Raw genomic sequence first — 275,831 nt, 5'->3', positions numbered from 1 at the left:
TTTTGTTTACCATGCTGCATTTTTTTCTATGTGTCCCTCAGTTGCCTGTGCTATTATTGAATGTATTCTTTATCACAGCGAAAGTTTTAAATATTAAAGATTGGAATACTTCACAGCTTGTTTTCATTTATAGACATAGAAGCAGTGAGGGGCTAAAAGACAATATCTTCCTTGGCAGCCTTCCAGCATCCAAGTAAATTTGTTTGATAGAGAATAAAGTTTAGTGAGATTTATTTTTGGTCATGTTGGTAACCACCACACTGACGCACAAGGGCTATAATGAATACTTAATGTGCTATTCCTCCAACTGTGAGAGTGAGACAAAGTACAAACCTTATACTCCCGTATATTTTCTGAGTTGGTATAAATAATGCATATGGGTACTTTTATCGGTCCTGTGGGTATGTAGAGATGTACAGTGAATGATACCAAGAAGAGCTGAAAAGTGTGAAATAGCCAGCACGGCTCCTTAAAAATTACATTTCCATGTAGCTAAATGTTATGTTATTATTTAAGTTTGTGACATTTAACAACAATAAGTGATTGATGTGTATTTGCTATTTTTGGCCTTTCTTTTCTACTGACATTTCTTGTAAAGGAAACAATCTGATATTAGATGGGGTGGAACTCGTCACCCTGGTAACCCTACTGTCTGTACATAAAAGATGGATGTAGCCTCTGTGATTTAACTCACTGCTTTGTGAAGTCATGTTTTGAAGGCTGGATTTGAGCATTTTTGCTGTTGGCATCTTGGATTTTTGTAGTAAATGTCACATTAGAATCTGATTGAGAAATCTGAGGATAATGTACACTCAAAGGGTAGTGACTTGTCAATCAAGATAACCATATCCTAAAGCATACCATGCTTTTTTTCTAAATAGACTTTATTTAAAAAGCTATCAGACTTTACAAAATTAAAGTATTATGTTAAATAAGAGTTGAAACAAGTGACTATAACCCAAAACACAGGAAAGTATCTGCTGATGTCATAAAAGAAAAACGTGGTATTGTGAAGTTATTTCTTTGAACTATGCTTTTTCACTCATTTTCCACCCAGTTCTTGAACCTGACCATTCTCAGGAATAAGTTCTTACTAGCAGCCTGTGTTAAAAACACATCATTTTCTCCCATTTCATTAGTAGAATATATGAAAAATAACAAAGATAACAAAGATAAAGAGTTTGACAGACATGAAATACTATTTTTAGAAGAAGGTCCCATTAAGTGACCACTCAGGATATCTCAGCATGGTGTGCAGTGTCCCTAAAAAATTGAGAAAAACAGACAATTGGAGGACAATAGAAGAGGTGGGCGATCTAAAAATGACTATCTACAGCAGAGGGAGAGCCACTAAAAGCCACGACCTTAAGAAAAAGAAAAAAACAACAAAGACCAGACTAAGATCTGAGAGATGCATCTGACTCTTCAATTGATACATATACTGCTCACCAGAAACAGACAGTGGATGTTCTGTCATGGTTTGGAACTGTTTTTCACCCAGTGGTTGGGGATCTTGTCAAAACTGATGGAATTACAAACACAGAAAGTGCCATCAGCTACTGATCCACCATGCAATACCTTTTTTAAAGCTTCTGAAAGGCAAAGGCTTAATTTTAGTATAACAATGATATGACACATGGAGCCAGTGCAGTAAAAGCATGCCTAGATAGACAAACACACAATATAGTCTCCCCCAGAGCTTTGACCTCAACATTATTGGAGTAGTGTGTGATCATCTTGACAGAGAACAGAACAAAAGTCAGCATCCAAAGAAGTCATTCAGTAAGCTCAGAGAATTATTTCTGAAGACTTCTTAAAGAAATGATAAGAAAGCTTGCCTGAGCCAATTTAGGTAATATTGAAGAATCAAGTGGCCATTTTCAATGCTGATTTTCAAGCTTGTTTGAATTGTACAGATTCTGTTTTTGTCTTTTTTTTAGATGTCTTTGCACATTTCAATAAATTTTCCTTTCCCCTATTTTCCTAGCAAAATATGAAGAAATTAGTAGTCACTCAAAACTGCTGCATAGTGCTGTATACACATTCAGCCAGAAAAATCTTTTTCATACTGGTCATTACAAAGAACAGAAGTCTAAGGCATATCAACATTAGTTTCACCTTTCAGGCCTATGGGTGTTTTACATACAACCTAAACAAATAGTCGTGCTGCCTGGACCTATTATAACTATAGGACATATTTAATGTTTTCTGGCATTTCCATAATGGCATTTGTCCTACTTTATTACATACTGGGCACAGTACCTCTTGCACCTACAAGGATTTGTCAATATAAACCTGATTCCCAAGTTAATATTGACAAAGGTCGGTTGGCCACCTAACCTTGTATCCGTTGTCACCATCAGCAATGCACCTGGAAAAATGGCCGCTGATTAAAAGGCTTTTTAAATGTTGATAATGTCTGTGTCAAAATCACTGTGGTCACAAGAGCCACTCTATATGGGCAATTTCAGCTAAACATTACAAGGACAGTTAATCATTAAAGGATTTGCTCTTCTAAATAGCAAGCTATCTTTATAGTGTTGACCTTTAGGGGACCTTTAGTGTCCGTTGTAGATTAAGCTAGTGCATGTTAAATCTATTAAATATCATTCACTTTCATTTAAGCTCCTCTTTGGAAGAGACAGCAGTGTCAATTGCACAGTTATAAGAGATAAGTAAATGCTCTAAGTGTAATAGTCTACAAAACAAACTGCATGAACCAAAACAAGCTAAGCTAAGAAGTATTAGCAACTTTAGATCAACTGGGCCAAAAATAAATAAAGTGTGATTAGCACTCTTGCCTTACAGCAAGAAGGTCCTTAGAGGGAATCGTCTACTTTCTGGGGCCATGCTAAGTGGAGCTTGCCTGAATAGGCTCCCTGAGTGAGTTCTTCCTGAGTACTCTGGTTTCCTTCCCCAGTCCAAACTGAAATTAATGCGGACACATTTTCCTAAACAACTTTTTCCCCCCCATTTTCCATTCGGTCTTTCAGTACCCACTCACTTCCTTTAATTGCCCTATTTCCCAGTGTAAAGCATTTAAGTGAAAATATCTAAGCAAAAAGAATTCAACAACATGTCTTTAACCATTTACAGGGCACTCACTGAAATACTTGGAAATTCACATTTTACATCTTAGAGTTTAATTGGATAATGATGTCACTTATAGGTGACTTTTCGATGATTGGCTGGGAGAAATCAGTGTGGATAATCTCACAGAGACAGGGAGGGAGACCAGCTTGGGTGTCCACTGAAGGTACCCAAATACGGTTTCTCACCTGATAAACAGTTAAGCAGGGAATTGCTATTGTTTTCTTGAAAATCGTCTAATGAGGAAATCATTCCTTTTCTCATTTTCTCTACCAAATGCATGCTAGTAAGATGGCTACTCATAACAAATTTAAATGAACCCATGGCAGTGGGCACAACAATGCCATCCGGCTATACTAATGCACGGAGACATTTTAACAGTATCGAAATCATTAGCCTGTAAAGCAGGAGCGGAGGTAAGAAGAGGTTCTATCTCTGGAACACATTTAATTTGAATCGCAAATACTGACCTTTTTTATTAACCACACTCCACAGCATGTGTCACACTTAGTCTGCACTGAGCTTAGTCATGCTCATTTTCATCATTTGGCCATTAGTTTCCTATTTACATCATGTGAAGATTGCTCACTTGCGCTGAATTTCTTGCTGGCTCTTGGTTGATGCTTGGAAATGTTTACTTTGCCATTATCAGGGTCCTTGCTTATTGTCTCCATCAGTCTCTGTGCTCGCTTCCCTGTGGGCAAAGTCTCACTTAGTGAAAATGTGTTATTTTTTCCCCCCTCAGTACCTCACTTTCCTGGAGAACCTGCTATTAGGCTTTACAAATAAACATTTTCAAAGAAATTATTTCATCCTCCGACTGACAGCTCAGCTTCTCAATGTTTGGCTTCCAATGTGGTACAGTGTTTACATGGCATTTGCCCATGGCATTGCTTTTCCATCTTTCCAAAGCTATTTATGTGTTTTCTATTCAAAAAAAGTAATAATATAATAGTTACATTATTCTGATATCTAAAATTGTCACCTGATGTGGCAATTTTCTACATGAGATTGTCCCACTATGAGGCACTATTGATATAAAACTAATACAAATATGTACAGAAAAGAGAATATGAGAATGTTTGAAATTTAAAAAAAAGAAGAAACACCCACTGGTTTTGCAAAATCCCTTTAATTAAAAACTAACCATTTATGTCACAAATTCACACAAATAAAAATTGGTTTGTTTAAAATATGGGGGTGTGCTAGTGCTGACCTTTTCTGATGAAAGGTTGTGGATGTTGCATCTCCTCTGCACCAGAATATTGAGATGCCTTTCTCTCTCTCTTTTTTTCTTGTTATCAAGTTATTGATGACGTACTTGTTGGGCTCAGCAAGCATCATTGGGGTTGGATGGAAAACCATGGTTCTGATAACAGAAATACAATAAAATAAATCTCCACCTTTATTTTTTCATTATACAAGTATTTTCACCTTTAAGGGACGTGCATGAACACAGCTGTTGTTCAGACATCATGTAGCATTCAGGTGTTGCTTGGTTTTTATCCCTGGGATTCATCTGGAATGAACTGCAGAGTTGTCTTTTTATTGTTTTTTTTTTTCTTCTTCCCATCTATTATAACAGCAGGGTCCTCAGAATTTTTCAGACCATGAAATGGTGTTGTCCTCTGATAGAGCCCCCAGTGTTTTAATAAGATAACATTCATCCTTTTAAAATGAATGTTATGAAATGAATAAATGCATTTACCTTATTAGCCTAACAGATCACTTCACTCTTGGACTCACTTGTGACTTCTAGAGTTCTTTTAAAGTAGAATGGGAGTCAGAGCCTTATAGCTCCCAGTTTGGATTCAAAAGACAGACATCTTCTCTAGGCGTAACCCTTTGATCACGTGACCCTGAACCATCCCTCAGTTATGCTGCAATAGGCTTAGGCAGCTGGGGGACTTCCCATAATGCATTCAGTATTTCTTATTAAACTCTGTTTGTTTATACATCACCACTGTATTGAATCATTAGTTATCATCGTAATCTGGCTCTTTCTCCCATAGTTTGTCTTTTATCCCGCCACCCTCTGCTCTCTTCTCTGTCTCCTTACCCTCAGCTTATTGTGGTAGATAGCTTCCTGGTTTCTTCCTGTTAAAAGGAAGTTTCTACTTCCCACTGTCACCAGGCCCTTTCTCATCATAGGGGGTTGTGTGATTGTTAGGGTTTCTTTCTAATATTGTTGGTTTTACAATATAAAGCACCTAGAGGAAATTTGTTCTTGTGAATTTGTCACGGTCTGGAGGGCAGACCGTGGGGGATGTAGGAGAAAGGACCCAAAACGCAGACTTAATGGAATGAACAGTGGGTTTATTTACAGTGAGGTAATTGTACACCACACATTAAATCTCCAAAAGTGCTCCCTCGACTCCCGTGACGTGTCTTCTCCCAAGTGCTGGTATCCCATGCTCTCTGCCCCTGTGCCTTCACACACCCCGTGTGTCTTGCAGTCCTGTGTTCCGCTGTCCTCCTGGGGAAAAACACAGACACAGCCGTTATGGCACCAACTCCGGCAGGCATACACTTTAACAACACTAGAAACACTGACATGGAGTCTAACTCAACGATCCTGCGCCGGAGGAAGCTCCATCGCTCTGTTAAGTAGCTCCCCCGACGATCCTGATCAGAAGCAGGTGTGTGGTAAGCTAGGCGTGACCAGCAGCTGGCAGGGCCACACCCATCAGGCCTGCAGGTGGCTGTCCTTCATCCTCCAGCCTCTCTCTCTCACACACACACACACACACACACACACACACACACACACACACACACACACACACACAAGAGCACAGTGCAGCAAACATACATCCAATACACTAATAACAATAAAGGTCCACACTGTTCACGAACCCCGAGTCCCCGGCACCGGGTCCGTGACAGAATTGTTTTGAACTGGTGCTATATATCATGAATTGAATTGAATTATTATTATTGACAGCACTGGTAATATACTCCTAGGTAGCCTACGTTTGTCCTACTTACAGCAATAACTTTAAATGTGATAAAAATCATGGTTGAGTGAGTCAGGAAATTTACAGCAGTCATTTTTTCTTTTTTCTTTTTTTCTTTACTGTAGTAATCTTGAATGGCATACATTTATTTATACATTTACTGAACCAAATTTTTGCTTATATAACAAGAGATGGTCGTTTCTTTATAAAGCCCAGTGGTTGATACCATAACTGAGCACTTTCTACTCCTGCAAGCTGCCATCCTCTCAACTAGCTTACTTGCATTATAACATATAACAAAGTTTCATCAGTTCAATCAACATTGCTTTTGAAAAGTTACAACATTTTGTTTTCTTTCTTTCCCTTTTACATCTCTCAGTCAGCTTCTCGTTTTCTGTTAGACTGAAACCTGTCTGTCAGTACAGTTGTAATATTCCATCAGGATGTTGGGATGCATATAAATGTGTTATTTGTTGATCTCCTTTGGATAACACTGTGTGGCGCGGCGTGGTTCGCGATGCTGCGGCAGGTGCAATGGACGCACCAGCGTGGCATCTGCAATCACGCCTCGCTGGCTTAAAAGTCTGGATTTTGAGTTAACGTTGTTTTTATGTTGAGCTGGCAGCTGTGTGTGTCCAGCAACCGTCATTAATGAAATAAAAATGATCATGTTTACACACCGACTGAATTCTGCGTTGTTAGCTGTATTCCGGGTGTGCTGTCAGATTATTACAGATCACATTACAGACTTTGGTCACAAGGTGGTATGATTGTGAAAGATGGCAGTTACTCCCTCAAGACTTTGGTAAGCCACCTTTGTCTGTTTTATATTTCAGGGTTGTTTTAGGTTGTTTATTTTGAAACCAGAACAAAATGGATGGTGATGTGAAACTGCTGTGTAAAGTAGTTGGAGTTGGGGTTAATGACCTGTATTAGCAGTGCAGGCTAGAAGCCATGCCCTTATTTAGTACGGTAATACGGTAATTGTGCAATTTCCAGAATGACTCAAGGTGGAGTTAGAGAAACTGCTGTGAAATGTAAGTGCCTTTAAATATTGTGCGTTCAACATTTCACTGTCCTTTGTGAGGGTTTTGATTTAGCATTCATTTATGTCTTTGTGTTTCATTTCTGTCTTTCTTTCTTTCCGTATTCATTGTCATGTTTTGGCTGTGTACAGGCAGGAGAAGGACCCAATAGCAAAACTCACGACAACGAAATTAAACTCAAAAAGCTGCTTTATTGCAGAATGGCATGGAAAACTAAACTGGGACATGGGCAAACTAAAACGCAAGGAAACACAGCCATGAGGGAGACTACAACACTGACAAAGAGAAACACAGGGCTTAAATACACAGAGGGATAACGAGGGAATGAGACACAGAAGGAGAGCACAGCTGGGAGTAATCAGGCTGGACGAGACAAGGGAAGCAAAACTAGAAATACTCACATGAGACATGGACCTTCAAAGTAAAACAGGAAACACACTGACTGAACTCTAAACATGCAAACTTAACAGCAACTGAGAAGACAGAACATAGGGACCAGAAACATGGTACAAAAAGGTCACAGTAGACACAACATTGAACACAGGGAAGCCATATTACAAAGCCAAAGAACTAAACCTATGATATCCATAACTGAAATCTAGGGAAACAAGAAACAGTACAACAAAGGACTCAAAACATAATCCATAATATAAAAACACGAGATCTCTTCAAAATAAAACAGGAAACATGAGAGGCAGACATGACAACATAAGACACACAGGCTGTATCCCAATTCAGGGTCTGCAGCCTTAAAGTACGCAGCCTCAACGATCCTCAAGGGCCGCGTACTCAAAGACCGCTAAGGCCGGAAGTGCGGGGCTTGTGAAATGGGACGGTCTAGCCTCCGTTGCGCTGCCCAGGTTGCCTAGCAACCATGATACTAACAGCTGGAAACGTGTCATACAGCTTTGTTTGACAGAAATGAAGGAGAAAATCTTTTGTTCATTTGTTTGTTTCTTTCTACATGAGCTTTGATCATTCTCTGTAGGATTAAGCTCAGCTATTGAACGGCGTATATTTTAAAGTAAAGGCTTTAAAACCAAGTTTGTACAAACGTCACTAATGTCACATAACTTTGCCGACATGTGGCCAACAGTAATGTTTTCATGTTCTTTGTTATTAAACATTTGCACATAAATAAGTGACATAATATTCAGTACTTACTTAAAGTTTACTCTTCGGGCGCCCCTCATCCGCCGTTTTTTTTCGGTAAAATTATCCACACGCACCGCCACGCTATGCATTCTGGGATATGTTGGGCCACGAAGTCTACACTGCCACAGCCTTAAAATTCAGGGACATGAAGGACGCATTTCAGGGCCGCATTTCGAGCAGCCTTTGAATTGGGACAGCCTTCGGCGCGCCGCTGTGATGTAATCGGCCTTGAAATGCGGCCTTTAAGGCTGCAGACCCTGAATTGGGATACAGCCACAGACATGAAACACACGAAGGGCAAGGGAGACTTCACAGGGGTTGAAAACACAAGGGGGAGCTAATAAGCAAATGAACATAGGACACCTAATAAGCTTAAACATACACTATAAACATCAAAAGAACTAAAATTCAAAACACTGGGTCAAAAGACCCAGGATCGTGGCATTCATGGCAACTAATTTTCTATCTATTGTTATTTTGTTATTAATTTGACAAACTTATATGTTACAAAGAACTTAATGCATTTGAAAAGGTATAGATATTTCTAAAGTAGCAAAGGCATCCTGCAAAATATTTGTTTAAATGTGTCAGTTCTCTCTGCTTCTCACCTGGCTCTCGGCTTTACCTGCCATCACAAGAAAATCTGGCAGGGGATTTTAAGAAAGACACAGCTAACTTTGTTAAAAAGCTCTTTCCAGCATTCGCTTTTCCTCCTCCTAAATGTGAAACACTTGAGTTTCACTGAACATGTTGACCTCTAGACCTCACAGAGTGCAGGCAGGTGTAGCAAAAGCTTTCCTTAAATGCCTGCGTAATTTGATCACGATTAGAAGCACACCTAACATTATTAATGTTCAGGAAGCTATACATTTGGCATTAACAAGAACTTCTTTTCTTTTCTTTTCCTTTATTCATGTCTTTGCTAAATCTCCCTATAGTTCATATTCACAATGAATACACTGTACTAACTTTATCTTCTTAGGTAAGCTGTACTTCTGTAGTTTTTCTAAAGCAATGAGTTTGCACAATATTTTCTGGTAGTTAATTACATTTTTCTGTGTACTGGCTACTACTTCATGTTGTTTTATGAAAAATTACACTTTCACTTACTTTTTTTTTTAAGATCACAATTCATGTCCCCATCAATTTATACCTAAAATGCTGTCCTTTTCAAGGAAAATGAAACCAGAAAAACATCATTACTTTTATACAAACTTGATGCTAATGACGTCGTCTAACATCAAAAATTGACAACCTACTTGAGAGCTGTGTCAAAAAGCCTTTAGCTTCCTTTTTAATCGAACGTATCAAGTGCAGTCATCTTGGCTTGCATCACTGGTAATCCAAATGAAAAACAAAAACCTTTCAAAACAATTATCATTAAATCAAATCCTGTATATAAACACATTTTGTATTACATTGAGAAAAATGCGATTCGCAAAACCTTAAAAAATGTATCCGTTTCTTTTTATCTTTCAGGCAGTATATTGCCTCTGTTTTTTTTTAATAGGTAATCCTCTGCATGTATATTTTTTTCTATTAATTCACTACACTTCTTCATTTCATATGGAAACATAAAGGTTTCATCTTTAGATTAACAGGTAAGAACGTCTTGACAGGAGCTGCATGTTCAATTGACAAATGACCATTCGATGTCAAACCTGGCCTGTTAACCTCACGTCTTTTGGATAGCAGATTAATGCAACGTTTGTCTGGATGTCTGCTTCCTTATCCTCAAATGACCCACAGCTTTGCAGGCAGACATCCTGGGACAGCAAATCTTTGGCTAGTCATGAATAATGATTCTGATTTTGTGCTCACTTGAGAACAATTTCATCAGCAGGGTTCCTTTAAGAGCTTAAATGAGGATCTGTCTATTTGTCCACCCGTCTTTAAAATACAGGCTTGGAGGTGTCTCTAAAGAGCATGGTCTCTTAAGAGGGCTGTGTGAAATGAGAAATATTTATTTTTAAGAACAGTTGCTGTTCGTTGGTTGTGTGTGCGTCTGTGTGTGTGTGTTTCACTTTTACATGAACTTTGGTAACTTCCATTTAAATTGTACAGGCGGTTATATAGCTCATTCCCTGGCTAATGCCATCCGTACAGTGAAGGATAGCTGTGGTAGCATCATCATGTGGGTGTTGCTTCTCAACTGCAAGAAAAAAGAGAATAGTGAACAAAGAACGAGGTCAAAAACATCCATGTACCTGTTTCATGAGGGACACCGTTTGAGATCATGTCAGGAGTTTATCTTTCAGCACAGCAATGAGTTTACAGTCAAGATAATACTCAATGGCTTCAGGACACATTACTGATAGTTCTCTTCAGAGTGACTAATTCTTGAAGATGGCTATTCACAGAAGCTTACCATCAAATTTCAACAGGCTTGACAGGGTGTGCCTGGAAGAATGGGACACTCTACCAAAAGTATGTAAAGCTCAAAGAAACCCACCTAACACGACTTGAAACTGTTGTTATTGCCAGTAGAACTTCTGCAAATTACTGAATTAAGGATCTGAATCCTTCAATGAGAAATTACAGCTTTTGATTTTTAGTTATGATTTTTTTGAAGGTTTTGTGACTATGTTACTGTAGCTAACTAGATGTGGATTGATGAGTAAACCGTGAATTTTATCAATTTAAATTAAACATACATGTGTGCACAAAGTGAACTGGTCTGAAGCAACTGTACAATGGAGTAATGAGTCTTAAGTTAACACAATATAACTCTAATAAGCATTTCATTACATGACAGGATTACATCTTGCAGATCAATATATCACTGTTGACTTCAGCCCCACCAGGCACAATCTCAGGCAGGAACTCATCCATCCTTCTGTGTCATTAGTTGTTATTGTGGCTCTTCCATCCCACAGGACTGCAATAATGATGACAGCCTGTCAAGGTCAAGAATTAGTCACTCCGGAGCATGAGAGACTATGAGGAGGATGAGTACACAAAACAAAACACGTACAGATTCTCGTTACTGAGATACTGATTAATTCATCCCATCAATAACAATCTCAACAGTTAAAATAGGCTACTAGTAGGTCCAAATTCTTTGTCAGTCTTAAATCAATTGCAATCACTGTGCTAGAGCGAAGTCTTGTTGTTAACCATGGAAACAATCTGCTTATATATTAGATGAATTACTTATGAAGTGTGGACATAGTTTTCGTAGATAGAGAAGTCTAACTTTATGACATCAGCTTTGTGTCATGGCAAACCTGGTTTCTTTGTACTAAGAATCAGCATCAGTCATTTACTGTGACCAGGACAGATGCAGTACAATTTAAATGAGCCTCTCTGGAATCACAGACAAGACCCCAGAGTAATGGAAAATTAAGTGCATTGCTTTTCAGGCTTTGGAAATAGCCTCTTCTTCACCCCAGGGGTAAAAGGAAAATATAGTTACAGACCTCGCTCCTTTTTCACAAAGGTGTCTTACCGAAAGAGCCGATAGATTTATTTCCGTACAGCACTGCATATCCCAATAAATTCAACTAGTGACAGATTTAAAAAATTAAAAATATATATATTTTTTTAGCCATCTATTCATTTTTTCCTCTTAGCCAATTCAGGATTGCACTGAGGGTGAAGCCTGTTCCAGCTGCCATAGCGTAGGAGGCAGGGTACACTCTGGACAGGTCACCAGTCTTTGGACTGTGGGAGGAAGCCAGAGTACCCAGAGAGAAGCCATGGAGAGAGCATGCAAACTCCACACAAAAGGTCCCAGTCAGGTTATTAATTCAAACCCAAAACCTGCTTGCCATGACTCAACGGTGCTAAAGTGCGATGATGTGCTGTTTGACAGGCAAGGTAGGACTCTGAGATAATGAAAATGAACTAAACAAGGCAGTTTTATTTCTGTAGCTTGAAAACTAAAAAATACCAAAAACTCACAAGAGGTGGAAACTAGGAAACTTGAAAGCTACAAGGGAAACATGGAAGTCACAGAAAATAGGTGAACGCAAGGCAAAATAGGACAACGCAAAAAATAAATAGAGGAAAACCAAGGACTTAAATACACATACAGGAGAAAAACAGGAAGTGCAACAGGTGGGAACACACCTGGAAGTAATAACAGACCAAAGAGACAGAGGAAGTAAAACTGAAAACAATTCACACAGAATGAGAGACTATTAAAATGAAACAGCAAGTAACAAACACAGAGACACAGACTAAGACACATGACTGACAAATGAGACAGAGAGGAATAACAAAAAACATGGAGAAAAGACTGACTACCAAGGAGACTCGATGAGACAAAGACAGACTGGACACGAAGAAGGGAAATCAAACAAGAACCAAAAACTAGAAACATGAGTAACAAAACTCCGAGGCTCTCAAAAACTGAACAAAAGTATTTTATAATTCAAAAGAATAAATAACAGTCCAAACAACTCGATCAAAATCTAAACCCCCGAATATGCAATAACCCAAAATCAAAAGCCAAATCGCATAAACACAGACACACAGCACCACCATGCTGCCTTTTTATTAAGATACATAATACACTACTGAGATAACTGCAGAGGACCCCAGGATCAATAATTAAGCAAATAAATAGTTAAATGAATATTTTTAACTTAAGTTTTTCAAGTTGGAAGGTGGTTTTAGACGCTCATGAATAACTACAAAAAAATTAATAAATTATACAGCCACTGACAGTGTTAATTTTTCATGTAATTTTTATTTATCTATTTTATTTTTCAAACATTTTTCCTGAGTCTAGATGATGGTTCACCTATAAACTGTTATATGGTGGGAACCTTAAATCTGTCCACTTGTGGTTAGTATAACATTCATTTCTCTCAGCATCTCATCTTTAACCTAATTTCAAATAGAGTTGGGATGCTGTGATAAAAACTGAATTAAATGATTTTAAAATAATTAAATTTTTAATTTTAAAAAAGTAAACAATAAGTATAAAGAAATAGGTGATAAAGGATTTTGCAATCCAAACATTAAAAGAAAACCTGTTTGTTTACCACTTGTTTTTTTAATACTTGTGAGCCCTCCCTATATCCCCAGGCATAAGTGGCTTGCCTCAATTCCTTGGTTTCCTTTCTCACCCTAAGCTCCAAACAAGAGCACAGGCAAAAAGCAGAAATGCCACTATGAGACACTGCACACCCGTGCACTGTTCCTCTTCACTGAAAATTATCCAAATAAAGGGTGTTAAAATCATTTTACACTCCCTACACAGTAATGATACTCTAACTTCAATTTTTAGTAAGATGCACCAAATATTGTCGAGGATACACTAATAAATGATTTATGAAGCTAGGAAACTCATTTCAGGATTTTATGCAGACATTTTAGATTTAACAAGAGCTTTGATGGCTATTTTTTTATTTGGGTGAAATTACAGCTTAGAAAGGAATAGTGAACAAAAATTGATTTCAACATTTCATTCATTCATCTGTTTGTTTACAGTATTTACAGAAAAAAATTGAGATGAATGAATGGCATGGTGAGTATTATACTTAGTGTCAACCATGCAGTGAATGTGAGGGAGTTTAAATGAAGCTGTCATGCTCTTTTCATTAGCAGTTAATGGATCCCGCCTTTAGGGAAATTCAGTCATCTGTAGTATGCATACGCGGGGGTGAGTCTTCTGTGAGCAATTATTCAGTATTTCTGTTCTGTTGTTATTTCTTCATAAAAGTAGAGTGCACTTATAGTGCTCTAGTGTTGCTCTAGTCTTGCTTACCTGACATGATTAATAAGCTAAATACTCCTAGAATCAACATGCATACATTGCTTACGTGTATAGTCAGTAAGGCGATAGTGCTGCCTTTGAAGTACAACCATTCTGGCCCTGCTGAAAGTCTTTCGTAGGAATTTTCTGTTGAGGCTTTTATGACTTGTTGGACAGTTTGACATTTTTGACGCTGAACTGCAACAAGTGTCAAATTTCTATTTCATCAAGTATGTGTCAATTTCCAATTTGAGTTGTCTTGTTCCTTGAAGATATCGTTCCACAAAGAACAAAACATATCATTTACAGTACAAAATGTGGTGAGTCAGACATCAGAGCCTTTGAAGTTAGTACAAAGAAGGCACATACTCATTTTAAATGCTGTTAATAAGGAACAGATCCAATCTTGCACACAGAGTCTGTTGAACGGTTGATGGAAGATGGGCTTTTATTCTGAGGAGCTTTGAAGTACTCCACCTGGGCAGAGGCTTATCCACGATTTAACAGCAGGGTACAGATCCAATCTAAAAACCCATGTTATTTGAGAGCAGACTCATATAAAAGACTCCTCTTGGGGAGTCACTAGTAAATGATGGGGTAAACTTTCTTTCACACTGGTCAAAAAGAGGCACTTAAAAAGTCTGTTTGGCCAAACTCAGGGATGAGTCATGAGCTTGATGTGCCTAACACCTCATAAATGTGGATGGAGATGAACTTAAAAATACTATTCATGAGCCAGAGTTAGACTTTTCATTTCCCATTTGACATTAAACAATGAAAGTGGTCTAGTTCCTCCAGGTTAGTTTGATGGCAGTTGGAAAACAGTCTCTGGAAAGACTACAGGTTCAGGAGTGCTTTGAAACGCATTACTGTACAGTGCTTTGTCTCAGCCAGGCAAAGCTCAAAGTCTGTGTGGTCATTCGTGTAGTTGAACTTTAATACTCTAGTACCCTTAGATGTATGCTCTGTGATATATCTTCATGGTTTTGTTGTCCAACGATTAAATGTGTCTAACTTTTCTGTCACACAGAAAAACGATGTGAAAATCAGTCACTATTTGACACCAGACAAACAAAGGTGTGATTTGAAAAGATGTGGAATTACTTGCATTAAAACACAAAGTTTGGCTGATACATACAGTAGAAGTAAAAAGCCTGTCTCCCCTCTCACATTACAGCATGCCAGGTTAAAACTTTCCATACCCTCGGGTTCATTGCTGACATAATGCCCAAAGAGAGTTTTCAAGTACATCCATATTAGATAGGATGGGATTTGAGGAAATTGTGTTTTCTTATGGGTTTGTCTTTTTGTTGATTTATTGCTCCCATTTCACATTTTATGAAAGTTTTATAGATTTTTGTTCTTTTCCTTGAGCTTTTCACATTGTCACACTTTGTTTCTTAGTGGAGAGGGAGGCATTAAAATCCCTTAAATGAGTTAGTAAATGAAACATTTACCATATGATTACATATGATGTACGTGTTATATAACTTTACTTTACCCTGTTGAGTATTTTCAGCTATTTATATGCACCCGCTTCAGATGTTGTCACTCCATTCAATGGGATGATTAACGTTGATAATGCCCATTGAATGGACCAAAAACATCCGAAGTCAGTGTTAATGTATTGTATATCCAGCTTCTACAGTGAAATTGCTTCATTATAACCACATCGATTGTTGGACTTTGTATCTGTACATAAGAATTTCATGATGAAAGAACATTCACATAAATGGCATGCTGCCTCTTCTCAGTGATCACTACCTTCCACTAGAACTGAAAGGATGCTTGTGTTTTAGTGTTTTGTTTTGACCACCACTGTTTGCTTCTTAGAAGAGACTAACAGTGGGGGATTTAGAATGATGCCTTTATTGAATTGTTTGTGTTTTTTTTTTTGTTCTTTTTTGAAAATCTAGTGAGGATGAGAGGTTTGAACTGGCAGTGTATTGTAAAATGTTTGTGTTAAGGTGTTTTCCCTAACGAATTCATGGCTCTTTACTGCTCTTAAAACACTGACTTTCTGTGGAAAGCGTTCTGAGTCATTTTACTATACTCAATATGCTTACTGCTCCAAGTCAACATATGCGACTCAAAAACTTCCACTGATTTCCAATTAATCACGCCAGTCTTACAGATATTACACTTGATTGTTTAAATACAGTGTTTACTATCATTGCATTTAAAATATAGTCTAAGGGTTGTTAGTATACTATTGCTTTATACATAGTTCCATTTACTACAAGGTGCATAAGTGCGCTTTATTAAACAGCTGAGCTTCAGTCTTCCATCTTTCCTTCATAGAAGCGCCTGGTTATTTCTTATGGGGACAGTATTAAAAGTCTAAGTGTATGTAGACTAACGTGATTTCAAAGCATAGTGATATGACCATTTTACACCGAACACAAGCTCCCACAACTGACTGATAACAAAAATATAAAGTTGATATATAGCGCCCTCTTGTGTTAAAATTGTAAAACAAACATATGCAGGAAGCTACAGTTAGACATTCTGTTTTTATTATGAAATGTTGCTTTTGCTGATTTATCCTCTCACCCTCTCTTAGAAATATTAAGAAGAGAAACATGCTCAAGTACTTAAAGAAGCACCAGGCTCTGTGTCAAAACAAGGATATAGTAATGACTTGAAAGGGGAACAGTTGAAGCCAAAGATTGTACCTAACCCTCTAGTATGGCAATGGTTCACTGTACTGTACTAAAAAGACATGAAGACAGAAAGAAAATTAAGAAGCAGTGACTCTTGGTAGAAAGGAGAAAAAGTTGTCAAAGCTGTGCAGTCCTGCGCTATAGAATTAAAATTAAGAGTAAATTGTTCATTTAAAAAAAAGAGCCTAAATGGCCAAAGTAACATATTTTATTGAGTCAAATTTATATCAAAGACCTGCAGCTTCATAGTTTTTGCCATTGTTCCTTTCCGTTATGGTAACGTTGTCTCTAAGTGACACCTCAGAAAGCATTGTGTCAAAAGAGAGAATGCTATGTCCCGTGTAACACAGAAAAATGAAACCACAATCAGATAGGTTATTAACATATTTGTAGTTTACATAAATGATATAAACCCAAGTATCAAGGTGCCAGATAAAGGGCCATCTCAAATACCACTAATCGCTCCTGAAAATAAAATGCTAGATGGTCTGTAGTGGCGTATGCTGCTAAATTTGACTTATATGACAGGGATTTTAAAATAGAATGGCAATGTTCTCACTTTCAAATAGGTCTGAAATAAATAAGCATTAGTCCAGCTAATATAGACAAAACTAAAAAAAAACAACGAAAAACTAAAAAAGCCTTCATGAACTCATCAGTTTAGCCGTTAGCACTAAAATTACATTTCTGAATACACATAATAGTGTACGCTTGTCGTTTCTGTCACTGATAAAGTGTCTCATGTATGCAGCAGGCCTGTAAGCCACAACGTGTGAAACTGTGAAGGTTGAAAGTGATTCGGAGTTAGTTCACGCTCAGGAACCAACTGTGCTCGTGTGATAGCTAGAACTGTCTCCGACTTTTGAAGGGCAGGTTAAGAAGGAGGAAATCAAAAAACCACAGTGGAGTGAATAATAAGACTCAGGAGGAGAAAAAAACCCAGTTTATCTTTCATACTATCTTAGCCTTTATCTTTTGTCATTTGGTGAGACTCAGCTGTATCGTAGTTTTACAGAATAGCATATTTAAAATAAATAGATATTTGCAATGTTATCTAATTATAATTCATTCTATTTATTCCTCAGCTCATTTTTACTTTGCTATCATATCTTCGTGTTCACTAAAATAGAGTAAACATTGGTTATGACACTTTATATTAAATTTGACTGTCTTTAGTTACAGCAGAAGTGATGTTTGCAGTTTGATAGTGTGTAGAGAACTTTATATTTCAAGTTCCTCTAAAACAATTAAAAACTATACAAAAACGTGGGTGACAGAATATAATTACAGAACTACCAAACTTTTGCATTCGATATGCCGCTGCAGCTGTTACATATTCCCCTGCTGCTCCATGCTATTTGTTATTTTCCGCTTTTTGACACCATCTGTATTGCTTTGATCCACTCCTTTCTTTCTTGGTCTGTAGCAGCTTGGAGGAAGTAGTGAGTCTCGTCTGCAGTGATGATCTCAAATAGGTTGCCATCAATATCTTTTTTTTTGGCTGAAAGCATTGAAAGACAAGGCGATGAGTTAAAGGGGATGACGTGAAGACAAACTATTAGAAGAAAAGCTACATGTTTATTGCATGGCGGCAGTCTCACACACCATCAGGCACATAGTCCACAGCTGTGACCACCGCCCCACGGAGGTGGATTGAGCCCAGAGGGTCATCAGCCTGACAAGAAGAAAAGAAATTAGAGGAATATAACAGAAGGAAGACAACTTGTGTAACTAGGGAGGGGTTGTTTCTAAACGATTACCCCTTATTGTTTCAGTTCTTTAAATTATTTTTACCGTTATTATTTTGAGCGTAAACTTAGAGGAGAGCGTGCTTTTGCTGTAGCAGCTCCCAAACTGTGGAACTATCTCCCTTTAGAGATTAGACAGGCCACTTCCCTACCTGTTTTTAAGTCACTCCTGAAAGCCCACCTCTTTATGGCCTTTGTTGGTTTTTAGTTTTCAGTTTTATTTTTGTTGTTTTTAGTTGATTCTATGCTTTTTTATCTTGTTTTCTTTTATAATATAGGGCTGTTTTAATTTTTTATGTATTATGTATTTTATTTATCTATTTTTTGCTGATTTCTGTTATTCTATTGTTTTTAACTTATTTTCTGTACAGCACTTTGGTCCTGTGCAGGGTATTTTAAAGTGCTTTATAAATAAAATTGGATTAGATTGCATATCTCCAAAATCAGTATTTACCTTTGCAGGATCGTAGTAATGTATATAGGCAGGGTCATCTCTGAGTATGAATTTTCGCACCTTCCAGTTCTTCCGTCTATGTCCCTGTGACAAATAACACAGTTTGAGTTATCAGATTTTTTATTTGATTGTATCACTCAGCAGCGAACACAGGTTTCCTCTTTGAGAGAGTGACACGACTGCTGGAGGTTACTGCTATCTTTATCTCTGTTTTGAAGGATGTTTTGCAGCAAGACAAATGACAACAGTGGCTTCAAATCGGGAGACGTCTGCAGACTTTGTAGGTCAACTTTCTAAGAGTATAAGTTGCAACAAAGATGCTGGGAACATTTTTCTTGTTTTCTGATTCACCTGTTTAACCAAACAGCCCTGTTTTATGATGTTTCCTCTGAATTCTTCCTTTAGAAGAACATCTTCATCACTGGAGTAGCCTTCACAAAAGAAGCCACTGTCTGCCTGCAAGCACAACAAAACAAATGTATATATATTTATAATATACAATGCTTTTGCCGAGTCCATAAAGTCTATGTATAATACAGTTAACATATTGTTAAACGGCAGTGTTTGCTCAGGTTAACTTACAAAATAATAGAGAGCTTTTGTCTCATCTAAGAAGACTGCTTGCTCTCCGCTTTCTGCTCCCTCTTTTGATAAGTCACCTGCAGGCTGGAGAAAACCCTCATTCATGAGCCCTGTTGCCAACATGAGTGCCTCAGGTCTATTTCTCGCCTTTTCCTTTGAAATCAGCCAGTCTATCACCGTTGCACCTTTGCAAAAATGGGGAAACGGAGAAAAATGGTGAGAACATTTGAAGTTAAAAAAGAAATTCTTGCACACCTGTTACATCAACAAAACTGAGCCAGGTGTACCGGTGAAGCAGTGGTTGAAGACTCGATTCTCCTGTTCCAGTTTTAACTCTTTCACGCCTTCATCCTGGTTTTTCATCTCTGTGTACAGCGCACTGGGGAAATAATGAGAGTGCTGTCAGTGTTGCTTCTTCATTCTATTGAAGTACAAGCACTTTACAGCTCACTGAACCTCACTGAAGTAATGATGTTCCAGTAATTTAGCCGTTGTAGCTAGGCATGCTGGGATATCAGATTTCACATTTTGTATATATGCTGTAACCTTAAAATAGGTACTGTAATCTGATAGCAAGTGTTTATATAATAGACAGACAATTACTGTTAGCTGCTGCTGTAGTTCTTAAAGTATAATGAATAAAATATTAACACAATTTAACACAACATACGCTAGGTTGACTGTTTCAGGCAGGCGAATGGAGCGTCTGGTAGACTTTCTGGCAAACTTTTTTCCCCCTTGGATGCAGGTAATGGCTCTCTTGATGTCCTTGACCCAAAGCTCTCTCTCCTCCACGTATGAGGCTTGAAAAAAGTGATCTTGCTTCTTCTCAGTGGTTATCTTGAAAACCAGCTAAAACAAGCATATTTAGTCAGTCTAACATTTAGATGGCATTGATGGTCTCAATTTGAATCTACCTTTTAGTATTTTTACTGTGGAGTGTGAATAATGAATAATCTCTACATCTAACTCTTTAGAACTAGTTCTTAATACATTATATGGACAAAAGCTACTCCTTGTAATGTTTGAATTCAGCTGTTTTTATTCCCACTGCCACAGTGTATGAAATCAAGCACTTAGCCATGCAGTAGGCCTCTACAAGGTTTGAAGAGCTCACTGAAACAGGATGCCTGATTGCAACAAGTCAGTCAGTGAAACTTTCCTTCTTCTTCTTCTTTTCCCCGGTCAGCTGTGAGTGGCCTTATTGTAAAATGGAAGCATTTAGGAGTCGCGACAGCTCAACCACAAAGTGGGAGACCACATAAAGCTGCAGGGTGGGGTCACTAAGTGTGCAAAAGTCACCAATGTGCCAATGACTCAATAACTGCAGTTTTTGAGTCAGTAGTTCCCACCCTCTTTTTTTCCATATAGCAACATTTTCTTACCATCCTCTTGACAAAATCCTGACAAGGGCTGCTCAGTGTTGCTCCCTTCAATGGGATCATCCCTTTAGGTGAACGGTCTGTTTTCTTTTTATAGAAGTCCACTCCATCTTCTGACAACACCACCCACACTGCACTCCAGGAGTTTAGCAATGTACCCTGAGGATCAATAAGAAATAAGCTGCTTTAAGCCAAAATGCAAAATGCAAAAAAAATAAAAAATTATATATATATATATATATATATATATATATATATATGTGTGTGTGTGTGTGTGTGTGTGTGTGTGTGTGTGTGTGTGTGTGTGTGTGTGTGTGTGTGTGTGTGTGTGTATATATATATGTATATATATATACAAAATAAACGTATTCTTCCACACACCATCCTGCTTAGAATTACATGTGGTAACAGCTATGTAATACTTTGTATACATTTATTTTTAAAATGTAAAACACCATGCCTTAAAGGCCACTGGTCACTTATATAAAACAAACCAAAGTGTCACCTTTTCGTTTAAATAATGTAGCAAGAAGAAATTTAATTATGTTTTGATTTTGAATGAATTCCCTTAAATAAACAAATAATCATATGTCCCATGCGGACTCTGATCTAAAGTGCAACATTAACAAGCACGCTTAAAAAGGAAAGCAGGGTATACTTTCTTGGCCCCTTGTTTGTGACATGTAAATGCAGAAATGAATCTGCAGCTTGGGGAATCTGTTAGTAGACTGCTTTCACTTTGGGTTTGTGCTTATAGATGTTTAATTTCACCTGTTTGGGTTAAGACAAACCATTATATCTGTCAAGCTCGCAGTGTTCTCTGCTCCATTCACTCCTTAGGGAACTAAACTTTTAACGTGTGATTTCATCATGCCAAGATCTGAAGACCTTTTCAAAAGACTTATTTAATTATTATTTAACAAATTATAATTAACTATTTAAATTATTTAACAAAATAGTTAAATTAATGAATATCATCCTAAAGTGGTATAGTTTTCAATCAAGTGGCCTTTTGTCCGGGGTCCAGATGATGAAGTTCAATGCAAAATAAGCCTTTGAGTAGCTCTAGAATTTCATCACAGGAAAAGACTGCACACATTTGACTCGTGGCAATAACAACGCCTTTTGGAATTATGTGCTCTGGCCATCAAAAATGTAAAAGAAAATGTTTTATTGAAAAATAAAAAGGCCATAAAAAACCTTTCCAGATTTAACATCAGCACCCACATTGTGGGCCAGAATACAATGCAGTGAGTTTCCATTGCTGAGGCATGATATGTTGGCGGCCCAGTATTTTTGTCCATATAGTCTAAATTTAGATATGTCATCCATGAGACATGGCTATGACTAACACCACTCGCACTGTCATACATCTTTCATAATTGAACAAGCGAAAGGTCATCATTTCTACATAGCTGTTGTCATGCACGCTGAAAAGAAAACCAGTGTCACAAAACTTAAAACACTTCCTGAATGGCCTTTGATCAGCATTTCAAGTGTGTGGAAAGAAAAAAGTCACACCTAGACACAAAAAGAACAGTGTGCTGATGTACCTACCAAATGTATGAACGTTGACATTCATAATAAATTCCATTGTGCATGCAGGAAATGGCTTGTCATCTAAGTGTGTGAATATTCTTCATAGTGATTGTGTAGTACATTGGAATTTGTCTAGTCGTTACATCTTTTCACTGGTTTTCACAGCACTGTTTGATGACAGCGCATTGCAAATGACATTGTTTCAGGTCATATATTCAAATGTTCTCTTTGAGCGACAGTTTATAAGTAGAACAAGGCCACAACACATTCATGTTTTACTTCGTGTTGTAAACAGAAGTAGGAACTTGAGTCACTGTTGCGACTACAGAACAGAAATGTGCAGTTGACTGTCATGAAGTACCTTTCAAGAAACTTGTATCGCTGTTCCCGATTGAGTAAAACAATGTTAGTTTTTTGCTATTCCTGAATGACATATTCATTGTCTTTTTGTGAAGTAAAGCTTTTTCTGCAGGTGTCCTGGTTTCCTTTTCAAGTGGCTGTTCTTTCATCTTAGTTTGAAACCTCAGAAGTTGCCCTACCCTTTTTATTCAAATTGTTGTTGTGGGTTTATTTTTCTTTGAAAATTATTTTTTACTTAAATTTAGTTATTACACTGAATTGACAATGGATAAAAAAAATCTAGTCTTGTCATTCCCTCAATTTTGTTTTTGTTTCATTATCAAAAAATAATGAAACAAAAACAATAGTATTACAGGAAGTAACAATAGTATTTTATACTTACTTTATCAATACTTTAAAGAAGCTCTGTGTTCACAAAGACAATGGTAAGAACTTTCTGGTAGTTTTCATGTAGTTATTCTTACCTTTTTTACTAAGTATCCCTCTCTGATCTCTTGTGGCTCCATCACGCTGCTGTCTGCTGCAAATGTGACTCTTGTCAGTAACTGTCAAAAAAACACCCTCTTATCCATGTCAGCTCTCTCTCTCTCTCTCTCTGTGTCACTGTCAAACCACAAAGAACAGCGTACCATGAGCAGGAAGTTGTGCTCTTGGGTGTCTGCCAATAAAGACTGGTCAGCTAGCTTCCTCTTCTCTGCGATATAATTAGTTTGTGCTGCTCTGCTGAAGTGTCTAAATTTTATAGTGTTAAATTTAAAGAGATAGCATTGGAGCTCTAATAATAGATGCCCTTGTTTGCGTGTCATTATGGTAAATTTCTGTTTCTATCCATTTCAACAGAGAAGCTTGTACTGGTAAAAGTATTTGTATTCAGCTTACTGTAAATCTGCTGCATTTAGAAACCTTCAAACCAAAATTTTAAGCCATTTTTGCTGTGTTAGTCAACTTGTATTTCCCCTACTGTATTTCTGTCTTTTTTTGTTGTTGTATTCTTTCCCCACTGTGTTCCTTCTTTGTCTTTTTAACACTGCGTTGAATTTGTCGTGATGTCCAGCAGCAGATCAAGTGGAGCAGAGGGAGGACCTAATTGCTGACCCGTGGAGAGCAGAGTTAACAGAAGGTGAGCAGTTTGTTCAGGCTGGTTGGCAAAACACTACAAAAAAAAAAAACCAAACTAAATGAGGAACTAACCATGAAACAAGCCAAAACCAAAATGAGGGGATAAAGTAGTCGTATTACCAGCCAACTCAAGAACAATGAACAGAATTTTACTATTTTATGGCTCAGAAACAAAGTTTTCCAGCTGGGGGAGAGCATCTAGGGAAGAGGCAGTCTTGGCAGGAAGGATCATAAGGAACCCAGCATCGGCTGATGTGGCCTGGGAAACAGTGGAACCTCCAGCGGGCTGGGCAGCAGGCCCTCCGGCAACCACCAGCAGCCACCGCCCATGCCTCAAAATTTTCATAAACAAAATCTGCTGGGTCTATTCTGATCAGGGCATACTGTCATGATCTCCGGCAGCAAATCGAGTGGAGCGGAGAGACGACCCAAATGCAGACAGTTGAAGACCTGTCTTAACAGAAGGACAATGTACACACTGCGGGGTGATCAGGGAAGTGGAAACACATGGGAACACAAAAAGTTGATTTTGTTCATCTGGACATAACATTTTCAGTGGGAGGCCTGACAAGTTAGACCTGTGTTGTGCCATCCGCTTAGGCAGAGGCTGTTTGGTTTTCTCGACATATAAATCATTTCAATCCTCCTGGCAATTACTCTGTTTGTGTCGGGGAACCCAATCCTTGGGGTGGACCAATTTTTGGCGCAGTGTGTTTTGGGAGTTGAAAGCTACAGAATGTTTAGAAAAAATACTTCTCAACTGTTCTGATACTCCTGACACATAAGGGATCACTAAGGGTTTTCGCTTAGACAGCAGTTGTCCTTCTTTCCTGGATCGGCTGGAGCTTTCTTTAGGTGGCTTCCCGGCTTTGACAAATGTCAAGCTGGGATCATCACGTCTACTCAGGGCCTTTTTGAAGTGTTTTTGTTCTTCGCTGGCCGCTGTATCTGTGGGGATGGTGTTTGGTCTGTGTTGTAGCGTCCTGATGACACCCAGTTTGAAAGATGATGAGAGTCAAACCTTAAATACTGATCTGTATGCGTTGCTTACAGTACACATTAACTTTTAAATGTCCCCCATTACTGACTGAAATCTCTTAAGAAGGCTAGTCTGTCATTTCTCATATCCTCCCTGGTGAACTTGATGTATTTGTTCTCTGGTTTAATGTGATCAGTGAATTTGGTACATCCTGATCTCTGATTTTCACCCAGTTGTCATCCACATACCTGAACCAATGACTTCGTGGTGTTCCAGGATAACAGGGCCCTCTTTTCCACTTCTTCCAAGTAAAAGTTGGCCTCAATGGGTGAAACTGGGGAACCCACGGCACAGCCATGTTTCTGCCTGTAGTACTGACCGTTGTATGTGAGGGTCAGTATGAAGACACAGTTCTGAGAGCAAACACACTTGGTTGGTGCTGAGTCTAAAACACAAACTCTTGGTCAAAGACCCATAACAGATACATTTGTACATCTTACATAAGGCACAAAAAAACCTATTTTTGCCTGCGAACAGAAAGAAGAAACAGATTTGTTAGCACTAAGCATGAATTGGAAACATGGGAGATATGTCAGCGTAATAGGAATATTCATTAGTCAGCATCTAAGGTACATGAACTTAATGTAATTTGACTCTCCACCATCCATCTGGGACTCTCCACCATTTGACCTTAGAACTGAAGAAGCTTCTCGGATGAGAGGTGAAACGTCTTCAAGTAACTTAAAGAAGTCCAGACGCTTTTCTTTGCAAGCTCCTTTGACTACTATGACCTGGATGACTGAGAACCTTCACAGACATAATGTAATTTGACCTTGCTCCTCAGAAGCTGTGCTTAGCTTCTTGGTTTTCACTTAGTTTCTGACATAAAACTCCCAAATCCTCTTTTGCTGTATGTTTATGAAAATCAATACTTTCCCAGTTTCAAGCCAAAGGTTCCACTTTCCCTTTTCATATGCACTGAAAATATGTCTAAACAAACATGTTTTTGGTTTTTTTTGTTTTTTTTTTACTTTGGAATATTATCACTTTACATACACTGTGTTCAGTATAAGTCAGAAATAAATGTCAAAGTTTATTCTCCACTACACTACACTACAAAGCAGATTAAGTATGTATAATCAGAAATTCTGTGTATGACTTCATCTAAAAATGTATGATTGAAAGTGTTCATATAACACTTTCAATCATACGTGTTTTCAAACTTAACTGAAGCTTCTGATTTGCATATTCTTATTGCATCTTTCTTCTGTATGTTTTGTGCTGCAGTTTTTATAATCTGTAGGATGATTTCATGATGCTATGAATGTTTTCAGCAACCTCACATAAATGTGATTCTCTATTCTAAAAACACTCCCTAACTGATGCGTTGCACCTAAAGCTGAGCTAAGGTAGACATTCTCTGCCCTAAAAAAAAATTACTTTTTTTCATAATTGCACAATTTCTTTTAAATGTATTTTAGCAAAGTATGCAGATTAAATTTTAAAAAGCGATAACAGCTTCATATATATAATATGCTTGCAACTACAGTTGCCCTTTGCGCTCTTGTGAAAAACCAGTTAATCCCATGATTCAGGGGTATGTAGAAGCATCCTTAGTGGTAATTATTTGAAGTAACTGTTTTCTGCATGACATTAGTAAGTAAGTAAGTAAAATTTTATTTATATAGCACATTTCTAGATAAAAGATCACAAAGTGCTTTACAAGGTATAGGAACAGATTAAAAAGACAAAGTACAGTCAAAAGTTAACAAAATGCAATTTAAAAAAGATGTGTTTTTAGCTGTTTTTAAAAGTAATCAGTCTCTCACAACATTGTGGAGGGCTTTTGGCCATGGCCACGGACATCTCAACATGCAAACTGGAGAAGCGCTGACCTTCCTAGCAGTGGATGACCCACTCTACCTCCTGAGACAGATGATAAAATATTTTATAATTACAAATTGCAGTTCTGAGAAACATTAAATATGATCTTTTCATTAACCATTAAAAAGAATTTACAGTCCCACCTTGTTCATCAACTTGTTATCAAGAACGTGCCTGCCACAACGTTTCACAACCAGCTGTCATTTGTTGGCATGAAAGGAAGTCTGCTTATCTGTTGTTTCAGGTTTCAACATGATGATTCAGCTGTCTGTTTCACCAGACTTAGTCACATTGAGTGTGACGCAAGATTGCAAGTAGTTTTTACTTTCACACTTTTCTTCTTTTAATTTATTTTAGTTAGAGTTTTAATATTATTTCTTGAGAACTAAAATATAAATTTAGTCATGTTGATTTTCTGTTCTGCAACCTTGATTGAGCTCAACGGTATATCTAAAGTGAATTGTAAAATGAGTGATGTTGTTTTGAGATAATGTGACATCATAGCTTTGCCTAAGCAAACACCTCCTCCTTTTGTTCAAACCTTTTAATTTAATTTCGTTTTCTTTTGTTTTTTTGTGATGTTTTTAATGCACCTCTAGAGGGCATAATAACTACATTTAAAACTAAACGCAACACATGAATCCAGGAACACTCACTTGATTTAGCTCAAAAGTGTGAATGATCCTGAGAAAGTCATGCTAAAGATGGCTAAATAACTAATTAATTTACTAGCTCAACTGTTACAAGCTTTCACATGTCCAGAAATCTCCCCAGTGATGTTTAAGAGATTAAAATGCAACTGCCTTCCTTTAATCATCCAGTTTCTTTCTTCTTCTTCTTTTCTTGTGAGGCTATGATGATCTCATTCCTATAAACACGGATCACAGGAACGTTCCCGATGACCGTGGCATTTATCAAAAAGGACACCAGCCATACTGTTGTCTGTCTGGCTTGAGTCATGCTTTCCTCTTGCCCATGCTATGAATAAAGATCAAGGGGGATGGTATTTATAAGTTTTATTAATAAATCCTGGAGCAGTGTGTATCATTAACCATCAACATGAGAGCCATCTCTCTGTGTTGGTGATTGAAAAGGGGTTACAGTGTGGAATATTAATTTTTTCAAAGCAAACAAAGAGATGTAACCTTGCTTCTTCTTCTATGAGATATAAAAGTGCCCCATAAAAAAAAACTGTATTATGTATATTTTTATATTTTTATATATTTTATTTATTGACTCTATTTAATTTGTAAAATATGTGTACACACACACACACACACACACACACGTAGAAAAACATTTAGTATACACATCCAGAATTTTTTTTTTTTTTTTTGCATATACTATTATATATTGTACATATATTTATTAGTTTCAGATTTAGCCATTCGTATATTTTGCCTGTTTATGTTATTGTATTTTGCACAACTCTGTTGCTTGTGAAGCTCGCACACAAGAATTTCACTCGCATGTGCTGTACCAATGTACCTGCACATGTGATGTGACAATAAAAGTGATTTGATTTGATTTGATTTGATTTGATGATGCACTGTATGTCTCGGGGGTAAGGAGACAAAACATCTGTCAGCACTAAGAGTCTGGGGGAGACATGTAAGGCACTGTAAGTATGATGAAATCAAGGAAACAGTACCACCCCCACTCACTTCAAATCACACACCCACTGTTCACACCTGAAACTACTTGTGGTCATCCATTGTTAAACACCTACACTGCCAAGAAGGCTCACACACATAATGTGATGTGACCACGCATGATAAGGTGCTGCAAGTTTCTGTGTAATACAGGAAAATTGAAAATGCAATACAGCTTTCCAGTGAGTCAGTTTGGGTTTAGGTGGGTGGGTTGGTTTTTTCACTACATTTCTCACACACTTTTTTTTTTAAAGTTACACTTCCACAAATTAAAGTGAAAGCTTGTACTTCTTATAACACTTTGTATAGCTAACTGACAAAACTGCTTATAGTTATAGGTTATTTTTAAGGTGCTTGTCATTTTGCATAGTTTTCACTTGGTCCCCGTACAATTCAGCATCAACTATCAGCCTACAGTATCTGACAGCTGTGGCAACTCAGCAAATTCAGAATTTACAAACAAAAAAATATGTGAGCACATAATTAATGCTTTTTGCATTTTGAAATTAGCTCCGCATGCACAAGCTACAATGATTAAACAGTGAGCTTTTAGTAATAAAATAAATGGATCAACTATTATCTGCAATAACATCAAAGTACCCATAATGCAAAATTATACTTTCATTTTCAGTATGTGCATTATGACTCTGCTTTTGCTCTGGGGAATTTCATGATGCATTGACTATGTTCTCCTTGGAATTCAGCGTATTTATGGCATGTAATTGCCACATTTACTTCATCCATCGCTGCTAATACAGTCAGAGCGGTATAGGGTGAGATGTATGTCACTCCATTTTTCACCCTGTCCCTCCTCATATTGAACACAGCAATAAATACTGCATGTGTTGTTCTTTGCTCTGCCCCGCCCTTTGCCATAGCTCTTGTTTTGCAGCCCTGGGATTGAGGCATCTTCATTCCAGTCCTCTGTACCTCACAAGCACCATCAATAATTCTGCTAAAGAGTGCACTGAGCTGAAAATGGGGGGGGGGCTAGTAGGGATGTGGGGGGGTGAGGTGACACTTGATGGCTTTTCCATGGCACATGCTCCCACATTTCCTAACATGACCTTCTGCAATGTTGTTTATCATTTTGTGCCGTATGGACAGCAGGAACACAAACACAGGCACACAGCCTTTAGCCCTTTGAGAAGCAGAGAAGAGGCACCATAAAAAGCTGAAGTAGGCTCTCAGGGGAGCTTTTATTTGTCTTTTTACACCGCCATGAGAAGCCATGAGAAGAGGTCATTATCAATCGGGGGAAAGGGTCTGAATGTTACAATAAGCGCATTATGACAGATAATGGAATCTAACATTAAGGCACTTGAAAAGCATACCTTTTTCATTTGGTTGGAATTTAACCTTGATGTTTGACAATAGATATGTCCACAAAGCAGTTTCTGAGGCTTTATTAAATTTTGTCAGGCGCTGTGTATAAAACCTCTTTATGCCACAGAACATAAGCTTTGCTCCGTTTGTTCACACGTGGTATTTTCAGCTTGTTTATGAGAAACAGTCTGAAATGTTTTTCTTCATTTCTCAAATAAACAAGAGTCTGCTGCCTCATAAATGTTTTCATGGCTCGCACACAAATGGAAATCAACCTTTTAGGCTGAGACTGTTGCTAATAGATGGCAGTGGCCTTCCCTCTGGGTGTTAGAACATTTGTCTGCCGCCACACATTCCACTGAGCCAATTCCTCGTTTGAAACTCGGATCTTATGATACCAGATGAATCAGATGAATTTTTTGCAGCAGAAAACTATCTACTCCTATCATGCTGAGAAATGTAATAAGGCCTCTCTAACTGGTCTTCAATATGCTTTTTTTTTTCGCTGTGCATTTTTTTAAAGAGATCTTTTGCATATTGGAAGCCCATCTTATTGATACGTGGTCATTTTAAGCAAACAAGCAACATTTAATAACAACGTGACTATTTTAGATTTTCGTATGGAGTTGTGATTTAGTTTTTGTTTTGTTCTGCTTTTGCAACTGTCCTTTCCACCAAACCTTCTCTAAACATCTCCTTTCCCTTTGTAATGTTGGACTTTTATTAACAAATGTCAGCATCTGGCAAATCAACTATGCAGCATTAGACACTGTGGCGACCTCTTGTGACTAAGGGAGCAGCTGAAAGTGGCTTTTTTTAAGCATGGTAAGAATACAATTTCAGATATGCTACACACAATATCTGTTGTACCTTCTGAGCAACATATAAGAAAATTAGCATGATGATATAAGAAATCAAATTAAAGATTCACAAATGTATTACTCTCATCTGTTTCATTTTAATCTAATTTTATCATATTTTAACAGGACAGTGTTCAGAAGTGGGGTTGTTTTTTTTTTTGTTCAGATGCAATTCCTGATGCAACCCCAAAGAGGATTTGTGTCTCTGAGTGTACTTGAACAAACAATCTTTTCATTGTAAAGCAAATGTGTAAATAAACACTGTTATTATCTAGAACATTCCCAAAGACACGAGAGCTGCAGCCCACATAAAAAAAAAAAAAAATCCCACAAAACCCACCCAATTTTAAGTGTAATCAAAATACAAGAGAAAGTGATTTAGTTCCTGGAATTTTTTTTTATTTTATTCAAAAACATAAACGTCACAGGCTGTTTGCTATAAATGGCTTGTGTTACCCAGTGCAAAGGGTTAAGGTCAATGTATGATCCACCTGCCACTGGGACACAAGCTTTAATACAAAGCAGTAAATTTAAGTCAGAGTGATGAGTAATATCAAAAAGTAACCACCTCCTATTCCCAGTTTAATTCACGCTATATATAAATAAATACATTTATATAATTATGTAACTGTACATAATTGAAAGTAATTTCAAACTTTCTTCTCCTCTTTCTTTCAAATTTTTTGTGCCCCACCATGGGGCCCCTGCCCACACTTTAGGAATCACTGATCTAAAATGAATGTGACCTTGCAAGATTCCTACGATTTAATGACAGCATTATTCAAAAATGTACACAATTACAAGCATAATGTCATTTTATCATACAAACTCCATTAAGCTGGCACATGTTAAGACTAAACTTCCACAATCTCAGGAAACAGATGTGAGCGTCTCCGATCTCTAACGTATATTCTATAATTACCTCTTTATTCCCTCATCTGTTATGGTATCAAATATAAAATAAAGGGCAAAGACATTAAGATCACAGTTTAAATTGACAGCAAAGTGAAATGAATGAGCTGCTGGAGAAGATGGCCTACTGCAGTGGGACTAATAAACCTACAGGCAAGTTCAGAAGGCATAGGAGGTTCCTCCATCTGCCAATTAAATGAAGAGGAAACTGATGGAAAAACAGTTTCATTGAGGATCAGAAAAGAGTGATGAAGCTGTGAGCGCCACAGGGAATTTTACTGCATTTACATCATAACTGCCACCAACTTTGTCTTCTTAAAGAAAGAAACAAATTTATTGGTGCTCATATTTTTGTCTCATTTTTCTATGCTGCTGCCGACAACTTCCTTCAAGAAGTTAGTTCTAAAAGAAAGTTATGCTATGTGATGTTTTTAATTGTATGTTTGCCCTATATAGTAAATATCAGTTGCCAGACGGCTGATTTTTTATGGCTATTTCTACTCATTATTTTGGATTATAGACATTGGTATATCTTGAAGAGTTTCTTCACACACCTGGTTATGCCTTTCAAAATCTGCACATATGACTACATTGGACCAATAACTAATGTATCAGCAACACTGTAGCAACACAAAATGCAGCAGCTGGAAGATATCGAGTGCTTTCATATGCCTTGTCTAAACCTTTTAAAAGGTATTGATTTGAGTAACAGCCTGGAGCCACTGAGGTGATTTCTTCTCATCGCTGGACCAGAGCACTGATGGGGTCTATCCATATGTCTGTCTGTCTTACTGCCCCAAAGCTTTCTTTTATTTCTTCAGCTTTTACATAAATTCTATTTGACATCTAGTGGTTTGATGACACCTGTGGAAGATATTGCCTGGTTATGCCCCTTTAGCTCCTAAATGCTGACATTTATACTCATGGCTGCAGGCTGTGCCATTTGGCCAGCATCGTTAGTGTACAAATGTTAAATTGTCTTTTTTTTTTCTCTCTTTAAAGCTGAGATGAACTATTGTTCCAGCTGTGTAATAATTTGCCCCAGGCCTCGAGCTCTATTTGTTTGAGACACAAAAACAGATCAGTCTGTCTTTGCACCCAGTGAGGCACTTTGACAACTTGGACAACATGCTAGTATTTTATTTTCTCCTTCCACATTGTGATACATAACAATGCTACTTGAAAGCTAGACCATAGTGGCCATTTCCATGTTCTCTACAGACAATAACTCTGAAATCTGCAAAATGCCTTATGACCCTTCTACTCCTGTGAATTGTCTAGTTCTAATTAAAAAGGCTTATATGTGGCTGTGTGAGCACTGGCATGGATATAATGTGCTTTGATGGGAAGGGCTGGGTTGCTCCTGCTCTGGGGGACAGAGGGTAGCAGGGAGCAAAAGATACCGAACAACAGACTGAGGGAGGATATAAATCAAATCTCTCTGGAGATAATAGGACACACAAAACACACACATGCACTGGGTTTTCTGGGGTGTGCTGGAACTTTGGCACCCAAGTCTCCAGGTTAATGACATCAGACCTAATTGGGAACTGAAGCATGCAAAGATGATTACAAGAATAGAAATGTAATTGAGATGGAAAGCATTAGAGATGATTTTTAGGAAAATATGAAGGCATAATAAATTAATTCAGTCTGGTTTTCTTTATCTTATGTGGTTAGAGAAGTGTCGCTGTTATATTTTACCTTTAATAAAAACAGAACCAGGACGATCTGATAAAAAAGGCTGGTTGTAATTGCATATGATGATGATTAAAGCCTTGGCTAAATTCAGGCATTGGATTATGTGACAATCCTTTGTCTGTCTGCTGTCCTTCTGCATGTGATTTGGCTGTTCGATTCAGGAGCCACAAGGCAGAGCAGTCTTTCTAACGGTTCATTTTGGGTAAGTTTTGTCTTTCACATGTATCTTCTTTTTTGGCTCTTAGTCTTGGTTTCTTTGTGGTAGACTGTGGGGATATCAGGGATGGATGCTGACATAAAACAGCCAGAAGGTTAAGATGCAAAACTCAATGGTCCATTCTGAGTAGCCTTTAGCAAGTGGTAAATAAACATTTTAAGTTTATCACCAAAAAGCTAATCATTAAGACTCATTAAGGAGTACTGCTGGGTATTTCATGAAAAAAACGTCTTTCTAATCGAGTGAAATAGTGACGCTGTTTATCTTTCAGCTCATGTGGAGCTATGCCGCAGTCAGTCTGGTGCATTAGTCACCTGGTTACTACAGGGATATGTGAAAGATGGGCAATGTATGCCGAACTCCAAGGTTTACATCCTCCCTCAGGCTGTGATTCAAGTTCTTTATAAAACAAGAATCGATCGGCTCAAAACAAAACCAAAACCAAAGCAAATGACGAAAACAGCAAAAAAGTTGCTGCTGTATGAAGATGTATAATGATATACCTCTATTTTGTCTCAATCCCCTGATAAAGCCCATAAGGCCATAACGTTTGCATTTTTGATTATATGGCCTGAACAAATTGGCGAGCTTGTAATTTGTCAGCTTTTTCTGAATGTTTTTGCAAGTGCTACCTGATTGGGTACTTATAATTGGAGTTGCATGATTTGTTCTAGCACAGATGAATATTCTGGGAAAGCACATCCTCTATAGAGACTGTACTAGATATGAATGGAACTTTTGCAAAAAGTTGCAGATGATCTTATAACAACACTTAAATACAAAAGTCGCATAAAATTGTCCCATATATGACCCCTAGCAAAATGTAATTTCTTTTTTTAGAAACCTTTCGTTTGCTCATATTAAACACGCAGGGTATGACAGGCTAGTCAGTGAGAACAACTGGTTACTTTAACCCCAAGACAAGCTTATTCCCTTGTTTCTAGTCTATTTGTTAAACAACAAAGCTACAGATGGTAACTTCATGATTACTGTTTAAACATGTGAGCGTCATAGATCACTTTGTGCAATTCTTGAACATAAGGTAAACTGAACATAAGGTAAATTATTGTATTTTCCCAAAGCCTGCAAGCATGTTGTGTTCAAAGGTAAGTTACATGCTTGTCAAACTTCTGAAGTGCTCAAAATTTTAAAAAGAAGACGACAAAACAAACAAACAAAAACTGAGCCTTAAATATTACACTGAGCCTCTGGTTTTATTTTATTCCAGCTCATGTGCACGGTCTAAGGGGAAACACTTTTTTAGTAAACACAGTCAATTTCCTAAATCTTTTAATATGACATACCATTAGGAATCAAATGCCACTGGTTTTATCCAGCCTCTCCTTCCCCCAGCATCTGTATTTTTGCCTCTATAGAGATTTCACAGATAATCTCATATAATAGTGAGAAATGCTTACTTCATGTTGATGTTCCTTGTCAGTTTTCTCATGTGGTTTAAATGATTCATATCTCCAGCATGCCATTTAAAAAGAAAAAGCGCATAAATTTCACATTTCTACTCCATGTAAATCTATATTTCCTTTGGAAAACTCTTGCTTTCATGGAGTTTCATTCAGCAATGATAAATGTATTGACTGTTATTCATAATTTGCATTACATTAATAATTGAAAAGTCTTTAATTATGGATTACATGTTTTTGACACATCTTATGTCTTGTGCTGCATAATTCAGAAATGCTACAAGATGAATACAAGAGCAGTGGAATCAAAGATGAGTTCACCTTTCATTATGTAACGCTGAACTGGTTCATCAAATAAAGACCTCATGCAATACTTAGGACTTCTGAATATGGATTAGGACCATTATTACACCTCCTCTACATGGGAAAATGCATTGATACACTATGAATACTTATTTTATCCTCACACTTGTGCATCTCTCACAACCTAAGTGTATTTTACTAGTGCAATTATATATAATTGCCCAGTAATAATAAATGATTGCAATAATATTAGCTAAAACAGTGTAAATGGTAATGGTAAATGGCCTGCATTTGTATAGCGCTTTACTCAGTCCCTAAGGACCCCAAAGCGCTTTATACTACATTCAGTCATTCACCCATTCACACACTGTTGATGGCAAGCTACATTGTAGCCACAGCTGCCCTGGGGCGCACTGACAGAGGCGAGGCTGCCGGACACTGGCGCCACCAGGCCCTCTGACCACCACCAGTAGGCAAACATGGGGTTAGTATCTTGCCCAAGGACATTTGGCATGCAGCCAGGAGGCAGCCTGGGATCAAACCACCGACCTTCTGATTAGCGGCTGACCAGCTCTGCCACCTGAGCCACAGCCAGTGTATACTATAAGTATCACACATGCACTCACACATGTTACACACAAACACACATGTAGTTTAATTAAAACATTATTAAATGTATACATAAATATATATTTTATATATCTTGATATATCATATGTAATCTTTATATTAGCCATTAAAAATCTTTGCTTGCTAATTTAGAGAATCCAACATCCACTGATGTTTTTAAATAAAGGAACTTTTTTTCTATCATTTTTTACGGATTTTGACTCTGACTCTAAAGGGTCAACGATATAATAAATTAATTTTTAAAAGCTCCAGATTCTGGGGGAAGTTGCACCACCCTAATCAAAAACGGACTGACTTCTATGACTTCTAAAACTGTCTTGTTTTACTAGAACATTTTGTGTCCTGTCATTCATGAAGATATTACTTTGACACATGACCCACTTAAGTCACTGCAGGTGTCTATGATACCATTACATATAATTTTGCAGTAGCTCAACTTTTTCTCACTATACACACATCACATAAAACATGAACAAATTAATACTAATAACTGTCCATTGAAAGTACTAAATCATATGATTCTATATTTTTACAGGCAGGCAGGCAGACAGACTGATAGCATGTGTTGTACTTACAATTTGCACAGCATTTAAAATTATAGTATTTTTTTTTTTTAGTAAAACTGGATTTAAAATAATTATCATATGTAACTGTACAGTATTTCAGCAAAGACAGAGAGAACCTGGCTTATTTACTAAATCAAAGATGAGGCGAAGCTTAGTCTTGATACAGTGTCAGATATCTGTATAACACTGTGTTATGAATCATTTAAGAGGTCAAGAAATGCTACTGCATGGCAAAAAAGAGACCACAGTCTGACATCTTTATTTGCATGACAAGTAAGGACAGTGACTTGTTACATACAAAATCTCAACATCACTGTGATATAATCCACATGTTTTATTCATTGGGGAGCTTACTGTGAGATTTGTGGATTGGCTCCATGTTGAGCCATTTAGCACTAATTCTCCCTGAAATATCTGTTATTGTTTGTGCTTTAACAACGATACCAGATTATTTAAATCCGTTGGCTAATGGATCTGTCAGACTACACAAATGGATTTTAATTAGATTAAACATCTCTTCGCAGTCATGGCCAGACTACTGATTGAACCTGACAGATTGAGTTATTATGATTAAGCTTGGTGTTTATGGACAAATGATTCCAGCCTACCTAAAAATCAATAAAGGACACCTCAAGGACCATTTTCACGAGAAGTAGCTTGTATTGCATAATAAGGTTTCTCCAGCATCTACGTGGTGATTAATTATGTTCAATACTGCTGTTGAGCTCAGTCATTTAGTTTGTGTAGAGAAGCATAAGCTGCTTTAATTCCTGTCTCAGAGTCAAATATGTTTTTTAATCCCCAATAACATTCCCACCTGCACATCACAAATCTTGCGGCTGTAGTATAACATGAAGCACCTCATTGATTAAACAGTTTTAGTCACACAGTCAGTATAGAGCCTTTGCTGAAGGATTCCACAGCTTCCCCCTTGTGCTATTTTGAGAGACAATCTTTTGGTATGCAAGGAATCATGGAGGGAAAACACCTGACATGTCACATTACTTCATTATTTGACTCTATGTCAGTGCTACAATGCTTCTTTTATTTTGTACAGGAATTCTTGCGTTTTGGCCTGTATTTGTATAGCACTTTACTTAGTCCCTATGGACCCCAAAGCGCTTTATACTACATTCATTCATCCACCCATTCACACACTAGTGATGGCAAGCTACATTGAGCCGGGGCTCGAACCGGCAACCTTCCAATTACAAGACGAACTGCCAACTCTTGAGCCACGATCGCCCCACGATCGCCTATTCCACTGACAAATTATGTTTGTGGTTCTTGTTACAAATAGCAAAATAGTATGCTAATTATAAATACTCAAAGCCATTAATTCATCCATCCACCCATCTATCTGTTCAGCCAGCTATCCTTCCATTCATACATTTTCTGGTGTAGCCTACAAAACTGTGTCTATAAAATGTATATCTCGTTACAAGAAATGAGAACCATGCTCATTTGGTTTTACATAAGTACCCACCCCTCCCTCATATTCACTATCCCCTACCACCAGGCACTACTTTAACTCAGTGGGTGACCATCTTCCACATGGTTAGAATACAGCAGCCCAGGTTTCAGTCTGATCTGCAGCTCTTTGCTGCGTGTCTTCTCCCTCTCTTTCTCCCCTATTTCCTGTCTACCTTCACTTTTACACTATCTAATAAAGGCAAAAATGACAATAAAACAACAACAAAAAAATCCTAAAAAGAGGTGGGACCACCACCCCAGTCTGCTAATCCAGGCTCTGGACCTTCAGCCATGTTGCAGATGCTTCTCAGCCAGGAAAACAACATCGAGAATCTCAGGCTAAATCTCACCCACCCCAGGGGCTTTGACACAGGCAGCACTTTTTTAAACACTGCCCTGGTAATGGGCAAGTCGCCCTCAGACTCTGTTTCCTTTGCAGAAATCCCACAAGCTGGGCCAAGCTTGAGAAAACTCTATCTTCAGCTTGATGGCTCCCTTCACCTCTGGTGTCTACCATCTGTTTTGGGGGTTACCATTATAACAGCTCCATGCAACAACCACAACAACAGAAGTGAAGAGCAGCTTTATTTGGACTCAGTGTCCCCAGCCTTTGTGTGAATGTTGTTGAAGTTCTGCTGGAGGTGGGAGCTGAAGATCTCCCAGGTGACTTTTACTTTCACTGTGAGCCCAACCTAGGGACTCAGGCAGTTAGAGCCTGTAAGTCTTGCATTTCAAGAAAATAAACTTTTTTCAATTGATTATACGTTTCAGTTGAAATTTTACAGCCCTCAAGTACTGTGAGCAGTTACTTAGTCACAAATTCTATTGTACTCTAAATGGGACATTAATCTATAAAATGAATATCAGGATTTAATGAATATGACTTAAAATTGGAGATTGAGATCATAAACCCAATTGGATAGAGTTATGAATCAATTTCATAGACTTGTTTACAATTTAGACTGAAACCTGAGAAGTCACTGGAAATAATTGAAAGCAATTTCTCTGTTCAGTCTTTTCAGTCTTTTCAGAAACATAGTAACAAATATAAGTATGTCATATGATTTTTTAACAAAAAACTACAAATAGTTTGTTTGTTTAAAAAAAAAAGGCCAGAAATTAAAATCAATCTATTTAAAAAATAAACTTATAATAAAGATCTAGTGCACTAAAAATAACTGTTATAAGAGAAGTTCTCTTTAGCACTATCCTTTTCACACTTGTGCTTTAAATCACACAGTGAGACATTTATTAACAGAGTTGCTGTTTATGGGCTGTATAATAATTACATGCATTGTAACTAATAGTTGTAACATAAAACCATAATAGGGTGAAGAAAACTTTTATGGGTAATGATAAGCAGAAGTTAAATTGACATTAAACAAATTCTTTGCTTTCATGGTTGTTTAGCTTTGAGTAAAAATATGTTCAAACTCAAATTTATAGCCCAGGTTTGTGGATCACTATTTACAACTCTAAATAATCTAGATACAGAGATTTGCACCACCAACACTTATGCAAACACAATACAAGACAAAACATTGCAAGCATTTGTTGGATTTGGTATTATGTAAAACTGTTGGTGGTCTTTGTAGTTATTTTTAAAAGCATTTTAGTGATCAGTAACACAAGAAAAGCCCAGTAAAAAGCAATCATGGGTGCTGTTCTTGTTGTTCAAAGCATGTTTTCCATTCATTTTCTGTTTCTTTTGGTCATTTTAAGTGTTCACGCTAAGGGGCCTGGGTTCAAATCCCATCTGGGACCTTTCATGCCATGTCTGCATGTGTTTTCTTTAGCTGTGCAGCTACTTCTCCCACATTCTAAAAAGATGCATGGGATCAGATTAATTGGGGATTTTAAAATTGACTGTGAATGGAAGCATGAATGGTTTCCGTACCTATGTGTTGGCTCTATGATAAACTGGCAGCCAATGTTCCCTCTAATTTTTCATGTGTCTGAGCGAACACACAAACTCCCTGAGCGGTCCCTTGGACCACTGTGAGCAACAACAGACGTGTGCACTGTAGTCACGCCAGCATCGAATCCATCCAAGTTACATGGTTTATTAAAATAAGAAAATTACAGCATTTACATTTATGTTAGACAACTTTTAATTAACTGCTTTAGCCCACTTACAATGAAAATTGTAAGTGAGAATTTAAAAAAAAATCTTGTTCATGACCTCTCCAACTCCAGTTTTGAAAACAAAACTTTTTATTCATTTATTTATTATAAAGCTCTGACTTGTATTATGAGTATGAGTCTGTGGTCTGGAAGAGAGTCCTGTAACTCTGTCTGCAAAATATAGTTTATAATGACCAGTGTTGGGCAATTAATTATATAGTTACTTCTTAAAAAAAGTTACTGAGTTTTGAAAACAAAGTTTTTTGCAGCTGTTTACCTAAAAATGCTGCCATGGCATTTTTTTTAACAAACATTTCAAAAATATTAACTGAACAATCAGCTGTTCTTCATCAAACTTGATGCCGCACAAATTATTTGTGCCACTCCAAAAAATAAATTCTGTCCACTATGAGATAAAGGAGAACAACAGCCTGATACCTGCAGGCCTGACAACAGGAGATGTATCACTCCTGTAACACCTGTAACATTCAGCAGTCACCTCATTGTTCTGACACACACAACTAAACTATTGACTACACTACACACTAACTACACAAAATTTGCCCTAAACGTTGCAAATCTCTCACATCTCAAAACACCGCCGTCACTCCTAAAACTCCCGTTTCTTAACAACTAAATACCATGTTGCCATATCATTTTTTTGATTGGTCGATATGGTACATTTTTCCATATCGACCATTTTTTTCATATCGGAAAGGGTGGGGGTGTTTTGGTTTTGGTTTTGCTCACACGCGGAGAGTGCTTTCGAGCGTTTTCCTTATAAAACGCCGTTTTTACCGTTTCTTCCTGCAGTAAATATAAACAACGATAGTATTCAGGAAGAAAACCAAACATTGCATATATTTTTATCATAACGTGGCATATCAACACAATTTAAAAACTGGTATAAAGTCCACACGTTTTCCATCAATTGTTCCGTCTGTCCTGCTCACATCTCCAACGGTTCTACACGTTGTCATTAAAGTGGCTTCACTCCACATCAGCCACGCCGCTTTGCTAGTTAAAACACCGGTGATTGACTGGACTATGGGATAAGCTGGCATCGTTCTAATCCCATATGGGAGCAGCCAGTCACTTACTGACTAACACTGCAAAACAGAATTGTTGAAGTTTTAATTTTAATTTCAATTCAGGTTAGATTTTTTTTTGTGCGCAACGCAGATTTTCTGTGCGCAGAGACCGTGCCAGCAGTGCACAATTGCGCACGCGCGCAGCCTAACACTTAGAGGGAACATTGCTGGCATCATGTTCAAGTTGTAGTTTACCTCTTGCCCCCCAGACCCTCTATGCCCCTGAATGAATTTCAAGTGTATTTCAAGTGCTTTTGTGTTGCTTTGTTCCTTTTTTCCTTTGCATTGCTTTCTGGTTTTCATGGATCTGTTGATATTCACTTTACTTTTTTGTGGCCTTTTTTGTATAATTGTTTGATTGGCTTTGGGTCTGTTTATGGTTGGACTAATACTAACTAGCCAACAATATATCACTTACTAATTTTGATAGCAGACACCAGTGGTAGTTTTGCTAACTTTGAATTTAAATAGTCTTTTACGGAGGAGTTGTTTTTTCTGCTTGTCGTATTTATTTTCTCCCGTTTTTGCAGGTGAATTTTGACCTCAGCTTTCCTTCTCTATTTAGGCCTAATCTTCTTTATCTTTGCAGGATATTCAAGAGTTGTGTGAAGAAAACACTATAAATGCTGATGAAATCTGCATGCAGATTTCCAGATCAGGGCTTATATGGGATCAGTGTAAGATAAGCTGAGAAAAGTCTTGGGCATGTAGGCATTGTTATACTATGCAATCTCGCATGCAGATTCAGCACTTACATCTAATACACTTGATACTGAGGGTGTTTTCACTCTGCTTATGAGATTTACGGAAAAGACAGGAACAAATTGCAACTGATCTATCTATCCAGCCCTGCCAGATAGAGACATACTATGCAGATTGTCAAGACTTAGGGGCAGTGCATGCTAAAAAATATCTCTTCTTATTCCTTCTTTTTCAAACATAAAATGAAAAATTTTAAAAAGCACATTTACACAAGTCTGTGAAGTCTCATTTAATCCCTTTTATATAAGCCCAGAGACAATAAAAGGTCAGTGTTAAGGATACTGAACTCATGCTTTGTTGACTCTGGCTGTAATACAACATTTTTTAGGTGTCTTAAATAAGTATAAATAATAGCTATACTCTTCCTTTCAGTGGCACTATTAAAAGCTACTATTATCATTTTGAAGTAGGCTCTCCATTCCACATATTTTTGCATATTTTAATGAAGGTGATAAATAGAAATGACCCAGAAGCATTGATATTATGACCTGTGAGAGAAAAATAATAATAGTTAAGGAGAGAGTGAAAACAAATAGACTGCTTTGAAATTTGTAGATTCAGCTTTGCATAAAAACTGCCAGCACGTTTTGTAGCTGGGATTTCTGAGATCCCAAGACAGAAGTCGATTTCTGTAGGAGACTAGAATAATTCCAGTTCGGCTTTATGTACAATTTACAACGAAATAAATAAGGAATTTTTTAGCTTTTAAATTGTGTCTGATTGGGATTAGGTTTGAATTTAAGATTCAGATGCCAGAAGTGAAAAGAAAGCAAAGTGTTGGATGTTTTGTTTATCAGGAGGTAAAAATTTCAGACATAACCATGAAAAATAAATGAAGAAAACAAAGAGGAAATGGAAATCAGAAATTGAGAGCTGGCCTTAAAAACAAAGGGAAGTATTGCCTTTTATCTCGGAAGCTAATTGGGTTAATTGGGAACCGGCGCAAACGGTGAGGCAGTAAAGTGAGAGCAAACGGAAGAAAAAGCAGCAGCCCTGCAGTGCGGGATATCCAGCTGGGAAAACTAGTTGTGACAGAAGCATCCTGGGGTGCACAGCTTTAACTATAGTGAGGACGTTTAGTAGGGATGAAGGAAGTTTTCGATTAATTTAATGTTACCGATATGCAGATGCTCTGATTTGATACCTGATGTTAGAATGAATCCAAATGTCAAAACCTGCACCGAACAAAACAAAAAACATCATCACTGGTACTGTGTCTCAAAATCTTCATCTTTTCAGCTCCAATTGCGTGGCCTAAATTTGTTAAAGGGCAGCACATTTGGGAATCCTGGACACTTGGACTCCAACTTTGGGTGGCGCCAGAGCGCAAGAAACGAGGAAATGGGTAAAAACCAACACAACTCATCGGGTAATCTGCCCGGAGATTCGCTTTATGGCTTCAGCCGTCTCCACATTCCGTTAGGTGATGTGTGGATCTTTTCAGCGGGTGGCAGGACTTGCCACCTGTCAGGAATGGTAAACAGGCTTCGCTGAAGACCTCGTTGACCCTTTCTTCTTTTGCACAGGGAAACATTCGCAGCTTTTGTTCATGTGCATCTGTGTTCGTGAAAGAAATACGGACAACTTTAACTGACATCGGCGCAAGAGAAAGTGAGCCACACGCATAAGTGGCAAGATTATAAGCGGAGCGTCTGCACCCGGAACCCTCCGACCCCCTTCACTTTTTTGAAGATTAGTGGGTTGACCACGTCTGAAGGACACTAACAACCGGATTAGGTATTGTGCAGTGTAACCTACTTCTCACCACTCCTGCATCTTGTCCTCTGAAAATTTGCGCAATGACCTTTGGTGCACTTGGAATACAGCGGCTGCGCCCGTGAGGTAAGGGGATCAATTTTGGTCACTTTTGAGTTTTCTTCAGGCTGTTTGGATTCAGTATGTGAAGTTGTACAAGATGTAAAAAAATCAGTCTCCACACATACAGTTTTTGTCTGATCCTCCGTTATAGCTTGTTACGTGTAGACGCAATCGCATTCGTTTTGAATATTTTTTGTCGAAAACAATTAAATTAATGGTGAAGGATTATTACTCATATTGTATGTTGCACAGCTTTACCCAGGCACCAGGCACGGCATTTTACAAGCTTATCACGTCAGATTACTCAAACGCTCTGTATATCCAAAGCTCAAAGCATAAGGCTAAATGTAATTTGCAGAACGTGCACCCGAGGAGAGGATCAATAGTTAAGGGATTCGCATTTTAGTCTGCATTAGTACATTCTTGGTATCATTACTAAAGATGCCTCTACCTACTCTGAAAGGAACATCAAAGATTGCGGGGTTATTTCTTCCGAGTACCACTAATGTACGGTACACGTAACACGTGCGAGTTGGATCGTGACATTTTTCCTCCCAGGAGCTAAAAGGAGGTGTGTTTGGTCTTGGGATCACCATAAAACAAGAAAACGTGCATGTCATGAGTCTGGCTTGTAGAGCTGAAAACCTCTGTATCATCAGACGGGCACTTCTTGAGCTGCATAGAGTCAATAGATACCGTCGTATGAGAGCTTAAATATTGTAATTAGTTTACTCTATAACTTAATAAAATGGATGCAGCAAAGTGTGTTCTTAGGGGCAGTGTATAGGGTTCTGTAGTATGACTGGGACTATTTCTGTATTTAGTCAGAGTACCATTTGCAAAAACTTAATGCCCAAGTCTGATACATTTCTTTATTTGATTGTGCGAAGGCTTGTTGGTGATTTAGGGATATTCCTCTGGAAGGAATGATTCGGTGAGATAAAAATGTATTGGTAGTGTGTGTACATAATCCTCCTTACTTTGAATGTCAAGAAAATGATTATCTTCTCCTCCCTGTGTATTCCAGCTTCTAGTATCTACAGGTATAGATAGTAATGCCCTAGAAGTGTGTAGGGAACACTTTAAAAAAATACTGCTGCAGGATATCTTCATTAGTCTGGGGTTTGGCCTGTTCTTTCCAGAGGCGCACATTTGGGAAATGAGAGATGAAGAGTAGCGTGGCTCAGGCCAGCCAGACGCTATTGATATTCTGCCCATGCCCTGCTCCATAGGCAGCCCATTGTCATGGCTCGCTCAGTGGGATAGCATCTGATGATTGAGGTGTATGGAAAAGGGTTGAAAGCTGGTTTGAAAAAGACACTAAATGTCCATTTATTGAACGTTAAAGGTGTGATCTCACAGTAAAGGCAAACAGTCTATGTATTTCTATCCACTGCACGAGAGTTGCATGGAAATCAGAAAAATAGCTTAGACTATTTTTTTTGATTGACAGTTTATCTTGTATAGTATTACTTGTATTACGCAGGAATTTAATAGTTAACAGATGTAATTTGATAGATCCAAAAGTCTTTCATTTCCTTTAATTCTGTCTTAGCAGGCCCAAAATATAAAATAAAAATCTTGAACAAGAGAACTGCGTGTCAGCTTTGAAATGATACAACTTCTCATCAGATACAACAATACTATGTGCATGTGGATCATACATGGACACACATGGGTCATATCTGTTATGGGTGCATGAAATTGCAATGCTCTGCAGCTTTCTGTCCAGGCTGGTGAGGGAGAGACAAGTCATCCACGGCTTTGGGAAATAAAGAAGTAACAGAGCTCAACAAAGCAGCAAGTAATGCCTGCCGGTAGTCAGTGTCAGGTAGAAATGATGGGGGGGGATGAGTACAAACAAACAACCACAGGGGAGTAACAAAGAAATTTATCTGAGGAGATGAACAAATAAGGGTAATTTTTGAAGACTGCCATGGAAGTTGACACACAGAGGTGCAATAGCTTACGAGTTGCTGCAGTAGGAGGACTCCACTCTGAGCACAGCACAGATTCCCCTTTTGATTTTTTTCCCCTTTCGGTTTAACTATTGCATCTTTCAGATTTGTTGCTGAAATGTTAATTTATCTACATGCATACTCACAATAAATATATTTATGTTTATGCTGTGAGACTCAGTGGCCTGAATGTATAGGACTTATATCTGCATATCTATAAAAGTTTACACTGGTCAAATCTGGAAGAGATTTTTCTGTTCATTTTGAATAGGACCAGGGGGACTGTGATCTACACATTTAGAATATAACTTTTCATTATCTAAATCTTAAAGTGATGAAAATTCATAGAGACAATTTCATAGCTGCATTAGGTCGTTGTAGGGTTTGACTAACTGTTGTGGCCAGCAGCTCGAGTGGAAAGCCATGTCCAGAACCCCATTGGAGCATGAAGGGAGAAGATGATTGCATATAAGTTATCTCCATGTTGCAGCACCAATAGTTTCCAAATTAATAACCTCATATTCGATATGAATATGAAAAACTCCCTGCACATCTATTCAGTTATTTTCCATCTCATGTTCTTTCAGTCCTCTTATCTCAAACACGGGGAACACAGAGACCTGTTCTGTTCATGGATTTCTGTCTCTCAGATAAGAACAGTTTGTTTGGTAGCAGGTTGGTTAATTGTAAATGTGTTGTATCTCTTTTTAAAAATGTTTAACAGACAGACCTCATAGCAGTTGCGAGTGCAGTCAGATTATGTATAGTAAAATCTAACCCAGTGCTGAGGGGCATTTTGATTTCTAAGCTCTAGTGCTTTCACCTTGTAAAATCTGTGAATGTATAGAGTACAGTAACTACTTCCAGGAACTGGCCTCATGAGGATGGATGGAAGGTCAGATAAGTACCGGTATGTTTAGGAATACCAAACTTTTGATTGGAATCACTGAGAATATATTGGTGTTGAAATGAAGTCCGTCCCTTCAAAAATAATGACCTCAGTGCCTTTGAGAAGTATACTGATCAACAGAGGAATAAGAGTTGTGCTGATTAGCTCCCCAGTCTGATTGTTTGAGTGTAAGCCATGTGGAACTTTTCCTCCATAAGAAACCCTCATCAGTTGTGTCTGTGAGTAATAAGGAATCTGAATAATGGTCTCCTCTCCTTATTGAATTGGCAATTGTACCACCAGTACAAAACTTTAATGGCAACTTTGAGAAGCTAAAACTGAATGTTTATAATGCTGTTGATGTCCCAGCCTGACAGGATGAAAGATGGATTACTTTCCTATTCACTTGATGCCAGTCTAATTAGCATATTCCACTATTGGTTTAACTTATTAACCTTAGGTTATCTTTAAGCAACATTTCTCTTCAGCATTTACCCTTGGAAGAAACATATAAATAGAAGAAATATATATATTTTCATTTCTCTCATGAAAACACTGTCAGCCTGAGTTTTGAGGGGGGACGTTTGACAGAGGCAGATATGCAAATTATTTTCTTGATTTTTGTGAGGGTGTTTGCAAGTGTCCGTATGCTTGCTGACTGAAATTCTATTAGCATAAATCAATATTTACCTCAGCTCAAAATAAATGTTTTTGTGAAAAGGCAAATAGACAGGAAGGAAGCAGATTACCGTACAATCACAATAGTTTGACTAAACATTTGTTTCAGCATTTGTAGGTGTAGACAGATAATATTGTCACTATGTTTTCATATCACACTTCAGTAATAGTATTTATCTTTGTTTAGTGTTCCCAGTTACAGTAGAAACAGGTTCTAGAAATACATTCTAGTGTCAGTAACATCAAATTTTGCATTTACAATTACAACTTTTTCATGAAATGCAACCTGCTTGTTTCTCTGAGTTTGGGACCAGCAGGGATTGCGCACTAGCTTGTGACACTCTGTATAAAGTTGACTTTACGATTCTTCCCAGTCACAAATCAGGGACCTTTTGTTGTGAGGTGAATGCACTGTTAACCCCCTACACTAAGGGCAGTTCACTGTGCATATGGATACTTTACCTCCTGAGTAACAGATCCCAGGATGGGAGATCACCCATCATTCTATTCTCATCTTGAACACTGGCACACCACAGGGGAGCTTCCTTAGGCCCATCATCTACTCCATCTGGAATAACTAGTTCTGTAACTTAAAAAAGAGGAACAGTAACAGAATTACAGTCATTTAAAGAGTGCTTGTAAAATGGGCCTGCTGGTGGGCCCGTTGTAAATTTAAAGTAACAACCCCCCCCCCCTTCATTTACCTCCTGAATGGTTAACTAACTGTACATGGTGCCCAGGCCTAAGAAATGACCTGCAACAGGTGGTGAGGGCAGAACAGCATATTATCAGTGTGACTCCCTCTCTCATTGATATTCACAATAGCTGATTCCATAGGAAAGATTGTTATATTGACCACGCCCACCCTTGACATCACCTATTCTTCTCTCTGTACTATGGGAAGAGATTCAGTTCAATGAATTTCAAAAAAAAAAAAAAAAAAAACAAAAGAGCTATTTTAATCTATTCTATACTATGTAAACACATAATGTTGTCGGTCGCAATGGTTCAAATCACAGTAGAAAAACGGCTAATGTAATTGACATGATAAAAATACTCACTTTGGTCAATTTTTTTACTTCTTTTTAAAGACCTGCCCATTTAGGTGCAAAGTGGCAACCTCCATAAATAGAAAATGACTGTACTTTAACATCATACTGTAAAGTGCAGTCGTTATGGCAAATGTGCACTCTCTAGCATGTCCTAATGAGGAACATACTTGGGTCTTGGCTGCTTGTTTCTGTATCCGTCTTTGTGTGGTTTGTTGCCAGGGTTACATGACTTTTGGTGAAAAGCCAATAAAACAACTCTACCTGCTTCCATTGGTTCTGTTGGCAATTGTAATTGGTAATGTAAACAAACTATTCTAGGAGAAGCATCGGTTCAGATCAAGTATAAATACACCGATCATGACCACCTGCCTAATATTGTGTTGGTCCCCCTTTTGCTGCTAACTCAGCCCTGACTCATCGAGGCATGCACTTCCTTAAACCTTTGAAGGTGTGGTATCTAGCACCAAGGTGTTAGTAACAGATGCTTTAAGTCCTGTAAGTTGGGAGGTGGGGCCTGCATCAGGCGGACTTGTTTGTCCAGCACATCCCTCAGATACTCAATTGGATTGAGGTCTGGGGAATTTGAAGGCCAAGTCAACAACCAAAACTCATTGTTGTACCCCTCAAGCAATTCCTGAGCCATTTTTGCTTTGGCAGGGAACATTATCCAGCTAAAAGAGGCCGCAGCCATCAATAAAAAGGCTGTACATCAGGGGTGTCCTGCTCCAGGCCTCAAGGGTCGGTGTCTTGCAGGTTTTAGATGTCCTTGATCCAACACAGCTGATTTAAATGGCTAAATTACCTCCTCACCACGTCTTGAAGTTCTCCAGAGGCCTTGTAATGAGCTAATCATTTGATTTAGGTGTATTGACAGAGGGTGATATCTAAAACCTGCAGGACACCGGCCCTTGAGGACTGGAGTTGGGCACCACTGCTGTACGTGGTCTTCAACAGTGCTTGGATAGGTAGTACTTCTCAAAGTAACAACCACATGGAAGGTAGGACCCAAGGTTTCCCAGCAGAAGGTTGTCCAAAGCATCACACTGCCTCTTCTTGCCTTCTTTCCATCCTGGTGCTGGGTGTTCCCCAGGTAAGCACTATGCACACCCAGACATCCACGTGATGTAATAGAATACATGATTCATCAGACCAGGCCACCTTTTTCCATTGCTCTGTTGTATAGTTTTGATGCTCACATGCCCGTTGTTGGCACTTTCAGCAGTGGGCAGGGGTCAGCATGGGCAACCTCACTGATCTGACACTATAGAGTCTAATACTCATAAAACTGTGACGCACTCTGTATTCCTACACCATTTTATCAGAACCAGCACTAACAGCCTTTACTCCCCTCGTGTATCAGTGACCACTCATGATCCTGTCACTGGTTCACCAGTGTTCCTTCCTTGGACTACTTTGACAGATATCACTGCAAACCAGGAACACCCCACAAGAGCTGCAGTTTTGGAGATCTCTCACCCAGTCATCCAGCCATCACAAATTGGCTCTTGTCAGACTCTCACAAATCCTTGTGCTTACCTATTTACTCATTCTAACACAGCAACAAAATACTCCTTTGCTCCCTAAATATATCCCACCCACTAACAGGTGTCACATTGAGGAGATAAAAAGTGTCATTAACTTCATCTGTCAGTGGTCAGAATTTTATGCCTGATCTTTCTTTCAGAATATACACAATTTGAAACATCTAGACTGGAAATGTCCAACACACACACAAGACAACATGCTAAAGCCAGTTAAGTATTTTATGCCTTTTTGAAGACACAGATGCATAGATATCTTTTCTTGAATGTCTATTTCAGGTCTGTAAATGCATGTAATTCCATCGAATGAAGGTTTAATCACAGATTATGGTAATTGACATGGTATAAATTAGAGACTAATATACTTCAATTTAAAATTTTCTCACCAGTCTACATGAAAAATTTGCTAAAAATACCCATATACTTATAGCATTTAAGCAGCAGATCGTGTTAAACATCACCAACCTCTCCACATAAGCTCAGCTGCTTAATTTAAATTTATTCTTATTCTCAGTCCAGTTGAATAATTGTCAGTCAGTGATGTTTTATCTATGTGTTGAAATGAAAAATTACTCTTACATTACATTATTATTGATTATTTATATGTTTAGGATTTAAAATAGTTGCATGTAAACTGCGGTATATTCTGAAGACCAAATCTACATTTATTTCAGAGATAGACATCGGTAACTTATTCAAAAGCAACGACGCAAAAATGTGCACTGTACTATTTGACTGGCTTAAAATTCAGTGCTTTGTTTGCATTCAGTAGCATCTTGCAGGAAAAAAGAGTAATGCCACTCTGTAAACTCGAGCACTGCTGGGCACAGAGGAAAATCCTCTTTGCTGTTGAGGCAAGCATCTATTTATTTTATTCTGAGTTGTCAACATCAGTTATATCTGATTATAGCCTCGTCTTTTAATTTGATTGTTTATAAGGTCGCCCCAGATGAGACAATTATGAAAACCTTGTCTGCATACAAAGCATTCAGTTAAGCTCACAGCAGAGCAAAAAAGACCATTGATTCTTCTAAAGTTCTTGAATAGCTTGTGAAAAAGTAATGCTGGACCCAAGTAAATTCCTCAAGGAGAATGATGGCAAAGCAGCAACCTTTAAATGTTGTTTAAATGTGCTTAAGTGCACATATTGTTGGTGAAAGTCAAAGATCATGAGGCAAATTGGTGATAGATTAGTGGCTTCTGACCTGAGATGTCTGCTTTATTTATATAGCAAAAACACGAGTGAAACGAACAGAGCAGTGCCATTAGGAGCATTTTTTTTAACCAGAAGACACTCATACTGTCTTCTAAAAGCAGTGAGAATCCATTCAGTGTTTCTGTGGACAAGAATGAAATGGTCTGATATTTTTCTTCTTTCCAAGTGAGTGAGTGGTTTTCTGTTTTGAAGACACATTTAGTAAGATTCACAAAAGTCAAAACTACTCAGAGAATATTTGTGTGTACTGAAATCTTAGACGTTTTGTATCAACATCAGTTGATTTCGAAAGTTATAGGATATATAGCAATTAAAGGAAAGAAACAGACAGTGTAGCTTTAGCTTAGAATTAGTGTGTGTGTGTGTGTGTGTGTGTGTGTGTGTGTGTGTATGTATATAGGCACTTTTTTGTTAACTTTTTTCTTTTTTATTGAAAGGTTAGTTCAAGCATGCTATGCTGTGCACACTCAGTGTTTACTCATTCAGCATTATAAAAATAACTCCTTGAGGTCTCTGATCTATGACTGTAAAACAATGAGCTGGAACACACATTAAATATTGAATCTGGAATAAATATTGAAGTGGTTGTTAATGTGAAAACAAAATGCATACAGTAGTTTAAAGTAATTCTCAAGTTACATATGTGGGGCGTACAGTCTTCCACAGTGGTAGATTGAGCAGGTCCCTTACTAGCCGACAAAGAGGTGAAAATAGTTCAATCAGTTGATTTTAGTACATTAATGTGCATTGCAATGCAGAGTTACTCAATAGCAAAGTTTATAAAAGTCCGAAGCTGTAATACAATACCCCTGTGAGGGAATTATGTGGCGGTCAAATTAAATTCATAGCCCTTAAGTATAAATCCTCACACAAATAAAGTCAGACAAAGTACTAAAAGAGAAAACATGAACAACGCAAGAACTAAAGCTTCAGCATTTACAGGTAATGTTAAGGTCTCTTCCGCTGGAGCTCTGAACACTTGATGTTGTATGCCATCAATGAAGGCGGAGCAGTAAATGATGTATTTCCACCTCCCTCCTTTTATGTGTGCTTTGAATTTGTGTAAAAGGAGCGGGAGAGAAGGAGGGAGTTGGATAAAGTAAGAGGAATGAAAGGAAACCCACCCAAAAAAATGATGCTTGAGTGGGGAGGAAAAGTTGCACTGACCAAGAACCAGCTTTGACTGTATACATGACAGACATACAGTAGATGTTATCCTCCTTCTTTTGGCTGCCTACTTTAGAGGTGGCCACGGTAGATCATCTCTCTCCATCTCACCCTATACCTAGCGTTTCGTCCTTCACTACATCCCCGATCCCTCTCAATTGTCTTCCTCTTTTCCTCCTGCCTGGCAACTCCATCGTCAGTATCTTTTGTCCAAGGTATCCACTCTTCCTCCGCTGCATATGTTCAAACCATCTCAGCCTCACCTCTCTGAATGTCTCCAAGCTATTCAATCTGAGCTGTCCTTCTGACATAATCATTTCTAATCCTGTCCCTCCTAGTCACACCCAGAGAAAGTCTTAACATCTTCAACTCTGTCACCTCCAGCAATACCTTTACATATCACATTTACATGTCACATACAGATGTGGTGATGCGCATTAATGTGTATTTTCTTTTGTAGATTTCCTCAAAATTATTCTAAGTTACCAAATGTGTTTAAAATGAAAAGATGTATCATAAAAGGAACATTTTGTATAACAGAAATGTTTACGAGGCACATATCGTTAAGCTGGGGATAAAGGTGTAAAAGTCAAACTTGTGTCACAATTTGATTACCAAAACAATGTTTTTTTTTTTTCTTTTTTGTTTTTTTTTGTGTTGTTGGTTTGTGTGATTGACAACTTAAATTGAAGTACAAATATTCATACAGTAACAATGCCACATATTCAGATGAGAGTACTAGCTGTCAGACCTTTCTTGACAAAAAATAAAAGTTTACTTTCATTGCTCTGGTGCTGTATGCAAATATTGTCTTAAGCTGTCTCAAAAGATAATCTTGCTAGAGGGCCTCAGTCTATTTCTCTGCATGAAAACAATATCCAGCTGTTAGCTGCATGCAGAAAAGGGCTTGTTAGCGCGTCGCTTTTCTCTCAAGTTTCAGCTAAATAAGCCTTTAAAAGTTGTTTTGTTTGTTTTGTTTTTTTTAGTATGTAACAAAAAAAAACAATTCAGAACTTGGACATCAAAAAATTAAGAATTTTATTTTTAAACACAAATTCTAAGTTAATACTACTATTAAGACAACTAATGTCTTTATATCTAAGATCTAAAACATCTAAAACTAAACCCACTCATCATAAAAGGGGATGTTATTGTTTTGATGTCTACAGCTAATTGGGTCAAAATGAAGTAGTTTGACTTGATTGAAACCAATGTGGGACTAAAAAATATATATTTGCCCTGCAATAAGCACTCCTTAAAGGTGTTGTAATTTTGATAAACTTAACTGATGACTTTCTTCTGATTTGCTCTGATGTCATGATCAGAGACTCATAAGGTTGCAGTGCTGTATTTTTGTTTTTATTTTTTTAATCAGTTGCTTTCCCATCTGTACAATCCCAAGGCATGATCGGTTGACTCATCAGTGCATTCAGGTGAGGTGTCTCTGCCCCCGTTGTCTAATGATGGACATGTGAAGATCACATCAGGTTTTTGGCAGCACCAAAGTGAAAATTAATTTTGGTGGTGAATAGTCGGCAAATATACTGATCAGCTTTCAAATCTGTCTTCTATTAGCTGCTGTTCCAACAGTATTTTAAAAAAGAATGGGAAACTTGTCTTTTAATGCTAACATACAGCTAAACTTGACCAATGGGGCTATAGCCTTCAGCAGGATCACCAAGAACTATATTGCAGAAAGAAAAACCAGCTAGCCTTATATCACATGACCATATGTCCAGCACATCCTTGCTGGTGCTCCATTCGTGGATAAATATACTGGATGTAATTTTTATTGTTTATTTTATTTACTTAGTTTTTTCTGTGTAATCACACACTTGAGTGGATTGGTGAACAGATGTACTGGACCTGTATGATTGGTTGTTTTAAATTTTCTCATTAGGATTCATTTTTTTTCTACTCGGGTATTTATGGTGTTTACAATCCTGTCTGCAATCCATTTCTCTATGACTTTGATGACGGCTACAGGTTGAAACACATTAGTCAAGTTATAAATCTGTTCCTTATACGATACATTTTGCTGGAGCTTTGTCTTCTTTAGACCATTATTTTTCCTCCGTGCACCTTTGGACGTAGGTCAAGTTGTGCCAAAAAACTCAGTTTTATTTTCAGTATATTGGAATCAAGCATAAAAACATCAAGCATAAAAACACTTCTTCATAACCACCTGCATAGCTTCTTTTGATAGCATTTGGTAGTATTTTATAAAACACTCTGCACTTCTTCAGTGGAGAATCTTTATTGCACTGATTGAATGTTGTTTGGAAAAGAATTAGTGAAAATGTGCTGCTTCCAGACGATTTTTAAACTGAAACTCTACAGAACTTGCTCTGGATGAGGTTTGGTGTTGAGAATAATTTATTGTAATAATGAATCGGGTAAAAACTGTCACGGCGAGTGAGGTGAGCCGTGTGGAGGCAATGAAGGAGGATCCAAACGCAGGCAGTCGTGAAGGTGGTTTATTGAGCATGAAAGTAAATACAAACGGCAAAGGGAGCTATGACTAACTAGACTGGGAACAAACTAACTACAGAACACGAACCTGAACATGAGCAGAAACACTTAGCGGTTGACAGCAGGGAAACACACAGATGACGCAGGGTGGAATACACAGACGGACCAGCAACTACAATGACGGCAGACATGACTTAAATACACGGAGAATCACAGGGGAATTACACACAGGTGGTGGACACAGCTGGGAATGATCACAAGACGAGACAAAGGTAAAACTGAACACACTCACATGAGACGCAGACCATCACAATAAAACAGGAACAAGAAACCATCACACTAAGACACAAACTCGACAGAGAGACAGACAGACAATGGCACATGGAGCTAGACAAATACTAAGCAGACACAACCGAAGAACAAATCCTAAACACCACAGAAACATGAAACTCAAATAATAAACATCATCATCATCAACACTACAAGAGAACAAGAAAACAATCCCTGATGCAAACTAAAACATAATAAAACTCAAACTACTGGGTCCAACGGACCCAGAACCGTGACAAAAACAGTGCCACAGTATTTTTAATGACACTGAAAATCTGTCTTCAGGCTCAGCACAGCTTGTTAATTAATCAATTAATGTCTCTTGGTAGTAAAGTGTTCTAGACTAGGAATAGCCAAAACTTGTGGTTATCTTATTTTTTTAGCCAGTATAAACCACACAACTTCTCTATGCTTGTCAACAGTGGACCCTCCAGAATTTTCTCATAGGGTTGGCCATTTGGGGGCCTCTAAAAATATTGTGGTGGGACACAAAAAACAGAATTTTCAGTTTTATCTTGTTGTCAAATATATAGATTACGGGGCGATCGTGGCTCAAGAGTTGTGTGTTCGTCTTGTAATCGGAAGGTTGCCGGTTCGATCCCTGGCTCGGACAGTTTTGGTTGTTGTGTCCTTGGGCAAGACACTTCACCTACCGCCTACTGGTGTTGGCCAGAGGGGCCGATGGTGCGATATGGCGGCCTCGCCTCTGTCAGTCTGCCCCAGGGCAGCTGTGGCTACAACTGTAGCTTGCCTCCACCAGTGTGTGAATGTGAGAGTGAATGAATAGTGGCATTGTAAAGCGCTTTTGAGGGGTCCCGAAAAGCGCTGTATAAATGCAATCCATTATTATTATTATTATTATTATTATTATTATTACTTGAAAAATGTGCCCGGCGAGAGAGAGAGAGAATTATATGCCTAGTTAATTTCCTGCAATTAAAGTGGAAAATGGGTCCATATGAAAACCAAATAAAATTTTGAAATCCAAAATAATCTGTTTTAAGCAGGAGTAAATAACAAGTTAGTGTTTCAACTAATTGTAGGGTGACTTCCTCTCTCTTGTGCTCATGTTTATTAGAAACCATAGGACAGTCTTGCCAGGCGGGGGTAGCAGCAAATTTTAGGGGGTGGCTAGTGCCCCACCCTCACCCTGATTTACGGATGTTATAGCTTAAAGTAGTTACTAGAGTCACTGAAGATTAAGGAGTCTAGAAGTCGAAGTTAAACTGAACCTTTTCAATTCGTCTCTAAGATTCCTTGAGCTTTTCTTTGTGGAGTGTTTTAAGGGAAGTGAGGGAGTCATGCGTAATCAAGCCAGTCAATTAGAGGCACCTTCATCGAATTAACCTCTTTCTGTAACAGTAGATGCTTGTTGCAAAGCCTGTAGACTCAAATGTTAAAGTTCGTGTCAAGCTACTGAATAATGAGGGTCCAGTACAGGCCTTTCAACTTGAAAAGGCTAACATACTGTGCACAAAGACAACTCCTGAATAGAAACATAAAATTAGTTACTTATTCCCACAAGCAAAAGACTCATGTCTGTGGGAATTTTGAGATTTCTGGTAACAAATTGACCATCACCACCTTGAAAAGGGCATGATACTGTATATAGAAACTTCTGCTGAAAAAGAAATTAGATACTTATTCCCAAGAGAGGAACTAGTCTAGTGTTGTTGTGGGATTTGCAACAGAAAATGGAGCAGAGGGAGCATATAGCAGCCTTGCTGCTGTTTACAGAATTTTCTGACTTACTTGCAATGATGTGACCATCTTAGTCGATGGACTGCAATTTTCTGACAGGTGGGGTCCAGCTGTGTAGCCTCATTTAAGTTGAGTTTAATTCAGTTTTTATTGGTATAGCCAATATCACACTTTGAGATTCAAAGAGCTTCACATTTATATAATAAGAATACACTCAAAAAAGATTGGGGGACAGATTTAAATAAACAGGCAACCCATATATGTATACCTGTATGCACAGACGTATAAATAATCACAGAAATAAATATTAATCATACCTAAAATAAACCACAGATCCTAAAAAAAAAATCACAGATGAACAGATGAATGTGCAAAACAAAGTCTTAGATGTACCAGAAGGAGACCAGTATGATACTAAGAAAGAAGATGATCTGTATAGACCATTAAAAGACTCCTAAATGTGGTTGAACTCACTAGGTGGTACTGTAGAGTGGTGGTATTATTTTTTTAATTAATTTTTTTCCAACTGGAGAAACATATAGCCGTGTATGCAGCTGCATAACAATGGTAATGAATATTATGCTGTTTGATTTACCGAGTGTCTCTTTAGCCATAGTCTGGACCTCTCCTTACTGCACACTAATTATCTTACATTTGGGTTTTCCCCATAACTGCTAATCATAGTTAATATTGCAGAATTGTAATCTTAACATTTAAGAATGCAATAAAAATGAAGAGAGAACGATCTGAGAATACCAGGCTATGTCAACCTAAGGGGAAGATTTGTTTTCAACCTGTAATTGTCATTCCAAGGCATGCTGCAAGGTTTCCTCTTGGCACAATCTGTTTGAACTTTTAAGCTGCACTGTACAAGGCAAAGGAAGACTAAAAAAATACTGTACCTCATTATATTTTTCTCTCTTAGTGATAACTGCTGTGGTCCCTAGTCCATGCTGCTTTCTTCTTATTTTGACATTTTAGATCAAATATTTCATTAATCCAGCCTAGCAAGGAGCTGAGAACACTGTTTGAACATGACAGGCTTAAGGGAATGAGGAAGGATGGGCCTTTAATGAAGAGGATAAGGTTTTAGCTTGGGAAAATGAACACCAGCAAAGAGTGGGAATTACTTCTCTGTCACTTTGAAGTTAATGTGAGAGCCTCAATTAAATTGAAAAAAGTCCCCTTTTTTTGTCCTGCACGTTGTTCTGCTTAGCAGAAATCCTTAACCTTTTTGCATAAAGACTCCTCTCACATGCCTTTGACGTCAGTGCTTATGTATCTTGTTTCACACTCGACAAGATGAGGAATTCTGTGTTTTTTACTCCATGTGGGATATGACACTCTTGGTTGACAGCAGCGTGTAAATGCTTATGGTCAAGGCACATTACCTCACCAGTGAGTGGTAGTACATTCAGTAGGGAAAATGACTTTTTGGTTCAGTGAAATAAGTGATTTTTTTTTTTCTGTGTATGAGGATAAACACTTTTCCTGCCATTGGGGATTGGAAATACAGCTGGCAAAACAGTCAGTTTCTGTCACTCCACAAAAGGCACATACACAAAAATGAAAAGTAGGATCTTATTTGCATAAAATGGGTACCCTGCTGTAATCTGAACTCCTGCGTTGATAAAAGTTTACAACAAACGACACACAAGCTTTTTCAAGGACCACATTATTTTGCTTAGAGGTGACACTGTACGTATGTATGTGTGTATGTATATGTATTAAAAAAAATTATGCACCCACATTCAAGTGACTAAGATGAATACATATTTTTCGATGCCGTTGAATACCAATATTAAGAGAGAATCTTGTTAAACAGAAGCTGTGTTTCAGTCACAATTACCTAAACTTGTAGCGCTTGTGCTAAGACTGAAAACAGATAAACTGGGAAATGTTATAGTGTACTTGTATGGCTGGTCCTCTGTATCTGCCCCTCATAGCAGCTCCAGCATTTCTTCAGAGATGCTTTGCATATGAAGGCTTTTTAGCAGGATGTCGCATAAAGCAGCCCCAGTACATGAATTCATTTCAACAAGTTGAAAGAAGTTTCAGATCTCACCTTTGTAGGAAATTCTGATGTAGATGATTAGGTATGAGTTTCACACTGAGTGCTAATATTTCAAGGGTTTTTGTGAGGGTCTTGCAAAATATGATGATCTGCTGAATCCTTTCATTTTTATTTATTTATTTATTTATTTTTCATTCAGCTAGTTGTAGTTTGTTTTATGTTGAAACAACAGTGCTTGATGGGATTTAAAATCTATGGACAGAAATGAGATAAGGATGCAAAGGTGGGGAAATCTCGACCAATACTTCCTGGCAAATAACTCAAAGGTTATAATATCGTAATGATTCCCACCAAAATGGACCATCCTGTCCTTGTACACTTCAGATTTCAAGTGCAACACAAGGACAGTAGTATAGGGTGGTTTTGTGTCATGTGCAGGCCCACCACCAGGAAATAAAAGGAGATCCAGGATTCCCACTGCTGTTACAATGTTGGAAACTTAGAAGTTCAGTTGGTGAGAGAAAGCAAACTGGATCGGAAACTGTGCAGCTCTCTACATTAAGGTCTGGAATCTGTTCTTTCCTGAAAGGATTCTGGTCCAGTGTGTGTGGCATTATTTATTTTACATGTATTATGAATCTGTGGTGGCCAGTGCTATTTCTCTTTTTTTCCCTCCCCTGTGCTGGGACAAAAAGACTGGGGGCTTGATGACACCTCAAACATATTCAGAAGGCTGTCTGACTCAGTCCTGGAGGTGGATCTGGACAATCTGCATGCAGTACTAGAGAGAAGGATATTGTCAAAACTCTTCTTCATCATGGATAATGCCTCCCACACTCATACTTCTTGCTAGCCAGAGGAGCACTCAACCGAAGACTAATAATTATTAAATGCTCCATTGAACATCACAGGATGTGTTTAATTCCTGTGGTCATCCAGTAAAAACATCTCTTCCTGCTACATTTTTTTTTTTTTTTTTTTTTGAGACCAACTGTTACAAAATAACTTTCAGAGAAATTAAACTTCTGTAACTATTAAAAGTTACATGGCATTTATGACTCAGTGTAAGAGGGGATGTAGGGACTTTTCCAAGCCAGCTGCAGATGATGATGTTGTTTGGGCTGGTATACATAAATTACTGTATAGAACTAAATTAAAAATAATTATGTTTTACTTTGAGGAAGAAATTCATTAGAGAAGACTCCAACCTATGGCCAGAATGTGCTCCTGTCTAAACCATTGGTCCATGCGCCTTGCTTATGAATTCAAACAACTTTGGCAAAAGCCAATGCTTGAGAGCTGTTTATACACTATAATTGTCATTTGCATTAAAAACCTGGCTGGCACTATTCTCATAACACCCCCAACAGGGGCCCCTTTACAAATATTTCCTCAAGTTTGACAGTGCATTTATTCAGCGGGGAGGCCATGGGGAGCAAATGGATCCATAACCTTGCATCCCATCGTGAAGGTTATCACTTTCTGAGCAGTCTCAGAATGTCTGCCGGTGTGATGACAATTTCACGACCAATTACTCTCTTTCTCACTCGTCGTTGCTTGACAATGTTGCCCTCCCTAAAGTTAAGAATTTCACTCCTGTTAGAGCTGAACTTTGCTACCTTATCCTTATTACGTTAAATCAAACTAAACTGACCCAAAGGTACAGTCTAATAAAATGCCATTGAACAATTCCATGTCTGGATCTGGTAGTGAATGTTTCTGACATAGAGCATTATTGATGACTGCTGGTTTTGTGGTGTATATTTAGAAGGAAATTGCCATAAAAGGTCCATGCTGATGGATGGGGTGGCAAAATAGTTTCTGGAGCTGGTACGGTCCTCGTGCTCTGAGACTGTCAACCTGCCAGCATGCAGCTGAAACCTCAAGTGATTGCATACAGACTTTATCACACAAGCGCAATACAAGCACCACACATGCTGGTGGAAATTGCATGGTTTGCATCAAACCAGTCTGATGCAGTCTCTATCAGCTAATCCCACAGTTGTTGAGAAAGAAAGCTCACAAATGTATTCCACTTGGCTTTGAAAATTATTTTCAGTATTAATAAAAAAAACTATTTTACTTAATAATGTCACAAATAAAATAAGAACACTTTCGTGCTTGGCCTCCTCTGAGGGAAGACAATGAACACACAAAAAAGCAACATGTGAGAGCGACATTTAAGAAAGCACCACTTTGCACTTGTAAAGCTCAGCGTAATGATTTTCTCACTGCTGGAGGACTCACTGAAGGATTTCTGAAAGTGAAATGAGGGCCAGATTTTTATTTATTTATTTTATTATTGGCACTCAGCGGGATTGTAGAGTAGCCATACACCTTGTGATCTAAGCAAATTGGCTGTAAAATATAGAGTACTGCTGATGTCCAATTTTAATTGAAGCCCTCATCTCGTTTTTTTTTTCTACATTAATAAATAGAGCATGACACAATACTAAAATTAAAAAAGACAGTCATAGATCATGCCAGAGACAACACAAACACTTTCAATCACATTCTCTGCTCCTGTCAGCCTTCTTTGGGGTTGCTGTAAGGCTGCAAGTCCATTAAATATACAATATAAATTATTTGTATCCGACACAGTCTATTCTGTGCCTGTGTGCCCTCAAATGTGTTCCCATTTAGCAGCCTTTGTTTCTTACCTTACTGCTGAGCATGATAGGTTATACGACTAAATTGGACATGTCACCCTGCCTTATAGATGTTTTCCTGTGTGACCTTAAGTTCATACAGTAGAACACAAAACAAGAAAAATTGCTGTGGTCTATTTATGTTTATGGTTTTCTTGTAATCGATTTTAATTTGCAGAACCTGGAGAAAATCTGGACTACCTTTGAAAAGGCCACCAGTACCTCAACAATCAATGACCAGCATTCCTGTTTTTCTTTCTTTTTCCCCTTTTTGTTTTTTAAGAAAAGAAAAATGAAAAAGAGAGAAAAAGCTCCATCTAAGACATTTTCAGGAAAATCTTGTGAGTTTTACAGAATGAAGTACTCAGCAAACGCTGACCTGAAGTTATACCAATTCTACATGCACACCTAATTGCTGTCTGTGTTTATTTTGGTAGCCGGTCAGTCTGAGGTCAAGTTTTGGCAAGAACCCACTGAGTAAAGTCTTCTCGGACTACTTTGAAATAGAGTATTAGGCTTTTTTGGCACAGCCATGGTCTTTCATTTCCTGCAAATTCAGGTCAACGATAATTGCTGCTAATATAATCACTGTCCAGTAAGTGATAATCTTGGTGTTCTGGTTATTCAAAGATCCTTATTACACATTTTAAATGGGCCCATGTGAAATTCAAATGACCATTCATCTCTTCGTGAAAGAGACAGTGCACTCGAATAATTCAATTATACCCAATCTAAGGTGATGCTTATAGTAACTATTGTAGCTGTCATGGTAATATCGTCACCAGGTGATCTCATTGAAATTTTAAGGACATAATAGCTAATTGTTTCAAAACCACAGCTCATTCTGATGGTACAATTATTTACTGCCATGTTAAGGTTCGTTTGCTCTGAGTAAAAGGGGGGGAAACAATCAGAGATGGATAAAAGATTTTACAACTTTTTTTCAAGCCGGGAAGCAAACTGGAAGAAAATCTTCTCCCTTAGAAACAAGGCCATGGAAATAACTCTGTAAATACTTTGGAAAGAATTGTTATGTTCTGGCTCTTATATGGTGAAGATGATTGTATCTGCTCGAAACAATGCTTGCTTGCTCAGCAACTATAAGAGACCTGAAAGACCGCTCAACAAAGTTAAAGTGGATGATGACAGTATTTGTTCCTTGGATGAGAAAAAGCCTTTCGTAACATCTGGTCAAGAACACTTTTGAGGTAAGAGTATTATTGTCAAAGCCTGCAATCAAGAGTCATCTTCATGAATGGAAAAACAGAGGGGTCACAACAAGGTGCAAACCATATCAAGAGGTGACGCTTGTACCGCTTGATGCTAAGAGAAAATTATGGAGACGTAGGGAATTGGCTCCTGATCAAAAGCATTCGGATCATGAGTTGTCAAACATGGTGCAGGCATGAGCTGCTGCCTGTGGAACTGTCACTAGTGTTTATCGATGATATGAGTGCTATTAGATGAACTCTGAAGCATACAGGGCTATACTCTGTGCTCAGCTTCAGCTGCAAAACTGATCGAACAGAAGTTCACAGTGCAAATGAATAAAGGCAACCCAAGAGTTTCTCAATGCAAAGAAATTGGATACAAAAATAGCCACCTAATCTAAGCCCAGTAGATAATGCTTTTTAGTTACTAAAGACAAAATGGATCCAGAGGGACCCTCAAACAAGAAGATGCTAAACATGGCTGAAGTAAAGGCCTGATAGACCATCTCAAGTGAGGAAACGTGGCATATGGTGATGTCCATGGGATCGGGCGGTCATTGACTTGAAGTCTACACTTCAATCACATCTTGATTGTTTAAAATTTAGTGTGGTGTAAGGGGGCAGAATTACAGAAACATATCACTGACTGTGGACAGACAGTCTTGTAACTTGGTGTTTACATGGAAAATTGCTGTTTCTAGTTCAGCATAAGAAAACAACAAAATAAACTGCAGTTTTACCAACTGTGAAACTGAGACACTCACTGTAGAAGTGAATAAAAAAAGGAAACATCTATTTGGTTTTCTCAGTTCTGAAAAATTAATCACTCTGAAGCCCAAGTATTTCTTCTCTAAACTTTACAAGGAAGAGACAAAAAAGCACATCTGTTTACAAAAGAGTAACAGCCCATTTTGCTTGGCTATAGCTCTTTATTGCACCCATAATTACAATGTCACTGCTACTAAGAGACCGGTTAACATTTTGGGCACAGTAAATTATTTTCAATGGCATTTGTGAAAGGTAAAGGGTGCATATTAATATTGGTAGTTCTTCTTATATAAACAGGAAAAAACTCCCATATTATGTTAATACAACAAGATTGATGAAATTCTGACTCGCCTTATTCTGTGCTTGATCTCCATTTCACCTTATTTGGCTCTCAAAAATGTGTGTACGTGCTCTCTGAACTATGCATGAGGTCCAAGTATTCTCCCTGCATATTATTTCATTGGTTTGTTTGCATACACATCATTTATAGATCAGGACCTTGGTTTACTCTGTTTCTCCTCACACACTGTATGCAGAGAGACTTGAAGTAAAAGGGCTAATCGTCTCTGAAAAAACACTGCTTTCCTCAAGTGTCTACTTAGTTTGTGTGCACACCTCACAATTTCTTTTAGTGAAAAAGAAATTAAAATAGGTGGGGGTTCACTGTAGTTTTTTTTCTTTTTTTTTTCTATAGGAATTGAAAGCTGTGACATGCTGCTAGATGGGGAAATTTGTTTCCTTCAACCTTTGTGGACACTCGCTGAACAGTTTGATGTAATCTTGAAGGTAGCAAGTGCTTTAGACGTTCAACTACATGTGCTCTGGACTCTGGAAAACAGCCATCATTGATCATTGCTGTGTTGAGATAGATAAGATAAACCTCAATAGATTGCATTAGTGTTTTTTACTTAGTCTGTTGAGTTTAATGGCATCTCCTGTAATTTCCAGGACTAAATGGAAAGATCTGTCTCTTTTTATCACTCTGACTTGCCTCTGACTTACTGAGGCTTTCCAAACTTTTTTTTTTCCAAGTGGCAGTTTGACTCTGACTCCTTTTCTCACTAGAGAGTGTCTCAATGGCTTTTACTGTCCATTAAAGCACATCAGCTATGACACGTGTTAATAATAAGCAATATCCAAGCTTGATGGCCACCACCACAGGTCCAGGGCTGTCAGACTGAATGTCACATGCTGAATGAAATCATAACATAAAGGTAGCTGCATCAGCACCCAGGGCTTACTGTGCTAATGAATGATCTCATGAGGCTAGGTGTCATATTACTTTGGTTTGATGGGGGGGGTTTCTTTACTTTTCACTGCGATAAAGTCTATTCCTATAGTACCATTCATTTAGTGCAGGAACTCCCTGACTGCCACTGAAATCTTGCTCATTAGTTCTCAGTTGCACAGAAAACCTGGCAACATTTTAAATATTTAATGAAGGGAACTGTCACAAAATGCTTTCTAACTAATTTTGGCTCATTAATATATTTCAGAGATTATTGAATAAAGATTAATTTACACCTTTTAACAACTTATGTAAAATTGTTTTGTTTTTTCAGTTAGTTTGCAGCGTTTGAAAATTGGGGATTATGTATATAAATGCTGGAATTTTAAACGGTGCATGCAGGACTCTTGAGTTAAAGCTGAAAGTCTGCACGTCAGTTGCACATTATTTGATTATAAATCCACAGCGATGGTGTACAGAGTCAAAACTATAAAAATAGTAGCTTTCAAATGTTTATGGACCTCACTGTACTGCAGAGTGAGAGAGAAAACAGCTTCACATTGGAATTGAATGCTGTGTCTTTATATTACATGGATTCTGTATCTCATTGTACAACTGTATAGTGACAATAAAGGCTTTCTATTCTATTCTTCTATTAACGGACACTCTCTCCCCCTAACAGCCAGACTGACTGAGACACATAATCAAGTATGTGATGGAGCAAAAGGGGTGAACTGAAGTCCTACCGCTTCATTATTAACAAGGAAAGAGCTTTCTGCAGTTTTTAATTTAATGTTTTTTAACCTGAAAAGTAGGCTGGTGATTTAACGTTGTATTTGTTCACTTGCCAACATGAAGTGGTCCTTTCTAAAACACTAAATAGAGACTTTTATATAAATCGTAAAAAAAAAAGTAAATAGCCATGTCGTATAGATCTACACTATAATGTGTGTTAGAGGTTACACAGAGACAGTTTAAATTGGCAGATTGTGAGGGAAATACTGTAACCAGCTTTCTTCAACACTTACAAAAATATGTCTCATTATCAGTAATCTCGACAATCTGAAAAATGAAAATCTAAAAATGACAAGTTGTTGGTTTACGATGACTAATGTGTTTTTTCCATTTCTTGGTAAGGTGCACTCATCACCTCAAGTATTTTATTTGCAGTGAGAACAGGTGACTAACAAAAACTCTAAAAAGACTAAAGACACTTTCCTTATTTTACTACTTTGATTTCAGGCAGTAGACTACGCTGTCTACTCACCCCTACTAGCAGAGATCCTGTGGGACCATTGGATCGGCGCTCCATTATGGTTCCTCTTGTAACTGTAAAATCGCACATCGGAGTGGTAGTCCTGCTGGCACAGATGTACGGGATGGCTGTCTTTTCGGAGTGGCTTTTGTGCTTCTGCATGTCCTCTTTTTATCCCAGCAAAACGGCTGCTTTTTTTTTGACGGGGGGGGGGGGGGTTGTTTTGTTTTTTTTGTTTTTTCTTGCTCTGCAAATCTCTAGTTTTCTATGCTTAAGGGGTGTCTGTTTTCTCCTATGGCTTTCCAAGAAACAAGGAAAAACAATTTAAATAAAAATCCCAATGCTAACAATTTTCTCACAGTAGTTTTCTTAAATTCATCCAAGTAGAGTGACAGGATTGACAGATAAAGCTGATGTTAAGCAACTGGTTTGAACACCCTGGCCAGTCTATTACACAGCCGCCTGTGGCCGATTTAGAATCACCAATTAACATGGATGTCTTTGGACAGAGGGAAGAAAACTAGAGTAGCAAGAAAAAACTCAGATACCAAGAGACATGCAAACTCGAAACCCTGTAAAACACCAGTTCCAACCATGGCACTGTTTCTTTTTATGTCGCAAATCTCTCAAACTTAACCACATGAGAGGTATGTTAATTTTGCTTTGTTTTTGGGAAGTACTGTTAAACCATTCCTTTTGTTTTTTAGGAATGAAGACTTGTAGGCTCTTGCTAAAAGCAAAAGTATGGCTCACATGCTGAATATATCACTGTCAAAGCTGTAAAACATTTGAAGAAATGTGCTGTACTTTGATTTTGAAAGTTTATCCGCAAGATGGTTAAAACCAAAATATCATATGTAGTGAATAGTGAATATAATATATTTGGGACCTTATGAATCTGAACTGTTTGACCATAGGACAGTGTCTTTCTTTTTCAATTGGACTCACGGTATATTACCTCATGTGTCTGCTAGGTTCATGTTTATTACATATTTTTTGCAGCCACTTTCTACTCTGTATCCCTCTGCCCCCCCCTTTTTTTACACTTTCTCACACTGCGTTTGTCAGTTCCTCTCGCTCTCTCTCTCACTCCCCTTTTGTCTCTCTCCTCCTTTTGCTTCCCTCTTTTTCTTTTTCTTTTTTCTCGTTTCCTTTGAAGTGCTAAACAATGAGAGGGCTGCACTCCCTGTTAAGCTCATAGAGAAGTCCAGGCTGAAACTGCTTGGCACAGTGCACCACAGCTGAATCTTGTCCTCTGGACCACATGTGGATGAGAAGGGAGGAGGCAGCATCAGAAGTATAGTTAGCATGCGGTGACAATGGCTGCACAGAGCATTGATCCCCCTAGCCGAAACTCAGACTACATCCGCACAGCATAGTTGATGAGCACTCATTTCCAGAGACTGTTTCTTTCTGCCTCTGTTGCTCTGAATGTTGAACCTTGACATTTCTTGACACAATGTATAAGAGACTTTAAGGGTGTAATTATGGCGACCAAAAGATTTGCATGTCAGGACCTTATTGATTATAATGATTGAGATAAAAGATTTAATTAGTCCAGCTTGTCACCGTTGAGCATGAGGAAAATTACTTGTCCTTCCATTGTCTCCGTCTTACCCCTTCTGCCTCTTTTTCTTGTATGCAGCCACAGACACATCCTTGCAGTGATAAATGCTATTCATTACCAAAGGATGGAACGGGAAATGAAGCAAAATTAGTGCTCTGGGAGCGTTCCATGACTGGGGCATATACCATTGGCTGCTGAGGCATCTGGGACATGTGTTTATCCACTCCCACATGTTTCTTGAAGCAATATCTCACAGTTACTCACATTATGCTGTTCGCACCTCACTCTGCAATCTGATACATCCTCTTTCCTTTCCAATTTCTTCCTTTCTGTCTGTCTGTTTCATTTTTTCATAGACACTATGCCATCTCTGAATTATGTTCTTTTGAGGCCCTTTATGCTTTTAATTTTGTCTTTTCTCAGGAGGAGAGCTATAATTTAATATATAATATATAAAAAACTATCCAGTGGAAGAAATTTCTTCCGAAAAATGTGACACATTGTACACAGGGAACTTATAATTATATCAATTTATATCGTCCCGTATTTCATTATAGTAATATTGTTTTAGTTCACATGTATAATGCCTGTATTACATTTTCTTTTCCTTTGCCTCTAAAGAATATCTGCAGTTGATTTGACAACCATGACAGTTGTAGCAAGTGCATTGTTTGATTCTTAGTGTATCCTGTATTTTCATCTAACAGCTATTTAATCTGTTTGACTACTCTGAGGTGAAGTGTTAAGGTCTTTCCATGCTGACCAGTTTTTTAAAGCTTTTTGCTGTTCATTTTATTCCATTTGGAAGCACAACTAAGTAAGGGAGAGTGGTGTCACAGTACAGGTCACTGACAACGGCTCAAAGGCATTGACTTGAGAATTTATTATTATTTTATTAGGTAATAATTTTCTGTCGTTCTTGTCATGGCATGTGATAAGTAATATTAGTCAGAATGAAGAACATCTAAATTTCACTAAACCTGTTGTCTGCTGGTGCAATATAACACGTCAGTCAGATATGGGGAATAATGTCTTCTACTCGGTCAAGCACAGGTGTTATCCAGCATGTATCCGAGTATTGATTTGGGATGACACTGGTCTTGCATGACATGTCAGTCAGAAATGTACTTCTGTCAGAACAGCTTTAGTCAAAATAGGACTGCTATGGCTCTCTGGGACCCACATCTTTGCGCTTCCATGCACATACATGAAAAGCAAAAAGGCAAGGGCAGCAGCAGGAAGAACTCACAGAAAAGAGCAAACTGACTGACATTGGGTGTGATGTTAATTAAATCATAAACATAATGAATAGCATGAAATTGAATTGTTTGAGGTGGGTTGCAAAGCAGCTTACAAGAGATTTACACTCAAGCGCATTAGCTAAACTATCAAGTAATGGGTTGCAAAATCTAATGCTACCTTTAGTTAGTTATGCAACCAGATGCTTAAGTGACTAGTCATTGACTTGAGGTGTTTGTTTGTTTGTTTGTTTTTTAACATACCTCTGTTAGTTGTTGTCTGATAAACATTAGAGGCATATGAGAATCTTAAAGACACAGTTATTGGTGGTTGTTTCTTCCATATTATCCACAAATGTGTCACATATATTACTTTGACATTCTGGTGGTACTGTATGAGACGACAAATCATGGGATTGCAAGAATTTTATAAAAATGTATGCTACTGAAACAATGAATGTACCAAAAACCAAATTTTTTGCAAGTCCACCCAGTAGTTCTGGACATGGTTCAGTCTGAAGGAAAGTGCTGAAGTGTATCCAATGATCAGCTCTCGAAACATCATTATAACCAGCACAAATTATTACTGTAGGGTTGGCTCTTAAATCAGATTTCTTCTCGGTGTATTCGGGGTTCCAGTGACAGTCTCTTGATTGATTTGGCCGCACCTGTAATCAGTGACGGTAACAGCAACTGTGGCTTTCTACTACAAATCACAGAATTCTGGGGGCTGGCTATAATTGGCTTTTTCTATCATTCTGTGAGTAACCATGATCTGATTTTATGCTGCACTCTGCATGGGCCTGCCAATGGCAGGGCACAGGGAAAGGAGTTGGTTACCTTGCTGAGAAGTTGAAGGTGTGGAACTTATTCCCTGCAGCTCTACATCTAATAACTGTTCCTGCTGCTGTTTCTTGTTTTATTACTTCTGATAATAAACTGATCAAACTGATCTGGTTGTTTTTGTTTTTTGTTTTGTTTTGTTTTTAAACAGTATAATGCCCTTTTTCTTGTCCATGTAGATATATTTTTGATGAATATAAAAGCATTAAGCATTTACTCAAATCTGCTTTATCAATCAGAATCAGAATACTTTAACCTCCTAAGACCCGAACTCCTCCATGGCATGCATTTTTTATTTCCCTTTGATATTTGGGCTTTTTGGGACCTGATGAGTGTAAAAACAAAGAAGTACCAGATTTATTTATTTATTTTTTTTACCTGATTTTTGTTTCTGAGAAAAATGGGATGCACATATGAGGATATTTGTTTAAAATTTCAATAGAACAGTGGCAGTATAATGCCCCTGTAAGTGGATATCAATCCCTTGTAAGAGCAAATTTAGAAAATTAGTATTTTGGTCTAGACAACCCAAAATGTGATGTCCACATATGTGGACGCCAGGTCCTAGGAGGTTAATAATCCCTGAAGAAATTATGTGGTTACAGTTGCTTCAAGACTATAAGGATAGTAACAGACCTATAAGAGGACCTATAAGAAATAGCTCTAATATATACAAATTGCAGATATTACAGAGATTAAATATATGTGATTGACATTTTACTCTAAACTGTAAAACTTTGCTATTTGTTGTTTTTCACTGTAGAGGATGTGTAAAGGGGTGTAATTATGGTACTGTGTGCCATCACCTTTTCTACCTTGGACTCAGTTTCAGTGATATATGAACACTTTCTCCATGTACAAGTTTCTAAAGTGTTAGTTGAGGCTTTAGTGCTCTAATGCTTTTTTTTGAATGCTTATTTTATATAATATAAACAAGCACCCACACAGTAATTAGTCATTCTCAGCTTATTCGACTAATCATTATTACCACCACTCATGTGCTCAGAAAAGATTAATCGGTCTATGGGGAGTACTTGGTGAGTAGCAACAATGTGTTGTGGATGGATCATCTAAGATGGTCTCTAGTGACGTTTGGTCTGTTTTCAGCATCTCCCTTCTGGCTTATGATTTGTGGTCTGCCCATCAGAAACCTTCAATGTGAACTTTTTCTTGAGTAATTTAACCCTTATCATATTGTTTCCTATTGGTAATGCCTTTACATTAGCCTAACCACAGCTCCATAGCTAGGCAAATTTAAAGTTATTGTGAAAATTAAGATATACACAAAGAACGAAAGCTGTGGGTGCTTTAAAGTTGTAGTGTGTTTTGCTGGTGCTTTGAGTAACTGCTTATTTTGTTGCTTTTCCTCCCTCAAAACTAGGCTGGAGAAACTTTAATGAAATTACAAACAAAATTAACTGCATTCCATTTTACTTACACATCATGGTCAATCGAATGTGGTCACTAAAATCTACAAAGAAATAGTAATCTTTATGTCTGTTTCTCTACATTTCAGACATAAGCGTACTGATATAAAAAGCTATGAGGGTGCATGGCTCAGTTATTTAAAATTTAACTTTTTTCAAATTTCAATCTCATGAGGCACAGTGCTGTAAAATGCAATTTTAGCACGTTTCATTGACCTTTACATTTACACAACAGCATGAAGTTTCTGTCACAGTGTGTTTTGTCGAAATGGGTTCAGCTTTGGTTCAGAAAATTTGATTTCAATCACATAAAAGAAAAATCACCCAAGAAGCACCCAAAACATAGCCTAGTATGGTACAAGGCTGTTCTCTGTATTTGCACATGACAACCTCAGGTGTTTGCAAGCATGTTACTGTATGCATCACTGAATTCACACAGATTGTCATAGGAAGATTGTATTACACTGAAGTAGGTGCTACCGCTGTTTATTCAGCATTTGCCTACTTGTGATTTATAATACTGCACAGTATTTCTTGCTTTTGGTTTATAGCTCTGAATTTGACGAGATGTGGTGTGATCAAAGAAACAATCATCAGGTATTTCTCTCTAAGACTGAAGTTTTCAGGGTTGTGTTTTTTTTGTTTGTTTTTTTTACTTTATGTTGCATTTATGTTGCCGTGTTTTGTGGCATGTACTACTGTTATTACTGGCTCAAATTAGGCTGCCACAGGCTATTTTGCAGATGTGTCGCTGTACACATTCTCCAAAATTAATGTAGAAATTATATTTTAGGAATTATTTCTCAGCTTGTTCAGTCAGGCCACAAACTCCATTGGTCTTACTGTCTGCAAAACATATGCCACAGCTAAACAGACAAGTAGTCCAAAGACCAGTAGTATCTCCACAGTAAGTTGCTAACTAGCTTGTGAAATCCATTGCTGGAAATACAATAAACAGTTACCCTGTAATCTGCACTTTTTATGTAATTCTAACATGAAATACAAATTACGGAGTGACTTGGTGTCAGCAGAACATTGTTTTTGTTTGCTTGTTTGCTTGTTTTTAATCCCTAAAATTCTGTAAAAACCTAAAAATTATTGGATTATTGGGCTCTACTTTCTATGTTCTACTTAGCTAATCGGTTACACTGTGATTTTGGTCTGCTGACCTAGAGTGGGTCATCTCAGAGACAGACTGAATCCGACAGGATGGACCACTGAGGTTTTTAAAGCATTGCTTTGCTATATTTTATTTATGTCCCTAAGATGATTCACCCTGACATTTGCTGATGCTCTCTGTCTCAAGCAAATCTCCTGCCATCATAAAGCTGCTTGTCTAGGGTGCACTTGGTAAATATTTAAGAGGCTCTCTGTCAGTGTTGACCATTCCCTAGATAATTTGTGTCCAATGCCCTGACTGAGTTGCCTGGACCATAACAATTTTATGGATTATGAAGTTCTATCTTCTCTCTAATGTTTGAAAAGAAGTCAACTACTAAAGGAAATGTTAGAAAAATTATCTTATGAAGTGAGACACATGCATTTATTTACTTGCAAGGAAACAATAGCATACACAGTGAACTTCTTGCTGAGTGCTCGCCGGGGCAATCCAGCGAGTTTTATTTAAACACTTCTTCTAACATTATCCTGGGAACAGATATGTATGTGACACTTACAGAGAAACAGTTAGCTACATGATGTACTAACACATGATTCTAACTGTGCTTTGGGTAACAGATGGTAGAGGAGCCATCTCAAGCCTTGGGAGAAAGACAGAGGAACAGAGAGACGGCGAGAGTGATACATTCCCTCAGCTTACTAATATAAGTTTTGCATAGCTTTAATTTTAGAGAGTGATGCATCTAACCATCTCTTTAAACCTTCTATCCAGGATGGTGGATTTGTGGAGTGGCACAGAAGTGGAATAACTTGCTTTAAGGACCTATTCATAGCCAGCAAACTAGCATCATTTAAACAACTTGCTAACAAATACAGTCTGCCACCATCACACTTTTTCAGATACTTACAAGCCAGGCACTTTATTTGTTCCCAGACTGCAGGCTCAAGCCCTCCACCAAAGCCTACAATATTAGAAACTATCCTACAACTCAGTCCAAACAATAGAGGGCTGATCTCCCTGCTTTACAATAAAATGTTATACTTGAAACATACCTCTTCATCCAAACTCAAGGCACTGTGGGAAGAAGACTTAGACATGACAATCTCTGACAAAACATGGGCCTCCATACTCAAACATGTCAGTTCAACGTCATTATGTGCCCGCTACTGCTTAATTCAGGTCAAAGTGATGCATAGAGCCCATTTCTCAAAATCCAGATTATCTTGTATCTATCCTATTGTGACAGATGCAAAACTGCTGAAGCCTTACTGAAACCGAACATGTACTGGTCTCGTCCCAGTCTCGTTCAGTTCTGGACAGAGGTTTTCCATACCCTGTCCAGGATTCTCAGTGTGATGCTGGCCCCTAACACCCTTCTTGCCCTGTTTGGCATCAGTGGGAATAAGGTGCTTCTACTGGCCTCTAAAAGACAGGTGTTATCATTCTGTTATCATATTATACTTATATTTATATTTCCTTCTTTTTCTTTATTTCACTTTCTTTTCTTTTATATTTCACATTATGGGCGAATTACCCCAAATGTACAGATAATCTGTAATCCCTTTCTTCTCTTTTTCTTTATATGTATAAAGGAAAAACTCTTAATAAAAAGACATTGTTTTTTAAAAAAAATCACCTAAACCACATTTTCTATATAAGTCGGAATCAACTATGTCAGTGGCTTCATCAAAACAAACTGTTATATTCAGCGGCAAAAATATTAAAAATGAAGCTCTACCTGTGTGTTTAGCTTCAGGATTAAGAATTTGTCAGACATGTGATAGGTTAAAGAGTGTGGTTCATTACTGTTACTGTCCTGATAGTAGATTTTTCATTAAAAATCAGTTAGTTTGTAAATGAAAGAAACAGCTGTACAGCTTGATAATTAATATTTGTATCTTAACTGGGCAAGAGGGATATCCTAACAGTCAGATAAAACTGATTTTAGATCATTGTGAATATTCATATTAGTTTATCTGCTTAATAACATCAGCTATATAAAGTACAAATCTAGTTGAGCATATGAAAAACAGAGATTGTTGTCATTAAATATGTTATAAAATGAACTTTCAAACCACATAACAAAATTCAGTTGATATTTGTGTTGTGAAAAACTCTCTACTACTGTAATTGATGCAAGTTCCTTCACTGTCACCTGAAAGTCTTTCACAGGTACCAGATGTATGCGCCTTTTTTACCAAATGCAAATTACAACCCACGTGTTGAGAAATTGAATTTCTCTCTGTGTAGCTCACTTTCTGTTTTTAACGGTCTCCTCCTCTCTCAGTTTCTGCCATGTCTTTGTTGTGTAAATAGGACAATTCTAGTGTTGAATTTAGTTTTCCAGCACTTCAGAAGGTAACAGGCCCAGTAACTTCTGCACACAAACACACACACATCAATTTTGCACACAAATTTGCAATCTTCTTACAGAGTAGGTGTGTGTGTGTGTGTGTGTGTGTGTGTGTGTGTGTGTGTGTGTGTGTGTGTGTGTGTGTGTGTGTGTGTGTGTGTGTGTGTGTGTGTGTGTGTGTGTGTGTGTGTGTGTGTGTGAACTGAAGAACAAGTAAGAAGGAGAAGCAAGATGGGATAAATAAAGAGGCAGTGGTGCAGGAAGTGGAGCATGTACCACCATATAGGTTTAGGTGGTTATGCTCCAAGTAGCATGCTTGGACAGGTAAAGCCAGAGACCTCAGGATCTTATGGTGTCTGGATGACTTTTTGCACCATTTCGGAAACTTGCACATTTAAAAGCTTGCCCTAAATGAGAAAAGCCAGTAAAGGTGCTATGTGTTGTAAGGCCACAGCTGAGCCAAAGCCACTGCCTTCATTCATTTCATTTTATGATTAATCATATTTGCTATTGTTGTCTGTCAAAACAGTCCCTCTTGCTTCATGGGATTTCCATCTAAATAGAGGAGAGGGAAAAAAGTGTGCCTTTGAGACAATCCAATTTAGTGCTCCTCTCCAGCTTTACTGTAACACTAATATAATCTCAATCCTCAAACCCCGAATTCATCTCTCTTACACAACATCCATCAGTAAATAGTTTCCTCTGCCTTGGATCCCTTAGTGGGATGTTAAAAACTGCAGCGTGTTTATGACTGTTGTTTCACTCGTCAATTTAATTTTGGTTCCAGCATGCAGAGCACAAATGGGGATTGAGGGAGGCTGTGCCATCTGACAACCTAGCCTTTTCTCGCTGTGTGTGTATGTGTATTAGCACATTGTAACACTTGCCAGATTGACTTACACTTTTACCGGAGAGTTAATTTTTAACAAGTTCAGAAAACATACAACCCAAGTGGTGCGTGGGTGCATGGCACACAGCAGTTTTGAACCAATTTGCAATGAAATTATCATTTTCTTATTTAGAAGTGAAGGTCACTGAGTGATTGCAGTTATTTTATTCTATTTCTTAGTTCATGGTCATTGTGTGTGAACATTTTATCTTACTGTACATTTAAACCACCATGGTGCACGCATCCATGACAAAGGCCACTGTATGAAATATGAGTGGAGATAGTCAAGTATTGTATAATATATTATATTGGAGATATATTATATATATAGATATAGTGGAGATAGTCAAGTATTTACCACTATTTAATTCCAATAAAATTGATTCATGTTTTTGGCTGCAATGTGACAAAATGTGTTCAAGGGGGCCAAATACTTTTGCAAGTCACTGTAGTTGCTTATGTATGATGTATGCATATTAGTAGCATACTAGGTCTTCATTTGTCTTGGTCCTAAAAAGCACATGGCTCCATAAACTGCAAAGATATCGTTCTACAACTGCAAAGCATTTTTGAAGAGGTTTCCTTTAATAGCCTCCTTAACTGCTTCTTGCTGATAGCAAAGAAGTTGTTGTTCATGACACAAAACCTCATATGATTTGCTCAGCACTGGCTGACCTGGTGGTACCAGGAAAAATAAGTCTTCTCTCGCAACCCTAATAAGGATAAGCGAAAGAGAATGGATGGATTGAAAAGAGATAGTTATATTTGTGCTTATTTTATTGTTCTACCCCTGAATGGGAACGAAACTGTCCTCCATGTTTTTAAGGTGTAACCTATCATTCAAGAATACACTTTCTTAATTGTAGTAATTGTGTGCTATATTGATTCACCAAGTATAAAGAGGAGGCAGCCTTAGAATAGTAAACCAGTTTGGGTTATAAAGTGTCAATGCCAGCAAATTAGTTATGAGCAGCACCTCACATTAAAATGAAAACATTTTCAGTGTTAGAAAGATATAAATAACATTTTATTATAGTTTAGTTTTTCGTAGTTTATTTAGTACTAGAATGAAAAATGCATCTTAAAAATGCCTAATTTATGGTCCAGTAGTTGTAGAATATGATCATGAATAATATGTCAATGGTAAATAAATCACCAATATGCTATTTATATACACGTTAATATGGTACAACTTAATTTCCCAAATATTGGATGAATATTTAAGTGAATTATTTTTTTATTTTTTTTAAATTTTTAAACAGTAACTAGTTCATGGGGAACAGATTTACCATAAATGCCAAGTTATATACCAAATGTGGTGGTGTTATATGCTCAGTCCTTATCGGCTCATAAAATGATGAAAAATATTCAGCATGCAAAAACTTTCCTTCACAGTAATATTGAGAAAAATTGGCAAACATGGCCAACATAAAGTCGAGAGAGCTCTTGCCACCTTTTTTTTTTTACAGACAACACTAAGGCCATTGATAATGAAAATAGCTGAGCCAAAACAGTCAATAGGTTTAGAGTCATGTCAGGGTAGGTTGACCCATACAAAGTAGGAGGAGCAGCCGGCAGCAGCACATGTGCTAATGTTTGCACTGCTGCACACTAATACATTAGGAGTGCTAATGAGATAAGCTACAAAATGACTACAGAAAAATGTTAACAAAAACTTGAGCTACTGTGTTACCCAATGTGACACTCATATCGCCTAGCCATATTGGCCAATATATTTGTCTATTATTAGGCTTTTGTCATTCTTGAGTATTGACATTATTATTATTATTATTGTTGTTATTATTATTATTATTATTGTCTTAAAGAATCTAACTGTTTAGTCAGTGACCTGATTCATGCAGTAAAGTGATATTATTTATTTAATGGGCTATGTTGAGCTTAAAGTCAGAGTTTTCTGTGAAATGAAAGAACTGTCTTTTTACCCAGCTAAATCATCCCAATGACTTAATGTTGAACACATAACGTGGTCGAGAGTAGTTTATGTTCTGAGTTTTGTTTTAAAATCGTCTGGCAGCATCACGTTTCACTGATTTTTTTTATTTACAGCATGTTTTAAGCGTAACATACATTCTCTTCTGGGGGAATGCATTTTATATGTACAACTTGGTAAGCCATACCTTGCTAAAACCACTTAATGAAGTGTCACATTGTAACGGGAATGTATCAGTGTGTGGTGTACTGCTGCTAAGTCTCTATTTCCACTGTTGAAATTTGAGCTACTAGAATCCAGAGCACACACCAAGAATACCTGTTCAATCAATAAGATTAAATTCAATTTGATCTGCTAATAAAATAAAGTGATGTCCATGCCTCCTTTATTGGGCTACGAGACATTTGATGTCTAAATAGAGTTCAAAGTTTCGGAGCTCCAATGTGCAGCTGGACCTGAGTAATAAACAGCACCACTGAGAGCACACTCATCAATAAAATAGCTTGAATTAAAATGTTATTTTTATCAGTCTATGTGATAAATCCCAAAATGGATTTTCTGCAGCATTAATCTTTTATCTTATTTGCAACAGTATGGTGTTTCACTGTTATACAGTGTTATACACTGTTTTGTTTTGTTTTTTGTTTTTTTTTTTATGTGAGCACGCTCAGAGCTTGAAGCAGAAAGCCTAGACTGACAGAGAAAGCTGACAGCCACTGTGGTGATACGTGTTATCTCCAACTCGGTTTTTAGGTTTTGTCAATCCATATTGTCTGGAATCTTAACAAAACAAGATCACAAAGATTTAATGGATATGCATTTATAATTTTCTTTTACTCAATATAATTTTCAAGTAATGTTCATTTCAGTGAAGCCCAAGAAATGAATGAAGAAATAGTTTGCTCTTGGTCTGAAACTATTCTGTTGTGCCTTCAGTTTGGGTCCTTGCCGCGTCACCCATATCTGATTTCAAGTGTCAGAAGCATTTATGTGTATCTTATAAATTATGTATTACCTATCTTGTACAGACATGTACTGGACATCCACACTCATGGCAAAAGCGGGCATCAAAATGCGACTGCTGCCATGGTTGGTGTGTTTGCAGGTGGAAATAAAAGGGTTATCTTGCTTCTATGTTGGTGGATGATTGGAATAAAGTCTAGATTTTTAAAAAAGATTCAATTTTTAATTGAATCTGGTTTTTGCCAGAAACTGTTTGCTAGACATTCAATTTCATACAAGAAATCCAATTTATAATTAGCTCTCTGCCTACTGGGCAGAGGTTAGGAGCCTTGTTCAGGGAAAGTTTTAGAGCTGTTGTTGTCTCTTCCATCCTCTCTGTATTGGCTCAAACTTCTTTATCTTGGCCCCATCTCCCCATCTTAGTCTTACCTCTCGATAGCATCTACGTCCCTTATCTCAGGCATCTTATCTGCAGTGCCAGACACAAGGAATCGAAATCCACAAAACTGAGATAAAGGCAGAACAAGACTCCCAATTTCATAGAGGTGAAGAAATGGAAAATAAGCTGTGCACATGAGTGAGGAACAAAATATTAAGTCTTTTCTGCATTTACAATAGAGCTCAGTACATGCACACTGTGTGTTTAAAATGGGGGGGGAGAAAAGAAAAAAGTTTTCATCTGTCAGTCATCCTGCTTAACAAAGGTGTAATTTTACAAAGCAGTAAATCTGAATTTTAAAATGAATTTATTGTTTAATCATTTTTATAATGGTTTCTACTCTCCCCTTTATCTATATTCCTTCAAAACATCCTGAATCGTGTATTGATTTCACGGAGTGATAAAAGAACACCGTGACATCTAAAAGATGAGCTCTGACACCAATTAGTGTCCACAGAAACTGCTTACTTTGGCACTTAATTGATCCAAGTTTCCAAACTTGTTAAGTTTTGATGGATAATAAGCACTAGATATGATTCTGTCCAGTTTAAAAGTTGAAAGCGTATGCCAGTCTCTTGAAGAGATCAACTGTTCATTTAGGTGCTAATGGACTCTCTAGAGGTATGATTGCCTCTGGTCATAACAGTAATAAACTCTGGTAGCTGTCAAAAAAGTTCTTTTCCCCTTGGTTGCCAAGATTTACTCTAAAGACGAGACGAAACAAACAGAAGAAAAAAATCAGTAAGGGCGAACATTTTCATTACATGCCTCTGTTGGTTTCTAAAGCTTTTGGGATTGCTGGTAACAGATTGGGTTGTGGTGCTATAGTCCCCATGTGATCCAATTATCAAACCCCTATAGCTTTTCCACCCATCTGAGACATATTTTACTAGTATCTGCTCCCACACAGCTGCAGGGCAACTAAAAGAAAGAATTACAAGTACTACATAAATAACTTTGCAATTGTTTTCATTGCAGGTGCAACCAGTTAATACACTCCTAGCAGAATTGTTCTTATGTGAAGAGACCAACTCTGCTATTCTAAAAAGGCTTCTCTGAGTGTTCATACTGTAGCATAGTTGTTTGTTTTTTCTTTTTAAAATTTTAATGGGACACCACATTTTTAAGCATACAGCAGGTAAGCGACAGCTGATTTCCTGCTTGAGTAGGTGGAGGTGAAGATCAACTAAAATTAATAAATGTCAATATTACACTGAACCTGCTGGGTGTATCTAAAATGCAGATTTTTGTAATGGAAATATTATTTTGTATAACATTTGATGTTTCAGTGCTGTCTTCATATCATGTCTTCCCAAGCTAGCAAAATATGAATTAATGCAAGTTTACATTCTAAGACATACGGCCTTATATAAGCAAACTGCTGCATTCGACAGGTTGACTTTGTTTTCCTTAGTGTCATCCAGTGTAGGCAGCTAAAAGCCTTTTTTACACCAACAATTATTTCTTGCAATGGAAAGAAGTATTTCTGAGCCGTTTCAGAAAAAAGGCAACAAAATGTTACCTGATTCCAGGTATGTTCAGAACCTCTAACTGTGGATATGTTTTAGTGTATTTACTTATTGGAAATTCATATAAATGTTTAATTTTATCAGACTTTGAGCTTGAATTTACATTCTTAGACTTAGCATATTTCCCACCTTAGTGAAGAGCAAGGAGATGCCCCACTGTGGTATTTTGAACAAAGTAGTGACAGTTATTTTTAAATCCACCCCCTGTGCAGAGTTAAGCCTGTGGATATTCTGTGCCGCACTGATGAGTTAGTTGTCTTGCTCTGAGCTCGACCCCCACTCTTATAATTTGATTAAAATCACATCTGAATGATATACTTAATAAGAACAAAAGAAACAGCAATTACATTTTTTTCAGATAGTTGAGGTGTCAGTATTGGCCTCACTTCATTATTTGTGTATTAGATTTGGCAGTATTATTTATATTCATGCTCTTCTGCTTTCACTTGCTCATAATGTTTCTTTCTTTCTTTCTTTCTTTTTTTTATATATATTTCTTGTTCACTTGCTTTTTGACCCACCTCTTTATTTTATATACACACACACACACACACACACACACACACACACACACACACACACACACACACACACGGGGAGAGAGAGAGAGAGAGAGAGAGAATGAGAATGTCCTGTTGGCTTTCTCTGACCTCTCAATCTCCCTGTGGCTCCCTCCCTCTTTCTTGTCTGCTGTCTCAGTTGCTCTGACCTCTCAATATCACACAAGCTGTCAGTGCCAAACTATGAATGTCCCTCGACACTTATTTGACTCAGACACCCTTCAGCGTTTTCATTTGCACACAGCCAATTTCAGTTTTTATAGAAGGCTGGGTGGCAGCTAGTGTAAACCCTGCAGTCCAAATAAGCCAGAGTAGAAGTAATAGTAACAAGTGCCCAAAGCTGAATTATGTGAGTTTGCCAGTATGTGCCTTTGTCTGTTTTTTTTGTTTTGTTTGTTTGTTTGTTTGTTTGTTTGTTTGTTTGTATCTCCATCTTGTAGCAATTTCTGCTATTGTACTAACTACCCACGATCCTTTCAGCTGACTGGCAAGTATAAGTAAGAACTTGCTAAATGGATTCTGCAACTGTACTGTAATTCTTCCTTAACTGTAAAAGTTTATGTCATAATAATAAACTATTCACAATCGAATTCATGTGCTCATGAAGGTGTTTGCAGAAAGCTCAACAGTGGAAGTGCTTTGTTCCTTTACACTTATAGTTAAAGGCTTTCTTTCAGCACCATGGACAGCGCCAACAATTTCCACAATGATTCAACTACAGTGGCACTACAGTGTAGCTAACAACCTTGCACACTAATTCAAAATTCAACTGTGCTATTTTTTTTTTCCCCTAAATAATTGCTAGCATAGGACTCTTCTCACTCACGGTTGAAGGCCTTGTGCAGAGAAAAGTCCCAAAACTTAAAAAGTTTCAAGGAAAAAAAAAAGTGTCTGAAGTTGTGTGGGTGGCGGCTTAGTAAATGCAGGTTTTATGCTCTTTTGGGAACTGCATTATGAAGTCCAGTTCACATAGCTCCAGAAAATGTACTGAGAGAGGAAGAGACAGAATTTGTCAGTGTTCCGTCCTGTGCTCAAAAAGCGAGCCATCCCTATCATACCCTAGACTTTCTTCACGCATGGTTTCACACATCACCACAGGCTTCTCATCTTTTTCACCTGTGGAACTTGGTGCAGTACAGGCACTACAAATAAGAAGAAGTGAAAATATTCATTTATTGGCAATCTCATTGTAGTGGTAACATCAGCCTCTAAAATCAACAACATGTACACTGCTTATGTGAACTTGCTGTTAAAATGCAGAACTAAGATTTTGAGCTCCTCAGTTGTTTTACACTTGGGAGTTTCTGTCTGGAATTGTAGATGCACGTGCACATCTATGCACATGTAAAAACTCCCACGGGATTGCCTAAAGGGAGCTCACAGGCAGAGAGGATTTAGGGACTGAACAGCTGAGTGCATACGCACAGACCAGGGAAATGATGCTTTACCAAGAAGAATTGCTCAATTTGTCCCAAGTTTACAAAAAAAAAAAAAAAAACTCGAGATGAAACTTGGATTGTTCTACTGCACATATCTTCATGCTCTTGTCTTTTACAAGGTGCATAGCATTACTGGAGCTGCTTCTTTAACAAGATTAATCAGAAAACGCTATAAGAGCACGACTTAAATAGGTAAGGCAATATCAAACAGATTTTTGAGAGAGGGCTTCCAAGGAATAGTGTTCATTTTCTGCTTATTTGAGTATGACCACACTCTCTGAGCCTGCTATCTAAATGATTTATTGTGCAAGTGATTCAATAACTTGAAAAGAAGTACACACCCCACCAGCTGACTCCTCAGTACGAAGGAAGCATCAGTTCTTGCACTTTGTTTCCATGTTAACCGAATGGCTGTTTGAATATCAAAATTGATAGCGCTGAATAATCCTGCAGATGGTGTTTGGGTAATTGTTTGCCCACCAACTATCCAAGTTTGGAAACATCCATTTTAATATGTTGGCAAAATTCAGTATGGAAACAATGCACCTTCAACCCAAAACAAGGGGAAAAAAGAATGAGTGAGTATTTTCTTGCATCTCCTCTATGTGAGAAAAGAAGGCATTCATTGAGAATAATTAAAGCGCCGCTGTCTGTCATTTTATGCAGTCTATATCTGCTTGGCAAAATCAGTTTCTTCAGCTTGAAAGAAATGACTAAAGGTGTTGTATTAATGCAACATCACTAAAAGGAATTACCCTGTAGAAGGCTTGCCTGCTTAGTGATTGAAACTTCAACTGAATACAAATAAGCAGTGTGCACCATTCATAAAGGAACCCTCAGGCTTCCCCGGCTATACAGGCAAAAGCCACAAACATTGATACAACTCTGAGCATTCCCAGAAGAATACATGACACCTCAAAGTCAACTCAACTGCTCCTGGTTGGTTATTTATTTATTTATATATTTACTTTTTTGGGGGGGGGGGGACTGCATAATTAGTTTCAAATGGTGAAACCTTTGGAACTATTATATGAATTATGCATTACTTGTCCAACTCAAGCCCCTTCATAGATAGATATAAAAACATTGTTAGCATGATATTTACTCATTATCTGACGTACTATAACCACTTAAGCATACACATTTATGATACATACAACACACATAGAAACACAAACCTGGATATGTATGATGTCAGTTTGGGGATTTCTCACTAAGAAAACTTCACTGGGGTGTTGAGACGAGAGCGTTTCCCAAGAGCAGAATATCCCTTAATCATGCTTCTCTGAGGAGTGTCTACAGTCCTGCCTGAACTCTGCCCCCTCGTTTTCTTTGGTGCAACAGAGAAAAGATGAGAAGGGGAGTTATTGTGGCAGGCCCTGATTATAAGAGAGCTTTTGCTCAAAGCTTTTCTTTAGGTGGCTGTGGCTCAAGAGCTAAAGTAGGTCCTCTGCTAATAGGAAGGTCTGTGGTTTAGATCCTTGGCCCTACTCTTAGTCTATATATCAAAGTGTCCTTGGGCAAGCTGCTGAACCCTGAGTTGCCCCTGATGCAGGCATGTAGTAAGAAAGCGCTTAGTGCCCAAATTGAGTAGAAAAGCGCTACATAACTTTAGTCCATTTGCCGAGTGCTGGTAGTCATGACTTAACTCAAATTATCTCTTCATGCTGATACGGAAACATGCCAGTTAGAGCTTTTTAAACTCAGTTTTGAATTTCAAAAGCTGACTACATGTGTAATAATCTTATCACATCTTAAATCCTAATAATGGGTCTGATGTGCCATTTAAAAATGGGTCTTTTAGATTAAAATCAGAAAACATGAAACGCAGAACTGAAGCTGCATTCTTTTGAAAAGGTGGTTGGTACTTATGAGTTTCACACAAAATTACAGGAGAAACATTATAATGAGGCTTGTGATTGTGAAAGGTTGAAGAACATCTGATTCCATTTATTTATTAAGGATGCAGTTTAAAGTTGTTTCAATTTCAAAATACTAGTAAATGAGCCTGTTTGCTGAGAGTTTTTTTTTTTTCTGTTCTCACAGGTCAAGCATGGATATGCTTTCTGTTCTGTAAAACTCATAATGTGGAAGCTCTTAAAGCCCTATTTTTGACATAATTTCACTGACAATACTGGTGATGTTTCAAAACTGTGGCAACACTTTTTTAGTGGATAACATGATGCAGGTGTCCAGGTGTAGGTTTGATCTTTTTTTTTTTTATTTCTCTCATGGATGGGACTGTGAGGTTAGAGGGTCCACTATTTTCATCAGTCTGTTCAAATGTTTAGAGCATCTGTCTTGACTGTGATCATGCATGGACTAAAAAGTATTAAATTTAATTTTCATTAATTAGATGGTTGTGATACTCGTTTCTGTCATGTAATTTGACTTTGTTATGACTCTATTGTGCCTCTCTGCGCCTGCTAAATGGAGACAAGCTGTTCTCACCAAATTACATCTGCTGTCTGAGAAAGATAATTTCACATTTTTAGAAGAATTGTCTAAAATTTCATGCTGTTGACATTATCTTTGCGAACAAGACCCCCGCCCCCTCCACAGCAGTGTCTCTTGTGTAGAAACTGTTTTATTGAATATCTGTGCAACCTTTAGTTGTGACTTATTCGGCACAGTAGCTAATTAGAGTATATTGATGGAAGGCTTTTTGTTGTTGGTTAAGCTGTAGGGAAGAAAAGTCCAGCGACTGTTGCAAAGTGACAGGTGAATCATAGCTGACTGCCTCCAGTCAGTGGTGTCATTTCTCAGCACCAATTGGTGCAGACAGAGCAGAATAATAGATTTCGCTCAGAAATAATCGACAGCTGACAGTAAATGGCTTTTGTTGACCTTCAGAAAGTGCAGGTTAGCTATGTGAGAGAATGGCTGTGCATTTCACAATGTAATAAGTTATGGATTAGTTTGACCTTAATGAGAAGATAAGGGGACTTTTTTTTGTTGCTGTTGCTTGTTAATTAGTTAGGTTTTTCCGCATCATCCTTTATCATCCTGTTGAAGATGAGTCTTTTTCAGAGAGTACTGACCCAAGCTGGCCAGGTGCATATCCAGTAAATATGGTGGGAGGAGGGGCAACTGTGCTTTAGCCGGTCTCACCTTTCATGACCTCTTGTAATAAGATTACCTGGTTCACACGTCATGACTAGAGAGAGACAGAAAGGGGGCAGTTATCTCGCGGTGGAGCCAGGCTAGGGTCCGGGTGGAGTGTTGCTGTGCCTTGCTGTGACTGGTTAAAGAGATCGGGGCAGCAGTGCTGATGTGCCCGCGCGAGGGGGAGGCTGTAGCTGCACTGACAGCCGGCATTGGTGGCTCCTTTCCGGGCACTGGAAGGATTTTTGTTGAGTACTTCTTAAGCCGAAACATGGTAAGCCGTCTTCTTTATGTTTTGGATGACTGTCATTGTGATTTTAAATTTCCACACTGCCTCGGAGCACCGCACGCGTAGAACAGTGTCTTCACTGCGCATTGGTCTTCTTTTACCATGAAATAGGAGCGTGTTTATGTCACTGCTAGTATTTCTTTCTTTTTAAAACTGTATTATAGATGTTCCCCAACGTGACGCGAGTAATCGATTAGAAAGGCGCAGTCGTTTACCTTAACTGCCCATTGATGTGTACCGCTAATCTCCGGAGGGTGAAGTTTTCAAACACTGACTGAAAGCAGCATCTCTCACTAATATATCATTAGCTAATGCCTGTGGTTAGGTATGACCTGTAGTTTGGCTGACTGCGGCTGTGTTTTTAAAAATATTTCAGTGATCCAGTTGTTGATGAGTATGATTACCGTAATCACTTAAATTGCGCGGAGTTTCTCAATTGGACAGCTGCAGTTTTCTATTAGCTGACTTCCCCCCCGTTCTTTCTTTTTTAATTTCGCCTCATATGCATATCAATAACGGTATTCTACATGAATATTCATACAGTAACTTCCCCCTGAGTGTGTGAGAGGGAGCCTATCGCGCTGCAGGAGATAATGCTTCAAAACGTGATTCACTCATTCAGTCTATTCAGTGACTCACACGAGTCTTTTACAGAAATGTAACAAGACACTGACTTGATCCCAGCATCTACTCATGCAAGAGTGTAGAAACCTTTTTTTGAAAATCCCAGTTTTTATCAGAACTTATTCATTTTAAGGGCTAATTTTCAAAATGCATGAACGACAGTAGAAGTATAAAGCAGTGCAAGTCCATATTATTGTAAATGGCTGTAGGCTGTAGTCCAGTTACTTGTGAGACCTAATCACTCCATTCTCACAAAGCATCATCACAGCCTGCTCAGCCAGTTTGAATTAAATTATTATTTAAGACCCTGATTTTGATCATTCTTGAACACATTCGGTGCTAAAACTATATTCATGTTGATTTTTGTTGCTCAGACTAGAAATGGACTTCTTCCTCTCTCACAGCAGCAAACAAACAGCTGTCACTGATAACATAAATGACAGCTGTACTCCCTTTAGTGACTTCAGTGGCTTGGCTTACTTTGATGCTTAAATGGAGTGAACTTCATTGCTGCTATTAGTAACACCTGAGCTGTTCTTGCTATGACAAGTCAAGTTCCCTGTGAAGACGCAGTGCTGTCCAATACAGTTTACTGTCTTATTATTAAATCTTTTAAAATGTCCAGAAAAGGCTAGCAAGTGGCCTTTGAGTTAAGATGTTTGCTTTAAACTATAGTACTCATAGCTTTAAATGTGCATGCCACAGACTAGCCTTTGCATTGTTGTTTTATTTGTAATCCACTGGTAGTTTAAATTGAGGCAGGCAATGGACTGCAGATGCATAATGAAACATCTGGCCCTGCATTTTTGACATGCAGTGTCTTTATGTGAGCTTGCAAACTTGTGGTCATGTGTTTTTGATTTGCTCTGTATCTCTTCTTTCAGCAGAAGTCAATTGTTCTGTTGTTTTTCAATAAGCTGTCTAACAAACAATATATGATTGGATGACGGAGATCTATAAAATATTAGTTTATCAGGTGCCTGAGAGGCAAGTTATGCTCCATAAAGAAAGTAGTATAAAAGCAAATGGAAAGATCCAGCACCCTAGACACGGTTTTGTATACTTAACCAATCATAGAGTAGGAAAAATGTGTAATTTCATAGATATCGTTGTGCATTTATTGCATATTTCATGTATTGTAAAACTGTTTCTGTGGTATATGTAAGATGTGTTGCATCATATATTCCATTTAAGTCAGTGAACTGATGAAACAGTCTCATTTATCAGTGTCTTTGATATTATCAACATCACTGCTGATTAGTTTTCTCTAATTTTTAAACCTTTTTTCAGAAGACGACATAAAGCATTATTTGTTTCAGGCAGTATAAAAGTTGGGAGCAGTACCTGTAACAGCTGTAAGTTTGTCTAGATTTCAGCAATTTTCAGAATGGCCACTAAGACGAGATGCTGTAGAATTCCCATAAAGCCCCTGAACTGTATTCGAGGTTTTCATTAAACCTGCGTGTAGTTTCAATGGACAAATTACATATTAAGCTCGTTCTGCACTGAAGCTTTGGTGGATACTGCTAGAAATGAGTTCTTTTACTCTGGTTTGGACTTCAGGACTGTATATACCATTTTTATTGTTAGGATAAAGGACAGGCAGCTCCGGGCAGCTTCTCTTTAAGTATTAATAGGAAGAAGTAAAGAGGTTATAAAATACTCTGGTAACTGAAGTGAACCAGAGGGGAAAAATTAGGCAGTGGTGAATTATCCTTAGAAGTAATGAAGTGTCTTGTTCATAACAAAGGATGAAGAATGAGGGGAACCCGTAGGGTATAGTGCATACAGGTGGCAGTCGAAATGAGACCGCCACTGCATGGTCACTCTTAACTTGGTGTAGCTTCTTTGTTTTTTCCAAGAATGAAGAATTTTAAGACAGCTGGGTGGCTTTCCATTTTACTTTGTCTCATCATTCTCATTCAATATTAAATTATAATACTCAGCATTCCACAGTTACACAGCTTAAGGCACTTTGTGCTCAGATCACTTTGTATGAGCTTTTTGAATTCAATTAGACTTCACCTTTTTATAATTATGCTCACACCAGGCAGATCGGTATGTGTATGTGTGTGATAAAACAGTAATTAACAAGCGCTGCCATACTCCCATGACTGACTAATGATCTAATCTTGTTGGTTGCATCAGAAAAAAAAAAATGTGTGTTCGGTGCTGAAACTAATAAGACTGCACCAGTTTTGCAGCTCTTGAGAAATTAACATATGAAACAATATTGGGCCTTTAGTCACGGCTGTAATTTTAGGGTTAATGTGTTTTCTTATTGTAAATTGTGTAATGTAATATAATGCTAGTTATATGTTGATGCTGTTACCACTTTAAATTTTAGTCTTTTTTTTAATGAAGAGCATTGCCAACACTGTCTTAATGCCTGCGGTCCTCATAGCCATTTGTTCTTATTGAAGAAGTAAATCTTGGAAAATAGGTCACAAAATACCTAGGCTTATGTGCTTTATTTGACAGAAGGCAGCTATGTAAGTCATTTTCTGCAAATGTTACTGAAAAGAGAAGTTCAAACCTGTTAGGGGGATGATAAATCACACACACACACACACACACACATATATATATATGACCAGGCATGCCATGCTCAAGTGGGTATTTCCAGCAGCAGGACCAAAGCTGTGACATTGACTCATATCTGTCTGTTTGTACAAATGATTTTAATAACTACAAAGACTCAAACTGTTTAAAAGTTTAATTAATTGCTCTCCACATATCAAGCCGCAACACTGACATATTACCACCTCATAAAGTCTTGTGGGAAATGTGTGAGCAAAAAGTTACGGGCTGCACGTCAAACTGACATGAACATTAGCTGCATACCGCCGTTTGAAGCAACACTGATGACATATTTGAGAATCTACCGAAACTGTAAAATTGTATGCCAAAGGGGGAAAAACAAAACAGTGAATGAGCTGTAGGGGTGATAAAGCCCTCTACTGAGCTCAGTGAGACTGCAACATAGGTGATCATGGGGCTTCATATGAGCTTTTACATATAGCAGTCATGTGATCCATTTTATAAAAGAGTATTTGTTAGAACACATTCAAGTGTAGCTAGATATAATCGTGACACTTTAAAACATCTGAACCTCTTTTTTTGTGTCTCAGATTTCACAAAGTGAAAATACACCACGAGTTATTAAAATGGGATTTCATCATAGGATAAAGAATATCTTCCCCACAGTGCATTACTGTCATAAACTTACTTATCATTCAACAAATATGACTTTATTCATATGCACAATGGACACCTCGGGGCAACCATTTCAATATTATTTGATAAGAGACCTGTGGGTAGTGATGCCTGAAATGATTTGAGTCCGAGTGCAGAGGGAGAGGAAGAGGAAACAGGAGCAACTGTAGCATGCCTTCCTCTTCCTTTTCATCTTTGTGCTGGTGTTTTCGCCTTCCAGTGTTATTTTGCAGATTAAGAAGAAATAATGTGGGTTGTATGCTTTTGTTATGATTTACTGTCAACTTCTCCATTTCCATGTGAGGAACGGTGGGCATGGCACAGCCAGACTACCATTATCAGATCATCAGCTCAGTGTCAGGTATCAGAGGTAGTAAACTCTTCATTTCATCTTCACCACCTGCGGTGTAATGAAATGAGTAGAGAGTGTGGATGGAAACCATTAGCATTGAAGAAGTATGACACGCTGGAGTGAGCATGGAAATGAGCAAAAGACACAGGTGCAGTACAGGTGATTGGCAGGTAATCTTATTTCTGCACCAAGAGGTAGCAATGTAATTTGACAGGATATATTTTAATAAAATCATGAAATTCCTGAGTGCTGATATATATTTTTTCTCTCATCAAAGTTCCATATCATCTGCCTTTCCTCATTTTACTGTTTTAGCACTGCGACAACCATCCCCAATACATTTAACTACACATTTGCCCCAAGTTCTATATGCCAGTTCACTTGTTCTTCTGTACATGTGTGAATGGGTGAATGACTGAATGTAGTGTAAAGTGCTTTGGGGTCCTATGGACTAGAAAAGCGCTATATAAATGCTGGCCATTTACATTAGAGAATTACTTAAATATTGGTATATTGATCTTGGAGCATGATCTATCTACATTTTGTCCATCAGTACAACATGTCAATTCTCTGTCCACTCTACAGAGTGACAGCTTTAACAAAGGTAGTACAACATTACATTACAAATTAACAAGTGCTCTCCCCCAAAAGGAAAATTGTCAGTGAGCTAGGAAAAGATCTGCATCTGCATCACATCACAGATGTATTGCTCTAGCTCTCAATATTTCTGTAGTTCTTGTTGACTTTTCTTTCTCAACATACCATTAAATACATGCTAGCATGCAATATTTGTTCATTAAATGATTATTTTGATACATAAATTTGAAATGGTGAAAAATTCTTTTGAATTCATTTTTTATTTAATAGTTAAATGTTGCTATCTAGCTTATTATGGTGGTAATTAAGGGTTACAGTTCGTCCTAGAGTTCAACTTCATCCAGTTTCCCAGTTATGGAGGATAAATATTTTCAAAGGTACAGCATTGTTAACTCTAAAATTCTAACAGTATCCATCAATAATCCAAAGAAATCATTTTAGCTGCAAGCGCTATTGTTCATAGTTCTGATTTTTATGGATTCACTTATCGTTTACTTATTAGTTATTAATGTGGGAAAGCACCAGGTCATACATCATCAATGTACCTGTTACATTCTCTGAGTCTAAAGCTAAAATGGTGACAAACTAATGGCACTCCACTGCTGTGAGTTTGTCACCATTGTTTTGCAAGGCATATGCAATTTTTTTTTTTCTTACCAGGCCCACTTTTCATAGGTCAGGCAACTGTTGGTGATAATTTAATAAGGGGGGAAAAAAGCTGAATTAATAGCCTTCCATAATTAAGTCATTATTTTTAGCTGTTTTCACACTTTGGACTCACACAGTCCTGACAGAGACTGCTAGAGCTAACTTATTATCTTATTAATCAACTTAATTTATTGAGTCTTTGCTCAATATCCTGGAGCATAATTAATTACACAAAAAGAAGCCACTAGTTTGACTGCATTTAAGTATAAAGTAGTTAAGTCTAAAAATCTAAAAATAGTAGGCTTACCTGTTGGCATTTACATTTCAAAAATCAATGTATTACTTAGACTATCTGTCCCATTAGGGCCTTCATTCTTCAATAATTCTTTTGTCCATAAGTTCATTTAGTTCTGTTTTTGAAGTTTTTGTAATATCGGCAGGTGGGACGCTGATCAGCTCAGTGTCTGTTGTCACAAAATGCCATTTTTACACCATGCTGTGTTTCATATCAAAGTTGTATTCCCTTCAATTCAGTATTGGTATCATTAGTTCGTTAGCTTTTCGTTCTGTGTAAGTATGTTGCATAATTTGCACAAAATAAACACATAAATGTCTCACAGGATTTGTATAGCTGTTGCTCATTTGTTGACTCATTTTAGCCTACTTATCGTCTGTGTCATGTTTTTGGAGTCGGCTTAGCATTTTAAGATTAGGACTACCTTGTAATCTTATCCTGCTTTATGCAAATCAATACATTCATAATTGTGCTGACATCTATATTTTATGCAAGGCTTGGGTCAGCAGATTCCTCTTGAGGATAACAAACATAATATTTTAACTTTCTAAGGCAGAGTGCATCAAACCACATCACCACATTTTGTTCAACTGATTGGACTCTAGGTTTGCTGGTCCGTTAGCTTACTCTCTACAGCCTACATGGTGATTTTTGAAATGTGTATTTTCTTTAGGCAAGAACAATACAATGATTGATGTGCAGTTAGTTTAAGCAGATTCTTTGTTCCTGCTTGTAACCTCGGTGAAGATTTGGCTAAAGTTTAAGACAGATCTTTATAGAAATCCTGATAATTCCTAAGAGTACCTTTAGTCACATGAATGTTACCCACAGAGCTGTGTTGGCACATGAAAGACCTATTTCAGTACAAGTGAGTGCACTCTGTATTTTAAACCGGCCATTACAGAATCCTTTGAAGCATTGGAAGCAGTCAGAGGAAGTGACAGAGGTGAGTGGATTTCTTTGTGCGTTGGCTGACTTGTCACTTAAGCAGCCTTTTAGGAGAGGAAATGTAGGTTTTTGTTTTTTTTACAATGAAACATCTTAAAAAAAAAGAATTTAGACATTAGAACTCCAAAGTCACCTCGCAAATATAAATGATGATGTTTTGAAAATGCACACAGCTATTTTGCTAGGTGCAGCTGTTAAACTCCTTGTTAACGAACAACCAACCAATGACATGGCAGCATGGCTGCTTTAGTTTTATAATCAGAATGTGGAAGAAAGGTGATTTAAGTGAATTTGGACATGGTGCGTGATGGGCTGAGTTTTCAGAAACCGTTGATCTACTGGGATTTTTATTCACAACCATCTCTAGGGTTTACAAGGAGGTCCCAATTTAGATAGCAGTTCCACTGAGTGGCAGTTTTGTGAGAGAGTATGCATTGAAGTCAGAGAGCAGAGCAGAATATCCAGACTTTGAGGTGATAAGACGACAACAGTAATTCAAGCAACTGCTCGTTGCAACCAAAGTATGCAGAAGAGCATCTCTGTGCACGCAACATGTCAACCTTGGAGCACATCAGTTATAGGTGCCACATCTGTGAGCTTAGAAGAGGAACCTGAGGCTATAATTTACATAGGCTCAACAGGTTGGACAATACAGTATTGAAAAAAATGATACTTGGTGTGATGAATCACATTTTCTGCTGCATAATTTGGATGGTGGGGTCAGAACCTGGTGTAAATAACATGGAAACAAGGATTCATCTTGACTTATATCAACAGTTTTCCCGGTGCAGTGGTTTGGGACATATTTTCTTGGTACACTTTAGGCACTGTGTTAGGTACATTGCCATCAGAAAGGAAGATATCTTCTGATGGCTGCTTCCAGCAGGTTAATGTGCCATGTCACAAAGTTCAGATCATCTCAAGCTGATTTCTTGAACATGACATTGAGTTCATTATATGGCCTCCACAGTCACCAAATCTCAATCCTTTGGGATGTGGTGGAATGGAGATCCACAACATGGATGTGCAGATGACAAATCTAAAGCAACAGCAGGATACAATCCTGCCAATATGAACCAAAATACCAGAGGAATCATGTTGAATGTATGCCTACAGGCATTATATCCAACAGACACTTTAAATATGTAAATTGTTAAAATGATAAAAATTAAGATGTTTTTTTTTCATACATTTGCAAAAGCAGTAATGTTCAGATGTTGGTATAGTTAGACAGAAAAAACAAGTTCTAAGCAATTATATAAGTAGTTAGTGGTTTTGTAAACTAAGTATTTGACCTCTCCCGCAACTATTGAAGCTTTCCATAATATCAGATAATTGATATTTATTAAAACATAGCTTCTAAAATTAAAAGTGAAAATAAGTATTAAGTTTAGAAAATGATAAAAATACCAGGCACTCAAGTTAATAAAGAACCCAAATTTATCTCACAGCGCAGCATATAAGTAGGTTACTTGGTTACTGCTGATGCAACCAAGAGACCCATACAGTGAAGTCCCTTTGTCAGACAGACTTGTTTTGTTTTTGTTTTGTTTTGAAGAACATAAAATAAAACCGGTTGTCAGTTGCGCTCAAATGTTTCAGCGTTGAGGAAAGCATGCAGCGCTCTGCATTTATTAGTGAATGCTTTAACATCACCACGTAGACAGCAACTAGCAGGTGCACTGTCGCAGTACCATGTCTTTCTTGCATAGGAATAACAAAAGCATAAAATACACAACAGTGCAAAACTATACAAGGGGGTTTTCAAACATAATACAGCCTACAATAGCACAGACATTGACACAGAAATTTGCTGGACTGCAGTAAGCATGAATTAAAAAAACATTACCTCACTGTTGTTTAGTAAGGTTTTGACTGATTTCTTCATAACAAAGAATTTAAGACTACTTACATTTCACGCAACTATTGTTGTCCATGCTGCTCAGGGCGATGTACTTTGAAGTTAAAAATAACAGCAGTAACACTGCATGTATAATGACCATCAAAACGTATGTTTATCTGTTATATATCACATGTTATATTTTTAATTTAAGTACATTTATTTTATAGCCACTTTTGCTAGGCTTTAAAATTTAATTAGAGTAAAAAAAACGCACTTGTTAATGAAACCTCATCCTTCATCTTCAGGATAAGACAGCTGTTGGTACAGCCAAACAGGAACTCAGTGGAGGGCCCCTACTGAGAGTGGGCCTCACCCTCTGTCCTCTTGGTCATTCCACTTACACTGGCTTTTCGCCAAATCATGTCTGGGGATGTATTTCACTGAAATACAAGGACTTCTCTAGCAAAATTCTCTTGTTACCAGTTTAATGCTTAAGCTTATGGATTTTCACTTACCTCTCCTTTGTTAATTTAATTATTTAGACTTTCTCTTTTTTTGCTATCTAAGGATTAGTCATTCCTTTATGTGTAAAAGCTCTGAGACAAACCCTGTGACAATAAAAGTCATTGTGCGATTTGCAGGGTTAAAAGTCGCCCACTGAGGTGAAATAATTACCAAAATCAAAAAGCCCTCTTTTATCATACATTAGCTGCATGTGTTCAAGTCATGTGGCTAAGTAGTTTCATGTGACATGGATAGGACATTGTTGATGCTAAACAGATGCAGTGCGGTCAGCAGCACCCGCATGGACTGACCTCAGTGAGGGTTTAGAGATTTAAAACGTGGTCATGAGATGACTAAACTAAAAAGGATTAGAACCTCTGAGGTCTGTGGCTCGCTCGCACTGAATTAGAGAAAATTGGTTTTAGTGTGGACCACCAGGCTCTGACATTAAATGCAGCTGAATTCATACTTATTGCTTTGCATTTTGTTCTACTTTTTGAAATTCCTATTCAATATTCAGTAGTATTGTTAAAAAACAAACAAAACCAAAACATCAGACATCATGTTATGTGGAATTATGCTGTATATGAACATTTCAGATTACTTTAATGTGCACAATGAGGAAGAATATAAACGTGCCTAGACTTGTGCACGGTACTTCTATGACTACTACAAACACACATGCACATGCACACACAAACAAGCACACCACAGACACAGCCATCTTGCTGCCATCACTTTCTCCTGACACTAAATTACAGAATAAGGCATAAACATCAAGAACTCATTACTACTAATTATATGTTATCCTTGTATGCTTTAGAATGTGTAATAGTTTGTATGACAATAAAGAATAATGGATGATTATAGCTTCTTTCTGAATCTACCTCCTAGTTTTGGTTTGCCTTGTTTCCTTGTGCAATAACATTTGCATAACACAGTCCTGGTGCAATGACAAACATATGCAAAACAAACTGCATAAATTTTAAAAAGACTTTCTTTTTTATTTTGATTACTGTACTGTTGTCAAACACCCTTTGTCCTGCCTGACTCATATGGATGATTGATCAGTGAGCTTATCAGTCATCTGTGCGTCCCCCCCACAAGTGGGACATGCGTTCCTCATAGAGGAACACCCCGATCACCTAAAGGATCTTTATCGAAATTGTGCTCAACTTGGTCAAGATTGTATTGTTCGTGTTGAAAACTCTCTTCCATTTTCAGAAGTATTGCTACTCCTCCCAGAATATTGATCCAGTTTTAGTGAAACAGGAAGAATTTGTCCTCGGTGGATATTAATTGTCATTAGTTTGTACAATACAGCCAGCCAGTAAACAAGAAAATCTAAACATTTCTTTCTGCAGCTCATAAATTATAATCTCTGAATTTTGATGGATTTTCATTGTTGCTTTAGTGAAAGCATTTATCAAAGTTCTCTTTTCCTCAGTGCTCACAAACCAACGTTATCCTGAATAAATGTCACAGAATATTGATTTTGGCCATACATTTTTTTAACAGTTTAAACAAATTTTCCAAAGTACTTTTGGTTAATCAAATTAAATTTCTCCTCAGGGTATTTTTTTTGCTATATTTAATCATTTTATATGATTTATATGCTTTCTTTTTTTAATCATTTTCTAACTGTGATCTTTGATTAAACTTGACAAATTAGTTTATTTTTTCTATATTATAAAACCTAGAAACAAATGTTATTTTTTTTCTACTATTATAAAACAAAACTTTTACATTTAATATATTATTATATAGAAGAGATTTGTTAGTGGTGCTGATGATTACTAAAAATGGATGTAGACATGCTATGTTTTTCAGCTTGTGAGTTTTAAATCATTACTAAGCAGCCCTGATTTCTTTCGTTCAACTTACTTTGCTCAAGTATATTTTTATCTCTGAAAGTACTCTGCATAAACAGGTGCATAGGGTTGTTTAAACCATCCCAGCCCATCACAATAATTATGAGAGCACTTGAGGCCCACATCAAATCTTTCATTTGATGCTAGCAGCAGCACAAAAGCACATAATGGTGTTTATACATTTTCCCATTAGGGTCAGTCTTCCCAGCCAAAATACCCATGCTAAACAACTCAGCCTTTATGCATCTGAACCAGCAGGCTTCTTCACAGGGAAATTGATAAAACGCACCTCTGACACAGGTGGGATGGGGGAAAAAAGTTGCATAATTAGGGAACCTGAATGAAAATTTACTGCATAACAGCTTTTCATTTCTGTGTCAAGTGCACACTGAGATCACTACTCGCAGTAAGCGCTACTCTCTCGCACAGCCACATACATACGATGAACAGTCACTTAGGAAACACTCATCTGATAATAGCAGTTACATCATCCTGCAGAGGGAAGCACCTGCAGTGTTAGTGACTAAAGACAAGATGGTATATTACATTTTAGAGCAATGCAGTAGAGGTTTACTACTACCAGCTTGTTAAGAAAACGTCTCATGTAAATGCTATAGATGCTGATAATATGAATGCTGATTACTTTAACAAGGATTTTACTGCACAAAAGCTTATGGTAGTTATAAATAATTTCACTTAGTCACTGTCCCAGAAATTGTGCAGCCATCTAAATATAAGAGCTGCATCGGCTGTTTACACACAGTTCGAGTTGTACACAATTTATTAAGCTTGATTAGGTGTATCTAATTGAGTGCTATGGAACCTTTTACCTGCTACAACCCTGTGTGGTACCTATTAATCCAGACCAAAGAACAGGAGCTTGTATAAATAGGCTACAGCTGCATGCAAGAGGGATTCCATTTTATCTCTAGAATGCATAAACAAACTTGTCCGATTCGTGTTAAGTCATGTTTTACTTGCTCTTTAGTGCGTAGCTGGATATTAATGAAATGCAGCAAGGATGGGTTATTAGTTCTGGAAGTGACAACCATAAATGTGTTACCTACGTAATATCTGATTATGATGGTATTACAGTCTGTGGCTCCATGGTCACATGACATCTCATGCCTTTGAGGACATTCTAAAGTCTCGTAATAAAGGATGGGGGTATGTTGTAGCGCAGTGAGTGATCAATCAGAAGCTTAAAATGACTGTTTGAATAGGGTCCTTGAAGTGATTTTCTTTCCTTTTCTGGCTCTACTTTTATGCCATAAGATTGACAAAGAGCTGCCTTTTGTAGAAAGTAAAACTGAAATACAGTTGGAAAATGTATGAGAAATGATTTTTTTTAATATATATATATATATATATATATATATATATATACATACATACATACTTAAATGGCCATGATTATAGTACAGAAAACTGAAAACCTAGCAAGGCATAAAAGGCTATTTTTTCATTTTACTGTGACTAAGAACAGAAATAAAAAGCATTCAAATGGACCTGAAACATTTTCCTTTGTATTCTTGTCATTGGTTGAACCAACACTGACTCAGCTGAATTTGTATGATATGATTCGGTTATGCACATTATTCATGGCAAGTCAATATTTAAACAAATATTTTTCATAACACACAAATATTTTTGTAATGATATTGAAATTCTGGTGAGATGTGAAACCAACTACACTGTTAGACATTTTATTGTATTTTTACAGCAACTTACTGGCAACACTATTGCCAGTAAGTTACTGTAATTACTAATCTATCTTTACTGTTGTGATGTTTTACAGTTCAACCACTTTACTGTAAACATATATTACAGTATAACAGCTTTACTGTAAACGTGGTTTACAGTTAGAAAGACTTACCGTGATTAAGTTTTATAGTATCACTGTACTGCAAGTGTGGTTTATGGTATAACACTGTAATTGTGTACAGTATAATTTGTTTAGACTGTAATTGTGTTTTACAGCATATAAAATAATATTAACATTCATATTCAATATAAGAACATTTACAAAAAACAATATAATTCAATAAAGTAGTCTCAGAATAGTGAATTAAACCAACATTTATTGTTGATATTTTTTTAACAAGAAAAACATTTTTCAACTGAATAAAAACAATGTCAATAACCAAAATAAATAGAAGCGTACATGAAAACTACACAGTCCTTCACCTTTCCGTGTCTGATTTTTTTTTTTTTTTTTTTTTTTTTTTGGAAGTGACATCAGAAACAGCAGCATGTGACATCACGTGATGGCGGAGCTTCAGTTCATCCTTTGTCATCCTTTTTTTTTTTTTTTTTTAATAGGACAGGGGGAAAGAATGAAAGAAAGAGGGGGAGAGGAAGAAAGAAAACCAAAGGGGAGAAGAGACGGTGAGAAGGGGGGGAAGAGAGAAAAAAAAACAAACAAACAAAAAAAAAACAAAAAACTCCTGGGTCACCTGTATGGAGAGAAAGAAAAACAAAAAAAACAGGGGAGACAGCAAACAACAAAGAGCAACATAATAATAATAAAAAAAAAAAAGCACCATCACAATAAACTAGCTAGTCATAGATATCAATAGTTACTAAATAATAAACGATATTGTGCAGCACGCAAGATAGACAGCGCACAGTGTGCTTTGAGGCAGCAGCCAAGAAAGCTGTAGTCCGCATCTGTGAATACCCATGTGTACACCTGTGTGCATACCTGTGTGGATCAGCATGCTTGCATTCCAAAGGTTTCTCCATGTAATGATCTGCTAGAGAGTGTGGGGAGCCACAGCCCTGTCCTCTATGGTATCAAGCAGGTATGGAGGAGATCAAAACTCCAGACATCCAGAGGCCCCCAGAACACAAGAGACCAAGGAAGACCCACAGAGGGGCAGCCGCGCCACTGTCCCAGTAAGAGCTAAGGAGAGTCCCAGATGAGGGCTCATTCAGCAGCCGCGGAGCAGAAGCCAGGGGGAGTTGCAGTGACGCGCCCGTGAGCTCCGCCGGCAGCCAGCTGTGCCTGAGTGACCGAGCCCCAGGCCGAGAGGCCGGGGGCACCCCACCTCCAAAGTGGCCCAAGCGAGCCCCAATAAGCGGCCGCCAAGGAGTGAGCCGGTGTGTACCCGGACGCCCACCCCCAGATACAAAGAACCACCAACGCACCGATACCTGAGGGAGTCCGCCACCGGCAGGGGAAGTGGTGGTGGGTGGAGATAGGCCTCCAAACCTTGGAGGGCCCGAGATGTCCCCAGAGAGGTGGCGTCTGATACCCAACCTGACATATAGACACAGACATACAGGCACACACAGACACAAACATCCATTCCCACCCTCATGCTCTCATATGTACTTCACACTCAACTGACGTGGAGACAGACATAAAGGGACGCTGTATACACGATCACACTCCCCAAGCGTACTCTACTAACCGGGTCTAGGTACCCTTGCCCCTGGAGGGGGGAACTGCACCCAGACCCAGGTGGTGTTACCCTTTTCCCTGCGGTGGGGAGAGGCAGACCGCCCTGACTCCGCAGCAGCAGGGAGGCCCCAGACCGCAGTCGGACGGCCCACTCCTCCTAGCCTCCCCGCTCCAATAGGCCGCAGAGAATGGGGGTGAGAGAAGACTCCAAACCTCCCTCCACCCGCTCATTGTAGTGTTGATGCATGTGTGTTCTAAGGTGCAATTAAAACCCAGGAGGGCATAGAGCTACCTGCCAGAGAGCAGCAGGTAAGCGCATAGTCCCTCCTGCTAGCCCTCAATGTCTACATGTATTTAAAATTGAGAGGTGGGAAACGACGCCAGGGGTGAGGCGTACACCCTGATGGTAACTTGGACTCCGTGTATCGTGCCCACCCCCAAGATCCTATATGTATGTGTAATGAGGGTGTGAGTAATGTGAATGTCTAAGTTGTGTCTGATTTTTTTAAGGAAAACAGTTTTTCATTCCACTAAAAACAGGACAAACCCACCAGCATGAACATTAAATAAACTATTACAATTGTAAAACAAAAATCATTTACAAAATGTAATAATTATCAGTGGGTCCCAGGAAATAGAATGTGACATGGGATTTAGATTTCCGTTACCAGGATGGTCGGGTTCAGCGTAGTCTTTATCACCACCTGTCAAAGACACATCATCAATATTCATGTTTGCTCAGGTTATTCACTTGTTCACATCTGTCTGAGATCATTCATACTGTTGTATGGATGTGTGTACAGTATGTATATAATTATCAGCTATGTAAAAGATATTATCATCTCTGTATTCTTACCTAGTTGGAAGTCCTCCATTCAAACTCAGAGAGCCGCTGGAGGAAGGTGGTGATCCGAGGGCTGATGCTTGTAACCTTCCTCTTTACGACACGACCTGTCTTGCAGCTTGTACCAAGTTTTGCAGGGCATTTTGTTCCCATGTCTGGATTGATCCTCACAAAGAACCTTTTAACGGAAAAAAGGCTGCTTTAATTTCAAAATTAAAACATACATTACAGCAATCACCTATATGTTTCTGCAACTGTAGTCAAGCTATCACATATATTTCATTCTTAAATGGTGTAAGCTTTAATGGTGTAAAGTATTTACCTCTGTATCATCTCCTGTGTGATGGACGCTGACTCCTGATACTCAAGGTTGAAAACGTAGTATGACGCAAAGAAGACAGCAAGTAGAGCAGGGCGATATGGCCAAAAATATTTATCACGATATATATTTGAAAATTTGCGATAACGATATAACTGACGATATAATTGATGCAAGACAAAATACAACTCCACAACATTACTAGTGCAAAAAGACAACCTTCCTTTTATTTTCACTTAAACAAGAAGCTGGTTTTTATGTACATTAAAGCTATATAAAAATTTAACAGTGTGAATACAAATTCCTTGCTGAAAGTTTAACCAAAAGGCATTTCCAGTAGAAATGGGCTGACATATCCTGAGCATAACCATGTATAATATCCACTGAAGGTAAAAAGAGGTGCTTTGCAACATTAAACTGCAGTGTGCAGTACGTATTTTTCGGACCATAAGGTGCACGGGATTATAAGGCACATTAAGCGAAACAAGGCAGTCAGATAAATCAAACTTTATTAAACTCATTCTTCTTGCTTCCTCCACTTCTGTACCATTGATTCATTAATGTTGAATTCTCTGGCAGCTGCTCTATTCCCATGTTGTTGCAGTATATTAATGACTAACCTCGTATTATGGATGGATTATCTCAGTTGTTATGGATTATCTCAGTTGTTCTCCTGACTGAAGTTTGGTCCGTTTACAGCATCCTGCCATGCGATTGCATTTGTCTCTAACTATCAGGCACGTTAACTTTTATAAGTGGAAAAGTGTTAGTGTTCGTCCTCCAGCTTCACTGTTTATGTCATGCTAACATAGCTGTGTCGCTAGCGATCACGTAGCACATCATTATATACCAGCTAGCCCAACTTCAGTAACCCTACAAACGTCACTGCTGTTTAGTTTCCCGTCTTCATTTATGTTGGAAGTGATAGCAGAGCTGTACGTTTGAATTTATTCAGAAATCTCTCAGTCAGAACATGCTATATCATGCTTGGGTAACTAGCGAAACTAGCGAGCTAACTTCCGCTAGCTTCCTGCTAACTTCTAACTCCGTTAAATGTAATAAATTTTGTTTTCATGGATGCCTGGAAGTTAAACTTCATAGTTACACCTGGTAAAGCAGCAATGCTGATCGTTTTATTAAAGATGAAAGAATTTAGACAGTTTTTAAACTCTCAGTGATGCTGCAGTGTTGTTTGACCTGAAGGTTTACGGAGTTTAGGACCCAGATTACTCCCAGATTTAAGAGCATCTTAGTCCGACAAATACGACTATCCGGTTGTTCAGTGATGACGCGACGAATCCTACTTCCGGGTCTAAAGTAGTCTGCATTTAATATGGCTTTTGTGTTGTTAACATGTTTAATGTTATGTATTTTCTTCTATTTAATCTCAAAAAGCTCCTAAAACAGTCAGTGATCACTGTTGACCTCCCTCGGCTTTTATTACCACTAATCATTTATTTAAGCTCAGTTTTTAAAACCTTAGGATGTAACAACAGCCCAGCCCATGCAGCAGTATATGAATGACTAACCTCGTATTGTGGATGGATTATCTCAGTTGTTCTCCTGGCTGAAGTTTGGTCCTTTTACAGCATCCTGCCATGCGATTACATTTGTTCCTGACCACCGAGAACACTCACGTTAACTTTTATCGAGTGGGAAAAAAAGTTAGCTTGTTTATATTATGCTAACATAGCTGTGTCGCAAGCACGTAGCACATCATTATATACCAGCTAGCCAAACTTCAGTAACCCTACAAACGTCACTGCTGTTTAGTTTTCTGTCTTCATTTATGCTGGAAGTGATAACAGAGCTGTACGTTTTAATTTGTTTCCAAAACCCCGCAGTCAGGACATGCTATATTGTATTTGGATAGAAGCTAGCGAGCTAACTTCCTGCTAACTTCTAACTCCGTTAAATGTCATAAATTCCGTTTTCATGGATGCCTGGATGTTAAACTCAATTGTTACACCCGGTAGAGCAGAACGCTGATCATTTTATTAAAGATGAAAGACTTTAGACAGTTTTTCAACTCTCAGTAATGCCATAGTGATCGTTTGATATATGGACCTGCAGCAGAGTTTAGACCCAGACACGGCTAGTGACGTCAGACTGAACAATCGGATAACGACGGCCGCTTGCATGTTCTGCAAAAAAATGTGCTTTGTCGTGTATCTGACGGACAAACGCCAAACCAGTTCCACATCACTGAAGTTGCACCATTTTTACAAACCAATTCTGGTTCATTTGTTTCACTCAACAATCGGCCATGTGCGTATGAAAACAAAGGCACTGCGCATGCGCGTTTTACTCCCATTCTATCGCGATATTTCATTTTCCTATCGTTGCCTAACATTATACCGGTATTACCGTGAACGGTATAATATGGCCCAGCCCTAACAGCAAGGGTGCTGGCAAAGTCATGCATCTGCTCAGGCTCATAAAATACCTTGCCCTCCAAACTGATCATCCAGCGGCTTGCAGACATGAAATTATTCCCTAAAAACAGACAAGAGTCCAATAAGACAATGTGCTCACCCTTACAAATAAGGTTTCCACAAGAATGCTGGATAGCAGGCCTCACACTGTAAAAAAATAGAATCCACACAGTTTGCTGCTATTTCTCTTATTATTTATTATGTAATGAAAATTATGATCAATTACAGGAAAAAACTGCCTAATGTTTTGGCATTTTGGCCTGTGCTGAAATGTTAGGCTGTTTTTTCCTGTTGGTCATTGTGTATAATAAATAATAAGAGAAACAGCAGCAAACTGTGTGTATTCTATTTTTATACAATATAAAACAGACAATCCCCTGTTAAGTAAGTTGTTGTGGGTACAAATACCACAATAATTACATAGATTTTTTACAAAAATATTACAAGAGGATTGAAACTATTTACTTACCAAGCGCTATTACCCTTGGTGTGATGGGTAAGGTCATCTCTCTCTCAACAGACATCTTGGTGGAAAAAGCCTTTAAAACACAAACACTGAGGCTACATCACACTGTCAGCGCAGCCAGCAAGGGCAGGAGAACAGCAATGCACCACACTGGGCGGGAAAAGACAGAGAGACAATTGTTAATTTAATGTTGCATTTATTTAACCCTTGAAAAATATATTTACATAAGTAAATAAAAGAAAAAAAACACACAACCCATCTTTTCAAGAATAATTCAACTAATTGCTCTTTTGACCAACCTAACACAGACGTTGCACGGTTTTCCTATGAAAAAGACCCTGGAAGACGTTGTATTAAAGGAAAAAAAACATGCTCCCCTTCCCACCTAAAAAAATAATAAATATTAAACTTAGGTTGGAGTTCCTCACGCCACCAACCTAATGTTATATTAACTTTTTAGTGTTGTGTACTGCAGCTCACACAAAATTAAATAAAGCAGGCTAACCTACATGAGCAAGCTCAAAACTGGATAAGATTGTTTTAGCAGTCTCTAAATTTCCAAAAAAAAGGTTGTCTTTCTTTATTCTCATTAAATGTGTATTTTTACCTGCTGCTTTAGCTGAAGCTAAATGTCCCACTGTTAGCGTGGCCAGCTTCTCAATAGTCATAGAACAGAAGCGCAGGAGGACAATGCACCACACTTGGCGGGAAAAAGACAAAGACTGTCGTTGCGCCTGTGTTCTTCGCCCCTCCCCGTGGAAAATATATATCTAAATATATATTTAAATAAGAAAAGAAAAAAACACACACAACCTATTTTTTCCAGAATAATTCAGCTAATGTGCTATTTCGACCAAGCTAACACCGATTTTAAGCCCCCCCCTCCCCTCCCCCCACACACAAAAAATATATATGCTCTTAAGAATTAATAAACGAGTATGTTAGGTAGGAGAGTCCTTTGCATTACCTTATGACGTCCTGTTTGCAGTTTCCACACAGAGGTCCAACAATAACGAGGTGCAAAATCTTTTGTCCTCTCGAGCATATCGTAATGAAGAGTTGTTTTTTTTTTGTTTTTTTTTTTGTTTTTTTTGTAATGAAGAGTTAACAAAGTTGGACTGTCTTTCCTCTCCTGTCAATCACTGGATCACAGGTCATGTCAGTCAGGATATGGAGTGGTGGTTGGTAGAGGTAGGTGGGTGGGCGGGGCCAGCATGCATTCAGTGTGTGTTTCACTAAGTTGGGTTGACTAGTTCCCAGAAGAGTTCTGTACATGTTGCACGTTCAGTAAATGAGCAATTCAGTTACTGCTCGACTGAGAAGCCTCCGCCAAATTATTACAATATTCTCCACTGACTGAAGTTCGCCTTTGGCAACGCAGTGGCAAGCACACATTTGCAGCAGCTGTGCATGTGCATACAACTGCATGCAGCAGATTAGATGATCAGAATTCTTGAACCTTACACACAGGCAAGTCCCCTAAAAAGTCAAAACCATAATACTTTCACTGGTATCATACTGACAAATGGCATAGGTTGGAGGAAAATCTGGAAATGGTTGGCAGTGAAAGAGTTAAAATGTAATGCACTATTGCAACCAACCACTGAAAGAGTAAAAATACACAAACAGTATGATGAACCATTCAAATCACATAATACAGTAGCACTACTGCTAATGTGTTAACGGTAGGTATAACTACTACCGCAATTTTAAAAAATACAGTAAGTAAATGTAAATAACCTTAATATACCCATAATGCAAAGCAAATTACAGTAATTAACTGTAGAAATGTTTTCAGGTAAGTTACTGGGCATTTTGTGGTATTTTACTGTGAAAAATACAGCAAAGGTTAACAGTGTAGACACATTTTTCAGCTTTTTTTTTTCTTCTTTTTTTTTGTCAACAGAAATGTTAGTTGGCCAAGTAAATTTTTCATATTTTATTTATGTGTAAGTTCTTAGTTATGCAGCCACCCCCTTTTCGCCCCCTGATTTTGTAAACTCGAAAGAGTGGTGCAGTTTTGCAGATTTGATCTAGAAAATGAAAATATCATTCTTTGACAAAATAAGTTGGAAAAAACCCTGCTCAACAAAGTAATGAGAATTTAGTACCGGACGACAACCCACAATCAAAAAAGGGTTCTGGTGTTTGCACTGCTAACCTAAGCCACTCTCAGCAAATGAAAATGTGGAATTTTTTAATATTCTTTAAAATTTGATTTAGTCACTGAAAAATGTGTCAAATGACTAATAAATACTCTATTCATACATTATTTAACCTTGTCAGGTAAACTGTACTTCCTTTAGTCTGTTCTATTTATTTTAAAATGATTGATTAGTACATACCTATTCTCCTGTTTAATCAATTTGGGGGGAAAAAATGGGATGGGAGTATCTGGCCTGGCAGTGCAGTGGATTATAATATGTTTGTCTCAGTGATCAAATACAATGTAACTGGTTAATGTATTGCAGTTTGTAGGAGCTGGAATTATAGAATTACAATTTACAGATACATGAGAAAGATGTGGTTTTAATACGGGCTGCTTGTCTCGATGTTTAGCCTGGTGTATTTCTACTTGGGTGCGAGCCATGTGCAGATGAGTCTGTTAGCCAAGGCTAATCACTTCCATCGTTAGAACACTGGAGCTCCCTTGCTGCCTCTGATTTCATCTTTTAGGTAATGAATAGCTTCGAACTGGTCTAGCACGCCTAATCACACAAACTAACATTTGTTAAATTTGGGAGCCAAGCAATGAAGCTGCAGAGGCACTTTTTTAGACTAATTCATTTTCTTTCTCTTCTTGCCACACGAATCTATGGCATCACCTAGAATTACAGAATAAAACAACTTTTTTTTTTTCCCTCACAGTGGCTGAGAACAGCCCCCTGATTCTTTAATCCAAATTTTATATCTTGGATGTGCATTTATGCACACAAGGGACTCACCTTAAATAAATCTTTATTTTTTTCCACATTCTTCACCAAAAATGCCACTGGTGATCTTCAGCTCAAGGACCACAAAAGTCAGGATATGGATTTAGGATTCTGAAAAGCTTATAAAATGTGATAGCCACGTGGTTCAGGTTTTGAAGCCACAAAACAGGAAGTGCTTCTTAAACTAACCTTATATTAATCTATGGATTTGATATACGTATTCCAGAGAGTTTGCTATATTATATATATATTCCAGTGTGCAACTCAAAGTGTCTAAAGTCTAGATGTGTGTGTGTGTGTGTGTGTGTGTGTGTGTGTGTGTGTGTGTATATGTATATGTATGTGTATATATGTATGTATATATGTGTGTAAATATATAAAATAGTATATTTTACTACTGAGGGATGCTGGAAAAAGTTTTGTTTTTGTTTATTAGTGCTTAGAGCATAATCATGTCAGGTTGCCATGACAACCATATCATGGTTAGCTTTTTGGTACATGCATCACTACCAGCAGCTACAGTTAGTTATTTTTCTTCTTCCTTCTTTTTTTTTTTTTTTGTGGACTTTCTGAGAGTGCATGCACGCCTGTGTTTATCTGGGACCTTGCTTGAAGTGGCGTCAGCTTCTTTTAGACTCTAGACTTTAGACGCTTTGAGTTGCACGCTAGAATCGAGGAGTGGGTATCACATTACTGTGACCCTTGAGCTTGATTTTCAGATAGTTGGCAAGTTGAGATCAGTTTGCAGTCTCTAGTTACAAAAGTCTGACATAAGTTGAAGCTTTTTTATTTTTAAGTCCACTTCTTTGTAACTGCAACTGTTCTGAAAACCAATTGAAAGCCAAGCAGTGAGGCATTGTAGGCACCTTTAATATTTATTTTCTCTTTAGGTGCATTTATCTACCAACACTATGAACTGTATGCTCCATTTTATTTATTGATTTTCCAATATATAAACAGCAGCAAACAACATATAATATAAACATATTTCACAGAATTTAAATAGAAAGAATCAGCTGAATCAGTTTGAATGTGTCAGGACAATCTGCTACTGCTAATTGGGATGCATTAAGGTTGTAAACATGGCTGTTTAACATGAAACACGACTGAAAGAAAAACTTCCTGTGCTCCAGTTTGTCTGGCACTGTTTATTAAAATGATGTCTGTTCTAAAAAAGCATACTGGCAGCATGCCCCAGGTTTTATGACTTAGATGTTTGCATAATTTTAAGAGCGTGATTTCTCATGTGGTCACTTAATGAATGCTGTAGCTTTGTACTGTAATTGGATATGAGAAGGAGGTGTTTAAGGTGCAGTCTGGGGATTTTGTTACATTGATTTGCAGTGAGCTTTCCCTCTAAGGAGACAAGTGGACCCAAACGATATAAGGGGCAAGTTCTTTTTTCCTTTTCCTTTAATTTGTCATCCAGCTTATGTAAGAGTAATTTCTGAGTGTCGTATCAGTCACATTTTATCAGTGAATCTTGGCTTTTTTTTTTTTGCCTCTAGTCTGTTTTGTTCTGCTGCAGTGGTTGACTGTTCTGTTACATATTTATCAGACACTAGTCTTACATTCTTTTCACTCTAAAAATCTTCCTCTGGCAGCAATCAAAGGGGAACAGCATCAACACTTCCACTTAGCAGCTGGAAATCAACAATGAAGTGTCATTACTACAGTATTTGACTTGTCACCATTTCAGATGCACATTCTTTGACAATTTGAGCATTATTTTAAAAGTGAGTTGTTTTTTATGCAAAAACAAGCAAAGCAGTTCAAAGAAACAGAGAAGGACTATAAAACATGGCACTATACTTGCAGATCACAAAGGTCTGTGCAGAAAAAATGTTTTAGTCCGTTCAATTTTACAAATATTTGTTAGAAATGGCTCCACGCAAGTGAAATATAAATTATTAGGTTATAATGTATTGTTTATATTGTAGTGTCCCTCTAACAGAAGAAAGAGATGTCGGTGTTTATTAAGAATAGTAACACAGGCTACTGTGGGCCGTAGCCAACGCCAAAACAACAGGGAAAAACGTGCTCTCCAGAATCAAAACAAACCCCCGACTCTCGCTCCTTTTTTCCCCACACACCCACAACATTCTCTAACACCCGCCCCCCAAACACTCTCAGCCAACCACACATATGATCTCTTCCAGACTCTCTGTCATCTGTCACAATAGTGGTGGAAGAGTCTGTAGGGGTGGAGTCCAGGTCTGTCCGTGGCCCACCCTGTTGTCCCAGTGAAGTGGCCGCGATAGGGGGCCAGTCTGTCCCGGTGCAGGGCGACCCTCCATCCCCTTGTGGGCAGTAGTACCCTATACACCACTTCCCCCAAGCGTTCCAGAACCTTACAGGGTCCAACCCAGTCACTGTCCAGCTTAGGGCATCTGCCCTTTTTCCTCTGGGGGTTTTACACCCAGACTAGTTCCCCGATGTCAAAATGTCGGCCTCTGGAATGGACGTCATAGTTCCTCTTCTGCCGCACCCCCGCACTTATCAGTTTCCTCCTAGCAAAGTCATGAGCAGACTCCATGTAATCCTGGAGCTTCCTCGCATAGTCAGGACCCGGTTGATCCCCATCAGCATCAGGGGGTCGGCCCATCATCATCTCCGCTGGAGTCCGGATCTCCCTGGCCAACATCAAGAGGGCAGGGGAGCACGAAGTGGAGTCTTGGACCGCCAAACGATATGCCATGAGGACCAGGGGAACATGAGTGTCCCAGTCACGTTGATGTTTAGCCGTCACTAGCGCTAGTTGCTCTGCCAGTGTATGGTGAAATCTCTCAACGAGTCCATCACTCTGTGGGTGGAGGGGTGTTGTACGGGTCTTATGGGAGCCTAGTTTCTCGCACATGGCCGCAAACACACGGGACTCAAACACCCAGGATGTCCATCCCCACCCTCTAAATAGGGTACCCTGCCGGAAACTGTCGCAGATCCTCAATCCACCCAGGCACTGGTTTGATGTCAGCATCCTCTTCCTGTTTATGTCTCCACTCTGTTACATCCACAGCAACCAGCCTCTGACTGGATGGCCGTTCCTCTACCCCCGTCACAGCACACTTTACATCGGGCACCAATTGATCCTCCTGAGCTTCCTTCCTCTCACAGTAGTGGCATCCATCTTGGGCACAGGGTCTGCGGGAAAGCGCATCTGCATTTCTGTGCTGGGCCCCAGGTCTGTGTACAACCTCAAAATCATAAGCCTGCAGCTCCTCAATCCAGCGTGCTAGCTGCTCCTCTGGCTCCTTAAAAGACACGAGCCACTGCAAGGCAGCATGGTCAGTTCTGACAATAAAGTGGAGACCCCCGAGGTAGTACTTAAAGTGGCGTATGGCACATACCACTGCGAGCAGCTCCCACCTTGTGACACAATACTGGCGTTCAGCTTTGTTGAAGGCCTGACTATGGTATGCCACCACTTTCTCCCCGCCGGGTGTCACCTGGGCTAGCACTGCACCAGATCCGACACTGCTGGCATCTGTGTCAAGGACAAAGGGCAGAGGGGGGTCAGGTGAAGAGAGCACTGGGGCCCCCGGTAGGGCTTTCTGCAATGAGGTGAAAGATCCCTGGCAGCCTGCTGTCCACTTGAAGGTCACACTCTTATGGAACAGGTGGAACAGTGGCGCGGCTATGCAGGAAAAACCCCTTACAAACCGTCTGTGGTACGATGCCAAGCCCAGGAAGCTCTTTAACTTGTGCACAGATTTTGGGGTGGGCCAGTCCTTCACAGCTTGGATCTTATCATCCATGGTGCCGACCCCCCCGCCCCCCAGTCGGTAGCCCAGGAACGTGACCTCACGTCGCATTAAGCAGCATTTCTTTGGGTTGAGTTTTAGTCCTGCTGCCAATACCCTCTCCAGGACCTGTCTGAGGGCCCCAAGGGCAGCGTGGAAAGAAGCACCATGGACCAAGATGTTGTCCAGGTACACCACGCATTCTCCGTGGGGAATTCCAGTGAGCACCTTATCCATGAGTCTCTCAAATGTGGCAGGGGCATTGCAGAGACTGAAAGGAAGAACTTTAAATTGCCATAAGCCTCCGCTGGTAATAAATGCAGTCTTTGGTCTGGCATTTGGTGCGAGGGGTATCTGCCAGTACCTGCTGTGTAGGTCTAGGGAGGAGAACCATGAGGATCCCGCCACAGGGTCAAGGGTCTTATCTATACGCGGTAGAGGATATGGGTCCTTCTTTGTCACCTTATTCAAGGGCCAGCCCCATCACACAGTAACTCTCTCTCTGTAGCCAGCTCCAGGGACTCCTGAAGGGATTTAGGATGAGCTAACAATGTCTGGATCCGCAGCTCATCCAGAAGCAGGGCCTGGAGGAAGTGGTCACAAGCTAATTCGCCCTGGATGGTGGGGGGCATGTGGGCATAGGTGCGGTGGACCAGCCCCTCAATGTCATTAGCTAGGTCCCTAATGGACTCCCCCGGCTGCACAGTTCGGAGCGCAGCAGGCTTGGAGCAGAGCAAGAACCGAACCGCCTCTTCAGAGCCCAAACCAAAGCATCATAATCCCCCCTCCCTCTGGGCTCAAAAGCAGCAAGCTAGACACGGCATCGCCAGTAAGGCACATAGGTAGCTGCAGGGATTTCTCTTCAGCAGACCACCCACCGGCCCTGGCAAACAGTTCAAATTGTGCATGAAAAGCTTCCCAGTCAGCCATGCCATCATACCTGGGGGTCTTCATGGAAGCGTGGAAAGTGCCTCTATACATCGGCATGTCTCTCTCCACACCCCCCCCCCCAGTCGCTGTAGGAGTCCCCAAAGAGCTCTGTCGGCCACCCGAATGGTGAGAGGATGCAAAGCTGGCTTCTGTCGCCATATTTGGCTCACCCGCTCTCTGTGCTCCGTGAACCTCCGTTCCCCGGCGGAGTAGCCGTGTCCGTGAGTGTCCGCTGTAGGTTCTCCCTTGATCTTGGAGTAATCCATTGGAAGCATTCCGCACAGTCCCGCAAAAATCTCCAGCATCCACAGCCGATGCCGTGAGTCAGGGCGGCACGAGCACAGATAACTCTGGAGGCGAAAGCTTCACTTTCACTTCTGACACCAGTGTAGCGTCCCTCCAACAGAAGTTGTAACCCAGTCCATTGCACTATGCTTGAGGACAACTTTAATTGTGCTGTCACTTTGTTCATTTATCATGCGGGTAAAAGCACAGCTTTTAGGAAGATAATGGGCATAGGGCCAGAACTCTAAGTTAAGGTAATCTACTTTTCATATAGCTTTCTCCATTGTGATTATGCACCTCAGTAACACCAGATTGAGGAGCCTCTCCTTATAATTTTCGCTTTTGTGTAGCTTTCACACATCTTTCCTAGTCAGACTGAAAAATAATAATAGGAAAGGCTATAGAGACTGCAATGGCACTGTAAAATTGTTCTTGACAGAAGCAAAATGTTTTTTCCATAACAGTATATTGTGAAAGGGAAGAACAATTTTTTTTTTTTTTGTATTTTCTGCTGCAAACAGTAGACAATGAATATAAATTGGCAATGATTTGTTTTTTGCCACTGGTGACCAACCTATAATCAAATCATTTTGTTTGTTACAAAATGTGCTTATGTAGAATAAATTGAACAGAAGTGTTATCTTTCCTTTTGTATCTACAAAGAGAAATACATATTAACAACAATAATCTACAGTGAGTCTATAAAGGTTTGAATTTCTTCTTTTGTTTTGTAATTTTGCCTTTTAAAATCCATTGTGGTGGCGTTACAGTCAATCAGTCAAGATGTGATTTAAGGGCAGACTTTTGCTTTAATTTAACAGCTCATGCAGAACAAAGGTTTGGACAGTTTAGAATGATATAAAATGGAAATTAAAACTACAGACACTTTGATTCATTATTTTTATTTTTAGAGACTCAAAAGTAATGGTCTTCCTAGCATTCTAGCATTTCTGTGCTAGGCAGTGCATTTCAAGAAGGTACCAGACAATTTGGCCAGTACTAAAGTTTTTTTCTGTCTCTGGGTTAATGATGATGATGATGGTCTGCATCATCATCATTATTGAATCATTAATGAATCTTGATTGTTGTATTTCAAATCTACCATGATGGTTTAAAGAAGAAAATGCTTAAATAGGTAAACAATCTTGTTTAATTCTCCCCAAAAATGCATGGAGCCAACTTTACAGAGCAAAAAAAAAAAAAAAAAGCACCCGCACTTTATTACACAGTAAGGGGAGATAAGGTCACCAGCAGAAACCAAAACATTACCTGAACCACTTAAAAAAAATTTAAATGTCATCTGGGATTCTAATACAGACTGTCTCAGTAGTAAAACCTGATTGAACACTTCCATTTTTCTAATATAATGTTTTTAAACATTTTGCTATAAAGGGTAACTTTGAAACTGGTTTATATTTGTTGTAGTTTGATGAAGCAATGCTGGGTTGTGTTTAGGACTTGTTCAGTACTGACATCTCTGGCAGCTGATCTGCACCAAAGCACATGAACAGGAAGAGGTGGAACAACTCTATTCTGGATGAGAGGCGATCAAAGTAACACAAACAGAGGAGAAAACAGAGACGAGCACATTTTCTTCCTTTCAGGAAGTGCAAAGCCCCTGCACTGAGGAGTAGAGAACTACATCTTCACTATCTATGTAATCCATAACTCTGATTGCTTCATTCAACTCTGCCCACGCTGTTGTAATCTTCTCATTATTGTCCTCCCCCAAAAGTTTAATCACTTTTCATCAAAGAGAGAGGATGGCAGAGATGCTGTATAAACATCTAAAAAATTTCTACAGCAACTTGCGGGGGTAGTTGTGATTGAATTACTGGGACATGATATGCATCAAGGTGGAGCAGAGTGGAAATAAACTGTTTCTGTTTGAGCTTTTTTTTGTTGCGTTGTTGCTGAAAACCTTGAAATCTCTTGATGATCATTTCATTTGCTATTTTATCTAGGGATTGAGAGTAACGTAGTTTCTATTCTCTGTATGTCCTGTACATGTGGCAGAATTGACAATAAAGGTGACTTTGACTTTGACTTGACTTTGATGATGTCACTTGTGGACCACTATGAAAGTACTGCTGCGTAAACAGAGTATTGGAGGCATTTTACGCCACTTGGTCAGCATCTCTCCAGGTTCCCTGTTCATTAAAGTTGGAGAATCCTTGTTAGCATATGTAAATTAGATACTGTGTTCCCATGTCAACCAAGAAGAAGCTGCGAAAGAAATGACTTCTCTCCTCAGGGTGGCTGGTTGTGCAGGTCTGGGTTTTCTCATGTGAAAGGGATCAAAGCAATCTTACTCAGCCCTCTTAAGAAAGATAGATGTACGAATGTGGGAAATCAAATCTGCTTCAAAAGGGAGCACCACTGGGAGCAAGAGAGATGAGAAAGCAGTGAGTGAATAGGAAACCAGTGTGAAATCACCCCTGTTGTTGCACCATTAGAGACGAGACCACAGTAGTCTCCGGCTGTCCAGAGAGTGTTCGTGGGAGACAACTATTGTTCAGGTGCGTTTGTTTAAAATGTGTTTAGATACGTGTCTGCACAGGTTCGTGTGAAAGTGAGAGGTAAAGGTGTGCTTCCCAATGTGAGTGAAAGACAAAAATGAGTGAAAATAAAGGGAAATCAACATTACAAATAAAGAGGTGCTGATAGTGTGAGTTAGAGGTTTGACTTTGTCAAGCGTGCTTTGATATGAGAGTGTTGATGCTTGTGACCCCCCTCTTGTCCCCTTAGCATATGCTATGAAAGCTGATTTCACAGCTTATCAGCTGCAATGAGAATAAGCCTTGTGAGTGAGGTGTGACATCAAATAGCACAGACAGATAGAACCCTTCTATTCCTCATACTGACACTTTACCTTGCTTTAGCTCGGAGTGAATGCTGTTTGCTGTGGTACGGTGCGCGAGTGGCACAACAAGGCTCAACATATAATCTGTAGGCACTGCTTTGCTTGTAATTTCCACTAGATCCAGAATATGTGTATTTACTTTAAATCCCCCAGTAGTCCACGCACCATCATAATATATTGAGCTCATGTTGTCTGTACTGCAGTTTGTAATATTTGTGATACAACACGGGGGCTTCTTTTTCATCCAGTGTGCAGTGTTAGGCTATTAGATGCTACATGATTTTCTTTTTCTTCTTCATGTGTAAAAAGTATTCACTCTCTGTAGAGTAAGGTGCTTTAAAAGGTTGGTGGTTTGCTCCATGAAGTAGAATGAAGGAAGAAGGTCAGCTTAAAGCGATAGGAGAGGGAATAAATTCCATTAAATGAAAGTTGTAAAAGCTGAAGATGAAATGAGGCAAGCTTTTAAAACACCACTCTTATAGTGACACAGTATTCTAAGTACATTAAAAGCATGTTTGTATTTAGTTTTCCTTGAAATTCTTATGTTAGTCATAGCAGTTTGCCTCTACTTCAGTAATGTTTTACGTGGATGCTGTATTGGGTAACAAGATCAACTGCTTGGGAAAGGAGTGCCCTGTGTTTGTACATATATTGATATACATATGTATGTTAGGCTATGGGTCGGTCTCAGCTGTGCATTTAAGTAACTTAGAGACTGACTGACCAAATGAATGAAAAACTATTTCTGGTGATTTGTTTTGTGCAGGTGGGCAAGCAATAAGGCTTGACGGAAGATGCGACGGGGGTGGTGGCTCGTCAGATGGCTGGGGACAGGAATGGCAATCCTCTCTTTGCTAACCCACAGCTGGGGCCAGAACACAGAAGGTATGAGCAGCCAGCACTAAGGCCATCACTCCTCCTTTTCAGTTAACTGTAGCTGACTCGTCAGTGGACACTTGTAATGTGTGAAAGGCAATGTTTTGGGTTTTTTTGCTACAACAGACCTGCATTGTTAGAAAAAAATTTCCACAGCTACATCACGCTAATTATTATAAAGTATGTGGTAACCTGAGGCGTTAATTGTTTTCAAAGGTTATTATTTAGAAAGAGGATGCTCATTAAGTTCACTGATCATGCTAACATTTTTTGCCTTGTAGTTAAATGCTCAGGTTTATTAGAAAGGTGGTTTTTGTAGTTTCTACTCACTGAGTTTGTAGCAGGTGCTAGTCAAGTGATTTCCAGCTGTATAAAATCGGCATGTCTTTAAACATAACGGTTAAAGGAAGCAGCACATACAGACATGCTTCAAATCCCGACTGTGTTGCAATATTGCAATTCAGGTCAACTTTAAGGTGCTGTACTTGAAGCAAATTCCCTTTTTCCCAACTCCGTTTCCTTCTTCGTTTCATCCTGTACCTGCTTCCCAGGCTTTCTTGACAAGAAATTTTTATTAATATAAAAGCATTTCATATAAGAGTATATTTGAATTCAGATTTTCTTGGATTTATGTGATATCTTTTTAGCACAGAAGAGAAGATAGATGACATCCTTTATGACTCGCTGAACCTTTGAAGGTGAACCTTGTGGTTTCCTTGTTGGATGAGTTCACACTGAGGCTTCAACCGCATTTAATAGATCGGTGTTGGTATGTGTAGTGATGAAACTGTTGACCCAAAGCATAACAGCTGGGGAATATCCTTGTGGGATATGGTTTTGTGGATAATTTCTTTTATTATATTGGCTATTGTACACAAACATACTATTGATTTAAACCGTATTGATTTATAAACATCTCATACAGTGTTGGTGAACATACGGTACAAATAGTGCTTTAGGTTCAGTGACCTTGAGGTAAATTAAACTATGCTTCAGGAAACATGTTTGCTTGAGGACATTTGCTCTATGATGCTCTTTTATCCCTCCCAGTATTCAAACATTACAGTGTGCTGCAGTGAGGTTAGTTATTGGTGGAGTTATTTTAAAGAAATACACTGCTTAGCCCAGCCAAATTTTTTCGTCATGCCAACCCAGTAAAGTAGTAAAGCAATAAAATTAAATGTTCAGCCAATGAAAAATAGCACAGAAAATACCAGTACTGTTTTAGTTGGGCAGCTTAGAACCTCCCTGCAAAGTTGCCCACCCCTTACTCTTTCTTCTATAAACACAGAGCTCTGCAGCAGGAACCCTTCGCTGTGCAGAGTGATCTTTTGTTTCTCAAACTGCACATTCTGGCATATCGAAAGACAATGTAAATTCTGATTTCTATATAAAATTGAACATATTTGTGGCATAACTCTTAATTTTACTGTGGTTAAGTTTTGTGTATGCCACTTCCTGATATATATATATATATGAACAGGTCTAACTAACAAAGCAACTGCTGAGTGTATATATTAATGCTAAAATAGTTTGCCCTTTCTGGTTATTAGAATTTCTCAGGATTTAATGCTCTGGTTCTAAACGTTAGGCTGTGCATTTGTGAGTTTCAGAGAAATCAACCCATATACCCATCACATCTCATTGTGTCAGACCTTGTGTGCTTAAAAGTTTTGTCTATGAACTCCAGGTGTGTTAAGGTAAAGAAGGGATATGCCACTACTTCCAGTAACCAGTGGAATCTCTGTATGATTCAACACGGTCTTTGATGTCCACCTACAAACTTATTGTCCATAGCTGCTACTTAAATAGTTAAGTTGGTGCTAACATATTATCAATTAGAAAACAATATTATACAATAAAAACAGTTGTCAGTAATGTTCTATAGTAAAGCTCTAAATTGTTTACTCATAAGTTAAAACATGTCCACTGAGACAAGTGCAGGACAGTCATGATTGTTTAATTAATCATTAAAGCCAGGCCTTCAATTGCAGCTCCGGATTTGCACAGAGTAATGATACCTTCCTCTGTTTGCATCAATACTGAGGACACAGCCCTCACAGAGGATTTGTGCTTGCATTCTGTCTGAGCTCCACATGTTGATCGACCCCATACGGTGTGAGCTGGAAAGCTGCAGGTTAGGGCCATACAGGAAAGTCGATGGAAATATGTAATGTGTGTTAAAGCAGCAAAATTTTGCAATGTTTGTCCAACTTTCAGGGCTAGAAGGGCTTAGAAGCAAGCTACAGCAAGCATAAACCTGACACATTACAATGATCTGCGCTGAATATGAAGACTGACCATGTCAGACTTTTTATGCTGATTATCGATGTGGTTGCAGCCTGTAATTTGAGTGGCAGCAGACAGAAATAATTATGAGGCTCAAAAACGATCTCTGATTAGACCATAGTCTGTGAACTGAATTATCCACTGTGTCATAGTTGAAACAGCCGGTGAGACTGAATGTTTACGAACTGTTGTGGTTTTGAAGGGTAAGGGTAAACGTGGGTGCTGTTGTTTCCTCCCTTTGCCACTCACTGTCATCCAAGGATGCTCTTGATTTGAGCAGGGATTTCCACCTCCCTCAACAGCACATCTCTCATCTTCTCACTCATAAATCTTCTTACTCTGCCCACCTCAAGGCGCCCTTGGTATTTGACTCTGTCAGTGTGTTTGTTCTCTATCAAATGAAAACAGCAACCAGAGCTTTTTTTTTTTAATGGCATCAAGCTGTAAGGAGATGTGTGCACTTCCTGTGGATGCCACACTGGCTTTCAAGCAAAGAGATATTATAATACTTAGTCTTTTAAGTAATATGAATGAGGACTTTGTGAGAGAAAATAAGTCTGGCTTTAAAAAAATGCTTTTCTTCTCTAATGAATTAATTGATTTAATGAATGCATTCATGCAGGGACCTGTTAAAGTATACAGTTTATTCAACAACAAAAAACATTAACTTATTTGTTATTGTGTCATTTTCCTCTAATTAACTTATAGCTCATTCTCTGTGGAAAAAAATAACTGTTGTGCTAATAATTTTTTCCCTCTGTATTCTGTCCCTTAATTCCTGTCCTTAACAGATTTGCTGTTTTCATTTTTAATTAATAATCCTCTCTCCCATGTACCATCCCTTCATGTTCTCCTCCTTACCTTGCAGCATCAGGCTCTCACTTTGCCGTGCTTTTGGTTCAATGTTTTCTCCTGGCAGAAAATCTCTTCACTATTTATATGCAGGTAAACCATGCAGTGCTCCTCATGTATGTCAATTGTTCCCTTGCAGCAGGTTAATGATAATGAAAGGTCAAACTTTAGTCCTACCACAGTGGCCAGACTGTCCAGTCATACAAACAAATCCCTCTGTCACTAAATCCAGATGTTGAGTACCATGTCAGAATATGTGTGGTGAAGTTTGGACTACTTAATATGTGCTATGTGACATCAGCCTACATTCTTCACTCCTACAGTTTGCATCTTTATGCCTGTTAGCCTCTCTTTCCTTCTCTTCCCATCTGCACATCCATTTTGACCCACAATTGTTTGTCTATTTTTGGAATTGTCTGATTAGGACCCAGATGTGCAGACTGTGACTGGCTGCGGCAGAGGATTGTGGAATGGGGAAGCGTTGGACTGAACGGGGGGGAGGGGTTATAATCTGCTTGCCAGTAGGTTGTAATCAGGCTCCGGGTAGGACAAGAAGCGTGATTGGGGGGGAGTGGGGGCCCTCTTGTTAAGATGGCTCCTGCGCTGCCCAGGACAGGCTCATCCTAAAGCTCAGTATGTGAACACGTGTGTCTGGTGAACTGTTCACTGGGAGCGTGATTGCAACCTTTACCGTGCTGTCTGTGTGGTTAACCTCACACAGACACAGAGGGGCAGCAAGGGGGTGGGGGAGAAACTAAAGAAGAGTAGGGGAGGAAGTCTCTGAAAGGGATTACACATCAGTAAAGTAATCCCCTTCTCTCTTACATTGTAAGCCACTAATGAATTTGATGATGCTGCAGGAATTCATTTCAGTTTCTGAGTTTCATCTTCACATTTACAATAACTACTACAGTCAATTTTTTTTTTTACCACATAGTCATTCTTTCCACATGTGATCGTTTAAAGTTAGAACATCAAATTAATTAAACAGAGAGACCCACAGAGACACACCACTAATGATTTTTAAGGAAAAAAAGAGACTGAAATTGAGATTGACAATGATTGAACCAGAATGGGAACAATGCAAATAGCACAGTCTGTCTCAACATACTATAAACTTAGCTGTGTGTGTGTGTGCGTGTGTGTATGTGTCCCCTTCCCCCCCTCTCATGTATGACAATCCGATTGTTCAGTCTGATGTCACTAGCCATGTCTGGACCTAAACTCCGCTGCAGGTCCATATATCAAACGATCACTATGGCATTACTGAGAGTTGAAAAACTGTCTAAAGTCTTTCATCTTTAATAAAATGATCAGCGTTCTGCTCTACCAGGTGTAACAATTGAGTTTAACATCCAGGCATCCATGAAAACGGAATTTATGACATTTAACGGAGTTAGAAGTTAGCAGGGAGTTAGCTCGCTAGCTTCTATCTAAATACAATATAGCATGTCCTGACTGCGGGGTTTTGGAAACAAATTAAAACGTACAGCTCTGCTATCACTTCCAGCATAAATGAAGACAGAAAACTAAACAGCAGTGACGTTTGTAGGGTTACTGAAGTTTGGCTAGCTGGTATATAATGATGTGCTACGTGACCGCTAGCGACACAGCTATGTTAGCATAATATAAACAAGCTAACTTTTTTTTCCACTCGATAAAAGTTAACGTGAGTGTTCTCGGTGGTCAGGAACAAATGTAATCGCATGGCAGGATGCTGTAAAAGGACCAAACTTCAGCCAGGAGAACAACTGAGATAATCCATCCATAATACGAGGTTAGTCATTCATATACTGCTGCATAGGCTGGGCTGTAGCTACATCCTAAGGTTTTAAAAACTGAGCTTAAATAAATGATTAGCGGTAATAAAAGCCGAGGGAGGTCAACAGTGATCACTGACTGTTTTAGGAGCTTTTTGAGATCAAATAGAAGAAAATACATAACATTAAGCATGTCAACAACACAAACGCCATATTAAACGCAGACTACTTTAGGCCCGGAAGTAGGATTCGTTGCGTCATCACTGAACAACCGGATAGTGAATGGATAAATGTATATGGAGCACACAGGATTCCCTGGATTCACAGATTCTCAACTGTTGTTTTGTAATCCTTAAATACATGAATAAATATTAATTACATGAGTAAACACATAAATAAATGTCTGGGAAATAAATCTTTAGAACTGTTAGTTTTATTTTCTGCCGCTGCTGTTGGTTGGTGTGAAATGCAATCTGGGATGCACTGCTGTGCCAAATTCGCGCAGAGACACTGCCCGAACTATAACCACACCCCATTCGTTTGCATAATGCATGATTAGAAAAAAGAAGCTTCAGGAAATAAAAGTCTGCAGTTGCTCTAAATGACACCACGTAGTTATAATAAAAACAGCATGAAAAATATGTTGAGCTTCTCTGTAAAGACTTGTTGAACTGGAGTATATATGCGTGAAAAAGCAAGACAACCATGCTAAGAGCATTAGTGAATACATCTGAAATCAGTTTCCCACTGATGGTGTTTGCTCATTAAAAACTGCACTGAAGAGCAGATGGCAAGTCAGAATTTTCTGTATGTAAAATGAAGCATATCTACCTGAAAACAGTGCATTGTGCAGTGGTGTAAAGCTTTATCTTGTTACAACTGATGTGTGTTTTTAAAGCTAAATGTTGGTTCTAAACTCAGGGCTTTTTGACTATTTGACTATTAACAAATATAACAGCACATAATTCGAATCAAGGCATTGATCGTAAAATATTAATTGATCTTATAGATTACCGTTTAGCATCAAGAGCCAATTTAGGCTTTGATAGCGAGCCTTTGTGGACAACTGTCCTTAACCCTTTAAGATATAACACAGAATTCTCATCTGCATATGCAGCCATTTCCTGGCAGACATGTAAGGAACTGGATAGCTACCCTCTGCCCTCTGACCATCTTTTTCGAAGCCCAACTGGACCTGTTTCAGAATTCCCCACTGGACATGGATCTGTGCAAAATAAACTCCGCCAATCCAACTGGGAAATTAAAACCGTGTCCATGTTTGCTCTGTCTCTACTCATCCCTGCCCTGGGCTCTCTGCCACCCCAGGGATTAGTCATGACTCTAACCTCCAACCTTGAAGTTTTTCTAAATGGATTTTGGTCAAACCGGAGATCAGCCGACATTCCTCCCTCAGAGAGCCTACTGGTGTTGTGTCTGAAAGATGAGGGGGGGAAAAAAAATATGGAAAATACAAGAAATTATGTCATCAAGATTTTCCTGTTAGAATAACTTTCCATAGGCTGTGTTAGACATTTTCTTATCACACAGAGCCTGATATTTATATGAAAGTGGGGAAGCGTTCATGATTATGTACGGACATATGGTACAAGTCATTTTATGATAAGAGAAGCTTTGTGTTGAGTTGGCTGTTTGCCATCCATCTACAGGATGAGAGATGAGTTCCAACTTTCCTCTCTTTTGCTTTTGCCCTTTCTCATTCACCCCCCCCCCCCCCCCCCCTTCCCCCCGTCCCTTTTTTTTGATCCCATGCTTATTTTGACAGTTTTTAATGAGTGCCAACATCTAGAGAGGGCAAATACAGTTCACTCCAGTTTGTGAAACCATTTGCATTTCTTAGTTATTTAAATAAGATACTTCTTATCCTTTGTATGTTTGTTACAAATGTCTACGGTATTGATTGAGACAGCACGGCCCTCCTGGACCACATGCTTGTTAGGTTAGTTGTCCTTTAAAGTCTGTTTTCTGAGATATCCACTCTCTTGGAGCAGCAGTTTGATTTATTGTTTGCTAAAAAGCTGTATTTGGAGATGAAGCCACGGGAAAGCACAGGCTGTTGGAGAGGTGGCAGGTAAAAAATGCCTTCTGAAACTATATGTCAGTGAGCAAAATTCATATCATTATAGATATGGTGCTCCAGCAATGTAGTAAGCTGCCTTAAAAAGGCTTGAATTGCTTAAAAGATTGTCAGAAGACCGTCTGATTATTAAAATAACATTGAAAGAAATGTGTACAGGAGAAAAACATACTACATATATACTATGTCTGGTATTATCTACTTGTAGTACGAGGAGTGCAGACATTCCCTTAACAAGCCCTAAATAATCCAGTGTGCCATCACGAATTTTAACTTTGATTTATTTAACCATTATGACTATTTAAAAATCCTGAAAAGTTAAGCGGATGGTGTTTGTTCAGATAAAACCTATAATCTCATATTTCATGACTTTTCATAGCATGGCTTTATTTATCATATAGTGAATTTTGGGTAGTGGGGGGGTTACCACTTATATCTGTAACTGTCTTTTTGGAGTCTTTTATGACCCTTATTGAAATCTGTATAAAATACTATGCTCAGCATTTGCAGCATACCTGGTTGCCTAGTAACAGATATTGTTTACACACATCTTGGTTTAAAGACTGCATAAGCCAGAGCTGATAAGTGAATATATCGGGGATTGTAGTTAGATTTAAATAATTACTGCAGGGCTGAAGGGGTCGCTGATGGGATGTTGTGACAGTGAAGAGCAGGGCAGAGTGTGTGACAGGTCGAGTGGAGAACCAGGCAGGTTGCTAGCGGGGGAACCATAGCTGAACTGAGTGGAGAGCCCAGTGTAGTGTACTAATCCAAGCAAATAAAGAGTGAAATGTGGCTGCAAACTGGGGCAGGCCAGTGTGGACACTCAATGAGAGAGAGGCTGCAAGTCCAGTGTAGAGGAGGCAGATGTGGATGAGAAGACAAACTTGAACTCTTCTACTTAACAAAAAAAATTAGCAGGGTGGTGCAGTGGTGAGCACTGTCGCCTCACAGCAAGAAGGTCCTGAGTTCAAATCCAGTCAGAGGCCTTTCTGGTTAGAGTCTGCATGTTTTCCCCATGACTATGCGGTTCTCCCCCGGTCTACCACCAATCTTAGTGGTGATTCTAAATTAACTATAGGTGTGGATTTAAACACGGATGGTTGTCCCTTGACAAATTGGTGCCCTGTCCAAAAATTACATCCACTTTTAACTTTTCCATAACATTCTTCTTTTACAGTAGTAGTGTTGCTGTGACCTTTATGATATGTAATCAAAACAATATAAAACAATTGTAAAACTAAAATCTCTAAAACCTAATGTTGAACATTGATTTCTGTCAAAGCTTACAAAAAATAGTTATTTAAAAAATGACTTCTTTGCTCTCACTGCTGCTGTTGCAGGATGGCATTAAAATCTAGGTGATTTAAAGTGCTGGTGGTCCTGGTTTTAAAATACAAAAATGTCAGGCTCAAAGCACTTAATGTTTTCATTTACATTGTCTGAAGAATTCTCAACTCTCTGCTCCTTTGTTAAATGTTATCTTCTAGCTGGGAAAGGACTTTTTTGTTCAATTTCAAGCATTTTGCAAGTTGATTGAGGCTTGCTTGCAATCATTTTTTTCCAACTGACTTTCTTTAAGACGAGCAGTAATCATTTCGTAATTGACGTTTTACGGCTTTGAGTCAACATTGTTAGGTTGATTAGTGAGAAGATCTCTTTAGGTGAGAGCAAATTACCCCAAGGTCAAAATTAGAAGATTTTGATTGTCTGTGGATTACACTTCTGAAGTGTACAGTGCCCCAGTTTCCTTCAGTGATTGAATGCTGTTTGCTGCATTTGTCTCATCTTTATGAATCTTAAAACTCCATAGCCACCCAATAATCATTTCATTTGGAAAGCAGATTTTTGAGTCATGATTTTTTTTCTTGTTAGATTTACTGATATAACCTCTTACTGTTACCTGTTAATAAAAAATGATGATGAGAGCAATAACACAAATTAAAATGTACAGTTCTTTCATCGAAATAAACATTTGCAGTACTACATCGGTATGTCAACCAGCCAAACCTACCTAATCCTGTTTTTGACTGTTGGTCTGCTGAATTGCCAGTGAATACTTATTATATTCAAAATAGATGTAAATCATCATATCAGTAAATCTGTGAATTAACTTTAGAAACAAAATGAATACTTTGTGTCTCTTGGCGTAGCTTCAGCGTAGGCCATTATGCCTTTTGTACATAAAATTTTTCAACACAGCAAGAGAGGTGGGAACAAATATGTCTGCACTTTGTCCATCTCGGGAGCTTAAGCTGATTCTGATTGCATTATTCAGTGCTGCTTAAAGCACTTTTCAGTCTTTCTTTACAAATCAAGTGAATGAAGTGGAGTATGCTGTTTTCACACAATCTTTACACATGAAATTTCCATGCCAGCATGTGTGGTTGTGCATACAGCATGACATCGTTACTGGACATTCTCTTGAAATTTTCTCACAACTATTCCTGATGGTGTGACTCAAATATCCCACTTTCTTTACTTTACCTGTACATAGAGAAGTGAAGCTGATAAACAGAAGTGGAGCTAAAAAAAAACAACCAGTCCTTTCATCTACTGACGTATGACACTACATCACTGACTTCCTCATTCACTTTCGATTTGTATTGGCCGTTGCCTACAGCTCTTTTCAATGTGTGTGCATAGGCTTTCTATTATTAAATCTGGTTAAAAATACACAAAGACTGCCTAAGAGCGTTAACTGACTTCAGATATCAGATCTCATGCTGCTGCCTATCGCTCTTTTTCAGCTTTGCAATCAACTGTATCGTTTGCTCCAACTTTTCTGCTCTGTTTTGCTTTTGAATTGTTTCCTATTTTTATTGCTTGAATGGTCTTCATAAGATAGACACAACATTCACGGCTCGCAGAATATTTACACTTTGATCCTTATCTGTTTTCTTCCCTATAGCTGTACACGTCACATATGTGTAGCGTCATTTCGCTCCTGTATACAATCCTATTGTTTTTTTCCCCCATAGCATTGCATAAAAACTTGCCCTTTCCTTGCAGTGTAAAACAGACTTCCTTCTGCACACACACACACACACACACAAAAATCTTTTCTATTCTACTTTTAGGATGGGGGCAGGTCAGATTGTTAGATGAATGCATAAGTAGTTTTCTGATGGTGTTTACTTATTTTCTATATTTGTGTTTGTTATGGTCTGCCCATTTTACCCTGCATTATTATTTTGAATGCCGCAGGAAAGCACAGACTGGGGATTTTTGGTGATGCCTTTTAGCATATTCTTTTACAAATCCAAAGAGCCACAGTAAAGTGAATTGGCCAGAAAATGTCTTTTATATTCTTTCATTCTGCTGGGAGGATTTTTCGATGGGAGGAAAGCCTGACGTAAAGCGTCATTAGAAAATATCACCCGCTGCTAAAAGGTGTAAATGTGGCAAGAAGTTGGGATCATTTCCATTTTGTAGTGAACACGACAGTGAGCACACTTTGCTGCTTTGGGTTTGTGTGTGTTTGTATTCGTATCCATTTGAATGCAGCATTACGGTTGTGCTTTGATCGCAACATAGGAAAGTTATCACTGCAAATGGAGGTGCTATTCTTTATCTCTGCTTGGTTCTGCCTTTTGTCTTCAAACCAGACTCTTCACATCTTTTCTCTCCCACTGCCGCAACTACCACTTAAAGCTACACACACATGCGCGCGCTCACACGGCCGTGCACCCGGCTAAACACTGCTCGAACACACATATGCAAAACTAACAAAACAGACTGCCTATGATCCCTTAAAGAGCTTCTCAAAATGAGTGCAAGTAACTTTTATTATGCACGCTTGCACACACATGCATACACATGCATACACACGCATGCACGCGGTCACACTCTTCTACTTCTACTTCACACAGAGTATATTCTCTCAGAGCAGATTTGCATACTGATTTTGATGTTGCTTGTTGTTTATGTCTCAGATTGCGTGGTGTGACCCAGTTGCTCTGTTCATTTTGTCGCTATTAAAGGAAATCCTATTTTTTCAGCCGAAAGGTGCAGGTTTCCTAATTGCTATAAACTCATGGAACTTTAAAATTTACTCGTCAGTACATCTCGTGAATTAGCTGTGCAACATCGGGATGGTTTAATAACTGTGAGGAATTTTAGATTAGAAAATGTAGTCTATGCCTTTTAACATAGTGTCTCTTACTGACAATAGATCTTCACTTTGACAGTAAAGGACCAAAGCAAAGATGTTTTACATGGATGCAAATTCTAGCCCCAGATAAAACGTTAATAAAATTTAGATTAGAGAGCACAAGAAACTGAAAATGCGGTTATTTGCATAAAATATCCCCTCTTCTAGCCTCAGGTTTTCATTGCTATTTAATTGCTAATTATTGTGTGTATCTACAGTTTAAAAATGCAACAACATCACATTCAGGTTTTTATCACTGATTAATGTGCACTTTCAAATACGACATTAGTAAAGACTCATGGGTATGCATATTTAATAAGAAAACTATCCTGGCAACAGGTGCATAGTTGCACAACTGAAGTCAAGCAGAAGGTGGGTGTGAAACATTAGAGTGCTGACTGTTGATGTGGTGTCATTATTTCCATCTCTGATTACATGTAATGTCAGACGACACCACCTGAAAGCAAGCTGCTTCAGATTCAATGAATAACAAGATGGAGGCCATTTAAAAGAAGGATAGAAAGATGTTTTGAGTAACTAGTAAAAGGCTTCTGCTGACCTTCTTTTTCTCTTTCACAAGCACAGAATTTATACTTTAACTTGATTTCATTTTTCCTGCATACAACATTTCTCAAAACAGTCAGCTGCTGGCAGAAAGAATAGATCGACTGGCCATTTCTCCAAAAACTGTGTGGGGTTTGCTAATACCCACAATTTTGAGAGGTCTCTTGAGTTTATATTCCATTAAACTGCCTCTCTTCAGCCCTGTTTTCTAATATCTCTTCCTATTTTATGATGATATTTTTTTCTATTTCTTCTATTTCTAACCTCCTTCAGACTGGCACTATGAGGGTAAGAGGGCAATCATCTGTTGTCTGTTTTCCTTTTGTATTTTAACATTCCCATATTCTCCCTTTTTGCCATTTCTCTCTACCTCTTCTATGAATGACATTTAATCCTGAACTTTCCTTACATTGGCTGTGGAGAGCGTTGCCTTGCAGCACCTATTCATCTTGGCTAGACGTTTTCCTTTCTCCTGTCTCCACCTCTCCTGCTGCCCCATCTGCTGTTGTCTGTCAAGCTGCCATTACCTGTGTCCCATGTGCTCGTACCATCTAGCTGCTGTGACCTCCATCTGTGAAGCCATTCTCGTCAGTGCTCTGCTTATGATGTTGCCACATGCTTTCACCACCCTGCTTGTCTGGTGTCACTATCGCACAGTCCATTGCTGCTGATGGTTCTGTGGCAGCAGTCATTGATGCCACCTGTTGTAAAATGATACATCAGCATGACAGCATCTGTGTGACACTGAGAGAAAATGTTGACATTCATTTCCTTACAGCTGCGAAATATGAACAGTGTCAGGGTTTTTTTTTTTATCAATTAATTTGCAATTTTAGCATAATTCTGTGACATACCATATATGAGCACTTTATTTATGATTACTACTGTGACTACTGTACATGTAAATGTATTGCTGTCACTAGGAGTGATGATACCACTGTAATTTCAGCATTTATTTTTCTTCATGAAATCTAAATCTTTAGACATTATTTGAAAATATAATACACTGCTCAAAAAAAGTTAAAGGAACACTTTGAAAACACATCAAATTACAGTAGGCAAAACAAATCATGCTGGATATCTGTACTGATATGCACTGGGTAATGTGTGCTGTCATGAAACTGATCAACCTCACAGGGCTAAATTCAAAGAGACCTCGAAAATCAAAGTGAAAAAAATGGTGTTCTGTCAAAATTTAATTGGATTAACTTAAACATGTCCCCCTATTCTATATAGAACTGCAGGGTTTGAGCACAGCGCTCACTAGAGGATGTGAGGCCCTCAGAGAGATTCATACCAGTGGCCTGCTGGAGTGCTAATTTTGTAGTGCTCATCCTCTGCAAAGGAGCAGATACTGGTCATGCAGAAGGGTTAAGGACCTTCTAGGGCCTGTCCACCTCTCCTGTCTCTTAGAATCTCTTGTTGGAGTTGGACTACCTGTGCAACCTCTATAGGGTCCAGGTATTGCCTCATGCTAACAGTAGTGACACTGACCCTAGCCAAATTGAAAATTAGTTAAAATACAGTTAAAAGATGAGGAGGGGAAAATGCCCCCCCCTTTAAAACCATTCCCATTTTGGGGTTTGTCTCATTGTTGCCCCTCTAGTGCACCTGTTGTTAATGCCATTAACACTAAAGCTGCTGAAACTGATTAACAACCCCCTCTGCTACTTAACTGATTAAGTTAACTGATTGAGTTGATGATGGTAAATGGCCTGTATTTGTATAGCGCTTTACTAGTCCCTAAGGACCCCAAAGCGCTTTACACATCCAGTCATCCACCCATTCATACACACATTCACACACTGGTGATGATGAAGTAAATTAAACTGATTAAGTGTTCCTTGAATGTTTTTTTTGTTTGTTTGTTCTTTTGAGCAGTGTATATATGAAATGATTATATTCCCAGTTTGGTAAGACTGCTATCTCTGCTTTAGGTGTTCACTATTGTTCTTTATCATTGTGTCATTCTGGTGATGTAACCAGAATTAAATGAATATCATATGCAGACATAGTTTTTAATTTTTTTTTCTTGCATACGCAGAGTGTAAGCTGTCCCGGCCTGGTCCCCCTGCAACCATAGTCACTGTTGACGAGGAGAGCCCAAATGGTACGTGCCAGTTTCACGCCTATGTTTCTGTCTGTATTCCCACGTCACAATGTATTCCAATGTATGGTAATTGCTACTGCACTTAAACGTTGTGTATTGCACTGTTGGGATTTGGTACAGAGTGTTTTTTGTCATGAATACATAGATTGGTACTTATATAGCGCAAGCTAAATAAGCCTCATTCAGCCAGTCATACACTCAAGCACTATTTTCTATGCCAAAGTGCTTTTATTATAATATAATTTTTCATCTAGTGTGGACTTGTAGTTTATGGTAAATGGTTCTTATATAGTGCTTTTCTACTTAATCTGAGCACTGCTGCTGAGCAGTGCTTTACACAACTTGTACATTGACCCAAGCACTTCCTATCTAAAATTCACACACGCATTCATACGCAGGGTTAGTAGCTTTCCCAAGGACATTTGGCACGTAGACTGGAGCAGACTGGGATCGAACTGCCAACTTTCCAGTTAGTAGGTGGCCTGCTCTACCACATGAGCTACAGCCACAGTTGATGGCACTTGATACTGATAGTTGGTTATAAGAGATGTTATGTCTAAGATGTCATAATTTTTATTGTGCTTTAAATTAAAGATCGGTTCCCTGCGTTTTCGATGTGTACTTTGCTACTGTTCTCCCAGGGTGAATCAGAAATATGCCTGTGTGTGTGCATCTGAATGAATACAGATGGTGTTTGGCATACAGACGTGATGTGGGGCTCCATTAATGAGTTGTCTGCTCCCTGCACAGGTTGTATTTTGTATAGCTGTGCTTCAGCAGTACACAAATCACTGAACCATAGATCAGACATGCAGCGTTTGAGTGGGTCAGGTGAAACTGTTCAGCTCCTCCCCTTCTTTTCTCCCTTCATCTTCTCTCTGGCCTCTCCGTTAACTGTTTCTACGTTATAGCAGTCTCTGTTTTTTGTGAGTGTTTGCCGTCTGGATTTTGCTCATGATGAGTATGTCTTTACATGTAAATATGTGCCTGCATGTGATAACTGTTACTTGGGAGGTGCTATATGTTCACTGAGGGAATGAGAAATGCTTTTCCCTAAATGGAGCAGGTGTGTCTTTGTCTCACTCATCTCTCCCTGCAGATATTAGTACTGCAGGTTAACAGAGTTTAATGAGCAGCTCTCAGTACAGATGGCATCCAGAGCTTATTTATACAGTCAAAATACAATTTCACAGATGCTCCACTTACAGAGTACACTGTATGCACTCTGGGCACTGTTTTTGTTTTTGTTTGTTTTTTGTTGCCTGTGTATCTTACAGAGAGGAATCATATGTTCATAAATGCATGCACATTATGTGAATATTTGTATCCCGAGAGTACAAATGACTGTCTCTGTGTCAGATCAGGTCACCTATTCATCAGCGCAATAAAAAAACAATTCAGGCCGTCATAGTGTCTCACCTACTCCTTCCTGTGTGTGTGTGTGTGTGTGTGTGTGTGTGTGTGTATGCAGCTGTGATTTGGGGCTTTGATCGATTGCTGGGGGAATTTGTGAGATGGAGGTAGCCAAGCCTGTATCCGAAAGCCTCTCTCGCCCCACATGTGCCTATGCACTGTGTGAGGGATTTGCACTAATCTTCCTCATAAAGCTCTCATTTACCTGGGATATGGGTCTCTTCTGGCTCCACCATCCTTTTATTTATCTCTCTGTGATGAAACAGGCAGAGCCCATCCTCACCATAATGGAATGTAAAACAGGAAACCTGCCGTTATTGACCAAAGCAATTATCCATCTAAATGTGTTTCATTTCTTCTCTTCTGTCACACAGAAACCATACAAATGGCACATAATAAGATCCCATCTCTTCGGAGCATTTGCCTTTACATTCATTCATGTGTGTGAATGGGAAAGCAAACAACATAATCACTCTTCTGTCTGGCTTTGTTTGGTCAGGGTCAGAAAAGATAGACAAACAAATAAATATATAATCCTCTTCCCCCTGCCTTCTCAGAAGAACAAATTTGATCTGAGGCAGAAGAGCCAAAAAAAGTATACGGTTCCCCGTGGAGGAGGTGTGCTGCTCAGAAACATAATAACATTTGCAAATGTCAAAGCGCTGTATCAGGAGTTGTTCATTTATTGATTGTCTGTGAAGATTTATATTTGACTCAGCTAAGAGGATAGTACTTGGTATGGACGTTGTGAAAGAAGTACATTTTCTTGTCCTTTTTCATTTCGGTTTGCTTTTTTTTTTTTTTCTTTCCTTTTTGTTCTTGGAGGTTCTTATTTTAGAAAAAGGAGAGAAATCAGGAGCGGATAGCAGCACAGTTGCTCAAATGAAGCATAACATGTTTAATTTATCTGAGCTGTTGCTTCTGCAGATCCACTGACAGGTGCCAGGCGCGACACATAAAGTCTCACTCACTCCATGAGTTGATCACAATTGGGAAGACAAAGCTTGTTTTCTATAGGCTCCTTTGCTTATTCAGCCCATGAGCTTAATCCAAAAGCATTTAATCAGATTGGAGAGATTTCTATCTCATTGTTTAGGGGCAGCTGCATATGTGGAGAGAGAAAAGAATCGAGTAGAGAGAGAGCTTCCTGCAACAGCAGCGAGGAATCGGAGTATCCATAAATAAGTATGCTCTCTCTGAACTTGGCTCTGTAAATTCGCGATTTGTATCAACTGTTGCCTGAAGCGTGTGAATATCCCGTTAACCCCCCTGTTTAGCAGTTTACGTAGTTTAGGAAATCATAAATGAGTGTTACTGAAGGGCTTTCATAAAGGGAAGTCAATCTAGCAAAATGAAATGCAGTGTGCTGCTAAGGTAGATCCAGTCTGAACTGTGATAAGTAGTTGCATTTTGATCAGTGCTGACAGGCACTAACACAATCAAAGTAAAAATCCTCCACAGATACTTCAAGTTGTTACTTATTTGGTTGTCATGTAAAGATTTTTATTTATTTTTTATTGCAAGTTATTGTTAATTTGCATATTTTGTCAAAAGAAAATCTATACCTATATATATATAAACTATGCTCCACGCTATTACTTAAAAGCTTATTTACTGGTGTTTGATTTTTGGCATCGCTTAATTTTTCAGTAATTTCAAGTTAAACATATTTTTATGATGAAATCAGCAATCGTCTGTAATATCGCAGGTTCTTTACCTTGCAATATAAACTGCCTTGAAGCAACTGTTGTTGTGATTTGGTGCTTCAATTCATTGAATTGAATTTCACCCCATTCTAAGATAGCTAAAATGAGCACAAAATCAACCAGTGCAGAGATATAATCTCTCCAGCATGTGCTGGGTCATCCCTGGGGCCTCCTCCAGGACATGCCCAGAACTCCTGAACGACCATGCTCCTCACGCTGTCTGAAGGAGAGCCCAATACATTTTGGAGGAAGTTTATTTCTGCCGCTTGTATCTTCAGTCTTATTATTCTGGTCACTGCCCACAGCTCGTGGTCATAGGAGAGAGTAGGTACAAAGCTAGACCTGTAACTAGACACCTTCACTTTCACGTCCAGCTGTGTATTCACCACAACAGACAGCGTACAGTGTCCATATTACAGCAGACGCTGCTCCAATATGTCTTTAACCTCCATTCTTCCCTCACTCATGAACAGCACCCCAACATACTCCTTCACCTGGGGCAGCAACTTGTTCCCGACCTGACCTGGCTGAGAACCATGGCCTCAACCTTGGAGTTGCTAATTCTTATTCCAGACACCATCCCAGTACAAGCTGCAAAAAGCAGAGATGAGATTCTGAGATCCTCAAATTTGACATCGTCACATTTTTAGGCGGCACCTAAAAATTCTGTCCATAAATATTATGACTAGAATCTTTGACAAAGGGCAGCCCTGGTGGAGACTGGCACCCAATAAGAATGAGTCTGACTTGTGCCTGACAATGTGACTTGCCTTTACCTGAAACAACAAAAAGCAACAAAAAGCTACAGACACACTATATGCACTATACGTGCTATGCTCACGGCATGTTGTAATGTGACAGGAGAAGCAAACAGTTTCTACCTCCCACCTTTGTTTTCGGGACCAAAGGTAACATCTTTTTGGAGTAGATTTCCCGCCCGATCATTGGGCAGTCACATCAGCAGATAGTGTTTTCCTCACTCCCAGGAGGGTTATTGCTGCTTGGATTGGGGCTTGAGGTGTAGGAACTCTAGTTCCCGTTTCATGTGTGGCACAATCTGGAAATGTCTCCACTCTTTCAGGTAAAAACAGCGATGTCTCTAATGTTCCAGTCTGGGAATTTGCCCATGTAGATGATAACAGAGGCTTTTCCCTTCAACATGAATGAATGAAGTGTCATTGATACTGTTATCTTATTTTCATTGATACTGTATAATTTAATGTTTGACCCAAAAGGTTTTGGTAAACAGTAATTGCATATATATATTTCCTTTTATTTTTGGTTTTATTTTTGTTTTTTTCGTCCCGTGGGACGCCAAAATATTTTTTGCATAGGACCATCCATCCATTCACTACCGTTTATCCTTTTCAGGGTCGCGGGGGGTGCTGGAGCCAATCCCAGCTGTCATAGGGCGAGAGGCGGGGTGCACCCTGGACAGGTCGCCAGTCTGTCGCAGGGCTAAAACACAGGGACAGACAACCATTCACACTCACATTCACTGGCACATTCACACCTAGTGGCAATTTGGATTATCCAATTAACCTATCCCCACAAACTGCATGTCTTTGGACGGTGGGAGGAAGCCGGAGTACCCGGAGGGAACCCACGCAGACACGGGGAGAACATGCAAACTCCACACAGAAAGACCCCGGCCTGATGGTGGAATTGAACTCAGGACCTTCTTGCTGTGCGGCAACAGTGCTAACCACCGTGCCGCCCGCATAGGACCAATGAAGGCAAAATTTAAAACGGTGACATAATTGGGAACAAACTGAATTAGCCAGTTGACAGGATGAGGGTTAGGATACACTAAATGACAGAGAAATTCCACAGGTGCATCTGGCACTATTACTTCTGTGCTGCCATACTGTTAAGAGAGAGAGAGAGACTGGGGCGTTTACTTCCTAGTATATTGGGATAGACACCATATGTTGCTGGGAAAACACCAAGTTATGGTTAATTTTGTCTGTATATGTTGCTGAATGAGCTAACCTACTGTAATTATTCAATACAAAGAGTACTAATATTAGCTGATTAACTACATGTAGATGTTATTAAGTCTAAAAAATTGCCTGGTTTTCTTTCACTTTTTGTTGTTATAGATACACTTTTTTTAACCTCTTTATTTCTACTCTAATTATATTTAAAAGAAAAAAATATTATGTTCTGACCCAGAGGGCCAAGGGGCTTGCATTGTGGTGAGTGTATTGCAAATCCTGGGGAGAGGTCTAGCTTAAATTTGTAGCCACTGAGATATACCTTGACTTACACTTATTGTTATGACAAGGCCGTCTTATTAACAAACTGTTAACAATATAATATATAATGCCATGCAAACTGAATAACTAACTTTCTTTAGTTTCATGAGGTTCATGTTATTTTAATAAGACAATTCATAAAATGTTCCTTCCTCCGCTTCTTCACGCTTGTCTCTGAACTTGCATCACATTGAGTGAATACAGCACTAGAGTCTGTATGAAGATGAGTGAGTCACTTAAAACTTGTGGAGCACTTCAGCTGTTTTCTCTGGTTTGTTGTCAAGTCCTTCCCCTCGCTGCTTCATTGGTGTGTTGGGTTTTAAGACCCACGATAACTAGCACAGCGTAACCTTGACATGGAATTAAAAGATTTGAGAGAGCTGAACAAATGGCAAACACAATATGTGTCATTGCTGAATGTCTTTTTAAAGGTCTCTCAGCTCATCCGTGATGACTACTTCAGTGAGTGCTGAGTGGTGAAGGGTTTCCACGTGTGTAAAATACCAGGAGTATTCTGGTTATCTGGTATTCAAAGGGCTTGTAGGCATTTTTTAGTAAGTGTTAAATGTGTTATGTTTAAACAATTAATGAGATCCAGCGTACGTGTGTGTTTTTCTCAGCCACCAAGGACTCATTAATTTCTCTCCTTAAAGTGAACTCAATCCCTCAGACTGTGTGTCTCCACCAGGGTTGTCATTAGTTCAATCATCCTCTCAAGTTGCTTCATTCCTTTATATCAACATGTTGCATAGTTGGTCTGTTTCAAGGCTTTCCCTTTCTTTATGTCGACTTATTTCTTTTCTTTTTCTTTTTATGACACAGTGACTAAAGATGCTTGCACTGGCTGGGAATTAAACGTGTACTTCAGATTAGGGATCAGTTTTTTCAATTAAAATTGAGCCACATTTGGTTGTAGCTGAAAAAAAAAATGTAATTTTATTCAATTAATTGCACCTGGAAGGCAGTAACATTCGTCCAAGGTTTGCCCAACAGTGGGGTAGGTGTCTGGTGAAACACCCCCAGGCATGTAACACTTTCTTTTGCTTCACTAAGACGAATCTTCAAACACCTTTTAGTCCTGAATGTGACTGGACTCAAACAATAGTAGCTGTCTGGAAGGGAGCAAATTGATGTGTGGGACTTTCAGTACCACCCTGTACAAATAGCACAGGTATAATTTGTAAGTCTTGCTCCAAGTGTGTTGAAAACTTATTGATCCCAAGAGAAAGATGAGATCCTGCGTTCCACTATTGCCCTGAACTGAAACTGTCCCTGCAATGCTGGAGCTGCCTTTGAGATCAGTACTCTGGAAATATAATTGTTATGCTTGCATTTCAACGTGGAAATAAATGGAAAACAAAAAAGAGTTACTTATGGTTTCATCACTTAAGTGACAAGAAGATATATCAAACTACTGCTATTCAGATGCAGAATGGTGCTATATTTTGGCAGGGGCTGTCATTAAATTCACAAATACGATGAAAAAAGCAAACAAATAAGATTATAATGTGCTTTTCATAATAGCATTATGATTGTTGTTGTGCAGAGCATGCTTTTATTAAATCAGTTTTCTCCTGACTTTAACAACTTCAGTTTTATTTTATATTCCACGCACACTTAGTTGGGCATAAAGGCTCATTTATGTAGTCAAATACTTGTTATTCCACCTTTTTTCATTATAAAGGAATATATGCACTACCATACTACTGCTGTGAAATCCATTCTATACCTACGAAAAACAGGCACAAAGCGATGAGAGATTATTGACAGATTTTACAGTATATTACCTGAGTCTAGTAGAACCTACCGTAGAACACATAGCTAAAGACTGCAAACCATCTGGCTTAGCAGTACATTTCAGAACAGAGAAGTTCAAACCTAAAAGACTGATAAGAATTTAACCTTTTCTTAGTTTTGAAATTCACCAGATTCAAGGGTGCAGAAAAAAGCATTTTCCTCCTGATTTCTGTCTTCTCTTTTGTATATTTGTCTTATACAAATACATTTTAATATTACACAAAGGTGACTGAGTAAATAGAAAATGCAGTTTTTAAATGATGACAAAGCTATCCAAACCTACCTGTGCAGAGAAACAGTAAAAGATAAAAGATTTCAACAAAGGATATATCATGCCACGATCTAAAGCAACTCAAGTACATGTGAGAAGCAAAGTTATTGACGTCAGTCAGTCTGGAAAGTCCAATTCTCAGGCTTTGGGAGTCCAGTGAATCACAGTGAACTTCCTAGGAAAAATACAGCAACAGTACAAGACGACTCATCAAGGGAGTCTCGAGGACTCATCTCAAATTTGCCAGAAAATATCTTGATGATCAAAAAAACCTTTGTGAAAATATTCTGTGGACTAAAGAGACAAAAGCGGAATTTTTTTGAGCTCTGTTATATCTGATGTAAACCTTACGTCACAGCAAACATGTCAATCAAACATGGTGGTGGTACAGAAGAGGAAACATCTGGACAAACTAAGGCCTGTACATCTGTACATCTGTTGCTCAAACAAAAGGAGTCCTGCTGGCTTCTGTTCACATGCATGTGGGCATTAGTGAAATGAGTGCATATAGCTTGTTGTAGTAACGTTATAGTCTGTGAACATTTATGTATTTTTGAAAATGATTTTCTGTAGATGTTTGATTAAGGATTCAATATAAAGGCTATGTTCCCCGTTCTGTGTTAGACGTGTACACATACACAGACACAAACAAAGATTGGTCTCAGTTCTATGATCACGGCCAGTTGTCATGATTGCTAGGTCATCAACATATAATTAGAGCGTAGCTAAAAGGCCCGGATTAGTGCACAACACCTGTTCCTTGTGGATTAGAGAGCAAAACAGGAGGGGAGGGGAGGGCATTCAGTGAGCCTCACTTACACACTCCATGCAGGACACAATGAATACCTCAGTAATACATTTATATATTTCTGTATATTTTGTGCCTAACAAGCTGTTTTTAATTTGGTTCAATTTATTATAAACTCTCTGCTTTCCAGGCACCGAAAGTCTTTGTTAATCAGATTGACAGTGGCCTGCAACAGCCTGTACCTCACTGTCTACTTGCATCTAATTAGACTAGTGTGTGTGATAATTCTATTTTTTATTTTTTTGTTCAGAAGTGGAGTACATGTTTTAGTGTTTGATGTGCAAATAAAGACACCAATTACAGTATATTGTTGAGATAAACGGTCAGCATAATTACCGGTACATCTGTTCTTGTTGTAAATCGCTTTGTGCTTATCCTCATTACACCATAGAAGCAGGCCATTCATTTTTTTGTGTGCTGCACTGTGTTATTATTTGCATGAAAATACTTGAATTCTTTGGGGTTTTAAATATCAATGAAAAATGCTCAGCCTCTGAGATGCAAATAATCCCTGAGTCAAATTGCCTAATCTAAGATAATGTGTTTACTTTATGCACGATCAGGGAAAATCACAACATGTTAATTAAACGTTCCATACTTAACTCACCCAAACAATTTTGTTTTCTCTCACTACATTTTTTTTTAAGGCAGCAGAAAAAAAAAAGTCTGTTTTATCAGTCCCGAGGCTGGCTGATGTTAGCATACATCCCTCACTACATTATTCAGCTGGTTTTCCCAAGAATATGATGGGATTGTCACCTTAGATTAATAGTGTCATCATGGAATATGTGGGGTTTTTTTTTATTATTCACATCTCTCTAAGGGAATCCCACAGTAGTAGCCTATACATGAAGAGACTATAGAGCAGAATGATTATTTTCCACACTGTATTGTGCACACAGGCAGCCTGGAAACTTAAATCTATAAAAGTTTGGCCTCTACATAAGCAGCGCCACAGAAAAACCTGGTCAACAAATAAGTGTGAAAATTGTTTAGACATTCTGTCCAGGCGGTTTACATATATAAATAAGCTTTTCAACCTACTTTTATCTTTTTAGATGTAGAACTCACGGGAGAATAGAAGTGGTTTTTTTTTTTGTGTGTGTTTTTTTTTTTTTTTTTAAAGCTGCAGCGTTAACAATGTTACCCAGCATTGTTAATGGCATCATTTGCAGAAAGGAAATGCAGAAAACATGTCAGGTTGATTCCACATACATGGAATATTTCGTTATTATATAAATGATATTTTGCTGAAACAGTTACTGGAACACATGTGTTTTAAGTTTCAACTAAAGCTTCAGCTGCTATAACCAACCATGTTCCAGTGACTCCTGACCAACCTGAACTGTGTAGCACTTGTATTTGGGTATTTCTCTGTTCCTCTCTGGGTGCTGTCAGCTCCTGCTAGTTCATCTGTAATGTGTGCTTTTATTCATGGGTGTTTTTATAGCTTGTGGCTGATTCGTTTGAATTGTCTTAGCTATAACATATTTAGCTAACTGGCCAATGATGTTGCGTTATGATAATGTTTTTTTTGTTTTTGTTTGTTGTTGTTGTTTTGTCACATCTCAATACAGCACAAAAAAACCCAATATCACACAGTCAGGGTCAGCAGAATGTGTCATTTGGGAACAATGGGAACAGTACCCCTGAGAAATTATGATCGGTAAAGTCTGCACTCACTAGTCCCTGCTGTTGGCTCTGCACTGATTGTCCATGCACACCATCAGCCCGTTTGTGCTTTTCTCTTGGGCTCCAGGATTTAACTGGGAGCTGGTTTACATACTGGTTTGTCTTTACCGTTTGTTATTGTCAGAATAAAAATATCGTTGTAATTCTTCGTCTTCATGACTTAACACTGCATTAACATAGTGCTTGTCCTTGGAGCAATACAAGATTTGGGAGCTTTTGGAGCAAATGAAAGTATCTGTGGGTGCATTGTTCTTCAGCCCTGTTAATAGCAGCCTTGACTCTTTTGAATGGTTTTGCTTATTATCAGCAAAAAGGAATCATGGTTTTAGTTATTCATTGTATATACAGTAATATCCAAAGGTTTTGATGGAATTATATCATTATATCCCACACATATTATAGATATGTGTGGGAACTAGCATAGGTTGTTTCTCCTTAAACTTAGTTAAGTATGCTCTTTAGCATAAATATGTGCTGCCTGTATTATTGGATATATTTGTGTTTGTCAGCTGGTAATTCACATTCATCTTTTGATTAGATATAGAGGATTCGTCATTCATTTTCAAACACATATAATGAGATCAAGGATTAGTTTAATCCTCACATCAGTTTGAACAGACATTAAAATGATTGGCCATTCATGTTTCATGTTTGGAGCAAGCAATACAATCTGAAAAGCAGAGTGTGCAGTGTTGTGCAACAATAGAAAGATGACCACTTAGGCTAATCTGTTTATTTTTTTTTTATATAAGATGACCAGAATCCTACTTGTTGGATAAAGCATTTTATGCAATTTGCCTTTTCTAATTATTCAGACTTTTTTTTTTTTAGCTTTTATTTATTATTGATTTATTTACTTTTTGACAATGGAAGGACGACAGGGTAGCTAAGAGAAAGACCAGGAAGAAGGCATGCACTTAATGGCCTGAGGGCAGATTTGAACCCAGGCCCCTCTGCTAGCCTTTGACTCACTTGCTCAATCCAGTGCGCTTAAACTGGCTACCCTAGTCAGACTCCTCACATCCAGTAACATCTCTTGTTTCACCACCTGGAGGCTGGCTGGGTCATTGTGGTGGCAGATTGACAAAAAAACACCTCTTAGGTTTTATTCTACTAAATCACACCACTGCCAGCTCTAATTCCTAAAGAGAATCGATTTCTAACTTTTTGTTCAAGGGATGACAACGATGCTTTAGCCAGTCTGAGATTCAGAAAAATCTGAACAAACACTGGATGGATTGAATTTTGTAGAAGCCAGTACCACAAAACCCACATTTCTAAAAGGTCAAACCTTTCACTTTTGTTTATTAGTAAATATATATATATTTTTTCATTATGTATATCTTTTTTGTATCTTTCATCATCTTCTGTTATGTTGGATAACTTGCCATAAAATTGAATTCACACAGAAAGCACTGCGTCTAAGAATATCATTATATGGATTATTGAGTGCCTATAGTCGGGTTAGGGTTAGGGTAAAAATCAAGTTTTTATGAGTTCTTGAGAAGTTATTTGCTCCAAAATAAAGAAAGCTGTCTCACCTACTTAACTGTTGAGACTGTAGAGTCAAAAATAGACAAAGTTTTGCAATATTAACTTGCTCATTGTTATCGACAAGATGTCGACTTTTCTTTTGATCCCTCATCATCTTTTCTGCATTTTATTTGTTGCAAATCAGAAAAGATGAGAGAAACCGGTTGACTGGAAGACATGATGATTATTATTGGCTTGTGTTGATATGCATTATTATTAAAATTATTGTTGTATAGACATTATGACTGTGGTAACATGCACACAACAAACTCATGTTTTCTATATATACCTGAATACTTAAAGCTGTATTAATGATTGCATATGTATTGTTTTCTTTCATGCGACTAATAGCCAAATTTTATCTTTAAACATTTTCTTAGTTGGCCTAAAGGGTTCTTGTATTTCTAATACAATGTGTAGAAACTTGTTTTATTGGATAAAACTGCTAATGTTTTTATTTTCTGTAAAGCATTTTAATTGGCTTGTTTATTAAGGCCTTGCAATAATCAAATTTGCAATAGCTGTGATAAAACTGCAGAGTATTAGGGTGATTGTTTGTTGACACCCAAACCACATTGTTAGGTTTAGAAAATGTGTTTTTTAAAATGTTTCACTTCAGCTGTTGAATAAATGGGCATAGTTGTAACGAAGCACTTTTGTTAGTGTGTTTATCTTAGAACGTTAATCGGGAATTTTAAGGACCGTTATTTCAAAAATATGTTTGGATGTCATTTAACGAGAACAGGAAACAGTGTCTGGGTTAAACGTAGCTGTCAGCATCAAAAAACTTGTTTTTCTGTCCTATAACAGTTTTGGCTGTGTTGGTGAATATGCATCAATCTTTCCCAAAGCTTAAAAAATTGAGAGATCCACTTGCCCCATCTCTCATGTCATGCCAATGTACAGTTAGATATAGAATTGCTTTAAAGTGATGGCAGTTCCAATAATATGACATATTTCAAGGAATGCATCAAGTCAGTCCTCCATTCATGATCAATGAAGCGGCTCCGGGCCGTAAATCAGAATGTCATTGCAGATAAAAAGCTTGGTTCTTGAACGGTGAGCTTCAGAGAGGCTGCTTTTCAAATGTAGAGATACTAACTGAGCCCACTACAGTATGCATAACTGATTAAGATAATATATAAATAAGTGAGTCACACATTCACATCATAAGTTTAATGCACACTTTGAACTTTAAAATGAAAACAATTAAAACCTCTGCAACATTGTGTGTTTCACTTTTGATCTTAAGTATTGTATTAGTCATAAAGAGTCATATGAAACTTTCCATTCTTAACAACGAGGATGTCATCTTAAGCATCCCACCTTTGACTCAAATGTTGGACTTTATGTCATTGATAGATCGCCATAGCAGCATAGATATATTCCAGGCTGTCTGATATTTCAGCATTGATTGGGCCTGAGTCAAATATCAAGGCCGTCCACTCTCTTTTGAAAAGAGCTTGGTCTCACATTCCAATCCTGATTACCCAAGGAAGCAAATGGACATTGCTCAGCAGTTCCTGGCAACAGGTTTCTTGTTTACAGGCTCTGACCTGTTTATAGGGCTTTGAGGGAGCAGATGTAAGTGTTGACTCCCCTGCTATGCATTGTAAGAAAGTAATTGTAAGTAGCTCAGGATACAAGCCACATGGATGAGGAACAATCATCCAGCATATTTATGTGATCTTGTTAACCTTATTATATATGGCATCATGGTTCTGCAATGCCAATGCTGTGTGCCCTAATGCACCCCCTGTTAGGTTGAACTGTGAGTTCATCAAATCAATGGCCCTTTAGTAGCTTTTCTGGAGGACGTGATATCCATGATTTCCAAGAAAGAACATTTACATTCATGAATTTATGCAAATTGTACTGTCAAAATTCTTGCTGGACCCATTTGTTTCAAAATGAATAGCAATATTACACCAAGGGAAATCATCTGAACAATTTGGCAGATATGGGTGAGACTCTAAATTAATTAGGAATGCACACATTTGTCAGTTCATTACTATAATTTAATTACATTGTGGCATCTGCTGCTGCTGTTGTAACAGTTGTATTTTTCTAATTTTATAACAGTTGAGACTGACTGTAGCATACTCAGCGCTGTCAAAAGTCAGCTTATTTATTCATTTATATATCTAATTGCAGCACTTGACATAAGATTATTAAAACAAATTGACAAGTTATATTTGTACTCACACTTATGTCATTTTAATTGAAATATTTAGCAACTGTCAGTTACTGTCATTCATTAGGGTAATACTGTTTGATTTTATGTATGAAAGGAAAAGAAAAAAAAAACTATTATGTTCAAATAATTATTTTAGCAGTTTATCACAGTGAAGTGTTATTTTTTATTATTTTATTTTATTATTACTGATTAAAGCCCTTCAATGTTACAGTCAAATGAAATCCTGTTACTTAAAGGTCTGGTGATGATGGCAAGCAAGCAAGAAGAAAGTAGAAGAGCATAAAGAGGCGAGAACAGAACACAGAATATGGGAGAGAAAACAAAAGTTAATGCCATGCAATGGAGCATATCAGTGCAACAGCAGTGCAAAATGCGCATGGGAAAGAAATGCTCACTGGATCACAGGAAGTCCGACAGCAGCCTGAACCTACAGCAACATAAATGAAGGGTAATTCAACATCACCTGACCCAACCCTTAACTATAAGCTTAATCAAACAGGAAAGTTATAAGACTGAAAGTATAGAAGCTGTCTAACTCCTAAACTCACCCGCTTTGTTCATTAAGGGCTAAACTGTCAGTGCACTTAATTGCAGCTCATTTCAATACAGTGGAATTAATAGAAAGTGAACACGCTTCTCTTGCAGCCCAGAAAGTTCTGGAAACAGAAAATATTGTGGTGCCAACAAATTGTAAGATGCTGGGAATACTTGTTTTAATAAAACCAAGAGTCTTTAACAAGTAGCAATGCATCACTGCAAAAAAGTAGAGTGACAAATCTGTGCAGCATGGGATTCAGTAGCCATATTTGGCAGCTGGCCCAAAAGATTCAGTTTTCCCGACCTTTTTTCTATGATCATTATTTGCAAACAAGCCAGCATGCAGAGGTGAGGTGTATTCTGTAACCAGTGCACAAGCCATATTTTACACTGCAGTGTTATCAGGGGATGTAGGCACACAGTAAATTTCAGTGCTTGATGCAGTCAAACAAGTGTGTGTGTGTGTGTTTATGGATTCATTTATTATATTTGATTGAACAAGTATTTTGGCCTGATTACTGCAATCAGGAATTACCGTATTTCCCGGACTACAAAGCGCACCTAAATATTAGCCGCACAAGCTAAAATCAGGGGAAAATCCTGTTTTGTACATACATTAGCCGCACCTGACCAAAAGCCGCAGGTGTTTCAATGTTGACTTATCATATGTAAGAGAATATGCACAAAGGGAATTGTCAGGAAAGAGATGGCTGTTTGGAGACATCACTTTTATTAATATTTTGAAAAACAAGTTATGGGTACATATTTGCACATGTAGTACATAACAGTAGCCTACAGCACACCAGAAAAATAGATTCGGACTACCTTTTAGGCTCAGGTGCAGTGACACAGCTTTAACAAGAAGAAAAGTCAGTCATTCACCATCTTTCTCTTCTTCCTGCGCACTAAAACCACCAAAGTCCTCTTCTCCAGTGTCGGATACAAACAGGCTCAGGATGGCTTCGTCATCCACTCTTCTTCTCTCCTTCGTTGTCACTTTCAAAACCAAAGAAATCCTCATTGTCAGTGTCAGAGTCGAACACCCTCAGAAGGGCCGTGGCGGTGTCCTCCTCTCCATCATGCAGCAGTCCAGCCCTTCAAAATCCGTTGGTGATCGTGGATGTTTTCACACTTTTCCACGCTGTCAGAATCCACCGGTGGAGTTGGGCATAACTTGCTTTTTGGGCATAACTTGCAAGTTTATCGCCGCTCATCATCCACGACTCCCGCTGAACGCGTAGCGCTACTTTGAAGTTTGTTTTTCGCGCTACTTCGTACGGCACTACGTTGCCTGGCGGACGGACATGTGACTAACATACCACTCTTGAACCCCGATCCTTCCGCCAGGCAACGTAGTGCCGTACAACACACAAAACAAATCGTCTTACGATATGACAAAAATCACGGACAATCCATAGAAAAGCCGCACCTGACTAAAAGCCGCAGGGTTCAAAGCTTGTGCAAAAAGTAGCGGCTTATAGCCCGACATTTACGGTACTCATCCCAGTTTCTAGTTCTCAACCTGTGCAAAACATTATAGTTTCTACTTCAAACTTGCAAACTGAATGATGTTACTGCATCATTTCTATCTTACATCATTCAGGAGAATAAACTGGGCTGTACTCTGCAACTTGGTGAAGGTCATTTGGTTATCCTCTGAAAATATTTGAAGTTGCTCTGAAAATATGAAAGTATTTTTTGTAAATATTTGAATGGCTAGTCATAGTCTGCTAATGACGTTGCTCTGTTAAGGTCCAGGTATGTGTCTTTGTCAGTTGGTTGACTGGCCACTTTGATCTGAACCACTGGATTAATTACCTGAAGTTTTGTACACATAACGTCCAGATTCAGTGGCCCCTTGACTTTTTGTGTAGTGCCTCTATAATGGTGAAATATTAAAGTACTGTGGTCTCTGTCCTGACTTTTCATCCAGTCTGTCACCATTATTATGTCAGAAATTGAGATTGTCCTGTACTGTAGGTCCTCAGTTATCTAGTGCTAACTAATATGTTAACATAGTAAACTGTCATGTCATAAGAACTTGAACTTGAATGGTTGCACTTGAATAGTTTAGATCTTATTTAACTGACAGATGCTTTTCTGTCAGGGTCGGTGGCACATCCACATCCAACTCCCTTACGTGTGGGGTCCCTCAAGGATCTATCCTTGGCCCTGTACCTTTTTTCCTTTACATGCTCCCATCTCATTTCACTGTTATGCAGATGATTTTCAAATCGACTTTCCTCTTAAAACGAATTCTACAGGCTCTCTAAAAGTTTTGCTAGACTTCCTCGATGACATTAAATCATGGTTTGCATTCAATTCTTTGAATGTAAATGATCAAAAAACTGAGATTGTATTATTTGGACCTTCAGACCCTTGTTTTTCTCTTAAGGGTGACCTTGGCCCTCTGGAAAATTCCAGAACTCCCGTCGCAAAAAATCTGGGAGTGTTCTTTGATAGCAGTTTTTTTGAGAAACACATGAATTCTGTTGTAAAAGCCAGCTTCTTCCAGTTTAGGGCCCTTGCAAAAACTAAGAACATTTTGTCATCTGCTGACTTCAACAAAGTGATTAATGCATTCATTTCATTCAGGCTTGACTACTGTAATAGTCTTTATTTTGGTATCAGCCAGGCTCTGTTCTCTCGTCTTCAGCTTCTTCAGAATGCTGAAGCCCGACTCTTGACAGGCACACGTAAACACGACCACATTTCCCCTGTCTTCGCTTGTTTACACTGGCTTCCAGTATGTTATAGAATTGATTTTAAGATTTTATTGCTTGTTTTAAGCCTCTAAATGGATTAGCTCCATCATACCTCTCTTTTAACTAAAAATACTCCAAATAGATTGCTCCGGTCAGCTGATAAATTGTTCTGATTGTCCCTAGAAGCTGGCTAAAACACAGTGGAGACCAGGGCCCTGTGCTTCGTACGTCACTTACTACATCCAAGATCAAATGAAACATCCAAGACCAAATCATCGCGCTAACTCTGAGCTCGCTATTCCGGTTCTCCGAACACACCTGTTGTTGACGATTAGTATAGCTGGATGAAGTAATGTGAGATCACTGGGTGGCCCAACAGGGGCTACGCATCGATAGTAGAAACATTGATCGGCAACCCTTTGATTGGTCGGCGAAAATGTCGAAGGAGCGCGCTCGGTATTTTTCGGCAGCAGAGCAAGAACTCTTGAGTGAGGGATTTCAGGAGTTTCAGAGTTTAATTAAAACGCAAGGGAACACTGCAAAGGCTGCAAAAGCAAGGAGAGAGGGCTGGCAGAAAGTTGCTGACAAATCAAACTCGTAAGTAATTCAATAATAACAATAATAATGGAGTGGATTTATATAGCGCTTTTCAAGGCACCCAAAGCGCTTTACAATGCCACTATTCATTCACTCTCACATTCACACACTGGTGGAGGCAGCTACGGTTGTAGCCACAGCTGCCCTGGGGCAGACTGACAGAAGCCAGGCTGCCATATTGCGCCATCGGCCCCTCTGGCCAACACCAGTAGGCGGTAGGGTAAATTTATCATATCACACCATATTATCCAATATTATATTACATTATATTATATTATAATATGTTATATTATATCCCCTTTCACATTAGAGCCACAACAGGACCCACTAGAACATGGGAACAAGTAAAAGTGAAATATAAGAATATTCTACAGAATGGTAATATTTATCACTTATATTGCTTTTCGTCTCTTGGAAAGAGACCCTGGAATACTCTGTTTGTTTGTTCATAACAGCAACCAAGAAAAGGGCAGAGCAAAAAAAAAGACAGGTGGTGGTCCTGCACCCCCTCGTCAACAAGTTGGTTAAGTGAATAATACCCTCACGGGAAAATCGATATGTCTCTATGAGCACACTGTCGCGCTGAGCTAAAGGATCCTGCCTGTCCCGCAATATATGCTGAATTCTGAGGACTCTCCTTATCAATCTTGCACCTTCCGCAATGGGTTGCTCGCGTAAACGGACAGGATATGACTGCGACAGACTTCCCAAATCCACCTTCGCTTTTATAGCCGTGGTCTCTCATCTTGATTACACGAAGTAATTTACAATTACTACTCTGAAATATGAATTACATCTGTAATAATCACATACATGTAATAGAATGTTAATAGTACATTTCCCTTTTTTAGGGAATGACCTGTATGTATCTGTGTGAAATCAATAAAAGGATCAAGTGCTGCATTATCTTTAGTTACATTGATGTTATTTATTTATGGTGAAACAGTGGTGGAATATCGCTGTTGCTTTCGTATGAATGACGCGGACATACCTGCGTGGCCGCGATCTAATCCTGTTTACATAAAGTAAACCTGCTCCCCAGCAGGTTTACGCTTACGGCTCTGTTGCTATGACAGCAAGTCCCGGATGGGCTTCGGGGAACCGAACGATCCAGGATCACGCGAAATCGTCAACAATCTCATCCAGCTAACTCACTTAGCGCGGTACGAAGAACAGGCCCCAGGGCTTCTGATTGCTGTGCCCAAACTTTGCAACAGTCTGCCTCTTCAAATTAGGATCTCTCCAACACTTGACATCTTTAAAACCCGTCTGAAAACTCGAGTTTTTGTTTTGTTCTTTGTGTGTATTTGTTCTACTTTTTACCTTTTGCATTTTTACTATGTACAGCATTTTTTTCAACCTGTTGTTTTTAAATGTGCTTATAAATAAATTGATTGACTGATTGATAAGAGCAATTTTAACATCAGCATGTTAGTGCTGTCACTGTGAGCCAGTAGTGAGCGGCTTGCACTGGTATTGACTGTCAGTAAGCATTCAAACTGAAGCAACCTTGTGGTAAACCAGTACAAGGTCCATTTAGTGTAGGATTTTATTGGGCATAAACCACAATTCAGTCAAACCAGTTTAACCAGTTGGTCCACTGAAAGCCTTTTTACAATTGCAAATTTTGCAATTGGATGAGGTTGTACAATGTAAATCGCAATATTATGCAAAACTATATTTCTGACCATCATTCAAGATCATAACTCAGTAACAGAAAGGGATATTGTGTATGTATTTCACATTTGTACACACAGATGACAAGTGGTGATATTGGCAAGGAAGACCAATTTTGTAACTTTAAAAAATATGCCCAGGACTCCATGTGACCTATTGCACACAATAGGGGGAAAAAAACAAAAAAATGGAAGAAAAGAAAAAAAACACTTGACATTTCCCCAGAGGATGAGATTGTTTCACAGAACACTTAGAATCACTGTTTACTGAAGCAAACAGCTGCTGCTACTTTGACCCCAGTTTTCTACCAAAATGCATAACGACAGATGTTTTTCATGTCAGAGTCTATCATGAGTAATTGTGGAGTGCTAAGTTAGTAGTGATGTTATATCCCTCCTCAATCAGTGATGGCTGCAATACACATACACTGTTTTAATTTTGGCAATGTATGCTGCACAGTAGGTCTCTTGACAGGTGGTGATCAGCACAGACATGATCATGATCATGTCTGTGCTGTATGTGTTAATGTGCCTGAGTGAGATCAGGAGTCAGTATGTGGGCATAACAGCGAGACGTGGCAGAGAAGTTACCTTGATATTTTAGAGATTAGGAAGTTTTAAAGAAAGTCAAACAGTGTGGGTTTTCTAAAAGAAATGCCTTATTTTAAAGCTTAGCAGATTTTAAGTGTAAAATCAGACTTTTTGTAAATAGATGTACTGTAAATAGATAGCTTTTAGTTTTTATTTTACATTTAACATGCAGGTAAACCATCCTGCAAAAGGGTGAATATATTTGACAAAATGAAACCTTTGTCTGTTTATATAAGTTTGTATTATTTTTTTCTTCTTTAAATTGTCATGTATTCATAAACAATGGCAAGTGCACAGAACAAGAAATCTTGTCAGACATGCTTCCCTAATGGTGCTTGACCATTTTTAGTACACAGATTATTTGATAGAGAACAATGTAACAGAATACTGCAGCTATTACTATATTTAGTACATAAACATGCGTACATACATACAACACAATTAAAGGAGTTCATAAACATTAAGGAGTTTCAGAGGTTGCATTGCTCTGTGGAATAGAGAGCACCAAAAGTCTCATATTAATAATTGAATTGAATGTGAAATATGGAGGCACGTGCCTCATTTAGTCTTTAGACTGTTCTGTAACATCCAAAATTGGAGCCTCTCTGGACCTCACCCAGGAAGCAGGCATATATTAAGGCCGTGTTTTGTTTTAAAAGCAATCAGTAAGATACCAAAATCAATTCAATTAATAAGTAACTGATGAAGTTATGTCAGTATAGATTTCTTACCTCATTTTAATCCCCAAAAATGAAAATTTTAAAATGAATATCATATGTATTTTTTTTATTTGTTAATTATGCAAACAAAGATGGATTAACGATATAATTATGCATTCAGACTCCCAAGGTTTGTACTGGGGGGATTTTGTTTGTGTCTTGTTTATCAGATGCCAAGTAGCAAACTAGGTCAGAAATTAGCACTTTTTTTGTTATTTTAGTTTATTATGATGGTATTGATATTGCTTGGGCTTAAACTGCAGTAGCAATGCATTTCCTGGAGACAGGTCTGACCAAAGTCATGGTTGAGGAAAGTAAAACCTTGCCTCCCACACAAAGGAGAAAATACATGTAACTGCATATCAAATATTAAAATATATGCAAATGAAATGGATATACTTCTTTCCAGAGATGTTGCAGTATTGCGTTTTAGTGTTGTAAAAAGCCAGTAACTACATAGATAAATAGGCATTTTCATACATACAATTTAGCAATGTTTGGTCACAAAACATTTCTGGGACTGTTCAGAGTTTCTAATGCAAACCTTCAAACACCTGATCTGGTTTAGCTTTTATACTAGCTGACTTTTTATGTGAATTTGTTGTTAGTGTTTTATCCCACTAATTTCAGAAGAGAGCTGTGCATAATGACTGCAGCTATTTCCACTCAAACTCCTTTCTTCAACAGTATGCCACCATTTCTACGCGTGTGCTTACTGTCTACTCCTATTAAAATGGGGAAAAAAATCTTTTCTTACTGGAGGTCTTTGTGCTAACCACGTTTTTTTTTTTTAAATAAAAAAAGTACTTGGCAAGTTCTAGTCTCTGGCAACATTTGCAGTGAGCTAACTTCCTGTTTAGCAACTTGTTAATATTTTTATGTGGTTTCTTGTGGCACCATGAACTCATTTTAAAAATGAAAATTGTGGCCTCAACTCAAAGGACTGGACTCCATGCTAATACCAATGAGTGAAACTACCAATGAAACTGACTTTTTTTTCATACCAAGCTTGGAAACCTATCAGAAATGGGCCTCCACACTTATCTGCTGCCATCATCTATGGATGCCAGCATTATTGATATTTGGGATAAAAGTGAGCTCTCTGTGTTGTCTCTGTGGAGTTGGTCTGCTGTGAAGCCCAGATCAGAGGCGCTTCTGCCCAGAGATGACACTGACTGAGTCACAGGCTACTAAAGAGACTTGTTTTATTTATTTAGTACATACCGTATATAACACATGGCTAGGTCTGCACAGGTCTGACAGACTCTGGCATCTTCTCGATTGATGAGGAGGACAACTTTTTGCTGCGTGACAGAGATTGAGGGAGGGTGTGCTCAAAAAACTAGGAGTTTTGGCTGTCACAGCAGAAAAACTGAAGTTCAATTAACTTGAGAAAGAAAGAAGACTCTCTGTGGCCTCCTTTGTAATATTATCAGCTGCGTAATTTACAACCCGAGAGTTTCAAAAAAAAATGTTGCTCACCACTCAAGTTACTGAGGCAGATATTATGAAAAGCTGTGTTTTAGATTAATGAACCAGCAACAGGGGGCTCTTTTGACTTTTAAATTAAATTCTTAGAAGAACCATTTTTCAGGCTGAGTTTGGCCTAACGGAGACACATAATTTTTGGTCCTTGTGATCACAACACACGGATGCATCAAACCTTGACTACTACAGACGAGGATCGCAGTCATTAATATGAGCATGAAAATGCAGCAGCGGGTATTGTAATTATAATGCAAAAGCTTCCATCGTAACTCCATCTGTGCTCCTTCTTGAGGATCTTCGAGTCTGAGTGACTAATGACTAAATGACTAAACCGGTTTTATGAAATGATAAAGTACAAGATGTTGGGGGCACCAATTAAAAAGCCCATTAAAATACCACCACCCTCTTACGTTTTACAGCTGGTAGATTAGCAAGGCATGTCAAGGGCTTTTAGTCTCTGCAGAATTTCTATGTATACTTGTAAGTTTGTTAGCTCTAAACTTTAGTCACTTTTTCACACTTTGTCACATTTGAAAATCACTGGATTACGTGATCCATGATGTTAGGTACATGTAAAATGTACTGAATGGAAAAGGGTTGGAATTAAGGTAGTGGTTGAAATGTCAGTAAATGATAATGCATGAACACACTGTCAGATGTAAGGTATGTTTGGTCATTAGCTGAGCTGCGGTACTGTGCTAAAATCTTGAGCCAACAACTCATTTCTTTGTGTTTTGCTAGGGACAATACAACATGTGAAATAGGTGCAGGGATTTATTGAAATGTGCAAACATAAGGAAAAAACAAACGTTTGCACAGTACTCTACTTATAAACAATTAATCTTGTATTGTATATGTATAAAGACAAACTGATTGTCTTAAATACAATTCATGTCAGTCATTTAATATTTTTAATCACAATGCGTAAAAAATAAATTTCTCCAAAATTATGTCACAATAGCAGCCATAAAGCAGATAAAGGCAATGGCAGGTTTAGTTTAGACAGCTAGCCATAACAAGGAGAGTGCCACTGAGTGCCTATTGTTGTAATGTTTTAAAGATATGATACATCAAATGTGTTGGTTTAGAAAAGTAAATAAAAAAAAAATCGACTTTTTTGAATCCCAAATGTTGTTACAACATGGACAGATCTTCTGGGTGTTAATATTTTTGTGGCTAAAACTAGTAAAAGTCGTAGCAGGATCTCATTTCAAAGCTTTTTCAGGTAAAGCAGTGACTCGTGTTTGGTTCTGGTTGTTTGTGATGGCTGCCACAAAGAATACTCTCACTATGTCACAATATGTGTGTATCTCTCAAGAACCCAAAAAGAAATGAACATAACCGGTGTAACTGTCATGGCCAGTGCAATGACATTTTCTTAAAAAAAAAAAAAAAGTTTACCCAATTTCCGTCAGTAAAGTGCCATTTTTCCATATTTGGTGTTTTCAATAAAGCTGTGTTGTGTACATGTTGCTCTAAATAAAACTGCTCAGGGCTTGAGCATCTAGGAGGTGCTGGGGCAGTAGGACGTAGGGTTGGCTGCTAGTTCCTGCATTATTAAGCTTCCAGTATTTTTTTTTTTTTTCAAAAATCTAATTTGGCCACTTAGGAGTCAACCAATCCTCAGATTTAACTGGCTTTACAGGATTTGTCCCAGAGGCTGTAGCAAAGTTTAATTACTTGCTGATTAAAAGCCGTAAAATATAAACCAGAAGGTGACTGTGCTCCCAGGGATGATAATTATCAATTTTAGAGATTTGCCTACATAATATGTGGAATAGTCCACAGAGATCTGAGGCAGTATTTTCAGTTATCTAAGGCAGACTTTGAATGTTCATATAAGAGTGAAACTTAAAAATCATTTTATGTTTTTCTTTGCAAAGTTATTTGAGAAAGGATACCCAATATTAAGCACATGACACATAATAAAAACAAAATTTGTACAGACTGCTGCTGTTAATGTTGGTTGCTGGTTGCCTAATGATGGCCATTTAAAGTTGTATGACCTTCACGTTCCAGCCTATTTGCTTTTAAATATTTTTAAAGCAAAATATTTGACCAGTATGTAGAATGAGTCCTTTAAAAAGCAATTTAATTGCATTTTTTTGACAAACCAGTTTACCGCATAGTATAATAAAATATTATTTAAGGTGAAAATCCTTTTACGTCTTAGTCATTGATTTATTTATGACTGCTCTTCATTTATAGGTACAGTTTTGGTGGAAAACATGCAGATAAATGGCCGTGCCCAAGACCCAGGCAGAACCATCTCATTGACGTTGTTGGATAATTTTGACTACTGGGTGATATTGGAACCAGCACGGCAGAGACTCTACCTCAACAGCACTGGGCGTGTTCTGGACAGAGATGTGAGTACAGTACTGAGGGTTTATTTCTCAGCTTCCTCTTGCCTTAGTTATGCCAAATCATCAATACAGTAAGAAAATAAACCCTTAGCCATTCCAACAAATATGTAGCTGGGAAACAGATGTATGGATAGATGGATTTAGAATAACACAAGATATGGTGTAGCAACAGAGTTGCTTGTAATTTGTGTCAATAGGCCATGGTAATTCACTCTTAGCCTTAAAGTGATTCAATGACAAAAAAACAAAAATGTCCATGTGTCTGTGCAACACATTACAGGTCCTAAGTACATACACACCTGTGTAAATGGTGCAGTAAAGGATCCATGATGCAGGGTGCATAGTATTGCTGTCATAGTGAAAAGGTGTTTTAAAGCATGTGTTCAGATCATACGGACTAAAGAGGAGGAGGTGAATGTGGAGCTATTAACAGGAATATGCCATGAATGCATATAGAATAAATAATAATGGAAGTACATGTGTGGGACAAAGCTCTGCAGCTGAAAAGAAGAGAAGTGATGGAGGGAGCTAGTTAGCCAAATTACACTATGTGGAAAGTTGACCCTTGCTGCTAAACTGAGATGAGCGTAGTAATGGCAGTATGATGAGATGCTGCCTTTCAGTATAGTGTATTTGCACTTTCATCCTTTATAATAGTTTTCTTACACTGCATATTCACAAATAAATATTGGGCTGCCCCTGGTAGCCTAACAAACAATCGCCCTCATTAGGGTTTACCAATGCTATGCAAGCATGATAGCTAACAAGCAGATTTCATACTGGAACTGTGTCGCTTTCCACTGTTGTTATTAAGTATGCCTATTGCTCTTTACAAACTGTCAGATACAATACGCTGTAGGTTATTATGACTCCATTATATAAGAAACATGGGAATTAGAACTCTACAATTTCCACAGTGTTATATAGCATTTTTTTTCTTTCTTGTTATTTGTTTTTCAGCCCCCCAACTCCATCAGTACCATCGTGGTTCAGGTGCAGTGCACAAATCAGCTGGTTGGTACTATCATCTTGCATGAGGTACGGATTGTTGTGAGGGACAGGAATGACAACGCCCCTCGCTTTCAGCAGCCACGCTACTATGTCGCAGTAAACGAGGTAAGGGAGCAATTCCCTGTGCCCCTATGCACGAATCTTAAACACAGTGTACTGTCATGCGTTGCTGTTTGCCAGAAATGTTTGATAACTGTGAGGCAGAGTGGGGCAGATTTTTAAATCTAATGCCTCTTTCCTTTACATCTGAGACAATTTGTCAGACATTTAAAATAATGGTACGACTCAAATGGCTGTTAGTTAATTGTTTGTTGTTAACAGCGTATAACAGCGTATTATTCATTGCCTATATTTAGTATTTATGTTTAGGCTTTGATATTTACACCATCTGCAACTCGCATACATCTAGTGAGCACTAGAAATGATAACCTTTTTTTTTTTTTTTAAATTCAAATACACCTGCAACACCTGCAGTGATTCAAGATAATGCATCAAATCTTCAGACTTTCTAGTCATATGTTTTTGAGATTAAATGAGAGCTCCCCGCTGAGTTCTAAGCAACCACAACTTCTGTTCTTTGCTGTTCACCCTTTGTGTGCTCTGCATGTTCAAAATTCCTGTCACAGTGTGTTATCATAGCCACGTGCAACTGCCCTAACAGTACAGTGAGTCAGTCTACATTGCTGTCAACTTCCCTGAACAAGATCTCCTGCCCACTGCCTGGTTCTGTGGACTTTGCTAAGGGCTCTTGGGAACAGCAGTGGTTCTCATACTTACTTTTTGTTATTCTGTCAGCAGTGCACGTAAGCTTTCAGACTGCTGCTGACTCCAACATTTTCCCTTTTTTCCCCATTTTTTGGGGATATTAATGGGATGGAGCGGCAGCAGTAATAGCCATATGAATGTTCTTTCTGCTGTAAGTTGACGTTGTACTCACAGGGGGCTGTTAGAGCTGTTGACTTTTCTTTTTCCCTTGCATATTTTTGTCTAGCTCACACCACCTGGAACAACAATTTTCACTGGCTTCTCGGGAAATAATGGTGCTATAGACATTGATGATGGACCTAATGGACATATAGAATACAGCATCATTTACAACCCCGGAGACCCGGTATATGGACAGATCGCACATCATAATAAGCATCTTCTACACAAATGCAGATTTCTTTATTAATCACAGTCCATGGCTTTCTCTTTCAGGCATCTAACAGAACAGTAGCAGTCGGCAACAGCCTTTCAGGAAACATTATTTTGGCAGAGAGACTAAACTACGAGGACAGAACACGGTACCTGGTTTTGGTCCAAGCCAATGTAAGCAAACGCATCTGCATACACAAACAGCCAATACTGAGTTGAGTTGCATGAGTTCAGATTGACGAATGGGGTCATCACGTATAAATAGGCCATGATTTATAGATGCTTTTGAGTGTGTCTGCCTCCACAGTGCACTTGAGGTTAAAGAACTATTGTTGTCACTAAAACCATTTCTCTAAATGTTGTGATATTTTATTTGAATTAGATCAAACTAAATATGAAGCCAGTAGCTTGCTGCTTTGATGAAGTCAGTGTACGCACATTTTGTATTTAATAGAGTATATTCAGGTTGATTGTGATGCAGTGTTGAGAAAAATGAACCCTCCAGGGTTTCATTGCAGCTTTTTTTTGTTTTATTTTGTTTTGCTTTAAGCTGCCTTCGACATAGTTGGTATACCAGAACAGGTTTGATTTATAATTTATTTAATTATGGATTTTTGGACAAGTGAAGGGGGGGGGGGGATAATTCTTAATTCAGTATGACTTGCACTGAAGCTTCCTCGCCATTCACTCTGAATGTTTGATGCTGTGTGTTGCTAGTCTCATAATGATGGGCTGTTGCTTTGATTTAGTTGAGTTACTTACTAGTTACTGGTGAAGTGTTATGAAAAGTTTAACTTTTCAGGTGGCAGCGTAGGCACGAGCTGATTTGTGTTGATTCAAGTGTTCCAGCACAGGTGGTAGCCAATCACATCAATCAAAGAAACACCCAAGCTGAATGATTCAAAGCCTTCTCGGCCAACATCCAGATCTTAAAATATCGAACCTCTCCCCTGGCAACATGTACCATGATTCATATCATAGTATCTTTTCCTAATTACCCATTACAGAGCCGCTTTCCCTAACAAGCAGCGGTCAAATATAACACCCTATACTGTGAGGTGAAGTGTTGCAGGACAGATAATCATTTAACACTCAACTCGTCCTCTATTCTCTACATTTCCTGCATGAAAGAGCAAAAGACTCAACTCTTTGAACTGGCGAGAGGTCCTCCAGGGGGATTTCATTTTCTCTTCCAAAAGGATGTCAGGGTAAAGAAAAGGAAGAAGACATGGTATTTACTAGAACTCTGCACTGCTTGTGTCAAGAGTTCAATTATACTGAGAACGTAAATCTTTGAAGTGCTGTGCTGCTCACTTCTCTGGATACCACTCAAGGAAGCAACAATACTACGGGGGAATCTTTAAGAGTAGCTGCGCCGCTGTCGGTGTTTTATTGTACAGAGCTGTATTTTTGTGTAAGAAAAGATTCTTAATGAATGTTGATAAGTGCTCTTCAGTCTCATTTAAAGTCTGTAAAGTTGCTATGAAACAAAACATTAAGCAGGTCAGGCATCTAACTTTATAAACGGCGAGATAGTGTTAATTGATATTTCACTCAGAGGGTTTAGGTATGAGAAAAGCCATCTATGAAACTTGTGAGTTGAGTTGTATTGAAATATGCAAAGCATTTATAGAAGAAGTACGACAGTCTTCCATACTTTCTGTAATTTCAGTGCCCAATTCATCCTGCCAGTGTTCCCTGAGTGATTTAAAGATGGTTATTTAAAGTTGTGCAGATGTTTGGAGAAAAAAAATGACACACACCACCTTTAGTATATGGTTGGATACTCATGAGACACCCCGAAGTGATGAAGCTTTTTCTTGTACAGTGAGATATCAGCCCTTTAAAAATTGCCACAGTTGTAGAAAGTGGAAGAAATATGAAGGTGGAAGCTGAAATGCTTTCTGCCGTTGCCAAACAGCAGTGAGGCTATCATTTTAAAACATAGCTGGAGATGATGTATGTCTCGATTCAAGTTGTAAAGACTCGGTCCTAAAGAATTTGCGTAAATGCATGACTAAAGCTTGTCAGGGTGTTCAGGTATATTTCAGGAGATTTCAGTATAGACACATGAGACCAAATCATGAAGTAGTTTTGGATTTTTCGACTGCTTCAGAAAGTTGCTCAATCTGTAGCCATTTGCTTGTCTTCCAGGACCGCGCTCCATTCCCCCCTAACCGACTAACAGCTACCGCAACTTTGACTGTGGATGTCGAGGATGGAGACGACCTGGGTCCCATGTTCCTGCCTTGTGTTTTAGTGAACAACACTCGTGACTGCAACCCCCTCACCTACCATGCTGCTATCCCTGAATTCACTGAACCGGTAAGAGCCAGGCAGACAGGCAAGTGTGAACACACTGCTATTCCACAAGGTCATTTTAACAGATTTCCTCCTGCTAATATATGCATGTTTATGTTTTCATGCATGGAGGCTGGATTTTTACCTGTCATTCTGTATGTGTGCATATGCACAGTATACATGCTATTCAGATTTGTGAGACATTTGTGCCATATGTTCACATTCTTGTTATATGTTAATCTATGTCACGCCTTTTAAATACCCTAATTGCCTCATTATACCTTGTCTTTGCCTCCTCACCTGAAGACAGAGTACAATTTGCAGTTTATTACTGCATTTTGTTTTCCATTGTACTCACAAATTAAACTGAAGCATGAGATGACTTGGGATCACATCTAAAAACCATTGAGGGGAAAAAGAGAGGGAAATTCATATAGATCCGAGGTGGCGAGAGCAACTAGTGCACCAACAGAATTTATGTTAGTCTATACACGATTAGTTGTTTATTTATAAAACATATTTTATATTTGCTGTGTATCTCCATGCATGTAATAGTCATTAGAATGAACAAAAGTGAATCAAGCTGCGGTTTCCTCAGAGGAAGGTAGAAGCGCTCCTTTTATTTTGGACCTTTTTGTGTTGTGGTTAGCTTAAATATCCCCCCATTTATATGGCCATGAATGTGAATCTGCTTTCCAGTAGCCTACTCTTATTCCTGTATATGGTTAATATTTTTCTTGTTATTTTAAGTATAATTTTCCTAACCAACACACTTATAGTTGGACCAGCTGCATTGTGAGGAATTATCGGATTCATTTAGCTCAGCTCAGGCAGTTGTGAGGAAACGGTTTCATCAAGTATGGCTTAAGTGTACTGTGGTGACATGTTCCGAACATGAGAGATAAATGGAATCAAATTATATTGAATGGAGCCAGAGTGTGACACTAAATAACACAAAATCCTGCAATAAAGACACAGTGGGATATATATAGATGGGTATTTAAAAAAAACAAAACCCTAAAGTTGCGGTTTTTATTTAGGGTGGCATAGTGAGTCACAGTTGTTTGTCCAGACCTTCCATTGATAGTTTGTAATTTATTATTTATGATAAAAGGTTTTCAGACTGTTATGCAAGACACGGCAGCACCAGCTACACAAACCAAAGCTTTTCATCATCTGTTTAGCAGTTTGTTTGTTTTTCCTCCTGTGAACACAGCATGGGTTCACCATACCTCCTTACCCTTTACTGTCGATATACATGCTTATACGACTTCTGATTTGGTCTCTGATTGTTTGGGGGGTTTTTTCTCTTTCTCTTTTTTATTTTTTGGGGGGAATTTTGCAGTGTAACACTAACATGTCTGTCCACTGGGAGAATTGTCTTCTCATAATTGATGAGTGTATTGTAATTAATCACAATAGCTAGACAGACATTATTAAGTTGATTTGTATTTATTTTCTGCCCTGGGGGGATATAATGTGGGCTCTGGAGTCCCCTGGATAATGACTGCTGAAGGAGGGTATTATAGCTAATCATCATTGTGCAGAGCTAGGGGGATTTGATTTAGCGCACCTCCAGACATTGTAAAAGCGAGAGGGTTGGTTGGGGAGGGGTGTAAGGATTACTCCAGAGCTGATGGATATAAATATACCCCCTCAGGGAGGGATTCTTCTTCCAATGAGCTGTTAGCCATGTGCCTATCTACACTAAGGAAGTTTAGCAGTGGCCCCTTAGCATACACGCACATACTGTGTCAGCCATATGGAGGCGTTTTGCATGAGGAAAGGTATTCTTAAATGTGATGTGCTAAACATATTCCCACTTAACCATATGTTGATGCAAATGCATAAAGGTAAAGCCAAGGTAGTTAGTGCTGATGATGTATGAGTGTGCATAAGCGGGGGAAATTATCCTAAAGCACCACTAGCAGATTATCTTTTATGTCCAACACTATCAGGTACATTTACATGCATGGAAATAAGAAATCTATAAGCTTCGGTTCATTGTTTTCCTTATTCTTATCATTATGTTATGGTGCTTACCAACAAGCTTACTGAAGTATATAGCCAGCAGGTTATATATTTTTTTCTAAAGGTGAGAAGAAGAGTTGATACTATCAAAATGTGGGGAAGGAACACATGGCTGTAGCTTTCTACATTTCTAGTGTTATTCACTAGAGGCGCAAAAGAAAAGCCAGCAAGGCACAGCACTGCACAATAACAGCAGTTCTCCTATCAGTTAATATTAATAAGTGCTATAGTGTATAAGCAGGTGGAACTGAGGCGACGTCTAATCACAGCGGCTCTACTTTAAGGCAGAAAGCACTTTAATGGGCTGGGCTGAAAGCGTAGAGTAGCTTCTCTGGAGAATGCTGTTTTTATGTGGAAGAGCAGAGTTGCGAGGACTGTGCAAAACATCACATAAGATTATACAGCAACCAAAATATTGATATAGAGCACACAGAAAACTTTCTGGGGCAGATCTTTTTTTTTAAAGAGGAATTTTCTATTGCAGAACAGTTTCCGGGGTTTTTTTTTGCTCTGCATAAAAATGCAGTCAGAGTTATTTTAGGTGATCCATGCAACAGTGAGATCTAGAGGAAATTAATCAATTTGCATTTTGATTATGTTGCTGTATTGTTGACTCAGCCACCCCTTGTTGCAGAGCAAACTGAACCCACTGAATGTTACCCCTCCGATCCGTGCTGTGGACATGGACAGAAATATACAGCCCCCAAGTGCCAGACCAAACATTCTCTACTACATCCTAGTTGGTAGGTTCATCACGTATTTTCATTGATTTTTACACTTTTAATGTCTTTGGCTGAGCTGATGCCATGATTTTCCTTTTTAATATTTCTTCTGGGGTTGATTCTACCATAAATGTTCTTATTTTATATTGCAGGTGAACCAAACACATATGCAGCATATTTCTCTTTGAACAAAACCACTGCAGAAATGCGCGTCCTGCAGCCAATCAGCCGGGACTTGTATCAAAAGTTCACATTAGTCATCAAGGTAAAGTATAAAAGTATATTTGACTTATTCATTCCTCGAAAGTTGAATTGTTTCAATCTGCCCTACACAGACACAGTTCTTGAGAAATCTCATTAAACTTAACCTCAATACAAAGCCTGTTCACTACATTTATGTAACAGTGCAGTGTAATGTTAGTAATTACGACAAATTGCATTTGCAAAAATTTGCAGTAAATTAGTGTCAACTATTAGACATGCGCAGTCCTACAAGGATTGTTAAAACATTTACCGTGATAGAGCCTCATTGTCTGTTTCATCAGCTAAAGGTAAAATATTGATTTCTCTCCTTCCTTCACATTAGGCAAACAACACTACTTTATTCAAGATTTCAATTCTCTTCTATTTTTAATGGGCTTTTGCGAGATTAAGTTTGACTCATCTCTTAAAAACTTTAGCGTGCACCCTTACCTGTTCTACCCAGATAACCTCTGTCCTGAAGGCCATTAACCTTATCTTTAGCTCCTTAGGAGCTGGGGGTGAAAAATCTGTTATGATTTATGGACTTAGCAGGACAGGCTGCTGTGCCTTCATGAATCTTAATTTAGAGCATAGTCAGGAATTGCCTATGTGCTGCTGGTGCAGCAGTGCAGATGAACTTTCCATCTACCCATCACTAACCTCTAGACACCTCTGAGCAGTGTGTAACGTGCTATTTACTGGGATAGCTGGGGAGCAAAGAGATGAGAGGAAGATTTCCACAAGAAGAAGGGAGGCTGATCATATGAGAAGCTTTCTTCATGTCTTTGGGATGATTGTGCATAGCTTGAGGAAAGGAGACGGTTCAGAGGAGAAGGAGGAAAAGCCCAAGAGAGATAGAGAGAGAGAGACGTGTCTGGAAGATGGTAGATGGAGCCTCATCTACCTGATTCATGTACAGGGCAAGGAATGATTATTCTAGGATTCAAAGGAGCAGGTGAGTAAGAATTAGACTTTTGTGCCTTGAAGGTTCTGCATAGTTAATGCTTTAGGTAAGGTAACAGTTAAATAATCAGGAGCCTATTTTAGACAACATGTGCTTTATGTTTTAAAAGTCATCACTGATGTTGACTTAGGTACATCTACTAAGGTGACTGCGGTGAGATTAAGCCAAATGTCAAAGGCAGACGTGACGGCTTGGTGAAAGTAAGAGAATGAAGAAATGGCACTCTAAATCATGAGGGAACACTGTATGTGAAGTGTATGTTATGGCTGTCAATGACAGCATTTTTGTTTTTTCCCTCAGGCGTTTGTGTGAGCAGATTGGATCTCTGGGTCAGTATAGTGCTGGTGTTCTTATTATCACTTTGATAAGGGGATAAGTAGAAGATGTTTGGGGAAGAGAATCTGACATGAGATTGTGATTGAAATAATAACAGGTATGAATCTCAGCTGGAGGGAAGCTCAACTGAATATGCTACAAGTGGGTTTTTTTTCTTTTCCCCATAGTAAGCTATACACATAAGGCAGTAAACATGAAGTCATGGGGAACCTGCTGTTTACAATTTTGCAGTACAAGCGCTTACATTTCTTATAATTGGCACTCTGCAACACAAGCCCAGTGAAATTGAGCTAATGTGCTGAATTAGTTCCAGGTCATGGCCTGAACTGATGTTCCCTTAGTCCCCCACTCCTTCTGTATTTTCAAAGCCTTAATGTTTCTGAAGCATCCCAGTGTGGGTGGCAAAAGTGACATATGTACTTAGGAGGCGAAAGATTGTAGTGACAGCCTGACCAGACCGCATTCATTAAGTTTCCTCTTACTGGGACATGGCAGTGTCAGATTCGACTCTAGTGTAAGTTCAGCTTCATTAGGTTTTGTGCAGTTTGAATGGCTGAGACAACATACTGATTTATGGAAATGTACTATGTTACTAAAGTGGCCATGTCACCCACCAGCCGTGCAGCAAAATGAAGTGGAAGGATTGTTTACATTGTTGTGATTGTTATGGATTCCTCTAGTTTGCTGTGTGTTTCTCTGTACATGGCACAAATGCAAACTGATTTTGGATGCAGGTTCATGTTTCACTTGTGCATTTCTTGGAGATTTTACAGCTCTGGATTTATCTTTCCAGATTTAGTTTGTAAACATTTTAATAGCTTAAGAGGACATATTGATTTTATGTAATGGGAGCTAGATTTTTCAAGAAACTTGTTTTTTTTTCACAAATGGACTGATACCTGATTGAGCAATGTAATTTTCACTCTTTCAGTGGTCTTGTAACAGAACATTTCTCTAAGCTCTGTTCCATAGCTGAGTGCTGCATGTCTGTTTTTGGTTGAGGATATTGACATGCTGAATAGATGAGCTGTACATGGGGATTTTATTATATCAGACTGCTCTGTGGTTGATTCAGAAGACAGAGAACCTTTACAGAAAAACAGGGATTTTTCACCTTCAGCAATGCAGACAGATTTGGTGTGAGCCTTTTTAATAGTGAAGTGGTTAATTTTGGCATTGAATCAGCTCGTAATATTCCCAAGAGCCTCCTTCTATCACTGGTCACTGATTTGACAGCAAAGGAGTGCCACTAATTGCAGTCCCTCTCCTACAAAGGATGGTATTTCTGTTAAATGCCCCGGTAATTACTAAGTTCTAATCCTAAATGGACCCCTGATTAAATTTAGTCAATATAGCTTTTTTAAAATTGAAATGACACTCAGAGAAATTATGCCTTTCTATTTCTGTGCCTGCATGAGAGTTGGAACAGCATAACTTTCCAGCAGAGTAGTCTTGTTGATATGGTATTTTCCACAGAGTGACTTTCACCCTTGTTCTTTCTTTTCCCTCTCCCAAGGCTGAACAGGATAATGGTCATCCCCTCCCAGCATATGCTAAAGTCATCGTTGAAATCTTGGATCAGAACAACCAGGCACCGTATTTCCAGTTTGCTACCTATCAGGGCTATGTGAGTGAGTCCTCCCCAGTTGGTACGACTATCTCAGCCAGTGCCAACCTTACCGCCCCCCTGGGAATCGTCGCTTTGGATAATGACATTGAGGAGGTACAGAGAGAAAGAGAGGCTTTATCAGCCTAAGCTCGCTGTCGCTTACTCTTTAAAGATGCCCATCCATGCATGGTTGCATACAAACACAAAGTACTTGTAGTGCATTGATTAAATATTGAGGACAGAGCCACATTTATTCATGTGCTTGTATCGCGTACTCACAGAAAATAACATGTGCATGAGTCATTGTCCCGCTATATTTGTTTTGTTGTTACAGCTGGCTCCCGGTGTTACACCTGTAGGTAAAAGGGCTGATTTTAAATGCTGTGGCACGCACAAACTCACACACGCACTCAAACCCACACAATGTTATAAAGGGATGTCCTGATCCAGTTTTGTGCTCTAATCTTTGATGCAAATCATTTTAAAGATTGACTAGCTTTTGATGCTGAGTTTAATCCAATATTCATGTTTTCCTGCATTATGCAGCTGCAGTGTGTACACTTAATAACTTAAAGTGGGCCTGTGCTGGGCCTCTGTTATTAGTAAAGGAAATTGAATTCAGAGATTTGGCTTAATAGTTTTGCTTTAAACTTGCAACATGGCTTCAGCTGGTTTCTTTCTAATGTGATATGATGGCCAAAGATTTAAAAATACATGTATAAGTCTTTGGAACGAGACATTTCCTTGCTTGATTTCCACTTCAAACAAAAGGTTAAATGCATTCCTTTTAGTTGTATTTATTTTGCCCACTCGCTTTACCTGATCTGGCACAATGTCAATGCGAATCTCATTCATTTAAACTTCACTTCATGTAGCCGATACAGATCAGTACTGCTGTTTCCCTTTTACCAAAACTGATTTGGGACATACCTACTTTTAATGCATGCATCATGGTGTGAAAAGTAAGAATACATTCAGAGCACTGATCACTGCTGGAGACATTCTCAGCGTCTAATTACCAACTTCATAATCCTGCTTTGTATTTGGAAAAAAAAAACTCTATTTCCTGCAGAATTCCTCCTCTTTTTACTGCAGAATTGCACAAATGATCAATTAAATGGTAATCGGGTCTCCTGTAATGATTGGTGTGTTGTACATCAATCAAGCTGTGTACTGACTTTTGTACTGGAATTGGAGTGTGTGTTTGGAGTGTTTTGCTTTGATTGGAGTGTCTTTTGTAATGTGCAGATTGCTGTTTCTGCATTTCTAAAATCAAAACTTTACAAATTGATTCTTCCGTGTGGGGTGTTAACTATTTCTTTGACAGCTTACAAAGTGTGCGTGCATGTGTGCATCCACCTCAGTGGAGAACTCTAACTCACTCACTGCACTGTTAGACTCGCACAGTGACACGCAGCTAAAACAAATGATTACTACCTTTAGTTCATCTTTCAATACATAGCAAGTCTTTGCAGAAGATTAACACATCAAAGTGGAAACAGAGATAACAAAATCAATAAGCCACCCAGTCCTGATGTTTACCAAACTCTCTTAAGAGGACTCATTGATGGATGTGAATCGAAGCCGACTTGCAGCAGTGGACCACAGTTGTATTAACACAGCAGTGATCGTTATCAAAATGACTCTTTTTCAAAATGTTTCTCAAGCTTTTTGTTTTCATCTGGAAACCTTAAACCAAAAGCTGAAAACCCCATATCCTGCCTGCTTAATTTTTCCCCCTAAAGGAACAGGTGTAGTAATTAGTAAAGACGCCTTTCTATTGCTTTCATGATACAGTCACATTCATAAAGATGTGGGGTTCTTTGAGTGTTTCATTAATGTTAAAAAGACATTGGTTTAGGGCTCATTGCCTTCTTCTCTATTTTCTCTAGAAAGATGGGTGACCTGCCAACAGATTACTTTTTCCAACTCTTTGGCAGATCAAAATGTACCATTTGATAGGTTTCTCAGCTCCACAGCTGCGGCCTTCGAAAAATAAATTATGAAACAGTCATGTCACCATGGCAACATGTTTCTTTTTTTGTATATCTTTCTTTCGGAAGACAAAAGACCCCATGGTGACGATTACCCTGGATGACTACACCATGATCTTCAGCCTGACCCCAACTGGGATAATCCGCTACCTGAGGCTCCTCAAACCTGTGGACCGGGAGACGCAGATGGTCTATACTTTCACGGTAGGCCCACAACTCAGTGTAGCTATCTGCACAACTGCACTCGAGTACTGTGACCCACATCTTCCATTTTGTGTATTTAAATAGAAGTTCAAGATTAGCCATGTACCAAAATCAAGTAGCTTATTGATCAGGTTAACATCATCCATGAAGCAAGAAAAACATCCTGCAAATACAGAAAACTCTAACAGAGAGTTGTACTCTGAAACTTGAAAATAGCCATGAAATGTTAAACTGATGATTCATTCGTATATTATCTTTAATCTTTTGTGTGCTTAGTGTTATTAACTATACATGTAGAATTATCCTGTTATTAAGTAATGATCTGCCCATTAACTATTAGTATTTCACCAAAAGTTGAATTGTACTAGAACTGTACTCTTCTTGCTATTTCTCTATTACCTTTGTTCTTCTTTATTTGCTATAGATTTCTCTATTACTCTTGAATGTAGTCAGGTATATGGTATACGAATAAGCTCCTTAAGTTACTTGCGTTTGAATTATTTTCTTGTCTTTCTTGGCCTTCTTGCACACCACTTCCTAAATCTGTAAAAACAAGACAAAATACTTCTGGCTCTCAGATCATAATCAAAATATTGTTTGCACTGTCCATGTTGGCTTTCTTGTTTCTTCTTTTCTTCTTTTTGACTTTGACTCACAATACAAGTCATTCAAATTTATTGGAACCCTGTAATTTGTATATCATATGAAATGGTTCAGTCTCACTGAGCTCCACAGCTATGTTTTATCTGATGTTTTCATTGTTATTAATTTCACATTAGCAGTCTGGTTCACCAATTTTAAGTGTTTTGGCTTAGAGAGGTAGCAACTTGTTTATCCAGGGGTATTAGCAAACCAGCAGTGATACTACAGCAAGCTTGCTGGAAATGTTTCCCCGGGGACCGCAGAAGTTTGAACTCGGATGCTTTTGTGTGCCGTTGATTTTGGTGTAGTGCTGGATTTGGTTGAGTTGGTGAAAGTGCTTTGGACATCAGCACCAGCGGTATATGAAGGAATGTTTTATTTATTATGTGTGTGCGTTGTTGACCCTTTTGTGCTGTGTGTGCTCAGCTTTATTTATCCTCTTTGGTTTCTCTCTGGTTTGGATATATGAGAAGCTTAAAAGCTGGTAAGTGCTAAGCATGCTTTTGAGCTCAAGATCCATTCTGACAACACTTTACAGAGAAGCTGAGAAGCTGTCAGTTGTGGGTTGATTGTGTTGCGTTTTTTAGATAGCCATGTTTGGCACAGCTTTGTAGAAAGGTCTTTATTCAGTATCACATGTAAAAGAGAGAAATTCCCTTCTCGGATCATTAGAAGCAGTTGTTCTGCTATCTTTTGGTAACATCCTCTTCATGTCGCTTCACTTGAACAGACAAGTTGCATATTAAATGCTATAAAGGTTTTGAATAAATTCTAGAGATATATTTTTTAGTGAGCTTCATTTATTCATTTTCTGTTTGATTTTTTAATTAATGTTTTTTTATTACATTATAATGTATGTCACTGATTATCAGGGCGCTATGTTGTACTGTTATTACAATATTCAGTACCGTGCAAATGTCTTGAACCACCAATCTTTTCATTATGTTTTGCTTCTAAGGAGCCAGACTTTCTTGTGCTTTTTATCCCTCAGCCATCAAAGGCTGATGGGGTACTGTCGTCACACGCCGGCCAGCAGGCGTAGACACCCAAGTTTGTTAATGCGGTAATTCAAATCTCAGTGATCTCTGACCTCAAGGACAGTGGCCAAGTTTTCTGAAAATCTTATGATGGGATAACTCAAGAAATCACCTGGAATTTTCAAACTCATACCATAGGTGCTGCCACTGAAATCTCAGACAAGTTTGAGTCCCATTGATCTCCACCTCAAGGTCAGAGGTCAGGGTTTCTGAAAATCTCCTAGGATTATCACATTTATACCATAGGTTCATCTACTGCACAGGCAGGTGCTGGTATTTTTAGTGGTCTTGAGCAGTAGTTCTCCAGGGTTTCTGAGGGTCTTTTGAAAGTTTTTATTTTAACATTGGCTGCTTTTCAGTCTTTTTCAGTCCAAGTCCTTATACCTGACCCTTTTTAGACCATTTTGACAATAAATCACTCAGTAATTTAAAAACAACAATAAAATACTTAAAGAGATACTTTTCTTTTAAAAAGATCTACATATAACAGACAACTTAATAAAAATGTATTTTAAATTACATGTTTAACCACTTTGTTACTAGCAGCATCTCACAAAAACGCTTCAAGTTCCCATTTCTTCTCTTGAATCTATGAAATAGAGTAAAGGTGACACCATTTTTGAATGAACAAGTTCCTGAAGGACCATTAGTCAGAAACTCAGCATGGTGTGCAGTGTGCCCTTAAAAATTTAAGAGCACTGGACGAGTGGAGGATAAGAGAAGTGGCAGGCATAAAAACTATCCACAGCAGATGAGTAGTATCTCAAAGTCATGTCTTTGAAAAATAGGAACAAATTCAGCAAAGACCTGACACGTGACCTGAGTGATACTTCTGGCCCTTCAATTGGTCCATCTACTGTTTGCCGAAGCCTCATCAGAAATGGTCTTAGTGGAAGGGTGGCTGTCAAGAAGGCATTCTTAAAGACAGAAAACAGAGGAGAACACACAAAGTTGACTGAAAATCAGAGGCCACTAGTCTTATGGAGTGACAAATCCAAATTTCAAATTTTTTGTTCATTGTTGTCAAAATATATGGAGAATGTCAGCAGAGAGTGTCTGCAGCTATCTATAAAAGACAGGGGAGACTCTGTCACAGTTGTGAGCTGCATTTCATTCAGTGGCATTGGGGAGTTTTTCAAAATTGATGGAATTATGAATGCAGAAAAGTATTGTTGGATTTTCATCCATCGTGCAATACCAAAAGCATCTGACTGGCAACAGCTTCATTTTTCAGCATGACAATGATCCCAAACACATTGCCAATGCAGTAAAAGAATACCTGGATAGAAAAACACACAGTGGAACATCGTCAATCATGGCTTAGCCTCTCCAGAGCTTGGACCTCGACATTATTGAAACTGAAAATAAAACAAAAGGCAGTCAGCACCAAAGAAGAACTTTAGGATATCCTTGAAGAAGTCTGGAGAATTAGACTACCTAAAAAGAATTACGAGAAAAATGACAAGACATTAAGCTTGTACGAATTGTCCAAACTCTAAATAATATAATAATAAACTATATCAAATAAAATCAATTCTGTAGCACAGTGATACAGTGATGCTGCTGTAACTCTAATGGACACACCTTTTCTACTGCTTTGCTATATTAAAAAGGTAGGATGTGCCACTGGCTACTGGCAGCGTGTGTGCACCACAGTTTGTCTTTTTACTCGTTACACCTGCAGCACACGTTAAGTCTAGGGCTGTGTGAGTCAGTAGAAGGCAAGCATGTTCACTACACCCACGGGGTAAGTCGACAGCCCAACCAGTCTTCGAGGCTCTAGCTACTTGAGCCATGACTTGCCATGTCGACTACCACATAGATGAGGTTCAGGGAAGCATTCGATGCTAGTGGCTTGTTAGAGCTAAATTTAGATATTATGATGTGATGCTGGATGGTATGAATAAAACTTTGTATCATGCTGGGTTTTGGGGTTTGTTAGTTTTTTGTTTTTTTTGGTTTGTTTTCTTTTGTTTATATTTTTTCTTGTTCACTTTATGAATTGTAGTATTATTACTAATAGTAATAATTTCCATAAGTGGTTATTTCATTTTAGATTTATAATGGCTTATATTTGTTTTTCTGTCAGGACTACATAAAATACAAACTTTAATGTAAGATCAGTACGTAACAGGCTGCTTGTTATGCTTTTCAGTTTTGCTCAATGCCAGTTTTTCTGCTGCAGACTTAGTATATGGTTCACTGGTGTTAATGTTTCCACAGCAGAGCTTTGTAGTGCAACTTTATAACGAACTCCATTTGGACTTATTTTTCTAAAGTTTGTGGCACAAATGATTCTGTGGTTAGAAAACACAGCTCATCTTTTGGCAGCAAAATATTCTGGACCATCTTTGTGTCTTTTTTTCTCCATCCTCTATCAGTCTTTACTCGGGTAGCATTAGATCTGCTTGGCTAGCTAGCATTACCCAGCATGCATTTCAGTGGCGTAGTTAATTAAAGCTCTATGTTTCACAAATGAAGTTAATACAAGTCTCCTCTCAGTACACTATTCAGTACACTGAATGTCCAAAGATATAATTCACTTAAGCTCCTGAAAAGCTGTTTTTTATCTGCTCACTGATATAGTAGAGTAGTACATGAAGTATTCATATCATGAAATTAAGACTATTATAAGTTTAAAGTGCATTGAGGCGACCTTTGTTGTGATTTGGCACTATATAAATAAAATTAACTATACAGATACACTGTTAACCACTACTGTGATGTTGTCACTATTGTGCCTGGGTGCCTTATAAAAAATAGATTAAAAAAATTAAATATATATGTGTAAATATTACAAGTTTGTATTTAAGAGCTGATCGAGGTACAATGAATATATCCAAGGAACACAAACAGTGGGAAAATAAGAAGACTGAAATAGAGGAGGGGGGTGAATAGAAGTGTCCACCTGTGTCTGTATAACACTGATAGGAAGGTCCATGAAAGAAAATCACTAAAAGTCAACCCTTTTTTTTTTTTTGTTGGCAACTTTTTTTTTACTTGAAGTAAGATTTAATTCAGTCTTTAGAATGAAAGCGAGGTTTGTGCTCCAAGGAAAAGTCTTTTTAACTTTTCTTTGTCTAGTCTTTGTTGATCCAAAGGTTTATCACGTGGCAACATGTCTGAGCTGTTACATTAACATGTTAGATTGTGGCTTTTGAATGCGTGATGAGTTGTTATTGCCACCTGGACGGTATGCATGTTACACACATTTTAGTTTAGGTGACAGGGTGCTAAGAGTTTTGTCTACTATTGTTCTATGTGGTGTTGTAATTGTTAAATTGTTAATGAGTTCAGACATTCAGTATGGCAGGAATGTGTCTTTGAATTGAATTGAATTTCTAATAAGAGGTACCATAATGTCCCTTCTTCTGGCTGTCTGGGGTCAAAAAATGCATCCAGCACCTTCTTGGTTTGGCGATCTGCCACAGCAGAATCTGGGTTTAGACCTCTTAATAAGTCTTGTTTCATCTTAGCTAACCCCTGTATAAGCTGTCATTTGGATAAGTCAGGCCTGTGATGTGGAAAAAAAACTGAATGAAATTTAGACAACACACCTGCTACAGCAGGACAGCAGTACTTTACACACCATGTACCTGACTAATCCATGATTAGATTAGATTAGAGGAACAGCTCTTCACACATGCAGAAAGGTGCCAGATTTGTCAACACAGTGTATTATGCTTAAAACGGAGTCAGAAGGACTCAGATGTAGTGCACTGATAGAACTCCATGCACAAAGATGCCCAATATTCTACTGTGCAGATATTTGCACCACCCATTTGTCTGAGGAGTTGTTGGTGAGAATAAGGCAGATGTGAAGTATGAAGGACGGCTGTGGCCTCTAGGCCTGTGTGATTGCATCACACAACCAGTGAGATAAATGCTGTTTTGACAGCAACCTACCCTGGGATTGTCCTCCGTGGTGGACAAATTGTTGCCTAATGTTAGTTGTGCAAAAGACATTATGAGCCAGAGCTCACACGAGACACTGCTTTTGTTCAATGCTTTGTTCTTACTGTAGGTTCAGAAGAAAGATTTTGCTATATTAACCTTGCTCCTGTCTTCCCTCATAGTACAACATAATTTTGTGCCTGATAACACAAATAAGGAACTCACTCTTATATAAGACTAAAAAAAACCATTACTTTAGGGAAATATTCTTGAAAAAAATTTGATTTACTTTCTGACATGCCATAAAGCTTAATTATTGACAGAGCTATACAGTAGATATTCATCTACATACCTTGAAATGTTGGTTATACCCAGTCCTCTGGATCAGACTAAGGCATGGGATGAAAACGTAGTCATGGACTAGTAGGAGCACCACAGGACAGCCCTGTTTTCTATCCCTGTGGACTTTAGTGAAAGGTTCATAGTGGGATATTGGTATTCTTAATTTTGGGGGGGTTTGAAAAATTAGGCCAAAGCTCTGTGAAGCAAGTCAACAGGAACCGTATGGCTGGTATCTCCTGGCACCACCTAAGAGACCGCAGGCAGGAACACAGTGTTCTTCCAGCATTACCGTGCCTCTCAGATCTTCCGCCTTCTTAGAAGTGGGCGAATAGCTATCAAAATTATGTGGACAAGGAGAGTGCCACCAGTGCGGTCTCTGAGCAGCAATGAGGATAGTGCAAGCCAAGAACACATGACTCCAGACCTCTCATTATCCAGTTCCAGTCCCTGCCCCCAACAGGGACCTGGGAAGAGAAACCAAGATGAAACAAATGGACTGTTGCCTACCATCAGGATCCTCCTCCTTAATATCTGAACATAGAGTATCTGATAGAGTCTGCCTCTATCGTGTTTGAAATTGATAATGCTAAATATTTATGTAGTATTTGAGTATTTGGTTTTCAGCTTTGTAGATATGTCTCAGGCTGATCTCACAACAGGCTTTACATTTTTCACTTTTAAAACTTTTTTGGGGATGTGAGTTTATCAGAATCTATAAAACGTTCTACCTAACCTTGAAAAACATATTGATTCACTTCTTTGACTAATGTGTGTGTGTTTGTATTTCTCAGGGATAATTTATTTAACAAATTTATTACTCTAATTTATATTAAACTGTACTCTAGATGTAGGGTATAGATAGTATCCAAGATTTTAGGGAAAAAAACCTTTTTGTGCATATTTTTGTAAAGTATTATATGAATGTGTGTTTATCTAGTTCGTTTCTCTTGCAATAAGCAAGCTCTATTCATGTTTAGCTTTTGTGATAGATTTGATTAATTTTTAAGCTATTTCTTTTTGTTTGCTTTGTTTGCTTTGAAGGTTAGATTTCCAATGAGTTTTATTGGGAACCCATCTGTGTTTCATTTACAATCAACACCGAATATATATTCATGTCTTTCTTGTTGTTATTTGCCCTTCATTTCTATACCTTAGTCCTCATTCTTCTTTTTGGATTCTTATTTTTATATATTTAAATTTGGGTTTTTTTGGGTTTGTTTTTTTTTTTCAATCAACCCATTAAGGTTTTTTTTTGTCTATTTTACTGGCCTCTGCATTCGGAAATGGGTCCCCTCAGTTGGAATCAGTTTAATCCACTTCTCATAGTAAACATATTAGTCAGGCATGACATGGTTTACATAAGTCAGTACTTACACATTTATATAAGTATGTATAAGTATGGATTGTCTCAGTAAATCCAAATCTGCTTTCCTTCTTGTCTCCCTAAAACTTCTTGGCATCTCAGTTCTGGCTCAAGAACAGAAACACAGTTTGATAGGATGGAAAAGCACGTTTCTATATGTTATCATTTGTTTCTGTTCAACACCTTCACTGTGAGTGTTTAGCTGCTACTAAAAGCAATCTCCTGATATACAGTATAACCAGCAGGATTTGTCATTTCAATTTTGACGCTTAGTGCAAAGCGTCAAAACATGTATTTCTTGCTGCTGCAACAGTTGTTGTTTAGATCTACCCTCTCCTACACTGCACTTGTTGCTCTGCTCAGTCCATTTTCTTTCTACCTCGCCAAGTACTGGAGATCAGAGCTGCCAGGGACAAATAAACATGTGGTTTGTTCAGTTTGCAATCTGTCCTTTAGGCAGCTTCAGACGAGCACTCCCTTTTCTTCTCTAAGCACTTTTCTAATGTCAAGGGAAAGAAAAATGAATGTATACAAAGGAAAACTGTAAGCACTGGTGTTGAGGTCGTAAAAACGTTATTTGACACTTAGGCTTATCAAATAGTGAAAGCCTAAGGTTGAATAAAAGAATCAATTATCTATGATTTATCTGAGGAAAATGGACTTCACTTGTGTACGCTTTATTAGGCATTTCTCTTTCTTGTGTTTATAGATGGTGGCGTCAGATGGCGTCCAGCAGAGCAGGCCAGTAACTGTCAACATCCTGGTCATTGATGCCAATGACAATACCCCCACATTTGGAGAGGTCTACTACAGTGTTGAAGTCTTCACCAACATGCAGCCGGGGGAGACGGTGCTACAGGTAATCAATCCAACAATCATTCTTTTGCTTCTTTCCTCTTGCACCAGCACGCCGCGCTACGTCTCCATCTTTTTCCTCATCACACAGAATCCCTCTCACGCACGTTCTTTCATGCTCAAAACAAATAACCACAACAATCCAGTGCATTGTGCTGGAATAGTGCCCTTCATCTCATCTGTAGTCCTGTCAGACAAGTCACAGACAATGCTTTTATCTATATCTTCAGTGCACAAGCTTGGTTCATTCGTAGTGGAAGGCACTCGTGATGACCGTGAATTAACCCCCCTGCTTACGTATTTTGCTTATAAAACACAATTTTCTCCTTGTTTGTTTAGTCCATTTTGATTATCTTTATGGATTAGGAACATTGTTCGTTTTTGATTTCATTAGTGTAGTGGTTTTAAAGGTCATGATATACTTCCCTCTTTTCTGTTATGCGTGTATGCTTAAGTTAACCAAATCTAACATCTGTGCATGAAAACGATAAACGGTGAGCAGACTCGTGTAGGCATTACTGAAAGGGACATTTTTCATTCATTGTTTCATTCTGGGTAGGAACAAACACAGCTTGGTTAGAAAGTGCTCAGGCAATATTTAGTTAGCCTGTGGAAATTACTGTGATTCCAGTGAAGGTGACAACACCAGCTCATAATTTACATGCGCTTATTTAAAAGGACGCTGAAGGTCGCTTAACTTCAAAAGCTAACTAGAGGTCATAATTACAGCTTGCTCAAACTTATGCCATAGGAGAGGACTTGTTCAAAACATGAACCATAACTTCATTTTGCTACAACAGAGGAGTAAGAGTTCTATCATTGTATTGTCTCATTTGATAGTCGGAGCATGATTCTTTCATCTTTTAGCTGATCTGTCCTCTCAGCAAGGCCTCTCCTCAAAAGAGAAAAAAAAAAGTCAGACATTGAAAAGGTCAAGTTTAATCGGTTTTAAAAAACAGCCGTTTCACCCTCCCTGAAATGAGGCCAGGGGTCAGAGTGCCTGGTATGACCGCTTAACCGATTTTTATAAGCCATTTATGAGAGCTGAAGCCCCCTGAGGATTCTGCTGCTTATTTGATGCTACAGCTCTTACTCCAACGACAGGAGCATGGAAAAGGAGGTCATGGTAACTTGGATTAAAGTTTCAAGGCCCTAAAGATATGAAGCCAACTACACTATGAGGGCTCGTATTTACAAGCAGCGGGATGTCCTAAATAATTTTCCTTGAAGGAAAGGGTGGTTCCTTAATTTGTTTGATATGGGAGCATGAAATAAATGATATATTTACGTATCATTTTTTCCATCACACTTGCCAAAAGAACTATGTTTGTCAGCTGTCTGTCAACAGCCCCCCATATTTTATATGAAAGGCTGAATGTAGTGAAAGTAGTTTGCAACTTTGCTCATCATTAAGTTAAACAAACCAAAATCCTTTAGATTTGATTTCACTTAAATGCAGACCCTTTTCTATGCATTTGTCATTTCACAGACTTTAACACATACAAATCATTTTGTGAAATCATCACTGTTTTTTGATATGGCTGTACTGTAAACAATAGACAATTTCTCTTTTATTGTTGTAATTTTAACATTTAACATCTGAAACGGGTGTCTCTTGTGAGACATTTAGCCTCAGTGGGACTACTTGTATAGATAAAGGTTAAAAAAAAAAAAAAAAAAAAGCATAATGCAGATGATATTGTCCAGCAAATATTTATATTTGGGAATACCTCTGCAACTTATTTGCTAAACAGGTCCTAACCCACAATCCCCACCCACTGAGAAATAGTTTCTGCTTGACTGGTTTAGTAAACATATTTCTGGGAGGTGTAAAGCAAAGGGAAAAAGAGGAAAATGTAAAGGCACTGTGTGTATAATGTGTAGCTTTTTTTTTTATCTCCCTAATTTCTCTCAGCTGACAGCATCGGATGCAGATGAAGGGCTGAATGGTTTGGTGACCTATGAGATACTGGCTGGCGCCCAAGGAGATTTCATCATCAGTAATCGCACTGGACGCATCACCGTGGCACCTGGTGTCACTTTAACTGTCGGGCGATCTTACACACTCACTGTCAGGGCCTCAGACAATGCACCAGAGACCCAGAGAAGGTGATTTATTTGAACATTGAAGAGTTCTACATTGATGGAAGCAGTTTTGCTATTGTGATTAATGTTCTGTACCTTTTTTTTTTCTTTTTCTTAGTTTTTTTTAAAGAAGGCAGATTTGTTTCTCCTTTCAGAATGAAAAGCAGTTTCATAGAGCCGAAGCCATCTGGATGAATAGATTTGCCAGTGTTATCTAATTGAATATGAACTCATTGTAATTCACAACATTGCTTGAAATGACCCAGAAAGTTTTTTGGGGGCTGAAATATGGAAAAAATAATTATTTGGCCTAGCTACTTTGAGTGAATGTATCCTTTTTCTTCATTGTGGTTAAACTATCTTTTTAGTTTTTCCTTTTCTTTTTTTTTCTTTTTTTTTAAATGTGTGCTTGGAGCTGTCAAAGGGAAAGAATTTCAGTGTTTCAGTGCGCCACTCAATTTGCACAATGTTGTGAAAGAGGCTGTAATGTGTTTCTGTTTTGATTTCATTAAGTCAAAGAAAGGTTGTCATAGAGATATTTCACCAACTGGTTAACATGGTGACAAAATTACTCCTCGTAGGACTTCATGTTCAGTACAGTTAGGCTTTTACTTAGTAAAAGTAAGTAAAAGTTAAGTACCAGTTCAACAAGACATGTTGGAAAAAAACAAAAAACAATTAAAATCAGTTACACTTTTGTTTCTATGAAAACTAAGAAGGCGGACGAACTTAAGCAATCATTAGAGCCTTGATCTTGAGACTTAATGCACTTTTCATTATAAGATTGTCAACCACAAAGAAAAACCAGTGCAACCAAAACTCCTTTTCTACATTTCTGCAGTAAAGGCTCAATACAAGTGAACTTTGATGTGTCATTACATTGTGTTTGAGTTGCTTTCAACTCTTTCTTTAGCTAATTTTTTAACTGATGATTGACTATGTCTTGAGTTTGAATTGACTGTATTTGCTGTAATTAAAAGAAGACATTCACATATCTATATATAGTCTGACACCTGATGTGAGAGACAAAACCAATACAGAGATATGACTGTAAACCTGAGACAAGATTGTGTATAGGAACAAATGTAGGAAGGATACATGAAAAATTGAAATTGCCCAGGGCCATGGTATTCTCTGTCAATATCAAATGGAAAAAGTTTGGAACCACCAACAGTTTTCCTAGATACAGCCACCACAGGTCAAGGAATAATTGGGCCTCAATTTCATCCCCTAAGGCCATCAAGTCAACAACACAGTATAGGCAGCCAGAGTCTGGATCTAAATCTAATACAGTAAAAAATAAAATAAAATAAAATTGATCCAACCTAGTTGAGTTTGAGCAGTTTTGCCAATAATAATGTGAGAAATTCCTAGCAAGTTTGGAAAAAAGTATTTCAACCAAGTATAAAATTAAATTGTATTTATTTTATTACATTAATAAAAAAAATGTTTTGTTTTGCTTTGTCATTGATGAGTAATGAGTATACTAAAAAAAAGTTTAATCCATTTTAAGAATTAAATCAAAGTATTTAGAAAAAGTAAATACAGTGTTTATTTAACCTATTTGACTGCCCTATGGGCAAGAGGTCATTACAGCTCAACAGTTGGTCAAGTAGAAACTAATGCTGAAAGTCAGTTGGTGTCTGTATTTCTGCCAGGAGCTCCATCACAACAGTCAACATCGAGGTTTTGCCACCCAACAATCAGAGTCCACCACGCTTTCCTCTCCTGACATACAGCCTAGAAGTCAGTGAAGCTATGAGGATAGGAGCTATTCTGCTCAATCTGCAGGTGAGTCACAAATTCACACAAGGCATCGTTGTGACTTTTGCTGTGTCAGTACTTTAGACAACAGATTTTTTTTTTTTAACTGACATTTCACATCCTGCACTATGCTTGTTTTCACTCCAGTGCAGCATCCTTTTAGCTCAGCTGTCCTGTTTTGCACCCTTCAGCATATGGCCTTCAGACTCCTGTTGTCTTTTTTCCCCTCTAGGCCATAGACAGAGAGAACGATCCGATCAGGTATCGCATTTTGAGCGGGGATTCCCAGAAGGTCTTTAACCTCACTGAAACGTAAGTCCAGATGGGATTGTGTCAGACTTTTTGATTTTTAGCAATAAGGCTGATATTAGAGGATATATTTACTCAGTGATCTGCAAGAAAAATGGCAACTTAATGGAAGGCTTTAATTGCTTTGTGAGTGCAAAGGCTATACATACTGTAAATAGTATGACAACCGTTGAAGACGGCTTTCACAATAACAATGGACACAGCAAATGACTTGGATGGGAAGATAAAGTGAAGTGACAGATGTGCACTTGTGATGGAGGAATATAGAAGCTCACTTGGCATTCATTGGTTTTAATTATACTGTCAAATGTTCTCATAGAGAGAGAACTTTTTTCAAAGAGTTTGTTGGAGTTTTGTTATTTTAAGATATGAAGGCAATTCCATACAGAAGAAAACTGCAAACAAATTAAGTGCTAATAGGACAGCCTGAAGCACAGTTTGGCTCAAGCTACCAGTTGAGGCTCAGTGAGGTGACTATTTCTCAACCAGAGACTCTGCTTATATACTTTAGACCTTGCTTGGTTTAGCATTTGTACTGAGGAATGCAATCTTTAGTTTAGAAGATTTTGAATTGGAAAACACTTCACTGCTAGCTTCAGAGTGTTGTTTTTGGACATTTTGAACCCCACAAAGGCTGCGATCACATGTTCTCACCTTGCCAGCATATTTCTTCCATAATTTGCAGAGCAAGGTCGGCTAAAATAATTAGAAAAGGTTTTTAGCTCATCTGACTGAAGGAGCAGCGAGCTGGTGTGGTGGCAATGGCTCAGCCATCAGGCCGCAGTCCACAAGAATCAGTTTCCTAATAAATTATCATAAAACAGCAAACATGTTTTGGAGAGATCTCAACATTAGCATACAAAAAACTCACTCACCTACTTCTACGGAGCAAGCAAAAAGCATAAAATATTGTGGGCGCTGAGTGCTTTTCTCATCTATAAACGAACAAGAAATATGGAGTGACGAGACATGGGGAGACTGAAAATGCAGGGCCTTGCCAGACATGTGTCTCACTAATTGATTAAAGCTTATTTTGTCTGCGTTTTCAACCTCCCAGCTAGGTAAGGACAAGGTGTGTTGCAGTACTGTATTGCCACCTTTTCTCCACTCTTAATTTGCTCCACGGTGTTAAAATTGTATGTTTTTATAGAGAGTCGTTTGCTGTGTGGTTTAGTCACGGTAAGCAAAAACATGGTGACACAATCAAAATAGCAGGGGATCGCTATTTTTGCCACTGGCACTGTAATCTCCTAAACCAGATATGACAGAAATCATGCTAAAATAAATAGACACATCTTCATTTAGCTCATTCTTTGTGTGTTAAAAATGTTACAGTCACATCACAGGCTTTCACCAGGCTATCAGTATAATAAATGCAAGCAAGTGCTGATATAGCACATGACGAATCAAAAAAATTATTAGTACAACTGACGAGTGTGCAATTTACAGTACAGAGCGTATTGCACACTCTAATTTTTCAACCCTCAGAACTCAGATTTGATTCAGTGAAGAGATTTTTGCATTGCTGCATGTTCAGATAACAGGCTACATAGGAGGCTGGCTCAATCCAGCTTGTATGAATAATGAGCCCTCCAGTAAGAACTTTCTTATAAATGGGGCAGAGACCCCTAAAGGAGGTGGAAATGCTTCATATTCACTTACTGTTATGTCTAGATTTTCCACTAGAAAGAACGGACGAGTTGATTTCAAATGTAAAATTTCTGTCTCGGTGCATATTGCTTTGATCATAAATCCTTTAAGCATCAGTGTTTGAGATTGTCTTACATTTGGGCCAGTATATCGCTGTCAAATAACATGCACAAAAACTCAAATATCAGTATTTAATTAGCTACAACAATATTCGTCATATAAATTTTATCGTGGGTTTTCAGTCTGCAGATCTTGATGCTACTTTGAGTACTCTGACCCTGCCTACTTTTGTTTGATTACAGCATCGTCTTTGAAGTCAGTTCTCTTTTTGTAGTTTCTCAGAGTCATAAAAACCTAACCTGGAGGCTATGCCAGCTTTGATACTTGCAGTGTGTTCTAGTTGGCAGCTCAGTGTGTTGCTTCAAAGTGAAATTGAAACCAAAATTAAAAGGGGTTCAAGTGAAATTACTCTTTTTTTCTTTTTCTTTTTTTACTGTCCAGTGAAACTAACATTGGGCACAATATGGTAATCAGACTCAGTTTTAAATACAACATTGTGCAAGTTTTGAGCCACCTCTCATTCATCATAGTTTGTCGGAAAAATTGGAAAGTTTTAGCAGTAATTTATTTAAAAAACATACAGTTTTATCAAATCCTAACTAGCTTGTTCAGTTAATATTGGCATGACCAATCTTTACTCCTAAACAAAGCCTGAACTGTCCTCAGCTCAACTTAGGCAAAAATTCTATCAAAATGATGCTGCGCTGCTTCAATAACATTGAGGTCCGGGCTCTGGGGATGCCAGTCCATGCCTGACAGTGTTCCAGGGTTTGTATTAGCTATAAGGTATTTTTCTGTGTTCATCATTCTATTGATTTTAGCAAGATCCCCAACATCACTACCTGAAATGTAGCCCTAAACCATAACTGAGCCTCCGCCATGTTTTACAGATAGCTGCAAGCACTCACTGTTGTACAACTTTCCTGACAACTTCTGTACATATAAACCAAAAAATTTAAATTTGGATTCATCGCTTAATAAGACCCTTTGCTACTGATTTTCAGTCCAGTACTTGTTTAATTTGGCTTTCCTCAGTCTTTTCTCCTGTCACCCTTTCTTAATCCAGTGGGGCAAAAAAGTATTTAGTCAGCCACCGATTGTGCAAGTTCACCCACCTAAAATGATGACAGAGGTCAGTAATTTGCACCAGAGGTACACTTCAACTGTGAGAGACAGAATGTGAAAAAAAAAAATCCATGAATCCACATGGTAGGATTTATAAAGAATTTATTCGTAAATCAGGGTGGAAAATAAGTATTTGGTCAATAACAAAAATACAACTCAATACTTTGTAACATAACCTTTGTTGGCAATAACAGAGGTCAAACGTTTACTATAGGTCTTTACCAGGTTTGCACACACAGTAGCTGGTATTTTGGCCCATTCCTCCATGCAGATCTTCTCGAGAGCAGTGATGTTTTGGGGCTGTCGCCGAGCAACACGGACTTTCAACTCCCGCCACAGATTTTCTATGGGGTTGAGGTCTGGAGACTGGCTAGGCCACTCCAGGACTTTCAAATGCCTCTTACGGAGCCACTCCTTTGTTGCCCGGGCGGTGTGTTTTGGATCATTGTCATGTTGGAAGACCCAGCCTCGTTTCATCTTCAAAGTTCTCACTGATGGAAGGAGGTTTTGGCTCAAAATCTCACGATACATGGCCCCATTCATTCTGTCCTTAACACGGATCAGTCGTCCTGTCCCCTTGGCAGAAAAACAGCCCCATAGCATGATGTTTCCACCCCCATGCTTCACAGTAGGTATGGTGTTCTTGGGATGCAACTCAGTATTCTTCTTCCTCCAAACACGACGAGTTGAGTTTATACCAAAAAGTTCTACTTTGGTTTCATCTGACCACATGACATTCTCCCAATCCTCTGCTGTATCATCCATGTGCTCTCTGGCAAACTTCAGACGGGCCTGGACATGCACTGGCTTCAGCAGCGGAACACGTCTGGCACTGCGGGATTAGATTCCCTGCCGTTGTAGTGTGTTACTGATGGTGACCTTTGTTACTTTGGTCCCAGCTCTCTGCAGGTCATTCACCAGGTCCCCCCGTGTGGTTCTGGGATCTTTGCTCACCGTTCTCATGATCATTTTGACCCCACGGGATGAGATCTTGCGTGGAGCCCCAGATCGAGGGAGATTATCAGTGGTCTTGTATGTCTTCCATTTTCTGATGATTGCTCCCACAGTTGATTTTTTCACACCAAGCTGCTTGCCTATTGTAGATTCACTCTTCCCAGTCTGGTGCAGGTCTACAATACTTTTCCTGGTGTCCTTCGAAAGCTCTTTGGTCTTGGCCATGGCGGAGTTTGGAGTCTGACTGTTTGCGGCTGTGGACAGGTGTCTTTTATACAGATGAGTTCAAACAGGTGCCATTCATACAGGTAACGAGTGGGGGACAGAAAAGCTTCTTACAGAAGACGTTACAGGTCTGTGAGAGCCAGAGATTTTCCTTGTTTGAGGTGACCAAATACTTATTTTCCACCCTGATTTACGAATAAATTCTTTATAAATCCTACCATGTGGATTCATGGATTTTTTTTTTTCACATTCTGTCTCTCACAGTTGAAGTGTACCTCTGGTGCAAATTACTGACCTCTGTCATCATTTTAAGTGGGGGAACTTGCACAATCGGTGACTGACTAAATACTTTTTTGCCCCACTGTAATAGCTTCCTGACAGCCACCTTTCCAATGAGCTCGCTTCAATTGATGTACAAAATCCATCTGTCAGGTCTGTGTCATGCCTGTGTCAAACACATGACTTTCAGTGTACTTTACATAGTCTTGCAAGTCTGTCACTTCTTTTGTCCATTTTCCTCAAACTGTTTAAGAACACCATGCTGAGATATGATTTGTGGTGTAAAAATACTTTTTTATGCCTGTCAAACTGAGTTGTCATTGATATTTTTATAGATTCAACTAAAGACATGAGAACCGTTATTGTGTTTTTTGTGACAGTTTACTTCTAACAAGGTGCCTAAAGATACGATTTAAAATTGATTCTTTGCTCAGCTGTCTGTGTAGAAACAACACAGCTTCATCTTCCTTCGACTTGATGCCTTTTTGAACGCTTGAATGATTCAAAGGTCAGTGTTAGGTGAAAACATTTCTCTGAAAATGGTCAGGTACAAGAACTGGACTGAAAATAGGTTGAAAGAGAACTAAGGCCACTTGAGTCTGGCTTCTTGAAGCAAAATGTAAAGAAATGAGGGGTGGCTCAAGACTTTTGCACAGCACTGTGCAAACAACAAACATAACAATGCAGCAGCTGTAGCTTAACTTTCTCCTTGTGGCATGAATGAACTTCATCTTGGCTTAGATGATAATCTCTGCTATGCCTTTCCGCTCCTTGCCTAGCCAGATAGACACTATACATCAAGTACAGTTTACCATAAAGAGTCATGATAAGAGCAAAATGAAAGATGTTAGTGTTATTATTTAGATAGCTGCTAAAGTGCAGCGCTGACACTCTAGATGATGCTGTTAACAGTGTCCCATAGATCTGACAGCATTGTTTCATTTGTGTTGGCTGGGGAGAGGAGGGAGGGCTCTATCGCACATGATCAGTGAACCCCTCAGACCCAGCCGCTCAAGTGTAGTTCAATACTTTAGCTGCTGTGAGGAAAATTAAAAAACCCCAGACTAGCAGAATTAATCATTTTAATCTTTGTCTTAATAACCATCAAGATCATCATCATTATCACTATAATAATGACAGTTATCAATGTATATCTTCACTGTCACACATCATGGTTTCTTGTGCTTTCATTCAGAATAGAATGCTATTTTCTCCTCTCCAGCTTATGTATAAATAAACATGAGCACAGCAGCCAGCGAAGGAAGCTGTTCTGCATTTTTATGGTGGTTTTAGAAAACTGCGTTTAGCCTTTTGAACCACCGATCATCAGGTGTGGTGGATTCAAAGCAGTGTGTTCACTATAACCTTGGGGCAAGTACTTAGAAAAATAGACAGTGTTGATGGAGGTGTCAGTACTTGCCTGTCAGATTGTTAAATGAGGGTCTATAGTTTCACAGTTATGGGCTGCAGAGGCAGTAGAAAAGTAGCGGCCAGGTTCTGCTTGGACTGCTTGGCCACAGGAGCTTTAAATTAGAAATGTGAAGGACCATGGGGACAGCAGGGAATTGCAACGGGCATTAATCTAATAGTGCGTTCAGATGCATTCCTCTTTCCTTCCTTTTTGCAGTTCTGGCAGAACCTCTCCTGAGTGTGTCACTGGAATTGTTTTGTGCATGCTGTGTGTTTTTGTATGGCTGCACTTACTCATGTCTTGTGTGCCTGTGTGCAAACAAAGATAATTCAGTGCTCTGCATGGGAATGCATCCACACTTTGTGTTTAGAATGCCAGAGTGCCAAATTATACCATGTGAACGAGCAGGAGGGTCTCGGTGTCTGCTGCAGTCATTAGAAGGGGAACATGAATCTTTGCCTGTCCGTGTGCTTTGGGAGCAAGAGACTGGCTACAGAGAGAAAGACAGAGTGGGAGCATTTAAGCTCACACCTGCTCTTCATCCCAGACTCATTCTTTTTGATCATTGCCAACATTCTTTTTTCCTAATTTTTCTGAAATGAATGCAAATAATGAAATGCAGACATACATCATGTTGTTAAGTGATATATCCAACATATTTCCCTAAATTAATGACCTGACACAAAAAGAAAGTAAAGGAATAATTACAATCAAAGTGTCCTCCTTTATAAAAGTAATACAAGTTTTTTCTCTGACCCCTCTCCACAGGATTGGCCTTCTACTTCTGGACAAGCCTCTGGACAGAGAGACAACTGACCAGTACCGTCTGATTGTCACAGCCTCAGATGGTCACCCTGGAGGGGTAACGGACATCTAAACTATCTAAACTGATGACCTGATTCCTCAGGGTTGATGGTCTTCAAACCTTTTGAAAACATTAATCACAAGCAAAATATTCTCAAACAAGCTTATTAATTTGTGCATTTGGCTTCATGACTCCACATGCTACTTATTCTGGTAAAATCCACTTGTGTGTTTGAGCTCTGAGAGTATCATGCTGTGATTTTTGTGACAGACTGTCATTTTAGCCCATGCAGTGAAGTTAGAATTGTTTGAATTTGGCTTCTCGGCTTGAGCTTTTCACTTATTTTTTTTTACAGTGAATTTCATTAATAACTTCTCTGGTAGCAGTTGTCTGTGTGATTATTTTTCCCCACTTGTGTTCATCTGAAATCGATTCCAGGTCTGTCTATTACTCATTCCCCTTCATTCAAATTAGAGTGAGTGTCACCGGCCAAAAAAACACTCTCACTAATATTTTGTTGGTCTGCCTTTAGCTTAACTTACAGCACAAATTTCCATTGGCATTGTTTGTGTACACGTATGCAGTGTCACAACATATAGTTCTGTCCAGAACTTTGTTGTGCCAATTTGTTTGTATTGATGCTGGGAGAGTTGCTGAGTAAAGTCTTCTCTAGCATATAACAAGGATTCTCAGTGGGATTAAGTTCTGGACTCTGTGATAGCCAATCCATGTGCGAAGATAGCCACTCATTTACAGTTTGAGCCTGATGATTCCTGACATCATCAAGAAAAAATCCATTGATGGAAAAAACCTGCTCATGGTGGAATGTTCAGGTAGTCAGCTGACCTCATTTTCTGGGCACATAATGTTGTTAAACCTAAACCTGACCAGCTGAAGCAACCCCAGATCAGAACACCATTCCACAGGCTTGTATAGTAGACACTAAGCATGATGGGTGCAATACTTTATCCACCTGTCATCCTATCCTGATGCACCCATCACTCTAAAACAGGATAAATCTAGACTCATCAGACAACCTGACTTTTTCCATTGCTACAGAGTCCAATCTTTATGCTCCCTAGAAAATTGAAGGCTTTTTTCCCTGATTACCCTTTTTGATAAGTGCTTCTCTTAAGGCTACACTGCTGTTCAGTCTGAACCTGTTGAGTTCTCATCATATTGTGTGTGGAAATGCTCTTTTATATATATTTGTGAGTTCTTCTTTTTCCCCCAAACACATTTCTTCCTTGAATGATGATAGTTCATCATAATCCTTCTAGCAATATCAGCAGTGTTTTTAGTTATTTCCTTTCCTTGAAGCAGGCCGATAGTTTGACCCTCATGAAATAGAGTGACATCTTTTCCGTGATCAGAGAACACAGATCAGTTGTTTAAGAAATGAAAAGCTATTCAGTGCATCAACTGGGGTTACAGTAAGTAACCTGTTGCCAGCCACTGTAGTAATTAATGACTCATATACCTATTTGCTTGGTTAAATTGAAGCAAATAGGTAAGACTTTGTTGGCCAGGCAGTACATTTTTGGCCAAAAAGTGTTTTAAAAAGCCTGAAATAATTCACCTGGAATAAAATGATAGTTTTTAACTGACAAATGGCAAATACCAAATGCTAAGACAGAAGTACCTTAACCAGCATATTGTTATTGCCTGTTACTAATATGCAGCTTACACAATGCCATTTCGAGCATAGCTCTTTGTAGAGCAAATGGATCAAATCAATTTTACCTACAGCTACTTTTACCTTTTAGATTGCTCTGCATATATTGTACAGTTACTGTATTTGTGTTAAATACGTGAGTTGTGTGGTAATAAAAGCATCATGACTTATGTAATACTCAGTCTGTTAATATAGAATGACAGAAAAGCACAAAAAAAAAATCTTGGACAGATGGATATTTAAATGAGTACTGCCACATAACTGTGAAACTGACATACTTTGAGCTTCTAAAATGCATCCAAACGCTTGGAATTGCTACATGTCCCGTTATGCAAAGTAAACATATAGTAAACTTCCTAATTTCCACATGTCCAAACCATAGCTCGGATAACATCAATGATCTCACCATTGTATAGTTTTCTCAGCATTGAGTGCATCTTTTAAAAAGTGTCTTCCATTTAGAGGTATCACAGGTAGTTGAGTCCTTATATTCACAGAGCTGTTTTTTGTCATTTTGGCTGGAAAAACTTCAGGCATTATGACAAAAATTGAATGCTGGCTTCTGTGTCTTCCACGAAGAGCAGATAATCACATAAACTGTCTTAATTTAATTACACTTCAGCTCACTTGGCACTTTTTTTTCTTTTTTGCAGCTGTATCTGTTCCAGGCAGAGGTGAAATGTGGTTTCCTTTTTAAGATGCTGTGTCTGATAGTCCGTGAACATTAGCTGATGAGCTGTCAATAGGGTGATGTTGATTTCCACCCCCTCTCACCTGCACACTCATGACAACTGAGATCTACAGCTAATTTGTATCTGCTGGCAAATATAATGTGTTGGTGTTGTGGAGTAATACATGACAAAGAATTTGTAGTATTTCCCAGTAATTGTGAGAGCAGTGCAAAGGGAGAACATCATGCAGCAGTTAGAGAGGGAGGGGCAGATGGACAGTGGTGGGGTCAGAGAGGAAAGAGCAAATAAATAAAGAGCATGTAAGATGAGGTTTCACCTCTCAGAATGAGGTAAACACAAGCTGATGCTCTTTGTCCTACCTACTGATGGACAGTTTGTACAAGCCAACACCCTTCACCTATAAATTGTGTGTGTTTATGTGTGTGGGGGAAAACACAGTAAATTGTTGGCTGACTTGTGTGGGCTAAATGTCACAACTTGGAAGAAATGTTGTCACAACAGGAAGAAAAGTTGATTGAGGAAGACGGGGTAAAGGTTTGTAGGAGAATAGAGGCGAGGAAGTCATTCAGTGCAAGAGAGTGCTGCCTAGACAGCTGGATACAGGAAAGGATCAAAATAAGCACAGGAGGAGGGGGACAGAAAAGAGATGGAGAGCGATAGAGAAAAGGATGGGGACACCAGGGATTTGGATGTGTAATTAGTCCAGAACTTTGGTATCCATGGAAACCTGCCACAAGGAGCTAGCAAGCCAACTTCCCCCTGGTGCTACTTCCCTTTGAGTGCAGTCAAATCTGGACACACACATGCACGCATGCATTTTCCTTCACGGTATTAACTCTTTCTTGTACTCGTGGATGAAAAAAATTGTGCCCATCTTTGTGGTAAATTTAAAAGTGATCTCGACTGGACAGGCTTAGATCAAACACTGCCAGACAGACATGTGTCCCAAAAAATGGTATGCTGGGAAGGGAAAAAAAAGGAAAGAGTACATGACTCCTAACAAGCTTATCATATCAGTCCCTGCAACATGGCTTTTGGCTTGGATGGTCATTTAAAAAAGGAACATCACCCACCTCTGGATCTTTTAGACTGTGAGGACATAACACAAGGCATCACAGAGCTCCATCTATAATAGCTGCTCATTAATCATACTCGTGTCCATGGTGGTAGGGGGTTTTGGCTTTGATAAGGACACCCACGCCAGGATGAAGACACTAATTGGCTTCAGGTCTTTTGCGAAATGAAAACTACGCACAGCCTATCACAACACTGCCTCCTTTAACTTCCTACTTTCAGTAGTGATATAGCAACAGAGGCAGGTTTTCGTGATAAGTTGCAGTGTGAAATTCCATGAAAAGGCCGATTATGTATGTCTCAGAAGGTAGTACAAAGAAACAACAATGGTGGAGGTTTTCCCAAAGGACGGTGAGATGAAGGTGACATTAAGTAGGTCATTTTCTTTGTGAAATGTGCCGCTGAATGTCTCATCTGTCGGGGCAGCTCCAAACAGCTGTCTCCCAGGAAGTTTTTCTTTTGCAAGGCCCAACTCCTCCCACAGCCTTCCTATCCTTCTTCCCCCCAAAGGAGACCATTTACACCATTATTTGCATACATGCTCCTCCCAGGGCACTGAGAGATTATAGATTGTGCATATCCAGCCAATTTTCTATGTTGATTTATAGAAGTGCTAAAGGTGTGTGTGCTGTGTCATTGTTTGAAGGTTAACAGCAGCACAGTGGCCCACACTGGCCTTGTAAATGAGTGAGGAAGAATGATGTGATGGATCTAGTTTCATGCTTTTAGCCCCCAACCTTGTACAATTTTCTCTTAATAACTACTAACAGGGCATCTTTCCCAAGAAGGAATGAAGAAGTTCTCTATGTGTTGTATACAGACAAGTTGCTTATGTACATTTGTACACAATGGTGTACTGAGTTTAATTATGGTCCCTCATCACTTACAGTATGGAAAGCTGGCATGTATGACTGCCTTTACGTTACTGAATATTACTGAGAATCCCGTTATCAGTATGCACATGCAGTATGCACCCAAAGTGTTTAAAGGCATTTATATAATAGAATTTTTTTTAAATTCCAACACGTTTACTTGGTGCATGTGAGTTTCTTTGTCACAGCTACAAAGCATTATAATAGTTTGACCAAAAGTTGATATTTTGAAACACTTTAGCATTTACAGTAGTTGTTCCAAATGATTGTGCTTTTTATGCAGAATCATTTTTTATGGTTGGCTTTTAACATTTTCCCTACACTAGGAATAATTTTCGAGTGAATTAGTGTTTTTGCTGGACTTGGTTGAAAGTCATTTTATTTTAGCTGCTTCTGAAACATACAGTACTGTGCAAAAGTCTTGAGCCACCTCTCATTTCTTGACATTTGGCTTCCAAGGACCAGGCTTTCTTGTATTTTTTTTTTTTTTTAAATGGTAAATTAATTTTCCAGGCTTTCTAAAGGTCATTCAAACTTTTTCTTACCTGGTCATTTTCAGAGGAATGTTTGTCTTTTTGTTTTGTTTTTTTGGGCAACTTCCCACTGACCTATGACTCTTTCAAGCATAAAACTGAGAATTTTAAATGGTGTCTTTAGGCTCTTTGTTCACATCGTTTTTAGCTGAAATTTTTAGTCAGAAATTGTCTGGGTAGCAAGGAGCCATCCTCCAGGAAGGGGAATAAAGAAGAAAAGGCTGAGGTAATAAGAGCTGGACTGAAAATCAATGATAAGAGTTCCTATGGAGTAATTCATCCAAATTTGAAATCTTTGGGTAAAATCAGTATTTAGTTAGCCAACATTTAAAGAAGAGCTTTGAATGTCCTTTAAGAAGCTTGGAGAACTATTCCTGGATACTGTTTTTGTTTTGTTTTTGTTTTGTTTTTTTTAAAGTGACAAGACAGCTTGGTTAAGGGATTTCAGGCTATGCTGAAAAATAAAGGTGGCTGATTCCAAACACATACATAAATAATTATAAGCTTGTTAGAATTGTACAAAGTATTTAATTTTTATCTAAATGAGAGCTCATGGATTCACTCATAAATGCTAAATGGTTCCATTTATCTCCAACAAAATGTATTTTGAAAGTATTTCCAACTATAATTATTATTTTTAATTGTCAGGTCTCCAAAAAAGTTGTCTGATTATAATCCTAATCCTTTTTAAAATGTCTACTTGAGCATGACACAGCTTTTAACAGTCACCCTATGAATTATTCATGTCAAAGTGTATTTACTCAAATTACATTATATCACATTTGATGCCTTTTTAGTTGTGCTTGTCATCTTTGTTTATGAAAAGGGAACACTCACTGTGAAGTGAATAACATTCGTTTTATTGTGCTCTCTGTTTGACTGTTTTTCCTTTAGACAACCACAACTACTGTGAACATAGTTGTTACTGATGTCAATGATAATGACCCGAAGTTTGACCTCACCATACCTTCAAATTTTTCTGTGCGAGAAGAAGAGGCCAACTTGTTTGTAGGACGAGTAAGGGTAAGTGTAATGTCCCTCTGTTCTTGCCTTGTAAATCTGATGTGTTCTGTTCATTGTTGCATGTCCTCATATTTTAAAGGAACACTGATACAAGACACTGGTTAACACGTCTGCTTGACAGATGAAAGATTCCGAGGTTTTCTCAGTCACTGCCTTCTACATGTTTTGTTTTTTGACTAAATTTGAACTAGATGGACAATTTCTAAACAGTTTCTAAACAATGGCCTCATATGGATAGAAAAAGGTTTACAGATTTACCCAGCAACCACTTTAGAAAATCTCCACGTACATAAAATTTGTTATATCAGTTTTTTTGTAATTGCTCATACAAAAAAAGAATCTTGCCTCCAAAGGTAAATAGGCATAACCAGATCAGTGACATTTGTCATTTGTCAGGATATTCACATTTCATATCAAGCAACCCTTCACATTTTTAGTGCGTGTGGAAATGGGCTGCTGCTAAATGTTTGGAGTTTATGACGTGTGAAATGCGACAAAAGGACATATGAACGAAGTTTGGTGTCTGGATGCAGTAGAGCTCCCTTCAGTCTTACTCCCAAGTATTTCCTCACAAATGCAGCCAGCAGCTAGATTAAAGCTTAGTCCACCACACTGACTCTTCCTCAGCTGGCTGCATGCCAGTTTGAGTTGAGGCTGCGCCTTTGTGACTGAAAAGAAAAGTACATTAAAGTACTTAGCGCTACAAAATCCTGCTCTCCATGCGCATGCACGCAGAGACACCACAGATTTCCCTTGTACTAGCCCATAGCAACTGATCGAGAGCGTATTGGGGCATTTTGTTGAGTGCAACACTGTTAAAGCTGCAGAAATTGCAGGGAAAAAAAGAATAGTCATTCTTATATAATGTGATGTTTTTAATGTTAGTCATTTTGGTGATATTTGGTCACATTTCTCATATGTTACACTCCATCAGGCAAAATCCTGAAAAGTCAGTAAGATTCATCATTAAAGGAGACCTGCTGTTCTTTTATACGTACTTACTCACAATAGTGTAGTATCTTATATTACAAAGTCCTGAAAATCTATTTTTTAACAACTGGCAACCAATTACAAGAAGCCTGAATAAAAGGAAAGAGGAAGTGACTTAAAATGGTCCATATAGTTGACAAATTGAGGGGCTCCATCAAGGTCTTGTATGAAAAACAAATAAATAAAAAATCTTTTTGCTATAGCAGTCCAAAAATAAAAACATAGACTTGGAATTTAGGTGAAATTTTTAAACAAGTGTATGCTAAAATACAATTCTTAAATCATTTTTCAACATTCTTCGAAATCCAATACCACTTTTAAATTCTGCAGGCTTGCACTGCTAGATGATATAGAACAGATGATATAGTGCTGCTCCAGTTTGTTAATGGCAAACTACATAAATACATTTCTGGATTGACAACTGATAGTTCTCTGATTGAGAAATGTCTGCTTAAGGATTAAAGCTTCCAGATATTTATAATTTAGTCCTAAGATAGTTGTCTAAATATTGGCTAAAATGTTAGTCCTAAAGTATTATTTCTATGTCCACCTTAAGCCTGTGTGTAGGAAATCCCTTTGCTTTTTCTCGTTTATCTCCTTGGTTTAATCCCGTCACGGAGGAGTGACATTTTACTTATTTTCTGTGGAAGGAGCATATATTTGCATTTTTGGAGATCTTGCTCACTGAACATTATTTGAGCGAACATGCCCTTCAGGATGAGGGGCCTAAATAAACTCTGTCTGTAACGCAGATAGCGCAATTGTTAATTTTCTTCTCTTTTTTGTATTACATTAGGAGTCGTGTCTAAAGTAGTATTTGTTATTGCAGGAAAAGTGCAAATGCGTATATAATGATAACTGTGGGCTTTTAGCTTAAAATATAAATCACCACATTTCAGCAAAATGACATGTGCCATTTGCATTCCAGTTGACAAGAGGTGCAATAATAGATACCTTCATCACATTTGATATTAACCTTTTTAGCCACTTGGAATCATCAGTAATGTACAGCAGCAAGCATGAATACATTAGATAGAAATATGCAGGAGAACATTGTTTAACTGTGTGAGGTCAAAAGAAATTGAACAAAAATAATAGGTGGCTTGGTGTTTAATAATAGAGTTTATCTTAGATGAAAATGAATTTAGCTTCTGGCAGTTCGATACCTCTGCTGCATTGAGTTCATACACTGCGATGACACATGACATCTTGGCAAAGAAAATGGAAAAGAAGGGCAAAACAAATCTTACCATCCAGGGCATTGTCACTTAACATACATCGCTTAAACATTTCTCTATGTTTCATCATCTATCCTGACACACCAACCAATGTTTAGTAACTTGCAGCTTTCTTTCAGAAAACCTAGAAAACATCTTGTGATGTGGAGATTTTGTAGAAGCCTTGTACTGTGTGCATGTCTATAACTGTCTTGCGGAACAAATGCTCTCCTATCAAATCAGTAACCCACAGCTTACTGTCACATAATGTGCTAAGTGATAGAGGAGGGAAGGGTGGGATGCTGACTGCTGGCATAAGGCTTATTTGTTTCAACTGAAGTATTTCACATTCAAATCTGATTTCCACCAATAAAATTGGTTCGGTTTTCCTGTACTACTTTGAATTCACCTGTAGGAAGAAAGTTACAATCCAGCCAGCCACAAAGCTTTAGGCAATTGCCAACAGTGGAGATGATTGCAGTGGAAATGCATAATGCTGTTAAGTAGCTTATTGCTAGCCTTAAAGCATTTTGGATTATCGTTAGAGTAATTGGAGCTGGTTCCCACCTGTTCTTATTTTGTACACACTCATATAGACTGCAGATGATTTACCAGGTTATCACAACTGACAGCTTTGCCGGTTATGCTAATAGAGCCGTTTGTTCTGTGACTTACAAATCCTAACCATATAAGCCCATTCTATTTGCTCTTAGCAGGGAGTCATAATCTGAGCACGCAAATGACTGGAGGACAGATAGATTAGCGCTTGTGTCGCACACATCATGGAGGCATCATGAGAAATTGTTGCTAATTGGACAAGCTGTTGAAGATAGTTTATTTTTTACCACACAGATTCCTTGATAAAGTGAGTCTGATTGTTCGAGACATCTGAAAGAGATGCTACGCAGCTCTTTACTCTCCTCAAAAACACCCCTTAAGATTTTGTTGAGATGAAGACATCAGTGCTTGAATTTATTTTTAAAAATACTGTAGAGGACAGAGAACAGAAAAAAATAAGTGCAATAGAAGGGGGCAATTCAGAATGAATTTTAGGTTTCAACATTAATGATCCAGAACAAAAACAAAAAATAAATAAATCTACTAGACCCACACCAGCAGAGCACAAAGTAGACTCATTTCCCTTGTACTATATTAGAGGTCTGCGTGGGTCTGTTCTTTAAAACCCACCTACTCAAGCTGTTTTTGTGCTGAAGCCACCTGTACCTGCAGGATCATCTATTGCTCTCAGAGTCACTATATAGAGCCTGCCCACGAGCTCACAATTTAAAACTCGCAAGTTAGATTACTAAGAAATGCTGTCCAAATGTGTCCCCACAGAAACTGCTTCAGTGTGAAGAAAACTCATCATCTGGATCATATAATGTAATGCTGAGGTTGGAGTGGGTCTTGAAAACAGATACATAGCCATTAATATCCCAAATGCTAATTTAATGTAATGTTTTGTCATCTGTAACTTTAAATATACATATGCAACTCTGCAGTTCCCTGAAAAAAGCTGTTTCCTCCCTCAATTTCCACAGACTCTAAATATTTCAGATACTTTACTTAGTTGGGTTTTTGTTCTTGTTTTTTAAATATAGCCGCTGCTTTTATAGACACGGGCATATGTAATGACCCATGATTGGCTCTGTGGTATTTATTTGAACCCTGCATGATCATAATGGCATCACAGTAGCATTCCTTTGGGTCTTTAGTTCTCTGATAATTATTGTAATAATAATAAAAAAATTTTTTTTTAAAAGGAAAACCTCTGCATCTCAGTTATATAATCAGCTCTTCACATGATGTATTTGATGAATATTTCTCTCTTGGAGTATTGATATATGTAAATGGTTTCTCGTTGTTTCCCACAGGTTTTTCTAAAGCAGCTTCAGGAATGAAAAGAAGTGTATTGATTGCATTTCATTGATGGCTCATTTAACATAATATTAACTGCTTCCACCATTAAAATGTGGTAACTCGCTTTGGGTTTTGCGGCGTTTAATGTTAATTGTTTGAAATCAGCAAGAACAAAGGCTGCAAGTGTCAGAGATCAAATAACCCATGCGAGGTCAAAGAAAAGACTTCAATTTATGTGGGCGAGCCGCCTAGATATTATGATTCTCTGCATTTCTGCACTGAATAAACAAAGATAAGCATTAATCTTCCCATAACTGAGCCCTCTGATCATTTTATTTTTTTCCCAGGCCACAGATCCAGATGCAGGCGCTAATGGCCAGGTGCGCTACCGGATCGTGAATCATCCCGACTTGTTTACAATAAGCGCTAATGGAAGCATCTACACACGAGTGCCACTTGATCGGGAGTCAAGAAGTCAGTATGACTTGGTGGTTGAAGCCTCGGATGAGGCAGTAGACCCGCGACGGACCTCTTTCACTGTCTCAGTCCAGGTCACGGATATCGATGACAACAGCCCGGTGTTCTCCCAGCAGACTTATGTGGTGAATGTGCCTGAGAACAGCCCTGTGGGAACTGTAGTCCTGCAGCTAAGTGTAAGAACTTGATGTCCAAGCGATTTTCACTAAATGTCTCCTTTCCCCTGATGTATGGTACAGGTGTTTGTGTTAAAAAGGCTTTTGGAATCTTTTAACTTCAAGAGCTCGCAATTTAGCAGTTTAAAATGTCAAATGCTTCCAGACAGAGGCAATTATGCAGCCAGCAACATACATAATCTTTTATGCAGTGCGGTGACAGCTCTCTGCGCTTTTTTTTTTTTTTAGAATAAAACTGAAAACATCCTCAAATCGTTGGCTTCAGAAGAGAATTGTTTTTCGATCCTTCACAACCAATGTTAATAGAATGTTTATTGTTTGTTGTGAAAGAAATTGAGAAAAACGTTTTCTTTTCTTTTTTTTTCAATTGGTGTAATCTGTCTTTGGCATCGCTTCAACCCTGTCAAACAGCAGTGCATTTGTTTGCGCCGAAGTGTAGTGTCGAAAAACCCGGTGCACGAGGAGCAAACGCGAGCAGAGGGGCGAGTAATTGCTGGGATATTGTGAGTGACATCTCCCAGCTTGAGGGGGAGGGGGAGAAGAAGGGCAGGTGGGGGCCGAGGTCGAAGGGTGTGAGTGACAGTGGCACTGTGACACCATTAATCTCCTAGACGACACATTAACTCTGAGCGCACCAGGGTGGTTGGCAAAATACCTAAATAGCACAGGTGAGATAGAACAGAACAGAGTCTGTCTTAGTTTTTTTTTTAATCTCACACAAAAAGAAAGAAAAAGTGACTAAGATAAACTATATTGTATCAGATAGCTATGTATGTGGGTTCCTCAGTGCATATGTCTGTCTTCCCCTGAGGATGCAACCTATCAACTTTGAAGGTGTTCATAAAGGAATTTTTGTTTTTCAGATTTTCAAGACATTGGCCCTTTAGCAATAATCTTAAATGTTGTATTTCCACAGTTAAACTTACTTTAGTGTGTGTGTGTGTGTGTGTGTGTGTGTGTGTGTGTGTGTGTGTGTGTGTGTGTGTTAGTGTTTCCGTGCAGATGAGCATGTTTAAGTGCAGACCACACTTGGCACTCTCAATTCTGTCAGCTCTGAGGGTGTTAGCAATGCTATGAGAGTAACAAGAGTTCATTTCACGGCAAATTTTGATTTAGTTTTAGTCATAATATATGGCATCTGAATTGTATTAGTTTTAGTTGACTAAATATCATAAGGTTATGCTAGAAATAATAAATATAAAGTGTAAAGTTTTTCCTTAACATTAAATGCAAAATGTGTCCTTATGTCAACTCTTCTCTTCCTCTCAGTGTTGGCATTTTGTTGCTTTTGTGAAAAACAGGAAGCACAGGAGAAACAAGGTCACAAACATTCATGGTCTTAATACTCAAAGATTTCCGTTCGCCTCAGCTGCGCTTTGTGTTTACTCTTACTTAACAAATGTAATAACTCTTAAGTCTTCTTTTTGCTTATGAGTGAAATACTGCGTAAGTGGCTAATGAATCCCCCAAAAACATGTCCTGCATTATGCTGCATCTAATATATCTCCTATTGAAGCAGCCATCGCTCTACTTTGCAATTTGTGATTTAATGCAATGAGTTCTCCATAGTGATTTAATTTAATCAGTGTCTGATTAATGACTGATCCAAGTAGCTCCTACACTGTAAAAAAAAGGGGCATCACCATTCGTTGTCTATGGCCTATGCTTACCAGCTTATATGAAAGGTTCTGATTTTGAAATTATAATGTTAGGCTCGTCCTCTCTCCTCTTTCATCACCTTACTTTCTCCAGTGTTAATGCTTTCCTTTCCTCCTTCTCCTCCTAGGCGGTAGACTTAGATCTCTTCTCCAATGTCACTTATCGGATCAAGACTGAATCAGCCAGGCAGCTGTTTTCCCTGAACCCTGTAACAGGGGTGTTAGCTGTACTGCAGACCCTGGACTTCGAGTCCCTGGCTTCTTACACATTCCAGGTAGAAGCTGTAAACCAAGGAGGGGTCATGCCTCCTGGGCAAGCTACTGTCACAGTCCACATCATGGTAGGAGCCTCCAGATAACTTGTCTACTAAACCCTCCTGTGTGTTATTCTCCTTTCATCTTCCCGCACTGTCCCTCCGGATGTGCAGCACTGGCAGTGAATATGTAGTGAATTGTTAGCATAGTTTTACATTAGTAATAGCTTGCATAAGCCACAATTCAAAAGGGGATTGGAGAATAGAGACACATTACAGTATTGTACCTGCACTGCTTTGTGATGTTAAATTCAATTTAATGCCATTTATTGCAAACGCGACTGTATTCCCTTTGTAAACCACGTTTTGGCCTCCTGACCTGCTCGTCCTCTCAGCATCACCGGAAGGGGAAAAAAAAGAATTGATGGATATGTGTTTCTGTCTGGCACACAGTGCTATCCCTGACTTGAATGACTCATTAACTTTGTGACAGCAATTATGTCAGGTTTTTCAGGAGCTTGTGTTCCCTTCCCAGCCTTTCAAGAGATTAACAGCTGAATCCCAACGAAAGGATTAGACACCTTGTATTGTGATACTGTTCATGTGTGTATGCGTGTGTTAATGGTCGTGCGTTTTAACTCTGAGGTATTCTTCAAAATGTGTTCACATTTATCTCTGTGTATGAATTCGGTCCACCCACAGTGACTGTCTCCAAGTCTGTAGAGTTAAGCTTTTGATATTCCACAGAATGAGAGCAAGTGCCTATCCAGCAGGCTCACCACATGGTCTGCCAACCTGTAGAGTGACTTTGTCCTCTGATAAGGAAAAGCTTTGTTGCATTCTTTTTGCTGTCACCCAGGAATGGTGTTTGATAGGATAAACATTGCACAGCTACTGATATCAAAGCAGCGACTGCTATTTCAAATGGCGGATATGAGTTAGAATGAGTCTAATGGATTCATACAGGCTTCCAGGGAACTAGGGATGGAGATAGAGTTGATTCCACTGATTTTACTTCCTTCCCCGTGTAACACACCCGGAGAGTTATTTGAAGTCATCTATGTTTGATTTTTTCCCTTGTATTGTTTTGTTATTGCCTCCTTTATCATATACTTTGCTGTGATGGATTAACTGCTTTCCTTGTGCTGCTGTTTTGAGTCTCCCAAAGTTTTTCCTTTTGTTTTTAACTTCATAAATGCACGTGTTTGTATGCGTGTGTGTGGCAAAAGTGTCGCATGTACTCTACACGTACATGTAGCACATACATATGTGCAGACACGGCTTCCTTGTGAACACTTGCAGCACAAGGATCAGACTTTGTTGTTCAAAGCAAGGGCTGTATCATAGATTTTCTGCTAGGAAACACTAAACCTGTGTATAGATCAAAGGGAGACTGCCCTCCACCACTGAGCTTATAGAACACATACTGTTGCCCATGGCTCAGCCAAAACAGAGGAAAGTAAAGAGAAAATTCAGGAGAAGGAAACATCAGGCTCCAGTAGTTATAATAGAGTTAAGCTATTTCTGAGAGAAATGTGAATGGCTTACTGAGTTTTTCATTTTCACACAGCAAAGCAAGGTTTGCATAGTTGACAAGATTTTCTTTCTTTGCAGACTCAAACATAGTAGAGCTTTGCTGTGCATTGTTAACTAGGAGAAGGTGATTAAAGCTGTGCTGTTATGATGACACTCTCACGTGTTCTAGGGAGCAATTAATAACTGAATGCTGATAAAACAGTTTTCTTTTTTTAAAATTTCTAAATGTTGGAACACAGATACTAGCCTGAAAGCTCAGCATACACATACACATTTACATAATGATCTGATTAAATATTATTGTTATTAAACTAAATTTTGCCATCATCTGTTATTCTCATCATTTGCTAGTGACAGTAAATGTTTTGTACCTATCCACTGTTAGCAGGTCCTGTAATGTTATCTAATAAAGGTAGTGGCTATTTCATTAATTAGTTAGAGTTAGTTTCTTTTGCCTTCCAAACTGCTTTAATTCTTCAAGAGTTTTGAAAAAGTTTTGAAAACATTCTTCAGGGATGTTTAGTCCAGAATGACATGATGACATTTCACAGGCTGCACGTCTATAATGTGAATCTCCTGCTCGTGTACCTTTGAGACGTGATGATGGATCAAAGCATCGCATCTCAAAGGTGTGCTCTTGCTTTGAAATCTGGTGACTGAGGAGGTCATTTGTCTAGAGTGAACTAATTGTCATGTTAAAGAAACCAGTTTGAGATGATTTTAGCTTTGTTTATGCTGCTGGAAGCAGCCATCACTAGATAGGTACAGTGAGGTTTTGAGAACATATTCCCATCGCCACCAGTATAATGAATTGTTGACACAAGGCAAGACAAATCGAGCCTTGTGTTATCCAGGGAAAATTCTGACCCTATCATTCAAATCAAAACAAAGCAGCATTTTTTTTCCAATCTTCAATTGTCCAATTTCAGTGAGCGTGTGTGAATTGAAGCCTTGGTCTCCTGTTCTTAAACTATAAAAGCTCAGATCAGGTACCACCCCAGCATTAAAAGCCCACAATGCATCACAGATGCTTTTCTGCATACCTTAGTTGTAACAAGTGGTTATTTGAGTTTGAGCCTGTAGTCTGGCCACTTTGCTCTGAGCGTTCACATCAACCAAACCTTTTCACCCAAAGAACTGCTGCTCACTTGATATTTTCCTCTCTTTTGAACCTTCTCTATAAACCCTAGAGATGGTTATGCAGTTAGTGGCAGTAAGTGTTGTCTGATAGAACCAACTATGCCATAATCTTCCCACTTCTGATGCTCATTTTGGACTTAAACAGGTCATCTTGAACATGTCTATATGCCTAAATGCGGCTGCTGCCATGTGACTGGCTGGTTTTTGTGAAGTTTAAAGCAGTTGAATATGTGTTCCTAATGAAATGACTGAGTATAGCATAAACTGTGTTTGTTTATCTGTGAAGTGAACATACTTGGATGAGATTTTCGCTTCAGATCAAACATTCTGGCACAGAGAAAAACAAGAAAAAACCTAGCCATTGTATTAGTTTAATTGCTAATGAAACATTTAATTTTCAGACAGCTGCTGTGCTGTTTTCACATGCCTTTATGTTGCACGTGGATGTATTCTGTTCACTATTAGGAATAGCGTAATACACACTATTGGGCACTGTTGGGCGTTACTGTTCTTAAATGAAGGTATTAAGTTAAGTGACTGAGCTGAGAGGTCTGCATAGTGAGCAGATATTACTCTGTTATCAAATACATAATAATACTTTGCTAATGTTAGATGAGCCTCTCCTCTGTATTACTGGCTCTAGTAAGTAAGCAAGTTGAAAAGACTTACTCTTTAGTTTTCTTATGTATGAAATCCTGACTGAGTTAATCTGTGTTTCAGCACTTCTAAGGCAAAAGCAAAAGTGCCATGGACTTGGCTGTTTGTTTGCTAATGATATGTCTTCTGGCGTAGGAAAAAAACACCAAATGCATATGTTAACAAGGCTACAAACTAGAGTTTATTTGGGGGACTTACTTGCTCTGCCAGGGGGCATTCTGAATTACTGAAGTGTTAACTGAAGTCAAGTAGAGCAGCAACTGCAAAATCTATCATATTATTAATTCACCATGCAAACAGCATTAGAAAACATAGTGGTGATAGAATATTGCTGAATTCATTTGACCCTTTCTATTCCCTTCTGCCTTACTCTATTAATACATGAAGTAAAAATACGTTTTTTGTTTTTTTTTTACTGATACCTGATGTGCTTTAACATATGAACTGCAATGTTTAGGTAAACAATGGCACTAAGATATTAACTGATCTGTGTTTCATTTCAGGACATGAATAATTTCTCCCCCATTTTTAAGCAAGACCTGTATAAAGGCATGGTGGCACCCAATGCAGAGAAAGGAACAGTCATTACCACAGTTTATGCTGAGGACCAAGACCCACCAGTGAGTACTGTTTGAAAAATGCTGTGCACATGTTATGATTAAGATATGCAACAGTGGAGAAAGAGATGAAAGCGGGGTGGGGGGCTTTGATTGATGATTTCAGACCTACATGTGTCTGTCAGAATGTCATTTCACATGATGCATTTAAAAGATGTTTTCAGGACCTCAGTGCTCTTATTAGAATTGCAGTGCTGTGTGAAAGTTTATTCCAAACCAACTCTAACTGCAAGGTGTGCATCTCCATTTGTATGAGTCATTCACTCGCCTCAGAGTGTCAGATTTCCTCAAACTTCTTTGCCTCACTATCTGAGCAGGATCTGTTGGGAGCTGTCTTAATATAGTCTGAAATCCAAGGAACATTACTCCATGCAGAAAAGAAATTGTGACAACCGGGGGAGACTGGAAATGTGTAGATAGTACAGTTTTTATGAATTCTTGTCTTAGTATTATTTAGCTGAGAAAATCTTCATATTTTATTGGACTTGGTCACCCAGCAGTGTTCTCGACTGCACTGGTTTATTCCTCTTGGCTTTTATGTGTGATTTTTATATTTAAAGCAACATTATCAAATTACTTCAGTGATCAAATTTGATTATTGATTTATCTTTAAAAACTTTCAGAGTCAAAAATAGAAATCTGAATTTCCTAGCGACCTCCTCGCCATGTGCTAGTCGTGTCCAGCTCTGGATGTTTTTTGGAAAGCAAACTTGATGCTTCTTATTAATAGCACAGCCGCTGGTCGGATCTCACCAGGTCTGAAGAATCTTGCATTCTCTCTGCAGCATGTAAGCACAGAGATACTGATTCCTGTCAGTGCCAGCTGTAGGTGGTTGAGCATCTCAAGAATGTCACAGATTGCACATCTTACCTTTCCTCCCAGAGAAAACACTCCCACATCCTGGGTTTCTGTCTCTCAGGAGGTACACCTGTCCATCAGATAGTTGATAGTGAACTCCTAAAATCCAAACCCTGTGTATCATCATTTGTAAAATGAAGTCTTGTTTTTTTCTTTCATGGTCACTATTTTAACTGACAAAGATCTAGCAGCACTAAAACACAGTTTGGAAATCATCCATATCTTCCCACAAAGTCATGGAGTGACATGGGAAAATATTTTAACAGAAAGAAGTGTTGGTTTACTAACAAGGGCTGACTAACCCAGTTTCTGTCATGGACACACCTGTTAGGTGGAAAGAGTCTAGTGATTTCTAAACATGCCAACAAATGTCCCTCTCTGTTAAGCAGGCTAGCAAAACCCTGCCAGCATAATAAAGAAACAGAATTGTCATGTCAATCTGACACATGTAAGTAATGAGTGTGTTTTGTGAAGGTTTTAATGCATTTCTCCTGAATGAGGTTTTCTTTTTTTAATTATTTTTGTAGAGGACATTTTGTACTTTGTTGTAAAGCTAGCATAATACCTGTCCACCTGCACCTTAGCAGAAGTGATACTAATGGGTTTTAAAAAGTAACTGCATTTTCTGCACACCACTCAACCCCATAACGTCAATGTTAATATCACCCTGAACGAGAGAGGAGATCACCATGGAGACAAATGTTCCAGTATAAACCTTTTATTCTTCCAGGGAAGATTTAAACAGTCTGTTATTTTTGAGTCTGTTGTTTTTTTTCTTCTGTGATTGGGTTGATCACGGCAGAGGCAGTTTTCTTCTTTTAGCGATTCCCATTTCCTCAGTAACCTTCTAGTCACTTACAAGTCAAATGAGTCATTTGTAATTTCCCAAAACCAACAAAATAAGTCGTATTGACGTGTTGACTTTATTACACTCTCGGATCAAGGCTTGCTTTTGTGTTGCCTGTCTCTGAAGCATTGTTCAGTGCCTCTCAGGGCTTCTGAGATTGATCAGTTTTAATGAATTTGCTATTTTTATGTTGAAGAGAATTAGAAATAAACACCCACACATCTTATTTTTAATTGCATTTTCTTCACTTGTTAAACAGTGAGGGTGATCTTTGTTTTTCCCCCCCCCTCTCTTACTGCATTTGAGCATTGCTTGTCATGCATGACATTTTGGGCGCCTGTTTGCAATGTTAACGACAGTGAGTTCACTCAGGCGGTGTCTATAAAAAATTCATATCCCATGTGTAGAATGTCATACAAGACCAAGTGGTTGTGCAGCTGAACGTTTCTGTGGACACGGCAGACAAGGACAAATATTCCTGTAACAACACTCAACAGCTTACATATTTTTGTACATCTCTCCTGAGTTATGTGGAGCACCAATTGCTTTTAATTTCTAGTTTCTCGAGGAATATGAGGATATAAAGAAAAGCACTCTTTTCCAGTGAATAGTTTTGCTGTCTGGGTTTTTATTTTTATTCCTATTTATTTCTTTATTTAGCATTATGGTCTTATTTTTTTTTATTTCTGTTTATTTATAACAATATGGTCTTGATATTAACTTAGACACTTCAAATGAGAAATTATGGGCACAAAAAACAGATATTGGCAATACCAGAGCAAAGCTGCTGCCATCACTGCAGAGGTCTTACTACTGAAGTTAGTGGGGGATATTTTTTTCCGTAATTGGTGGTCCTGGTCTGACATCTTTTCAATTAAATGTCAGAAAACAATCTGAAGAGCTTTTAGAGATTGGATTTTGTTTTATCCCCTTAGTGAATTCACTCAGATGGTTTTGTAACCTCTAGGAGACACATTTTTGTTAGTAAGCCTCCCAAGAGATACACTGCTACTACAAGCTTTACCTCTCTCTAGTTCCAGGTTTTACCCAGTCCTCGAGGAGCAAAAGCTGTTCAGCCAAAGAAGGAAAGCTTCAAGAAGATTATTAAAAATCAGACTCAGTTTTAGGTCCACAGGGAGGGAACTAGAATAAGATAAGCTATAGAGATGATTAGTAATCAGCAACCGTGGTTAATGTTAATCAGAGGTTCATATTAAAGTCCAGGCTGGCATTAATGAATGCAAAGTGTGTTACCTTGGAGACTAAAAAGATGAATTTATGAATTTTTCTTAATATTATTTCCAATTAGATTACTAGATTTGAACCAATGAATAACAATGATTTTATTTAGGAGTATCTGATGAGAACCAAATTATGAGGAAAAGCTCTCAGTTCTTAAAATTGACAAGAACTATTATATTAGAACTATTATAGCAATTTTTTTTAAACATAAGCCACTGCAGTTCTGTTGCATAATAAAATAACAAAATATAACATTTATGAGTCGTGTTGCTAAGCAAGTACTTTTACTAGTCCTTTATGACCTGACTGCATTTTGTATCAGATTACCCTGAAGTACTCTGTTTTCATCATCTTTCTTTTCATTTGAATATGTAAAATGTGGGGTCCAGATAAGTGGATTGTTATTGCATTGATATTGTTCGTGCTCTTCTTTCTCCTTCCTCCAGGGTACTCCGGCCAGTTTGGTTCGCTACAGAGTGGATCTGAACAGATCGCCATACAGTGGGAGTATTTTTGATGTGGAAGCAGAAACGGGGAGAATTATCACTAAGGTCAACCTCAATGAAGAGCCCAGTGTCACCTTTAACGTGAGTGACAGCCATTATGTCAGCAGAGGTGGTGATGAGGTCCCTTTGCTTAAAGTGTCAGTGTCACTTAATGGTTGCAGAGATGAGGCAGAAAAAAAGATGTGCTGTTTAAGCTTTTAAAGGAGTTAAAGCTGAATTATGTTTGGGTGGGTGGTATGTGTTATTGTGACATCTGTATGAATGCCTGGACCCAAGGTTTCATTTTAACAGGATGACCACTGCTATTTACCTTACCTGTCAGTGCCTTAAATGTTGTGGTTGAGTAGTTTATAGCACATAAGACAACCGGTGTGCTAGTGGCAGTAAACGGTGTTTAGTTATGATTATCAGCTGAGTGATTGTGAGAAATATGATATAAGATACAGTGGCGGTGCTGAAAGCCTGATTATTACAGGACAGTATATAACTGGGGAAATAGCCAGTGATTGTAATTCATGACTGACATAATTCTGCTTTAATACTCTACTCAATAAAGTAGCACTTTATTTGGCTGATAAAAAAGCCATAAAATCTATTTAAAAAGATATTTATTGGCTTAAAAAATTCACAATAATTTGACACGTCGAGTTAGTAATGACGTGATATAACATGTAATCATGACGTGATTGCAGCAGTGGAACTGACAATTGATTATAATGGTATAATGATAAAATCATCATAGTCATAGTGCTGTCTTTTGTCTGTCTGACTTGTTTTAAAGTGATACAAGTTCCACTAAATTTTAGTGGGTTAGAAATGTGTGTAGTCTTTTTTTAAAATGATACTTTAAAATCAAATAACGTTTTGATTTTAACTAACTTGTCTCTGTGACAAATAATATAGAGTTTTCTAGATAAAACAAATCCCCTCCCAGGCATTTTACATAGAGCTATTTTTAACAATTTCCAGTGACTTTACATAGGCTTGTGGGTGTGAACACTTGAGCATGCGCTGCAGCATATTGTGCCCTAATCTGTCTTTTTTTCCTTTTACTTACACTCTTTTTTTTTCTTTTTTTTTTTTTTAAAAGAAACAACATTTTTATGTTCATTCTCTTTCAGCCCCACCCTCCCTTCCCCCCCTTCCCCGAGCTCCTTTCTCCACAGTCTATGAATGTAGATCAATACGTTCATTCTCACTCTCTGGGAGCTTTGCAGCCTGCTCGCCACAGCAGATTTGCCGTTGTGTCTTTATTAGGATGCCGAACATGTTTGCAAAAATGACTGGCAATCCCCAAAAAAGGAATTATTTGTGCAGAGAGCAGACATTGAGGCTAAAAAAATGTATTAATTTAGTGCTTGCATTTGCATGTGTCTTTTGTTCACATGTTTTCTCTTGCTCCACTGCAGCTCTTTGTGATAGCCTATGACAATGGGGAGCCAGTGATGTCTAACAGCACTTTGGTGGAGATCACAGTCCTTCAGCCTTCTCGCATCCCAATCTTCACCCAGGAAGAGTACACGTAAGTCTCCTTGACACGGCTGTTGATGTAGCTGCCTCCAACCTGTAACTTCACACACCAAAGAGCAGTTTAGGCTGTAGTGCCAGACAGGGGCAATAGGTGTAAAACGCTGGAGAAAGTGGACAAGAACACCTGAAGACACATTTGTGTCTGTGGTCACATCACATTCATCTTCCCCAATATTCTGATCAATATTTAAGCAGTTGGTGATATGCACAAAGGGTTTGAGGTCACAATTTCATGAACATTTATAACTGTGTTAATGATGGCTTTACAATACATGACAATTTTATTTATATAGCACATTTAAAAAACCACAGGTATGCCAAAGTGCTTCACAGAACGAGTTAGAGCAATAATAAATACAAATACAAATAAAATATACTAACAGGCGGGTCACATAACTAACCAATAATACACCAGGCATAGTAGGCACAACCCGAAAGGCTGAAAGTTAAAACATTATAAATATTAATAAAGCGAAAAAGATAACTTACAGTACACCAAAAATGCGGGCTCTAGGAGGCGGGGAAAGCAAGGCTAAACAAATACGTTTTTAATCGAGATTTAAAAGATTGAATTGAATCAGACGCCCGAATAGCTAGAGGGAGGTTATTCCAGAGGTAGGGTGCGACAGCGGTGAATGCCTGGTCACCTCTGGTCTTGAGCCGAGATCTAGGTCGCACCAGGAGCATTTGGCCCGCTGATCTAAGCGCTCTCCCGGGGATATAAAAGCTGAGGAGATCCGTTTGCGTTATTGTTCTCATGTCATGAATATTCTGCAAAGAGGTATCATTTCTAATACGGCATCTCCCAGCTCCATGATGCTCTTCTCTGTGCTTGACTGATCACTGAGTTTTATGTATCAATATATATTAGAGCTGCAGGGTAGATGCTGCATATCATCGCTGCTGTAAATCACATTTGTGTCTGTCTGTGGGAGAAACAGGGCTTTCCTCTGAGTTTATTAAGAGTCTCTTTTGACAAGATTAACCACTTAGACTGTTAAACTTGCAGAGGAAGATGCAAGATGAGAAGACATAATCTACAGTGGCCTAAGATGACTAGTGGATTCGCATACAATATACCCTCTATAGACATGCTCATCTACAAGGTTGGGTGGGCTGATAATACTCTGACTCAGAAGGAGGCCAAGAAGTCATACATAATTGAATTATATAAATGTAATTAGAATTAAACTATAATTCAAAATAAATATGGATTATTAACCTGCCAGCTGACACTGCTGAGAAAAGTATTCTTTGATGAGGGCAAACTAGTGTTAACGGTTGTTTTTTTTGTTTTTATTTATTTATTTATTTTTTTGCCGCTGTAGGTCAAGTTCTGCAGCATTCAGACTGTGAAGCGTTAAGGTCTGATGGCATAGTTACCTGGCACATTGCGGTCATTAGGAGCTTAAAGTAAAGCTTGTTTTAAGTGGATTGATTTACTAGCTTCTATGTCGGTTAGACTAGGGAGTGTTGGCAAGACTGTCTTCTGCAACAGAGTTCGGTAGGCCTTTATGCATAAGACAGGGAAAAGTAAGTCCTCACCAACCTGTCAACGCAGCACTTTAGGTTTTATTTCATTGTTTGTGCCTGGCTTTGTCTTTCAGCCTATCTCACCTTTGGTAATTTGTACCTGGTAGAGTGTGTGTATATGTGCATTCCTCATATGGTTCAGTGTGTGCACACCAAATAAATAATTCCCTGATGGTTTATAATCCAGCACTTTGTGTGTGTGCTCACGTTCCTCCGTTGCTCAGCTTTATTCAATGATTGATACACAGGCACAGCAACATAGCTGTTAAAAGGCTATTGATTAATGCTTTGAATAAGTGGTATGTCTGAAGCACACTCAGAAGGTTGAGACCACAGGCATAGACCTCTGTAGGGTTTCACATTAACAATGCTAACCAAACGCAGTGGAAGGCCTGCTGTAAATTATGAGCCGTGAAAGCATTAGCCAGGTGCTTGAGCCTCTCCTGCTGGACAAGGTTCTCTCCAGTGAAGAGTATCCAATCTGCTCACTCGCAATGATCTGTCTCCTCATTCCCAGTCACTCTGTCTCTCCACATTGTCCTCCCCCCCCAAGGAACCTTCTGAACACAAATCACTTTCTAAATGTCCACTGAAGATCTCGTCTGTCTCTGTGAAGGCAGTTAGTTATAGCAGCAATCAGGTGAGCTATGCCTACAGCACCAAAGCACACAATTAAAACAACTCTGCAGGGCTTTGGCTGACTTAATGATTTTTTTCTACTGCTTTATGGTTGGTCTCCTCCATCTGTCAGAGGGAAATGAGAAGCTCCCAGTCAATGCTGGATAAAATAAATGGCTTATGCCGTAGTTGCTGCTTTAGCGGCATGTTACCACTTGCTTTTCAGAAGAGTTTAGATAAACATCTTGTTGTTTTTGTCTGTCTGAAATGTAGATAAAAGCATTATCTCAATATTTACTTAAACCTATATCTACTATGAAGCCATTTTCTCGACGCAGTACGCAGTTTAGTGTTTTCTTATTGAAATATGTAAGACTATCCCCGAAGGTCTTGCTGGATGCTGAGTGGGAACATGTGCTGCTCTATAACTTGTGTGTACCTTTCAGCACTGATCATGCCTTTCCAGATGTGCAAGCTGCCAATTCCATAAGCACTGGTCCACCCACATAGAGTTGTGGGCTTTTGATCTGAGAGCTAATAACAAGCCACATGGTTCCTTCGGCATCAGTGTTTTAAAAAAAAAAAAAAAAGTTGTGATTCGTTTGACCAGAGACCAGTTTCCATTTTGCCTCACTCCCATTTAAATGAGCTTTGGCCCAGAGAGGATGATGTTTCTGGACCATGTTTACACATGGCTTCTTCTTTTCATGAGAGAGCTTTAACCTGTAACTGGGAATAGCATGATAAATGGAGTTCACAAATAAGAATTTGTGGAAGTTTTCCTGATCCCATGCAGTGATTTCTGTGACAAAATTGTACGTTTTCAATGATTTGTTTTCATTTTAAATGATCATATTATGCCCTGTAGATGATGAGATATTCTAGTTTTCACAATGTCATGTTGAGAAACATTATTCTCCACAATTTGTGTATGAAGTTCTTTGCAGATGATGAACCTCTGTCCATCTTCATATTAGAGAAACTCTGCCTCTTTAGGATGTTCTTTTTCTACCCAGTCATGTTACTGATCTTGTGCTAATTAACCTGTTTGGTTCAAAAATGTTCCTCCACCTGTTTTCATTAGTACAACTGACTTTTTCAGGCTTTTTTTTTGCTCCTTTTTGAGACATATTGCTTGCCATCAATTTAAAAATGAGTCAATATTTTTCATAAAATAGTAAAACGTGTCAAATGGCTATTTTTAAAATATGGTTTTTATAAGATTTTGACATTCTACACAGAATCTCAAAGTTATTGGAACTGAGATTGTATATTAAACTTTATCTTTTTCCCTTCTCATCCTCACTTTCTCTTCTCAATCACACACAGCAGATTTTCTCTTCTTTTTGCCTTCTGAACTGTCAGACATCAGTTCCTTGCTGACTTGTTGATTCAGCAACTGGAATGATGTAATTACTATGCTTTAGTTTTTCAAGGCAACAGGATGAGTATTTGACACTGTTTAAATATATTATATGCTTGAACTAATTCTCTATTCATTTAAGGCTTTCCAGTGTGTTTTTATGTGAAAGATTGTGAAGAGATTAATTATATCAATGTGAATGAGCAGACAATGATTTTGCTCAGGTTTTTTGGGTGATAAAGATTTTTCTGGAGCTCTATCATTAAATCAGAGTGAATGGCTCCTTTAAATGGAACTCACGCACACAACCCTTTAGGGAAGTCTTTAGCACTGGGCACATGGGAAGCAACTGAATATTTACTGAATATATTTTTTCTCTCTCTGTGTGTGTGACTAGAGAGGAGGGCTAAGCTGCTATCTAACATGGACCCACTATGTGAATCCTCCTTCTTGTACTGAGGCTACATCTCTGGCCCTATGTTACAAACCTGTGATCTGAGCAGTTTCCCGTGCTGCTTATCTCCCCCACGGCACTTCACCTTCTAAATCTACTCTAGATCACATGAGACTTTTGCCTCACTGCTTCTGAGTATGTCATTTTGCTCTCCTCCACTTCATCCTCCTCCCTCCCCCCTACCTTGCCGAGCTCGCACATCCCCCGAATTTTTCTTCTCAGCTTATATCTCTGTCCGTTTCTTTCTCACTTTCTCTTCCCTTTGCGTCTCTCCTCATTTTATAGTTCTTCATTTTCTCCTCAGCAAAGGGATGTATTTCTGTAAATGTCAGCTGTCACTTTGGTGTAAGTTATGTGCTCATTATAACTAAATGCTCATTGCATATATGTTGCATTACTAAACATGTAATGCTATTTGTTTCCAGGTGTTATTTTAAGCACATGTCTCTGGAAATAATTGTGTTTTTCTAGCAAATATTCAGTTTTATACAGAGTATTTTCCTTCTACTTTGTGTTGTATCAGAAAAATAACTATCATAAATGATATACATTTCATTCTACCTGCACACTTTCCAGGAGATTGCAATAGTTGGCCTTTTTTACTAAATGGAAAGAATATCATGTGGCCGTTATGCAATACCTGTCAATAAATAGTTTAGTAATCTTGGTGAGAGCACTACAGCACATCATCAAGCAATGCTCTTATTTTTAATGCTAGCACAATGAAGAGTGTCAACATTATCACAATAAACAACATAGTGTCACTGCTTGTGCTTGCACCCACATTCCCACCTCAAGTAATTAAACCATTACACAAAGTGGCAGTATGCTAAATTTACATGTGTGCATATCCTTTATTTGCATAATGTAAATGAACGTAAAAACACTTTTAAACACTCAACCTTATATAAAGTTACTGTTGTTGTACTTTTCCTTTTATAGTTGATTTTCAAAAAGTTTCAGTCCAGTACCTGAATATTTTCAGGGAATTTTTGTTATTTAAGCTACTAAACACTGACCTGTGAATCATTCAAGCTGACTAAAGGCACCAAAGTTAAGGGCTGACCCAGGGAATGTAGGAAAAGAAATTTTAGGCACATTGTCACCAGCAGCTTGTCACAAAACCACACAATATGCTCCTATTTCTCTAGTTGAACCCGTGAAAATGGCAAAGACTACCTAGTTTGGCAGGAATTAAATAGTTCTTTATGCCTGTCAAACTGGCATAAAATGCTATACTAGGTATTTCCCAAATACCAAGTACCTATACTAGGTGACTGTCAAAGAGCTGTTAGCTGACAACTTGGCATATCTCAGCATGCTGTGCGTTGTAGAGGACAAGAAGCAGCATTAGGCCTAAAAGGAACTAACAACAGCAGATGAACGCCGTGTCTTTAAGAAATAAAGGGAAACATTGATTGTTACTGTACTACTGGACCTGAGACACCTGAGACTGGTCCTTCGGTTGATCCATCTACTGTCAAGGAAACAAAACAGGGTGCCAAATAACATAAGCCCTTAGAGAGATAGTCAGAGGCAGCAGTTCTTATGCAGTGATGAATCTAAATTTGTAATTTCTAGTTCAAAGTGTCATCAGCATACACACAGGAGTTCAGGAGAGAGATACAACAGTGAATGTCTACAGCTGTCTGTAAAACATAGTGGAAGCTCTGTTGTTAACTGGGGCTGAATTTATGCCAGTAATGTGTAGGGATGGGTATCGTTTAGGTTTTATCCGATACCAGTACCAAACTGATACTTTTGAAACGGTGCCGGTGCTTAAACGGTGCTCAAACCGGTGCTTAAAGAATGGAGAACACAAAATTGGTCCAAAAACCTCTAATGTTCAGCTGTTTTTTTTGTAAAAAGATATCAATGTTAGCCTTTTCTGCAGCTATAGGGCATATATGGTATCACTCTTGGATGGAAGCAGTGCTTAAACAATGGAAAAAACGCAAACTGTGTCCTAAAACCTCTCATGTTTAACTGTTTTCCACTTTTTCTTTGGTCATTTTAGCCTTTTTGGCCAGGGTGAAGGGAGTATCTGCCATCAAACAAGAAGACAGCTGCATGTAGCTATGATGGTGTTTGCTAGTTCACCTTACATGCATTAATGTAATAACGCGGTTAACCTACTCAACGTAAATTACACACGAACAACATTAAGCTACTCACGCAGAGAAGAACGGCTGCTGCTGCCATCATCATCCGTCATCATTTCTGGCAGGGCTACGGGCCAGGACTCTACTCTTCGGGTTTTTGGGGGATGTTGCTAACTCCAGGTCCGATAACAGGCACCACACCCGCAGTACATGTGCTCGGTGTGAGGTCTCGCAGCAAGCTATCAAATACGGCGCATTTCTCGGCTTTTAAAAAAACGCTATGCGTCGCCAAGTGTTTCATCAGATTCGAGGTGTTACCTCCAGTATCAGCTTAACTTAAACTCCCGGAGAGCAGCCATTTGGCTTTTCTACCTTTAAAACCCGGAGAGCAGCCAAATGGCTGGTAGGCTTTTAGCTAAGCTTTAGCTTCAGCCAAGTGGAAGCTAAATTGGCTAGTCATTCATATGTATATTAGGTTGTTACCTGGGAATTCTGGAGGGAGGGGAGTGGGGGTGTGTGATTGAGGGGGTGGGGGAGCTGCTAAAAGCTGTGAACTTCCTTTTGTGTTTCATCTTGATGCATTCTCAATCATCCAGGGAAATAAATCTCCAAAAGTCACCAACTTGGAGTGTTTCAGTTTGCCATCTTAGGGAGAAATCAACACACATGGGTGTATGTCCTTTGTTGCTGAGATTTATTGATAAAAACAGTACAAAAAACCAACCATTTGTACACATATTTACAAATGGCCTGCTGAGTGGTGCATGGAGCATGTTCATTGGTTCATGGACCTCCCTGAACTAATGGCATTTATTGCAATTGTCATCTTGCGGGTGGTTAACAGGGTTCCATCTCTAAATGACTGCTGGTCAGCAAACCTGGGAAACCCACAGATAATTGGAACTATGGCACGAAACCGCTTCCAAGACATCATGCAACACCTACGCTTTGATGACAAGTCCACCCACAGTGATCGAGCAAAGACTGATAAGTTCGCTGCAATTTCCAGTGTGTGGGGATCATTTGTCACCAACTGCATCACGTGCTACAACCCTGGTCTACATATGACCGTTGATGAACAGCTTTTCCCATCAAAGACTCGGTGCTGTTTCCTGCAGTATATTGCAAGTAAACCTGACAAGTTTGGGATCAAGTTTTGGGTGGCTTGCGACCTAAAATCCAAGTACATTTGCAATGTCTTCCCATATCTTGGCAAGGACCCCAATCGTCCCACTGGGGAGAGACTTTCTGAAAATGTAGTAATGAGGCTGATGGAACCATTCCTAGACAAGGGCAGAAATGTTACCACGGACAATTTTTTCACATCGCTTTCACTTGCGCAAAAACTTCTTAGACGGAAAACCACCATCCTCGGCACAGTCAACAAGATTCGCAGGGAAATTCCTCAATCCACTCAAACCCCCACTCCCCTCCCTCCAGAATTCCCAGGTAACAACCTAATACACATATGAATGACTAGCCAATTTAGCTTCCACTTGGCTGAAGCTAAAGCTTAGCTAAAAGCCTACCAGCCATTTGGCTGCTCTCCGGGTTTTAAAGGTAGAAAGGTAGAAGCCTGGGGGTGCTACTGTTAAAGCACTTGTTGCAGGCTGCTGAGTTTGCGTATTTTGCTATGAAGTACAGCCAGACTTTCGACCGCTTCGCCTTGGGCATTTTTAATCTGTAGCTCTGCTCTAAAAGAACCTGGGCCCGCCTACTATCCTCGGAAACGTAAAATGATTGGCTAGAATCTAGCTGAGATGTGATATGTATCACATGTGATACGTATCACATCTCAGGAAAAAAAAGCACCGAAATAAAGCACCGAAATGTGCGCTGCTTTTTGGTCTGGTTACTACCATTTATGTCAGAACCGGTGCCATCATGGCACCGGATACCAGTACCCATCCCTAGTAATGTGGGGGGTCTTGTCAAAATTGCTGGAATTTTGAATGCAGAAAACTATCTTTAGCGTTGAATCCACCGTATCATACAATCTGGAAAACCTCTGATTGGCAACGGCTTCATTTTTCACAATGACAATGATTTGAAACACACTGCCCATGTAGTAAAAGCATACCTGGATAGAAAAACACATAATGGAACACTATCAGTCATGGATTGCCTCCCGTCAGACCATGGACCTCAAGATTATTGAACCAGTCTTGAGAGAGAACAGAATAAAACGCCTCCAGCATCCAAAGAAGAGCTTTGAATGTGTTTTTCAAGAAACCCGGAGAACTATTTCTGAAGACTTATCTAAGAAATAAAAAGAAAGCCCACCTAAGAGAATTCAGGGTGTGTCGAACAATGATGGTGTTCATACCAAATATTGACTTTCAAGCTCATTAGTTCTTCAAACCCTGTCTTTCTTTTATATACAGTATTCTCATGTATGTTTGAACAGATTTCAATAATTCACTACACCTATTTTCCATTTTTCTAGCAAAATATAAAGAATTTAGCTATGGCTCAAGGCTTAAGCACAGTCCTTTACAAACAACTTTGTACAGCTTTGAAACATAACTTTTCCCTGTTTCTTCATTAGACGTTGTTACTCTGGTCCTTAATGTGAATGTCAGTGGTAATAAGATAAGATAACCTTTATTAGTCCCACACGTGGGAAATTTGTTTTGTCACAGCAGGAAGTGGACAGTGCAAAAGTTATGACGCAAAAATTAGAATACAATAAGAATAAATACAGTACACAGCTGTACAGAATAGAATAAAATAATATACTATATACAGTAGAATAAAATAGAATAAAAATATACAATAAGATAAAAATAGAATACGAATGCTATATACAACTGAGTAAAAATACAACGATGCCAGAAAAGATTATTGCACTTAGTGTTATTGCACATGTGTGGATGTGTGTGTTTGTTCAGTTAAAGTCTTTGTTGTGGAGTCTGACAGCAGTGGGGAGGAAAGACCTGCGAAATCTCTCCGTCCCACACCGTGGGTGCCGCAGTCTCCCACTGAAGGAGCTGCTCAGTGCTGTCACAGTCTGCTGCATGGGGTGGGAGACGTTGTCCAACAGGGATGACAGCTTAGCCGCCATTCTCCTGTCACTCACCACCTCCACTGGGTCCAGAGGGCATCCTAGAACAGAGCTGGCCCTTCGGATCACCCTGTTCAGTCTCTTCCTGTCCCCAGCAGAGATGCTGCCGCCCCAGCAGACCACGCCATAAAAGATAGCAGAAGCCACGACAGAGTCATAGAAGGTCTTCAGGAGTGGGCCCTCCACTCCAAACGACCTGAGTCTCCGCAGCAGGTACAGCCTGCTCTGCCCTTTCCTGTAGAGGGCGTCTGAGTTATGAGTCCAGTCCAGTCTGTTGTTCAGATGAACACCAAGGTACCTGTAGCTGTCCACAGCCTCAATGTCCATACCCTGGATGTTCAGTGGTTGCAGTGGAGAATGCTTGTGCCTGCGGAAGTCTACCACCAGCTCCTTGGTTTTACTGGCGTTGATCTGGAGGTAGTTCAGCTGGCACCAGTCCACAAAGTCTTGAGTCAGTCCTCTGTACTCCTTGTCGTCCCCATCAGTGATGAGGCCGACTATTGCAGAGTCATCAGAGAACTTCTGCAGGAAGCACTGGGTGGAATTGTGGGAGAAGTCTGCAGTGTAGATGGTGAAGAGGAACGGAGCCAGAACCGTTCCCTGTGGGGCCCCCGTACTGCAGACGACCCTGTCCGACACACAGCCCTGAGTCCTCACATACTGTGGTCGGTCGGTGAGGTAGTCCAAAATCCAGGTAGTGAGGTGATGGTCCACTCCAGAGTTCTCCAGCTTGTCCTTCAGAACCGAGGGAAGAATAGTGTTGAAGGCACTGGAGAAATCAAAGAACATGATTCTCACAGTGCTTCCAGCGGTCTCCAGGTGAGCGAGGGAACGATGTAGGAGGTGAATGACGGCATCATCCGCGCCAATGCCAGGCTGGTAGGCAAACTGAAGTGGGTCCAGTGATGAGCTTGTTAGGCGCCGAAGCTGAGCCAGGACCAACCACTCCAGGGTCTTCATCAGGTGGGATGTCAGAGCCACCGGCCTGTAGCTGTTGAGGTCCTTGGGGCGTGAAGTCTTTGGCACTGGTACAACACAGGAGGTTTTCCAGAGCTGTGGGACTCTTCCCAACCTCAGGCTCAGGTTGAAGAGGTGCTCCATCACCCCACACAGTTGGTCCGCGCAGGACCTGACGACCCTCGAGCTGATGCCATCTGGGCCCGCTGCCTTCTTGCCATTAATCCTCCTCAGTTCCCTCCTAACCTGGGTGGTTGAGAGAGACATAGTTTATAGTTTATAGCGTGTAATACTGTAGTATTTTAGTCTGCAGTTTTGTTATATTTATAGACCACAGCACTGCATAAATTCCCTATAGATGCCCTCTGACCACAGTGACTGATTTAATGTTCTCAGTAATCTGATTCATAAATGGCTACACTATGCCTCAACTTGCAAGATACCCTGTAGTTTGAAATACCAGTCATGCTGGACTCCACAGCCATTTGCTACTAATCAAAAAACACTGAGTTAGCCTATATAAGGATGTACTCCACAAAACTATTACTGCTCATTTTAGATAACTAAACAGGAAGATGCTACTCAACTACATATCCTCCATCAACTGTTCCTGACATCAGGTGGAAAACTGCTTTTATCATTTTTAGACAGAACCAATCCAAATCACATTTTCATTTCAGACAAGGTTGTAATTCTTAAATAATTAGTCAGATGACAGGCTTTCATAGCATACATCACTTTTATTGGCAGCCTTCTTGGGACTGTTGTTTTGCCAGACATTTATACAAGTGATAGAGGTGTTCACAGCCTACTCAGCTATCGTTATTGCCAAGCATTTAAAGGGTTAGCTGTAAACCGTACAGCATGCTCACCCACACAACCGCCACTATGCCTCTCTGAAAACCTACATTTAAAGAAGGGGAAAAAGCCCTCTCTTTTTCCATCTATCTGTCATGCTTTTCTGCTATCCTTTCTTCCTCCTCCTGAATCACAGCTGTAAGTTGGGGAGCTCTTTCATGCTGCTGAAGGGCATGATTGATTTTTAGCCACAAGTTTGAGTCTGGTGCCCTGAGCCTTAAACATCTAAACACTAGAAACACACTGACCTTTCACTTGTCTCTGCTAAACAGGCAGGCATCACTTGGCTGTCTAACAGACACGTCTCATTCACCACACAAATCCCAAATATCACATAAAGGTCCATGCTGAGAGCTGGGAAAGACAGCAGTATGATAACTATTATAGGCTCACACTAACTTTCCAAATAAGACTCAATAACAATATAGAGCAATTATGTGTAGAAACGTTGTTTGCGTTTGATAGATGAAGTTTTCAGTCGGCCATGTGCAGCCCAATGATAAATCAAGTCAAGTGGCTTTATTGTCATTTCAATCGCGTGAAGTGGTACAGTACACAGTGAAGCAAGACAATGTTCCTAAAATGGTGCTACAGTACATATAACATATAACAGTCAATCAACACAGGACTACATAAAGTGCAAGTGTGCAAAAATTGCAAAAAACAAAGTGCAACACCAGACAGAACAGAACAATACAGACACAACAGTGCAATAGAAAAGTGCAACAATGACAGTGAGTTGTGCAAAAAGTAACTTGATGTATGAAGGTATGCATGTGTGTCTGTGTATGAGATTGTGTAGATAAGTGCTTGAGGCAGTGATGTGTATGAAGGTGTGTGTGTGTGTGTCTCAGTCCAGTCACTGAGTGTTCAGGAGTCTGACGGCTTGGGGGAAGAAAGTGTTTTGCAGTTTGGCAGAACATGAACTATAATAGTCTCTTAGTTTATGCCATGACTCACATATCAAATATGAACAGAATTCATATTTAATATCATATCTGACTTTAGTTTTGAGCTCCCCCCATGTATCACAATATTTTAGGACATGCTAATTCAGTATAAAGAAATAAGAACTCACATTGTTCTTCTTTATATCTTCATTGCTATATAAAGTATTTCTGAAAAAGACATCTGTGTCCTTCTTGCTTGAGTGAATTTGGGCTCACAAGATTCCCATAATGCTTCCAACCAATACGAACTCAGTTCAGTTTTTACAGTTTTTTAGGCAAGTAAATCCCAGCTGGCTGTCTCCTTTTCAATACCACATCATGTCATGGTGTCCAGTATTAAAGCAAAGTATTTTTATCTTCTCATGTGCCGACTTCAGACATGTGACTGGACCCTCACACACAACATTAAAAAGGGGTCTTTATAGTTTGTGCTGACCAGCCCAACAGAGTTTGTATGCTGCCTTTTCTCTATTCTGCTAGGTAGAGTAGTACTAATCTCTTTCTGTGAGTAAAACCTCCAGGTGTTGATGTAGTAGAGTGGCTAATTTGAGTGTAAAACATGCAGAAGGGCAGCAGTGCCCTCATGGCACCTTGTGGTATCACATTGCAAGCCTCAAAAAGCTGGCCTTAGTTTGGACAACACAGTCATCCGCCAGCATCCAAACATTGCTTGCTCCTCTTGTATGCGAAATAACCCGGTGGATGATATGTGAAGTGATGTCCTGTGGGCTGACATGGCTAACCTGGCAAACAGCGTCTGGCTGCACAGTAAATGTTAATTTGCCAGCTTTGCCAGTGTTTTTCGTATTTTCATATTTTTCATATTAAAGCCGCTTTTCTTTCTTGTGGAACGAAGAAAAAAAGGCTGCTGTGAATACAAATGAAATTCTTCGTCTGGTGGATAAGTCCCTCGTAGTACAGCACAGGGAGGAGCATGATCAGAAAAAGCTGTAAACATTGTTCTCTCATTTTATAGAACAGGATGCTATAATTTGAAAACACATAGTTAAGCATCACTTCATGCCAGGAGTGTCAGATTTCTAAGAAGTTTATTAGTTGTTTGTTAGATTCTCTTTTTTCCAAGAACCTATTGGTAACTGTGAGTCACACGTTCATAAACATTGCTTGTTAATATCTGCCTGCATTACATTTGGTATACAGCTGAGAGAGACTTTGCTGGCGTGGGTAATGGATTTTTCAATTGTACACAAACTTAGGAATATGGGGAAGCCTTGATCGTTTCAAGAAAAACATGTGTCTTTTTGAACTGCTCTACATTAATGATAATATTGTATTTGAAAGCTTGCAAGTATGTCACATTGCCTGTGCAGTGCTGGCAACCTCGAGGGAGATATTTGCACTCGAGCCATAAATTGAAAAGTGCCAAATTACACTTTTAGATGAACATGTAATGTAACAATATTGTCTCAAAAATGGTGAAATAGCTTGAACTATAGTGATTGCTAAATAAGATGTATAATTAAAACAAAAACATAATATGTTGCCACAGTATAGAAGTTGAACAATACTTGGCAAAAGGTTATTGCACTTCAGCTGTTAAGAGTTTAAACTAGAGTGCTGTACATTAACAGAGGCGCTTTATTTTATTCAGATGCAATTTGCAGAAGGACGTGACCCAGACATTTTCTCACATTACAACTGTGTTGGCCTCGTCTTTCTCAAAAAAATGAAGAAAGTGTTTTCTTGTCAAAACTGATTGTTATTGTAAAATTAATTGTTAATAACACAGATTGCAGCAACATCATTAGATGGTTACAATCTACTTTTACCATCATATTATAAAGATGGCATGATTGTACATTTAAAGTGGCAATCAGTATGTTCTTTGTTCTTCTGTTTGCTTACTTGTAAAGTAGCCTATACAACTCCAAAGGCAGTCATTTCCAGCAGACAGCTTACACAATAAGGTTTTTTTTTCTTTCTGGAATCTACACTTCACCCTCTAAGCAGTCAGAACTTGCTTTATGTTACTTTAAATGAGTGTTTTCTTTTATTAGCTCAATCAGTTCACATTTATGAAAGGGTCGCCACAATAAATAGTGCAAGAAGAAGAAAGGAATGATTAGGAGCATGAGATACAGCAATGATCTTACAGCAGGTGCTAAAAATGATCAGGCTGTTGCATTTCACCACTCTAGTCTTGATGTAAATGTGCACTTCCATTTTCATAAGCATAGCTGTAATATCTGCTGTCTTTACCACCTGCTATTTTTTAAACTTCTAAAGGTTTTTAGCTATAAGGTATTTCCATTTGTCTCTAATGCTATCTGATGCTATCTGGTTATAGTAATATCTATTATCTGCCTTCAGATTCGAGCTGCCACAGTATGTCTGAATCATTGCACAGTGTTGTTTCTCGGTTGAAATAATGCCTTTGACTCTCTGGTTAATCTAATAATATATTGGGGGGGGGGGTTCTAGCTCTATATTGCTTGAAAATAGGCTCTCGCTTACACATATAAGTTTCCGCACTCCTACTTTGCTCAAAGCAAACTCATGCATCATATTTTGTGATTTCCATTTTCTGTATATGTAACAGCAGAAGGCAGTAAAGCAGTTGAAATGTCAATTTTATATTTTTGTTGAGTGTAGAGGGCTCTTAAGGAGTAGATGTATTCTGTATCTATTTGATTTGTTAATGCTACTTAATGTGTACTTTCAACAGACAGAATTACAGCTTATGCTGTGCTTTTATTGTGGGCTTTTTGGATCTTTTTTTTTCTTCACATTGGTTGTATTATATTGTGTATTCTAGGAAGAGAATTGAGTCTTGCCAAAAAAGATAACTTTGAAATATCTAAGCTATCATGGCACTAGTTTTCAAAACCTTTCGAATATCTTGAGTGGTCCAGGGACCCTATAATACCTTTATCTCTGTTTCTCACTTGCCTATTCCCACTTTGTTTCTCCACCCCTCTTTGGTCTTGCCAAACATAGCATGTAATCTTTAAAGTCTGACCTTCAGTCAATAGCACACAAGACTATAAACTCTCAGTGCAGTGATATTACATTATATGAAAGAGTTGTTAGCTTTTTATGTTGACATGCTTAAAAAAAGAGGAATACTTTTGGCCTTGAATACATTATACTGTATATGTTGATACATTCATTTTTATTAAATTGATTCTTATCATCACCTTCCATAAAAACAATAAAACGTGAATATTTTAGAAAAGTGTCAAAAACTTGTTTAAAACTTAAAATCATATGGTTATTTGTTGGGCAAATGAACTGAATACAGGCTTTTATACTCAAATTTGAGCCAACAGACTGGACCTCTGAGAAGTCAGAAATTAATCAAGCAAAATATTCATAAACATTAAAAAAGCAAAATGGTTATAGTGCAGCTATGGGGTGAACCTGGATGGTGTTCTGAAAATTTGAAGGACTGTTCATTTTTAAAATAAATTGGCTAACTACACTGCTGTACAGTTCCCAATATCTAGAACAAGGCTCTCATAAATACATGCAACACTATAGAAGTCCTCCACATTTTTTTTAAATTTTTTTTATGTTGCCAACTAATTAATTTTAATATCCCGTGATAAGATTCACCCGAACAGGCTACTCACTGTGTAAATCATGCTGTGACTGAGCTGACTTTGCCTGGGCTGTCAAAATTCCTTAAATTTGCCGCCTTAATGGAGAGCATGAACATTGAGTGTTTTTCCTCTGTGCCAACTTGTGTTCAAGCAGGAGCTTAAATACATTCCCTATATATAATTTAGTGCAAGTCAGATGAGTCAATGTTTGTCATTCGTAGAATTTGTTTCCAGGCAGGAACAAACAAGTTCACACCAGGGTGACACAAGAGCTAACTAACAAACTCTCGAGCACAAATCCACCTCAACAGTTATTGAGTTAGACTGATTTATAATTGTTGAACCAAAACTGAAGCGTACTGCCAACATCAACATTCAGGTAGGAAATGTATTGCAACAGTTTCCCGAGTATGTATTTATGGACATTTGCACACTGTTTATGCAATTTGCTTGTGAACACTTTACAGTTAAATGACTCACGTCTAGGATTTGAGGTTGATCCAGACCTTCCGTGGCACTAAATCTGCATATCCACCAAAGGAGCACGGACCGTAGCAGAGACTCAGCAAGGTCACCATCCCTCACCTCTTGTTCTGGCTGTGATGCAGTGCATGAAAGAAAAGGGAAGGCGAGGTAGAAGGATAGTAGACACTGTAACAGAGGCCCCTGTGGTGCTCGACAAGGATTATACGCCTCTGCCTTGTCTCGTAAGCATCACTTCTCCATTGGCCCTGGGGCAAAGTGCTCGCTGACACCTGTGTGCTGCCCACGCTTCTCAGCAGCATGTCATTCACCCTCCCTAATGTTGACACCAGGATTCTCTGCTGCCTGTAGATGTGCCAGCATCTTCCTCCTCTCTTTATTTTTCTTTCTCTCGTTTACTTTCTCTCGCTCTCCCACTCTCTCTCTTGATGGCATCTTTGCTCATCTGAATACGAAAGAAATGAAAAGTGAATTTGGCCCTGTTCACTATATGATATTGCATTATGCATAATTGACTCTTTGAAACTATCAGTAGGAATGGGAATTGAGAACCAGTTCATGTAGAAAACCAGTTGCTAGTAGTCCACTTCCTAAACTGATTTCAGTTCTAGTGTTTGTGGAGGAAAATAGCAACACAGTCTACTGCATGGATATTGACTTTTATTTTTTATTTTTTTGCGTAAAAGGAAACGTAAGTGGCAAAGTGGAAAACTGCATCAAGGACAGAAACTAACGCAACATGCTACTAACACAACTTTGGTTCGCAAGCATCTGCCAAGCTAACGCTAAGCTAGCCAAGAACCCGGAGTGAATGCCAACCTCAGCAGCCAGACCCTCGACTTCAACACATAACAATCAATCAGCAGCCAGGCTGCAACTTCCGTTTCTACCTGTTCACAGTCGCCTTTTTATGCTGGTTTTTATCTTTGTTTTGTGCGGGCATCTTTGTATTCTACGAAGACAAAGATCTTAGATATGTGTATCCTCATTAGGAATTGTGTGCGGTGTTGTAGTCTCAGATTTCTATTGTTAAATGGTGATTATGAGAGCGTGTGTTTCAACTGTTTTACAGAGTTATTTTACAGAGCAATGTGAAAGTAATGTAACGAGTAGTAGGCTATAACGAATTACTTTTTGCCGGGAGTAATTAAGTAATGTACCACATTACTTTTAAGTGTTGTGTGTAATATGTGTAATAATGACCTTTTTTTGAGTAACGACTCCAACACTGATCACAACAAAGAGGGGAAATACCTCAACAAACATGCATAAACGTTTCCACAGCATACAATATATTTGCATGAATGTAATTTCTTTATTGCTGCATGCTGGTGGTGACTTTCAAAACAGAGCCAATGAAGAATCAAATTGATAAGTGATATCGACAACAACAACAACAACAACAACAATCTTTATTTATAGAGCACATTTAAAAGCCTTGGGCATACCAAAGTGCTTTACATAAAACAATAAAAGGTTCAAACATTGATAACGGATAAATAAAAATAACGAGTTATGTTCATAGATAAAAGCTACCAATAAGAATGACTACAGCACATGGGTAATAGCAAGATAAAAGCTGTACCACCATAATAAAAGACACCAATAGAAAGATAGGAGGGAATTAATACAAGAGGTCAATAGGTCACAGCAACCAAACAAACAAACAAACAAACCAGCAATTAAAAGGTGGAGAAGGCAAGTTTAAAAAGATATGTTTTAAGCTGTGATTTAAAAGAATGAATAGAATCAGATGCCCGGATGCCAATCGGGAGATTGTTCCACAGCACAGGTGCGACAAGAGCAAACGATCGATCACCTCTAGTCTTAAGTCGAGATCTGGGCTGAGCCAGCAGTAACTGTGACGATGACCTTAAAGCCCTAGCAGGAGCATAAGGGTTTAAAAGGTCCTTAAGGTAGCTGGGTGCAGTGTTGTTAGTAATTTTAAAAGTAAACAACAAAATTTTAAATTGAATACGATATTTGACAGGCAACCAGTGCAGATCGGCAAGGACAGGAGTAATGTGGGCAAACTTGCTGGTTTTAGTTAGAATGCGAGCTGCAGCATTCTGAACTGTCTGTAATCTCTGTAAAAGGGAAGAGTGGAGACCACAATAAAGTGAATTACAATAGTCTAGCCTCGACGTTACAAAGGCGTGGATGAGCTTTTCGAGGTCTTTATGCGGGATATAGCGCCTAGCCTTAGAGATAAGACGAAGCTGGTAAAAACTAGATCTGACAACAGCAGACACTTGTTTGTCAAGTGAAAAGGAGCTGTCAAATAAGACACCCAGATTCCTGACAGTATCAGAGAGAGAACAACTAAGAAAACCAAAGGCATCGCGGAGTTTGGCACGAAGGGCATTACTACCAAAAATCATAATCTCGGTTTTCTTCGACAATGGAATTGGAATCTCTAATTCTTATCATGCCTAGCTATCACTATGTATTGTTTCTACAAACCCTTCTGTCATTCTTCCTGTCTACATGTGGATGTACCTTTATACTAATCTGCACACTTCAGATGCCTTCACACCCTCTTTGTCATTTCGCAGCAGCTCACAACCCTCAGGCAGACCCACTATGTAGGGAAGTGATAACATGTCAGCTCTGCCTCTTCCTGGCAATCACACCATGCAGCTTGTTGCAAGCTGTGCACAGTCTTTCATACCCCACTCAGACTTAAAGACCAACTGAGAAAAACCTTTGAATAGGTCCTCTCCTGCTCCATTCCAAAGTTTTACCAAAGCCACGATTGCCAAAGCTGAAACATTTCTCTTACAAATAACCTTCGTTTTTTTCACTACAGAAAAATAAATATGACTTCAGAGTTGTGAAGAATGACTTTGGGAGTCCAGTATGCTAAAGAAATCATCTTAAATAAGTGAGGTAAAATTTAACTAGAAGGGTAAGGATTTTTCATTTTTGTTTTTCTTTCTTCCTGTTGTGGGTTTATAAATATTATTCATGTATTTTAACTCTTGGGAATAAAATGTTCCCATTAAAGGTTCCAGTGGAGCAATTTGGGATACAGCATGTTTCTAATAATAAGTCACCAAGAACGACAACGTAAAGGAGGTTTTTACGATTCACCAAATTTGAGGATCTGCTCAAATTTGGTGAATCTGGCATGGAATTACAACAGAGGGGTTTTAAATATCAAAGGGAAAAGGTCATCACATGAGGTCCATTGCTTTTGGGTAGATAATGTTTTCCATGGTCTGGTGTGATTGTGTTGCTTGCCTAGATTGGAGGGCCTGCTGCCTATAAAGCTCACCTGAGGTGGTTCACGCTTACCACCACCTCAGCTTATCTCGGTCTTCACGCCGAGGCCCAAATGTGTTATTTTTTGGATGCGGTTGCTGCAGTAGGAAGAGCAAAAAATCCAGCTTAAGGCCTCAAGAATGATACATATGAGGCTGACACAAGTTGTCTTTTACAGACGGGACACATTTTTAGCAGGATGTATGTATGAACAGCAAAGACAATATGAGTTCTTGGGTATCAGTTTCATATACTGACAACATAAAGACATATGCATATATAGATTTAGCATTTAATTAGATTTTTGTGATCTGTAGACCAAACACCATTAACTAAACTTATTTACTTACTTACTTAACAATATATAAACAATAAAGGGTGTGCAGATACAATTTCAACCTTGAGGTATTGTCTTATCACTGTCAGTTTATTTAATTTATTTATTAGCCTAGAAACACCAATTAATCCTCCTTTAGATCTTGAATCACTGGAAAATTAGTAGGGGGTACATTTACAATTACAATACCAATAAGTAATATGTCTTTGGACTGTGGGAGGAAGCCAGAATAGTTGAAGAAAACCAATGCAAATGCAGCAGAAGATGCAAGCAAACAGATGATGGATTCAAACCATGCTTGTGCTTGATTGATGCATAGGTCTGTGCTGATTGGCTTAACTAACAAAAACATAAATCCTCTGAAAATGGAAAATGATGGTCATGTACAAAGGACTGGACTGTTAAGAAAAGTTTCCTTCATAAAAGCCAGGATATCTATTTTTCAACACCACGTTTAAAAAAAACAAAAACAAAAGAAAAAGTCTGGCTGCTTAGAAGCAAAATGTAAAGAAAAGGTGGGTGGCACAAGACTTTTTTACAGTTTTGTATTTAAAGAATATATATTTCAATTTTTGTGGTATTAATCTGCGTTCTATATTAATATGTACAGTATATAATACAAGACAGTGGATTGTAAGTGTACTAGCAGTGAAGTGAAGGTTACTTTAAAATTGAGGATAGCCATTGTGTTGGATCCTGGATTCCGATGAATGGCACAGTTATGAGACTGACATTTTGGGCTGTTTTGCACAGCACTGTTCTCACATTGTGCTCACACTGCCTCTGTGTTTTTGTCAACCGGTTGTTCCCGAGCCAGGTAATCTACTTACGTGAAGACCACATTAATAAATTGGTTCCCATCACTGTGAAGCATGGCGTGGATTCCTGCTCCCGGGTGCCACAGAGACAGAGCAATTATTCAGCGACAGCACAATAGCATACCCGAAGGGAAACCGAACAGAATTCTTTTAGTATCATCCAAACAACACGTTATTGATGTGTCAGTAACGTGGCTGTATTTTTGATGAAAGTGTTATTAATGCAGGCAGTCATTCCAGTGCAGGCCACAATAATATCTCCGAGGATGAATAGCGTGTCATTCTTTGTAAAAGAGAACAGCTCCTATTTTACAGATTTATTTTTAAGCTAAAATGTCCTTGAGGATTGGTTGTCTTCAGAAACAGTAACTATAGCCAATAGTATGAATAGACCATTTTAAAATAACAACTTTTTGTCCTTCAACACTGTATTATTTGAACCTTTGTTTTTCTTCTAAAACTTGCTCTATGAACTGTTACACCTGCAAACTGTCCAAGATGATTCTGCATGCTGTTTTACTTCATTGAGCAGTAAGGCCAGTGTAATTTATCGTCTCAAAACCTGCACATCTTTTCTGACAATACACTCCTCTGTTTCTGTTTGAATATAGTTTTTCTTGCTCTTCTTCTTCACGTTGATAAATGGATTCAATCTTTCTCATTTCACAACTGCCATCTAAAATGGGAGAGTTGCTTTATGAAATTACAATAACAGATTCTTAAATGTGCTGCATTTTGTTGTTGTTGTTTTTTTTGTGTGTGTCAGGAAAGAGTAAAGCAATAAAAGTGTTTAATTACATGTCATAAACATGGATAGTCGGCAGTCCATGTTGTTCAGTCAGACTGAACATATTCTGTTTAATAGAATATGACAGTCAGAGATTATTGTGAGCATTACTCCCACAAACGCTGTCACTGATTTCCTACCGCTGCTGTGAGTAATAGTCTAACTTTGAATAAAAACTGCAACACATACACACCATACATGTAGAGATGAGAGTAAAAACGAGAAAGCACACACAGTATCACAAGAGGGTGTTGCAGTGTGATGACATTATCGTCTTCAATCATCCCTCACCGTCACACTGCTACGACAGGGTTCCCTGCTATTTAAGGCAGCTGTAATTTCTGTGGAGAGTGGTGACAATCATATCTGCTGGATATGATTACACACTTGTGTGGCTGATAGTCACGCATAACTGTTAAAAGAGTAGCATATCGACCAAAAAAAAAGCCTTATTACATGATAACCATCCAGTTTCTTTGTAGTTAAAGGTTAAAGGGCTTTGGTGAAGCTTGCTCAAGAAACAACATATCAAAGAATGTGAGGAATTAATGAATAAACGATCGAGCGTAAAAGAATCCACTCACAGATTTACCCTCCCACTACCTTAGCAGTGCAAAATAAATCTATGTTTAAAAATGCAAGGTTCTTAAATATATCTGACTTAAGTACCCCACATCAGGTACACTAGGTTTTTAAGATATTTGGCAGGTGGGTTGTTGGACGCATCATGGATGGAATAACTCTTGCAACAATGTTATGAAAGTCTGTAAAATGGACAAAATACACACCTTTTGTACCTTTTGTGTAGCTGCTTTTATATCCAGTTTTTATGCTTTTGGTGTGATACTGAATTTAGGTCCACTATGTTTTGGCAGACTGTTTGGTTTATGATTGTGTTTGATGTCTCCTCAGGTTCCCTCCAGTTAGTGAGCTGGCTCCTATTGGCACTTCAGTAGGGATTATTCTTGCTGCTGCTATCAATCAAACCATCTTCTACTCCATTGTTGCAGGAAACGAACGAGGTATGGCCTGCAGATTATACAGTATACAATGCAGTCATTTTGACCCTAAGTGCTAAATTCCACTTTAGGTGCAAAAAACCCCAAACAGTTTATGTAACGTGAAAATGAGATTTAGATCTTAAAATGCTCAGTGAAAAACATCTAGATGTTTGTTTAGAAGTCTATGTAGAGTCAGAGAGGACAGTATTGATGTACTTGGAACTGTGCATCACTTTTCATACTTGTTGGCAAAGAAGAGCAGAGGTGTGAGGCTGACTCAGGTCAGTCAGCCAAAAATAGAAGACTTATATAGAAGGAACCCTCAGTCAATAGTTGCTTGTCCACATGCACCTCAAGAGTTCTTGTAGTTAATTGTGTAAAAAAATAAGTCATATAGTTCTGGTCATATCACCATTTGGTTGCAAGAAATTAAAAACTATAGAACTCACCAGTGAATCTGTTTACTGTGTTATATGTGTGCAATTTTTCCTCTTTTTCATAAACGCCACTTGTTTGTTTCCAGGTCATTTTCAGGTGAACAACAGGACAGGCGTCATCTCCACGGCAAAACCACTGGATTATGAAAACGTGACCAGCTATGTCCTCAGGGTCCAGGCCGACTCAATGGTGGTTGTCATGTCCAACCTCCGTGTGCCTTCTAAAAGTAAGAAATGTTAGCATGTAAGCCACTCACAGTGGAAGTTTTGTTGGATTGTTTATGTTTAAACTCAGGACAGAAATTATGGTATTCAAGGTCCATCCATCCATTTTCACACCTGCTTATCCAATTTAGGGACCAACTCATCCATTATCTTAGATATTACTGTAAATTCCTCACTTTGACCATTTATGGTTATATTATTAGAAAGTTTATAATCACTTGCTTTCATCCTTTATCTTTACATTGCTATGTAGAAGACTTGAGCCAACATCTCTCTTTTTATTTTGGTAGGAAAATGAAAGCAGTAAACTGAAACGTGTGCAAAAAATAGATGGAAATGCAGTATATAAGGTAAAAATAGGGTTTGTACAGTTCTGACAAGTTTGAAAGTCAGTATTTGGTTTTCCTTTATTCTTCAAAACAACCTGAACTCTTAGGCAAGCTTTATTGAAATTCAAAGCTCTTCCTTGGAAATCGGATGCCTTTTGTTCCTTTCTGTGTCAAGATGATTCCACAATGTTTAATTAAGGGCGAGATGCAGCTTTTCTGTACTTATATTTCATAATTTTGACAAGATCCCCAACACCACTGGCTGAAATGCATTACCAAACCATGAAACAGCTTCCACCATATTTTACAGATGGCTGTGGATACTCACTGTTGTACCTTTCTCCTGAACTTCTCCGTACACATTGATGATGATTTGATCAAAAAATGTGAAATTTGGATTCATCACTTCATAAGACCTGTTGCCACTGATTTTTCAGACCAGTTTTGTGTAATTTAGCATACACCATTTCACTTCTTTAAGAATGGCTTCTGACAGCCACCCTTCTGCTGAGAACATTTCTGAAGACCACTTTTTCTTTTGTCCTCCATTTGTCTAATTTCCTCATATTTCCTCAAAACATGCTGCACACCACGCATAGATATGCCAAGTTTTCAGCTAATATCTATTTGCAAATCACCTTATTGTTGAAGAAATACCATTTTATGCCTATTTAAATACTAAATACTATTCAACAGTGTCAACAGATTTGATGTCCATCTTGTAGTTATGGTGATTTAATAAAAATGTTCAAAGTATGAGAAATAAAAGCTTCAGTGTCCGGTAATATCACAAATTGTTAAAAATGCTTTGTCAAAATTCCTCAAAAAGATCTAGCAATGGAAAAAATAGGCCATTTCTCTTAATTTAGACAAATCACCACATAACGAGGGTGGGTGAGAAAACATTAATCATGGCAAATTCTCACTTAATGGAATTTGTGCGTGTTCCCATTCTTAAGGCCTCGGTGTACTAGAAAAAAAATAAACTGCAGAATATGTTGGTTGGCAAGGGTGATTCTTGAAGCATGGCAAAAACCGATTGTCACAGTTTCTTCCTTTTCTATCCCAGTGTCTTTTCTTTCTGTCCAGGAATTCTGCGTACATGGTGAGTTTAGGTAGTCTCTCCTTTAAGGCATTCATGTTATTGTTCTTGACATAACTCATGAAAAGTGACAGAAGTTGCTTGAGAGAAAAGTTAAAACTTTAAAAATACTTCCAGCATACCATTGCTGTGTGAATTGGGCATGATTGTTTGATTGCCTGTTTGAGAAATATGCATAAATTGCTGGATGCTTCCACTGTCACAGTGGAGGTTTGAAATAACTCCGGAGACTTGAGACTGCTCTCTCTTTGATAGCCATGCCCTAGCTGGAATATCATTAGGCTCGTTTATGGTTCTGTTTACTGACATTCATGTTTTGTATAATGATGGGTAGTGTTCTAACAATAAATAAGGTTTAGTAGATGGTTTGCTGCTCTTTTTTTTTGTCATACTGTGTCTCTCACATACTAATGACCATAATTAAAAGTAATCAACACTTGTATACCCACAAAGAAGAGAGCTTCTCTAACAAGTACGCTGTAAGCAGGCACCCCGTTTTGAATGAGTGCACTCACTCGTCATACTTCTCTTGTTATAATGATCAGGGCCCCGTGAGGCACAGCATCTTCCTTCTCATTAACGTGTTTTTATCAATTAGTGGACCAGTGACCCTCTTAGGGTCCAGTACCTTACATATGTATGCAAATGTTCAGGATCCACACATGCATGCATACAATATAATAACCCAGACTAAGACAATATTTACTTTCATGTTTTCTAAATAATAATGCACTCAAACCTAGACGGGCTTAGAAGCACTCCTCTTCTCATAATAGGTTTGTTTTGTTCATGCATCTTTATGAGTGTCCAGAGTGTGAGCCGGAGAGACTATATTTATGTTTTTATGTGCTGATGGAGGATGGCCACTTTCTGCAAAGAGCGGGAGGAGAGAGACACTCTGCAGACCTCTTTCCCCGTTCCCTCGAGTCCTCCCGCGATGTCTCACACTACAGCTTTTGTCCCTATAATTTTGATGTGCTGTGTTTTGTTTGTCCAATTCCCCTGGTGCATCCTTAGCGCCAATGCCACATGGCTTTACTTTTTTTTTTTTTTATCTCGCTAGGAGAAAAATGGTCCTTGACACTGCAATTTTTTTTTACCTAAATTGCAGTCTTGATTTTTTTCCGCTCTTCATATTTATGCTGTACATTGCATTGGTGTAACTATGACAAATTAGGCAGATGAAATACTCTGTACATGTGTTTCTTTTTAAAGGGACAGAATGAATATTTCAGAAGCTTCACAAAAAGGCCACTTAACCAGCAAATTTAGTATTATGCGCAATTTTATGCCTCCTTGCCTCTCGCAGTGTTTCCTGTAACTCCAGGGACCCTCTTGCAGCTTGATTATTGGCTGCCCTTCAAATTATTATTCCCAATAATGTGCAAAATGCTTGCCTCTTAAGCTTCCACTGGCTTTTATTGATGGCATTTTTATGCACCAAGTTGTAGGAAGAATAAACCTCTCAACAAGGTAGACCCCATTTAAAAAATAATGGTTTCGAAGTTAAGATTTCATCATCAATTTTTATTATTTAACAGAGCAATTTTCCACTCAGTGTGTGAGTGTTATTGCTTATTGGTTGGTAAACAGAATGCAAAATGGCTCAGTTGTTTTCCTGATCTGCTTATGGGGGCAGTGAGAGAGAAGTCATCAACATCCTTCAGACTCAGTTTTTCCCCATGCTGAATATTTGCTGCAATCAAAACAAAATTAACCTCCTCATTACTGGCCCAAAGTTGTCGGCTTTGCCAAAATAGCTTCTCGCGCTGTTTTGTTGGAAGGGGCTGAGACAGTAATAAGGGAACACGTTTCTCTTTTCAGCATGCAATTCAAATCCACTTCAAAAGGTTATTGCAGTGCAGCTTGAAATTACTACTAAATAAAGAGGGCTTTTCCAAAGAAGAAGGGGAATATACCTGCAGAAAACTATTTTCAGTCAGGCAAAAGGTGGGTGCATCAATTTTAAAGTAAAACAAAAGGGGTCAAAGATGCGTTCCTCAAATAAGGGAAAAACACACACCTGTTTGCCCACCTGACTTTATTTACAATCTGTGAGAGCTATCCAGAGGTGTCGATTACGGAGAAGGAACGAGAAAAAAACAACTTTGTTGACACTGTGTGATGGTTTCAGTGATAAATAACTTTCAAAATATTCTGGGAAATTATTTCAGGCCTTCTTTTGAAGTTGTAGACCGGCTGATGTCCATGAAAAATTATTATGACATGCCAGTTTTGAAGACAAATTGGACAACTCCAGTTCCAATAATCAAATGAGCTATGTTTACTTTATTTCGATGACATACATTTTCTAAGCTTGCATGTCCCGACTCTACTTTTGTAAGCGTGGTGCTAACCCGGGTCAGGGGAAGCATGAATAAAGTAGGTGCACTTAAGTATGCAAGCTGAGCCCTGCATAAACTAAGAAAGAAACTAAGAACTAACAAATAAAAGCTTAAACAGGATTTGAAATCCTTCTGGTGTCATTTATTGCAGCTAACACAGCCAAGGTGTTCATTGAGGTTCTGGATGAGAACGACCACCCTCCTGTCTTCTCCAGGAAGCTCTACATAGGCGGTGTGGCAGAAGACACTAAGATCTTCAGCTCAGTGCTCAAGATAGTGGTAAGAAAACAATTAACTGGGGTTTTTTTTGTTGTCGTTGTTGTTTTTTCTGCTTTTGTATAAAAAGTAAAGACTCTGATCTTTTTTGTTACACTTACCCTTCAGCCATGGTGTGACAGTTTTTGCTCTGTGCAACACAGTTTGGTCTCCTCCCCTGTTGCTTGTAACATCTCTTTGTCAGTTTCACTCCCCCCACTGCTTGCCTTTCCACAGACAGCTGGGATCAGAGTAAGCTGAGCAGTGTAATCTCAGTGTGTTCTCAGATGCATGGCTGGACATCCCGCTGAATGTCAGCCTGTTGTACCAAGAAGATTTCACTTTTTCATTGTGTACAATACTCTTTACACTCTGCATTATGGGTATGATTGTGCATTTAGGATCGTGTTTGTCCACAGAGTTTTTAAAGAGCTACTTCATGCATTACCTGCAAAAATGTATCAACATTAGGAGTACTAGTAGTAATAGTTATAGTAGTAGTAGTAGTAATATTATATCTGTGATCTCATAAAAAAGGCATAAATGCCCTTAAATGACTTATGTCCTTTAAGACATAACCTATTTTTCAGTAGCCTGTATAATCCTGAATGTTATACAGTCTGTGCACTTGTACTTGTGGGTACAAGCAGAAAAGCTATGCACATCTAAAGACTTTTTTTTTGCAGGTGCTGGACCAAAAGTGAGAAATCTTCATAGCGAGAAAAAGACAAGGTCTGCACTCTGCTGTGCTCCCAGGGTTTTATATTGATAATTGCCTTGCAGGAAGAGCTTTTTCGGGCTCTCCTTCTGATGTAAAAAAGGTACCAAACTAAAGCCCATAGAAGACTGAGGGAGTGAAAAGAAAAAAGGAAATCTTGCAAAATACACTATAATAGCTAGATGTAGGCAGGTAGTAAAGTACAAACTGAGACCTCAGGCAGGGATGGGAATTATTGCAGCTTTCAAATTTCAAAAACTGTGGATTTCCATAAAACACATGATCAGTACAGCTTTGTCTCCATCTTTTCTGCCTCTTGATTAACTTGTAATTGACACCAACATGCAAGTTTGTGAACTCTTTAGAATTCTCGACACTATGTAACATAAACATAAACATGACCTAAAACATTAGCACATCAATACACAAGCCCTTTAATAATATACTTGGAGAACTGAGTTGAAACAAACCTAAAATTAAACATTACACGTGGTTAATTATATCTTGTAAAAGGTCATCTAATATTCTATATCTGCTACTGTCAAAATCCCCTTGGACGCTAGTAACTGTAGCTATGTTTCTGGTAGTTACTCCTCCAACCTGACATGGAGTTTTTACCCATTCCACCACATGGCCTAACATATTCTTTATTTTCCAGTGACAGTGAAGTCGTCCCAGCCAGTTTGCAGCCAAACAGGGCCACCCTGTTTCATAGCATGAAATGCTGGAATGCAGCATTTTCTTTTCTCCAAACACAACGCGTGTCATTTAAACCAAAAACTTCTATTTTGGTTTCATGCCTACACAAAACATTATTCTAACAGCCTTTTGGCTTTCTCCATATGATGTACAAACTGCAGACCGACAGGGAGCATTGTTTTTGCATTGTAGCCCTGCCATGCACACCTTTGTTGTTTAGGGTTCTCCTGATGGTGGGCTGACAAACATGAAAATTAGCCAATGTAAGAAAGACCCTGAGACCTTTTCCAACCTTGTGAACATTAGCAATTCTTTTCCTCCTCATGAATATCATCCATCTTATTATTCACTTGCTCAGATGTGTGGGTTTGTTGCCTAAATAAAAGCAAGAGGGTGCCCACTGATACCTGGTTCTCATTCCATTGACTGAACACATGGTTCTGACTTCATCTTGAAAATAATTGGCAGTCTGAGAGGCTCACATACATTTTTCCTTAATATTTGATATTTCTCTTTATTGAAAAATGGCTTAGTGTTATATTTTAGTCCCATTTCTTAATTGGATTATCTTCATCTACTACTAAAACGAGAAAGGAATGGAAAAAGAAATATAGTTTAAATGTTTCTCAAACTTTCTTGGACCACAACAGATTCCCCCAGAGGCCCATGATTCTTTGGAATATTGCTGGTGTGAAACATTATTTCAGAAAGTTCATTGCCGCTTGCTCTCCCTCGGGATAATATTTAAAAGTAATAACAAATTTATGACACTACTGACCTTCTGCTGATAGACTCTTTCCAGAAACAGTAACATAATATAATACTAAAAAAAGAGTTACACCAACTAACTGGCAGACATTTTTATGTAAGTAGATGAATTTTCCAATATCAGACATGTTTGCTTTATTTGTGCAGTGTAATTTTAGGAGTATGTAAATGTTACAGAGTAGATAGTAGTAGTGGTAGTAATAGTATTTACTATTTAGGACTCAGAGGTTGCCAAAAAAAAGTGACACTCACTCCCTCCTAGACTGAAAGCAAATGAGGGGGAAAGAAGAAAGAAATGCCTCAAGCTCTCAAGGCTACTTTATAAGTCCATATTTGGTAATATGACAGGTTTTTAATATTGACCTAGCTTTTAGGGTCCATATATTTTCCCTTTGCTGTCTCATGGCAGCTTGGAAACAAACATCTCTAAGTGACAGTTTTTCCCCGGTGTCCATAAAACCTTTAGCATGCATAAATGATGCTCAGATAAAGTATATTCGGCCAAATTTTGTCCAGCGAGGATATCTCACTCTGTTGATTTATGCAGTCCTTCCATTGGGACCTTGCACCCCCCCTTAGCTCCAACCCTCTCCTGTGCGAACCGCTGCAGAAAAAAAGAGATTGCTCCTATTTATCAGTGTCACTTTCCCAAGACAAGTACTGTGAAAATTGATGCCTGCCTGTAAGAAAGAAAGAAGAAAGTGTACTTTATTGGTCCCCGTGGGGAAAATCCCTCTCTGCATTTAACCCATTCACTCAGTGAAGCAGTGGGCAGCCATTGGCGCCTGGGGAGCAGTGTGTAGGGACGGTACCTTGCTCAGGGGTACCTCAGGATAGCTGTTCAGGGGAATCGAACCCCCGACCTTCCGATCATGGGGCCGCCACTCTACCTACTGAGCTATCCCTGCCCGGTAAGCTCAGTCGCCAATCAGAGCATATGCCTCAGAGGTTGATGGGTGAATTCTGTTGTTGCTTTTCGATAAAATGCTTTGACAAGATTCATATATTAAAATCTCTATGCATTGGATGATTGTGAGAATCATCAATTATCTTTTTGGTTTGGTTTTGATTTTAGAACAGTTACCCCTAAAATCACTCAAACAGGAAACAGTCATTACTAAAATGTAATGCACTTCAGAATTTTGACTTAAGGATCAATATGATGTATCAAAACTGATGTTAGGTATTGCTCATAGTGATGAATTACCACCTGCCTCTGCAGCTCCCCACTGTCATGGCTCGGCTGTGTGGCAGGCAGGAGGAGGACCCAAAATGCAAAACTCACACACACGGGGATGAACTCAAAAAGCAGCTTTATTGCTGACAAAAGATAATAGGAGATACAAAACTAAACTGGGAAAAACTAACGTAAAGCTCACCAGGAAACACGGGGGAATCACACACAGCATGAGGGAGAACGCGACGCCGAACAGAGGGAGACTCAGACAGAAATACACAGAGGGTAAACGAGGAAAGTGGGCACACACGGGGAACACAGGTGACACTGATAATCATAACGAGACAGGGCGGGGTGAACTGAACATGACATGTACAGGCACAGAGGTTCAGACAGGAAGAGAGAGAGCACGGGGAAACACAGACATAACGGGCTGGGGAAACATGAAACAACCACAAAGGGAGACGAGGGCTCATAAATACATAGAGGGCACACAGGGGGGAGAGAGAGCACGGGGAGAACTTAGACATAATGGGCAGGGGAAACATGGAATAAGACATAAGGAGAGACGAGGGCTCACAGATACACAGAGGGGCACACAGGGGGTAAAAGCCATGAAGGGAAAACACTTAGGGAACAACACAACAGGGCAACTCAGAAAACATGGCCTAAGCAAGGAACAAAATACAAAAATACATGAAAACTAAGAATACTGGGCCCACATGGCCCAGGACCATGACACCCACTGCTTTATGGAGCTTTATAGTGCGTTCCAGGTCACTGTTTCGCTGTCTGGCTACAGATTTAGTGGTTTGATTCAATCTAACTACTCTCGCAGGATCATTTTGACCAAAGCAGGCAGCTGTTGAGCAAAAAACATCACTGTATACAGCACCAAATGGCAGACGGAGTGTTAGCCACAAGCTGGTAAACGTAGTGTAACCTATTGCTTAGCAGCTGAAGAGCCAGATATTTCCATCAGTGAGCATTTTTTTGTTTTGTTTTGTTTTTTGTTTTATTTTTTCAAAAAGAAAGTTGCGACTGGGATTGGCCAGAAGTGCTGCACCAAATCAACAGTAATTTTTTATCTGTAGCTGCTGGATGTGTGAATAAGCAAGCCTTTTCTAATAAGCTTTACATGTCAGCTTACAGGTAATAATGTGATGTAAAAGCTCATAAATGTAGTTGCAGGTGTTTTACAGAAATCATTCAAAAACTGTTAAGAATACTCAGATTTGGCAGCAACCCTCGCCATCTCTTTAGCCTTTTACAGTGGATAACAATGGGTAAAGCTGTGGCAGCTTGAAACAAACCACATGAGGGGGAGATAACTTACGAGCCTCCAGCTGCACTTCTTTTCTCTCTTGTCAGCTACTTTAGAGAACACCTGCTTGGAATAAAATTATAAACAAATCCCCCAGTAGATCAACATAAATGAAGAGCTCCACTCTTATACCATTTGTTTCCTTTTCTCTTTTGGTGTGTTCACTGAATTATTAATAGACTCTACCAATAGCAGTAAAATGGCTATCTATGAATGCTGTCCAAACATATTTTAATAACTTACTGAACAAAGGGAATAAAAAGATCTGTTTGTGTTTTGATTTGTCACAGGGCTGCAGAATAGCTGAGGAATAACAGTAAAACGAATGCACCTCAGCCCGCTTTTTAGGTTAAATCGGCGCTTATAGAACTAAATTATTGGAGGGTGTCCTATTCGCTCTGGTCTTGGTAGCATGCTGGTCATTGATTAAATGAACTACCTGCCTGTTTTATTTGAAAATGGGAAAATTATAAATTTGCTCCACTTGGATCTGACCCAATCTGTAGCTGAGAGAGTTGTGATTGATTCTGTGTGATTCACAGGTGACAAGTTTTCCCCTGGTTCCAGTACAGTGCTACACTTCTGATGTAGACGGCAAAAGATTTGAAAGAGAGAACAGATTTGAGAGTTATCACAGTTAATCGGAAACAGATTGCATGCAAGTGCCAACTTGATGCTTACGTGCAAGCTGATAGCGGGGTGACTCTGTGTTATTGCCATCTGTCCTTGTTTTAAGTCTGTTTGAAGATGGCAACTTGACTGCGAGTGGTCTCAGACCTGCTTCCTGTCTTTGAAGACATAGATTGCAAGTTGATCTCACATGGTCACAATAACTTTCCCTAGTGTGACTCTAGCCTAATACCACTTTCATACAGGTCTAGAGACCTAGATTGGCAGCCTCTCCCAACCTGCAATCCAACCAACAAGTAAACTTCAAATTTTCCTTCACTAGTTGGTTTCTGTCATGGAATGCACAATCACCATTTTTTTTTTGAAAGACTTGATTAATATATTCTCTTTTTGATGACCTTAAACTTTTAATATTTCTGAGATTATTTGGTGTTTTGTATTACAGGCCACCGATAAGGACACTGGGAATTACAGTGCCATGGCATACCGCCTCATCATCCCACCCACCCCAGAGGGCCAGGACAGTTTTGTCATTGAGACCTACACTGGTATCGTCAAGTCGGCCATCATGTTTCGGAACATGCGCAGATCCTACTTCAAGTTCGAGGTTATTGCTACTGATGACTATGGAAAAGGTCTTAGCAACAGCGCTGAAGTGGTGGTAAGTATCCATATGATGCTTTCCATGTGATGCAGGGATGTAGAGATAAATATAGGATTCCCTGCTAATCTTTGACTTGCATGCCGCTGGCATGGCAGAGGCTTATTGGTTGTGGATTTTTTTGGCTTCCACAGCATCATATTTATGCAGCGAAGGCATCAACTGTCCACAATTCATTTATACAGGAAAGCCTAGGTGAATGGCTGTGCCAGTGCATTGAGTAGTCACAAGGAAGTGCAGCACTGCCTTTAGCAAACTGTTGTGGAATTTCTTTGTTTTGGTTTTTTTTTTTGGTTTTTTCTTTTCAGAATTATTGTAATCTTAGATGTTGGCTTTGTGAGCTCAAATGTTTAACAGTTTGAGAAAGATCCATGTAGGCTGTGGGCAGGATTTCAATTAAAAAAAAACTACTTTTGTCTGTGTATCATATGTAGAATATTAAACTACAACAAGCAAAAAAACTGTAAAAATCAGGACGAATTGGCTTATTACCATATTTACCATATCTCAGGCTTGTTAATTGAACACTTTAGAATTTATTTGTTGAATCTGTTTAAAAACCACAGTGTAAAAAGTTGCAGTTTGTCTTCCACAGTGGGTTATGTGCCAAACTGAAAATGCATGAGATTTGCAGGTTCATTAGAGGAAGTATGATCTCTATTTTTAGGAGCAAGACCCATAAGAGCTACACAGATTTTAAACTAAAGTCCTGGGACTATATCAAAGTACAATACTGGAGTATGCCTTGAGTGTGTACTTTGTTTCATATCATGGTCCAAATTAGACATTTAAGTAGGATTTTAGCATAATAAGGTTTTCATTTATCTGCCTGTTCTGTTTCTCATCTCTTTTGCATCACTGTATGAATCTCGGCATTGTTAATTACTTCACTGCATTAGAGGGTCTTCATTAAGACTACTTAAAGAGGTTGTATCAGATTAATAAGCGAGTCACATCTGTCATGCAGTATTTGAAGAAAGGGAAATCTTTCTAACGAAAAAAGCACGAGTGCTGTGTTTTGCATGAGAACATTGATATTTTTTGAAAGGTGAAGAAAGATGACTGAACCATGAAAAGATTTGTGGGGGATTTAGAGCACTGACAAGTAGTGCTAAGAGCATATTAAGGAAAGTTGAGGTCAAATGAGTTATCAGTATTACAAGCGAGGGATCAAGTCCCACAAAACTCGAAAAAACTTGATACAGTATCGGACTGAGCCTAATGCCAAACCACCGAGGGAGGCACACAAAAGGAAGAAAAATCATTGCGTGGGCCTCCATCATCTCCTGACATCAGCCCAATTGAGAACCCATGAAGAATACATAAAAGAAATTCTGGTAAATATGTGTTGCTGTAAGAGGCTGTAATGTCATCCTCAAATAAAAAGATGCAGAAACATATTCAGTAAAAGAGTTTCTTTTGTGATATTAAAAAAAAAAGTTTTATAGATAATTCTTTTCAGATGTGTTTTTTTTTCTGGTTTGATATCAGTGTGACCTGTTATTTGAGTTATTTGGAATATTATACTTCTGTGTTGTTAATGTCCATGTCAGTATATAAATGTGTATAACCTGAGACAGTTTCTAAAAAAAAGATCTTGCGTTAAGAAACAACCTCAGAAATGATGCTAATACGTGAGAGCGAGTTTGATTTGTTTCGTGCAAAGCTTCTCTTCATAATACCTTGTGGTTTATGATCTTACATGATGATCCCTGCCTTTTGTTTTGTTTTGCTTTGTTTTTATTTCTGTTGAGTATTAAATGTTTTGGTTCCAGTCTATTGAATTATTCACAGGATGTACAACACACCCCGATATGTGGCCTCTGCCACTAGCTGATGATCCAATTAAAGTCTTTCTTTTATCCATGAGTATTAGCTCTGCAAACATTATGCACTTCTCCCTGCGTGCGCGTTCATCTAAATATATGTCTGTGTCTTTTTCTGAGTGCATGTCTGTTTCCCACTCATTTACGCATGCACCCGCTGTGTTTGGGCTCAGCTTTGCCCCCAGTTCAATGCTTATCTTTCCTGACTGTGGCCAAGCTTATTTTTTACTGCAGTGAAATATGTCTAGCTAACAAGCCTCTAACGAGACAGAAGGAGGGTGTGGGACATTGGCTGTATATGAGAGACTAGTGAGTGCTTAACTATGGTGCTTGTTAATTTTCAAGGGGAAACCTAATTTCACAGGAGCCACATGGGAAATTTGGCTTCAGAGCACAGAGGCTGTTGCCTATGCACTTAACTCTGGCACTGGAATTAGGTGCTCTTAAGTTTGCTGCATGGCACAGATACAAGCTGGCGACTAGTGGGTCCACCTAAAGAAGCATTTCAATGATTTAACATACGGTAGGATGTGTCAATAACTGGCTTACACGGTGTATTTTTAAACTTTATCTTTCTTTTCTGTCTTTCCCGCTATCTCACACTTTCTCCCAGGTTTCTGTGGTCAACGCATTGGACATGCAGGTTGTTGTGTCCACTGTCCCACCCACTTTAGTGGAAGAGAAGAGGGAAGAGCTCATTAGGTAGGACACAGCTCACATTTCATTAAACATAAGTTAAAAAAAACAAATTTTAATGAAAAGAAGCGGTATGTATTACTAACACAGTTTTTTTTTTCATGCAAGATCATGTGTAAGATGAAGTATTCCTTTCATCAAATGTCCTTTGCAATATTTTTTCTTTTAATCTCAGCTATGCAACCTATTATTTTCTCATCTGAAATTATTTTCTTTAAAAGATTTCCCAGCTAAAACTGGCACAGAAAAGAAAATTCAGCTTGAGTTTTGTCTATTGCGACATAAGGCTCAAGGCCGAACTTTAATTTCCATTAAAAATGTAAGGACTAGAGTGATGCATATGAGTCAGCTGGTTGAACAATTAATAAAAGCAAATATGCATTAGTAAAGATGGATATTTCATAAAAACCTGTGTAGGGGTTTTTTTGGGCAGCTTTTTTGTGTACAGTAAACATTGACTGATCAATTAAGATCATGGATGGGCCAATTAGACAGATGAGTCTGTCCTCTAGAGTCGGTTCTCCCAGTTTAGATTAATTAATGATAGAGATTCATGAAGCATCTTTTTACCGCTCTTAGGGCACAGTGTTTAGCTTAATTAGTCAATCTGAAAGGCAAATGGGTGTTAATAGCTGTTTTTTAAGAGCTTACTGTGTCTTTCTCACAGAAGTGACACAGCTCTTTAGGCTGAAAAACAGAGACATTAGTTGTGTTACGCTCTTTACAGTGATGCCATTTGAGATTTTGCACAGCGCTGATGATGATCCAGGGCCATTTTACCTGAGTGCTCAAACTGTTTATCCACCTTGGCGGCGGCAAGGCTTTCCTTTATCGGCTGTAATTTGAGGTGTGGATTTTTCCCTTCCTGAAAAGGATTATCAGAGCCTTACTTTGCCAGAGCCCAATGTGGAGAGACAAACTGCTGCCCAATGGGATAATCACTGCCAGATTGGAGTACTTAATCTTGGTGGCTGTCATATTGCTTTTGGGCATTAGAAATTGTTTGAACCTGGATTTTACCTTCTATAGTTCATCTTTCTCAGTTTTTTTCTTTAAGTGTATAAAATGTTTGTGTATGTATTTGCACATATAGTATTTATACAATGTAAAGTATAGGATACAAAGTTTCATCTGTGTGTATCTCAGTATTCTGGAGCGCCACGTCCAGGACCAGATTCCAGGTGCCAAGGTGATTGTAGAGGCTATCGGGCCACGTCGCCATGGTGATGGCTTTGAGTTAGAAGACTACTCTAAGTCGGACCTGATGGTATACGCCATTGACCCACTCACGAACAGGGCCATTTCACGTCAGGAGCTTTTCAAGTGAGTGGGTGAATTGTGTTACAAGAAGTTCAGTCCACCATTTGGTTTAAATTGATGTCCTAATGTCCCCGCTGTGCTGCATGTTTTCCCTGCTGCCTCTTTTTACCCTCTGTTCAAGCAGTGAGTCAGCAAATATGTCTTTTTCAGACTCCCTTTAGCTTCCTCCTCTACAGCATCTCCACTTCACTGCCTCTATTTTCTTTAAAAGACTTTGATTATGCTGCTGGTGCACTGCAACTGAAATATGTCATAGGAAAGTGGAAGATACAAGGGAGAAAAGAAGCAATGAGGTCATGGAGGGACAAAGTGAGACTGGAGCAGGGAATATTTCAATCAGTCCATCCACCCATCATTGCAGTACCTCAAAGACTGTTCTGAGGGCTGGGAGATATGCCAGCAATACATTTTTATTCCTTTTATTTCCGGACATAAAGCTGAAGAGAGTGCCCACAGTCTGCCAGAGAGTGTGCTTAAACACCAAAGAGGCGCACAGCACCACAGTAGAAATAAGTACAAGATACTTTGTCATCCTATCAGAGGAAAGAAGACCTTGGCCTTCTTTCCTGGCACCTCAGGAAAGTGTTTCACTCACTGTTTTGATGTTTCCCATCCCTTCTGTTGAACTGATCAGCAACAGATCTTAATAAACTTGACCAGCATATGAGAGCATGCCCATTCTGAGTTCCGGCTTCCACTCTTGATTAAATTGCATCCGTGTACTTTATGCTTAGCAGCCTGGAACTGTCCTCTGCAAAAACAGAGTTCAATAATTTGTAAGTTATTTAAACACAATATATAATTGAAAATAGTACTTTGATGCAATCCAGACTGCCCTAAATTCTGAAAGGGAAATTGTGGCTATGGACGCCCAGACTATTGGGCAATAGAAATATATTAAGCAAGAATGGGAAAACTTAATTGGTTTGCTCTGGTCACAAATTCTTAAAAGGAGAATTGATGTAACACAGTGGCAAACACGATCCTGCACCGACTTTTAAAAGGTTGTCTATGGCATTAAATTTGAAATAATCATGCATTAAAAAAAGTAACAGTTTTAAACATTTAACATGATGTTTTGGCACTATATTTAATTTAAAAAGTGGTATTCATTGTTTGCAAAGTATGATTTTATATTTTGCAAAGCATTTCTGCATTTCTTTAAGCAGCGTGGTAGTAAATTAATCTACAAACACCTTTATGCCCTCCACTATCAGGAGGAGCACCACATCATTTCACGTAAGGTGGCACATCCAATAAAATCAGATTATTATTATTATTATTTTTTTACCTAAATTATTTGACATCTTCGTACTTCTAGCTTTTAAGACTTACAAGCTAATTTTAAAAGAGGTCTGCTACATCCTTGATTTAATAAGATCTACTTCCTTAGATACAGATACTGTCAGAAAAAGTAATTTAGATTAGCGGAGATGGGCTTTTTATGCATGCAGCGCATGTCTGACAATGTTGTGGGGTAATTGTATGTCATATAGCCAGATCACAGGAGGAGAGGGAGAAATACAACATTGTAAGTGGATCAGTGCATTAAGTCGTATTCCACCTATTCCCACTTGTCACAGTCTAGAGTACAGATTGCCACATCACCTTACAGAAAAACAAAAGTGATGGTGGTTACATATGTATGTACGCTTGTCCTTTTGGAATGGTTTGTTTTGCATAGTAACATTGCATCCTCTCTAAATGAATTGCTTTGTATGCATGTATGTTTTTTTTGAAAATATTGACGCATATACTGCCATTGGTTTATGCAGAAAAACAAGTGTAAATTGACACTTGTAGAAAAGTGTAAGTATTATAATTGCTTTTCATTTGCACTTAATGCTAATTATTATGATCAGTATGATTCATGTCTTGTGTTCAGTATTTACTCTCTCTATTTACACATTCTTTAGAAAATAGGTTCCTTTAGCTGTAAACTACCTACAGTGAGTAATTAGAGCTGTCCTCTGTAAGCAGGAGACTGCTGTGGCAAAACATAATGTGTAAAAGAGTATAAACTTGTTACAAAGCCTGTTAAGAAGTAAAACAGCTGCAGATTTAGATGATTCATCATCATGCTTCATGTTGAGGAACTGTAATATATTGCCTTTTGACACATTTTTAATAATATTTAATAAAAAACATTTATTATGTTCTCTTGACATTGATTACAAAGTAAGTGTCTTTTTTGTATGTGGAATACAGATTTCTTGATGGGAACGTGCTGGAAATCAATAAGGAGTTTCAGCCATACCTGGGTGAAGGTGGCCGCATTCTTGAGATTCGCTCCCCAGATATTGTAGCCAGTGTGAAAAAGGCTGCCCAGGCTGTCGGCTACACAGAGGGTGCCCTCCTGGCCCTGGCGATCATCATTATCCTTTGCTGCATCCCTGCCATTCTCATCGTCATGGTCACCTACAAACAGTCAGTATTACTATAATAATCACTAGGCTTTAACTGGATGTCAGCGAATAAATTTTAATTTAGCAGGTCATCGTCTTAGGAGATATTGCATGTCACTCTGGGTTTTATTGAAAGGTTTGCTCTGCACAGACGAATCAGATAGTTATTGTAGGAATGTAGCTTAATGTTAATATCGTGTTTCCTGTGGCTTGTAAGAGCAAAGCCAGCGAAACCGCAAACAGCATCACTGAAAAGTGTATTTAAGATAAAATAAGAGCACTTCTTGCGTTAGTTTTAGCTTTTTGTGTGTGCGTCTCTCTATCTCTCTCTCACTTCCAACTCTCTTCCTCGGTATCTCTCGCTCTCATCAGACATGCTGACTGCGCACTCTGCTGGGCTAATCTCCCTGCTCATGCTGTGTGAAAGCAGATTAATTAACACTCATTTGTGACAAACATCTACAGCCAATTGTGACCGTCACAGTGCGTCTTCATGCTACTTAATCATCTCTGCCCGACACACACAACAGACGGTGCCCTCTCTCCCTTAGATGCGCGCAGTGCAATCCTCAAAAAAATATGACACTTTTTGCTTTGAAGCATCATTCAGACTGGTGTGATAATTGAACTCTCATTTGGCAAAAGCCAGGTTCTTATCTAAATGTTGGTATGCTGCAAGTGTACCGTAAACGGTAATATTTGAGAAATATTTATTCATGGCAGATGGGTAGAGCGGTTGTACTTATTCAAATGCACAGATCAGACACACAGCAGAAAACTATTGATGGTGACAGTAGACCTAACACACAAACTGTCGTAGCAGATGGTGCTTTGTTGGTGGCGACATTACTCTGGTAAAGTTAATTTTCTCAGTTGTGTTTGTCAACATAATTCATTGTTGTCTAAATTTGAATATATGATGAATATATTATTTAAGACATCAATTTGCACATTCACGTCGAGCACCTGAATGTAGTTGTGAATACGTAACGGCAATTTGAAGTATAAAAATGTTACTTATTTTGCGTTTAGATAAATACCTCAAAGCATCGAAATTGTGAGGTTGCACTCGTGCCAAATTATGTAATTATAGTTATATAATTTCATGTCTTTTTTTGTCCCCCATCTCTCTCTCTTCTTGTTTCATCTCCTTTGCTCTGCATCAAAAACGCTGTGATCAGGTTCAAAGAGTAAGTAATTTCTCATGTTTTACAAGTGGCTGCTCATTGCTCGATGTGTGTGTCTGTGTGGTTGTGACACTACTTTCTTTCATCTTTATTATTAGTTATTTAAAGTCGAGTTGAATATTGTGAAAATGTGATGAACAGAATGCTTGCCAGCTAATGCCAACCTTTTGAGGTGTCTCTAGCATTAAGGGCACAGAGCAAGGCTGATTCATCTTCTAGGTCACATACTGAATGTGCATTTTTGGCTGAAAAGTTTCTCTTAATGTGGAAAATTTGATTAGATTCAAAAGAAAAATTATAGTTACACTTGTCACTCTGCTGGATACAGTTGAGTTGGCACATTCATCATGTCTTTTGCTACACATACAGTATACTGCATTTGCATAATTTTTAGTCTGTATTTCAAAAGAAATAAGCTTGAATAATCTAGCACATAGCTGAAAACCATGAAAATGCTTTTCAAATCTTACTTGCACAACTGCAGCAGCATTGACTGTTTCCTTGCAAGCCAAAAGAAGCTGATTATTATATTATTACTCTGCAATTGACAAAACAAATCAGCCTAAAATGCAGTGTGAGACAAGGGCTATTTGTTTTGATACATTTTAATAAAATTGTTTGACTAACATTAGTGAATAAATTAAATAAAAAAGAATACCACAGCTAATTGCTGCAAAATGGTTTTGGAGGGTTTTTTTTATATAGTTTAAAAGCTTGATGTTGCTAAAACTGAATTTTGCATCTAGAATATCTCTTCGTGTTCCTCTTTCTGGGGTGAGAATGACTTCTCAAAACACATGGGTAATTCATAGTAGAGACTTGATGCATAAGTCATGTGTCTGGTTTATTCTTAACCACATTAACACTTTGTGCAGGCGACAAGCAGAGTGTGCCAAAACTGCCAGGATTCAGATGGCTTTACCACCGGGAGGGAAAGCAGCTCCGGCAGCTGCTCCCACTGCTAACCTCTATGAAGAGTTGGGCGACAGCAGCATGTGAGTCAAGCTTGTCCTCTAAGTATTTTCCCATCCCACGCATTTCTTCTAGTCCCCATGATCAGATGCTGCTGCATCTGGCCTCGCAGGTTTCTCCCTGTGAGTGTTTTATTCAAGCTCAGAAAAAAATATTACCCCTCTATCAATCCTCTTTTCTGAAATGGCCACTGGCTGCTCTGGATGTTGACCTCAGGAGTCTCCACACTGCTTGAGACACATTAATAGTTGCATCAAAGGATCTCTCTGCTTGTTGTCTCTGTAACTATGATCCACTTTTGATGTCTGCAAACTGCACCGTATGGTGCAGCACAGCAGGTGACTAGATTTTAGCGTATCTATGTGTTTCTAGTTGAGTGCCTATGCATTTTAGCAAGAACCTCTCTTAAGGTAAGAGTGTGTTTAGGTTAATAAAAAAGCACATGGTTTCCTAGAAATAGAAACAAATACAGAATAATGTCCAAGTTCAAGGATTGTCACGAGTTACCTTTAAAAATGTAACCTGCGGTAGCCTACATTAAGTGCTTCCCTAACTTTGGTCCAAAGTGTTTTGCCATCAGCACAATCGAATTTCAGCTTTAATATTAAATCCTGCCCTAAATGTGTGATGAAATGTTAATGTTTGCAGATTAAATGAGACTACATTTAAACTGCTGAGGTAATGGGCTTAGCAATTTTGATTTTCAGCTCGTTCAAGGAATACTGCTTCTAATGTCACTTTTGCATTTTAAAAAAAAATGTAAACCTAACATTAAGCTACGAAGAGCGTCCACAATATGCCCACCGCAGTTTTTAAATGTAGGCAGAAACATTTGATTCTGTAGCATAAGTAGAATTTTTATGGGCATTATTGTATTGTAGCTAAGAATTGTGTACACGGAGCTTATTTCCCAGTTTTCACCAGGAAGAAGAAGAGTTTCTCTTAAAAACAATCATATTGTTAAAATTATACATTTCCATCTGTGAAAAACAAAAGCTCTCAAAGTTATACTGTATGCACGCAGCATGGTGTCAAATGTAGACAGAAGTTAATCAGTCTGGTATTTGAGTTTAAAATGCAGAAACCTGCCGTACCCTCGTGTCGACGCTTCATCCATGTTTTCATTTTCCATTAACACCTCTGATATTTCTCCTTTAGTCTTCTTACCATCTGTCTGTGTTTATATCTTCTCATTCATTTTCAATTCCCTTGTCTCTCTGGATTCAGACTGCAGTAAGTAATGCCAAAACATGACAGAGGTCAATAAATATGAACAATATTGTGCGTAAATTTTGCAAGAAAAATGTCCTTGTTGCCCTGCCTGCTTAGTTGTTTTTTTTAAACATATGCACATAATTAATATACTTAAATTCTGGAATTTAAGTGGCATAGTTTGTTTGGTAATTGATCTTGATGAAGGGTGGAAAGACCTAGTGGGTTTTCATGCACGTACTTCATTCTTGTGAGAAAAAAGAGAAGGCTTAGTTTGGTTAGAGGTAGTGCATTTCATAAGATATCGCCGTAGATGTCTCCTCTCTTGCGTCCCATTAGACTGTTGTGTTCTTTTGTACTGTGCTGCTCTTAGTTTCACTGCTCTCTACATCTCTCTGTGCTGTGACCGATGGCACTAATGCATCCTGCATAGGTTCATGATGGCTACTGAGCTCATATATTTCAGTGTAATAATTTCACAATTTCAATATTTGATTTGTAATTTCTTTAAGTTTGCAAAGTTTATTCAAATCATTGTTATTTTGATTTCTTAAGAACGCAGATGCGCTTTAGTTACTTTATACTGTGCAGATATTTAATCATCCAAAACCCAAAACAAATTTCTGAGTCACAGTACTACGAGAGACTGTCTGTCAAGATATTTTCACACAGTTGCTTTTGCTTCACCCTTTGTTTCTTTGCTTTATTCAGCTCAAACCTATCAGTCTTTATCTGTTTCAAGTCTTTTTCTTCTTCACCTCCATCTTTTGCCGGGGCAGGGCTAAAAACTCTGTCATTGAGGAGGCTGACCACCAGAGGATTCTTAGCACCTTTGCCTGTCGTGCCATTGCAGCCCGCAGCAACGGAGCACTCCGTGTCAACTTACCCAAGTCAGAGAGCAACGTGACCTTCCTCTCTGACCACAACCCACTCACCACCCACAACCCTGTCTATGATGATAACACTCCTCTCTGCAGTCCTGACGCACGTGGGGAGAGCCCATCTGAAAAGCGGTTCTCCTTTTCTCCTCCCCACACAGCAGGGTCAGGGTTCGTCTGGTCAATGCCTGGTCGCATTCATGGAGGACAGCATGGTTATGAGGTACCAAGGAGACAGGCTCTTATAGACCCAGCCAAATGGGAGCTGCAGATACTCCAGGCAGGCATGAGTGGCGAGCAAAGGCCAGCGAGTTCAGACATACTTCACGCGAGTGGCAGCACAGAGACCAAGTTGTCATTCCGTGAGCAGGCCAGCCAGTTTGGGCATCGGGGCTTCCAGGAGCAAACCCTCAAGCAAAATAGAGCACCCGCAGGCTCCCTCTCTTCCATCCTTGTCAGGGATAGAGACAGTGATGACATGCTGGAGCTGACCTCAGAGGCTCTGCTATCCATCATCGATTACCCCTACAGTCCAATGTCTGTGGGCAGAGATGTGCCCCCCAGCTTTAGCATTACCCGGGGAGATGAGCCACTTCCCCTGGCTAGCCAGAAATCAACTGCGCCTATTCTCAAGACGTTTAGCTCTGGCATCTCCAAATATTTGACAGAGGAGCCATGCCATATCACTGTGGAGATCATACCTGACCCACCAGAAAATCCACCGCCTTCTCCTCCACTGCAGCAGCAGCCACGTCCAACTTCCCCGCCCACACCTCCTCCCTCGAGCCCTCCTCCTCCTCCACCTCCACCTCCACTTTCCTCCCTTCATAAACCTGAATGTACTTCTCAGTCCTCTTCTCCTCCTCCTGTCAATAAACACATCACTCTTCCGCCCCCACCACCTCTGCCTCCCTCTCTATCACCTGCTAGCAATCAGCCACGCCCAGTCGTTCAGTTTATCCCAACCTCTTTGCCGCCCGTGTCTTCCCTTCGCCCTGTTTCCGAACGAAAACACCCTCCTCCGCTTTCACCATCACAAGCTGACGGTGGGAGGAAGGAGCTTAAAGGGATCCTGAAAAACATCCAGAATCTAGCTGACATAGAAAGGTCTGTTGCCAACCTGTACAGCCAAGTAGACAAAAATTGTAAGATGCCCAAGTTTAGCACGAAACCACAAGTGACTGAGGAATCAGAGTGTACTAACAAACTGCAAAGCTCTGACACCAGTGAGGAGCAGAGCATGCCAAAAGCAAACAACTCCAGCTCTGAAGTCCAAATCAACTCAACAAGTATGAATTGTGCTGGAAATGCTGCAAGTAAACCGAACGTAGCAGCAGACATTCAGCAGACAAGCCAACTGAACTCAAACAGTCCAAACACTGCTGAGCTCAGTGAGCAGGTTACTTCTCAGTCCACTGTGTTCTGACTTTTCCTTTGTCTCCATATTCTCATTATGTTCATTTCTACATTTCCATGCCTGTTTTTTTCCTGTTGTTTCTGCATTTTATGTTGTATACAGTTAGTGTATGCTTTAGTCATGTCATTTTTTTTTTTTTCAAATTCTAGAGCCATCAGCCAAGGAATGTCCTCAGATCCTTTCTTAGCAGTATAAAAAAGAGGCTTGCATATTTAGTATGGGTTTGGCTTTTTTTTTCATATTTTAATTATGTGAACTGGTATGAGGACTGTGATAGCATTAAGTATGCCCCTGAGTTCACGGATTAGTCGGTTCAGCATGTTATACATATGCACCATCTTAATCTTAACATTAACATTTCATAGCCAAAACTATTTTAATTAAATTATACTAAATAGCATTTTTTCAAGTCCCACAGCCCTGGGGTCTGTTTCTTCAACCACTGGCTGGCTTCATATTGGGGATTTTGAATTTGTTCTTTTACTTCTTCTCTGAGATAAGAGCATGAAAATTTAGTATGCAATTGCTTCATCCAGAATCCAAATCAGGCAAGAAGAACAACATAATATTAGACCTTTTTTTTTTTTTTTTTCTCAATATCTGTTTTCACCAATTTCCCAAAGGTATGTAAATCTATGGAATAAGCTTCTCAGTTTTCAGTGAGGGTAATCCCATATTCAGAAAGTTGTTACTTGTAGGTGTATTTAAGTACATAACATGGTGACTGAAAATGAAATCTAACCTTAAGAGATGTGGGATTCTGTGAAATATGTACATAAAGAATCAAAAATATGTATACTGAAGCAAACGAAAAATACGGGATAATATAATATGACAAGCTGTACACAGTGTCTTTATTCAAACAAGTGAATGCCTGTACCAGCTACGTTTATTTGAAAGCCTCTTATGTTGGTTGAAGCTATAAAAAGATATACATCGGCTGATCCCAGGAGGCTCATGTTGAATTAAGAGAGCCAACCGCTGGGGGACCTGTCTATTCACATGTCCGCAAAGATCCTCTCAGCATGATAAAGTAGTCACTGTGATGTTCGTCTGCACTCTGGAAAAGGCTAATTAGAGAAGCAATCAATCGTTAACCAGGGTTGCTGCCTGTGGGACTGTCAACTACTGTTACTCTCTCCTTTCCTTTTCTATTCCTCTGACCTTCTCCCTGCCTGCGTTTCTCTGTCTCTTACACCGCCCCTCTCCCTGCAGTTAGTTCTGATACTTTCCAATCCTTGGCCTCTTCTTGTTAATCTTTCCTTTTGGTCCTCTGGAGATTCTATTACCTTCTTTAGACTCATTGCAATGCAGCCTCTGCTCCCGTTCTCTTCTTTTTTTTCTTCTTCTTGTGTTCATGTTTCTCACTTTCTCTCCGCTCTGTCTTTCTGCTATATACCCTTTATGTGTTTGTTTCAGCTTCCATGCCCTAAGGCAAATGGTCTTAGCATACCTCAATTCCAGAGCAATGTAATGTTTGATTCATCACATGTTCCCCTGATGGGCTGATCGAAGGTCCTCTAATTCTGTATTCCATGTTCACTGCATGGGGTAATCTCTTTTGCAAAGAGGCTAGGTGATCACACGCTGTTTCTTTCAACCCCAAGAGCCGTCTTAATGGATTGTCTTCTTTATATTCTTTTTTTACAGTTGGTTTTATCAATATTGTTTTGTATTCCAGCTGACAGTTCAATGCAGTAATATCAAAAAAAATAAAGAAAGGAAAGCTAAACAGTTTATTTCTAGAGAATTATTCTCAGAAAAAGTTTTGATTGGGAATGCAAAAAAAAAACCAGTCAAAGTCAAGAGTAACATACACATAACGTGCTATGTTTGGGCGACCGTGGCTCAGGGGGTTGGGAATCGCATCTGTAACCGGAAGGTCGCCGGTTCGATCCCTGGGCTCTCTGTCCTGGTCGTTGTGTCCCTGGGCAAGACATTTTACCCTACTTGCCTACTGGTGTTGGCCAGAGAGGCCGATGGCGCGATATGGCAGCCTCGCTTCTGTCAGTCTGCCCCAGGGCAGCTGTGGCTACAACTGTAGCTGCCTCCACCAGTGTATGAATGTGAGAGTGAATGAATAGTGGTATTGTAAAGCGCTTTGGGTGCCTTGAAAAGCGCTATATAAATCCAATCCATTATTATTACTATGTTTTTAGTAGAATTATCTAAGCTGCAACTGAGAAAATACAAACCAATCATTATACAGTATCCTATAGAAAACAGCGGGTGTGTGCACAAAAAATGCCGATTAGTAAGCAGCTTTATACCAGATTTATTGTTTGTTAAGAAAAGTTAAACATTTGGTGATTTGCAGCTGTCTTTCTGTGAGTTACATTAGAAAATAATCCTTCTATTCTGGTCCACATAATAGATATTTAACTAAATCCTGTTATAAAGAAACAGCTCTGTCCAAAGGAAACAAACACACCCGAAAGCCACAATAAATTAGCTATAATATCAGGGTTACAGCTAAAACAAACAAGGTAGCATTTGATAAATAGATATGCATCAACCTCAATATCCTTGGCAGATTCAGATTAATACTAGATTTTGGCCGTTTTGATTTTTTTCTAAGAACTATAACTGGCAGCATTTGCAAACAAAAATCAGCTTTTTTCAATGCAAAATATAATTTTCACAATAAGAAAAAAATAATAAGAAGAAATGATTCAACTTCACAATTTTCCTCAAGCATGAGTAGGTTGTAAGATCTTCTCTCCCCCTTAAAAAAACTGAAAATAAAGTGGTTTTCTACTAGACGTACTAATATTTAACTGAAAATGTGTTGCTGTACACCCACCTTTATTTGACATATGTTACCTTACTGGCAAAAGCAGGTACAACAGATTTATGTAACAAAACAAATTTCATACACCTAGTAGACTTTCTATTATGTTTAGAAATTTACCAACTAAGAGGAGATTGACTTCTTCGATCCTTCACTAATACCGAGGCTCTTACCGAGGCTGCTGGCTGTGAGCCCTGAATAGCTTTAGCTGTAGCCACTTTGTCTTTGTTAGCTTCTTTAAAATGTCCATGCTCAGCTGTGTGAGGCTATTTAGGTGTCTGATTAGGTTCGTTGTGACAAATGTTTTAGTGCACTAAAACCAAGTAAACCATCAAAGGATGACCGTGGTCAACCTTCGATGGTTTACTTTGGGAAACCCGGTGTCTTCACTCTGTAGAAGTTTGTGCACACTCACAGCACAAATAGTTGTATTTGTCTGCATGTTGTGACGCATGAAATAGAGTGGCTTATAACAGACGTATATGAGACTGACCAGCCAGTAACCAGTTGTGCCTGTGAATGATGAAAATTGGCCATTTCCTGTCCTGGCTAGACAGTTATGGATCGCTAGTAATATAGCATCCTGCTAATTTGTGAGCTTTGATAGATAGCTTTGTTATCTCTGCACAAAGATGGTGGTAATGTGATTATATTTCCCCGTTTCTTTTTGTTTTTCTGTTTGTTTGCTAAGATAAAAGGGTGCTCACTCCAGTTACATATCTAATTTTAAAAAATGTGGTAAAACAAGCTCCTCATCTTTATATTTTTCAACCTTTTCATGTTTATCTTTGCTTTACTACATGTTGTTGTACCAGCAGGGTGATAAAGATTCTATTTTTAGTCTCCATGTAAATATCTGCACCGCCAGATAGTAAAGCTACTTATTAACAGAGCCAACATCACCCTCCTGTTATAGATACGATACAAGGCTGTTCAATATTCCAGTCTTGCTGTAATTTTGAGTTCACCACTCTTACCTCTTTTTCTATAACATTTCTTCATCACACATCTTCTGCCAACTCCTCTCTTGTGCAAACTTCCTATGGCTATTGTCCACTGGGCCATTTTTCTTCATGTTGCATGAAACAGAAGTAGCCAGCAGCCAAGCCAACAGGTCATCCATCAGATCCCAGTCCCATCGTCCACTCTGCCTGGGAGGTGTGGCATATGGCTCTGCCCTGTCCCCTGATCCTTGCCCATAATAACAGATTACAACTCTCCAGAGGAATCTCACATCATTGCTTGGCCATATATCTGAGTGTGTGAGAGTCATCATCATTTATGGGCCCAGACAGGTTACAGTTGTACGCCCGTGAAGCTGGAGCTTTCAGCCGAGCTGCTCCATTACTTGCCGTTTCATTCACTCGTACTGAAGACAATGCAGGCGCACTTTTATCCTCAGGAGGAGTTCTGAGTTGTTTTTCATGTGGTTAATATAGTGACATTTCTAAGATTTTCCCCAATTCATTAGAAAAGAAATCCATTACTTTCTGTAGGCATATTATGACGTGATAACCAAAGAGATTTTTATTAAAATTCTTTGAGTCAGAAATTCTGCCCTTTATCACAATGTCCTTTTCATATCTGCTGGTAGATTCATTAGATATGACTTTATAAACACTGACTTTCAAATTTTCCCAGCCCTTTCCATATTTGCATTTATTGTATTTTTTTATTGTTCCTGTTTGGATGAGATAACAGAGGGAGAGAGAAAAAAACAGCCCACACCAGCGTGATAACATTGCAGCCTAAGGCACCCTTTTTTAAAACAGAACAATATCTGCAACGCTGTAATTTAACACTTGAAAATGCAGAGTAAGTAAAGCTGTTATTTCTTCTCTGGTCAGCAGAACGTAGGCACACTAGACTTAACATTTAATTTATCTATAAGCACTTGAAATGTTGTTGTCAGTCCATATTCATTATTTATCTTATTTTCTCCTTTCTGTGACACGCAGGAGGCGAGGGTACGGCCGACAGGTAAGGATTCCCATCGTGATGTTTTTACACCTTATTGTTGTGCTCAGACATTTTGACACTAGAGGAAGCATGAGGAAGCTTATATCCCATTATTCTTATCTGCGATTCACTTTATGGAAAACAGTGAATGAGATTAAGATGAGATCGCGGTGATAGAAGTTCTAACACTGACATTACAGTTTAGGTTTGATTTTTGAGAGTCTTTCGTATTCTCCAATGTTCCCGTCAAATAGCAGATAAGCAGTTGGATGAGTTTTTCTCCTCTGGTGGAAAAATAACTAATCAGGAACCAAACAGTGTGACTCTTTTTGTCAGTTTGACATTAAAGTCTTTTTTTCCTTTCGAATAATCTTTTAAATCATCTGAACTGTCAGTGTCAGATAAGCACGGGATGTTTTCTTTCTTTCTTCCTTCCTTTTTATTGAGCGCAGTTTCTTTCATCTCCATTGCTTGGCTGGGATTTTCACTCTCCTTCCTTGCTTTGTTTCCATCAATAATTTATCAATCTTTTCACCTTCCTTCTCCGTAGATGTTTCAGTGAGTCCAGCTTTGTCTGGCTTTAAATCTGAAGTAGATTGAGGTCTGTCGCATGTTTGTTTCTCTGCTGCCTGTCCCTTCCTTTACCTTATCCTTCTTCTCTACTAACTTCTGGCAGCAACAGCAACTGCTGAGGCCATCTCTTCTGAGACCTGAGGTAGAAACACACCTGCTTTTCTAAATTTAAAGCAATTGTGGTCATTCTGCTGTGCATGCTCCCCGCCCTTTGTGCTGCTGCTGCTCATCTTCTGATGTCTTATTGTGAGGAGTGCTGAGTAATTTCCCTCTCTGCCCCTCTGAAACGCAGGAACTCTCCATGGAGTCAGGTATCGACCCAGGCCAGGACTACTACACACAGGACTACTATAATTATGACCAGGGGTGAGCATGCAGCCGACTGACTGTTTTATCTCTAATCAGTTGTACTTTAATCCATGGACCTGATCTCCCTTGGTTCATTTAGAAAAAATTTTTTTCTTAAGTTACATCATTAGGACCTCTTCATCCTGACCTTGCCTTCTAGCTCTCTTTGAGAGATTTCAAAGAAGCTCAGAATAAAATGATGCACATAACTTAAGCTGCCCCTTCAGTACCATCCAAGCATTTGCCCTCTTTACTCCTGCCAAAATGAGATCAGTTATGCTCCTTTCAGTCAGGCACCTGAGAGTCTGAATGTTCTTCCCATAGCTTAATGGATAAAGGCTGTTTTGGCTGCCCGGTTACTTTGCCCATATGGTCTAAAAAGGAAAAACATGGAACTCAAAGCTGTAACAGCTGCTGAGAAATTGTTATTCATTAAACGCTCCTGCTCTGTTGCAGGTGACTTGCGCTGCTGTGGGGAATTATGCTGCAACTTTTATCAAAACGGGAAGAAGCTTTTATATCTTCCAGCCTTAAATCGCTGAACGAAAATCTAACAAACTAGGGGGAAAAAACTGTGCGTAGTGAAATCAAGTGTTCTAATTGCCTCTGTAGTTTCTCACCAGCCAGCTTAATTATTGTCTGAATCACACCTTCATTTCTAACAAGCTGAACTTATATTTTAATGACATGTCACTTTTTTTTTTTGTAAAAGCTGCCACTGCCAGTGAGTGTACCATCACTATGTGAAGACTTTGATCTGCTCCTATTTGAGATGAGGGGCAAACTTTATTAGCAGTTAAGCTTTTAATGCTGCAGTCACCAGACTGCACGGGCCTTACAGCAGACGTAAAGTGTAGCCACCTCTCTAATTTAGTATTTTAAAGTAAATATTAACTCACATCCTAGGTGAGGCATTAAACAACCGCATTAACGCGTACAGCCTCATATTATATAGTAAAGCAAAATTTGATTTATATATTTAAAAGTTTGCGGCTACCATACGATGTTATGTAATTTGACCGTTAACACTTTTTTCTTCTCTCTTGTGTTTCTTTGTTAGCATTCTGCATACATAGTGTGTGGTCTTTAAACAAGCTAATTAAATTCACGTGCTTTTAATGGGCTTTTAGTTATTGCTTGTTACAGTCTCCATTTCCACATGTGGTTGCATTCTTGTAATTCAATAGAGGATTTTGACAAACACAGGCAAATATACTGAAATATTTGTTTTGTCTTCTTTTCTTTTGGAGGAACACTCTTTTAGCCTTTTAGCCTGCATGCTTTCCCCCTCTTGTTTGCTTTCTCACTAAATTGAAAAGTAATTTCAAAAAGTGCAGTAAATCACCACAGCAATTACTGTCTGTCTGACCAAAGACGTTCTCAGTTATATTAACAACAACCAAAAGCAGTAATTAATGGGATCAGCCTGATATAATTGAGGGCAATTTAGAGAAAGGACTTGAAAAATAATAATGGAAAGAATTCCAGACAGCAAAACTAAGCCCCTTTATTAGCTACTGAGCAAATCACACTGTACTGTAAATACAATGCAGGTTTTAAAACACTGATATGGGGTAAATAACCTTCTAGCTTGCTTGATTCTTTGTGAGTATATTGATATTGCTATAATTCCTGTTCCCATAGGAGATTGATAATCTTCCTTTGCAATGCAGAATATTTACTATCACTAATAATAACAGGTCCCTTACATGATACAGTGGGTCTTTGATATTAAAGTAATAAATCTGGTTGAGATTTATTTTTTTAATATTGCAGTGTGTCAACTTTGGTGTTTTCAACTAATCATCAGCCTAAACTAATTCGAATCCCTTTTCTGTGAACAACTATAGGTACGACTTTCCTCAGTACGGCAGTCGGCGGAGGCTGATATCACCCATGTATGATGAATATGGAGAGGTTATTGTGGAGGATGATGGGTATTACTACAGTCCACATGGCCCTGAGGTATTACCCTTGCTTGAATGTGAATTTCAGACTTTCACTGATTATCTTGAGTATTATCTCAAATATTTGTTTTAATAAGTTGTGTGTTCAAGGTATTACTGAACAGTAATGTGTGTGAAACCTATGCAGCACGATGGCTTTATATTCACAAATTCATGGTTGCTAAATGAAATGTGATTATCTTAGGGCCGGGGCAGAGGCAGGGGCCGTGGTGGCATGCGAGGTAGAGGTCCGCAGAAGAGAGTTGCGTTTAGGGATTTGCCACCAGAGGATGAAATTGAACAAGCTGAGCCAGCAGAGGAGGGTGAACCTTCTAAGGCTGCCAAGAAACTGAAGTCTGTCATGAAACTCAGCAAACTTCTGGCTGCCAGCAAGGGAGGAGAGCAGCCATCTGATGCCAGTGCTTCTGGCACATCTCCATGGAAAAAAGCCAGGATGTTCAAGATGTTTGGCGCCGGGAAGACGGACAAGGATTATGCCAAACTGATGTCTGCTCGCCGTATTGACAGCCAGGAAAGTCTAGCTGATGGACCAGCAGTTATGGGACCAATAGACAGCAAGTCTGATGCCCGTAGCAAGCTTGGGAAAGTCTTGAGGAAAATCAACTTGGGCACAAAGTTGCAGGTCCGAAGAAAGTCACAGAGTAGTGTGAGTCGTGGCTCAGCCACTGGCAGTGAACTAGATGAGGAAGCCTCACAAGCAGCTAGTGAGGATGAAAGAAAGTCTAAAGTGTCCATTAGTGTGACAGAAAGTGAGCCAGAAGCAGGTGCTAGTGGAAGCAGTAAAGAGAAGGGCTCTGACGATGAAACCTCAGAGAAAAGCAGTGTTGACAGAGATTATCTCAAAGTTGATTTAGACCGGGATGATGCCAATGAAAGCACCGTGGACTCAGAGGAAGAGCCTGATGAAGAGCCAGGAGATTCCGATGAGGAAAGCAAGTCCAAGTCTGAAGGAGAAGAGACGGATAAGGAATCTGCCAGTGAGAAAGAATCTGAGTCAGAGAAGGAGTCAGACTCAGAGAAGGAGTCAGACTCAGAGAAGGAGTCAGCTACAGAAAAAGAGTCAGAAACCGAGAAAGAGTCAGAAACCGAGAAAGAGTCAGAAACCGAGAAAGAGTCAGAAACTGAGAAAGAGTCAGAAACTGAGAAAGAGTCAGAAACTGAGAAAGAGTCAGAAACCGAGAAAGAGTCAGAAACCGAGAAAGAGTCAGAAACCGAGAAAGAGTCAGAAACTGAGAAAGAGTCAGAAACCGAGAAAGAGTCACAGTCTGAGGAAGAAACAGAATCACAAACAGGCTCAGCAACAGAGGGGGGAACAAGCACAGAAAAGGATTCAGAAACAGAGAAAGACTCTGAAGACGAGTCTGAGGAAGCTTCAGGCAGCACTAGAGAAAGTGGCTCTTCTGTTCGTTCTTCCACGAGATCCTCTGCGACTGAAGCCAGCAAGGGGAGTGGTGCTTCTGGAAAGAGTGTCAGTGGGAGTTCCAGTGTCAGTGGTAGCAGAAGTGAAAGTACAAGTGAGAGTGGCAGTGGTAGTGGTGGTACTGCTGCATCTTTATCTGGCTCAAGTGTTAGATCATCAGCAGTAACCTCAGAGAAGTCCAGCGGGGACCTCAGTGAAGCCGAGTCGGGGACAGGGACAGCCAGTGAGCCAGAATCAGGTTCAGGAAGTGAAGGCTCATTATCTCGGTCCAGCCAGAGAAAAATGTCTGGTTCAGACGTGAGTTCTTTGGGCAGCATGAGCTCAGCTGGTTCCAAGTCAACTAGTGGCAGCCGAAGTTCCCGAAAGTCTATTGTGAGCCGTGGATCTGAGGACACAATCACAGAGGAAAGTGAAGAGGAGGATGAAGACGACTCTGAGGCTGATGACAAGAGCAAAGAGTCCACCAGCGAACTCAGTGATGCAGGATCATCTAGGAGATCCAGTGTGGCATCTGGAGACCCTGGGCCTTCTACGTCCTACACTGGTCCTCCTGCCCGCTCTGAGATCAGAAGCATTGGTGACACCTCGGAAGAGACATATGGAGGACTGTCTCCTATCACAGAGGTGGACGAGGATGCCATCTCCTCTGACAGATCCTCAGTCAGGGGCTCTGGATCAGGGACCCGCAGTGCATCAAAGAGCTCAGAAGAAACTGAAGAAACATCTGATGCTGATTCAGATTCTGAGGGAAAGTCAACTGCCTTCTAGAGAGATATATTGTCCACTGTGAAGTAAGAGTGAATAAAATCAATTACCCTTGCATGGGAGTGAAGAAATATTGCTTGCCTCTAGAGAGTTCACATTCACTTTTTCCTCATTCCCCCTTAGCAAGAAAGGACCTGATTTTCCTGCTGCAATATTGGAATCTCTCTTTCTCACATCTTTGGCTTTCTGTTCTCTTTGATGTTTTCATGCCGTGTTTCTAGAGTGGAAATTTGCATGTCAAAACACTAACTTATTGCTCAGTGTGTTTTTTGGGAGGTTGTGTTTCTTGTGATGTTCAGATTATTACTGTGTGGTTGTCATTTTCTATGGAAACACGAGATTTCTCACTAAAATGCAAGTCTAGCACAGAACAGAAACTTTAAAAAAATGATAAAACAGGTTTTTAGCCAGGTTCTGATTTAAACAGTTACTGCAAATTCTTTTCAAAACAGCTTTGTTTCCCAGTTTTTTTTAATTATACAGTACTTGTTTCTGTGTGTGGGTTTTTAAAAAAAAGATTTTTCACTTACTGCACCCTCTTAAAAAAAGTAAATATAATAACAATAACCCTCCACTTTCTCCTCAGCCTGGGAGAAAGAAGCGGATTAAGTTGATTGTAGATCGGGAAAACGAGACCAGCTCCACTGCAGAGGACAGCAGCACAGAGACGCAACGGAACAGACTCCCAAACAGCCACAGCAACATAAACGGGAATATCTACCTCGCACAGAATGGCACTATTGTGCGAACTAGGCGACCGCCTCATCTAAACAACCTAAAGATGGGTTCTCCATGTCGGCTGGGTAAGCATTTTAAAAAACTAGAAAAGCTGGGCGTAACACATGAAGAACCGCCTCCGGTTATTAGTGTTGAGGACATGGGAAACGAAGCAGAAAATGAAAGAGGTACGAGTGTTCCCTCCAACATGGACATCAACCTCAACACTCGGTCCTCTTGTAGTTCCCTGGGTTCCACCATTAAAGAGCTTAAAAGTTTTGGGTCCAAAACCAATATTGCTAAGGCCACAATTGACAGAAACAGCAGTGGCCCGTGTGTCACTGAGCAGCAAGAGACTTCAGTTGACAACCACAAGAACAGTAGGGAGACACTGGAGTCCCACAGTGACCACACATTATCAGATGAGGAGGAATTGTGGATGGGACCTTGGAACAACCTGCACATACCAATGACAAAACTCTGACTGGCCATGCTGAAAAATTGATCCCCCTTTTTTGGTTGTTTTCCATTCTCTATCAAGTGTTTTTTTTCTTGGTCATAAAAATGTGTGCCTAAGCTGGATAAGCTTCAATCACAGATGGGTGATTGCCCTTATAGTCACATTTTATTTAGTCCTAATATGTTAAAGCTTATTGTAACAAGTTTTTATCACCAACAGGGCCGTTACAGGTGGGAACATTGAGCTGAAAGGCAATGAGTGCCTCAAAGAAATATGAAATTATATGTGATTGAGTGCTTGAGTGTACTTTTAATTTTATTCAGCACAGAAGATGGACTTATTTTATGGAGTGAATCCTTTTTTTGCATCCGTTTATCTTTTTTTTCTGAAACAAATTGTCCATTACACTATGCTGTTAAAAAGGTACTTTAAAGAAATATGAAGAAATGGTGGTAATGTAGTTTGTGATGTGGGAAAAGAAAGTTATTTTGCTAATGGGGTTGTACTTGCGAATAATTCAAATTGTTACTGATTATTTTATGTTGTGATCACTCGGTGATGTTTTTGAGAATTTATGAAAAATATATGAAATTATTTTTGTCTATTTTCTATCTAACAGATATGAAGAGTCTAACATATGACATTAAAGACATAATAGCCACATGACTGTCATTGCTGTATTTCAACAGTGGAATATGACGGTGTGATCATAGTGTTTTTATATGGACATTTGTACCTACAGAATGTGATATTTTCAGTCCCTTTACATGATGCAGGTTCAGTCTGATCATGTCGTGACAGTGGAAGGAAAACCAAAAACATGTATCACATTCAACATTAAAGCTCTGCCTATTTTATTGGTTTGTGAAGCATAATTTCTGGCATTTATCGTTTCTGCCACGTTGCCCTATGCTCAACATGAAGGTTTTTTAGCAACAAGGATTATGTTAATAGCAGCTGGGTCTTATTCAAACATGAAACTACATCATTGCATGCCTTTATGATACTGTTTGAGGTTATAAAGACAGCCTTCAATTGTATAATGAGGAGGAAAGTAGCAGAACTCTGCAGTAATCTCAAAACAATATAGCATCTGCAGAAAGAGGGCTTTCAGAATGATGCTTTCTCTGTCGAGTGGGCTTTCACTTTAAAGGAGAGCAATGACAGGTCACCAAATATGGGGTTGTGGATAGCTACTGTATTTCTGAAAAGCTGTGGGAAGTATGACTGGAACTGCAAGAAACTGACAGCACTGAGCCTACTTTCTCAACTATCAGCACAACCTGCTTAGAGGGGAAAAAAAGGCAAAATGAAAATTGTAAATGGAAATCTTAATAACATCCTTGGTTTGATTGTTGGTTTATCATAGCGTTGCACATCTACCACATCCAGAATAGCATTAACAATAAGTGTTTTGCACTCATTCACACCATGAGAATGTCAGTCAAATTCTTTACATCGGCTCATGTTCAGAAAGAGCAGCAGCTGAATGCGAGTGAAACGGCTTGAAAAGATGCTCCATAAATAGGTCAGGAGGAAACCTTGTTCCTACAACAACAAGCCTGGTGTATTTAAGGATCCAAACTGATCTCTGCACTGGGAAAAAGAAAAAAATGCATACATAGAAGCAAGACCAACCCAAAAGCATAAAGATGAGGTTGTTTAATTTTCACGTGTATGTTGTGTTTACTGTGTCTCAACAGCCACCTGGTTTCTTTGCTAGTCCACTCTGCATGCACATTCACAGGAACCTTCACAGCTGACAGGAGAACAGCACTCCTGTCAGCTCAGTGCACAGTGCTGCTCTTGGGTACAATATTATGCACTGTTTTTTGCCAATTCTTGTATAAAATTTTATTCTATGTGTATACCGTACTAATATGAAACAGGAGCATTCCTAACAAGAATGCAAATTAATTTTCTTTGGATATGAGGGGATGAGGGGGGCACAGATGCATTTCATCTTAACAAGAAAAGAAAAAAAAAAGGACATAAGAGGACTTCACCGATCACCTTTTGTGAAATTCTCCTAATGAATTGGATTAAAGCTGGCCCAATGAATAATGGAAGCATTTCTTCTAAGCGTTTCCGTTTGTCACAGGATTATGTCCAAAACCTTTTTTTTGCTTCACTCCTCACCCTGATCATTTCACTTAGTAGATTAAATTACAGCATTAAGAATAGACAATTCTCTTTAAAAGAAGGTTAAGCTTGAGCATACCCGCAATTCAGTCTCAAACGGGATTTACTTGCCATTTATATTTATTATTTAAAGTACAAAAATGTGTAAAGGTTTGAAAAAATGGCAGACATTTGTAGCATTTGCAAAAAAAAAAAAAGGGGGGGGGAAAGCAATGATTCATGCTAGTTTGCCACCATGATTATTACTGGTGGTGGTCAGAGGGCCCGGTGGCGCCAGTGTCCGGCAGCCTCGCCTCTGTCAGTGCGCCCCAGGGCAGCTGTGGCTACAATGTAGCTTGCCATCACCAGTGTGTGAATGTGTGTGTGAATGGGTGAATGACTGAATGTAGTGTGAAGCGCTTTGGGGTCCTTAGGGACTAGAAAAGCGCTATACAAATGCAGGCCATTTACCATTACTGAAGTTTCTCATCAGTGAGCTGATAGATTAATCAATTGGAAGGTTTTGTAAAGTAACGGCAAAAAGAGGATGAGTCTTTGTGACTCTGGTAATCATGCCGCCATAACTGCTGCTGATTTCTTGCACAACCGTATCTAGGGACCGTTTAAAAGAATTGTCTGAAAATGAGAAAATATTCAATAAGTAGCAAGCTAGTTTCTCTTGAGCAGCTCAAAAGACAAATGCAAAATACATTAAACCTTGAAGCAGATGGGCTGCAACAACGGAGGACTACACTGGGTGCCACTCCTGTCAGCCATGAACGGGAAACTGAGGCTATAATTCACACCAGCTCACTAGACAACAGAATATTGGAAAAATGTTGCCTGATCATTGATCCACCTTTCCTTGTATCAAAAGATCAGGACGTACCATATAGCAACGCTCTTTGAGATCATCCCAAACTTTGAGTTGCCGGGAGAGTCGCATCACAGATGTGCATCTAGTGTTTTTTTTTATGTGTAATGTCTTTGTTGATATTGGTAAATAGACTGTACTCAGCAGGATTTACAAAGGGGTTATATATAAAATTACAAAATAAATTACATGTTTTGCTAGTATCTTTATGACTCTGTAATACAGTACCAACACTATAACCAACCAGACTTTAAAAACCTCTATAGAACTGTTATGTTATATTTATTCCAATTTCTCCTACCCTCTTGACAAAATCCCTCTTAAAGAAGACATTTTTAATGTCACTGATACTCTTTAACTGGATAAATATTGGATATATAAAACAGCTTCTACCTTGTGACAGGAATATTGTTTGCTGCTGTAGATGGCTTGATGTCATCCATGATGGATACATTTGGCATATGTTTCACATATTACAAGCCAATAAATCATGAATCTTAATGTTATTGTGGCGATTGTGGCTCAAGAGTTGGGAGTTCGCCTTGTAATTGGAAGGTTGTCGGTTCGAGCCCCAGCTTGAACAGTCTCGGTCGTTGTGTCCTTGGGCAAGACACTTCACCCGTTGCCTACTGGTGGTGGTCAGAGGACTCGGTGGCGCCAGTGTCCGGCAGCCTCGCCTCTGTCAGTGCGCCCCAGAGTGGCTGTGGCTACAATGTAGCTTGCCATCACCTGTGTGTGAATGTGTGTGTGAATGGGTGGATGACTGGTTGTGTAAAGCGCTTTGGGGTCCTTAGGGACTAGTAAAGCGCTATACAGGCCATATTTAATCGCTTTTTGACAGACAATCAGTTCCTGACACAACAGGTGTTAATAAACCATCTGGTGAGTGTACCTGCGGCAGGTTTAACTTAAACCTTCACGCCTGTAGTCTTTCAGTCTTGTTTTAATTCATGTTCTTGTGACCTTTCGTGAACACTTAAGGTTGCAGTACTACAATGCACAATTTTACTATAATTTACAATTTCCTAAATGTTTATTTCTGTAAATGTTACTGCCTTCTCAGTAAACCAGATATGTAGAAATTCAGTTACAGAAAGGATCACAGAAGTTGTAAGCAGTATTTCTATAGACCTGCATCGTATAATCTTAACCTCAGGGTTCATTTAAATGTATTTATATATCCTCCAAAACAGGTTCTGCCAAAGTCTGTGTTTATGTGAAGTCATTTTCTGCAGCAGTAATTCTGTAATAGACCTGCGGATGTGAATCATGATACAGAAATACTGCTGTGCTTCACAGAGATTCATAAATCTTTAAAGGTTTTATGCATGGTAATTATTCATACACCAGGGAGTCTGCAAAGCTAGAAGTGCTATGTATGCGCCAAACAAATGTACAGGGTCATGCTCTGTCTGTATGCTAGCTTGTGGCAGCATGCTTATTCTAATTGCCCTTTTGAGGCCTTGTTTCTGGCCTTTAGTTTAATCAGTGCAAAGAGCTTCAGACACTCCTGATGCCTCTTAAGCAAGTGTAGTAAATGCATTAGCTTGCTGAGAATGTAGTGTCACTGCAGAGTAGGTAGTGCCACATAGCTGCAGATTTTTTTAGCATTCAGTCTTACTGAAAGAAGCGGAGGAAACTTCACAGAAAAGATTCTACTTGAAATTACCCTGTAATCAAATATCCATAGTAAATGGAAAAATAGGAGTAGAAACTCTATATTTATAATTCATAAATTGGATTTAGATTTTTAGTGCATATTTCACTAGCCAATCTTGTTTACAAATGATTGAGATATATAAGCGTAATTAAAAACAAACCCTTACACAATCATGACAATGACTATAACATATATGACTAATGTATAATAACCTAATCCACATGAGGAACTAAGACGCTCTCGGGGTTGTGGATCATTTTATTTGCTGCACAGACAATCTGCTCTGGAAAAATAGAATCAGCACACCAGTTATAACGAGGCTTCAATTTCAAAAACACCGATGATCAAAAAAGCTTCCAAACTTAGCTAACGCTATCTATGTATAGTGAAACACGCACTGATAATTGTACAATATGAAACAATGGTCCCCATAAAGAATGCATGGTCTGTGCACAGAGAAGACATGGTATTCAAATTGCTGTATAAATCTCTATGGGTATATTTGCTGATCTTTGCTCCCGAGTGTGTGTGAAAAAGATCATCCTGATCGTCACAGTAAATACTGCTTGTCATAAATGCATAAAGAGATTTTCTGTCCTTTTTTTTTAACAGCAGCCATTTCATAAGCATGCAGGTATGGCTTTCTGTGTGCACAGCAGGAGTATCTAATACATTAATAGTGCAGAGGAAAGTGCTTCCCAGGCACAGGTAGCTATTCCAAGTCCACCAGTGAACCTCCTGTTTCACCTATTAGCATAGCCTATATAGGATATCCTGGCCTACAGCAGGCAATATGGTAATCTACCAGTGACTCATTCTAAAGGAGATTATTGCAAATCCCTAACGGAGGCAGGAGGAAACTCCTCATAATACCTATCCGTCACCATTGCTTATTGCATGCTCAGACCTGGAGGGTGGGACTCTGCATTTCCTCCAGATCCTGACGCCAAAATATAATGATTTATTTCATGACTAATGTTACAACAAAAGGGTCACGTTACCACATATTCTGTAATCCCGAAACAAAATGCAGAGGCGGTGACCACATATCACAGGTACTGGAGCAATTACATCATATGCCAAGAATCCGTTGTCATTATTTTTGTTATTCTGTGAACTCTGGCATTTTTACTCATTAAACTAGATCATGTCTGCCCTGCAGCACTAAACTATTCCCATCTGTCCCTGTTGCAAGCTGCAGGGCAGATTGGGGCTGGTTGAATGTTGGTTCAGTGAAGTCACATTAGATGGTGCTGTGCAATGGTGTTTATACCAAGCATACACCATCTGGTGTAAGGGTCATTTCTTTGATAAACACCGAAACTGCTGTTATTGCTGCTGTTTTTGTTTGTTTTGGTTTATAGCTTGAATTCGTTTTTTACTCGGGTAAACAAGTTTGATGGCGTGGTGTTCCTGGAGAGTCTAGCTCACCCAGTGCTGCCATCAGTTATAATTTGCAAATGCTTGGCTATTCATAGTGCCCTAAATTATTTTTATATAGTAGAATAATGACTGAATTGATTACATTTAAAATATAGATAGCCCAACAACCATCATTGGTTATATAAGAATTATCCCAGGCTCTCTCCAAAGGAGCTTAAAAAGTCATTTTAAAGTGTATCTAAGGGTTTAAGAGGATAAGGAATGAAAATATCACATAAAATAATATTTTAGACTTTTTTCCAGTCTTCACTTTTTATATATGGTATTGTGCAAAAGTCTTGAACTAACGCTCATTTCTTTATATTTTGCTGGAAAAAATGGAAATTAGCAATTAATGTGGAAACATACATAAAAATACGATTTATATGGCAAAATCTAAATTCACAAGTTTATAAGCTTAAAAGTTAATATTCAGTATTACCACCTTTATTTTTCAACACAGCCTGAACTCTCTTAGGTAAGATTTTAGTAATTTAGTGAGTAATAATTCTTCAGGCTTCTTGAAGAACCTTCAAAGCTCTTTTGTTCAATGTCAGTTGCCCTTTGTTTTAAGATGATCATAAACTGCTTACCACTGGGGTCTAGGCTCTGTGAAGGCAAGTATGTGTGTGTTTTTGGCATCACTGCCATGCTGGAAAATTAAAGCCATTTCCAATCAGATGCTGTCCAGATGGTGTTACATCTGGAAAACATAATTTTGACCAGATCCCAACACCAGTGGCTGAAATTCAGCACCAAAACATGACAGAGCTTCCACTGTGTTTTATAGATGGCTGTAAACACTCACTGTCATGCCTCTCTGCTGACCTCGTCCTTAAGTATAGTGTGCGTGAATGATTTGAACCAGATTTTTTCAAATCTAGACTCATCACTCACATCACACCACACTCTTGCTACTGATTTTCAGTCCAGTTCCAGTAATTTGGCATACCTCAGCATTTTCTCTCCGTTTTCCTTCTTTATGAATGGCTTTTTGACAGCCATCCCTCCCCTAAGATCATTTTTGATGAGGCTTTAGTTAACAGTAGATTCATCATCTGAAGGTCCAGATGCCTCTCTCAGATCCTGTGTTGGGTCTTGCTGGATTTTTTTCTATTTTTTAAGGAAATTACTTTCAGATACTCTTCATCTGCTGTAGATAGTTTTCTAGGTCTGTCGCTTCTTCTTTTGTCCTTCTCCTGCCCAGTTTCCTCAATTTTTTAAGGACACAATAGCTCTGTATAAAGCCTTGGCACATAACCTTGGTACCAAACTACCAAACTTCTGTCACACTGTGTTATTGTTGGCATTTTTCAAACATTCAACTAAAGAAATTGGTGCTTTGCAAAGTTATCAGTTATGTCTATAAATAACACTGGTTTATCCCTTGAGTTTCGTGTTTTTCTATGCTTCGATGAGTCATAGGTTAGAGTTAAGCAGCTTAAAAAACAGAAAATATCCCTCTAAAAATGGTCAGGTACTAAAAATGAGTGAAAAAGTAGCCAATGTCCAAAGAGAAACATTGACACACTTTGGAAATCCTTGGAGCACTGTTGCTCAAACCACTTTAAAATATTACAAGTCTGGCTCCTTGGAAGCAAAACATGAAGAAATAAAGAATGGCTCAAGACTTTTGCAAAGTAATGTACATAACTCTTGGTGCTAGCGATGAATACATATATAGCATGCAGCAGGTGTTGATTGCTAACAGGTTTACTTTGGTACATTCAAAATGCAAAACCTAACATCTAGATTTCCTATGCCAACAAGAATTCAGAGGCAGCTGCTCCTGTTGGTGTACCTTTTTATTTGAAAAGAAACATTAAACTAGTTGCACACAGCAGGAACGAAAATGCATCTCACTATATTTCTATTTGCTTCTTTTGTAGCAGTTGAAGTTATTCCGCTGTGTTTTTCTCCTGCCCTTTTCTATATTGCTTACACAGCTGAAACACTTATCGAGTTCTGATGTTGGTGCAGCTCTCCTTGCTTTCATTACTCCAGCTGACAAGTGATGGTATTGTAGAAGCTCTGGCCTTTCCTGATCAATGCTAAATTCATCAAAGTTTTCCCATCGGCTATAACTTGATTAACAGCACTTAAGCGCAATTCATAAACATCCTGTAAACTCCCTGCAGGGCAACACAGAAGCCGGTCATTTTCCTGCTGATCAAATTGGCTCTCACCTTTTCAGTTATGCCTTGCAGCTCATCTGCCTGTTAAGATAACACTGACCTCTTCACATTTCAGCACATTACTGCTTACTGTTTATATTTCCTGTGGAGTGGAGTAAAGTCAAAACTGATTGGAGAGATTTTAAAAGAACTCAGCTGATAATAACTTTTGGAATCCATCTGTGACCCATCAAAGTTTACAAAACTACTCAAAATTAATAATTAACTTCTATGTCTGAGACTTGGGAATTACCACTGAGGCAGTTTTGAGTAGTTTGGCAGGTGCCTACCTATGAATAGATTGTATCAGTCATGCAACTGCGCAAAATATATCATGTTTGTAAACTCGTGAAATACAGAGGCAGGTTATACAAGCAGACAAGTAGCAGTCGTAGGAGTAGTCAGAGCTGTAAGTGTCTCTGACAAGGGATCACAATCAATAAATAACTTTATTATCAGTCTGATGGATAAAAGGTATGGAAAGCTTGTAAGTGTCTGATAATTTATCTGAATGTACTCGAAGTTAATCTGCCAGAGTTCAGCGCTGCAAAATTTCCAAGGATTCACCAGTATTTTTTTCTTTCATCATTTCTCTTCTTTTAGATTGTGCAAGTTATTAAATTTTAATACATGCCAACGTTATTAAATGTTAATTGTTGTTGACACTCATACACACATAATATTTGATTTTCACAATAAATCAAATACTGTAAAATATTATATTAAAAATGGAAGCAAGACAAAGACGTGACATTGTAATGACTTATAAATATGATGCCTTTTACTTCCTTACACCTTAGTCATTATCTCATGGACTAGAATTCATTTTGGATGAAAGCTATGCATTTAGAAGTCATGTGACGATGCACATAAATATTAAGCCTTTATTGAACCTCATATTATATAAAACCATAAGAAAGATTGGCTCTTTGTTGTAACGTTAAATAACTCTAAGTGCTCTGAAAATGTTTAATTCATTGCGTGTTTTTGGCCTCAAGTGATCCCTCAAGTGATTCTCTGGTGTCCTGGATTGTTGATTACCTGACAGGAAGACCACAATATGTACGTCTCCCACAGTGTGTGTCTGACAAGGTGATTAGCAACACAGGGGCACCACAGGGGACTGTCCTCTCCCCCTTCCTCTTCACCCTCTACACCACAGACTTCAGCCACTGCACAGAGACCTGCCATCTTCAGAAGTTTTCTGATGACTCTGCGGTGGTTGGATGCATCAGCAGGGATGATGAGACAGAGTACCGGGCTGTGGTCGACTCCTTTGTCACGTGGTGTGAGCAGAATCATCTGCAGCTCAACGTGGCAAAGACCAAGGAACTGATCGTGGACTTCAGGAAGACCAGGAAACACTTGACCCCTGTTTCAATCCAGGGGGTCAGTGTTGACATTGTGGAGGACTATAAATACCTTGGAGTACACATTGACAATAAACTGGACTGGGCTAAAAACACCACAGCACTTTACAGGAAGGGCCAGAGTCGTCTCTATTTTTTGAGGCGACTGAGGTCCTTCAACATCTGCCAGAAAATGCTGAGGATTTTCTATGAGTCTGTGGTGGCCAGTGCGATCCTCTATGCTGTTGCATGCTGGGGGAGCAGGCTGAGGGTCGCAGATGCCAACAGACTTAATAAACTGATCCGTAAGGCCAGCAATGTTGTGGGGATGGAGCTGGACTCCCTCAAGGTGGTGTCGGAGAGGCGGATGCTGTCCAAGATAAAGACAATGTTGGATAACACCTCCCACCCACTCCATGACATGCTGGTCAGTCACAGGAGCTCGTTCAGTGAGAGACTGAGATTACCGAAAAGCACCACTGAACGACACAGGAAATCATTCCTGCCTGTGGCCATCTCCCTGTACAACGCATCCACTTAACACACTGTTTGCTGCTACAACTACACGTTTCTTTTCCAAATATTTATTTATAAGTGACTTATGTATGTATGTATATATATGTATATATTGTACTATTCTTAGTTAGCGTATTGTCTGTCTTGTCTTAATGTTGGTTTAAAATGGAGCACTGTAACAAAAAATAATTTCCCCCAGGGATCAATAAAGTATTCTGATTCTGATTCTGATTCTGATCCCAGATGTTGTACGCAAATAGCCACAAGATGGCGCCTGGAACTCACAGCTGGGGCTTGACATCTGCCTTTGAAATGACAAGGCAAATGAAGTGATAAAAAATGTTTCCAATGTGGCTGATAGGGTGGAAATTATACATAATGCAATTCACTGTTATGGTCTCTGGACGTTAGAGGCCCTGCAGCATGACTGGTTATTTATCTTGTGTGGGGTAGTATTTCACTAAGTGAACAAGTGCTGCAAATTTGACCAAAATAGAAATGAAAGTTGTTGTTTAACTTGACAAAGTCACATCTTTTCTCATCTTTTGATGGTTTTTTAATGTCCTTGCATTTTGGTGTATTAAAATTAAGTTGTTTTTTTTTTTGCTTTGCTCTGTATAAATATGGTATATTATTGTTGTGTGGATCAGTGGCTTTTTGCTTCCAGCGCCTACCTAATTGGTAAACATTTCTTTTATACTGATCATTTTCTGCTCCCTTCTTTCTGACATGTAGAAAACAACACATCACTCCTATTTTCAGCGAGCAGCGCTTAGGCAGAGAGTAGAAGTCCATCATCATCTCCTCATTTCCTGAAGCTATTTAAGACTGTGCCTCTCCAAAATAGGTGCCCAATGACCGCAGTCAGAGCTATCTGGGGATGTGCTTTCAAAATAATTCAAGGATATTAGGATGTCTCCGTTTTGTTTTGACTTTTCTATACCTTGGTCGGCCGTTGTGTGCGCAAAGCGTGTGCCATCTGATTTAATGCCATTTCAGAAGTCATCTCGAATGCTTTTTGGTTTCCATAACTATATATTGTACATCTTGAGTGCTTTATAATTTCTGTGCTGCACATTGTTATTTTGGAAATGTACTCAAAACCCAAAGTAAGGTTTAACTGACAGACAGGTCACACACACACATACACACAGTGCAGCTCAGTGAGTCCGGTCCTATGACATCCCGCCCAAAGGTTATATTCTCTCTGAAATGTTGGGTGTGTAGTAAAATACATGCTCCACACTGTCTGGCTCTACTAATGAAGGGGTTTATGAGTGGCAGTCCTGTGTTTGTACCATGTATCATGCGCTGCTCTATCACTGGATACAAGGTCAGATCACATCCTATATATGCCAGCTACCTCTGATCAATGTCTATGCCACACTTGGACATCATTCGTGGACACAAAGTAACGATTTAAATGTGTTTTTGATAGATCTTGAGACACAGGAGTGGATTCTAATGCAGTTTGGAGGCTTTTCTGCTTTTATTGTTGGTATTTCTGGAAAAGGCACATAATGGAGTTTTCACAAAAAAAGTCTCCCTTTTGTTATTGTGAATCAGACGTATTTGAACGTGGCTAAACTTGTCAGACTGCGAGCTTTCAGCACCCACAGTGTTAATGTATAATGTCAACGCAGGAGGGAGCCTTGTTAAAAAGCAATTAAGCCAAAATGATTTAAACATCGTGTGGTTTGGCCACTGGCGAGCCTCGAGGTACACACTGTGTTGTTGTCTTAAAATGAGAATTTCACTGTCTGCTCACACAGAAAACCGCTATTTGTGTGAGTGTAGCTCTAACCACACTTTCCCACACCCGCCAAACCATACCAAACCACAGACTTCAGATCAGCACACACACAGACACACACACACAGACACACACACACACCGAGTATTCACATGAAGAGTAATTGAGGGGTTTGAATAGTTTTTGGTGCATTAAAACAGTAGCTGTCTTAAATGACAGGGGCTGAGACATACTTGCATTGATGTCTGCAAGGCTGGTAAAGATGGCTGATTACTCAAAGAGGACGTGGCATTCAGTAACTCTTGTTATATTCCTTTTTATTCAGTGGAGTTTGACTGAATCGCATCATTTAAGCTGTTCCTGACAGTAATACATTCTTAATCCATGGCTTTCTTGCTCAGTACACTCATTTCTTGAGTGATTTCAGCCACAAGCCTTTCTGCAAACATTGTTATACTTGGTCTTATTTCTGATGATCAAAACATTACTGCTGAGAGTCTTCAGCAGGCATCCATGAGGTATTAAGTTGTTCGCCCTGTTTCCAAAGCAACAGCTCATCCTGTATTCCATGTGATAATTTGCCATTATAAGTGTGTGTCTCCCAGTAAGTCTACCAGAATTACGTAAGCAGCTTCAATTTTAGTTCCAGTGGCCGTTGTCTTAGACAAAGATTAGTGCTAGGACATATTCAGACACATTTTAGCTGTTGGCAGATTGTTAGCTTACACTATGTGTGCAAATGTGCTCATCACAGCCAGACTGCTTGGATGTGGTTTGGAACATCTGTGTGGTCCTCACTCCAGAAGAAGACAGACAGGGGAGAGACAGAGGAAGAGGAGATGGGGAGGGGTTGTGGGACCCCAGGGCTGTTCAGAAAGAAGCCCTCAGTTTTTCCATCACTGCTGTCGCCACCACCATGGTGGTGGTGTTGTCTCTGAGCAGAGCCCGGGGACAGTGTGAGGCAGATGCAAAATGTGTGCGTGGGAGAAGAGGAGAAAGAAAGATGGAGAAGAGAAAGCAAGACGGGGACAAAGCGACTGTGTGGGGAGCTGTCAGTCTAGTCGATGACTTATGAAGTTGAAGGTTACGTCTGGCAATCATGGAGATGCTGGCGGGGGTGGGGGAGAGGGGCGTTGAAAAGAGTTCTGGTCCAAACCTGCGGTCAACTCCCCCACTACTAGCAGCAGCAGCACCACAGCTCAGCTCCCTGCCTGTATGCCTGTGGTGTTTATTTACGAGCCCGTTTAACCACGGCGCGGTCCCTGTGGTGGACTGACACAAGATGACAGCAGCCTAAATGTCTTGCCCTTTAAATCCAGCCTAATGGTCGCTTAGTGCTGTGGAGACAGGCACTGGGATAGGCGCCTGGGGTCTTTTCATAGGGGCCCTCTGAGTAACACATCAGCTAACACATCTATGGGCCACCATCCAGAGCCTTATTACTACCTGCTTCTGTGGCTGTGGCGCCACTGATTTAGCTATGGTTGTGTGTGGAGGGACAATGCGAATATGGCACTATCCCCCTATTTCATGCTGCTCTAACAATGATTTTGGATGTTGATGTCTTTTTAATATCTGCATATGTCGCCACTGCGCGGCTGGTTATATATAGAGTTAACGAAAACAACTATTTAATATGATGTTTTGGATGTCTGCGTTCCACGGGAGCTGAATTTTATAATTCTAAACCTACAATTGAAATTTTCGGGCACAAAAACTGCAGCGCTGTGTTGCTGTTGTTGTTTTTGCCGTCCAGACTACAACACAAAGCATCAAGCCCTTGTGTTTTTGCCTGAAGTAACTCTGTGGTAAGTTAATAGCAGATGTGAGTGTTATTGGGCAAATTATATGCAATATGAGAGCAAACATACACTTCACATGAAAACGACCTGCGTAAACACACCATTCAT

At 38.8% G+C, this 275,831-nt stretch overlaps 3 protein-coding genes and 1 long non-coding RNA gene across 4 annotated transcripts; 2 read left to right on the top strand and 2 right to left on the bottom strand.

Moving 5' to 3' along the window:
- Positions 1-16,483: 16,483 nt before the first annotated feature.
- On the bottom strand, positions 16,484-23,275 carry plek (pleckstrin). Its single transcript, XM_085428421.1, has 9 exons — positions 23,145-23,275; positions 20,785-20,940; positions 20,070-20,251; positions 19,687-19,778; positions 19,400-19,584; positions 19,169-19,273; positions 18,818-18,901; positions 18,221-18,290; positions 16,484-18,116 (listed from the first exon to the last, which is right to left on the bottom strand). Exons 1-9 carry the CDS (start codon positions 23,184-23,186, stop codon positions 17,977-17,979), a joined length of 1,056 nt encoding a protein of 351 aa, XP_085284547.1. The 5' UTR covers positions 23,187-23,275; the 3' UTR covers positions 16,484-17,976.
- Positions 23,276-43,095: 19,820 nt separating this feature from the next.
- Positions 43,096-261,601, top strand: LOC146655540 (protocadherin-15-like). The gene is made up of 38 exons (XM_085427953.1): positions 43,096-43,542; positions 115,244-115,362; positions 127,340-127,354; positions 129,111-129,176; positions 153,373-153,533; positions 154,491-154,646; positions 155,533-155,652; positions 155,742-155,852; positions 157,833-158,003; positions 160,645-160,753; positions 160,885-160,997; positions 163,792-163,998; positions 165,948-166,082; positions 174,070-174,219; positions 176,131-176,324; positions 177,959-178,091; positions 178,297-178,376; positions 184,846-184,939; positions 190,623-190,751; positions 195,166-195,471; positions 197,258-197,470; positions 201,220-201,336; positions 204,728-204,868; positions 206,197-206,309; positions 228,381-228,490; positions 228,993-229,133; positions 233,059-233,186; positions 238,924-239,139; positions 241,579-241,667; positions 242,808-242,984; positions 245,190-245,408; positions 246,568-246,576; positions 247,449-247,568; positions 255,802-255,823; positions 256,668-256,741; positions 258,574-258,688; positions 258,875-260,901; positions 261,462-261,601. The coding sequence occupies exons 2-37, from the start codon at positions 115,272-115,274 to the stop codon at positions 260,876-260,878; spliced, it is 6,549 nt and encodes a 2,182-aa protein (XP_085284079.1). The 5' UTR covers positions 43,096-43,542; positions 115,244-115,271; the 3' UTR covers positions 260,879-260,901; positions 261,462-261,601.
- Positions 99,737-101,055, bottom strand: LOC146655542 (uncharacterized). Its single transcript, XR_014914292.1, has 3 exons — positions 100,829-101,055; positions 100,519-100,684; positions 99,737-100,366 (listed from the first exon to the last, which is right to left on the bottom strand). It is a non-coding gene; the product is annotated as an uncharacterized LOC146655542 (long non-coding RNA).
- Positions 247,634-251,595, top strand: LOC146655541 (protocadherin-15-like). Its single transcript, XM_085428798.1, has 2 exons — positions 247,634-247,667; positions 249,416-251,595. Exons 1-2 carry the CDS (start codon positions 247,634-247,636, stop codon positions 251,059-251,061), a joined length of 1,680 nt encoding a protein of 559 aa, XP_085284924.1. The 3' UTR covers positions 251,062-251,595.
- Positions 261,602-275,831: the final 14,230 nt, after the last annotated feature.

The sequence above is a fragment of the Rhamphochromis longiceps genome, linkage group LG13 (assembly GCF_057381845.1).
Source record: "Rhamphochromis longiceps isolate RC_006_pf linkage group LG13, R_longiceps_female_GT1.1, whole genome shotgun sequence".
Taxonomy (NCBI): Eukaryota; Metazoa; Chordata; class Actinopteri; order Cichliformes; family Cichlidae; genus Rhamphochromis; species Rhamphochromis longiceps.
The sequence above is the reverse complement of the archived record's forward strand: the minus strand, read 5'-3'. Positions and strand labels throughout refer to the sequence as shown.

Excerpts from the sequence above, each read along its gene's own strand:
- LOC146655540 (XM_085427953.1), top strand. The coding sequence starts at position 115,272 with ATGCGACGGGGGTGGTGGCTCGTCAGATGGCTGGGGACAGGAATGGCA. Across the intron at positions 195,472-197,257 it reads CTGTAGTCCTGCAGCTAAGT|GCGGTAGACTTAGATCTCTT; the intron begins GTAAGAACTTGA and ends TTCTCCTCCTAG. Across the intron at positions 255,824-256,667 it reads GGCGAGGGTACGGCCGACAG|GAACTCTCCATGGAGTCAGG; the intron begins GTAAGGATTCCC and ends TCTGAAACGCAG.
- plek (XM_085428421.1), bottom strand. The coding sequence starts at position 23,186 with ATGGAGCCACAAGAGATCAGAGAGGGATACTTAGTAAAAAAG. Across the intron at positions 19,274-19,399 it reads CAAAAGCTCTCTATTATTTT|GCAGACAGTGGCTTCTTTTG; the intron begins GTAAGTTAACCT and ends TTGTGCTTGCAG. Across the intron at positions 18,902-19,168 it reads AGGGCTGTTTGGTTAAACAG|GGACATAGACGGAAGAACTG; the intron begins GTGAATCAGAAA and ends TATTTGTCACAG.
- LOC146655541 (XM_085428798.1), top strand. The coding sequence starts at position 247,634 with ATGCTGCTGCATCTGGCCTCGCAGGTTTCTCCCT. Across the intron at positions 247,668-249,415 it reads GGCCTCGCAGGTTTCTCCCT|ATATTTTCACACAGTTGCTT; the intron begins GTGAGTGTTTTA and ends CTGTCTGTCAAG.